Source organism: Podarcis liolepis, assembly GCF_965112155.1.
Source record: "Podarcis liolepis genome assembly, chromosome: 12".
In the NCBI taxonomy this organism is placed as follows: Eukaryota; Metazoa; Chordata; class Lepidosauria; order Squamata; family Lacertidae; genus Podarcis; species Podarcis liolepis.
In genome coordinates this window covers 40,921,338-41,209,695 of record NC_139563.1, presented here as the reverse complement: position 1 = coordinate 41,209,695, position 288,358 = coordinate 40,921,338, and the positions used below count along the sequence as shown (strand labels likewise).

The window sequence follows — 288,358 nt, the reverse complement described above, 5'->3', positions numbered from 1 at the left end:
CAGTGCAACAGATGTATCTTCGACAATAGCACTATCTTGTTTATCAAAAGAGCCCAGGAAACATCCCAAGGTTTTAGATAAGCTGAGCTACATAAACAAAATCACTGTTTGCATATGATTACTTTGGCATAAGGCTTTCCAGATCATGGTTTCTACTGTATCCCCCACCCTGCACACAAGACGCAGGTAAGATATGCTCCCAGCACCGCAAGCGTTATCAAAATGTGTTGCCAGTGGGCCACAAAGACAGTTAAAATAATAAAAGTAAGTGGTATGTGGACATTTCAAACTTCAATTCTTTGCCAAAACAGCTTCCAAAATCTGTCATTTTTCATATATGGCAGGCAAGGCACTCAGCTCATTAGGGAATTGCTTAGAAAGGGTGCACCAAACAGAAAATCACTACAAAAAAAATCAAGCTAGCTATTGCCACATGATCTAAACTAAACGAACCCTGCCATTAGTATTTATCCCTCTGGTGTTTTGGGGAGGTGTGTTTTTTTTTTAAGAAGAAGAAGAAAGGAATCAACTGAAACTGTTTGCTGTGCAAAGTAATTGTGGGCTCCCAGGAAATATCACCCAGTTTGTTTTTTTATCATCCTGCTGTAAAGCGAACTTTACAGGTGAAGTAGATGTACTCAATCAGACCAACTGGTCTGTCTAGTTCCAATACTATCTCCCTCAGCAACACTCCAAGGTCTCTGGGACCCAAGATTAGTTTTACGGAGAAATGTCAGGCATAGAAGCTGAACGTCTTCTGCATGCAAAAAGCTTGTGTCCTACCACTGTGTTCCAGCCCCTACCCAGAAGAACAAGACATTTTGGCATAGACAGAGGGGCAGAGATAATGTGCTGGAAATAGTGCTAAACGATCAGAAACGAGGATGCAGGTTTAAAAGGAAACAGGCTCAATTATTACTGTTTTTTAAATTGTGCCGATTCCAATGGATGGCCATTTGAAGTGCTTACTCAAATATTTCAGGAGAGTGCTGCTAATTGAGGCTAAATGCCTATCTAAGGCAACATCCTATCTCTCTCAAGTGACTTACTTGATGCCCATGGAAGGCATAGCTGTCTGCCACGTTATTAGAGAAGCAGTAGACACTGTGTGGCAAGTGGCCCCTACCCTTACAGGTAAAGGTAAATAACCCCTGGAAGGTTAAGTCCAGTCAAAGGCGACTATGGGGTTGCGGCGCTCATCTTGCTTTCAGGCCGAGCCGGCGTTTGTCCACAGACAGCTTTCCAGGTCATGTGGCCAGCATGACTAAACTAAGGTTACCAGACGTCCCCATTTTCCGGGGACAGTCCCTGGATTTACAAATCAGTCCCCATACAAAATCCATTAAAGTTGAAAAGTGTCCCCGGATTCATTAAAAAAAAATATGGTAACCTTAGACTAAACCGTGACGGAAATGCGGTTAACCTTTCTGCCACAGCGGTACCTATTTCTGTACTTGTACTAGTGTGCCTTTGAACTGCTAGGTTGGCAGGAGCTGGGACCGAGTAACGGGAGCTCACCCCGTCAAGGGGATTCAAACCGCCGACCTTCTGATCGGCAAGCCCAAGAGGCTCAGTGGTTTACCACAATGCCACCCACGTCCCTCACTTTTTCACCTTACAACCACCAGACAGCAACTTAGTTTTTCCACACATCTATGGAGAAGTGCCGAAAAAATTACGCTGATCAAACACAGCCCACGCTCCGTGCCGCCTACTGCTGCATTTAATTTTGGAATTAAACTGTTGCAGAACAATTGTGACCAACCCAACCATCCTAGTTCAGGATGCTGTTAATCCAATGAGCCACAAGAATGACAATTTGTCTATGCCAAAATGACCAGTCAGGCCCAATGCTAGAGAGTGCCCAGGTGGGGCAATGGCCAAGGGCCCAGACCTTCAGTGGGGCCCCTCCAAGACCCCCAATCATATGCAATAGGCAGGCAAGCAGTTGCTGTTGCCATCACACATCTTAAAACTCTAGATCCTTAAATTTCAAACCCTCCCCACTGAATCTCTTCTGAAACAGATCTTTGCTGACTGAGGAAGAGTTCATTACTGCCATGAAGATCTTGAATTTCTTTGGGGCTTTGTGCCCCATCCAGCTGTTCTGTCCACCCTGTTTGGGGAGCCACTAACTACCCCAGTCCCAAGAAATATGGTTGCTGCTTGTGGTTGCCTATGGCGAGAGGAGGCAAAGGCACTCTGCACATGCAGAGCAGCACTTAACTTTTATTTGCATTTAAGCAGGAGGTTCTTTTCATCTTTGCAGGTAAAGCCACCAAGAGCAATGCTTAATTTCTAATAAATGAAATAATCAAACTCTTGCGTGAACTGGATGTGGTAATTAAATCTGAAAGCACGGGATTAGTACATTAACGGCAGATTAAAAGTGAGGATTTTATTCAGAGCTGTGCCCTGAAAGGCTGTTCAGTACTGAGGGCATTGTAATATAGAAAGGAATTTTATAACTTCATTTGGATAATGTTTTGCAAAAAGCTTTCCCAAAAAAGTGATATATCTGCCTAAGAGAAACATGTGCTAACTGAACAGTCTCTAACCATTATTGGCTTTTATTTATATTTTAAAAAGTAATTTAGGTCTTTCTACAGGTTTAACTACCAATTTCTCCATATGAACCTTATTGTACACTGTTCCTTAAGTATTTGCTCCACATTATGTAGGAATTTTTCAGCTAATAAACATTTATAAAGTACTCTCCATATCACGTCACCACTGACAAAAAACAGAAAGCATGCATATGCAAAATGAACTTGGCATTCACAAATGTCTCTTTCAAGCCAGTGAACAAAGGGAAGAAAAACCAAAACTCTCATCTTGGTTAAACAGCTGCAGAGTATTCCTGCATTATGGAGCGCTAGAAAGCAGCCCATTTAACGCATTTGCCCAGGCAATAGCTGCTCAAGGGAACACATTCGTTCCTATAACATTTCTTGCAAAATAATAAAAAACTGTGTATTTTAAATCCTTGATTCTTAAAAATATGCACTTGCATATAGTTCCACTGATATTAAGGAGACCAAATCTGTGTAAGTTTTTAAAGAATTAAGATACTGGGGCACAGATTAATTAATATATGAAAGTAGAGTTCAGTTCTATTGTCAGATATTTTTTTTAAGCCTTCACTGAGTTTAGAGGAGATTTAGAGCTATTGAAAAAACACCAATAATTTATTGCTGCACAACTTGTGAAATTGAATTCAAATTTCTCAGTTCCATCTCTGCAAATCAGAGATAATATCCCATTTATTTCTGCACATTTGTATTATGTATTACTTTCTAGCATGACATTAACATTTATCCAGTCCTCCCCCTCCTTTATTATTATTTCAGGTCAAAAGGTTTGTAGGCATTTTTGGAGAGAGAAAAGTTACAAGAAACAACATCTGGACAAACTAATAGGATTCATGCATATTTGAAATAGGAGTTTTACTATTAGTTTTCCCTGAAGATTTCTAAATCACACAAACCTGAAAAACATCCTTAAAATGCTCCTGTTATAATTAGAGAGACAAAATGTTAGTTATGAAGTCCAAACTGTACTTTGTGAGACTATGCTGTTATTTGCACTTTTTCTTCTGTGACCTATGAAATTCACGCAAATAGGTATGGGGGGGAAACCACCCGCTTTGTTTTCCTTCGCCCAGCCCAGTACGTTTGCACAACTCTTAAGGAAATTCTATGCTACTATTAAGCGCTTTAAAAGAGACGTTTATTGAAATTCCAATAGACAGCACTATTTCTTGCTAGCCAGATGTGATCCTTTGGAAGTCAAAGCCCTATCTTCTATTTAAGCCCCAGTCAAAACGTGCCTTCAGTTCTCTCGTAATAACTGCCAAGCAAGAACCCAAGCAATTTCACAAATGCACAAGGAAAACTGCTCACCCTCCCATGGAAACTCTCCAACAAGTGTCAAGTTAGCACATCAAAATGCACCAGACAAACAGAAACTCTGCAGTATTACCCGGAAAGATGGCATTTAAAAGAACACAAATATCTCAAACCAAAAATGGCAAATAAAAGAAAATAAAAATTGCTGACACTGGCAGACTAAGGATTTTACACAAAGCCCCTTTCTGAGAAACAATTTGCTCTCTTCCCTTTCTTAGGGGTCCTCATGAAAGTTTGGTGTGTAGCTGCTTTCGAGGGCTCGCCGCTGCTCCTTTTTGCCCATGTTTGTTGCTGCTCTTCAGTCTGTTGTGCAGTAATTGTTGCGTAGGCAAACTGGGTGTACTCGGGGCAATTTCTAGCCTTTGGAGCACATTTCCAAAGTGCACCAAGTCAATAAAAGAAAGCACTTTTCTGCACACATCTGGAGCACTTCAAGTCAGGTTTCATTCCCAGACCATAAAGTGAAAGCGTGTGAAACCTGATCCCCTGGAAAGTACTGCCATCTGAATGCAGGGGGGCTGCTTCCAACAACATGGAGATCCTTATCAGGTATGGAGCAAAGGGAGAGGGGGGGCTTGGGGACAAGGAAGGCGATCTCACATGTTATCAAGGAGGAGATGCAGCAGCAGTCTGGTACGACAAGAGCAGCCAGAAGAAGCCGCACTATTTTAGTACAGTCTAACTTTGGTTGACAAATGTAATCCATTCTGGAAGCCCGATCAGCTTCCAAAACATTCGACAACCGAGGCGTGGTTTCCGATTGGTTGCAGGAGCTTCCTGCACTCAAGCGGAAGATGTGTTGGACGTTCGGCTTCTGAAAATGTTAGAAAACCGGAGCATTTCCTTCCGGATTTTTGGTGTCCGGGAGCCAGCCGAAACATTCCAAAACGGAGCCGTTTGGGAACTGAGGTCTGACTGTACCATCAAATATATACATAAAGGTAAAGGGACCCCTGACCATTAGGTCCAGTCGTGACCGACTCTGGGGTTGCGGTGTTCATCTCGCTTTATTGGCTGAGGGAGCCGGTGTACAGCTTCTGGGTCATGTGGCCAGCATGACTAAGCTGCTTCTGGCGAACCAGAGCAGCACATGGAAACGCCATTTACCTTCCTGCTGGTAAAAGGTAAAGGTACCCCTGCCCGTATGGGCCAGTCGTGTCCGACTCTAGGGTTGTGCGCCCATCTCACTTAAGAGGCCGGGGGCCAGCGCTGTCCAAAGACAGCTTCCGGGTCACATGGCCAGCATGACAAGCTGCATCTGGCGAGCCAGCGCAGCACACGGAACGCCGTTTACCTTCCCGCTAGTAAGTGGTCCCTATTTATCTACTAGCACCCAGGGGTGCTTTCGAACTGCTAGGTTGGCAGGCGCTGGGACCGAGCAACGGAAGCGCACCCCGCTGCGGGGATTCAAACTGCCGACCTGATGATCGGCAAGTCCTAGGTGCTGAGGTTTTACCCACAGCGCCACCTGCATCCCACCTTCCTGCTGGAGCAGTACATATTTATCTACTTGCAGTTTTTGACGTGCTTTCAAACTGCTATGTTGGCAGGAACAGGGACCGGGCAACGGGAGCTCACCCCGTGGCGTGGATTCAAACCACCGACCTTCTGATCGGCAAGTCCTAGACTCTGTGGTTTAACCCACAGCGCCACCCGCGTCCCTAAACATATACATAAAACCTGACAAAAGAAGGATTGAGCCACTGCCCGAAGCAAATGGCCACTTTCACAGGAACTGCTTCAGCAGTTTTCACACATTTCCCATGCCTGCACAGTTACAGCACCACATGCAACCTTCACTATGCATGCCCATATATTATCATCTCTGCTCTCCTCCAAATACTTTGTCTGTAGTTATCACGGACGATGAGAGGCTGAATGTATACTTCTCGAACCAAACAGCAACTGATGGGATGGTGCATTTTAAAGACTATATTTGTTCCTAGGAATAAGATAATGCCCGTCCGCCAGATCCTTTGAATTTAGCATCTCCAAAGATTATCACTCAAATTAAAAGGGACCGTTTCCCACATTAGCCATATCCACAAGTGCGAGGGACAAAAAGGCATTCTTAGTGTCACTTGTGAAAGCAGCCTATGGCAGGGGGCTTCACGGTGAGCCCCCTCGAGGAACAAAAGCAACAATCCAAGCTTTCTCGAGCGTAGCCAAGACAAAACACAGGCAGCCGGTTCACTGGCAGTGCTCAACCTTGTCCTGAAGGCAAACACATCAAATGAAAGGGAAGATGCAGGACATCATGGGCTCACAGAAAGCTTTAAGGTGCCTTGTTGGGAAAACTCATAGAAGAAGCAAAAAGTATATGAGGAATAAACCTACAGGCCCCCCATCACCAATAATATTCAGGGCATGCAGCTATGCTGTAGCAGCTTAGGTGGGGTGAAATGTGATTCCATTCTGTCTTTAAAAAGACAACAAGGAGCTTTTTGGCTCTACGTCCCCTGAAATCATAGCGGCACTAAAGATCACACTGCAAAATCCTTAAAAAAATTGTGCATTTCTCACATCTGTAATGGGCCGCTACAGAAGTCTCCGATCCTGAATGAGAGCAGCATGAGACTAGGAGAAAGCAACCTTGCCAGGCCAATGCTACTGGTGTAAAGGTATGGATCTTTCCCACAGCATCAGCTAACAGCTGGATTCACACTGAATACATAAAGGCAGGGGTAGTCAATGTGTTACCCTCCAGGTGTTGTTAACTCCAACTCCCATCAGCACCAGCCAGCATGACCAATGGTCAGGGGGTGCACCGCAAAGGTTACTCCTGTGTTAGGAAATGGCAACACATAGGCTATTTTCACACGTGATACTTAAATCTGTTGTAGCCTGTGCTGTGCCTGTGATTTTAATGCAACACCTACATGGGCTAGAGAAATGGCTCTGTTCCACGAGAACATATCCACACATCTACAAAATACTTTAAAATATTCTTTTGTGTGACAAAGCAAACACATCCCCAAAAGATGCCGTCATTTTCATAACGGATTTAAGATGCGAATGAAGAGAGAACAATGTTTTGAGACACAATTTTGTGCCCCCAAGCAAATAAGTGCCAACAATGAAGTTACTCTAAAACTCAAGATTCAAGGTTTCTAGGCCCCCCCCCACTTCCTCCTCCTCCTCCTCTCACTACCAATTATGAGCCAAATCAAGGCTAGCATACTTCTCTCAAGTTCAACACAATCCACGGGAAAAAGAAACTTGAAAACATCCAAACTTCTGCTCACATATACGATTTGAAGTGCAAGATTCCTCTGATCACCAGGTAGTTTAAAGTCCTTGTAGCATAAACCAATTTTTGCCCCTCAAAAGGCTTGAGCAAAGCAAACATCTCTGTATTGTGCCTCAAAGTTTATGATTCCCGGTGGACTGCACTAGTGAAATAAGAAACCACATCTACAGTCATTATATTCTGACAAGGTAATTTGCTAGCATAGCCCTGAAAGGCACCAAGTTCATATACAAGCTGTTTAGAGAGAGATAACTGTTGCGAGATTACTTGGATGATTTGGACATACACTTCGATCAGGCAGGGTAAGAGGGAAACCATTAACAAGAATGTAACACTGAGAACAGCAGATTCCAAAAACCCACATAGCAAATTCACAACCATGATTAATTTAAACCGCATGAAGCTTCAGCAACAAGACAAAGCCATTTGTCATGCATGTTTTTAAAGTCTCTCTTATCAAACACCAACGACTAAAAACCTTTAACATCATAATACATTTGTATCAGTCATCTCCCCTCTTTCATCCAGGCATCAGTCACTGATAATGTTCCTGATCCCGTTGCAATGGGGACTTCGGCCAATAGAAGGAAATCAGTCTTTAGCTGATCCTGTTAAATAAACAGGGCAGCCCTTCGTTAAGCCCAGACCTCTGCTCTCCTCACATATTTTCCTCCCAGTTTCTTCACGTGATGGCTGGATTTTAAAATGAAACTTTAACAGTCGCATCATTTGCTTGCTGGAGCAGTCATAAAGGAAAGGGAATGTCTTGCAGGTAGAGGAAGCAAGCTCCACCCTAAGTGTTCTAAAAGACGGATCGTTTCACCGGCTGCCACCATCAATAGCAACTGGGTCGAAAGTGGTTATTAGCAGCCTGGACGGATAAAGATGCTCTCTAGAAACAGCAGCCTCAACTGTGACAGCATGTGCTGAAAGCAACCTTCCTGTTTAATTAACAAGGGGCAAACACGGACCATCTATACTGTATTACCCCATATCTAAATGCTCAGGGGCTACAAAAGCTAAGTGATAACCTAAGAAGCAGCTTAGCAGGTACTTTCAGAAAGTGTCTAAATCTTTTAACACACAGCTCAAACACTCATTTTATAAAAGGCAACGACATCCCCCCGGGGTGTGCTTTCACCAGATTACATGCATGCTCTTAAGGTGCATATGCTGAGCTAGGAACTCAAATCTCGCTCCTATTGCATGCAGCACTGCACGGCGCAGAGGCATAACAACTTGAAAAAGCAGCAACAGGTCTTCCATCCCATTCCCCCCCCCCCACACAAATTGAATGCAATAATAAGCATGATGCAATTTGGAATAATACCTATAAATGCAAAAGGGGTGACGGGAACGTGCGTTTTCATATCCTTCACAACTGCCCAGCCACAGAAATATATATACATTCACACAGCATGACAACCAATGATGCAATCCACTCCTAATGCAATTACTTCTGAAGTACAATAAAAATAAGCACAAGAAACAGAATATTCACATCCGGAATTCACCTCCTGAGCCTCAAAGGCCATAAGGAGTTATTCCAAGCCATTCGGAAAATATACTCTGCATCAACATTTCAGAACCAAAAATTGTATTTAGAAGTAATAACCCGTCAAGTGCTCTCCAGTCTTCCTCATTACCATCGTAGGTGCGGTAGCTGCCACCCCACAAAACGTCCTGCATTTAACTGGTACGATGCATTCATTTCCCTGCCCTTCTGCAAGCAGCAGCCAACAACTGCACGCAGGAAAACACAGAGTGCAATGATATCATGCCATGTCACGTGCCTTATTTAACTAAACATGGGAGGCAATACAGGTTGGAGGTAGCCACACTTAATTGCAACACGTAGTCCAGCCATTAGAAAAGATGGATCAACACATACCTGCAGTTGGGAGGTGGATCTAAGGTGATGTCAGCCAACTCCTTCTGAATCCTACAGCAAGAAACCAAAAGAGAAGGCAAAGCTTACACAGGGAATTCAAGAGATGAAAGCAGTATGACTTTCCCAAGTAACATCCACACACAAAAAAACTATTGATAGGGAAAAAGGGCAAGCTACATAAATCTACTGAGGTTGATCCACGTCCGTTATTTCCAAACCTTAGTGATCTTCATAACACTGAAACTATTATACCTGCTTTATAGTCAGAAACACAGGGCAAAAGACACTGTTTTGCTCAAATTAATGAGTCCAAAACTCATGCCAACTTTCGGTCAAGTCTAGCATTCTGTGCAGTGAAACATACTAGATCCCCACAGAAGAAGCAGAAACAAATGACATACCAATTGGATCACCTTAATGCCATCACAGGTATGAGAGAATAAATAGTACAGAGTTCCCCTTCACTAACCACAACAGAAGAGATCCAAACATCAATGATGTTAGAAACAAAATTCCCACTGATTTTTATCACTAAGCAGCAAAAGTAAGGGCATTTTTCTGTTTGTTTCTCCCTCCCCAAAATTAATTAGCAGTCAATACAAATACTAGTGTGTGCCCTCCCCTCCCTAAAATTCCTCATGAAAGGCTCCTCCTCTTTCCATACCAATGTGACACATTAATTTCAGCAGAAACAAGATGGAGAGCGCTGGACCCATCAGGCAATTTTTTGGAAATACCAATTCAAATCCCAGCTACACAAGGAGGTTCATAAGCATAAGGGTGAGATTTGTACGTTTTCAATAAGGAACACTCGTCTTATTGAAGCAACAGTGATCTTTTGCATCAAAGTTTGAAAGCTGAATTGTGATGAATTTGAAAAAACAGAAAAGATTGACTCTAAATGCGAGCAACGATAGAAAGTAGCATTTTTTTCTCCCTGGGAGACTACTATTTTAACACCTAATTGGATGAACTCAATGCAGATACCAAATCTTAATTAATCTACATCACACTCCTGCACACTGACTACTGCCACCATCCACCAGGAAAGCTTGTGAAGGAATTAAGAGTTTTGCCCAAGGCTACGCAGTAAGTTGGTAGCAAGGCAGGAATTGAGGTACTCTTGGTTTGAAGTCACGGGCTCTGAACTTTTCTGCTGGCGGATACAGGTGATAATGACAAGTTTCAAGTAGAAGGTTAGAGGTATGGTTAGGTAAAAAACCACTTGGGGGGTGGGCAACAATGTTGATGGGGGGTGGGCTGTAATTGTTTTGCAGAAAGAGCATATGCCAGAAAGGTATTTAGTGAAGAAAAGCCATTGCAATAACTATAAGGAAGAGAATGCTAAGGACAATCTCACCTCTTGGCACTGGTGGAAAGGAGCTTGGAATTTTTACTCATGCTGACTTTACTTTCCTTCTTCTTAGGTGTGCTTGTCTCTTTCTCGGTCTGTTGGTTGGAGGACGAAGATGAGGAAGAGCTAGTGCTGGCCCTCGAATCGTCATCCGACATAGCTACCCCACACTACGTACCCCAAACCTGGAGTGAAAACACCACAAGGAACGGGGGGGGGGGAGAGAGGGAAATGGGGGACAGTTAACACTTGGACAAGGAGCCACGGGGGGGGGGTCTTGGGTCAAGCTCTTAGAAAACATTTTCTACTTCTCTTCGTAAGGAGAAAGAATGAATAGATTCAAAGAGAAGCCCCCACCCGCAAGTTTCAGCAACATTTAGTGCCAGCTCCTCTCTGGAAATGGGGGCGAGGGAGACGCGCAGACCAGAAGAATTAATAAAAGGGGAAACTGGGATTAGGGAGACGAAGCAATTTCCTTAAATGCCTCCTCTAACCTTTTGGTGGGGGGGGAGTACTAGGAAAAACTGGGAGGCTGCTGAAAGAGGTGAGGTGGAAAACTCACCACCACAGGAAGTGAGGGTTGGGGGGGGATACTTTTCAGAAGGCGCATAATGGGGACTAGTAATTAGGGACTGGAGGGGGGGGCAGAGATGACCCAGGAAAAGGGGGAATTCCTTGGAGGGGGGGAGAGGAGAGGAGAAATCCCTAGTGGGTGCGAAAGAGGAATCGGTATTGTGGGCAGGGGGTGTCTATAGAGTATACCCCCCTCCAACTTGGGGGGGGGGAGCAGCTAGCTACTCCTCAAGGGGCTCCCCGCCCCTTCTTCCTCCTCTACTTCTAAACGCCCCCCCCTGGCTTTTGTTTTACTATCCTTCCCCACCCCCCCAAAACAACACGCCTCCCTCCCCACCACCTCATCCTTCTCGGTTTGCAGACGGGGGGTGGGCGAGCGAGAAAGCTGCCCCCCCCGTCCGCGCACCCTCCGGCCTCCCCCGGCTCCCAGGGGTGCGGGGCGAGACCTGTCAGCTCTCCCCCCAAAAAATACTCCCCACCCCCCGACGTCTCCTCTGCCCACCCGGGTCTCCCTCCCTCCCCCCGCTGCCATCTCCTCTCGGCCCCCCCCCCGGGAACCCCCAAGCCCCCGCCGCCCTCCTCCGCGCCCTCGGGGGGAGGCCAGGCGCGGCGGGGGCGTCTGCGCCCGTCGAGGGTGAGAGTCGGGGCGCCCCCTCTCCCCCTACCTCTCTCCCTTTGTGTCTGGCGCTCCTCCTCGGTGCGGCTGGGCCTGGCCACTCGTGTCTCTCTCGCGGGGAGAGAAGCGGAAGTGCTGCAACAGCAACTATTAAGCAGGCAATGGCTTCCCCGCCTGCCGCTCTGCCTTGCCGCCCCCCCCCGCCCGCCGCCGCCGCCGCCGCCGCCTTCCCGCAAGCAGGGGAAGGGGAAGGGGGGACAGACAGCCGGTGTCACCCTACAGTGTACAAGAAACGCTACATACACACACACACACACATATACAGACACACATACACACACACAGTGCTTTTTCTGGGGGGACGCAGGGGGACGCATACCCCTAAACATTTTGTGAATCTAAGTTTGGCCTCATGGATGGACAGTATTTCAATATGAGTAGGAAAATGAGAGTACCCCTAAACATTTTTTGAGGAAAAAGCACTTCACACACAAACATACATGTACACACACACACACACACACACACACACTCTTCCCTCTGTCTTCCCACCAAAGTGTGGTCGTGCACAAACATGCACCTCATCGAAAGAGGGCTTTCCCCGGGCCACGACAGCTCTACATGCCACCCGGCACCCCACACTCACCTCTCTGTCTCCCCTTTGGAGGTGTGTGTGTGGGGGGAGAGATAATGTAGCACCCTGCTTGTGGTTAACGCTTAGCTGGAATGAAATATTCAACGCAGCAATAGAGAAATTAAAATAATTATTTATTTGTCAGACAAATAAATGAGAGGCACAGTGGTATATGGTTACCAAGCTCTGGCCTGGCCTCCTGCCATTATGGCCAGCACTTATATTCCCTTAATCCAGCCCCCTTTGCTCCTCCTTGGGCTGCCTCTGTCCAATCAGCCTGGTTGGATTTCCTATTGGCTGATTGCTATAACCAATCACAATAGATACACCCATTTCCTTCTGTCCTTATAAGGAACACAAACAGCTATATATTGTTACATCTATAAATGACAAATAAGTAGTAATATATCTTACATGTGTCTCAACAAGGAATCTTAATTACCAGCTCACCTCTTGCCCTTCCTGCCCTATTGCCTTCTAAAACAAATGGTTAATCTTAAATTTTTATCTTAAACATATGTCAAGGATCTTGAGTTTCACATCAACATTGAAAGATATCCTTCATTTGAAGGTTTCTAAACAAATGTCTGGCAGCTAATATATCAGGACAGCATTTGATGGCGTCTTCTTGTCTGGCAAGAGGCTGGACTGGTGGCTGACTTAATTTCAAGATAAATACAACTCTTCTAGCATTTGTTAAATCCTTTGCATAATTACATTTAAACCAACATATTTAATACACAACACAGATAGCCTCTTAAAAGGAATAAGGCCTTTTTAAAGTAGAGAGAGAAAGAAAGAAAAAAGAACTCAGTTTAGAACAGTTTCAGAAGCAGCCTCTTCAGTTTACATCTCCCCCTTTCACCCTCCTTTCCAGCCTCAAAATAAAATAGGAAGAAGCTTCTTTTTCCCCAGCCAAGCCAGTTGCCTTTTCTCTCAGTTTAAGGAAGAAACAGCTTTAAAAAGACTTCCCAGCTAGATGCTTTAAAAAGACTTCCCAGCTAGATGCTTTTTCTCCCATTTACCTCTGGCCTTAGAAAATACAGCTCAAGGTTTTAAGAGAGGCCCATGGTATCATTTTACTGGGAGGCACATTGGCATTTTACTATTTACTCATTCCTAATCATGTTTATCTCTGCCTTTGTTATCTTCTATAACATGTAGGGTCAATGTCATTACTCAGTCTGTAATTTCAGCTTTTACGACTTTGAGAATTGTTTTCTGCTATCAATCAAGTGGGGGGCCCTTGTCTTAGGAGAATGGCCAAGGTTTTCTCTGCCTGGCATGAAACGATTGAAAATCTACTTTTGAAAATCTAAGCCCTCTTTAATATACAAGTCCTAATCAAACATTAATAAAATGCAGGCTTATGCCTGATGCCTCATTCCCCCCTTTCAAGCTCAAGGACCTTCGTCCCAAGTGTCCTTGATAGCTTGACCTTCATCATATTCCTGAGGTAAAGCTCTGTATAGGGCCATGATATGAGGTAGAGTTTCATTTGAAACCATCTTGCTAATTGTACTTCTAAAACATGAGATGATACATGGCATCATACATAAAACCATTACCACTACTGTCAAGAAAAACAAGCAAGACAATAGTATCCCTTTGAGTCCTGTGACATTAGGTAACCAATTGGTGAGCCATCCCATATCCCATCCTTCCCATGTTTGTACTGGGACATGTGCTATATTCTCCATCTTTGTGGCCAACACACGGATTGCCTCACCATTATCTGAAATGTTAAAGCAACAGGCATTCCCTGTCAAGTTCAAGACTCCACATAGGCCTCCCTGCTTGGCAAGTACATAATCCATTCCCATTTTCAGCTGCAAAATGGCGGCTCTACTTTCATCCAACTGTTGTGCAATAAGTCTCAAACTCCGGGCCGTTGCATTGGTTACAAGTTCCACTACTGCTTGCAATCGAATTATTCTGTTTAGATTATAAATAGGATCCCGTGCCCCTTGTATGAGCTCACCAGGATTCCAGGAGGCAGGATCATAATAGGCTATAATGCGCTCTGGTGGCCAATCATCAGTACCGCTCCAACTTTGGGTACTTCCTCCTGCTATATGAGAAATATCAGCGTTTCTTCGTGTACGCTTGGGCAAATTAGTAGGCATAATCCACATTGGTGGTAATACCCATCCCAGGAAACAAGTCCCACTCCATTTGGAGGGGAGTTTCTTGTATGCCCATTCTCCACATATCCACCACAACCATCGTGTCTGAGGTCTTTGGTACGTGGAGTACAGAAGGCGAAATAGCAAAAGAGGTAGAGAGTTCACAGTGCAGTATGTTAGATTGCCTTTTTCTGTCACAGTTATGTTCCATACCACTTTCCATGCATGAATAAAAGGAGGTGCACAGGGCAAGGCATCCCGAGTTCGATAGGTAGTATCGTGTGCCCAGGTATTCTTAATATTATCCCAAGTATAGTGACAATGAGAAGAGCCTATCATGGTAGAATCAGCTGCATCTGATGATTTATGTACACAGAATTCCCCTTGTACAGGTATAACTCGTAATGGTTTAGTTGAGTTCCATCCGGGGAAATTCTGTACTTCTGTTTGGTTTGGTATTTCGCTTACCATACCAATGGCATCTAATGGTATCGGTAATAAGGGCATACCTCCCTCTGAATCATCTGGCCCAAGAGAGCAAACAAGGCAATTGGTCCTATTTGCAACATTGGCTACCATTTCAGCTAAACCTACCCACATATTGTGGTCATGGTGGAATCCATATTTAGTCAATTTGGCCAGATTCAAGGACCCTTCCCCTTCCCAAGGGATCAGGATTAATAATAGAATCATGTTGATGTCTAGCATATGCATTCCTTCCACAAAAGATTACCTTATAGTGATAGCAAATAAATATTAGTCCCAATATAATTCCCCCAGTGACAGAAATGGGGAACCACCAAGACCAAAACATATATCCCGAGGATCCCCAATGAGTAATATCTCTGATAATTGTTCCACAAGGGGGTGGGCAGTCAATTAATTGTATAAGAGAATCTTTCCTTTCACAATCGCTGGTTCAGATGCTCCTCAAGCTTCAGGCGTGCGCAGGTCAGCCAGCTTCCAGGTTGTGGCTGCAGCAGGCCGGTCGTCTAATGTTGCCCGTGACCTAGCCCGTTCCCGGTAGGGCTAGATACAGGGGTTTTTGGAGAGAGTCAGTTTAAGAGGATTAGAGGGGTCACCTTTGCACGTCCAACTGCCTTCGGACTTCTTCAAACGGGAGTGATGAATCCAGGGGGTCACCTCAGCTACCTTCACCGCTGTTGGAGTAGAGAGCAAGACGGTGTAAGGTCCACGCCACTTAGGTGCAAGTGGATCACGTTTCCACTCTTTCACCCATACGCTATCGCCAGCCTGGAACTGATGAATCGGCTCGGCAATGCTGCACGGCGTGCGTTCGAGGACCCACCTGTTAAGAGAAACAAAAACACGGGAGAGAGATTGCACTTGTCCCTGTGTCACATGGTCTCCTATTTGTTTAAGATCAGCTGGAATATCCTGAACAAAGGAGGGCGGTCTCCCATACAGGAGCTCAAAAGGTGACAACTTAAGTCTTTTTGTGGGTGCACACCGAACACGAAACAGTGTTATGGGTAACACATCTATCCATCCCAATCCCGTTTCCTGGGTTAATTTTGCCAATTGGGTTTTCAGAGTCCGATTCATTCTTTCAGTTTTCCCTGAACTCTGAGGCCTATAGGCTGCATGCAGTCTCCATTTCACTTGTAAGGCTCGACATACTTCTTGTACTACTTGATCAATGAACGCTGGCCCATTGTCACTTCCAATGCATCTAGGTAATCCAAACCTCGGGATCAATTCAGTGAGGAGTCTCTTAGTTACCTCTCGTGCCTTTTCAGTTCGGGTGGGAAAGGCTTCAACCCATCCGGTAAGAGTATCTACAAACACAAGGAGATACTTGAATCCCTTAGAAGGGACCAGTTCTGTGAAGTCCACAATTAGGCTTTCCATGGGGACATATCCCACATGTTGGATTCCAGGGGGTTGTACCGGTCCCTGCCTGGGATTGTTTTTAGCACAAAGAACACATTTCTGTGAAATGCAAGTTGCTAATTGTGATAGGTTAATAATATACAACTTCCGACTGAGACTCTCTCTGGTTGCAGTACCACCAAGGTGAGTAGATTCATGATAATTTCTTACAATTGTGCCTGCTAGATGATGAGGTACATAAATCCTATTGTCTGGCAGGATCATCCAACCGTCCTTCACAACTGCTCCTTCCTGTTCAGCCCACTTCCTCTCTTCTGGGGTATAGTGAGGTTTAACTTCTTCTGGAGCTACCTCTGGTATGAGGGCTGCTATAAATCCTCCCACAGGCTTTTGGGCTGCCTCTCGGGCTGCTTTGTCAGCAGCATGATTTCCTCTGGTTATTGGATCCCTTCCTCGTCCATGACCTTTGCAGTGCATTACAGCAATCTGTTCTGGAGCCCATACTGCTTCTAACAGGATTTCTACTTCAGGTCCATATTTCAAGGCCTTCCCGTGGGCTCCTATTAGACCTCTTTCTTTCCATAGAGCACCATGTGCATGCAGGGTTAAGAAGGCATATTTAGAATCAGTATAGATGTTTGCCTTACATCCGGCTGCCAATTGCAGAGCTCTAGTTAAACCTATAAGTTCAGCTTTTTGTGCTGAGGTGCCAGCAGGCAAAGCTTCAGCTTCCACAACTTCCTCATTGGTGACCACAGCATATCCTGCTCGTCTGGCACCTTCATGCAGGTAACTGCTACCATCAGTATAATATACAACATCTGGATTTTTCAATGGTTCATCTTTCAGATCGGGTCTACTGGAATAAACTTCATCCATTATTTGGAGACAATCATGTGATTCTTCATCATCTACCTCTGGTAGGGGCAGCAAAGTCGCTGGATTGAGCATATTCACTACTCGTAGATGAATCCTGGGATTTTCACACAATAGGCCTTGGTACCTAGCCATCCTTGGGTTCGTTAGCCAATAACTACCCTTATATTCCATGAGTGTCAGAACAGCATGAGGTACATTCACATACATCGTCTGGCCGAAGGTAAATTTATCAGCTTCTTTGACAAGGCTTGCAGTGGCCGCTACTGCCCTTAGGCATGGAGGCCATCCTTTTGCTACTGAGTCCAATTGTTTTGACAAATAAGCTACTGGACGGTTCCAACTTCCTAATCTCTGGGTCAGGACTGCCGCTGCAATCCCATTCTGTTCATGTACATACAGCTGAAAGGGTTTTTCCGAATTAGGCAGTCCAAGGGCTGGGGCCTCCATAAGTCGTTGTTTGATAACTAAAAAGGCTTGTTGCTGCTCAGGTCCCCATACAAATGGGTCCTTTTCTGCACCTCGAGTGCTTTCATGTAAGGGTTTGGCCAGACTGCTGAAATCAGGTATCCATAGTCTACAAAACCCTGCTGTTCCCAGGAATCCTCTAAGTTGTTTCCTTGTGGTAGGTTCCTTGATAAGGCAAATAGCTTCTTTCCTCTCTGGCCTCAATGCTCGTTGTTGGTGTGAGATGTCAAAGCCCAAATATTTGACCTTTTCTAAACATAACTGTGCCTTTTTCTGGGAAACTCGGTAGCCAGCTTGCCAGAGCAAGTGGAGCAGTTCCTCTGTACCTTCTTTACAGGTATCAAAATCCTTTGCTGCTAGTATAAGGTCATCTACATATTGCAGAACCACCTTTTCTCCAGGTATTGAGGGGTAACTTGTTAGATCCTTCGCCAAGGCAGTGCCAAATAAAGTTGGGGAATTTTTGAATCCCTGGGGCAATCTTGTCCAAGTTAGCTGGCCTTTTGTTCCTGTTAAAGGGTCTTCCCACTGGAAGGCAAATATAGGTTGGCTCTGTGGTGCCAGCCGGCAACAGAAGAATGCATCTTTCAAGTCCAATACAGTAAAAAATGTTGCTTCTGGTGGGATCAAACTCAGCAGGGTGTATGGGTTTGGTACATTTGGGTGCAAGGTCTCGATAGCCTGGTTTACGAGCCTCAAGTCCTGCACTGGCCTGTATTCATCTGTCCCAGGTTTTCGAACAGGCAAAAGGGGTGTGTTCCATTCTGATTGGCAGGGCTTAAGCAGACCATATTTTAATAGGCGGTCCAAATGTTTCTGGATGCCCTCTGCTGCTCGCCGGGGTAAAGGATATTGCTTTACAGATACAGGGGTAGCCATAGGTTTTAAGGTTACTACAATTGGAGCTATATTCTTGGCCATTCCTGGTGGGCTATTTTCGGCCCATACTCCTGGTGGCACCTGTAGAGTTCGGAGGAGCTTGTTTAACTCTGTATCCAATGTAGGTTGGACTTGCAGGGCTGACATTAGGCGCCATGATTGTTCCTTAGGTACTGAGAGGGAAATTATTCCTGCTGCCTTTGATGGCAGTTTCATTTCTGGACCTCGAGGAGTGAAGGTGATTTGGGCCTGCAATTTGGACAGCATATCTCTACCTAAGAGAGGTATTGGACACTCAGGTATATACAAAAACTGATGGGTTAAACGATGTCCCCCAATCTGGCATTCCAAAGGTTGGAGGAAAGACCTCTTAGCTGACTGACCAGTGGCACTTTTAATGACTACACTTTTGGATGCCTTTTTCTGCAATAGTTCTGGGAGTACTGAGTATTCAGCCCCAGTATCAATCATAAAGTCTATTAAATGGCTTCCTAATTGGATCGTGACCGTGGGCTCCTGGAAGCCTAACTTTATGGAGTCCGGTCTTTCCTAGTCTTGGGTAAAATCCTCCTCTGCCAGTCCAATGACATTGTCCCTACTCCGTCCTTGTCCAGGTCTCTGATATCTTCCATCTCGGATCATTCCCCGTCCCCGTCCCTGGTTTCTTGGGCCGGAGCCTGGGCCTGGGCCTGGGCCTGGGCGTACTTCTTCCAACCTCAGGGGTTCAGGACACTCCCGCTTCCAATGACCCTCCTTCTTGCAATTTGCACATTGATTCCTTCCCAGTGGTGGATTCCTTCCCCGCCCTCTTCCTCCATTTAAGGGGCGGTAGTCTTGCTTCACTGCTGTGGCTAGCATTACCATCTTTTCCTTCTGCCACTTCTTCTTCTCTTGTTTCTCAGCCTCATCCCTATTCCGATAAACTCGGCGTGCAATGGCCATAATTTGGCTCATCAGCATCCCTTCCCATCCTTCTGATTTCTGAATTTTCTTACGAATGTCAGAAGCGCACTGGGCCACAAATGTAGCAGTAATCATTCTGCTGTTTTCAGGGGCTTCAGGGTCAAAAGGAGTCCATATACGATAGGCTTCTTGCAGCCTCTCTAAAAAGTCTCCTGGACTCTCATTTGGTTTCTGTTCTACTTCTGAGACTTTAGACATATTAGTGGGCTTCTGGCATGCCCTGCGGATACCTTGCACAAGCGTCTGGCGGTAGGTGGTAAGCCTGGCCAGGTGAATTACATTGTTTGGATCCCAATTAGGATCTTCCAAGGGAAAGTTGTCTTGGAGATGACGGTCAATATTAAAAATATTTCCCACTCTGGCCTGCTCACGCAAATATATCTGTGCCTTTTCAATTATGTCTCTCCTTTCCTCAGTGGTGAACAGAGTATTCAGGAGCTGGCGGCAATCTGTCCAAGTAGGACTATGAGTATTTATTATTGAAGTCACCAAGTCCATCATAGCCTGAGGTTTTTCTGCAAAAGATGGGGTGTGTGTTTTCCAATTCATCAGATCCGTAGTTGTGAATGGAATATATTGCAGGGTCGACGTTCGAGGTGGCCTTGGTCCAGGTAGCCCGTTAACCAGCACAGGCTCCTCAAGTGCATCAAATACTCTTCTGAGAGGGGCTACTACGTGATCTTTCTCTTCGCTTTGCTCTAGGGGCCTCAAATCATAGGGGATGGTATTTGTCCCAAGGCGTTCTTTTAGCAGCTTTATACGCCTGGCTGTATTGCTTGCTGACCGATTAAGGTCTCCCTGTAACTTCTGTAATAATTCTCTAGGACTTGGATGTACAGGAGTTTGGGGTAGGCAATCAGTTGTTTCACTAAAAGAGACTGTAGATGGAGTTCTACTGGGACTCACAGATGGAATAACCACTTCTGCTTGGGCTTCATTATAGGCCTCCAATGCCTCCTGAAGATATTTATCATAATCTATCAAGGAATCAAGTTCTGTGACTCCAGCCCCATTATTCATTCCACTTTCTTGCCTTGGGGTTACAACTGGTGGAGTGTTTGGATTAGGCTCCCTTCGATGTGGAGCATAGGGTGGAGGTGGAAGCAGCTCTTCCTCTGGTCCCTCAAAAATGGGTTTGAGTTTATTTGGCAAGATTCCTTTCCTGGCTTCGGCTTTTACAGCCAATAATTTGCATCGTTGGACTTTGCATTCCCTTATCCATGGAGGATTTTTATTTAATGTGCTCAGCCAGGAATCTATATATGAAAATTGTTCTGGGCACCCTCCAATTTCTTTGGCGATGTTAGACCAAAGTTTGCTTACTAAATTTATATCAAAAGTTCCCTGAGATGGCCATCCAGTATTTTGCTTCGGCCACTCTAATTCACATAACGTTCTCAGGCGCTCTGGCGTCATTTTGACTCCATATGCCCCTGAGAAGGCTTTCTTAAAATTATTTAACATACATTCAAGAGGTGTATTTCCCCCCTTTGAACCCCCAACTCCCATTGTATGGCCCTGTGAAGTATCCACTCAGTCACTCACACACACGCTTCGTGGGGTTTCTTGCCCAGATGGAGTCGCCTCACTGGGAACCGAAGTACTACCCACTCCACACTCAGGTCAGCTACAGATTGCTCTGTACTTTCTCACACATACAATGCGCTGGATACTTCACCACACACTACCTCCCAACTTCCCCTTTTCCCCCACCAGACCACCATCTGATATACCCAACCACCTAGCGTACTCAGTTCCCACTTACTGAGACGCAGAAGTTTGATCAAGACTTCTCTTCCTCCCAATTAATTGGAGGGCCAAAAATCCCTTTGTGCACTTACCCCTGGTTGGTTCCGTTTCCCCCCGGTCCGTCGCCGCCAGTGAGCAGGGTATCAGACAGACGAGACTTCTGCGTTCCCCCTGGAAAAATTTACCAGTGCGCGCTTGGGTAAGCAGTTTAGAGATCCTCTCTCTTGTACCCTGCTCAGTAGAGCGAAGGGGCTGCGTTCCAGCAGACCACTTATCCGAGTCACAGGGCACCATAAAATGTAGCACCCTGCTTGTGGTTAACGCTTAGCTGGAATGAAATATTCAACGCAGCAATAGAGAAATTAAAATAATTATTTATTTGTCAGACAAATAAATGAGAGGCACAGTGGTATATGGTTACCAAGCTCTGGCCTGGCCTCCTGCCATTATGGCCAGCACTTATATTCCCTTAATCCAGCCCCCTTTGCTCCTCCTTGGGCTGCCTCTGTCCAATCAGCCTGGTTGGATTTCCTATTGGCTGATTGCTATAACCAATCACAATAGATACACCCATTTCCTTCTGTCCTTATAAGGAACACAAACAGCTATATATTGTTACATCTATAAATGACAAATAAGTAGTAATATATCTTACATGTGTCTCAACAAGGAATCTTAATTACCAGCTCACCTCTTGCCCTTCCTGCCCTATTGCCTTCTAAAACAAATGGTTAATCTTAAATTTTTATCTTAAACATATGTCAAGGATCTTGAGTTTCACATCAACATTGAAAGATATCCTTCATTTGAAGGTTTCTAAACAAATGTCTGGCAGCTAATATATCAGGACAGCATTTGATGGCGTCTTCTTGTCTGGCAAGAGGCTGGACTGGTGGCTGACTTAATTTCAAGATAAATACAACTCTTCTAGCATTTGTTAAATCCTTTGCATAATTACATTTAAACCAACATATTTAATACACAACACAGATAGCCTCTTAAAAGGAATAAGGCCTTTTTAAAGTAGAGAGAGAAAGAAAGAAAAAAGAACTCAGTTTAGAACAGTTTCAGAAGCAGCCTCTTCAGTTTACATCTCCCCCTTTCACCCTCCTTTCCAGCCTCAAAATAAAATAGGAAGAAGCTTCTTTTTCCCCAGCCAAGCCAGTTGCCTTTTCTCTCAGTTTAAGGAAGAAACAGCTTTAAAAAGACTTCCCAGCTAGATGCTTTAAAAAGACTTCCCAGCTAGATGCTTTTTCTCCCATTTACCTCTGGCCTTAGAAAATACAGCTCAAGGTTTTAAGAGAGGCCCATGGTATCATTTTACTGGGAGGCACATTGGCATTTTACTATTTACTCATTCCTAATCATGTTTATCTCTGCCTTTGTTATCTTCTATAACATGTAGGGTCAATGTCATTACTCAGTCTGTAATTTCAGCTTTTACGACTTTGAGAATTGTTTTCTGCTATCAATCAAGTGGGGGCCCCTTGTCTTAGGAGAATGGCCAAGGTTTTCTCTGCCTGGCATGAAACGATTGAAAATCTACTTTTGAAAATCTAAGCCCTCTTTAATATACAAGTCCTAATCAAACATTAATAAAATGCAGGCTTATGCCTGATGCCTCAATAAAAAGATGCATCTGATGGGGGGGGCACCTGGAGCAAGCCGGGTAAATAGTCCGCACCTCGGTGCTGCAGGGATCCAGAGTTACTGGATTCCCAACCTTTGGTCATGCCCCACCAAAGCATCTCTAAAATCCTGATACCCCCCCCCCCCACATATAATTCTTATTATTCAAAAGTGAACTTTGTGGAGAAAGCCTAAAAGGCCTTTCGCTGTTAATAACTCGTTTTTGAATTGACCCCCTTAAAAATCAAATTGCCCACCTGTGGCCCGTGGGCCCCACATTCGGAACCACGGTACTAAAGGGGGGCGACCTTTCCAAACCTAATGATGAGAATGAGAGGCATGTCGGTTTGGGGGGTGGGGGTTGGAGGTCAAGGGCACCTTCTCTGAAAAGTCACACCATCTGGTGGCTCCCCCCACCCCCAGCCCACCTCAGGCCAAAAGGCTCCTAGGAAGCACCCTTTTCTTCTTGTTTTACCTATTTCTTCCTCACTTTAAAAGCACAGAAGGAGAGAGAGACTGATAATGGCCTCAGGGCTGTGAAGTCCCCCCACCTTCACTCACTTTCTCCAGCAGAAACAGCAGCCACCTGTCCCGGCTCTGGGATGGCCTCAGTATATTTTTACCTGCAGAGTCCCAAAACAACAGGCCTGTCCTGTTAGAAAAAAACCCTTATTTTTCTTATCTTAGGGCAAGCAGCTTTCCGCTTGTCCAAACTCTAAAGGTAGCAAAAGCAGCAGCAACAAACCACCCTCTCTTGCCAACCCCCCCCCAGCAATTCCTCTTTTCCACCCACTTCACCCCTGTAGTTTTAACTTCACATCTATTTCTTTTTGTTTACCCAAAAGCATCAGTAATCATTTCGCCTCCAATCCTGCAGAGCCACCTATTAGACATTCAGGGTCACGATCCTGCGGGTGGGAGCCTTGGAGAGGGGCTGCAGTCAAGCTGCAAGTTTAAGAACCATCCCTTCCTAAGGGGATAGAGAGGAGATGAAGTGATGTATTTAAAACGTTTAAGTGTTCATTAATGTCATTTATCTGGAGGGGATAGGAGCTGAAAGGAGACTTATCCGACAAGCAACACTTTGGCTAGTCTAACCTCACTTACCTAGGAATAAGCCCCACTGGGTTCAATAGAACTTACCTCTGAGTAGACATGGTTAGGAACGCACTGCTACTTTGTAAAGCGTTCATTGATAGTCAGTCTCATCTCTCTGATTTTAGCTTCTTTCCTCATCCTGTTCATTAGCTTTTGGGTTGTTCCAACCCATAGGGCACAATTTCATTGTTCTATGTGAGTGACATCATTTTGTTACAATGGGAAAGTTTGTGATGTCATTAGTCCCATTCAGGGACCTAAATGTTTTGGGGGGGATGGGGTGGATGGGTGTGGAAGACTCCCTGGTCCTGAATGGGGTAACTGTGCCCCTGAAGGACCAGGTGCGCAGCCTGGGAGTCATTGTGGACTCACAGCTGTCCATGGAGGCGCAGGTCAATTATGTGTCCAGGGCAGCTGTCTACCAGCTCCGTCTGGTACACAGGATGAGACCCTACCTGCCCGCAGACTGTCTCACAAGTGTGGCACATGCTCCAGTTAACTCCCGCTTGGACTACTGCAATGAGCTCTGCGTGGGGCTACCTTTGAAGGTGATCCAGAAAGGACAAATAATCCAGAATGCGGCAGCTAGACTGGTGACTGGGAGTGGCTGCCAAGACCACATAACACTGGTCCTGAAAGACCTACATTGGCTCTCAGTACATTTCCGAGCACAATTCAAAGTGGTGGTGCTGACCTTTAAAGCCCTAAGCGGCCTCGGCCCAGTATACCTGAAGGAGCGTCTCCACCCCCATCATTCAGCCTGGACACTGAGGTCCAGCTCCGAGGGCCTTCGGGGGGTTCCCTCCCTGCAAGAAGTGAGGTTACAGGGATGCAGACAGAGGGCCTTCTCGGCAGTGGCGCCCGCCCTGTGGAATGCCCTCATCAGATTTCAAGGAAATAAGCAACTATCTGACTTTTAGAAGACATCTGAAGGCAGCCCTGTTTAGGGAAGTTTTTGGTGTTTGATGCTTTATTGTGTTTTTAATATTCTGTTGGGAGCCACCCAGAGTTGCTGGGGAAACCCAGCCAGATGGGTGTGGTAATAATAATAATAATAATAATAATAATAATAATAATAATAATAATAATAATTAACATGAAGACCCCCAAGCCTGGCAGGAGGCTGAAGGAAAATCTGGTTTTATTTTAAAATATACTAGTAATTCAGGAGCTGATCGCTGAGTCAGAAATCTTTTTTTCATTGGATTTCTTCTCTTGTCTGAACTGCTGCAAGCTGATGTGCTGCTGTGTAACAGAAATGCCAAGTGACTTTTAATGACAACTAAGAGAAGTTCTCATTGTATGGACTGGCTGTGTTTTGGTCTTTCAACTGTGCACTCAACTCTTACCTGGTAAGATGCAAGCCCCCGAATGCAAAATCTGACCTGCTTCAGAAAGGCCACATTGCTCTGGAAGTCCCCCTGCCGTGGCAGCTTGCCTTCTTTGGAGGAAAGCCAAGTTCAGTGAGATACAGGCAGGAGGGAGGCAAGGCAGCAGTCTTTTCCCTTAATGCAGACCAGGATGGGGAAGGTCACTGTGCAGGCAAACCAGGGAGTGTCGAGAGAGATGATGGCTGGGCTGTGCCAGTGGGAGAAGGAAGCAAGAAGGAACCCTTTTTTTCTGTAGTCTGGCCTGGTCTGATCCTTTGTCAGTAGCTTTCCCCTAAGACAGGGGGAGCAAACATTTTTCAGCCTGAGGGCTGCTTCCGTTCTGTGAAACATTTCATAGGCCACATGTCCATGGTGGACAAGGCAAGAAGTAAAAATAGGAGGAGCAATGGATGTAAAATTTATCTTCCTACGGGTGTCTCCCCACTTAGGCAGGAGTTATGTCCCTGGGTACCACACGTAGACGTGAAATCACTTATAGTGGGGGGCATTGCTTAAAATAAATAAAATAATAATAATAATAATAATAATAATAATAATAATAATAATTTTATTATTTATATGCCGCCCATCTGACTGGGCTGCCCCAGCCACCAGAGCCGTCTTTTCCATAGGGCTTAGTGGTTCATTGTGCCAGGGCGCCGGCCTCTCAGGGATGCCCCAGCGAGTGGGGGAGCTGTGCAGCTTTGCCGGCGGCCTCCCCTTTCCCTCTGCATGCCCACCAGCTGCGCCCGCCAACCATAAGGCTGGCGGGTGTGCAGCTTCCTTCCCAAACCTCTCTCCCTCCCTCACCCCACACCCCCAGGCTCCTCTGCGGGAAGGCAGCATCTCCCTTTCTTACCCCCATTCTTCCCTGCCTGAATGTAGGATCCCCCTCCCTCAGCCACATACCCCAGTCTTCCCTCCGTGAAAGTAGCATTAAAAAAAAAAATTATTGAAAAATTGTAACAACCAGATTATCAATCAATCAATCAATCAATATATCCATTTACATTTCCCCCGCTTTTTTATCTCCTCCTCCCTCCCTCTCCGTGATGGAAACCAGAGCACATGGAAATGCTGTTTACCTTCCCGCTGGAGCGGTACCTATTTATCTACTTGCACTGGTGTGCTTTCAAATTGCTAGGTTGGCAGGAGCTGGGACAGAGCAATGGGAGCTCACCCCATTGCAGGGATTCGAACCACCGTCCTTCAGATTAGCAAGCCCAAGAGGCTCAGTGGTTTAGACCACAGCGCCACCTGCGTCCCTACCGCCAACATACGTAAACTATGGTTGCCATCTTTTGGACAGGTAGGACTTCTGCGTTATTAGCAGACATGTGAGAGAAATTCTTGATTGGTATAGATTTACCACACTTACAGATAGGTAGCCGTGTTGGCCTGCCATAGTCAAAATAAAAAAATTCCTTCCAGTAGCACCTTAAAGACCAACTAAGTTAGTTCTTGGTATGAGCTTTCGTGTGCATGCAAGAATCTGAAGAAGTGTGCATGCACACGAAAGCTCATACCAAGAACTAACTTAGTTGGTCTTTAAGGTGCTACTGGAAGGAATTTTTTTAATTTACCACACTTGTCAACTTCCTGCCTGTTTCATGCAGTTATTAATATCAAGGGTGTCATTAAAGTACTTTTCTGGTTTTACCCCATTTTTGTCCCCATGGCTTTATTTCAGCTTGATCTCTGGAACTCGATAGGCTGGAGAGGGATCAAGGCAGGACATAAAACACAGATCCTGTGCCTCTGTAGCTCTAGGTGACAGTGAAAACTGCTCTTGAATTTTTTTGCAGCCTCTGTTGTTTGGGCTTCGTTTTTTGAAACATTTCTTTCCCAACAAGGGTATTTTCCAGCAGACATAACCGGCTTCTTTTAAAACTTGCTGTTAACCAGATTTTTGTTAATGTAATTATCCACACGGAGTGGTACGGCATTTTATAAAAGATGCCATTTGTGTTGTTGCAGCAAGCATGCATTCTGGAGTTCGATTCATTCCAGGGTGCCTGGCTTGTAACATGTAATCTTTCAGGTCTAAGAAGCATGCATTTAAGAAGTTATTTTAGGAAATCTGCACCAATATGTAAGGTATATATTATAATTAACATTTTATAAAATAAAATAAAAATAACCCCATTGAACTCTGCTCAAAGGCTTTTGTGGTAGCGTATGCCCTGTCCTGGTTCAGGACTCTAGCCAGCCTGGAACCATATAGCCTTGGAGTCCTCTCGGAGCTTCATCTAGGAGTTGGGATGGGGAGTTTTAAGAGAGAGACCAAGGGCAAACAACACTTCCCCCCACCCTCATTCATGCCAGCCTTCGCCTGCTAAGTAGTAGAGCATTAGACAGCTTCCGGCCTGGAACCTGAGAATATATGCTTTAGATATATTGGAGCAGGAAGAATAGGCGGGAGGAGGAGGAGTTTCGATTTGATATCCCGCTTTATCACACCCGAAGGAGTCTCAAAGCGGCTAACATTCTCCTTTCCCTTCCTCCCCCACAACAAACACTCTGTGAGGTGAGTGGGGTTGAGAGACTTCAGAGAAGTGTGACTAGCCCAAGGTCACCCAGCAGCTGCATATGGAGGAGCGGGGAAGCGAACCTGGTTCACCAGATTATGAGTCCACCGCTCTAACCACTACACCGCAAGGGGCGGTCTGGGGAGTGGAGAAAGGTTAAGTTTCTCTGATAGTACGGTTGTGTTTTTTCCAGTTTTTTTTAATCACAGTGCACATTTCCACCCCCATCTCTAATAATGATAATGATGATGATGATGATGATGATGATGATGATGATAATAATAATAATAATAATAATATGATGGGTAAAAATGCAAAGCACCCCTGGACGGTTAAGTCCAATCAAAGGCGACTATGGGATTGCGGTGCTCGTCTTGCTTTCAGGCTGAGGGAGCCGGTGTTTGTCCATAGACAGTTTTCCGGGTCATGTGGCCAGCATGACTAAACCGCTTCTGGCGCAACAGAACACTGTGAGGGGAACCAGAGCGCACAGAAATGCCGTTTACCTTCCCGCCATGGCGTTACCTATTTATCTACTTGCACTGGCGTGCTTTCAAACTGCTAGGTTGGCAGGAGCTATGTCACCCATCTGACGGGTTTGCCCCAGCCACTCTCGGCGGCTCCCAACAATATATTTAAAGTACAGTACAATATAACAATAAAATCTAAACTTTTTTTGGTCCAGAATATCCACTGTAAACTGTTAGGAACCTGAGAAAGTCAATTTCCGCTCTCCCCTGCAGTCTATTTTCTCTCCGCTGTCCAACATTCATGCCTTAAGTGCTCCCAACCATGGACATAATTGATAGGCTCATAGAGTCTTCCTGGTTTCTTACACCAGGACTCTTGTTTTCTCTATAGGTTTGATTGCCATCCATGTTATTTGAGTCTTCAGACCTTACAAGTGCTGGTAAGTTTGCTTTTGCTTTAATTTACAAACTTCTATATCTTGATACACTTCTATATCCCAGGGGAGTTTCCCAATTAGAAACAAACCACTTCCTTATTTTGGAGGTCACACTTAACTACTTGAGCTCACTATAGAGGGACTGGTGAAACTTCTGCATTTCATACCACACCATATTTATTTATTTAAGATACTTCTTTTTTCTTTTTCTTTTTCCTTTGGCTGGGATATTCCCAGAAGATATATCTCAGAAAATCTTTGAGACTAGGCACTATTTTCTCTAATATATTGAGGGTAGTGATGAGGAAGCGACAGGGCGGAAACAAAAATTTACAGAAGGACTAATTATGGGCTCCATCAAGGAACCTATTTCCAGTTTCAGGATTCAGCCCTGAAACTGATGAATAAAAAAGAATAGAGTTCTGTGGAGCCTGTGCAGAGTGCCTGTCCCTGGCCAGTAAAGAAACACAGCTCACTCACTCCCCGTGCATCTAGAATTAAGGGCATTGCTACTAGGTCAGTGGGCATAGGAACAAAGGTTCTTTTTCAGCCATAGTCAATACTGAATAGCAGTAATCAACACTAGATCACTCCCAGTTGTTCTAGGACAGGGGTCTGCAACCCGCGGCTCCGGAGCCGCATGTGGCTCTTTTACACCTTTGCTGCAGCTCTGGGGCGGATACTAGCGAGGGGAGGAGGCGCATTGTGCGCCCCGACACTCCCCACTGTGGCGGGCGCTGTACTGGCTGTGACGTCGCATGGGGGCGGTGCGTGCGTTAGTCACGCACCGTCCCGACGTCACCTTCCCGCCCGCTGTCAGATCGCGGCTCCGGAGATATATTTGTTTTAAATGTCGCAATGGTTTTGCGGCTCCCAGGTTTTTTCCCCTTCGGAAACGGGTCCAAGTGGCTCTTTTTGTCTTAAAGGTTGCAGACCCCTGTTCTAGGATAATCACTGCATGCCAGGGGTTTGTTTTCATGCTCTGGATTTCACCCATGGCTCTGATACCTCACATTATTTCCTAAAAATTTTATATCCATATTGCAAGCACCTTTTATTTGAGCACCTGGATGTGCAGTCAGTTTGCATGAGAATGCAATTTCGCAATAACGCAGTATTTCGATATAAGTAGGGAAATGTGAGTACCCCTAAACATTTTTTTAAAGAAAAAAAGCACTGCATATAGGTATTCAGAAGTCAGTGAGAATTAAGTACAGTACACATTACAGTGGTACCTCGGGTTACATACGTTTCAGGTTACATACGCTTCAGGTTACGCACTCCGCTAACCCAGAAATAGTGCTTCAGGTTAAGAACTTTGCTTCAGGATAAGAACAGAAATCGGGCTCCGGTGGCGTGGCAGCAGGAGGAGGCCCCATTAGCTAAAGTGGTGCTTCAGGTTAAGAACAGTTTCAGGTTAAGAACAGATCTCTGGAACAAATTAAGTACTTAACCTGAGGTACCACTGTACTGATAGCATTACATCTCTGGGGCGCAACTGGGGCGCAATTGCAACTTTGACGCTCTGCCCCATATATTAGAGCCAGCTGCTGGCTCCAGCAAACCTCACATACACTCAAGAAGTGCAGACCAAGGTGGAAGGGGAAAAAAACACTCTGGCCCTCCACAAAGCAGAAAGTTAGGGATCACCAAAGTAATGTAATCTGATACAGCTATAATCAGATGCAGATGAAGAAGGCATTTGTGAGCTTTGCTCTATTACTCAGTGGAAAATATCCAACAGATCTGGATTATGGACTATTGGGCAAAGAGCTCTGACATTTAGCAAAATGCAAAAAGCACACAGGAATGTGTGGCAACCTTGGGATAGATTGTATGTTGATTGCCTTGAACAGGGTTTTTTTTTGGTGGGGTGGGGAAGACTTTGGAAAATCTATTTCCACAAATGAACGTCGCTTTAGGAAGGCACAGTTTCGCCAGGTGGTCATATTATGGTAAACTAAAAAATGACAGGTGGGGAAACCTTTTTTTCCCCCCTATAGAAGACCCCTGACCCACAGGAAAAAGAAGTCAATGGTGGGGCTGATCGCTGGCAGAACCAGAGCCAAAACTGGCAGAAAGCCTCCCTCTCTCCTCCCCCCTTGACAAGACATGCCACTGACCCAGAAAGCGGTATCTTGACCTCATACTGCATCTCAGAAATGCAGCAGAAAGTCAAGAACAGGGGTCAGCAAACTTTTGCAGTAGGGGGCCGGTCCACTGTCCCTCAGACCTTGTGGGGGGCCGGACTATATTTTGTTTTTTTGGGGGGGATGAATGAATTCCTATGTCCCACAAATAACCCAGAGATGCATTTTAAATAAAAGCACATATTCTACGCATGTAAAAACACACTGATTCCCATGGGCCGGGTTTAGAAGGTGATTGGGCTGGTTCTGCCCCCCCCCGGCCTTTGTTGGCCTACCCATGGTCAAGAACAAAAGGAAGCACTTTGGCAGTTCCCCTACATTGCAGCCCAGAGGGTGGCACAGAAATGCCTGCTTTCTTGCTCCTGTCCCTGCTGGATGATTCAAGCTCTAAGAGGGAAAAACAACAACAACAATTTATTTATACCCTGCCCATCTGGCTGGGTTTCCCCAGGCACTCTGGGCAGCTCCCAACAGAATATTAAAAACACAATAAAACATTAAAAACTTCCCTAAACAAGGCTGCCTTCAGATGTCTTCTAAAAGTCAGATAGTTGTTTATTTCCTTGACATCTGATGGGAGGGCGTTCCACAGGGTGGGCGCTGCTACCGAGAAAGTCCTCTGCCCAGTTTCCTGTAACCTCACTTCTCGCAGAAGAGACATTATGGCAAATATTAAAAATCTACCCAGACAGAAATTTTACCCCTGAAAAAGAGGACGTGTCCTGGAAAAAGAGGACACATGGCAACCCCAATTTACAGTTCGTCTAAATGAAAACAAGACCAGATTCAAATAGGACACCTGTTTAAGGATCAAATTATGCACGAATAAATTATGTCTTGTTTGAATTACGAGAATGTTTGGGAGTACCTGCTCTTATTGCTAGTAATTCTAAATAATGTTTACAGATACTATGATGGGTTTGTAATTTCCCGAGATTACTACAGAAATGTTTTGCAAAGCAAGTTATATCAATTCATTAATAACCACAAATGTGAATTCACCAGATAGGCAAATGACAAAGATCACTGAGGTAATTGCTTTGGAAACTACCTGAAGACTTGAAGTAAATATGTAAATATTAAGTATTATTGCCAAAGAGACATAAACAGTACTCAAGCAATACAGTGGTACCTCAGGTTACATACGCTTCAGGTTAGACTCCACTAACCCAGAAATAGTACCTCGGGTTAAGAACTTTGCTTCAGGATGAGAACAGAAATCGTGCTCCGGCGGCACTGCGGCAGCAGCAGGAGGCCCCATTAGCTAAAGTGGTGCTTCAGGTTAAGAACACTTTCAGGTTAAGAATGGACCTCCAGAACGAATTAAGTACTTAACCCGAGGTACCACTGTACTAAACTGTAGCACGTGTCCGCAACCCCGCTTCACCAAAAAATCACATTTTGAAAATAGGTACCTAACACAGCGCCACCTGCTGATGCCTGTCTAGGTTGCATGTTACTGAAATAGGTGGCAGCACACAGCAGTGATAAGAACCATAAAACTGCAGAGGTGGAAGGGACAACGAGGGTCGTCTAGGCCAGGGGTCGGCAAGATTTACCTTGCCTGGGCCATTTCACTCCAGCGGAGATCCCTCTGTGGGCTGGATCGCGCACACATGTGAGCATGTGCAGCCGCAATTTCCGGTGTCTGCGTCTGTGCAGACGCAATTTCCGGCTTCTGAGCATGCGCAGACGTTATTTCCGGCACCACATAAGTGAGTCCCTGCACCATGCTGCACTGGTTTAGTGCAGCGCGCGGGGACTTGCTGAGCGGGCAGCTCAGTTCAGGGGCGGCCCATGGGCCGTTTAAACGACCCCCGTGGCCCACAGGTTGCCTACCCCTTGTCTAGGCCAACTCCCTGCAATGCAGGAATTGGTTTCTGCCCACCATGGGACTCTGAGATTAAGAGTCTCATGCTCTACTGACTGAGTTCTCTCACTGTAAGGCTTTTCCCAGAATCAAAAGGAGCGTCTACTAAAACAATTTTCTTAAAACTGTGTGTTATGTATTGAAGTTCTCACCCTGGCCACCAGGAGTATGATGTATAGGTCCATGTCAGTTACTTTAGGCGGGAAACCCTGGGTTGTTGTTGCTACAGTGTTGACAGCCGGCTGCCTATAAAAGCCGGCCGGCTGAGCTGTTTGCTGTTCAGTTCTGTTCCAGCTTACAAATAAAGAGCTGCTTTGGAGAAATTGCTGCGCATTCTGCTATGTCTACCCACAACTTAACACTGGCGACGAGGATGGGATCAATGGACATCAGAGCACAGCCAGATGCGGCCACCCTCTGAGCTGAGCTGAATTATGGAGCTGAAACACTGAGCGAAATCACGGAGCAGAAGCAATTCAGAGCTGACCATCTGGCTAGAGCACTGTGTTCCATCCATCGCCCTCCATGTCGGCATCGGAACCATGGCTGCACTCGTGCCTCTACCGCCGTTTGTCCCAGCCTCTGAATCATGGGACTCCTACCTCGCTCAGTTTGACTGCTACCTCCAAGCTAATGAGCTGACAAGAGGGTCTGTAGAGCAGGAGTGGGGCCTCTTCCTCAGCCTTTTTGTGGCCCCAAAGTGTTCGTGATGGCCCGAGCATTGGTTGCGCCTCTAGCAGTCCAGGCAGAGCCGTGGGACACGATTCAAGAGAAGCTCTGCAACCACTACGCACCAAAGCCGTCCAAGATTGCTGCCCGCCATGTGTTCTACCACCGGAACCAGGCAGAGGGGCAGTCAATTAACAACTACACTGCCGCCCTCCGACAGGCTGCAATGCACTGCAAGTTCCAAGACATAGACGATGCCCTGATGGATCGAATCGTCTGTGGGGTCCGGGACATCCGTCTGCAACGGCATCTCCTCCCCAAGCCAGACCTCACACTGCAGAAAGCCATTGAGGAGGCCACAGTGATGAGGCATCCTCCAGTGAAGACGATGGCGTGCACCAGGCAAAGCAGGAGTACAGGAAGTTCCAACAGAAGTCCAAGGGCCAATCGGAATGTGCGGAGGCAACCATTCCCGTGCCAAGTGTCGATTCAGAGATGCTATCTGTTGGAAGTGTTCCAGAAGGGGCCACATTGCTAAGGTCTGTCGATCGGCTCCATCTGACACCCATGTGAGCCAAACTATTTACCATCTCATTTTTTTTGTACTTCATTTGCCAACTTGGTTAAAATATGCAAGGCTCACTGCATTATTTCAGTTGGTGGAGCACGAGACTCTTAATCTGCGGGTTTGAGCACCATATTGGGCAAAAGAAGCCTGCATTGCAGGGAGTTGACCTCGAAGACCCTCGAAGACCCTTCCAGCTCTATAATTCCATTATTCTATTACAGAATAACATGCTTAAAGTGTCCGAACCGTGAGCGTGCAGCAGCCAAAGTTAAAACACCCATCCTATAAAAATAAAGTCTAATTGATTTCCAGAGGCGAGTAGTGGCCAAAATTGTGGAAACCTTTTGAAAAAAGTGTATTTCTGAGGTTTGATGGCTCATAACACCCCCTTTTTTTGGAGCAATACCATAAATTTATATATCAATGGAAATATAATTTAATGAAGAATGTAACGCAACAAAGTTTGTTCAATTATCTGTATTCTATCAAAAATTATAGCCAAATCACCAGAAAAAGGAAGCACAACTTGCTTAGGTTGATATGCAGTAGCTTTCCTAGGCATGTTAACTCTGAAGTAAATCCCATTGAATTCAGTGGGGCTTACGCCCAGGTAAGTATGTAAAAAGTTGCAGCAGTAATGTCTAAAATGGAAGAAGAGAAATTCTTACCCAGAATTGGGGCCATTCTTTCATTTCAATAAGCACAGGACATTAATTTCTTCATTCCTAAAACTAACCGAAATAAAAGAAAAACAGTCTTAGCAAACCTCAGTAAATTATTTAGCCATTTCAAGGTGTTAAAATGAAATACATTCGTTGCTTTATCTCTCCTTGTTAGTCATGCTGGCCACATGACCCGGAAGCTGTACGCCGGCTCCCTCGGCCAATAAAGCGAGATGAGCGCCGCAACCCAGAGTTGGCCACGACTGGACCTAATGGTCAGGGGTCCCTTTACCTTTACCTTTAGGAATGAAGATAAAGAAATTGAGGGAAAAGACAATATAAATCAGTAGACAGCTAGAAGCTGAGAGCCTGGCAAACATTCAGATCTCACATGCTTAACAAACTTATATAGCATGTTCTCTGGTTTAACCTAGTGGCTGTTTTTCCGAATGCTGTCATAATCATTTTGGAAAATCCAACCAGTTACAATGTCAGCGTAAAATCAAGCCGATGGCGTGCCTCTGCATGTCTACTCAGAAGTAAATTCCATTGGATTCAATGGAACTTACTCTCAAGTATTGGGATTGTAGCTTGAAGCATAAATCGGGCAAAATTTGTTGCCAGATACTGTATAACATATTTTATTCACTTAAATTTCTTTTGATTAGAAGAGGTGTCAGAAATGTTGTTTTTGACTAACATGCAAGATATCTTACCTTCATGCTAACAGTTGTGCGCTTTTGCAACCTTGAAGGCAATTCTTTTCTAGGGTCAAGTTCATGCCAAAATAATTCCCCAATCTGAGCCTAAATGCCTGCAGAAGGCTACTTTCCATGTTAATATAATCCCAGCTGGAAGAGGAACCGTGGGAAAATCCTTCACTTCCCAAGCCAACTGCTGGGTATGTGCCATGCTTATTTTTTTAATTGTTTATCATTTATCAGTTATAAACATTTAGGTAAAAGATAAAGGACTCCTAAACGGTTAAGTCCAGTCAAAGGCGACTACAGGGTTGCGGCGCTCATCTCGCTTTCAGGCTGAGGGAGCCAGTGTTTGTCCACAGACAGCTTCCAGGTCACGTGGCCAGCATGACTAAACCACTTCTGGTGCAACGGAACACCGTGACAGAAACCAGAGTGCACAGAAACACCGTTTACCTTCCCGCTGCAGCGGTACCTATTTATCTACTCGCACTGGTGTGATTTCGAACTGCTAGGTTGGCAGGAGCTGCGACAGAGCACTGGGAGCTCAGCCTGTTGCACGGATTTGAACCGCCAACCTTCCTATCGGCAAACCCAAGAGAGGCTTAGTGGTTCAGACCACAGTGCCACTCATGTCCTATGTGGAGTGTATAAATGTACAATGTTTAAATGTATAAATATTTATATCCCGCCTTTTCCACACAATGAACCCAAAGTGGCTTAAGGCAGGTCTAAAACACACACTAAAAACATCAAATAGGGATCAAATTTGGCAGCTTAGCGGACACAGCTGAATAAAAACTACCAGCAAGCTAAAAGCCTGCAATAAAAATAAAAATAATAAAAAACAAAGGATTATGCAGTTGGTAAGGAACAAGGCCATAGCTTGATGAGATAGCATCTATTGGCCTGCAAAAAAACAAAATCCAAGTTGAATCCCCAACACCTCAAGGCAGAGGACGGAAAATTCCACTCAGTGTCAGCAGTGTTGAACTAGGTCAGGGGTCTGCAACCCGCGGCTCCGGAGCCGCATGTGGCTCTTTTACACCTTTGCCGCGGCTCCGGGGCGGATACTAGCGAGGGGAGGAGGCGTATTGTGTGCCCCAACACTCCCCACTGTGGCGGGCGCTGTACTGGCTGTGACGTCGCATGGGGGCGGTGCGTGCGTTAGTCACGCACCGTCCTGACGTCACCTTCCCACTCGCCCGCCCACTACATTGTAAGGGGCATGTACGCTGGTCACTGCATTGAAAGGGGGCATGTACGCTGGTCACTGTTTTGAAGGGGAGTGAAGAACACACACACACAAAAAGGTAACTTGTTAATTTAACGTTTATTTCTATGAGGAGGAGTAATTCTGAGGGGTCAAACAAAGAAATAATAAAAAAGTGACAAAAAACTTATTTTTATAATGACGAGTTTTGCGGCTCCCAGTTTTTTTCCCTTCGGAAACGGGTCCAAGTGGCTCTTTTTGTCGTAAAGGTTGCAGACCCCTGAACTAGGTGGACTCAGTACAAGGCAGACTCCTGTGTTTCTGTGCCATCAAAAAGAAGGCAAAACCAACCTTTTTTTTTGAAAAAGCACAAATCCCACCAACCAGCTATTGGAGAGAGGGAATGAGGGATCGGATTCAGCCTTGCCTGCTCTCCTGCCAAACAGCTGAAATGTGTGTTGTTGTTTTTTTAAAAATGGGTTTGGCACACTCAGCCCCAGCTGTTCAATGCATGCTGTGCTGGATGCAAGCCTGTTTTTTTCAGCCCTTAAGGTGCTGAAGGAGTCTTTGCTGGGGTTTCCCCCCACCCTCCAGGCAGACAAGCATGGCTGCTCTACCAGAGGTCGTGTAAATTTGCCCTTTGCTGCTTCCCATCAACAGAAGCTGCCAGAGGAACATAAACGAGCTGAGAGGAAAGAGCACATTTGTTCTGCGTGGCGGTGGGGTTCCCACAAGTATCCTGCGCATAAAAATGTGTGACATGCCCTGACAGAATTAAAGCAAATAAGGGTTTCTATGTAAGGCTCACAGTCTAGAGTCTGCATGTGTACGCTGGCAGCTTTTGTGTACGGTGAACAGGTCCCTGCGGCAGAGAAATCTGCCCAGCTTGGAAAATAACCCTCCAAATTACAGTGGTACCTCAGGTTAAGAACTTAATTTGTTCCGGAGGTCCATTCTTAACCTGAAACTGTTCTTAACCTGAGGTACCACTTTAGCTAATGGGGCCTCCCACTGCCACCGCCACATGATTTCTGTTCTCATCCTGAAGCAAAATTATTTACCCGAGGTACTATTTCTGGGTGCGGGTGACACAGGTGGCAGAAGGTCGGCGGTTCGAATCCCCGCTACGGGGTGAGCTCCCATTGCTTGGTCCCTGCTCCTGCCAACCTAGCAGTTCGCAAGCACATCAAAGTGCAAGTAGATAAATAGGTACCGCTCTGGCGGGAAGGTAAACGGTGTTTCTGTGCACTGCTCTGGTTCACCAGAAGCGGCTTAGTCATGCTGGCCACATGACCCAGAAGCTGTACGCCGGCTCCCTCGGCTAATAAAGCGAGATGAGTCAGTCATGACTGGGCCTAATGGTCAGGGGTCCCTTTACCTTTACTGTTTCTGCGTTAGCGGAGACTGTAACCTAAAGCGTCTGTAACCTGAAGCGTATGTAACCTGAGGTACCACTGTAGTGATGAGATATGGCTGTGTCTTCCACTCTTAGATTCCAGTTTTGGCAGCTGTTTTTGGTTCATAGGTGAGGGAAGGCTAATGTATTTCATCTATGGCACATCACATTTCCTTCAAAATCCTTTTTTGGGGGGCACTGGACTAACAGGGACTGGGAATCTTATCCTAGATACCCTTGGACTGCAATTCCCAGCAGTCCAGATAGCATGGCCGTGGATTATGGGGGTGGTAATCTAATAACATTTGCAATGTCACAGATTCACTATGCTTGGTTTTGCTGAATTTACATACAGGCTGCAGCCCCGGGCCTCAAAATCTAGGAAGGCCTCTTGTCATTTTTTTTTAAAAAATTAAAAGTTTATTGGTTTTTTTTAAAAACAAAACAGGCAGATTTTAGTATCCACCTCTCAGATGGATGCCATTGCCATTTTAAGAGAACAAGGGAGGTGTTTGTGATGAGTTCCAGCAGCTCTTTATCTAAAAAAAATAGCCATTAGTATTAGTACTAATATTAGTATTCCCTGCCCATCTGACTGAGTTGCCCCAGCTACTCTGGGCAGCTTTCAACAAAATGAAAACGCCAAACAAAAACGTCAGTAGAACTTCCTAAACCTAAGTAAAAGAGTGAAAACTACATATCACAGAGTTAAAATGTAAAAGTCCTGAAAAGCATGGGTAAACCTTGACATTCTAAAGAACTTTTTGAAGGTACTTCTTGCTTCCACCTCACAAATGAACCAAGGGAGGATATTCCATAGGGTGGGTCCTATTGCAGCGAAGGCCCACTTCTCAGTCACCAAGTGATAATCCGTTGGCTGTAGAATAGTTGGTCCAACATCATCTGGACAGCACTGTGTTGGCTGCTCTTGAAATGGAGTCAAAATAGGGGGCACTGAGAAACTAGAGGAAGGTATTAGCATGATTGGAGGAAACCCCAAGGTTTGCAGAAGAGAGAGAGAGAGAGAGAGAGAGAGAGAATACAGGTAAAAAAAGGGCAAAGGACTCCTGGACGGTTAAGTCCAGTCAAAGCTGACTATGGGGTTGTGGCACTCATCTCGCTTTCAGACTGAGGGAGCCGGTGTTTGTCCACAGACAGCTTTTCTGGGTCATGTGGCCAGCATGAATAAACTGCTTCTGGTGCAACAGAACACTGTGATAGAAACCAGAGCTCACGAAAATGCCATTTACCTTCCCGCCATAGCAGTACCTATTTATCTACTTGCACTGGCGTGCTTTTGAACTGCTAGGTTGGCAGGAGCTGGGACAGAGCAACGGGAGCTCACTCTGTTGCGGGGATTCGAACTGCCAACTTTCTGATTGGCAAGTCCAAGGGGCGTACTTACTGTTTAGAAAAGTTTGTGAAGGCTTTAAAGCTACTCAGAATCCAATGATAAAGTCAGCTACAAAGCAGTACAAATGTTCATATCACTGTCCATCGTTATAGTGTACGTTTGAGAACAAGTAAGGATTCTTTTATATCATTGTGAAGTAGGTAAGTGATATGAAAGTGGTGGTAGTAAACGAAAGCGACAAAAAGAACAGAAGGAAATACTCAAATGTCTAAAGCCAACCATGTCATATGGCTTTGTGCAGCAGGCAGATGCAGTCCTAGATCCTTCTGATACAGAACATTAGTGTTTACAAACAGAAGCAAAATCAAGTAGACTACACTGAGCAGACTGAAGAGCAACCAGTTTGTACAGAACGCAACTTCCCAAGGATCAATGTGGTCAGCAGCTACCACCACGATTACAGAAAACTCTGGAGAATGTGGCAATGAAATGACAGGACCTACAGTCAAAGAATTAACACAAGACACTGGAGGAAATTTCCATGAGATGGTTACACCAAAAGAAGCAGTTCAAGCACATAACTGTCTTAAAGAATTGGGGAAAAAAGCAAATGATCTCAATGAAAACTCTAGTGTTGCAGACACAAAAATACCAACTGTTCACACTGTTAAGTTGTGGGTGAACATATCAGACGACACAGTGATTCTTCAAACAGCTCTTGTTTATTCACAGGCCAGGACAGAACTGAACTGAAGGGTTCAGTCAGCCTGCTTATATAGAACTCCAGTACAACGTAACTGTAACAATTTTCTAAAACTATCCAATCACTGAACATCACTTTCGATCCCTTATTTGCATAACTATCTACAGCATCCCCCTGCTGGCCCAGGGTGAGAACTTCAGTACATAACACACACCACTAGTGATTTCAGAGACAATAATGACGTAGGTTTATGGACATATTATTATTATTATTATTATTATTATTATTATTATTATTATGCCCAGCTGGCTGGGTTTTTCCAGCCACTCTGGGTGGCTTACAGCATATATTATTAAAAAAAATCAAACATTAAAAAAACAGAATATCTTACTATAAATAAACCAATAAATCAATATAAACTAATAACAATAACAACAATTTACAGTTATACCCAAATTTAAAATGAATGCCAACCCAAACTAAACATTTAACCAACCTCAAGCCAATAGAAACAAAACAGAGGAACCAAAATTAAAACCATTTAAAACATTTTAGCCCATTGCCCCAACCCAAGAGTTGTTCCAGCAATGTCCCTCTGGCCTCCCAAGTGCCTCTTTTAGCTGTTCAGGGGGAGTCTGGGCTCTGCCCCCCAAAGGCCAGGTGGAAATGGGCCTTGCATCAGGGAGCAGGTCTTCCTTTGAGCGCTCATGGCAAATTGAATAACAAGGAAATGGATCATTCTGGATTGAGAAAGATGCATTGGACTGTCAGCAATGGGATGGAACTTTTACCACTTTGAAGTGAACATAGAAAAACCAAGCCTGGTTCTGCTCAAAGAATTTATTCTATTATGCCAAAGTAAATGGAGAAACGTACCCTTGAGAATGGCTAGTTTCTTCTCCCACAAAAGGAAAAAATCTACTGTTTTAATGTGCAAACTTTCCCCTAACCAAACTATGTCAACTACAGCTCTAGCTTCTACTGGATTTGATGACTGGCACCACATTTACCTTGTTCAAACCCACAGAAACTCTAAAAATCACATGAACTCTATGCTAACATACTAGACCATGAAAGCATGGTCAAGTACTCACACCCTGCAGAGCAGGATTACCGGAGGCACGTATTTCGGCGAGTAATTGCAGTGATTTCCCTTTGGGAAGAACATGGCTTGGCATTTAGGGGAGATGATGAAACATTTGCTTCACCCAACAATGGCAACTTCCTTGGATTGTTTGAATTAATTGCCAGATTTGATCTCTTCCCATGTGCTCAATTGACTTGTGGCTGGAAGAGATATAGCCAAAATGCTTCTGATTCAATCAATCAATCTCTTTATTTTGGTCAATGACCAGTATTCACTTCTGATTTAAGTGCTCTCAATATTTCTACAATTGTGTGTGTGTCTCTGTGTGTGTGCTTTTTGAGGGGAGAGGGACTACCTCTGGAGCAGACTTATGGATGACCCATGGTATAATGGTAAATGCTAAGTTTGGAAGATCATTTGGGCAGCTTCCATAGGAGGAGAGTCAAAAAATCCAACAGAGGTGTGCTAATCCACTTTAGGTGGGTGGGTGTAGTTGAGCTTTAAATCGTGTTTTAATTGTGTTTTGGATTTCTAAAAAAATCAACATGTCAAAGTTTTTATTGTTTTATGCTGAATGTTAATATTCTCTTCTTGGTCTCTTTCTTCTTTGCAAGCTGCCCAGAGAAATTATGTTCCGAGGCACCCACATAAATCAGATAGATAGATAATAGATAAATAGATGATAGATAGATAATGATGATAGCTAGATACAGTATAGATAGATGATAGATGATAGATGATAGAGAGATGATAGATAGATAGATGATAGATAGATAGATAGATAGATAGATAGATAGATAGATAGATAGATATAGATAGATAGATAAAGATAGATAGATGATAGATAGATAGATGATAAATAGATAGATAGATATTGTCAGAGCTGCTTGAAGATCCTAGCTCACAGAGGATCACGCTAGCCAGCGATCATTAAGTAAAAGTCTTTATTGAATTACAGTCTCCATTCTCACGCTGCTGCGCGCAACTCTACATCTAGTAGCTAGATCGGCGAAGCTCCGTCTGAGTCTCCGCCCCGTGTGCACCAACTTAATATCCTAGCCTTGCTCCACCTTTTCCGCCTGACTGTCCTCCTCTGGGTCCCTCCACCCCCCGGGGCTTCTTCCTTCCGGGATTCTTCTGACGCTGACCCGGACCCTCCTGCCTCCTTGCGCCGGGCTTTAGGACCTGGCTCCCTTTCGGGGCTGCTTACTGCGCCGCCTTCCTCTGCATTTGAACTTGGCGCGCGCGCCCAACCTTCCACTTTCCTCTTAACCGTTTCTTCGCTCCCCGATGGAGGTGTGGCCACTCCTGACTCATGTCCTCCCTCCTGTGGTGAGCTGCCAGCGCTTCCCCCCTGGCTCCCTTCCTCTTCCCTGCTTCCTGGCGGTGACGCTGGTCCCGATTTCCAGCTGCTCCCCCCTGAGTCCCCTCTGGCTCTATCTTCCTGGGGTGCCCCCCTAGACTCCCCCCTTGCCCTGGCCACTGGTGCTCCTTTCTGTGAATCCTCTGATTCACTGGAAAGACTCGGAGATCTCGGGTCGTCGTCATCACTCATCTTTTCTTCTGCCTCCTCCCCTTCGCTCTCTGTTTCCTCCCTTGCCCGTGCCTCTGCTCCTAAACCCCTGACAGATATAGATGTAGATCCCTTAATTTATTTGGATCAGCACAGCTCTAATCTTTATTGGAAGTAAACTCCAGTGAATTTGGTGGTGATGTGTAAGTTCAAGTTGTAAAACACATAGAGCTTTTAAGTAGAAATGCCAACAATTTTGCAAAGAAGCATTACACTTTAAAGCACTGGGGTGAAGTAAGAACCCTATCTAAGAAAAAGGGAGAAGTATCCAGCCTCTGCTTCATTATTTTCCTCCTACTCTCATTTCCCTCTGCTAAGCTGTCACAAAGGACAGGAAAACTTGAAAGCCTTGTTGCCTCCTCAACCATTTGCCAGAGCAAGGAGAGCTGTCCTTCAGCAAAGGATGTAATCTCTCCTGCTCTGAAAAGACTCCTGCATGCCCCTGCCGCTACAACACTGGGTACGACTCAGGTTCTGTTTCTCTCTTGTGACTCCAAGGCGGGCAGGCCTGAAGACACACTTACCGTGCAACCCTAGGCATGTTTACTCCAAAGAAACTTCCAGCTTGTTTGGTGGGGCTTTGTTGTTGTTGTTGTTTAGTCATTTAGTCGTGTCCGACTCTTTGTGACCCCATGGACCAGAGCACGCCAGGCACTCCTGTATTCCACTGCCTCCTACAGTTTGGCCAAACTCATGCTGGTAGCTTCGAGAACACTGTCCAACCATCTCGTCCTCTGTCGTCCCCTTCTCCTTGTGCCCTCCATCTTTCCCAACATCAGGGTCTTTTCCAGGGAGTTTTCTTTTCTCATGAGGTGGCCAAAGTATTGGAGCCTCAGCTTCACGATCTGTCCTTCCAGTGAGCACTCAGGGCTGATTTCCTTCAGAATGGAGAGGTTTGATCTTCTTGCAGTCCATGGGACTCTCAAGAGTCTCCTCCAGCACCAGAATTCAAAAGCATCAATTCTTCGGCGATCACCCTTCTTTATGGTCCAGCTCTCACTTCCATACATCACTAGTGGGAAAACCATAGCTTTAACTATACGGACCTTTGTTGGCAAGGTGATGTCTCTGCTTTTTAAGATGCTGTCTAGGTTTGGTGGGGCTTATTCCCAAGTAAATGTGCCCAGGACTGGCTTGCGAGAAACTGTGCTAAACAGATGCCTAGATAGGAAAACACTTCGCTGTGGTTGTTACTGTTTGGGCATTCATTCATTCATTCTCGGAGATGCAGCTCTTTCAGAAGACGGCTATGGCTTGGCAAATTCTGTCACTGGGTGGTGCCAGCCAGCTTTATCATCTCAGACCATGAGAGCTCCAGTGCACTATCTAAGCCGCTTTGCTTTCCTATGGGATGGCATCCTCAATGACAGATTACCAAACACATCCTCTACGCCTACAAAATAGGATGCAAACTGTAGAGAATCAGTGGGGCTACTTGTGGGCTCAGCGGGGATGTTTTCATTGCACTGTCCACTCGATGAGCAAGCTCTCTAGCCTCCCTGGTTCTCTTTAAGCTTGTCCGCTTGACCAGAGACAATTAACCCATGTGGTGGCCGCTGCCGCCAAACCAAACTGCCATCCCCATGGCAGTTCATGATAGCTCAAAGGCTGCTTATGGATGGAAGGAAGGAAGGAAGGATATTTGCAGGCAGCCCCCTCTAATGAAGTGGAGCATATTCTCAGCTGCCTGAGCGGAAAAGCCAAGCAGTGGACAGTGGCTGTCGGGATCTCGCCGGGAGATGGCGGAGGAACAAAAACAGCCGTTCTTATTCATCAGGGCAGGAGGAGTGCCAAGAACCGGGGCTGGAAACTATTTTGTAGGCAGCCTGTCAACTTTGTTTTTGCATCTGTCTGTGATTTCCTGCTGTCTAGTCTGCAAATGGAGGCTGCAGAGGCTGTAGCTCTGTGCTTTGCAGAGGCCCAGATTCCCAGGTAGCAAGGCTGAGAAGGAGCCCTGCCTGAGACCTCAGAAAACTCACAGCAGCAGCTTTGAGGTCAAAGGACCAACAGCCTGGACCAGTGCTAGGCAGCTGTTTATATGGAGGGATGAAGAGACAGTACTTTCTAGTGTGAGGTGTGCAGGAGAATATTCTTCCATTTGGAGGGATCTGCATGAAGCTGGCTATTTTAGGCCTTTTGTGTTTCACTCACCAGCTGATTTCTGATGTGTGTTTGCTTTCCCAGAGTCTTCCCCATCGCCTGCAACCTGAACTTTTTCCCTGGAGATACCAAGGACGGAATCTGCGACTTCTAACATACAAAACATTTAACTCTAAACTGGTCCCCTCCCCAAAATCTTGTGTGTGAATGAGCAGGACTCAGCAACCTTGTTTGGGCCACACAAGGTCCTTCTTCAGAGGGAGTGTAACCCCATCAAGAGCAGGGCCACCTCCCAGCCATCCCGTCTAGGGATCCAACCGCCTGCTAGCAGTGTCTCAGGCTCATCTGGACTGAGCTTCAGTTTATTGGCTCTCATCCAGCATCTGGAGGCGGTTGGAGGATGGATGGCAGCTAACAGATTGAGGTTGAATCCTGACAAGACAGAAGTACTGTTTGGGGGGGACAGGGGATGGGTAGGTGTGGAGGACTCCCTGGTCCTGAATGGGGTAACTGTGCCCCTGAAGGACCAGGTGCGTAGCCTGGGAGTCATTTTGGACTCGCAGCTGTCCATGGAGGCGCAGGTCAATTCTGTGTCCAGGGCAGTTGTCTGCCAGTTCCATCTGGTATGCAGGCTGAGACCCTACCTGCCCACAGACTGCTTCGCCAGAGTGGCACATGCTCTGGTTATCTCCTGCTTGGACTACTGCAATGCGCTCTACGTGGGGCTACCTTTGAAGGTGACCTGGAAACTACCACTAATTCAGAATGCAGCAGCTGGACTGGTGACTGGGAGTGGCCACCAAGACCACATAACACCAGTCCTGAAAGACCTACATTGGGCTCCCATTACTTTCTGAGCACAATTCAAAGTGTTGGTGCTGACCTTTAAAGCCCTAAACGGCCTCGGCCCAGTATACCTGAAGGAGCATCTCCACCCCCATCGTTCTACCCGGACACTGAGGTCCAGCACTGAGGGCCTTAGGGCGGTTCTCTCGCTATGAGAAGCCAAGTTACAGGGAACCAGGCAGAGGGCCTTCTTGGTAGTGGCACCTGCCCCGTGGAACGTCCTCCCACCAGATGTCAAAGAGAAAAACAACTACCAGATTTTTAGAAGACATCTGAAGGCAGCCCTGTTTAGGGAAGCTTTTAATGTTTGATGTTTTACTGTATTTTTAATATTCTGTTGGGAGCCGCCCAGAGTGGCTTGGGAGGCCCAGCCAGATGGGCGGGGTATAAGTTGTTGTTGTTGTTGTTGTTGTTGTTGTTGTCCAGTCAATTAAGGAGGCAAGGCATAAGTCTGGCATATCTACTGCCACACCTGCAGGTGTAAAAGAGAAACAGAGCTATAAAAAGCAAGGACACTGCAGACAATGTTCCCATGTGGTTGCATGTACTTGTGGTAAGCTTTCAAGACTGCGCCATGGAATAGCAGTCATCTCGTCCAGGGAATACTTAGAATTCAGGAGTCGATAAATTTTAAACCACTGTAAATCCAGAGGAAAACTGTAGGATAACAAAACTAACACCTAGCATGTCATCCTGGGACTGGTGTTAACTGATTAATTAGCATTGATCAAATAAGCCGAGCCACTTGCCCGACTAAGCTTTGCTTTCATTTGAAGTGGTAGCCCAATTTCATGCCCTTCTGCCTTTAAGGAGTTGCTCCACTTGATGACAGAGCCCAGGAAACAATCCCAAATTGCAAAGGCGTCCTTTAAATGTTTGCTCTCTCGGAAATGGTGGTTCTCTCGGACTGCGTTTGAGGAGACAAGCAATACCCGACTGCATGAAAGCTACCACTGATTTTTCAGCAACAGGACAGCTCCTCAAAGGAGGGTAAAGGTAAAGGGAGCCCTGACTGTTAAGTCCAGTTGTGGACGACTCTGGGGTTGCGGCGCTCATTTCTCTTTACTGGCCGAGGGAGCTGGCGTTTGTCTGCAGACAGCTTCTGGGTCGTGTGGCCAGCATGACTAATCCACTTCTGGCGAACCAGAGTAGCGCACGGAAACGCCATTTACTTTCCCACCGGAGCGGTACCTATTTATCTACTTCCACTTGGACATGCTTTCAAACTGCTAGGTTGGCAGGAGCAGGGTCCGAGCAACGGCAACTCACCCCGTTGCGGGGATTTGAACCGCTGATCTTCTGATCGGCAAGTCCTAGGCTCAGTGGTTTAGGCCACAGCGCCACCCACGTCCCAAAGGAGGGTACTGAGGCACAAAAATAGAGAAGATTAGGACCTGTGACACCAGTAAAAAAGCAGGCACCTAGTTAGGAACTGCTGGTGGCTTCACAGAATCATAGAATTGTAGAAGGGACCCATAGGATATTCTAGTTCAATCCCCTACAATGCAGGAATCTCAACACGTGGTCTCCAAGTCTTCAAGCGATTACATGGCAAGCTATCATCTCTCAGCTGCCATCTCTGGAAAGATAGAACTAATGCAAAGTGCTTCAAAAAAACATCTCCCTCTCTTTCTCTTTCTTTCTAAAAGAAAAAAAGGGAAGAACTAAGTATGATTAGCAGAGTAATGGCAATGGAAGCCAAGTATTTTGTGTCTAATTCATTCCACCATTTAGGTCACATTAAAATCCCCCCAAATGTAATGTGTTCGCATTACTCAATAGGTAATGAATGTGTGCTCATAAAAAAAATATTAGCCATTATGTAATTAGGAGGAGCAGAGGGCATTTCTGTCTTAGGGCAAAGGAAATAAAGAAAAGATTGGAGCCCAATTCTTCACGCTAACTAGCTAGGAGTCATTTGGGAAATGCTATTGCATGGAGTTATTGGGACTAAGCAAAGGTGCCACTGGCGGTCAAGGAACAGCTGAGGTTTGGAGCCATGTGGAAGGTCACTGGTAGAACGTCATAGAATTGTAGGTTTGGAACGGTCACCAAGGGTCATCTAGTCCAACCCCTGCCTTCCCTGGGTGGGCTTGAACCACCAACCTTCTTGGTTGGGCTTGAACCACCAACAGCCGGATGCACAGACATCTGTATCTCTCCCATGCAAGTTCTGTTCATTTCAACTTTAAGGTCTTACATAAAAAGCTCTCAGGCTTCAAGCGGAGCTTGAATACATGGAACTAGCATACATGACAGAAAAGATCAGAGATCAACAGACCCAAAAGTTTAAAAGGGAATGGGAGATTTATAGACAATATTTAAAAGAACAGTGTCCCCATATAAAAACTTTAGAATGCTTTGAAGAACTCTCAGAACTGAATAAGGTATAAAGAACACAGAAGATTTAATAAAGATCAAGTTTGTTGAAAAATAGAGGCAAGTAATTAAGGAAACGAACCCATATCAAGGAAGTCAGAAGTTGATGGCTGGAATATTTTTGTGTATTTGTGATTTGTGTGTTCTATTTTCTTTTTGTTTGTAAGAGATGTACTGTGGGTTTTTTTTCCTTTTTTCTTTCTTCTTTCCCCCCCTTTTCCTAAGTTTCCTTTTGTGTCTATGATGATTTTAAACTAATAAAGATTGAATTAAACAAACTAAAGCTCTCAGGCTTTTTGTCATAGGGAGTTTCCCTATATGAGAACAAAAACAACAGACAGATGGATTGACTGGCAGGAATCATCCCTGTCAGCAAATGGGGGAAGCAGCAAACTAAAATATAAGAGGTTGATCATGGCTTCCTGGGTCCATCTCAAATCTTTGAGGAAGAATCCTGGGGAAGCAAAATGTCGGTACAAAACAGCACACCTGTTGCTTTTATCGCCCTATTTCTGGCCTGATAATAATAATAATAATGTCCAATCACTAATTTAACCAGGCCTGCCAAAGCACGAACATTGATCCTTGATAAGCATCACAAAACTGTGCACGTTGCAGTGGTGTTTATGAAGAAGAAGAAGAGTTTGGATTTGCTATCCCGCTTTATCACTATCTGAAGGAGTCTCAAAGCGGCTAACATTCTCCTTTTCCCTTCCTCCCCCACAACAAACACTCTGTGAGGTGAGTGGGGCTGAGAGACTTCAGAGACGTGTGACTAGCCCAAGGTCACCCAGCAGCTGCATGTGGAGGAGCGGAGACGTGAACCCGGTTCACCAGATTACGAGTCTACCGCTCTTAACCACTACACCACACTGGCTCTCTTATGAAGAAAGAGCTAAGCTCATTTCCTGCAACACTGAAAGTAAAACCCATTTGCGCCACACAAAAGTCAGAAAAGCGGAGAGGGGCGGGGGAGGCAGATCAAATATTTTCAAGCTCTTCTGTGGAATATTGTGAACAATGGGAGACTGAGCGGGGTGGGGGGAGGTGCATAAAAATGATGCAAGACCCCTTGCTTCATTCCAGTCCTTTCTTTATCCTTTCCCGCTTAATGCCGTGCACTAAAGATTGCCAAGTTGCCAGCAATGCTCAACTGGGTAATTTGAGAATCGCTCAAAAAGAATGAACAGAATGAAGATCCTGTCCAGCTCATTCTAGCGCTACTTTTCTTGAAAGTAGAAGCTCTTCAAAGCAGTGGGAGCCTCCCACATGTTTTAATTGATCCCAGGCAGTCTTGATTTCTTGCTTGTCGCTGTTAGGAGACTCCAACAGGTCCGGACACACCAAAAAGAGTTTGCATTTGATAACTGGCGTGTCCTGCACATTGAGCTAAAGGGCAAAAGGGAGCAACTCTCGCCAGTGCTGTTGACTTTGTGCTGTAGCTAAGGAATTTCAGCAGACCGTAGGCTGAATAAAGGCACAGCCCTTTCCCTCTTAGAACGGAATTTGGGATTCACACATTTAAGAACCGACCGGGCAACATCAACTTGTTGCCTTATTTGCCAGGTTTGTATCCTGCCTCTCTCCTAAGGGCCTCAAGGTGGCATACGTAACAACAATCCTGCGATGTTGGTCAGGGTGCATGACTCTCAAGGTATTTGAACGCAGTCTCCTTCATTCAATTCCAGCATTCCTTCTACTCCACCATAGTAGCTCCGCAATCCAGGAAGTTTGGCTTCTAGTACAGTGGTACTTCGGGTTAAGTACTTAATTCATTCCGAAGGTCCGTTCTTAACCTGAAACTGTTCTTAAACTGAAGCACCACTTTAGCTAATGGGGCCTCCTGCTGCCGCCGCGCTGCCGGAGCATGATTTCTGTTCTCATCCTGAAGCAAACTTCTTAACCCGAGGTACTATTTCTGGGTTAGAGGAGTCTGTAAGCTGAAGTGTATGTAACCTGAAGCATATGTAACCTGAGGTACCACTGTACAGTGGTACCTCAGTTCTCGAACGTCTCCATCGACAAATGTTTTGGAATCCAAACGCTGAAAACCCGGAAGTATATACTTTGGTTTTCAAACGCGCCTCAGAAGTCGAACGGCTTCCGCTGTGTTGTAAATAAAAATATGCCCTTTTCCCTTATGGGGTATACAAGAGCCCATATAGAGTCCTTACATAGCTTCCCTATTGGTAGGAGAAAATAACAGAGGCCAACCAGAGAATATTGAGAAGCAAAGCAGCTAGTAAGCTTGATCTTTATTGATCTTTATTGCAACAGGGTGCTCCCCTCACCCACAGGAAAGAAGGAGGAACCCCAAAATTGCTGTGCAAGGGCTTATAAAGACTTTTGAAATTCCCATCCTCTAGATCCAGACCACCCCCAGAAACATTATGCATACATCACAGAAGGGGTGTAACCTAAGACCACCCCTCAGATACATCCCACCTACATCACAGAAATTTTAATATTGTTTTTCTCCTGTTGTTGTTTATCTCCTGTCTAGCAGGTTACTTGATTGGATTTCCTGGGGAGCCTGGCCATTCTTTTGTAGTGGTAAAATACTTATTTCCTGGGCCAGGTCACAGGCTCATACCTTATTCATATCTTTGAGACAGGATTTGTGAGGAAAGAGACAATGGGGAGGCTTTTCCAGTTTAACCTTGCAGAGAAAGGATTTGGTCAGTTTAGGAATCAAAATGGTTCCAGGTTGGTCTTCCTGTGTTGATCTATGTATGTGCAGTTATGAACATTACCATATATCTAAGACCATAAAATTCCTATCACAGCTGCGTGTTTTTCAGTTTTCTCAATTGAATTTGCAGGCCGCCCTTTGCGCCTCGGTTTTGGAACTCGAACGGTCTCCCAGAATGGATTAGGTTCAAGAACCGAGGCACCACTGTATTCTATTGCTCTCCTTGGTACTTTATCTAAAAGAGAGAGAACGTAGAACCTAAGATGGGAAACAGTAACAAATATTTGTGTCTCTCTGCTGGCTAAAGATGCAGTTTACAAGCATTTCTCCCTTCTCCTTGAAGTGAGGAGTGGCAAAAATATATCTTCGGTGGGAGAGGGGAAGACGGCTTGTAACAAATGCTGGAATTGTGCAGCCCCCCCTGCACAAAAAAGTACTTATCCCTAGACAGACATAATATTGATGGTTGAAACTGGTAATAAAGACACCCCCCAGCAATGCCTGACTCCACATGCTTCCCGGTTTATCATTCTGAGTGTTTTTTAACGTGAGGGGAATAGGGGAGATGTAAAAACGGCCCGAGGCTTCATGTCAACAGGATCTAAAGTGCTTGACATTCTGAGGCTGAAATGCCAATGCACAGATTAGCCAGAGCTCATTTTCTTACTGGGCTCCTGCGTCCAGTTCCCATCCCCCCCCCACACTGTGCAAACATTTTTATCAGCGCAGCAGACGTTGGGGGCAGGGCTCTTGTGTGTGGCCAATTCCCTCCAACAACTATAAAGCAATTAGCTAGTGACCCAGTGGACCATGGGATGCCGTTTCTGAACCTGAGAGATTCCCATAAAAGTTGAGGGAGGCCACATCTGCACCACATGTCTAAAGGATTCTCCTCAGAGCCGGAGCTAGGTGATCTTGCGCCCCCTAGGTAAAGGTAAAGGGGCCCCTGACCATTAGGTCCAGTCGTGGCTGACTCTGGGGTTGCGGTGCTCATCTCACTTTATTGTCCGAGGGAGCCGGCGTACAGCTTCCAGGTCATGTGGCCAGCATGACTAAGCCGCTTCTGGCGAACCAGAGCAGCGCACGTAAACACCGTTTGCCTTCCCTATTTATCTACTTGCACTTTGACATGCTTTCGAGCTGCTAGGTTGGCAGGAGCAGGGGCCGAGCAACGGGAGCTCACTCCTTTGCGGGGATTCGAACCGCCGACCTTCTGATCAGCAAGTCCTAGGCTCTGTGATTTAACCCACAGCGCCACCCGCATCCCTTCTTGTGCCCCCTAGCCACAGACAAATTAGCTTTTCTTTCCACCTCACCTCCAACCCACCCACTCCACTCATTCAATTCCTCACGCACTTCAATTCCTCACACACTAATCGATTTCATTTATAGACATATTTATGGACATATTTTTTAGCAATTTTTGCACCCCCCACCTTGTCCGTGCCCCTGGGGGCCCCAGCTCACCACCCCCTAGCTGCGGCCCTGACTCTCCTACCACTTTAGCAGTCATGGCTTAGCCCCAAAGAATCCTGGGAGCCGTAGTTTGTGGAGGAAGTTGACCCCCAAGGAGCTACAATTCCCTGCAACCTTAACAAATGTCAGTTCCCAGGATACCCTCTGACTTTCATAGTGTTATTAGAGTGCTTTAAATGTATGGGGGATGGATGTGGCCAAAAATATAACACTGTTAGGGCCATGGGGTTTACATTTACAGTCATACCTTGGAAGTCGAACAGTTACTTCTGGGTTTATGGCCTTCGGGAGATAACTAAGTTTGAGAACTAAGCTGTTCGAAAACCAAGGTACGACTAACTTGTTCCATTTTACTTAGTAACTTGCCTGCATAAATAGTAATAATAATATAAGATAGCCAGGTTTAATTTGAATGGGCATAGTCCCAGAACTTGTTTTTCAGTAGCTGTTTACAGCGGCAGGGAAATCTATTCCATACACGCGGGAGCATTCAGACTCTGAAGATGGCACTGTTCAATGGGTCCAGACTTTTGTGTTGCTTCCTGGCTCCCCAATATTCTAGGAATGGATTCCAAAATTGTTTGCAAAGAAGACACCTTTTTTAATTTTTTTAAAAATGTCTTTGAAAAAAATCCTCTTATACATAGGGTTGCATTCTAGCCCTGGCGTATCTGAGCTCAGCGCAATACTAGAATTAAGTGCCTCTGAGCACAGAGTTTATTTCTTCTTCAGTCAAATATAATGTGGGCATCTGGGATCATGGAGTTGATTCTCCCAGGTCACAACTCAACTTGCTTCCCAACACCTGCCTTTTTAGAAATTAGGAAGAAAAATATGTTTTTGACATATCACTAGCAGATATTCTACAAACTGAGTACAGGGGACGCTAGGGTTGTGAATGTGATCCGTGCGGGAGGCAAGTTCGGAACCCGGGGCATTCGCAATCCGCAGCGCCAGGTCTGTGCACGCACGGGTTTTGATTCGGCGCTTCTGTGCATGCACAAAGTGCGGCTTTAGTGTTTCTGCGCATGCACGAGCTCCGAAACCCAGAAGTAACCCGTTCTGGTACTTCCGGGTTCGGAGCGGTGCGCAACCCGAACGCACAACCTGAAGTGTCTGTAACCTGAGGTATGACTGTAATAAGTAAGTCATAGAACATAGAGCAGCACCATCTAGTGGTTGGAGGTGTTGTATCTACAGTGGTACCTTGGTTCCCAAACGCCAAAAACCTGGAAGTAAGTGTTCCAGTTTTTGAATGTTTTTTGGAAGCTGAATGTCCGATGCGGCTGTTGGCTATTTTTTCTGGGGCGCTTGCACCAATCAGAAGCTGTGCCTTGGTTTTCAAACATTTTGGAAGTCAAACAAACTTCTGGAACGGATTAAGTTTGGTGCTTTTGTTTTGGCGATTTATTTTGCGTTTTTGTTTTTGAGGCTTTCTTGGTCAATTTGTTTTTGTGACTGTGTGGAACCCAGTTCAGCTACTGACTGATTGATGGTGTGACTGTGGAAATGGATAAAAGCCCCCCATCCAAACAATGACTATCATCAGTGCAGGTAGGAATTTCCCCCCTGATTTTTATCATCTACAATACTGTCTTATTTATTTTATAGTACAGTACATTGATTATTGCTTTTATTTTATGGATCAATGGTCTCGTTAGGTAGTAAAATCCATGTTGAATTGCTGTTTTAGGGGTTGTTTTTAAAAGTCTGGACCGGATTAATCCATTTTGCATTACTTTCTATGGGAAAGCGTGCCTTGGTTTTGGAACGCTTTGGTTTTGGAATGGACTTCTGGAACGGATTAAGTTTGAGAACCAAGGTACCACTGTATAATCATTACTGTAGTCCTTTTCACCTCCATTTCTAGGGAGAAACCTACAAACTTCCTTCATTAAATATTTTATAAAACCAGTATTCACCATGGTCTAGAAGTATCTCAACCAGTGAGGGAGGGTTTAACATTTTATTTCCTATTTTGAGGCTGAAGTGTGGGAATGCCCCACTTCTCTACAGTGGTACCTCAGGTTACATACGCTTCAGGCTACAGATGCTTCAGGTTACACACTCCACTAACCCAGAAATAGTGCTTCAGGTTAAGACCTTTGCTTCAGGATGAGAACAGAAATCGTGCTCCGGCGGTGCGGCAGCAGCAGGAGGCCCCATTATCTAAAGTGGTGCTTCAGGTTAAGAACAGTTTCAGGTTAAGTACGGACCTCCGGAACGAATTAAATACTTAACCTGAGGTACCACTGTACTTTCTCCTGGCGGAGGGATCTCGGACTATGAGTGAACACAATTCCAGGGCTGTGATTTATTTGAGAGTGTTAATCTGGCCCCTGCCAGGCCTGCAAAGCCAGCAACCACGGGAGGATTAAAGCACACAGCAGAGCAGCCATGACAGATGGAAATGGATGAGACTCTGTGCTTTCTGTGCAAGCTGCCTGGAACTTTGTGCTAGATTTCGCTGCCTGTTATCCTGAGGGATGATAACACCGGGAGGAAGGAAACAACCGCAAAGCCAAAACAAAAACGAGCGCATAACACATTTGGGCAAGCCAGGGCTGCAGTGTGTCAAAGTTCCCCGTGTGGGATCTCGCCTACACTGTCCCTCCCTTCCGAGATAGATTGTGATAATTTAGTCTACCGCCGAATGTGAGTCTGCCCACAGGAATAATGAAATTAAGGCAAAAGCAGGGGGAGTGCATCCCCCCTAGTCAGCTTCCTCCCCATATTAAAAAGGTGCACAGATAACCATCGCTCTGCCCAGACACTGAGGTCCAGCGCCGAGGGCCTTCTGGCGGTTCCCTCGCTGCAAGAAGCCAAGTTACAGGGAACCAGGCAGAGGGCCTTCTTGGTAGTGGCACCCGCCCTGTGGAACGCCTTCCCACCAGATGTCAAAGAGAACAACAACTACCAGACTTTTAGAAGACATCTGAAGGCAGCCCTGTTTAGGGAAACTTTTAATGTTTAACAGACCATTGTACAGTGGTACCTCAGGTTAAGTACTTAATTCATTCCGGAGGTCCGTTCTTAACCTGAAACTGTTCTTAACCTGAAGCACCACTTTAGCTAATGGGGCCTCCTGCTGCCGCCGTGCCACTGGAGCACAATTTCTGTTCTCATCCTGAAGCAAAGTTCTTAACCCGAGGTACTGTTTCTGGGTTAGCGGAGTCTGTAACCTGAAGCGTATGTAACCTGAAGCATATGTAACCCGAGGTACCACTGTATTTTGTTGGAAGCTGCCCAGAGTGGCTGGGCAGGATATAAATTTTATTATTATTATTATTATTATTATTATTATTATTATTATTATTATTGGATTAGCCAGGGGTCGGTACCTTCAGGACCCCCCTCCAAATGTTTGTGGGGGTCTGCCCCACAAAGGTTGATGAGTATTGCCATTCAAAAGGTGTGTGAGTCAATCATGTGATCAATTCTGTGGGTTGGGGTTTACCTGCCCCCCATATTTTATTCAAGTTGGCATCCCCGGGGGGGGGGGGCGGTATTTCCTTTCTGGGTGCCCCATACCTGGCCTGCTTCAAAAGGCCACAAGGTCCTGGCCAACTGCTTTTGATTGGCAGCTGTGAACTTTATTCCAGTTTAAGATGCTAGTGATTTACAAGCGGATGGGCTGGAGGAAGTTAGGCGACGACTCCGTTAGTAACATTACTCATTTTAATTGATTGCTCTGTCAATGCAATTATGAGTTCATACCGTTACTAAATCATGAGTTCATTTATGTAATTTATATCACATTGCTGTGCTTTCCTGCCTGCAAGTTGCTTTATTTTATTTAAATTGGGCAATGCCAGCGCTTTTTTTCAGGGTGTGTGTGTGCGGGTACGCAGGGGTACGCATATCCCTAAACATTTTGTGAAATCTTTGTACTTTTGTCCATTTACTGTATTTTCCCCTATTTGAACTATAAAATGGTGATTTTCTGGAGTCAAAACGAGAGTACCCCTAAACAATTTTATTTTATTTTTACAAAAAAAAAGTGCTGGGCAATGCCATTAATCTTTGTTCACCAAATAAACAGATTGATTTGTTTCAGTTACGGCCTTGAGTCTGTCATTTTCACTGGTTATGCTTTTACTCTCTGTTCCTCCCAGTTGCTGCTGAGAATAAGCCAAACCTAGGTAGCATTAAAGCAATGGGCAGGACTGCACAGCAGTCTTGCTCAAAGTTCTGAATTAATAGGATGCACCCGTAAGAACGTTACGCAAATCAACCAGCCCGTTGATTTGGGTTGAAAAGGGAAGCCTGAGCATCTTATATTAAACATAGACTGCCTCATTTGCAAACCTTCAATATTGCAAAGCAAGGAAACCAATCATAAAGGTGATGAAAAGAAAATCGCATACTGATCACATAAGCAAACACATTACCACCAGCTCTGTTCCATCACCAAGCAGCTAAACTCAGACAGATGAGCTGTTGGTTCAGAAAATGGATTGTTTGTTTAAAAACCCATAATCTTTTACTGTTGTGAATACTGTAAAGATGGAATGCTAAACGTTACGCCAGCTAATGCGGTTCCATTTATAGAGTATTAGTACCACCGTGTCGGCATGGCTGATGTGCATATGAAACAGTGAGAAGACACGCTAAGGAAACTTACTACAGAAGGCAGCTGAAAAGTGTTTTAAATCCACAAAGAGTGAGTCATCAGCAATTACTGACAAAAGGTTCCTATATCACTACAAAGGCTGGTCCTTGCCACTCACGAATAATACCTATCACTTTGGACTTTAACTTTGGTAAAGTTTTTATTTCTTTATTGTGATTTTCTGATTAGAGTGGTACCTCGGGTTAAGTATTTAATTCGTTCCGGAGGTCCATTCTTAACCTGAAACTGTTCTTAACCTGAAGCACCACTTTAGCTAATGGGGCCTCCTGCTGCTGCCGCGCCGCCGAAGCACGATTTCTGTTCTCATCCTGAGGTAAAGTTCTTAACCCGAGGTACTATTTCTGGGTTAGCGGAGTCTGTAACCTGAAGCGTATGTAACCCGAGGTACCACTGTACTGGCTATTAGAACACAAGCACAGAGGCTGGGAGCCTCAACGGCGCCCCTCAGGAGGCTTCACCCGGGTCAAAAAACCTGGCTAGTCCGTCCCCCAAGCTATGGCTCTGCTACAGTGCCATCTTAAGCATATCTGGTGCCATGGTGCAAAGCTCCGGCACGTGCCCCCCCCCCCCGTTTCCCAGAGTTGTCCACCTTTTTTTTAGGGAGGATGGCGCTGCCGGCGGAGCTGGAAGAGGAGGGCAGTGGCTGGAGGGCAGCTCCTCCAATGGGGAAGAGTGGAAGGCTAGACACAGCGTCTTCTGGCTCAGCTGACTGCCTTGTGCTGTGGTGGCCACGGCAGAAGGAGGTTCCGGGCGCGGCGCTAATTTGAAGCGGCATGGCGGAGGTGGGAGAGGGTGGCGAGCTGATGCCAGGAGGCGCCACGTCCAGTCTCTGCCTCTTCCATGGCGCCCTCCAGAACTTGGCGCCCTGGCGCCCCGCGCACTAGCCTCTATGGGTAAGATGCCCCTGCTCTGCTACTGTCTAATGTACCGTATTTTTCGCTATATAAGACACACTTTTCCCCCTTCAAAATTAAGGGCAAATGTGTGTGCGTCTTATGAAGCGAATGCAGGCTCCTTGGCTTCAGCGATAGCAATGCAAAGCCTCCAAAGCTCAGAGGGAGAGCTCCCCCCGCGCTCTGGAGGCTTCGCGTTGCTTTCGCTGAAGCCTCCTGAAGCCCCCAGAGCACAGCGGGAACTCCCGCTGCCTCCGGGGGCTTCAGGCAGCTATCCACAAGCCTTTGGAGCGCAGCAGGAGTTCCCGCTGCGCTCCGAAGGCTTGCGGATAGCCGCCTGAAGCCTGGAGACCAAGAGGGGTCGGTGCACACTGATCCCTCTTGCTCTCCAGGCTTCGCTTCGCTGGAGGGGCGCTACACAGTTTTCCCTCTCTGCGCAGCGCCCCTTCAGCGAAGCGGGAGGAGAAATGGAAGGGGCTCCATTTCTCCTGCCGCTTCGCTGAAGGGGCGCTGAGCAGAGAGGGGGAGAATTTTTCCCCCCTGTTCTCCCCCTCCTATGGTCCGGTGCGTCCTATAGAGCAAAAAATACGGTATCTTTGGGAAAGTTGCTTGTCCGCTTGCAATGCTTTTGAACATCTTTTAAAAGAGAGCTTTCCAAACTGTGTGTCACGACACATTAGTGTGTCGGCTGCAGTGTGTAGGTGTGTTGTGTGAATGCCTGGAATGGGGTTAGTTTAACCTCCGGTTTGCAAGTAAAACTGAATTACCGTGTCGCAAATCGACGCATGTCTAAAAAGGGTGTCACCAACATGAAAAGTTTGGAAAGCTCTGTCTTAAGATATCATAACCATATTTTGGAGGATGGATCCACAGATCAAGGAGCAGGCTTTCACATGTTTTGAATCAAGATGATAGACCAAACCTTTCAAAATGGCATTGATTTTAAGCTCTGGTTTCAAAACTGCACTGGGTTGGTTTTCCTCTCTCTTCAAATTCTTGAATAACGGCAGGTACAAGGCGACTAGTACCGTACAAAATAAAAGATGCACAAATATGCACAGATTCAACACTTTGGTTGCAATACCAGGACATGTTTTATGTTTTGTTACAGAATCACAGGTTTCCACATGGGGAAGTCAAATGTGTATTTCTCTCTGAAGAGGTCAAGTTTCTAGCAAGACCATCATGTAATGGCAGCAGGTTCCTGAACCCTGCAAACTGCTCCGACAAGTCCAAAGGGAGACAGCCATATATCAAAGACACCTTTGCTCTGGAACATAAGGTGATCTAGAGACTGGGTTTTCTTGAACATATGTCAGTGACGACATGCAAGATCTTATCAGCCAGGGAATGCAATCAGATTCCCAGCGTCAGAGATGTGGATGTTATCAGCAATTAATGCTCAGCTTTTACAAGCATGCAAGACAGGAGACGATTTGCATTTCAAAGAAATTATTTGATGGTGTCAGCTCCACCAAGCTATGAATGAAAGTGGGATAGTTGGGCTGTCTGTTTTGCTAACTTTGGAAGAGAAGCAATGGATGAGGTGCATATAGCAGAGATAGTTGTTATTCCCATTTTGCAGAGCAAATCTTGCCCCAAATAGCACTCTGTGATTAGGACAACAGGTGTCTCTCGTCACATCTTCTCCATTGCTAGCTCCTACTGAGCCAGGGAGTATTTTTTTTTTTTTAGTGTGGTTTCTAAGCTGTTTATTTATATTTATTGGCATGCTGCCTAAGGTTACCAATTGCTTAGGAGCGAAACAGATGCTGCCAGCTAATAATCTGGAAACCTCTTCTGTTCCAGAGAGTGACTTGCGAGTACAGTTCATGCCCTAAAGTTTAACATTTGTAATTCTGACACATTACCTTGTCCAGGCAGTTAACTACCAATGGTTTATATACACTGCCATGTTCTCAGATAGCTTTATGCCTTTGATGAAGTTGGCTCCTGAAAGCTTAATGTGTAATAAACCAGGGAATTTTCCTTCCTATATGAGACTGATGCCGCCAACCTCCTTAGATTGCTTTATAGGTCATGAAGATGTGGTCTAAACTACTGAGCCTCTTGGGCTTGCCGATCGGAAGGTCGGTGGTTTGAATCCCCATGATGGTTGCTCTGTCCCAGCTCCTGCCAACCTAGCAGTTCGAAAGCATGCCAGCACAAGTAGATAAATAGATACCGCTGTGGTGGGAAGGTAAATGACATTTGTGTGCGCTCTTGTTTCCCTCATGGTGTCCCGTTGCACTAGAAGCGGTTTAGTTATGCTGGCCACATGACCCAGAAAGCTGTCTTCGGACAGACGCCGGCTCCCTCGGCCTGAAAGCGAGATGAGCGCCACACCCCATAGTCACCTTTGACTGGACTTAACCATCCAGGAGTCCTTTACGTTTTTACTTTACCTTTACCCAAGGCCTTTCTGATTATCCAAGCAAAATAGAATTACTTACCACTACAAAAACAGAAGGGGGCTCAATGCATAAGATTGAACTTAAAAGCCTGAGTTTTCCTCTTCCCTGCTCATCCCTTTTTTGTCTTGTGCCATGGCAGGTCTGCAGGCAGAGGCTGTCCTGGCTGATCTTATGCAAGCCGTTCTGAAAGCCTTTGTAATTTAATAGCAGGACAGAAATGATTTTAATAAATAAAGGCACGGATAGTGAATGAACTGAGGACACCAAAAGGTCTTTGGCAAGCAGAGGAGAGTTCTCTTTCACTGCCTTGGTGAGGAGAGCTGAGCTTGCAGTACTGTATATAAAGGAAAGCAGCTGCAGGGAGACTGCTTCCCCCCAGCGCTGTTTGAAAGGACAGTCTGCTCCACCTGCCCACAATCCTATGACTTCAGAGCTGAAAGTTTACACACTCTGTCTGGCCTTCCTCACTGGCCAGGGGAGCAAGGGCCAGGAACAACAGCATGGCAAAGGGGAGACCAGGCTGCCCTCATTCACTGAATGGTGAAGGAACAGCTGCTGCAGTGTTTGCTTTCCTCTTCCATCCCCATTCCTTTTTCCTTTTATGACATGTCTGCAGGGAGTAATTGTATTAGCTTTTTAACATCTGTACTGGGCTAGGAAGAGTTTAGGAGCTTCTGTAAATGTTAATGACTAGTACTACCGCTTTGTAAGCACAAGGAATCTTGATTTTGTGTGCCTGTATCTAAACTTGCCCCTTTCTAAAATTTATGTATTGGTGTGTGGTTTTGTTTTTGTAAAGCTACCAAAGAATAAAATAAAATCGGGATTAAGGGTTTTTTTACTGAGATGATGGAGGGTGTGTATGTTGTGTACTGTTGGTGTGGTTGTGGCGGCACTCGTGCCTTTTTGGGATACGAAATGCTCTGTGGGGGGACGGGGAAAAATGGGGGTTTGAGGAGGGTCAGTTGAGGAAATGTCCCCATCTGAGGAATGTTGGAGGGTATGCATTTTTACTGCCAGGGAGGGGGAGAGGCGCTTGTGGCATTTCTGCCACAGGTGTCAAAATAACTTGACTCACCTTGATTACTGCACACTTTGACTAAGGGGCGCGGCTGCCATTTGCTGCATCGCCTCAGGCAGCAAAATGCCTCAGGACGGCTCTGGGCTGAGCACTCGTTTCGTTGGACTTGTGCCTCAGACCCAGCTGACCTTGGCATTCACCTTCCAGGGTCTTGCTGTCAGAATCTTTCAACTTCCCCAATGCTATTTGAGGAGGAAACCGGAACGGAGGCAGAAAGATTGGCCATAGAAGAGGGAGGGGGAATTGTTAGAGGGCGGATACACACACACAAAAATATTTCTTTTAATGGCTAACGCACAATTTATTCTCGAGCACACACACCCACAAATCGCAGCTTCGCGGAATCCAGCTTGCCGTCCAGAGATGCCAGTTTACACAAGACGGGAAGGCTGGCAGTGCCGTTATTTATTTTCGTGTTTTCTCCCTTGGCAACAGCCGTTCCTTTGCAATTCAAGACTTTCCGAGCGGGCCGCTTCCACGAGATGCTGAGCACCTCCCGCGATTCCCCGAGCCGGATCGGGCCCTTTGCCAGCTCAGCGGCTGCGCACAGACCAAACCCTCTAATTTTGGGGTAATGATAATGATTAGGCTTGCACGGAGTGTTGACACATATTTATTAATTGCAAGGTGGGGCTGGTTAAGCCGTCTGCTAAGACAAACACTTGCGGAACAATGAGAGCACACAGTAGGCTGGCAACCAGCCAGCCGTGGATCAGCAGCAGCTGCAGGAGCAGTAAATTACTGTCCTGCCAAGGAGATGAAAATCCTACCTAGCGACCTGCTTATTTTTCCCTCCCTTGTTCTGGAAACTCTTTCTTCCTCCATCAAGAGCAGCCCTCCATCTCCAGTTGCAAGGGAAACGAATGCCGCTCCACACAGTAGGCCTTGGGGGCCTGCCAGGATTCCCAGTGATTTAGCTGTGAAATTCCTAGATTACAAATGCCCCCCCCCCCAGCTGCTGCTGCTGCAGGCCAAGGTTAACAGTGCCTGACAGTACATTAAAGCAGATGATAATGCAAGCCAAAGGTTACTAGAAAGTAAAAAAAGAAAAGAAGGGGGGGGGGATATGTTGCCTGGTTGGGAATTAATTGAATGATCAAAGATCAGCAATTGACAATCTAAGGCCTCATTTGGATGGTTACCAGTTTCCCTGGATGTTTGGGGAAGGGCAAAGCAAGAGTGCAGCTCATTTGCATAAGGGACATCATTTAAAATACGTGCATATTTCATATTGCAATAAAAATAATACTAATAAAATAAAATTTGTACAGTCGTACTTTTGTTTTCTTTTTCTTTCTTTTTTTAAGAAGAAGAGTTTGGATTTGATATCCCGCCTTTCACTCCCTTTAAGGAGTCTCAAAGCGGCTAACATTCTCCTTTCCCTTCCTCCCCCACAACAAACACTCTGTGAGGTGAGTGGGGCTGAGAGACTTCAGAGAAGTGTGACTGGCCCAAGGTCACCCAGCAGCTGCATGTGGAGGAGCGGAGACGCGAACCCAGTTCCCCAGATTACGAGACTACCACTCTTAACCACTTCACCACACAGGCTCCCTCGTATTTTGGTTTTCGAACAGCCTAGTTCTCGAACGTGTTCTGGTTTGCGAACTATTTTTGGAAGCTGAATGTCTGACGAGGCTTCCGTGGCTTCCGATCGGCCTCAGGAACTTCCTGCAGCCAATCAGAAGCCGCGCTTTGGTTTCCGAACGTTTTTGGAAGTCGAACGGACTTCCGGAACGGATTCCGTTTGACTTCCAAGGTATGATTGTATCAGAGTACTCTCTTGGGGGGGGGGGAACCCTCACAGGGACAGGCACTTTCCTGGCTTGCATCTATACAATTATTTTCTTTCCTACTTTTAAAACCATTGGCTTCAATACAATGTTTCCAAAGAGGTCCAATGTACACTATGAGTGATGTGCATGAACCAGGGCGCATTTTGTGCATGGAAAACATTGCATTCAGAAAACATTCCTTGATTCAGAGAAGAAAACGTGCTATACATTCTGAAGGCTCTGGAGAACAAGGAAAGATACTCTGGGTCAGTGTCTCAGAAAGGCAGCCCCAGAGAGACGTTAACATTAATCGGGACAGCTCCTGATTGCGTTAGAAAAAACTTGAGATAGCTGCTGGAAGGCTGCAATGCTCTAAGACAGTGGTTCCCAATTAGCTAAGTACTGCAGACCCCTGGTTTTCAAAAGCCAAGCCACTGATCCCCCACTTTTGAATATTTTGATATCTCTATGCATGGACGTAGCCAGGATTTTTGTTGAGGGGGCAGGCCTTTTGCTTGTGGGGGTAGAACCTCAGTTTGCTATTGATTTTTATGGATGGGGTGTGTGGCAGCTGCCCCTCCCTGCTGTCCTTTGGTTATGCCCATGTCTCTATGGTAGTTTTTGTTAGGTGAACGGTGTGAACCATTGCTCTAAGACTTAATCCTCATTTAAACCAATGGAACTTACTTCTCAGTAGACATACAAGGATATGTTAAAGTGCGCACACATGCACGTTAAATGATTACATTCTGGTACAATGGTGGTTTTATGCATGTTTATCTACCACGGCCCAATTCAGGCATTCAAGTTAGGGTTAGACTTACATACATACATAATTTTATTTCCAAGGTTCAAATCATGCTCAAGGCGGCTTACAGCATGAAAAATTATAACAACTGCAATATAACAAAAGTAAAGGTAATGGGACCCCTGACCATTAGGTCCAGTCGTAGATGACTCTGGGGTTGCAGCGCTCATCTCTCTCTATAGGCTGAGGGAGCCGGTGTTTGTCCGCAGACAGCTTCCGGGTCATGTGGCCAGCATGACTAAACCATTTCTGGCGAACCAGAGCAGCACACGGAAACGCCGTTTACCTTCCCACCACAGCGGTACCTATTTATCTACTTGCACTTTGACGTGCTTTCAAACTGCTAGGTTGGCAGGAGCTGGGACCGAGCAACGGGAGCTCACCCTGTCACGGGGATTCGTACCGCCGACCTTCTGATTGGCAAGCCCTAAGCGCTGTGGTTTAACCCACAGCGCCACCCGCGTCCCATAACAAAAGTAGTCGTAAACAATAAATAAAACATCGAAAATACAAATAAAACCAAGCTGAGCAATTGCCACATAAACCACAAGATATAAAATAAAGAAACAAAAAACCAACAGCACCCCGCCAACCAAACACCCCAACCCAAGAGTCTGTTCAGCAGCCTCAGCTTTTGTAGCTGGAGTCAGTCAGGGCCCTGCTCACCCAAGCCAGGTGGGGAAAGGCCTGCAAGGCCAGGAGCTGGCCTTCCGGGACTCACATCTAAGACGGTTGCAGTTCATTTGTACATGTGTGTGTGAGATTCAGAGATCCTTTTGTAACTATATTATTTACTCTGGTAGTCACTACTAAAATTCAAAGAGATTTGTAGGAGCCTGCCAACCGTGGGGTTTTGTGTGTGTGTTTTTTTACCTCTACTGCCTGATTCAGTAAACATCTGACATTCCAGAGCTGTAACTACGGTAAGTTAGCTGCTATTGATACCCTCTTTTAAAGAAAAGGGAATTGTTGTTCTGTTTAAAAAGAAAGAAACTGATTTGTTAACAAAAGCATTTGTTGGAGTGTGCAGGCAACCCCCTGCCCCTTTCAAATCAGAATGTAGTTAAGTAGAAATAGTAAGGGAATTGTCAGATGTAAAATCTTCCACAACAAATCTCTCTCTCTCTCTCTCTCTCTCTCTCTCTCTCTCTCTCTCTCTCTCTCTCTCTGTGTGTGTGTGAGAGAGAGAGAGAGAGAGAGAGAGAGAGGGTATCAGACATGGCTAGTGAGAGTTTGCAGTAAACATGCCAGGTTTTTTGTTTTGTTTTTGTTTGCATGCTTAATGACAACACAACTAGATGATTCCAACTGCCAAGTGGTTGTTTTAAAAGTTCTTACCTGTGATGCCATCCATCATCTAAGTGAGGACAACAGAGGGATTGTTCTCAGTCCAATGCCAAAAACTGTAGGAAGGGGGGGAAGCAATCAGAGACTAGTCCAGCTCTTCCTAGGCAAGAAGGCATCTCCTTGAATCTACAGCGATGTGCAAATTAATTATTAGGATTGCAACTGCTATGGAGGGCAGTTTAAGGCTTCCTTTCCCTTCTCTGGGCCTGAGGATAATCCCTCTTCTAAAGTTAGAATTTGCATTGCAAGGAAATCCCCCCCCCCATGTTGATGCCAACAGAGCTGCCTTTTCTTCTCCCTATCCTGCAAGGCAGCAGAAGTTTAGGATCAGAGTTTGAGACTCATTGATTTAGCCAGTCATTCGAAGCTGTTTCCCAGGGTGTGGCTGCTGTAACATGTCGACAGGTGAGAACTTAGTGCAAGGTGGGGACCAAAGGTGAACAAATTGCAGCAGAAGGAGCATGAGGTGTCCCCCAACAGAAGCAACACCCCATTGATTCCTTGGGTATTGTGCTTGTAGGGAGAACCATATAGCTGGCCTATGGGAGAAGCCAGTGGCGTAGCGTGGGTTGTCAGCACCCGGGGCAAGGCAAGTAATTTGCGCTCCCTAACCCGTGGATTTGTGCCCCCTAACCCGTGGATTTGCGCCCCCTAACCCTAACCCCCAGATGTTGCGCCCAGTGCGGCCGGCCCCCCCTGCACCCCCCACGCTATGCCACTGGGAGAAGCCATTGCTTGAGGTAGATAGAGCACATGGCTTGCATGCAGAAAATCACAGATACAAACCTGGGCATAACCACTTTAAAGGATCAGGTAGCAGCTAAGAAGAATGACTGAGACCCTTGACAGTGGCTGCCAGCAGTTACAGTAGACAATTTCAGAGGTACCTTGGTTCTCAAACTTAATCCGTTCCAGAAGTCCATTCCAAAACCAAAGCGTTCTGAAACCAAGGCACACTTTCCCATAGAAAGTAATGCAAAATGGATTAATCCGTTCCAGACTTTTAAAAACAACCCCTAAAACAGCAATTTAACATGGATTTTACTATCTAACAAGACCATTGATCCATAAAATGAAAGCAGGCTGATCGCCGAAAAATTGATGCTTTTGAATTATGGTGCTGGAGGAGACTCTTGAGAGTCCCATGGACTGCAAGAAGATCAAACCTATCCATTCTGAAGGAAATCAGCCCCAAGTGCTCACTTGAAGAACAGATCGTGAAGCTGAGGCTCCAATACTTTGGCCACCTCATGAGAAGAGAAGACTCCCTGGAAAAGACCCTGATGTTGGGAAAGATGGAGGGCACAAGGAGAAGGGGACGACAGAGGACGAGATGGTTGGACAGTGTTCTCGAAGCTACCAGCATGAGTTTGACCAAACTGCGGGAGGCAGTGGAAGACAGGAGTGCTTGGCATGCTTTGGTCCATGGGGTCACGAAGAGTCGGACACGACTAAACGACAACAACAACTATAAAATAAATAAGACAGTATTGTAGATGATGAAAATTGAAAGAAAAAAAATCTTACCTGCACTGATGATAGTCATTGTTTGGATGGGGGGCTTTTATCCATTTCCGCAGTCACACAATCAATCAGTCAGTAGCTGAACTGGGTTCCACACAGTCATAAAAACAAATTAACCGAAAAGGCCTCAAAAACAAAAATGCAAAATAAATAGCAAAAACAAAAGCGCCAAACTTAATCCATTCCAGAAGTCCGTTTGACTTCTGAAATGTTTGAAAACCAAGGCACAGCTTCTGATCAGTGCAGGCGCCCCGGAAACATTAGCCGACATCTGCATCGGATGTTCGGCTTCCGAAAAACGTTCGAAAACCGGAACACTTACTTCCGGGTTTTTGGCATTTGGGAACCAAGGTACCACTGCATAGGCTGAAAAGGCATCTGACTTATTAGAAGGCAGTCCCATGCAGACTGGAAACACTCAGTGTAGGAATCTCCTGAAGTGGGGTAGCTGGTGAGGGGCTGGGAGGCGGGAACTACTGAGACAGCAATAAGGAATGGCAGATTAGCTTCAATACCAGTGGCAAAGAGGCAATGTTAGGATGTCTACCCAGAGGTTAATTAATCCTGCAGTGGAGCCGGAGGATATTTCAAAATGATTCCCATGCAGGTGGGTTATTCTGGCCCAGCAGGTAGATTTCCCAAAGCCAATGGAGGAAGATGGAGGGAAATGTTGCTAATATCTATTAGAGGTTTGTGAAAGGGGTCTTTCCCCGCGGGACCATTTCCATGTCTCGCAGAACTGATGATTTAGAGCTGCAAAGAATCCCCCTCCCCAGGGGATTTTGTGAACCACGCAGCGCTAATTAACTCCATTGTTATGTTTTGTTTTGAACATTAGGGTCCCTCTGGGATTATGGCACTTCTGTCTCCAGCAGGGGATTACATTTTGCACCACTGTATAAAATCCCCTCCGCATCATACCAGCAAAAGAGACTAACAATAGGGGAAAGCATATGGCTATAATTTGGTGATGAGGCTGGTGGGGGAAAAATATATTTCCCTCTGTCCAGCCCTTGTCTCTCTGGGGGTCATTTTCTCTCCCTGCACCCTGCCAATTTGGTGGTGATGTGGCAACGCAATTAAAATACGCACGCAAGCATTTATTTTGTAGAAAGCACCAGGAACGCATTTTTATGCCTTTTCTGTTTCTCCATGTGTTTCTTAAGAAAGCAAGTCTGAAAGGGTAAGCACAGGAAGCAGCGGTCAAATTTCACATCCTATCTCTCACCTCTGCTCTGATTTGTTGTGGTCAAATGAGGAAACGAAGAGGCATTTGGCCTTGGGTCTTAAATCTCCTTCAGGGCGCATTATCTAAGATTAGGATTTCCTGCATTGAGCCTTCTGAACTGGGGTGCTTTAATAATGGAATAGCATTAGCAAAGGAAGGCTCTTTGCAGTGTGCTTGGCACACAGACCCTACGGATGGTTGACATGGCAGATCTGTAATGTATGGACAACTTGAGCATGTGTTTGCGTGGCAAGATCCTGAACCCTCCCCCATTGTAGAATAAAGACACTTGACACCAGAATTTAGGTTAATGGGCTGAAAAAGGTCACAACTTTATTGATTACAGAATGTGTTATTAGCTTAGGCATTGGAACCAATGACTATATCTGACTCTTGCCCATCTGCCAGGAGTCTAGTAAGGGTTAACCGCCAATAGGGGGAGCCCTGTTGATGCATATCAACTAGGAATTCCCCCATGGTCACTGATAGGGGTCGTGCTATGGGCCTGGCCCCCGTCTGGGCTTTGGACATAGGACATGCCCCCAAATTCCTTTAATGGAATACCCTTGAAATAGGAGGGGTAGGTGATGGCCACCACCTCCCCACACCTCCAACCGAATACTCCAATGCCTAACCACCAAACCTTACAAAGTTGTGACGACTTGCTACGAGGTAGGCCAAAAACCAAGTGGCTGGTGCCAATTTGCCAAGTGGAAAAAATTCCTACCAGGCCCCTTGACCAACCAAGGCGACCAACCAAAGTCCATAGTAAGGTCAAAGGATAAGGACCTAACATTAGGGAGGGAGGGCTCCTGTTTTCATTCATGAACCATGGCATACCCTCCAACATTTCTCCTATTTAATAATAATAATAATATTTATGCCCTGCCTATCTGATTGGGTTGCCCCAGCCACTCTGGGTCGCTTCCAACACATATAAAAACATAACAAAACAATAAACATTTAAAAACTTCCCTAATCAGGGCTGCCTTCAGATGTCTTCTAAAGGCTGTAGAGTTACTTATTTCCTAGGCTCGGTGTGTGTTGCATAACTCCATACCCTCCAACATTTCTCTGATGAAAATCAGGCGTCCTAAAAAAATCAGGCCATTCTGGGATCAAATCAGAAATGGGGACAGCTTCTGTAAATCCTGGACTGTCCCTGGAAAATAGGGACACTTGGAGGGTCCGCAAACATGGGTGACAGAGGAAGCCAAAGCAATACTGGAATTCCTTGAGCTTCCTCAGCAGGTGCACCCTGTGCAAAACACACCCTATTCCCCACTCCCTGAGAGCCCCTCAGGCCACATCTCTGAGGCCACTAGAAAAGCTGTCTAGAGACATCATAACCCATGTCCAAGTAATCATTTGGAAGAGTGATGCCATCGTTTGACTGCCACGCCTGTCTTCAATAAAGTGGAGCAGAAGATTAGACATACTTAACTGGTTGGCTTTGTCAGGGATCCGGTGGGGATGTTTATCAAGGCGACAGCTTCAGATTTAGTGGTGGAAACTGGCGGTGGGGAGGGAATGAAGCTGCCATCAAAAGCTGCTCCCCCCCCCCGGTGTACGCTAGGGTTCTCAACCACAGAAAAACTGGCTTGACTTTGTAGACAATACAAAGGTGCCGATGGTCTTTTCCACATACTTACTGCACCAGTTGACAGTAATAATTATGTTCCATTGTGCTGCACGCACTTTAAATACATTTGAATGGCTATAAGTAGGACGCTTTTCTGAGGGACTGCAGCATATCCGGGTCTCACCCTGAACAGCTGATAGGTCTGCCAATTCCCAGGCTGTCAGGAAAATAATGGATACGCTTCGCAAGGCACCTGGATCCTTACTAAGAATGCATGAATAGGAATGGAAGAGGAGCAAGGAGGATTAACGCATATCCTGCAACATTCCTCAGAAAACAGGGACATACTACTGATGTAGAATAAACTGTCCCTATTTCTTAGGGATCTGTAAGTTGCACATCCAATAAGGGGCTTTGTTGCTTTCAGGAAGATGACCCAGGAACAGGAAGGCGTGGTGATTGTAATGGGAAGGGTTGGAGCATATAGAAGGGCTGGCAAAGTTAGCTGAGCCAAGAGATTCGCTGTACGCAACAGAAGAGCAGTGGTTTCAAAGTCCGGATTCTATCTCAGCTTGGCCAAAAGCAAGGCGGTTCTTTTAAAATGAGATTCAGAAGCGCTACAAAACACAAGGGAGTGAGAAGATTAAAGATTTTATTCTAAACAGCAAGCAATATATACACACCAAGCAAGCACTTCAATCTGCCACTTGGAAGCCCTCAAGAAGCGGCAAAGTGACTCCCCCAGGTAGCCTTTAGTTTGCACGGCCAATCAATCCATGCACGAGCTTCTCAAAAAACTGTGCCCACAACCATCCGATTTATAGATAGCTAGATAGCTAGCCTGTGTGGCTTGCCAGACTGGCTACATGCAGGTCATTCATTAGCCACCCCCTCCCAATGCCTCACTCTCTCGAAAGGATGTCCAACATCAAAGAAGGTACTCATCACTATCACTTCCTCCTAACTGATTAGGACATTATAGGCTGTTCACAGGCCATCAAAAAACTTAAGAGACAAGGAGAAGGGGAAGGAATAGAGGCAGGAAGAGGGCAACCATGTCAGGTCACTAACTCCTCGATGTACAATTTATCTTCCGGATAGATTGCCCATATGCTTTCCTCCCAGAAAAGGGATGAGAAATCAGCAGCCCTCCCAGATGTTGTTGAACTCCAGCCCCAGATGTCAGAGCCAACGCTTGGGGATGATGGGAGATTTAGTTCAGCAAGGAGTGCAACTTCCTTATCCCTATTCTAGAAAGTCTGGGGAGAGGTCAGGTTTATCAGTCCTAAGACTTGGTGCCCAAAAAGGTGTAAGTTTTTTGTAGCACAACTGGAGGTAAGATTTTGCAGCGCTTGAGAGGAGCTAGTGTTATATATTATTATTATTATATATTTTGTATTCTCATTCTGTATATTTCTGTTGTGAACCACCCTCCGATCTTCGGATGAAGGGCGGTATAAAACAACAATTTCAGTCTAGATTTTCTACAGAAAGTGTCTCAGCACCAAGATGGATTCAATTGCATCTCCACCCCTTTCAGGCAATTATCTGTCTGTCAATCAATCAATCAATCAATCAATCAATCATCTCCTCATAGAAAACACATGCAGAAATACCTTTTATTGAAATTAGTTCTGAAATATCACACACAAATTTTGGATAAATTCATCAACAATCTTTGTTTGCACACTCAAAACTAAGATTTGCAAGTTTGTTCATGAGTTCACTGTGCCAAATTCTGTGAAGCCGGCCTCTAAGGAATGGTGTATTTTCTAAAGGTACCCTATCCTTGCACCACTTGGCAAGCAAGGCAGTGAATGCAGTGGGGCTTAAAGGTAAAGGGACCCCTGACCATTAGGTCCAATCGTGGCCAACTCTGGGGTTGCAGCGCTCATCTCGCTTTACTGGCCAAGGGAGCCGGCGTACAGCTTCTGGGTCATGTGGCCAGCAGGACTAAGCCGCTTCTGGCAAACCAGAGCAGCGCACGGAAACGCCGTTTACCTTACCTTACCTTACCTATTTATCTACTTGCACTTTGACGTGCTTTTGGACTGCTAGGTTGGCAGGAGCAGGCAGTGGCGTAGCGTGGGTTGTCAGCACCCGGGGCAAGGCAAGTAATTTGCGCCCCCTAACCCGTGGATTTGCGCCCCCTAACCCTAACCCCCAGATGTTGCGCCCGGTGCGGCCCCCTGCACCCCCCACGCTATGCCACTGGGAGCAGGGACCAAGCAATGGGAGCTCACCCTGTCGCAGGGGTTCGAACCGCTGACCTTCTGATCAGCAAGTCCTAAGCTCTGTGGTTTAACCCACAGCGCCACCCGCGTCCCTCTCAGCAGTGGGGCTTATTTATGAGTAAATGCAACTGGGATTGCACTGTTAGTTGTGTCCACTTCCCCCATCTCCCGTCTTTCAGCTGCTGAATCAAGTCTGGCTCAAATCGGGAGTTTGCTGCAATGCAAACTCTGGGAAGAACAAGTGTTAGGTGGTGATAAGGCAAGCAAAAGAGGAATTGGAGCAGCAAATTGCTAAAGGCATAAAAACAAACAACTAACATTTAAGTACACAGGAAGCAGGGAAAAGAGCCAGGGAAGGGCTGGTAAGACCTTTAGAGGACAAAGGTGTGAAAAGACTAGTCTTGATGCAGTAGGTGCTGAGGGACCATATTGTGGTGAGTCCTGTAAGATGAGATTCCTGGTTCTTTATCTTGTTCACTTCTGCCTGACCTGAGAGGCCAGAACCCGGATGGACTCCAGCTACAAAGGCGGCTGCTACTGGTGGTAGTAGTGGAGCCTTGGTTTGGGGCTTACTGCCATGCTGCTGTTTGGATAGAAACCTTTGCATTTAAACTGGTTTGAATGCTAATGTTTTGACACCAGTGCACTTTTTTTTTGCTACAGATTTAAAAAAAAATATTATTCATTTTTACACTATACATTTGAATTCCAACAGTAATCATAATCATCAACATTTAGGGTTCCCTGAATACCTAGACTCCTGCCCTCCATGGTTTCCATTATCAAACATTCTCGACCGCATCATATAATTTCTCCATTTTTCTTAAAATACAGGTTTTGTTGTGTGATGAGTTTGTGAAAAGGGTGTGATACCTACCAGTGAATACTTGTGATCGTTCTTATTTACAAAAACAATACTTTTAGGGACATTTTAAAATGGTAGCATTGTTGGGTTTCTTTCTCTTGCCCGTGTAACTTTAGATATCATATTTTGAAATATATTTCATATATTCACGATTCTCCATTAGACCTACATTTGTTGTGAGGGTCTTTGAGCATAATTTGGAGGCGGGGGGGGGGGAGAGAAACAGCTTATACGTAAACTGATGATGATTATGAATTTTGCAGGAGGGCAGGAAAGTAGCAGAGACTCTAAGATGGAATCTTTGTAAGAGTTTCTGCTATGGAAGACAAGGGATGAGGGAGACTCAATCTCTTGGGGGGAGGCTATGGTTTAGAGCAGGGTTTCCCAAACTGGGGTCTCCAGCTGTTTTTGGACTACAACCCCCATGGGGTCCCTGCCATGGGAGCATATTCACCCAGTGCTTTACCAGTTGCACTGGCTCCTGGTGGAATATAGGGTCAGGTTCAAGGTGCTGGTTTTGACCTTTAAAGTCCTTTGTGGCTTAGGGCCCTCGTATTGCTCATAAATACAAGGAAGACAAAGGAGCTTGTGGTGGACTTCAGGAGACAGAAGAGCAATGTCCAGCCACTTTTGATTGATGGGGTCTGTGTGGAGAGGGTAACAACGTTCAGATTTTTGGGCATTGAATTGCAAGAGGATCTGTCCTGGAGTGTCAACACAAGGGCGCTTGTGAAGAAGGCGCAGCAGAGACTGTACTTTTTGAGAATACTAAGAAAAAACCATCTTCCGCAGAAACTGCTGCTTGCCTTCTATCACTGTGCCATTGAGAGCGTGCTCACTTATGGCTTATGTGTGTGGTACGGAAGCTGTACTACCCAGGACAGGATGGGGTTGTGCAGGGTTGTTAAGGCAGCAGAGAGCATTGTTGGCTGCCCACTCTCCACCTTAGAGCAGATTTATGCCACAAGGTGCCATAGGAAGGCACTGGACATAGTAAAAGATCCATCGCATCCTGGTCACTGTCTCTTCGAGCTCTTGCCATCGGGACGGAGATACAGGACGATGAAAACAAGAACGAGCCGTCTTAAGAACAGCTTCTTCTCCAGAGCGATCTCAGCCCTGAATGGGAAGCCCGGACTTTGAAAGTCATCTAATCTCCCTTGCTGTATTATATTGTATTGTTTAATTAGTGTTTTTATGGAGCAGTCAAGTAATTTCGTTGTCCCCGAAGGGGGAAATGACAATAAATATATTATTATTATTATTATTATTATTATTATTATTATTATTATTGGGACCGCCTCTCCTGGTATGCCCCGCAGAGGACCTTAAGGTCCATGAATAACCATAGTTTAGAAGTCCCAGGCCCTAAGGAAGTCAGACTATCCTCCACCAGGGCCAGGGCCTTTTCAGTGATGGCTCCGACCTGGTGGAATGCTCTGTCCCATGAGACTAGGGCCCTTCAGGATTCAAACTCCTTCCGTCGGGCCTGTAAGGCAGAGCTATTCCGCCATGCCTTTAATTTGAATTCAGCCTGATCTTTTATTTCCCTTCTCTTCCCCCCCTCCCCTTTTATGAAGGTTACCTGCTCTGAGACCCCACAGCTAACTCTCTCTTGGCCTCCTCGCTGGCCCAAGTAGGACTAATTCAGCCAGCTAGCCCTGGTGACTATCTAATGCTTATTAGATGGTTTCCCCCCAAATTGATTTCTGAACTTTGAATTTTATTGTTATTCATGTTTTTATACAGTATTTTATGCTGCTTCTACAATTATGTGTTTTAAATTTGTTGTTAGCCGCCCTGAGCCCAGTTTTCTGAACCGGTAAGGGCGGGGCATAAATAGAAAAGTATTTATTTATATCATCCCTAGCTAGCAGGACCAGTGGCCATGGATGATGGGAATTGTAGTCCAATTTCAGCTGGAGACCCAAGTTTGAGAAACCCTGGTGTAGCGGAACCACTTTTGTTAAGTTGTGGGTTAACATATCAGACGACACAGCAATTCTTCAAACAGCTCTTGTTTATTCACAGGCCAGAACAGAACTGAACTGAAGGGTTCAGCCAGCCTGCTTATATAGAGCTCCACTAGAACGCAACAGTAACCACTTTCTTTAACTATCCAATCACTGAACGTCGCTTTGTTTGCATATGTGGACCTGAGTGAAAACTATATACAGTATCCCCCTGCTGGCCCAGGGTGAGAACGTCAGCACATAACAACTTTCATCCAGTGTGAAGGATAAAAAAAGAGGTCAACCTTTCAGAGGCCACATCTGACAGGTAGATGGGACTGCGCATCTGTCAGTCACCTGATATGCTGTCAGCTGGCTTAAAGCAGCAGGGTTTGCTTCCGGTGTACAAAGGGGCAGTGAGGACCCACATCTAAGTTATGCACTCCAGCACAGCTGTGCTTGTATGAACTGCTATTTCAGTTTTGCGTCAAATGTCACCTCCACTGTTTCTGACAAGGATCAGGTGACCTTGGGCGCTTCAGTTGCAACCGAGAGTTTCTGAGGCTGTTTTACATACTATACATTGAAAGCACATGGCTCTCCCCACAAAGAATGCTGGGAATTGTAGTTTACCACTCATGAAGCTGCAATTCCCAGCACCCTCAGAAAACTGCAGTTCCCAGAATTATTTTTTTGGGTGGGGAGTCGTGTTTGTTAAAGTTCATTCAAAAGTATGGCACGCATGCAGCCTGAGTGGAACAGATCCTACCTCAAAGCAGCGCGGGGGTTGATTTCTGGAAAGCTCAGAAATCAAGACGAGAAGAAATTTTTTAAAAGAATGGGAAATGTTTATTATGTATTTGCAAAAGTATTGCAAACAAGTTAATACGTTGGCAGGATTTTAAAAACACTTGTAATTTCAGAAATAGTACAGGAAATCTGAAGTAAAAATAAAATTTGGAGTAGAAGTGATATGCAGCTGAAAAGAAAATTTAAGGAACGGGGGGTGGAGTTATGGGGTTTGGAGAATCCCATTTTATGGATTTCATATTGTTTTTGTGTATATTTTTCTTTCTTTGTGGTTGTTATTGTATTTGTTAGTGTGTGTGTGTTGCTATTTTAGTTGAAAATGTAATAAAAATATATTTTTTAAAAAAAGCAGCAGGGGGTTATTGTATTTGATGCTGTTTAAATATTGGCCAGGAGTTTTGAAGTGGATCTAATGCTTGCTGAAAGAAATGGGGCTTGCACCTGGGGCATTTCTGAAAGCTGCTGTTTTCATTACAAGAGTGCTTGCCATGAAAAAGCAATAGCAAAATAAAATAAATTCTGCTATGCTTCTCCAGAGCCGGCTTTTGCCTGGTTCTGAATACAATGATCTCTTGCGAATCGGCTCCGCTTAATTCTAAAGGTGGAATCTCTGGCTGACCCAAAAATAATCAGCCAGATCTAATTCAAGTGCATGGGGCTTATCTGATGAGACAATGTAGTGCTTATATAAAGAAAATGGCCACAAGAGGTCATAGCTATGATCTGGGTCTCTTGCAAGATAGGATACAAATAGGGAATGCACTATGGGACTGGCAAAAGCAGTCGGGTATTCTCTTTTTTTGCATTAAAGTGCTTGTGGAAAAGTACTTGTGAGAAGTGATTGTTGCCTGAAAAATAATGTGCTGTGAAGTGTATCTATTTCCTGCTAAAGTCGCTGCTGAAAAGTTTTCCCAGAAAAACACAATAGCTGCTTGGCAGAAGGCTGTAAAAGAGTGTGGTTTTAAGAGAGAGAGAGAGAGAGAGAGAGAGAGAGAGAGAGAAGAGATGTCACTGTTGAAGATATTATATGGACTAGACCAGGGGTCACCAACCTAAGGCCCATGGGCCGGAAGTGGCTCACGCAGGTCATTTGACCGTCCCCAAACTGAGTTGCCCGCTTGTGCGCTGCACTAAACCGGCGCAGCACGGTAGGGGGACTTGCTTCCGCGGTGCCGGAAATTGCATTTGCGCAGGCGCAGGTGCCAAAAATCGCAGGGGGGGGCGTGTGTGTGATCCAGCCCACGGAGGGATCTCTGCAGGACCAATCCGGCCCAGGCAAGATAAACCTTGCCAACCCCTAATAGACCCGTAATCTGGTAAACTGGGTTCGATTCCCCGCTCCTCCACATGCAGCTGCTGGGTGACCTTGGGCCAGTCACACTTCTCTGAAGTCTCTCAGCCTCACTCACCTCACAGAGTGTTTGTTGTGGGGGAGGAAGGGAAAGGAGATTGTTAGCCGCTTTGAGACTCCTTCGGGTAGTGATAAAGCGGGATATCAAATCCAAACTCTTCTTCTTCGCCATTGATGGCACATAGGATGCCTTGGTCATTTATTATCTTTTAATATCAGAAAACTGAGATCAGAGCTGGTTTGGTATAACGGGTCCAGTGCTGGAAAAATGCAAGTTCAAATCCCCATGCAGTCATGAAGCGCACTGGGTGATCTTGGTCCAGTTTCTCTCTCTCTGCTGCAAACGAAACGTTTTATGTGTGTCGTAAAGTGTGTTATACAAATGTGACACTAGATGGCGATGGTGAGCTATGGCAGATTCAATATATTTTTCAAAACGTTTTTTTAAAAAGCATTTTCACAACGTTTTTTTGATGTGTCTAGATTCCACCCAGCTCTACAGCACAGGTTTGTTGTTAGGTTAAATTGTGGGGTGGGGGCTGTGTTTTCTGGCCTGAGCTGCATTGATGTAAGGGTGGGAAATTCAGTAAGAAATAAAAACCTGGTGCTAAGTTTACTTTGGCCACCTCATGAGAAGAGAAGACTCCCTGGAAAAGACCCTGATGTTGGGAAAAATGGAGGGCACAAGGAGAAGGGGACGACAGAGGACGAGATGGTGGGACAGTGTTCTTGAAGCTACCAGCATGAGTTTGACCAAACTGCGGGAGGCAGTGGAAGGACAGAAGTGCCTGGCGTTCTCTGGTCCATGGGGTCACGAAGAGTTGGACACGACTAAATGACTAAACAACAAGTTTCAAATAAAAAAATTCCTTCCAGTAGCACCTTAAAGACCAACTAAGTTAGTTCTTGGTATGAGCTTTCGTGTGCATGCACACTTCTTCAGATAGAAGTGTGTACCTGAAGAAGTGTGCATGCACACGAAAGCTCATACCAAGAACTAACTTAGTTGGTCTTTAAGGTGCTACTGGAAGGAATTTTTTTATTTTGACTATGGCAGACCAACACAGCTACCTATCTGTAACAAGTTTCAAATAATTACTCAGTAGAGAGATTGCTTTAATCTTGTATTATAGCACGTTTAATAAATGAAAGAAAGAAGGCAAAAAGGGCAAAAAGGGAAATGCCAGTTCTTGTTAACAATACAATAGACCCCAATACATCCATCTCACTTTAAACATTTAAGCCAGTAAGTACCATCTAAATGTCCTGATATGATATGTATCCCTGTGGTGTGGGGTAAGACAGCAAAAGTAGATTTTTATAAAAGAATGGAAATGGTCTATTGAATATTTACAGATAAACAGATAAAAACCACTGGCAGGATTACTGAAATAATCTGCAGTTTCTTAAGAGTATATATTTAAAGTAGATAATTAAATGAGCAAATTAAATAAATTTGGATATGCAGAAGATATTAAAAAATAAATTTAAGGAACTACAGAAAGAGGGGAAAGGAAGTTAAGCTTTGAAATGTTAAAATGATTGTAAAATTAATGAAATGTATAAACCTGTAAAGATAAATATATGTGCGTGTGTGTGTGTGTATATATATATATGGGACAAAATTTTGCTTTCATGTTATATGTCTTTTAGATTGTAAGCCTGAGACTGACTGGGTGCTTTAGTGATCCGTGAAGCTGCTCCAGGAGTCTTTTTTATAATGCATTTTAGAAATGCTTCAAAACAAACCACTCTCCAGGGTGTCCAGGGAAGAGATCTTTGCCAGCCTTGCCACCTGATTTTCCCCCCAGAGAGAAATACTGTAGTGGTTAAGAGCGGTAGACTCGTAATCTGGTGAACCGGGTTTGATTCCCCGCTCCTCCACATGCAGCTGCTGGGTGACCTTGGGCTAGTCACACTTCTTTGAAGTCTCTCAGCCCCACTCACCTCACAGAGTGTTTGTTGTGGGGGAGGAAGGGAAAGGAGAATGTTAGCCGCTTGGAGACTCCTTTGGGTAGTGATAAAGCGGTATATCAAATTCAAACTCCTCTTCTTCTTACCAACGTCTGGACTCAGGGCCTTATGTAAACTCACCCTTCCTACCATCTATGAAATCATCAGTTCCTGTGTGAGTCCAGCTTCACAGTGAAGCAAGTTATTATAATCAAATTTATAATATATGTGTTCTCCCATGCAAGAACTTTGTTCCGATCTGGTGGCCTCAGGTTACATACGCTTCAGGTTACATACGCTTCAGGTTACAGACTCCGCTAACCCAGAAATAATGCTTCAGGTTAAGAACTTTGCTTCAGGATGAGAACAGAAATTGTGCTCTGGCGGCGTGGCAGCAGCAGGAGGCCCCATTAGCTAAAGTGGTGCTTCAGGTTAAGAACAGTTTCAGGTTAAGAATGGATCTCCGGAACGAATTAAGTACTTAACCCGAGGTAGAATCATAGAATTGGAAGAGACCACAAGGGCCATCGAGTCCAACCCCCTGCCAAGCAGGAAACACCATCAGAGCACTCCTGACATATGGTTGTCAAGCCTCTGCTTAAAGACCTCCAAAGGAGACTCCACCACACTCCTTGGCAGCAAATTCCACTGTTGAACAGCTCTTACTGTCAGGAAGTTCTTCCTAATGTTTAGGTGGAATCTTCTTTCTTGTAGTTTGGATCCATTGCTCCGTGTCCGCTTCTCTGGAGCAGCAGAAAACAACATTTCTCCCTCCTCTATGTGACATCCTTTTATATATTTGAACATGGCTATCACATCACCCCTTAACCTCCTCTTCTCCAGGCTAAACATGCCCAGCTCCCTTAGCCGTTCCTCATAAGGCATCGTTTCCAGGCCTTTGACCATTTCGGTTGCCCTCCTCTGGACACGTTCCAGTTTGTCAGTGTCCTTCTTGAACTGTGGTGCCCAGAACTGGACACAGTACTCCAGGTGAGGTCTGACCAGAGCAGAATACAGTGGCACTATTACTTCCCTTGATCTAGATGCTATACTCCTATTGATGCAGCCCAGAATTGCATTGGCTTTTTTAGCTGCTGCGTCACACTGTTGGCTCATGTCAAGTTTGTGGTCAACCAAGACTCCTAGATCCTTTTCACATGTACTGCTCTCAAGCCAGGTGTCACCCATCTTGTATTTGTGCCTCTCATTTTTTTTGCCCAAGTGCAATACTTTACATTTCTCCCTGTTAAAATTCATCTTGTTTGTTTTGGCCCAGTTCTCTAATCTGTCAAGGTCGTTTTGAAGTGTGATCCTGTCCTCTGGGGTGTTAGCCACCCCTCCCAGTTTGGTGTCATCTGCAAATTTGATCAGGATGCCCTTGAGTCCATCATTCAAGTCGTTGATAAAGATGTTGAATAAGACCGGGCCCAAGATAGAACCCTGTGGCACCCCACTAGTCACTCTTCTCCAGGATGAAGAGGAACCATTGATGAGCACCCTTTGGGTTCGGTCAGTCAGCCAGTTACAAATCCACTGAGTGGTAGCATAGTCAAGACCGCATTTTACCAGCTTCTTTACAAGAATATCATGGGGCACCTTGTCAAATGCCTACCAAATGATACCTTGTCAAATGATACCAAAGGTTGGTGATCAGTTTTTAGAGCTGGCGGATTTGCCAGAAGAGCTAGCCTCTTTCAACGTTTCCCCCGACTCGAACAAAAATTAAATTTTGCAGCAGAAATATCTCATCTGCTTAGAGAGTTCAGCGTAAATACAAATAACATTAGGTTTCTGTGACTTACCAATCCCCTTGGGTCTTTGAACGGTACCTGCGCTGTGGAAATGTTATGCAGCTTGCAGCGTTCAGCTGCTGAAGCAATTGGACAGAAAAAGGGGAGAGCTAAATTCTGCTCACAGTTTCCTTGTGCAAATCCAGAGTAATATGGCTGTAACCAATGGAATTATTCCAGATATGAAGCAGCATGACTGAGAGCCAAATTCAGCCCAAGATACCTAGCTAACCAAGCGTATCTTAGCTGTTGGAGGTAACGTGGATAAAGCTGAATCGCTGGAGTCAGCTGTGCCTGCAGCTATCCAGATCAATTTAAGGTAGATTACAACAGCAACTCTCAAAAAAAGAAAAGAGCTTTAGAGTATTGACCCAAAGATCTTCCAGTAGTTTCCCACCCTTCCTCCTCTCCTGCCAAAAAAGGAGGGAGGGGAGAGAAATAAAATTAAGGCTTGGTAAACGGTAGGGCATCTATGGAAGTGTATACTAGGAAGCTTATCCCAAAAACTGCCCAGGATATTGGTTCTGGTTTTAGCTTTGTGCTGAATGATAGAATACCTGGGATTTTACCAGTTCCCCATGTAAAAGAAAAGATGAAGGGTCAGGACAGGGTTAAATGATGCTTCCCACCTCCACAAATAGTTTTGAGTCAATTTGGGCCTCCTGAAGCTGTTTTTTAATTTTTTTGAAAAACTGTTACGAGTTTCTGATTTCAGATCTCCTGTTTGCCAAATGTGCCTCCCTCTTAGCTAGTTTCTCCTGAGTTTGAGCATCTTCAAAGTCCATGACATCTTTGGTAAAGGCTGTTCTCCAATTGAAGCAATGGCAGGCCAGTTTTCCCCAGTTATCAGTGCTTATATTACATTTTTTTAGTTTTGCCTCGAGAGCGTCTTTAAACCTCTTTTGTTGTCCACTGATATTTCGCTTTCCATTCTTAAGTTGGGAATAGAGTACAGTGGTACCTCAATTTTTGAACGTAATCCATTCCAGAAGACCGCTCGACTTCCAAAACATTTGAAAACTGAAGCATACATTTCCAGAAGCACTTACTTACGAAAAACTCAACACAGAAGTCACGTGGCACGTTTGACTTCCGAAAAGCGTTCAGAAACCAGAGCAGTGGCTTCCAGGTTTTCAGCATTCAAAAACTGAAAAGTTCGACTTCCAGGATGTTCAAAAACCGAGGTACCACTGTAGTTGCTTTGGAAGATGATAATCCTTAGATATAATTAGGAGACGGTTTGCTAAGATCCTTGCAATTATTTTGCTGGCCGCAGCTAATAAAGAAATGCCTCAATAATTTCCGCATTTTTCATACAACAGAACATCAGAGTCTTACAAAATGAGTTTCCAGAGGGGTAGCCCAGTGTTGCAGTGAAATCAGCAGTCTTGTGGCACCTTAAAAACTAACATGTTTATTGTGGCATAAACTTTTGCGGATCAGATTTCACATAATCAGATGCATGAAGTGTTGGCTGAGTTTGCAGGTATATATAAACATGATTTTTGGGTGTTGGGGATTATACACAGCGAGGTCAGAGAAAAATGCAGAAAGTACACATAATTATGTAGTGAACAGTGGCAATTCACAAAACAGAACCAAAACACCCAGTGCATTTCCCAAATCCTTGATTAAAAAAGAAAAGGGAAAAAATGCATGTTGTGCAAATCTGTCCACCCATGTCTAGCTTCCTAAAATATATCTGTTGTTATTTATTCTTTGGTTTACTTGCATCTGTGCTGCAGTTTCCTTTATTTTCCTCATTGTGAAAAAAGTACAGTGGTACCTCGGGTTACAAACACTTCAGGTTACAGACTCCGCTAACCCGGAAGTAGCACCTCGGATTAAGAACTTTACCTCAGGATGAGAACAGAAATTGTGCGGTGGAGGCACGGTGGCAGCGGGAGGCCCCATTAGCTAAAGTGGTACCTCAGGTTAAGAACAGTTTCAGGTTAAGAACAGACCTCTGTAATGAATTAAGTTCTTAACCAGAGGTACCACTGTAATTTGTCGCAGATCAGCCTATCTTCCAAACTGTATTTGCCATAAACAGTGGTCAGCATCAGGATCTACCCCCAAATACCCCAAAGGTCGAACACAGCCAAATCCAATGTCCTCAAAAACATTTTGGTACCTGAGGTGAACCACAAAATGGTTCCCCCTCCCTGCCAGGGAAGATGGGGTGAGCGAAGATCTACATAAGAAACAAGGGGCTGATAAAGATCTTGTTTGGGATCTGCTGTCCCCGTTGAATCAGCCGCCCAAGGCAGTCGGTTCATCTTGCCTCACAGGCGGACCAGCCCTGCCTTAACGCAGTCAGCAGCCTATTTGTTTATTTGCAACACTTATTCCCCTGATCTTCCTCTGAGGAGCTCACAGGGACTTACTGAGGCTTCCCCAGGTGATTCGATCCAAGCAACTTACAGACACTGCTCCCTGGTGACAATTCAGACTCTAGATTTTCAGAAGCAAGTTGTGCCTTTAGACGTCTGACCGATGTCTTTAGCTAGTGTGCACTTTCTGAAAAACAAAAACCTGAACACTGTAATGAAATTGCTCCAAAACTGAGAGTAGGGGGGAACAAAAACAGGGATGAACAAAAACATCACAAAAGTGTGTCACACCTTCAAGTTTTCCAGAGCTGCAGTCCAGACGGGACTTTTTGCACATAGAATTGGAAGGGACCCCAAGCAAGAAGAATTACCGACGAAAGAAGAATGGAGGATGAAGTTGATGGATTATACAGAATTAGATAAACTAACAGCAAGGATTCGAAACCTGTGGGATCAGAGATTCTTAGAGGACTGGAGTAAATATATGAAATATTTGAAAAGTAATTGTGATGAACAGATTACGGTAGTAGGACTGCAAGAAGTTTTGTAAGGTGGATTATTTGAAATAATGCAAGAAAGACTATGAAGAGAATTATTAATTAAGGATAATTAAATGTAATATAGAAACTAAGAAATGCATAATAAGTGATAAAGTACAGAAAATCATCAGAGGTGTTTATGGAAGTCCAAAAATATTGTATAAGATGAGAAGTTATGTTGTATGACTGTTGGACCTGATATGTTAAAAATTTAATAAAAAAAAAATTTAAAAAAATAATTGGAAGGGACCCCAAGGGTCATCTAGTCCAGCCCCCTGCAATGAAGGAATCTTAGCTAAAGCATCCATGGCAGATGGCCATGCTGTTAGGCCACTGTGAAAACAGAATATTGGGCAAGATGGGCCTTTGGCCTGATCAAGCAGGGTTCTTCTTATGCCCCTATATGCTTTGCAGAAAGCTCCAATTCCCTCTAATGGTATAATCACAAAGGTTGTGCCTTAGATATTATAGCAGAGCAAAGAACAGACGCCCCCCCCCCACACCCCCTTTAAAAGAAGGTAGGTGGGCCCAAGCTGGTGTGTGCAATGGATCACAAATGGAAAGAGCTACTCAAGACCACCGGATAACATTTTGAGTGCAATCATTTGATAGAAAGAAAGGATACAATTTTATGTGCCCTCTTTCTTTCTTTCTTTCTTTCTTTCTTTCTTTCTTTCTTTCTTTCTTTCTTGTTGTTAAGTTACATTTTAGGACAAGGCAACTCGCAACAGAAATGTCTTTAAAACCAACAACCCCCTCAATAATAATAATTACCCATAGCTCTGCAAATACCCCAAATGGTATCCTATGCAAATCCTACTCGGAGTAGCCCCATTGGCATTAATAGACATGACTGACTTAGGTTCATTAACTTTAATGGGTGAACTCTGAATAGGGCTTAATTAAGTACCCCCCTCCAATTTGTTTGATGGCATTAACTTACTACATTTTTACCTTCATTTACCCAAAATGGAAGATTAAGAATGAGATTGCTGGGGTTTTTTTTTCTTGAGAAACTGAGAGCTAAAACGACTGGGATCACTGTAAATGGAAACTATCTGAGAGGCCAAATAAGAAGTTACTGGCAAGAGCTAACGTGCCAAAGGAGCTCCTCCTTTTTTCTGCAAACACAAAATCCCCATTAATGTAATTCTATTATTTCAGTCCCAAGGCGTCACGTTTAAATTACAGAACTGCCTCATTATACAAAGGCTCAAGGGGAGATCCAAAACACTCTGATTGAAGTTCAGAAAATATGAATGACATTTACATAGGGCTACACAAGGCCGCTTGGTGGAAACAGTGTCTGCAATTCTGTGTGCCGTTCGGCTAGCCGAAATCCCGTTAAAGACAACGGCATTTAAAAACCCGCGTGCGGAACTGCAGCCCTCGTTAATTTGGGTAATCAGGAGATTTTAATGACTCAGGTGTTTAATAACTGACAACAAACCGTCTCATTTTGTAATGACCTGTCTCCTCCTCCTCTCTGTGTCGAGATAAGCTTGTGGGTGAAATGATCAGTTTTTGCTGTGAGTGGAAAAGAAAACAGCTTGCTTTCTCCGATTCTAGGATTAAAGATTTCCAATGGAATAACGTGCACTCCAGAATCATGCTTAGCTCTGGCAAGACCAATATATATATATAAATCTCGAGTTTATTGTCAGGAGATCTCCTGCTGGAAATATTTTGTCTGAAGCAAGAGCTGGCGGTGACTGACCTTTCACAGTGGGCACAATATGATGGCGAACATTGCTGAACTGTCAGAGCTTCTGTAACAAGACCAAATCCCTTCTGATAGGAAGACTCGAGAGCAATGAGCTTCCCATGACCTACTCATAATACCCCTTTGACCTTGCCAGTAGGTTACAAATCTAATACAGGGTTTGAAAAACCACATTTGGGCCACATGCTGTTTTGGCTTCCCAGCAATACCTTTTGTCTTCTCCAGCGAAAAGTTGCCTCAGAAATCTGAAGCTAAAAAGTTCCACGGAGTTTTGCCTCCTTTCTCTCCGTCGCAACGAGGAAATATGACTGGAAATGGAAGTTAACATGAGCTGTCCAAAGGGCCTCGTCATTATTTAGATTGGCAAATCGCTTGTGACAGATGCATAAATAATGCTGTCCTCTAGCTTCCCAGCCTGCTGTTAAATGCACAGCAATATTGAGAGTCAAGCTGAATTTACATACGCAATGTTACACTGTGGCTGAGGTTTCTGTTTCTACATGGTTGGGTGTTTCTCGGTTTTATTTAAAAAGGGTTGTATACCTAATGGTGCCAAGTCACCCTGGTCGAGCCAAGCAGGACTGGTCCCAGATCTTGTGGATGTCAGCAAAATAACCGGTTGGGAAGTGAAGCTACCAGGGCAGAGCATTAGGGCTGTGCTGGCACAGGGCAGAGGTTTAATTTTTAATTTTTAGCCCAGTCAGTGTGCCAGTGCAATTGTGTTGGCGCAGCCCCCCAAACAGGTGAAGAAATGAGAATGGTGTTAAAGGAATGGAGGAGCCTACACTACCCAGGAATAGGACTGCTCCTCATGCTAGTTGTGTGTTCAAATTACCAGGGGTTAGCAGGTGCAATGTGGGATGCGGGTGGCGCTGTGGGTTAAACCACAGAGCCTAGGACTTGCTGATCAGAAGGTTGGCGTTTCGAATCCCTGAAACAGGGTGAGCTCCCGTTACTCTCTCCCTGCTCCTGCCAACCTAGCAGTTCGAAAGCACGTCAAAGTGCAAGTAGATAAATAGGTACCGCTCTGGCGGGAAGGTAAACGGCGTTTCCGTGCACTGCTCTGGTTCACCAGAAGCGGCTTAGTCATGCTGCCCACATGACACGGAAGCTGTACGCCGGCTCCCTTGGCCAATAAAGCGAGACGAGCTCCGCAACCCCAGAGTCGGCCACGACTGGACCTAATGGTCAGGGGTCCCTTTACCTAGCAGGCGCAATGCTGTTTTTCTAGAAAAAGAGGTGCCGGAACTCATCATGAACGCCTCCCTTGTTCACTTGGAATGGCAATGGCACCCACTTGAGAGGTGCTGGAACTGAGTTCCTGCTGGGAAAAAAAGCCCTGTAGTGGGGGATTCCTTAACTTTTGTGTCAGCAGCCCTACTGTTTTTAAGAAGGTTGTGATTTGGCTAAGTTTTGTGGGGAGTCAGGGAATAAGAGTTGTGGATTTCATCAGGGGCTTCCGTAACTTTCTCCCTGGTAACACAAGGACTGATGCTGAGCCTAGTCAAATATGTGGTAATTAAAATGTCCTGACTATATCTTTGGGCAGCTCCTTCTGGCCACATCAAACAATATACGAGCTTTTTGTATAGGTTAAACAATCTTTAGGGCCTTAGCAGCAACAAAGATGAGGGCTCATTGTCAGAGCAATGGTTCTTTAAAGTTCTTTAAATAGGTTCTTTAAAGGTTTGCAATCTGGAAAAATGAAGGCCGTACCTATTGTGATTCTCTCTCCCTCTCTTACTTTTTAGAGTTAGTAAATGATGTTATTACACAGGGCAACCTGAACTGATGTAGGACCTGGTGACAACTAGAAGATGATTTGGTTCCGCTGTGGTGCACAGAAAGGCTTTCTCGACTCAGCCAAGATGTAGCAGCTTTAGCTCGGCAGAGCAAAGGGTATAATTGTTTGTTTTGATAATGTTGGAAATATTCTGCTAAAAAAGAAACCAATAAAAAAACCCAATAAAAATTACACACACACACACACACACACACACACAGATGTAGCAGCTTTGAGTACCGTAATTGAACATGAGGCATGTTTTTTTTTATATATAGATTCCCCTGCTTTTAGTTGCTCTGGATTGTTTATTTGTAATTCTTTTCTTGGGGTGTGTGTGTGAAATTATTTGGTTGTGTTATGCATCTGGGAGTTTCTGGGATGGGATGGGAAGGGGAAGAGAGGCATCCTGCTTCCTTGTGCTATGGCCGTGAAACAACTAGTGGTGGGATGCTAATGGGTCATGGAAGGAGAAGATGGGTTTAGCAGTTAAGGACCACCTCCCTCGCCCAGAGACGCTTCAGTAACCATGCCAACAGCCTGCCGAGACTGAAGATACTGCTACCTGGATGCCCAGTTGGTCTTGAAAACATCAGCCACCCAAAACCTGATTTTGGATTAAGCATCTAACTTGTATGTATTATTGAGATCTAGCAAGATGTGTGTGTGTGTGTGTGTGTGTGTGTGTGTGTGTGTGTGTGTGAGAGAGAGAGAGAGAGAGAGAGAGAGAGAGAGAGAGAGAGAGAGAGAGAGAGAAATATTATGCTTAACCAGATTCTCAATATAGCATCATATTAACCTGGTGTGGTGGAATTATTGTGCTCTTTCACTGTCATCCAGGTGCTTTTCCTGGCCAGCTTCCAGTTCCAAGTCTATGTGTCTGTTGTTACATGTGATATAGCAGGTGTGGGCTCTAACGTATTTAAAAACACATGCACGCACACACACACATATATTTAGCCCACACTGTAACTTATGACTGTGTGGTTAAGAAAGGGAAGTGGAACACAGGAAGTGGGATTCTCTATGCAAGAAAATAAGCACAGCAATCCCCAGCATGGTAATTTTAATTCACAAAGAGACTCAGAAAAGGGTGGTGTTTCTGGCAGAGAGGAAACTCACAACAATTACTTCAGCCACTGTAAAATAGGAACTAGGTTGGATTGGGGTTGATTGGAGTCCAGCTTGGCCTGCAAGACAGAGCTGTTCCGCCTAGCTTTTGGTTTGGACTCAGTCTGACCCTTATGTTTCCCTCCCCTTAAGGTTTTGATCTATGGGCTACTTTTAAAATGAGGCCGCATTTTAAATTGCATTTTAACCTGTATTTTAAATTGGAATCGGTCCCCCCCATTTTCCTATTCCCCCCCTATTTTTTCCTATTATGTTTTTACTGTAATTTTACTGGTGGTAGCCGCCCTGAGCCTGGCTCTGGCCGGGGAGGGCGGAGTATAAATAAAATTTATTATCCACAGTGTAGTCATAGTCCTTGTGGAATGGTATACAGAAAGGTGCTTTATGAATCTTTCTTTCTTTCTTTCACCCAGCAGCAGCATGTGGAAGAGCGGGGAATCGAACCCAGTTCACCAGATTACGAGTCTACCACTCTTAACCACTACACCACACTGGCTCTGAAGCCAGAACTGAATGGCTCTTGGAGTTTGCCCTGGCTGAAGGGGTTAGGTACCTTCCAAACAATCTCTTTCCCCTTTGGGAAGCCAAACTGCAGAAAGCTAGGAGGACAAGCATACCTTGTATTCTTAGAAGAGAAGCATAGAATTGTAGAGTTGGAAGGGACCCCATTGTCTAGTCCCATTGATGCAGACTCACCCTTCTTGCTTCAGTAAGGTTGTTGCATCGTGTGCCTTGGAGCATCATATGATCTGGCGAAGAACAGGTGGTTTTGCTCTACAACTGTTCCAAAACCTGCCAAAGCATTTCCGAATTTATTGCTTTGTTCCAATGCATTCTTCTGTGGTCATGATTTTCACCAAGTCCCCCTTTCGCCTGCATCCCCTGAAGTTCCCCTTCCTCCTATCTGCTCCAGATCGTGGAACCACCACACCCCTTTTTTGATTTATAGACCCTTCAATCAACAGAGGACTACCACTGGACCCAACTCTCTATATATTGCAGTGATTAATTATTGGTATTTATGCCCTGCTGTCAGAGAAGCCCTGGGACTTCAGGAGGCTGATGCAACCAGAATGTGGCTGAAAACATGCAAACCTTAACAGGAAAGGACAGTGCAATAAGTATTTGCATGATCAAGGTTAAAGCACCGATGTCAGAAAATGAATAAAGGATTTCTTACAACTGAATTTCCATTAGTAGACAGGATAGTAGGCAGTCAAACACTGTTCTCTTTCTTTCTTTCTCTCTTTCTCTCTCTCTCTCTCTCTCATCTGCAGGCTGAAGAATTTTATGGCTTAAGGCCCTTCCTTTAATTGTCTCTCATTAACAACCCAGCTGGAATTAGCCAATTTCCCCTCTTTGGCTCACAAACTCAGGCCTAGATCAGAAGCCAATTGATGGTTGGGAGGCTAATAAAGAGATTTTCATGCTGTTTTTGACATCTATGGTCCTGCCAGAATCTAATTGCCCACAGAACCACAATTGGTTCCAGTGATGAACAGCTATCCCGGTTCTCAATTCATATATATAATATGGATGCTAATTATTGGACGGTGGGAAAAAGTTGCTGATAGTAGTAATGTATGTCTAATAATTACAACAGGGAAATAAGTTTTCTTTCTGTTACCAGTTCAGTCTTCTCATTCTTTACTCCGCTTCGGTCATGGAAAACTCAAGCCAGAATATTTTACTTTTCTTGTTTGTTCATATCATACTAGCTATAACTAATTAAAGTTTTCTAAGTGGCTTTTTTATACTTGTTAAATGTTTAGCTTTGACACTGACATAGTAATTATACAGTTTACAGTCACATTGAACTCACTGAGTCAAGAAATGCTTGTGGATTCTTCATAACAATAGTCAACAGGCTTACATGGGCTACAGGTCCAATTAAAACCTAATTACAATCCATTTCAAGCTGAAATCAACAAATTACAACAATTAATTGTAGTAATCAACTAGCAGTTTTTGCCTTTTTCTGTTCTCATTCTGACCTTAGGAGCTGAATTGTGTATTGCAAAAGCATGAGCACATTTTTCATCTTTCCAGAGTATTGCTAACACATACAAAATGAAACCATTGAAAGTGGCGGAGAAGTAAAAACATTGATACTGTAGTCAGATATTTCGTTTATGCTGACACAAAGCTTCGTTAATTGTGTAAGAAGGCATATGGACTGATATTATGCTTCTAGATTGGGACTTTCATCAAAGCCAAGCAAAGCACTGCAATAGCAACAGACTGCAGCCCTAACTATAGCAACTGGAATTAAATTCAGCCTCAAGCTATGTATATACACATATTTCAGGTGTATTGTAAATGTATCTGCAAGCAAGGTAAACTAAAAGAGTTCTAATATAATTTGAACTGCCAGCTGTTAATCTTTGTGGATGTTTATTATTTATATTTATTATTATTTATACCCCACCCATCTGGTTTCCCCAGCCACTCTGGGCAGCTTCCAACAAAATATTAAAAATACAATAAAACATCAAACATTAAAAACTTCCCTAAACAGGCCTGCCTTCAGATATCTTCTAAAAGTTTTTATTTCCTTGACATCTGATGGGACGGCGTTCCACAGGGTGGGCGCCACTACTGAGAAGGCCCTCTGCAAACGTCTTATTCAAGCAAATTGTCCCCTGCAAATGGCTTATTCTAGCAATACTTTCACAAATATCTAGGCATTCAAGATGGTCACATAGAAAAGTTACTGGAAAATACAACTTTAAATAGTACTAAAGGAAATAGTCCTTTAGTAATATATGTCTATTCAAGAACTTTCAAAAGCTGTTCTTATGTAGATAGTGGATACGCATTTCCTACAAGACAAAACCATATTTGTTGCCATCATCTCATCCTTCAAATGAAGAAAGATTTCCCCTTTAACTTATTCAAAACAGTGTATTTATATCTCATTAAAAAAAACAATTTAGACCCAAACAAGACAGCATGATAAAACACCGGCTGGCACTAAAAAACACAATACACACCTAGTTTCACATCCTTCCCCATAACAATTATACTTTCATCATATTGTGATGCCGCAGTCACAATATGGTACACAACATTCTTGTTACTCTACAATACATCATTGGTTGCAGATGGGGAAACATGGAATGTCATGATGTGATGATTGTACTTAAATTCTGCTAAATATTATGGAAGGAGAGGGCAGAATTAGGCATATGGTGGCTGATTTCAGCAACATCTGCACATTTACCATCATCTCTAGCTTGGCCCTCTCTGAATAGTTTGAGAGACTAGAAAATGAGAAGCATCTTACTGCAAGCCTTTGCAAACAATTAGGAAAAGATAGAGTCAACACTGTTTCCAAATCCAGGCCCAAACAAATTGCATGTAGAAGTGCTAATTATAGTGGGCAGATGAGAAACCTCGTTGCAAAACTGCCATTGTATTTGTTGTTGGCTGCAAACTTTCAGCAGTTAGTTAAATATGTTTCCAAATCATAAATCAATCAGTTCTGGCCACAACCGAGAAAAATAAAATACAGGTTTAAAGAGAAAGAAATGGGAAACTTCATTTGTCCTTGGACATTACAGAACCGGTAAGGAGCCAAACGACACATTAATATGGCCCAATTTGTACATTATGTAGTTTTAGAGCGTTTGGTGCTCCCAAACTTCAGCCCAAAAGTCTCCCAGAGTAGCTTATATACAATCATAGAATCATAGAATCATAGAGTTGGAATAGACCACAAGGGCCATCGAGTCCAACCCCCTGCCAAGCAGGAAACACCATCAGAGCACTCCTGACATATGGTTGTCAAGCCTCTGCTTAAATACCTCCAAAGAAGGAGACTCCACCACACTCCTTGGCAGCAAATTCCACTGTCGAACAGCTCTTACTGTCAGGAAGTTCTTCCTAATGTTTAGGTGGAATCTTCTTTCTTGTAGTTTGGATCCATTGCTCCGTGTCCGCTTCTCTGGAGCAGCAGAAAACAACCTTTCTCCCTCCTCTATATGACATCCTTTTATATATTTGAACATGGCTATCATATCACCCCTTAACCTCCTCTTCTCCAGGCTAAACATGCCCAGCTCCCTTAGCCGTTCCTCATAAGGCATCGTTTCCAGGCCTTTGACCATTTTGGTTGCCCTCCTCTGGACACGTTCCAGTTTGTCAGTGTCCTTCTTGAACTGTGGTGCCCAGAACTGGACACAGTACTCCAGGTGAGGTCTGACCAGAGCAGAATACAGTGGCACTATTACTTCCCTTGATCTAGATGCTATACTCAATTAAAACAAAATAGCCCCTGCTTGCAGGTTTACAGTCTGAAAAACACAACACTCAAGGGAAAAGGGATAGGAAGAAAAATGTGGGGATGTTCAGGGATGCAGGAGAGGATATATTGTTTGATTATAGCCTTTCCAACTAGTGTTAACAAGTTCACAATTTAGCAGAGTAACATTCCCCTTTTTAAACTTACAGCGGATGAGATTGCTCAGGCTCACTAAAGCCTCTATAATAACTGTTCTGGTATTTTCCCCTTATTCCCTCATAAAAGATAAGACATGACACAGTCTTCTATAAAAGTATAAAAAGAGTTTACTCACATTCTGTTCACAATTGGATCCCAGAAGGCAGGCTTAGTTTAGAAAAGTTACATACACCTGGAAACGATCTCATATGGAGACAGTCCTTTGTCCTCTCTAGACTGGAAGCCAGGAGAGCATCTTTGGCTAAGCAGATGTTGCTTCTTCAATGCATGTAGTCAAAGAGAGAGAGATGGCTGCCCTGCCCTTTTGTCATTACCTGCACAGGTGAGGCCACACCCACCTCTAGTCACATGCAGAGGAAGTCTGTCCCAGCCCAGAAGGAAACAGGAAGTTTACCTGCTGGCTGGACAAACTTTCCCTCCCATGTGTAAACATGTTCACTCTAGGAATGTTGTACTTGACTGCTCTTGTGTTTCACATCCCACAAAAAAGAACTCGGGCATCAATTCTTAAACAGTTGCTCTTTCAGTGATCAGCTGGCACAGTTCAAGGTAAGGAGGTAAGTGATGGCACTGGTTTGTGAGTGGTGTGAATTAGTTGCTGCTGTGTTTTGAACATAGCAAGCCAAAGTCTTCTTGGCTTGCTGCTCATGGTTTACAGGTGGGGTCTACTAGAAGTCTTGGTATGGGCAGGGCTAGATTTAGGTTTGATGAGGCGTACGCTACTGAAGGTAATGAGGCCCTTTATATGCCCAGCTGTCCTTTGTCAATAAATTGTCGCTGTTTTTTGTGTTGAATATATGCTATATTTTAGGGAGCAGGCTAGCAGGCTATGATGTATTACTTACATCATAGGAGCCTACACAACACAAAACAAAACACTGTTGCTGTATGTAGGTGTGCTGGTCCTGGGGGCTAACCGAGAGGCGAGGTCCGAGTCCAGTCCAAGGTTGATGGTGCAGTATGAAGGCTGTCCGTCAAAGCTGTAGCTGGGTCCAAGGCGGGGAGTCGGGTGGGATCAGGAACTCTGGCAGAAGAGCAGGACAGGGTGCAGGCAGGAACAGGCTAGCAGCAACGTTGCTCCCACAACCTGGGACTGGGGCTGGCTGGCTTTTATCTGCCCCGAGGCATAAGGCGGCCCCGGCCCACAGGTGACTCGCCTCTCCTGGCCTGGAGGCGAGCACTCCTGCAGGAACTTAGTTCCCTCCACCTCTCTGCCGTGAGCCTCAGTAGCTCAGGAGAGGCTGGAGGGTTACTAGACCCAGAGGCAACCTCCTCTTCCCCTGACGGGGCTACGAGTGGAGCACCTGCAGGCAATGGGTCCTCCATCACTTCAGGGGCCAGAGCAGGCTGGGATTCCTCAGGTTCAGCCTCTGAGTCCGAATCCCAGGCCATCACAGTAGGTTTGTGTTTTTTTTTAATCTTATATTTTGGAAATGTACATCCAGTCCCCCTCCCCTTGTTTAGTTTATACGTAAATCTGGCACTGGGTATGGGTGTCCTGTTAATCCACACTCTGGCCTGTTTGTCTGTGGCAGGGCAGCAGCAGGAGCAGGTGAGGAATCACAGAATTGTAGAGTTGGAAGGGACCCCGAGGGTCATCTAATCCAACCCCCTGCAATGCAGGAATCTTTTGCCCAATGTGGGGCCCGAACTCATGGCTTTTGGGATTAAGAGTCTCATGCTCTACCGACTGAGCTAGCACGGTGGGAACTTTTGAGCAGCATGAAACTGTTCACCCACATTAAGCCATAGTTTGGTTTGAGCTAGGGTTGAATGTAATGTGCGTACTGGGCCATTATTCACATTCACACAGCAACATGACTGAACATGTAACTTCTATTTTTAATACATGCTCCATATTTGCTCCCAAACATGCCTCTTGCCATTATGGTTTGCAGGAAACTGGCTCCCCGGCTGACATAGCGAGCATGTTCTAAACTGAGGTCCTTCAACAGTTATTTCTTCAAAGTAAAAATGGCCACTTTTATGCACACTTCTAAAAGGGTGAAAAAGTAACATGTAGCTTGGCTCTGGAATGCATATGAATGACACCTTCATATATGTGACATTTTGCTATAAAAATCACCCCTGCTTAAAAACACTGTTGGGCATTCAACAGATTCTGTTTCTCTCTCAATTAAAAGCATTCATTTTTACACAAGTCTCATTCATATTTTTCTGGCTCTTAAAATTTAAGATGCAACACCTGTATTAACGACATTGTATGCTTGATTTAAATGACTCTCTTTTCCTTTGCATCCCACACAAGCAGCATTCACACAGGCACACAAAACTGCTAAGCTCAAAGGAGTGTTTAGGATCAAGTGTGAAAAGGCCACTAAAGACATTAGGTTGCAAAGTGTGGCATTTGTACTCTCAGGTCCCGGTGCTTACCAAATTCTCTCTTTTCACACAACGGTACCTACACCGTATCCTCATTAATCTGAAAGAGCTAATTCTATTTATTTTGTAATGCTCAATGCAATTTGCCAGCAATTCTTTCTCCTTTGTAAATTGGGGGAAATGCGTTTTCAGAAAAGGGTCCAACGTTACGCTGAAAAATAAGTGGTGCTTTAAACAGGCAGCAAACCAAAAACCATGGATTGAATGATGTGTGAAAACACTGGCCTTTTCTTTAGCTCAAGAAACCGAAGGCGCACACTTGTTTACAGGCTAGCATTCCTCCGAGTCACCTCAGAGAGATTGTAAGTGGTTGGCAGTGACATCAAAGGCAAGGATTTTGGCATGAAGTGTTTCGGTACAGGACGTCCTTAGCTGTCTTTTAACTAAGATTACTAGACCCTTTCAGTAGAGTTTAAATGTGTGGTTTAGTTTACTGTTTATATGTAGTGGAATAATGTTTGAGAATTACTTCTAAGCATGTCTTATTTCCCTCGCTTAATATTGTTCCCTCAGTGACTCTGCTCTAGGGCATAAAGGTTCCATATATTAATACATAGCTAAACATGTCAGCTCTGCAAAGTTGATTACTATGAATTCACAAGCAGATTTGAAAAGCGCCCATTAATTTCCTCAAGAGATATACTCCCCCCCCCCTTCTGTTGATTTATTGCTTCAAGATGTTTCCTGCTTTTTATTGTATGGCTAAGTCAGGGTTCACTGGATCAAAATGGAATTTATATGAGAACATTTGTCACGTTGAATCAGCCGAAAGCTTTATATAGGGCTAATTCATATACGCGGTGATCGTGTGTGAGAAACCCTTTCCCCATAGCAGCCGTCTGTCTGGGGCAGTCTACTACCAGGACATGCGGGTGGTAGCTATCTGAGAACGTCGGCTCCTAATGCTCCCCCTGTGCGTAAGCAACGCAGCCATGCGACTAGAATTGAAGATTGCATCCTTAGAAACTTGCCTGTGGAAGCAAGTCTTCAATTATTGGTTATCATTGTGGCATAGATTACCAGACCATTACCTTGTCCAATGCTTATGGCGAGATGAATTCTCCAGCCTTTGGACTAGTAGAATTCATGCCAAACTCCTGAGTTATGGAATCTCTCCCTTAGATTCCCTAAAACTAGATCAAATCACTGCTCAAAGACTGATCCGCCAAAGACTGGATGACATCGATTTACAGCGAAATTATACGCTGGGGGGAGGTGTTTGTTCGCCCCAGAACATTGGTATCACTTTAACTTACTGCGTTCCATCATACCTCTCCTCCCTTTCGACTGTTGCCCATAGGCTGGCCTTCACCAAAGCGAGGTTTAACGTTTTCCCCTCCAATGTCCTGAGACATAGATTCTCAAAGGGCCAAGCCTCCACCATGTGCGAATGTGATAAGGAGACGCCGGAGTCGCTTCAGCACATTATGTTCACTTGCCCCTTATTCAAGGTGCCACGGGCAAATTTGTTGGGATCAATCATACAGAAACTAGAGGGTACCCCACCAAAATTCTACCTTGCCCAAATCTTGCAGGATAAGGATACCCATACGACCCTGAAAGTGGCTAGGTTCCTGGTCGCTGTCCTTACCCAAAAGCGTTGCCAAGGAGCACCACAAGCTAATTAAGGCGTAGTATGCCATTCCATCTTATAGTATTTTATTGTTATAGTAGTGTTTTAGCGGCTGTTTTTTCCCACGTGCACAGGCTGTTATTTATGTCTTGTTTTTATCTGTATGGGCCTACGGCCGTAATAAATTATTATTATCATATTATTATCTGAGAACGTCGATTTGGGCCTCTGCTTGAATCATAGAGTTGCGATGGACCACAAGCATCTAGTCCACCCCCCAGCAATCTCCTGCTCTACCATACGAAAGGTGGCAATCACATACCATCGGCACTTGAAATGTTTAAAGCTAAACCCCTAACAGAGTTGTTATATGGGGCTCAGATCTGGACAGGCACTCGCCTTGGAACTACAGAAGCTGTTCAATCTAAGTTCCTAAGGCAATTTTTTCCTGCTCCATCCCGTATTCCAAATGCTTCATTGCACTTGGAGGCTATTCTCCCCTCTGTTGAATTACAGATTTGGTGTAGGACACTTAATTATTGGCTTTGCCTAAATTCCAACCCCACTTGTCTACTACCCTTAGTATCGCAAGATTGTCATGAGACAGTGCTTGGACTAAAATTGTCAACCAAAAGCTTTACTTTTCTGGTTTATCACTGCAACAGTTATTAACACTGGGCTTCAGCAAATAATTTAATTAGACAGCACCTATAGGATATTGAGCAACAGAATAATTTGGCCACGATAAGGAAATTTTGTCCATGGTATGATTATTTCCCACCTAGTCATTTTGACACTTTGGCACCCTATTTGCAAAATTTAACAATTCCAAAAGCTTTCACTTTAGCAAGATTGAATATACTGCCTTCAGCTATGCTTGAGGGTCGATTTCAAAAAATCCCACTGGGAAAACAGTTATGTCCAAGTGGAGACGACAGTATTGAGTCAGTGGCTCATGTGCTTCTGGCTTGCACTCTTTCTAAAGATTTGAGGAGTGAGGTTGTTACCCCCTCTACTATTGTCCATGCCAGGTCACTCAACATTGCTACTGTGTCCTTTCTTCTAGCACATGGGTAGGCAAACTAAGGCCAGGGGGCAGGATCTGGCCCAGTCGCCTACTAAATCCGGCCTGTGGACAGTCAGTGTGTTTTTACATGAGTAGAATGTGTCCTTTTATTTAAAATACATCTATGGGTTATTTGTGGGGCATAGGAATTCGTTCATCCCCCCCCCCAAAATAGTCTGGCCCCCCACAAGGTCTGAGGGATAGTGGACCAGCCCCCTGTTGAAAAAGTTTGATGACCCCTGTCTAGTAGATCAAGATGATCAGGTGACAGAAAGACTGCAAGGTTTTTAGGGGGAGCAATAAGATCTTCTTATTTGATTATTGATGGAAACCTCCAAAATGTATTTTGTACAGTTAAGTTTTTACCTCTATCTTCAGTACATTTATTTTATTGCTATGGCTAGTGGCTGATGCAAATATTCTTCTGATCTGATCTTAAGATTCTCATGCTCTGCCATCTGAGAAAGCCAGGCGTTTCAAGATGTCAGAATGATGGCATAATCATATAAATGTTGTGAAATACACTGAGAAACAAGATCTAATTTGCCACAGACTTACAGTGTGAAGAGGATTGAGAAGTGGTTTATTCTGAGGTTTAAATGAAATAATTGACTGACTTCATAAAGTCTCATACAAAACATATGGACAAACTTTATCATGTTAACCTGATTGTGTTTGCCAAAGGCTAGGGACAAGTCTGCAGCAAATGTCACTGGAGGCATTGAAAGAGTGGAGGAGTAGAAACTATGAGGCAATGCATTGCTTCCAATAATTGCTTCCCTTAGCATCCTGCCTCCTGGTGCTTGCTTGAACATTTTGCCTTGACACCATTTTTAAATGCAGACATAATCCTTATTGATTGTAATTTACCTTCACCTGAAGTACCAAACAGCAGAGCTGGTGAGCGAATGCAAGATTCTTGCCTGTGAACATGTTGTTTGTCTTCATTATAATTAGGAAAAGACTGTGGGTTTTTTTTAAAAGCAAGCATAGCTAATGGGAATGAATACAGATGGATCGTTTAGCCATCTTTTCCAGTGTTTTTTTCAGAGAGCACATTTAAGCCAAATGGCCGTGAAATGACAAACAGACTGACACTAGTTCCCAAATATTTTCAATCATCTTTCTTGTACAAGGATTCCTGTGGCCCTAGTTAGGAGATCTCGCTAAAATTTTCTAGAGCTGAATCAAACTGAATCAAGACGTTCCCCCCCTCTGAATTTACATTTACCAATATAATTTACCAAGAGACATATAAAATGCAATCAATATTAGAACAAGATTAAAACATGCTTTACATTTTAAGGAAGGAACAAGATAATACTGCACGTACATACTTAAAATTCCTGCAAAAACTGTATTACTTATTTTATACAAAGTTCCTTCTCTCATTCTTCCTCGTCCTGAATAAGACTAGTGTTAGTATGATACAAGATTCTGATATACTAGGGTATTATTCTTGCCTCACTGAGTTCAATAGGGCTTACTTTCACAGAGGTAGGTACAGGACTGCAGCCTTAACGTATGTATCAAGATTTACTGTACATCTAAAGGAATGGTTTTTAATGTTTTAGAGTTTATAGGAATGAATGTTTTATAGTTTGCAGAAATGGTTTTTGAATTTGTATTTTTTTTGTACTTCATTTCACTTTTGTATATTTATTTTAAATTAAGTAAAATTATAACATTGTGAAATTATAAGAGGCAACATGCTTGCATCTGTAAAAAAAAAAAAAAGACAATTTAAATATCAATACTGGAGCTTATACTTTCCAAATCACAACACCCACTTAGCCGAGTATTTTCTTCCATACTGACATGTCTAAAATTAGCTTGAAGGTCAATTCTGAGTAGAAATAGCCTTGCCAAAAGTACCCTTGCTGGAAGTGTTTAGTGCAGTAGACTTGTTTTTTGAACAGCACAACAAGGATTTAGTAAGGACAAGTGTTGCTTTTAAAAGTTTAAAACACAATGCATGGGGCAACGGGCGAGACGGCATAGACAATGCACACTCTGTGCAGTTTTAGCGTGCAGCACACAGCAGTAAAAACCTCCTGCATCCAAGGATGGATAAGACAAAATGTACAAAACTGCATATGTGGGTTGAACATAAATAGTGCTGTGCCCTGTGCTTGCATGGACAAAGATTTCACAGCTATGTCTGAACTTGGCTTTCTTTCCTTTTATCCAGCTTGTAGGCAGCATGTCGTTGACAACAGACAATATTTTGTTTGGTTCCGTTCCTTCTAGTGCTCTGGCATTAGAAGTGCAACCAGTTTCCACTAAAGGGCTGAGCTGTCCCTCCACAATTCCTGAAGTTGCTTGGCAGCGCTCCTTTTTCATCTTCCTTCAAGTCTCCCTTGTTACACATTTGTGACCTCTCCTTTTTATATTTGCTTCTTCAGATTTTTTGTCCGTTACTGTTCTTCATGGCATCATCTATACTAAAAGTTGTGATCACAGGACACCTGTCCTCACAAACATTTCCACTGCAAAATAGGTTGAAGTTGAGAAATTTGCATTTTTTGAACCAGTAAAAAATTTAAGCATGGTAACACTGTGAGTTCAGGGACCTACAAGGATTGCAAAATGATTTCAGTGCTGAGGATGCAAGTCAGATATGCATTACAAGTCACTTGCTTCTTACACTGGGTTTATGTTGTGGGAAATATGCAGAAATGCCTATACAGTCATACCTTGGAAGTCAAACAGAATCCGTTTGACATCCAAGGCGCAGCTTCCAATTGGCTGCAGGAGCGTCCTGAAATCAACTGGAAGCTGAGCCAGGTGTTCAGCTTCTGAAAATCATTCAAAAACCGGAACAATCACTTCTGGTTTTCGATCGTTCGGGAGCCAAAACATTCCAAGTTTACAGGCATTTGGCTTCCAAGGTTCCACTGTACTCAAACCACCACCTTAGAACCAGCCCGCTATGAGCAATCTTACTTTCTGGAGCACTGCACTGAATGAGTCTTCCCCCAAAAGTTATTTCTACAACGCAAAATGAGCTTTTAAACTGGCTTGCTGTGAACTGCGTAAAGTTGAAAGCGTATGTTAAACGTGGATCATTTGCAAGTGACCTGTATATATATATATATATATATATATATATATATATATATATATATACGAAAGCATATATGCTTTCGTAGATTTTCACGGGTACAGGAATGCAGGTTTTGGTGTCTTCGGGTGTCTTCCCGTGTAAGAGTTGGGGTGTCTAGGCGACGTTTCGACGAGGTCTCACTCGTCATCTTCAGGCTGGTGCTTTCGGCTTCTTGTTACTGGAACAGAGCAGGATCTCAGTGTTTGAGTTCCTATAAATACTGTTGAGGGGTATATATATATATATACACACCTTAGATGAGCCTAGAGACAAGGTGAAACAGTGCCAAGCTAAAGAGCTGCATTTTAGGAGAGCTGCTAATTCTATATAACTGATAAGCATAAAATGACACAACAAATTATGGTATGCTCTTCGACGTGAGCATATTTTGTTTGATATAAGGTGAATGATATAACCTATATAGTGTTAAGATATTGCTACCTACAAAAAACGAGTGATCCTTTTTTTAAAGATCCAGTGTAAGCTGCCATCTGTTGTAAACCTTGATAATGTTGTGACACATACTGTATGACAAGAGATTTGCTTTGTTGTGAAAAGTGGAACAGTATGAACAAATTTTATTACAACATAATTTACGCATCCCACTGCAGATCGAGAGATGTTTGCAAGTGCTAATCAAGTAGACGCCATCCCAGATAAAATCAGGGAGTATGTCAACAGCGATTGCCTTTTACACAGCTATTGGAATTGCTTCTTGTGAACTGGGTATTGTAGGGCAGTGGAGACACCTCGGATTTTAACCCTGCCCATGTCATCCTGGAGATGATGATCTTTAACAAAGGACATTAAAATTGGATGTGTTAACAGTATCGTTGTGCTTCCCTTTTCCCGTGGCAATTGATCCACAAATAGCATACTGGAGCTGGCCCTTAGGGGGAAAAGAACAACTCGGAACTAAAAGCAACTGCAGATTCTTTAGTTTTATGCAAGTTCAGAAACATGTGGAGCTGACCTGGGTCCACTGCACAAGGAGCATTACAAGAAGTGCATGTTATCAGCCACAGTGTTTTGTTTTTTTATTGAGTGCTTTAATAATACAAGTGTACATCAACTGATCCACAGTCAAAAGTGGCAGGTCCCTAAGAAATTTACAAGCACTTTTCTTTTAAGTAAATCAAAATACGTATCATCTGGTTCAACCCAGCAGCCTAGTGTTTGGGAAAAGAGCAGGCTGGTGTTAAAACACAGTCTTAGTAATGCACAGTGATTCTTAAGTTTTATGCTTTTTTTTTTAATACAAAACCGGTTCCCAGTAACATGCACCCACCATTAAAGACTTCCGTACAAAAAAATAACCCTAAACACTACATTTAAGTAGAAACAATATATAGTTCTGAGTTTTGTTTGCTTGTTTCCCCCCCAAAGACACAACAAAGAAAAAAAATACATTAATACAAAGCTTTGTGACAAAGCTCTATACTATTACAGCTCCAACATTCCTTGCACTGTAACCCCAAATTCCCAATCTATATTTTAAAGATACAGTTTTCAAGTTGAACAGAAAAATAAAATAAAATAAAAGAATAAAAATAAAGGGGGAAAGGGGACAAGGGCAATCAACTTTGTCACAAAATGCTTCCAAACGTAATAAAAATAAGAAGGGGAGGGCTATTGATGCACTTGGTGAATGTGCTTGCACAGGTCCAGCATGTTCCACAGCAGATTCCTATGTAGCGTATCTCTTGGTCCACTGTCTGGCCATTCTGTCATGCTCTGCTCTGTTTGTCATATACTGAGTAGCAATACTTCCAACCAGGGGGTCAGCTGCAAAGGGAGAAAACCAGTCAATCAATTGCCATGCTCTAAGCGAACTGTTCACTCTGGCCACCATGCAAAAGCAACAGCACCCATGATGCCAGATCTGAATGTTAGAATAAAGGAATAACACTGACTGAGAAGGACTGCGCCCTATCATCTGTGCCACAGACAGAAACCAAACTGACCCCCCTGATTCTGAAGGGTGTCCTAATTACAATACTCCATGTTACATGTAGTTTGCAACAAAGCTCTCTGGAGCAGGAACTATCATCTTCTACGTTACTTTGCAAAGTGCTATGCAAACTTATGGTACACAGTCTACAATAAACAATATATATCCGATATGACCCAGCCCTAGTTGCGTTTTTGATGGGCAGATAAATGAGACAGCCTTCATTTGGATGCAGGAGTGACTTGTGGTTTCATGGAGACCTCAGTGCCTCGCCTCTTTACTAGCAAATGGCGAGTATGCAGTTTGGTGGGTTTAGGAGCAAAACTTCCACTCTACCTGTCCTAATGCAAATCCAGTGTTTCCCCCCACCCCAAGGCTCCCTTACCCCTTTTGCCATTTTGACAATGCAAAATCTGAAGGCTGAAATACCAGCAAGCTTCATGCATGCACCATTCACTCCCGTGCAAATCTGTAAATGGGACCGGAGACAAGGTATCTCATTCTCATGGCGTCATTTTTTTCAAATTAACAACAACAACACCATTAATAACAATAATTAATAATAATAATGCAGATGCTATCATTTTATAATTTCTTATTCCTCTATCACAACTACTTCATTTATTTCTTCCGCCAAGGTAGAAAGGGAGGGGGTTATTGTTTTGCTGTTTTGTTTTACTTATTTCCTTGTTGTTATCCTGTATTTTATTCCGTGAACCGCCCTGATATCTTATGATGAAGGGCTGTATATAAAGCTAATAAAATAAATGAATAAACCAACACACAGCAATAAATCTACCTAGTTGCTAGCAAGAATCAGAAAGCAGTTAACTACAATTTGCTCCCTGATGGTGTTGACACAGTTTACAAGTCAAATCTCACGACGCTTGTTTAAAAGGGACAAGCACGTGCCTGCCTTGAGTGATCAGAAATAAAAGGCCGGCGATGTAAAGCCAGAGAGGGAAGATCTTCTCCTCTACATCTTTTGCAGATTACCGCAAGAACGTCAGAAGTTTCAGGAGCAAATACCTCTTTTTCATTTCCTCGGCACGGCTTGCTTGAGAAGAACAGCGGTGCTTGCCAATGAAGCTGCAGCTGTGCGTCAAACTCAGTTTAATTACTGCGTATGGCTGGAGGTTAATTAGCTGCCATTCTTATTACTATTTGTTGTTCTAATGAAGATTTGCATAAATCCAAGCCTACTGGGTAACTGATACATGTCGCCCCCCTCCCCTTCACGTTGGAAAACCTGCATGTTTTGTATTTTATTTTTGTGGAAGGACTCGCTACTGCCTTTCCATTTGACCTGATCTGCTTTTGCCCATTAGATGAGTAGTGAACAAAGAGCACAAGGTTGCTTATCATTGCAGGGCCCCCGCCAGGTTTCTGCCTTTAAAGTGGGCTGGGGCAGGCTAAGATGAAGGGAAGACAGAGGGCACTGAAAATTGCTTCCAGCTGACAGAGAACAGAGAACACTCTCTGTGTGTGTGTGTTTCTCTGAGATGTGCCTGGGGTATTCTCAAAGCAATTCCCCCACTGAAAGAAAAAAGGTAGTCAATTTGCTTCTCCATGTTCAAAATCAGATTACAAAGCATGACTAATCTGACAATTTGTTAAAACTGCACCAGACCTATACTGGGTCTAAAAGAAACGGGCCTAAAGCCAGAAAACAGCACTGCTAGAATTTATTTATTTTTTAAAAAAATTCCATCATGCCATCGTGAGTTCTCCCTTAAAAGTCCCTGTATGAATCTGTTTTGGTTTTAAAGAGGAAACACCATCCCACAAATGCACAATTGTTATAAACAAAGAAATGATTGAGGCAAGAAAGGAAAAATTAGAAGAAAGCATTTCGTATGAATTTGGCATTAAGTAGTCGGATAAACCCAGCTCACACCAGCTGTAGAATATTAATTCCATCACTTCCTATGAGTAGTTTAAACGTAAATTAAGTATTGAAAAACTGGGTTAGTTCACATTACATGGAGGCTGCACTTTTAACATTTTAATATTTTACTGTTTCAATATTTTAATGTTGTTTTTTAATCTTGTTTTTAAGTTGCATTCATTCAACTTGTTTTATTATTGCTTGTTAGCCGCCCTGAGCCCGACCTTGGCTGGGGAGGACAGGGTATAAATAAAATAATAATAATAATAATAATAATAATAATAATAATAATAATAATAATAATAATTGTGGAACCCCTGGCTTGGATGCTCCCTCCTCCCTCCATGAGCTCTGTTTAGTTAGTAACTTTCTCATTTGCAGCAAACCGTAACTTGACTTTGTATCCCAAAACAATAAACTATGGTTTGTGCTCACCCTGCTAAACCAGGATTGTAAACCAGGGTTGATTCTGGTATGCTGCTGAACATCAATGCATCATTAAACTATGTTTTGCTGCAAATCAGAAATTAACTATTTAAGTAGAATGCACAAAGAGAGGAAGAAATTGAGGAGAGTGTGCGATGCCTGAGCTTGTTCCCTAGTGCCAAACCATGTTTGAGCCATGGTATTAAATTAAGAGAAAAACTCCAGGGTGGCTGAATCAGCAGAAAATCTTTTCAGTGCAAAAAGCAATTCAATTGATTTGTTGGTGATTTCCCCTCAACACTAGATAGAAAAATCAATAGCTGCTATCTTTACCATCGAAACGTATGAAGTACTTATTACTGCAAATAAAAATATATTACTGACTTAAATAGATTTCAGTATTGATAGCAAAACAGACAAACTACTCCATCTATTAAAATTTTTGACAGCTGACACTGAATGAATAGGGATGCCACTCCCTGCCCTCCTGCACTTTAACAGAAGCCTGAAATGTAACAATTAAGCAGGAAAAGTTTTCCCCAGCATGCTCAATTTCTGCATGCCAGATTTTTGTTAAAAACATAGTAGCAGGGCTAGGCAAAAGGCTCAACTCTATGAATGCACTCAGCCTAAATTGCATTCGTTACCTGCAACACAGGTACTTTTGGTTAACCATTTGCTAATCTAAATCACTGTAGTAGCTTTTCGTGGATAACTGAAGATGTAAATCTGTTATATCACCATCCAGCTATATACAATACAGCGCAGAAGTCTTACCAGGGTTGCAGTCTGTGAGAAGTGAGCAGATGGAAAGAAGGACTTTAGATATGGTTAATGCTGGACTCCAGTTGTCTTTTAAAATATCCAAGCAAATCACTCCTTGACTGTTAATGTTACAGTGATAAATTCTTGTCCGGAATGTGACCTGGGTAAAACCAAGAACGACTGAGTAGATATCAAATATATCCTGCTATTTATAATAAATCAAATATATACTGCTATTCGTAATAAATACAACTTGCTTCAAACTGTTTTTTATTTTGTGCTTTAATGTTGTAATCCGGCCTGGGATCTTAGGGTGAAAGGCAGGGACTAAACAAACCAACAATTATCCACGCTAATAAAGATTTCCACTCCATTCCATCATATAAACAAAAAGCTATCTAATTTGTCCAAGTTCTGGCCCTTACATAGTCAAAACAGCACCATTCTCATACAAGAGGGAGGTATCAGCAGGCTTAGGGGGACCCTAATGTTTGTAGATGCAATTTTTCGAAGAACCACCCCCTCTCTTTCTTTCTTTCTCCCTCTCCCGCCCCCCGTGTTTGTTGGGGGAGGAGTCAAAGCAGCCCAATGCTTCGCATGGACTGCTGACTGACTGTTGACAGGAAAAAGCATAAAAACAGGGGGGTGGAATGGAAGAGAGCATGTCTCTCTGCCCTGTGGCTGGTCCCACATGGTATCACAGAGACCTGATTGGCTAGAACAAGTAGTTGGGCCATTTTGTATCACTGGACCCAAGCACTGGAATACTCTTTCAGCAGAGATTTTGCTGACTTTCAGGTGTCTCCTGAAGACCTTTTGATGCTAACAGGCCTGTGCAGCTATTTAAACTTTACTGATTAGCCAGTCATCTTAAAGATTATTTTGTATTGTTTTTATGGTGCTTCCATAGAATCATACAATTGTAGGGACCCCGAGGGTCATCAAGTCCAACCCCCTGCAATGCAGAAATCCTGCCCACAGCTATCCCTGGGTGGGCTCAAACCACCAGCCTTCTGGTTAACAGCCATCGTGCCAGTTGCATACATTATTGTATACCATCATGATGTTTCATGGGAGCTGGCTGAATATAAACTTTTTATAAAGAAGGAAATATAATATAAATATTACAGTGGTACCTCGGGTTACATAGGCTTCAGGTTACATACGCTTCAGGTTACAGACTCTGCTAACCCAGAAATAGTGCTTCAGGTTAAGAACTTTGCTTCAGGATGAGAACAGAAATTGTGCTCCAGCGGCGCGGTGGCAGCAGGAGGCCCCCATTAGCTAAAGTGGTGCTTCAGGTTAAGAACAGTTTCAGGTTACGAACGGACCTCTGGAACGAATTAAATACTTAACCCGAGGTACCACTGTATAATCCTATATAATATGTTTTTTATTTGTATACTGCTGCTTGCTTTCTATGTCAGTATATATCTATCTGGGTCTCGTGGTGTAGGCATGTGAGTGGGTCATTGGTTGAGGATATGAGACTGAATTATGGGGGTAGTTGAAGAGTGGATCGGAGGTTGCGTTAGAAGAGTAATGTTTGAGTATCTTATGTAAGAGTATGCTTGAGAGGAACTGAGTGGAATGCACTTTTAGATGTAGTTACATTAAGTTGCGTTTATGGTTATATAGGGGGCTGGGAATTTAAATGGATTGCCTTGCTTAACTTCATGATGGATTGCACATATGGTGGGTTGGGAAGAGTGGTTTTATTTTTCATTCAATTGGTTGCTAATTACACTGTTTCAAAATGTGGCATCTTTATTTTATTTTTTTATAGATGACTTTCATTTGTGATGTTTCAGAAGATATTTTGATGAGCTGTTAATTATGTTGTCCTGAAATGTGAAATGTTTATTGTATTTTTATAGTGGGTGTTGTTTTAGGGGATGCCCTACTTACCTGTTAATTGTGGTGCTCTATAATGCACATTTTTCAAAATTATTTTTTAGTATTTGATGTTTATTATGTCTTAACATATGCAGGAAATTGCTTATATTTTGTCTGAATGATTATTTACATAATTTAATATAAATAATACAATGCAATATGAATAGTGCAAAATTGAATGTAGATTAAATTAAAACAGGTCGGGGGGGGGGGGGAGAGATAGTTTTAACTATCCTCAAAGGCATAGTTTTGTATATCCTAGATGCTGAGTGACCTTTAGGTTCTTGCATGACATGGTATAGGACAGACTTACACTTTTCCACAAATCCTCAGCTCCAGAAAGTCTCTCTATAGAATCAAGAGATGACATTGTCCACTCAGATTTTGTGAACTCTAGTTGCATGAAACACCACGAGGTCTTCAAATGGGATTTGACATAGCAGGCTTTTAAAACAACAGAGAAGTAAAGTCTAATACATAAAAACCCTAACATTGCAAATACTTTTGAAAGCCATTGCTTTATTTCCCTCCACCCCAATTTTGGAAAAATGCCAGAATCTAACCAAATTTTAAAACATTTCCCATCTTTGATCACTTGCACAAACCCACAGTTTTTGACTTTATAGTTTAAGGAAGTTCTCCAAGAAATATACACAGTACAGTGAAATCTTATATATGTTTATTTGTAAGTAATTCCACTGTGTTCATTGGGTCTTGCTCCCAGGGATGCATAGGACTGCAGCATTAATATTTTAAAAATAGTTAAAATGAAGGAAAGAAAGGCAAATCATGAGCAATAACCAAGGCTTGTTCTTGAATTATTTGTCAATTCTGTCTAATGAGATTGGATTCTGGGTCTCTGACATCACCTGACAGACATCAGAGCATAATGGTCATTATTTCTTTGTATAATTTTAAAAGCAGCCATGCACCTTTGTAAGTATTTTGTACATTTCCTTTTGTACATAAATACAATTCCACCAGTGTATCAAGATTGGTTCTGAAACTACTTACTTTTCAGTATAAATTATTAATTTTACTCATCCCTTACCTTGGGTGGTTTAAAGGGATAGTCTGGTGAGAAGGTAATATCAAGGAAAAAAACTCCTCCCTCATACACAGAACCTGGAGGCCCAAGTATAGTTGATCTCCATTCATAAATGTTGTCTCCCTTAGGTCCAGCACTGTAAAATAAAGTAAAGCATATTTAATAACTGAAAAATAACACTTGTTCAGCACATCAGTTATATTTTTCATAAGTATTGTTTTCAAAGTGGATTAGAACTGAAAATAAATCACATTTTTGGACTTGTTTATAATTTACTGTGTATATGAGGTCATTTTCTGTAGCCTAAAGTAGGTTTACCCACCCCCAGAAGCAGTTGTTAGACATTCTGTATTTCTTTACATTGTCATTCATGTTATCAATTTCTGTTTCCTTTTTTAAAATAAATAAATAAAAAGACCAGTTAAGACATTCTCTATTAATGTACGTTGTCATTCACCTTATCACTAGGTGGCATTGTAATAACATTCTTTTGGAGGATATAAAACTTTGGCACCATGACAAACAACATTGTTTCTGGACACCTAAGCCATTCCAGTAACAGATGACTTCTTTATTCCTTAATTACAACACTATGTATTGAAAGTAAAAACAAACACAAAGAAAAATTCTTTTTCTCTGTCTCTCTCTCTCATACATATTATCAACTAAGATGTTCCTAATGTACACAGCACATAAGCACAGGTGGCAGGCATCATGACAAGCAACATTTTAAAATAGATATCTAGATCATTCTAGCAACAGAAGGCTACTGCAGCCCACAATTATTACATAATGCACTGAGAAGTGGAAACTAAGCTCAAGAAAGAGTGCTCAGACCAGTTAAATTATGAAAGATGTTGTCTGTAATAAACACAGCTGCATAAACCAAATCCATACACACCTTACAAACTCTTTTAAGAATTCTGATTATCACAACTTACATCTAAAACTCACGTTCTTGTAATAAAAGGTAAAGGAAACACAGAAGTAAGTTTAGAAAACAGCAAATTCTCTCTTTCACACACACAATTATGTGGTAATTTCAGTCTAAGTATCAAGACTCTCCCTTCCCCAAGTTTACACTCTAAGGGTAAAAATTTGAGAAACAGCATAACTTGTTGCTAATCCCACCCCACAACTATGCACATTATACTCATTACATACAGCCAAAATATGAAAACCACAGCCCTATGAATTGTAACACATTGGTGTTTTTTTTTTTTGAAAAACTATCTTTATTTTTATTTTATAATTATCAATAATGAGATTTTATCTGTAATAATGAAAAACATTCAAAATACAGGAGGTGCAGCAAGAAAACTGCTGGCACATTTGCAATGCTAAGCAGGAATGGTTTCAAATTGGATGGGGAACCCCATGTTGAGATTCCGGCATTGCAGGGGGTTGGACTAGATGACCCTCAGGGTCCCTTTCTACTCATTTAAACCAATGAATACCCATGCTGGTTGTGGCTGATGGGAGTTGGAGACTGATGGGAACCTGGAGTATCACAAGTTAAATTACACTGTGTTTCTGATGGATGCTTTCACTTCTGATACTACTCACAATAGACAATTCTAGCTGTAACTATATTTCACTATAATAATTCCTATAAAATATATAGTGACATTTGCAAGGACAGTGTTCTTATGAAAGACTAACATCTGTCTACTTTAGGATTCACGCAAACTTGGGTCTCCAGTTGTTTTTGGACTACAACTCCCATCATCCCTAACTAGCAGGATCAGTGGTTAGGGATGATGGGAATTGTAGTCCAAAAACAGCTGGAGACCCAAATATGGGAAACCCTGGTCTACTTCCAAGCTTTTCAGACCAAGAACCTGCACTCAATCCCAAACTGCAATGTACAGTAATACCTCCGCGAACATCTGCCTTGTCTAGCGTCCATTCTGGCGAACGTCTGCAGCAAACCCGGTAGTACCGGAATGGGTTACTTCTGGGTTTGCTGCTCGTGCATGCGCAGAAGTGCTAAACTGTGCTTTGCGCATGCACAGAAGCACAAACCGCCCTGCATCCTTTTCAGCTAGAGACTGGGGCTCCGGAATGTATCCCGGCCGCAAAACGAGGTGCGACTGTATTCATTTTTTAAAAACCCCAGATACAAAGAAAGCAGGTGTCCTATATTTTTAATATTTCAAACTGAAGAATTTTTTTGTAAAGTGTGCTTTTCATGCAGGGTGAAAATACCCATAGAAAAATATTCCTTCTCTCCCCTTTGGGAGAGAGGGACATAAATTTAATGATATCCCACACAACCTCAGAGGAAGAAAACAGTGAGGGTGTCATTGGTGCAACACACGTCAAATCTGGGCAAGATCCAAGTATCCAGTTGAAGATCAATGGTTTAAACCAGGGATGCTAACTCTTTCCAGCCTAAGGGCCACATTGACCCACAGCCAACCCTACGGAGGTCACATGATGAAGCAGGTTTGGCCAAAGTGCAAAGGTCTGAAGTTATCATTACTAGTGTATCCTTAAATTCATTAGGTTATCAGTTCATTAATTCATTAAGGAAAACCGTCTCCACACAACTTCCTCCATTGCAAGCCAGAGGATCCTTTTCATTTACTACTTATTAATGAAGTATGTGGGACGTGGGTGGCGCTGTGATCTAAACCACTGAGCCTAGGGCTTGCCGATCAAAAGGTCGGCGATTTGAATCCCCGTGATGGGGTGAGCTCCCGTTGTTCAGTCCTTGCTCCTGCTATCCTAGCAGTTTGAAAGCACAGCAAAGTGCAAGTAGATAAATAGGTACCGCTCCGGCGGGAAGGTAAACGGTGTTTCCATGCGCTGCTCTGGTTTTGTCAGAAGCGGCTTAGTCATGCTGGCCACATGACCCGGAAAAACTGCGGACAAATGCCATTTCCCTCAGCCAGTAAAGCAAGATGAGCACCGCAACCCCAGAGTCGTTCGCGACTGGACTTGACTATCAGGGGTCCTTTAATGAATTATGAAGAATTTGTGCACCCAACTCCCCCACTTTCCCTCCAATAATTTATGCTGGCTTCAGCATAGGGGATACTTACTGGTAGTTCTCTCTTTTTTGAAGTTGCCACCCGCTTTTTAAAAATCACTGGCTTGCTTTGCCCCACCCCATAACAATCCCTGATGCCTGCCGAAGAAATACGATCTCCCACTGCTCTCAATAAGTGCTTCGTGTAGCTTTGGCTGCTTTCAAGAATGATTGCAAGAGATTTTATCTCTTTGGCAGGCGTCAGCCTGCAGAACCTGATGGACGCAGACGTTCTTAAGGGCTGCGGAAGTGCTCTTAGCAAGGAAGTAGAAGGCAGCTCTCAATATGAAAGTGGTAGCTGCTGCTTCGAAAGGGGCTGCAAATGATTTTAGGGTATTTATCCACCCCCAACCATCACCCCCACAACTGAACATGCCAACAAAAGTTTTGGGGGGTGACTAAACATTTTCTGGGCAACTGGGTATGGTTTTCCCAGGAGAACAATTGTGGCTTACATATTCAAAAGGTTATTTTCCAGTTCTGATTAATCAGAACCACTGCTTATGTGGTCAGGAAATCCAAGGTTTCAATCACATAACTTTTTGAACAATCTTGGGACAGTACTGTCACTGTGGTGTTGGGCTGTAATTTGGCCCCATAACTGAGCTCCTGATGAAGGACAGGCAAAAGGCAGCCTCGTTATCTAGTGTCCCCCATCCCCCTGCTTCAGTCTAAATTCAGTAACTCTGCTGAAAGTCTCCCAGAGAACCTGGTTACATAGCGGCCAAAAAATACTGCTTTAAAAAACAACAACACAGAACAAAGTTGACGGTTATTATTTTAAGTAAACAAAAAACAAGCCCTAATAACCTCCTAACAGAATGTGATGATTTTAATTCCTCTTCTAAACAACCTGTAGTCCTAATTACTAAAATTATCAGTAATTTTGCTATTGATTTTTGTGGTCCCCGCTTGTACAGCTACCACCACTCTTTACTCTCTGCTGATATCCAAGGTACAAGGTTGTTGCTAATGAACATTGTAAAACTGTATTCTTTTTCTGGAAGTGGAGGGGAATATGCTTTTAAAAAAACAAACAGGAATCAGTAATCAGTAAGTGTAATCTACCTTGATACCATATTTTTATTTAGTATGTAATTAGTAGCAGGATTTTCTGCTGCAATGTATACTACACTAACATTAACGGAGAATTGTCTTTTAATTACTATAATTCAAGATTGATGAATAAAATATTTATGTCTAAATCATTATTTCACTTTGTTCCTAAGTAAAAACCTTCTTCTATTTGAAAGATTTACAATATGCCTCTAGCTTTGTTGTCCACCACGATAAATGAATAATATCAGATATTATTGTCAGTCAAGACTAATGGTGGCTCTGTTGCGAACTGCTGCTCACTATTATTCAGCAGAAAGAAATAAGATTCGATTTAGCCACAATATGGCAATATGTTTTCAGGGCATTTCTTATGAAATAGTACCAGCTACAACTGTAATAATACTATTGCAATAATGTACTCAATAAGCAGAGTGTAAAAAATAACTATATCCAGAACAGATGAAGGCTTTTGGCTATGTTCCATGCCTTGCAATATAACCAAGGCATGCAATTATCACATGGCATCATGTCGTGTTCAATGCTCAACTATTCATTTTGTGTGCTGAAAGTTAATAAAACCCTCTTAACTGTTATTCCTTAGGCTCCCTTCAATAAAATATCCAAGTGCATGATTTCTTGCATATAACTGAATGATGACTACTGTTTAAAGCAGTGTATCAGTTCATTAGTCATGGTATCTGCATTAATTTTCTGTAATAGCTGATAACGTTTCACAGATTTCTAAATGGCATACTTTCCTTATAAAGTGGGATGCTGATCTTATTGTATTATGAAATCTTTTAAGGATTAGAAAACATAGTTTTTTATTTTAAAGGGAAAACTGGTCTGTTTAAACAATTGAAACAGACACAGCATTGCCATTCATTCGCATCTGACAATGTCTATATCAGGAAACTAGCTGCCAAATGGAATTTAATTTACCCAGTTCTCAGTTTGCATTAACCTTTGAGCAATAAAGCACAGCTGAGACTGCTATAAGAAATAAACTAGAGAATTAATAATGAAAGGGACTTCTGCCATCCATGGAAATACCAATCACAACTTGACTGGGAAAGTTTAATTGTTACTGAACCAAAAAGGTGGCTAACTGTACCCCTTATCAACCTAAAAAAAATGGATGTGCCACAGCCATAGCACACTTTCTAAGCATGCCTAAGAAGAAAGACTCTGTAATGGAACACAGGAAGCTGCCTTATAGTCCAGACTACCAGGCAGGGAATATTTTCCAGCACTACCTGGAGATACTGGGAACTGAACCTGGGACCTTTTTCATGCAAAGGTGATGCTCTACCATTGAACTATGGCCCCCTCCCCCCAATTCATATATAAAATGTAAGAAGTGAAATGCATAGTTCTTCAACATCAGATGGTCAAGCTAGTAGATTTTCCATGATATAATTACTGGGAAAACTACCTATTGGTATTGTAGAGAGAAACTTAAAATGAAGTCACACAAATGAGAACAAAGGAATTAGATAGGATAAGTCACATTTTTCAGACTCTGTCTAGTTGAAAACCCCACTTATCTAATTTTAAGGAAGCAGCAACATTTATTTGTTATTTTTTTAAAACAACAACATTCTCTACCATACATGTTTTGGGCAACTAAAGGTGAGGCCTGGAGTAGGCAATCCGAAGCAATGTTAGAAACTCAGATACATAATGGCACCTTAAATCTAGGTTATGGTCGCCAAAGCGGAATGTCTATTCACCAGGGAGTTAGATGATCTCAGTGTCCCTTTCAATGCTACAATTCTATGATCTCAACTACATTGCCTGACTGTAGCTTGCTCTTGCGACAATTCATTTGTATGCAAGAAGGAGAAACACACACAGTGGAAATGGAAATGGTATTAACTATGGACTAAGGCAGAGGCTTTTAAACTGTGGTTGCCAACCTGGTGCCCAGAAATCTCCACATAGTCACACCTGGACCCGCGCCAACAGCAAAACGCACCTGGCAAATTTCGAACACTGATCCAAAGATACCAAATAAAACATTCTGATTCAGGGATTGGGACCCTGTGGCCCTTTAGACTACAACTCCCAGAGTCCTTGAGCACTGCCGACTTGGTCTTGATGGGATTTATCCATAGGTTCCCTAGTTGTGTTCTATTTCTGTCTTTTTTCAATCCATGTTATCACTGAAAGAAGCAAAGTAACTGGCATAAAACACGTCTTTAAATATGCTTGCTGTTTTTCTTGCCTCTCAACTTTCCTCCTCAAAGCCTCAATGTTAAATGCAATTACCGTATTTTTTGCACCATAACACTCACTTTTTTCCTCCTAGAAAGTAAGGGGAAATGTCTGTGCGTGTTATGGAGCGAATGCCTATGGGTGGCGGGGGGATCTGCTGCAGTTGTGAGCAGAGGATCCATGGTTCCCCTTCCTTCCCTCCTCCGTGGCTCGCTTTGAAACAGCAAAGCGGGAGAAGTGCCGCTGAGTGGGCAGGAGAGAGGGACAGAGAGCCTACTTGCTTTAAAGGAGCAAAGCGGGAGAGGAGAGGAACCGCTTACAGGAGTGTAAGCAGTTCCTGTCCAGTTGGCTCCTTTAAGGCAAGCAGGCTCTCTGTCCCTCTCTCCTCCCCACTCAGCTCACTAAATAGCATTATTAGTAGCATCCTTCTCCACACCCCCCATGCGTGCTCCTTGTCCCTTGAGTGCTTTTCCTTCCCTCCCCACTTAAAACGTGGTTACAAAGCACGGATCCACATGGATCCTCAGGATTTTTGCACTGGGTCACCCCAAATTCACCATCAGATCACATAGCATGTCCATGGCTACATCTTGCACCAAAAAAATCACACACCCACTGTTGCCTGGGGTCGCAGTGGTGCAAAAACGTGGTTACAAAGCATGGATCCACATGGATCCTCAGGATTTTTGCATTGGGCTACTCCAAACTCACTGTCAGATCACATGTCTGTGGCCACAAAAATCATACATCCACTGTTTCGTTTAGAATATTTTTTTTCTTGTTTTCTTCCTCTAAAAACTATGTGTGTGTTATGGTCTGGTGATTGTTATAGAGCGAAAAATACGGTAAATGCTTCTACTATTTGCCAGTTCTGTCTGCTTCTCACAGCTCACTTATTGTCAGGCCCAGCAGGGAGCTGCTATTAATTGGCAGATGCTGAAACAAAGGCATGGTCCAAATAGGCAGAACTGTAGCACAAGATCTGTTGCTACTGCCTTGGGCTACACTCTTCCTCTGGCTTTGATTTGCTTGCTCCAGCCTGACCTTGCAAATCAGCATTCAAGGGCCCAGGGGCAGGGCATACTTCCAAACAGGTAATGTTGAGGTTGGAGTAAGGCAGGGGCATAGCCAAGGACAGCTGGGTCAAATTCAGGTAAAGCCAGTAAAGCAGGCCTGGTTGGACCAGACTACTCAAGACTGCTCAGCCTGAAAAACCAAGTATGGGACAACAGTTATTGGTTGCTTGGGTCACCCATTCCAGAGGGGCTTCAGAGCAGCAGTAGTATCTCTGGGCATTATACGAGTGTGGCTAAATTGCAGAAGACTTCAGCCCAATTATTCCATCTGCATGACAGCTGCCCTGGTGGCAGAGTCCCATGTTCCAAACCCTCAGCGCCTTACACAGATATTGTGGAAAACCAGTTGCAGCTGCAGCCAAAGATCTTAGGACTGGAGACATGGTTGGTAAAAGAACTTTGGATGAAGGAAATGCTAAGTTCCACACTGCATTTCATTCCTTAATGCTCTGGTAAAGTATATTAAGATGGAGATTTTTAAAAAAGTGCCGATGCCTGGTAAACTGGTAAAGAGGCCAGGATTGAGAAGAGGAAACGTGGAAGTGTGTGTGTGTTTGTAGTGAAAAGATTATGGATTCCCACTTTATACTGGCAACCATGAACTGAAGAGCAACCCCCTCTCAAATTCTAAGTGTATGGCGGAGGTTTCAGTGGTTGAGTGGTGAGAGAAAAACTCTGAACATGATCCAGGATACTTTCTTTTCTTCCCATATTTGAAGACTCAGCCCCGGTACTGAACATATTGGGCTCCCACTGTCTTCCAAAGCAACTACTCTATTCCGAACTTAAAAATGGAAAACGTAATGCTGGTGGTCAACAAAAGAGGTTTAAAGACTTTCTCAAGGCAAATCTAAAAAAAATGTAGTATAGACACCGACAACTGGGAAACACTGGCCTGTGAGCGCTCCAGTTGGAGAACAGCCTTTACCTAAGGTGTCATGGACTTTGAAGACACTCAAACTCAGAACGCAAGGAAGAAACGTGCTAAGAGGAAGGCACGCTTGGCAAATCCACACCGTGATCAACTCCCACCCGGGAACCAATGTCCTCACTGTGGAGGGATGTGTGGCTCCAGAATTGGCCTCCACAGTCACTTATGGACTCATTGTAAAAACTGTGTTTATGGAAGACAATCTTACTTGGCTACAAGTGATTGCCAAATAAGGAAGCTACTCCATCAGTAGCTCACTATCCCAATTCAATGTCCCATCTTTGAAAGGTAAAACCCTAACTGAGGTGGGCCCAGGGTATCTTAGGGAAAAGCTACACTATTATTAATGTCCCCATAATTTCAACATCAGCTAAGGAGTTCCTTTGCATTTGGAGACCCCCATATGCTCACAAGAAGCAGGGTTTTCCTGAACGATTGACTCTGGGACACTTGTCTGAAAAGAGACCTGCTGCCGTCACTGTAAACAATGCTGAGCTACAGGGACCTACCTCTGTTTAAGACATCTTCCTCTGTTCTTGTGTAAAAGATTTTCAGTGTTTCAATAATTAATCACTGAATTCATTAAATGCATTTAATAATTTAGCAATACAAATCAATACTAGTACATTTGCACATGTTTCAAACAGTCCAGTCCTATGAGTATTTATCTGCACCACAGAATTCAATGGGTAAACATGCTTAAGATTGCACTGAAGCTTTCTGTATATTTTAAAGTTGCTACAGAATAATTCAAAATAAATAAGCTCCATTCAAAAAGCAGATAGCAATGATTAGCACCACACCTTTTCTTTTGCAATTAATAATGCTTCATTTTCTTCTTTGATGCTTTTTCACAATTATTAAGCCATTTATACACTCACAATCCCCAAGGGAGTGACAAGACACCAGGCTTCTCCAGAGAAAATTCCCATATGTGCAAGTCCTCTGCAGGAGAATAATTCTATCTGCTTTAACGCAGGAGAATTTAATTGCTCTCTTCTCTGTGTGGACATCTGCCGAATATGCTGAAGCTCCAGCATTTTATATTTCATGTGATTTATACAGCCATTCAATGCTGATTGTGCTGGCGAATAAACCACAGACCTCAGTGAAAGCAAAGAATCATCTCAGCATTTGAAATGATATTATCTTTCAATAGACTGATTCAGATGGACACCAATTTTGAGAAAGGGCAAGCTAATCCTTCTAAGACTGAACCGTCCCAGCTCTTATGTGTGCTGTTGCTGTCAACCTCAGTTAAATTAATCAATTTCAGTAGCAAGACAAAGCTCCCTGCTGTAGATCCAGCTGGAAATGGCTGAACCATAAAGATAAGTCGGTTCATGTAAGCACTGATTAAAGAGTTTAGATGTATCCTTCTAATATTTAGATTGCTCCTTACAAGCTGCAACACAGAATGGAGAGTGTATATATAGCATGAACAGGCAAGATTTTGTATCAGCAATGACTTGTCAGAAATTGCTCTCTACAGCTACGCGTCTCATAAAATAGATGATATAATCTATTATATATTATATTGTATTCACTGGGGATGTTGAAATAGCAACAAACTGTGGTGTGCCAGTTCCACACATTAATAAAGGTTGCAGTATACTGCCGTCTTGCAGGGTAACCCTGCTAAAAAATACCATGTGGCTATTTTAATAGCAAAATACACATAAACAAATACAGGATTCAGAATGCTGCCAAAGAAGCTGACAGGCTAGTTTTGAGAAAGCTGAAGCTTGTAGTTTCCCTCTCATCTGTCTGCCTCCAACCATCCTTTCACCCCCCCCCCACTAATTCCGACACTATCTGAGAACAAATAAAAAGAGGTACTAATGAATAGAGGTGTTTGCAATAGTAAACTGGGCATAATGGTACCAAGACCAGGGGTAATGAGAGTTCTTCTGGGACACGGTAACAAAAGGGGGGGGGGGACAAAACACGCAATGCCAATTGCAGTCAAGCATTCAAGTCAACTCTACTTAGCAGAGAAGCTTCTGCTGAAAGAGCTACACCTTTGCTCTTTGCTGTATCGGTAAATATTGAAAAAAGCACAATGCTCATTACTAGCAAATGGAAGGTCACCTACAGTTTCAGAATTGCAGTCAATGCCAAGTTCTGTTTCTTCCCTACATTCCTAAATATCCATACACTATGAGGCAAATTCTCAGTTTTTTTGGCAATCTCATTGACTGATAAAGTGTATATTTTTAACTGAGGAGTGGCCCTCATTCCCTCAAAAAGACTGAGAAATAGGCCAAAACAGGGGGTGCGCATACTAATAATAACAACCCACTAACGCATCCTGAGCAAGGAAGCAAACATTCTGCACCAAGAAAAGATTGGGTCCATGGCCAATATAAATACCTTATGTGGTGTATACAGGTCCAGACTGCAGGTGGGATGGGTACGCACCAGAGTTAACAGAATAAATCTTTGTAAATCATTGAAAATAAATTCATTTTTATCTTAAATGTAGCTACCTAGGTTAAATATTTTCGGTTTCATCAATGGGCTAGTTTCTACATCATGTGAAACCAAAGCATATATTAATGCGACCATGTAAGCTCTCAGGGAAGAAATTACAGCCACTTCACTGCTCTCTGGTTGTTTTGCTCCTGCGCTGTGCTGAGTTAAACCATGAGTTGGCTGGCTTTATCAACTAACCCCAGACTTGAGATTTTGCTGTCTCCAGTTCTCTCCATGAGCTGTAAACCAAGAACATTTTTTTCAAAGCTATGGCTTGACTTAGTATGATTCGCAAACCAATGCATTCTAAGCTAGTAGCTTCTTGAAGGAAACCCCTGCTGGAAAGTTACTTATCCAAGACATCACTCAATAAATATGTGTGAAAATGTAATCATTAAGATTAGCAAGCTATGTAACTGATTGCAAACGTCTCCACAGAACTGCATTTTACAATTTCCCTTAACTGATATGTATTTCCCCTAGAATTGACAATGACAATGCTACAGATGTTTATTTTAACCAGAGCTGTAATTTGTAGAAAAAATTACCACCTTTTCAAATCAGTCAGTTGGCAGTTTCTTCCAGAGGGATTGTCATGGAATTAATCCAACTATCAGGTAAATTTAAATATAATATATTCACTGCCGATACCCAAATAAAAAAGGAAAGCATATGTCAAGGCAAAATATGCCGATTTCAAATCAACTCCATGTACATGATTGGCCACCAATCTTTCTTTGCTTGTTTTTAATGATGTTCTCCAGTCCATTTTGGATTGCATATGAAATAACCATTATTGTGTCTATGTTCATTATTCACCAGAGATTACAAGAACCAAAACCAGGATGACAGCAGGGAGACAGGATTTCTGCTAAAACATGATTAGTGAACCCTGTGGTTCTCCAGGTGAATCCATTATTGGACTAAAACTCCCATTATCCATGGCCATTGGCCATGCTGGCCATATACTGTACAAAAGGATCAATAAATTGTGGATCAGTAACTTGTTAAGAAAAAGGAAACAGAGTAGGAATAAATGGATAGCTCCTCCAATGTTGGGATATGAAAGGGACCCCTCCAAAAATCTGTGCTTTTAAACTTCTTAATAAGTGATTTAGGATTATGGGTGAGCAGTAAGTTAGCCAGAATTGCTTGACGATACTAAATTGTTCAAGGTGGTTAAAACACAAATACATTGTGAAAAGCTTCAAAAGGATCCATCCTTTTGGCAGGAAAATGCAACTCAACATAAAGAAGTATAAAGTGGTGTATGCCAGGGTAAATGAATTGCAATTTCATATATGCTCATGGGATCTGAACTGGCAGTGACTGGCCAGTAATGAGACCTTGGGGTTGTAGTGGGGAATTCATTGAGGAGCAGCAGCTGTGAGAAAGCAGAATTGCATGCTTGGATCATTAGAAAAGGAACTGAAAACAAAACTGCTGATATCATAATGCCCTCATACAAATTATGCAACTGCATTTTGAATACCGTACAGGTCTGGTCACCTCATGAAAAAAAGGATATTGTAGAGCTGGAAAAGGTTCAGAAACAGATTACCAAAAGGATCAATTCCCCTATGAAGAAATGTTGCAGGATTTAGGATTTTTTAGTTTACAGAAAAGGATATGGAACAGAAAATAGAAAGTAATTCTTTGCATAGCACATAAAGTATGGAATTTGCTTCCACAAAGGCACTGATGGCCATCAACTTGCATGGGTAATAATAATGATGATGATGTTAGGGCAGGTAGAGCCTCAGTCGGCTAATAATAATGTTAGGGCAGGTATCATCTGCATACTGGTGGACACCTATCCCAAACCCCCTGATGATCTCTCCCAGCAGCTTCATATAGATGTTAAAAAGCATGGGGGAGAGGACAGAGCCTTGAGGCACCCCACAAGTGAGAGCCCAGAGGTCTGAACACTCATCCCCCAACGCCACTTTCTGAACACGGCCCAGGAGGATGGAGAACCATTGTATAACAGTGCCCCCAGCTCCCAGCTCCTCTAGATGGTCCAGAAGGATGCCATGGTTGATGGCATCAAAGGCCACTGTGAGATCCAGCAGGACCAGGAAACAGCTTTCACCTCTGTCGCTAGCCTGTCAGAGATCATCAACCAGCACAACCAAGGCAGTTTCAGTCCCATGATGAGGCCTGAATCCTGATTGGAAGGAATCCAAATGGCCCACATCCTCCAGGCATGTCTAGAGATGCTCAGCAACCACCTGCTCAAGTTGCCCAAGAATGGAAGATTTGAGACTGGGCGATAGTTGGTCATGAAGGTTGGGTCCAAAGATAGTTTTTTAAGAAGCGGTTTTTAAGAAGCTTCTTTAAGCGGCTCTGGGAAGACTCCATCACAGAAGGAAGCGTTCACCACCCCACAGAGCCGATCATCCAGCCCTGCCCGGCTCACTTTTATAAGTCAGGATGGGCAAGGATCAAGAAGATAGGTGGTCAGTTTCACTTGTCCAGGCAGCCTGTCCACACCTTCGGAGGTAACAGATTGGAGTTGATCCCACATAATTTGACTAGACAGGATTCCAGCACTCCGCTGCCCCAGCCCTGCTCCCACAGTGGAGTCTACCTTTTTCCGAATCTGAGCAATTTTGCAAAAAACTTCATAAGATCATTGCAAGAGATCTTGGGGTTCTCACCTGGCCCCTATGACAACAGTGGTTCAGCTAGATTGTGAACCACCTGAAAGAGTCTCCCACTGCTATTTTCTGCAGATGCAACAGAGGCGGAAAAGGAGGCCCTCTTTGCCGTTGCTATCGCCACTTGGTAGGCTCGACGTTGAGCTCTATCCAGTGTTTGGCCCAATTCAGAATGAGTTTTCCACCACCAGCACTCTTGCTGTCTCAGCGATTGTTTTATTGCCCTCAGCTCTGGGGAAAACCATGGGGCTGACCGGGCTCCATGCGATCAGAGAGGGCACATCGGAGCCAGATAGTCGATAGCCCTGATTAACTTCACATTCCAGCGGGTCACCAGGGAGGCCATCAACATGAGATAAAATGTCCCATACCACTCTCTAAAAAGCTTTTGGATTTATTAAGTGGCAGGGGTGGACCATTCGGATCGGTCCCACCTTCCTGCGGAGTGCAGGGGGGGGGGTTAGAAAAACTCATGGAGGTAAAGGCTATCAATGGCTACTGTCCACTACGGCTAAGCCCTGCCTCCAACTTGGAGGCAGTGTGTTTCTGAGTATCAATTGCTGGAAACCACAGGAGGGGGAGAGAATTACTGTGCTGAGGTTCTATTTGCAGACTTCCCATAGGGGCTTCTCATAGGGGATCCATCAGTTTCCTTTTATGCTCTTATACTTTATGTCTGTTCTGTATGGTGTTAGAAACCTAGTGCTCAGAGAATAAATGTATGGAAAAATCTGCAACCCTGACTTTGTGGCCAGGATGGAAACATGAGACTTGATCCAGTATTTCTGTGCCACACCTAAAGCAAGTAAAAAAGAAGGCCCACCTAGCAGTTCAAAAGCACATCAAAGTGCAAGTAGATAAATAGGTTTCCATGCGCTGCTCTGGTTTTGCCAGAAGTGGCTTAGTCATACTGGCCACATGACCCGGAAGCTGTCTGAAGACAAACGCCGGATCCCTTGGCCTATAGAGCGAGATGAGCACGCAACCCCAGAGTTGTCCCCGACTGGACCTAACGGTCAGGTGTACCTTTACCTTTACAAAATAAGCACTTCCTCGAAATCTAAGCTGCCACTTTTTTCAGTGGTTTAGACTTCAATTTGCTATCTAGTTCCCTGGTAGTATAACCCAATGAACTCAATGGAAATTACTTTTGAGTACCAGATTTCACTATAGAATACTATGCATATATTTAAGGTGTAAAGTGCTGCGTGATTTGTGTAGAATGCAGTATATAATCTAAATTAATAAATTAAGAAAATATAATCTATTTTGAGAAGCATAACAAGATGTGTAAAGGATCCTACAACTCATTAAGTACGCCACTTTTGAAATTAATTTTAATAATAAAATTATACTCATATAATTGTAGAGTTGGAAGGGGCCAGGAGGGTCATCTAGTCCAACCGCCTGAAATGCAGGAATCTTTTCCCCATCGTAGGGTTTGAACCCACAACCCTGAGATTAAGAGTCTTATGTTCTTCCAACTGAGGTACCCATTAATGCCCACAGTTAAGATTTGAAGAACTATAAAAGCTTAACTTTAATTTTGTGAGTAAATGAAACATTCTACATTTAACAAAAACTGGGAAGAAAATCTTTTCATACTTTCAAATATAGCTCTCTCTTTGTGTGTGAGGGTGAACATTTCTGTTATTACCAGTAGAATAATGCATAATATAAAAGATTATACCCTGGGGCATATTGTACCACTAGTAGATAAAAATGGCTGAACTCAGCTTTAGGGGAAAGGAGAGAGTGATAGATGAATCCCATTTTCTTTAAGGATAGAAAAGACCCGGAGGATTTAAATTATAGAGGTCTACTATTCTGTTAAACACAGGCTTGAATGTCTTGCCAAAAATTGCTGCCCTGCACTCTGAATCTTTACTAGAAAAATCTATTTATTCCAATCAAACAGCTCTTATTTATTAAAAAAAAGTGCACGACAGCTTCTTCACTGTGTCCTCTTGGAATGGCTGAATCCTCTACTTCAGTATCTCATGATGCAGCAAATACTGAGACTCAGAGGCGGTATTGATCTTAGACAATGAACTAGGACATGTACGAACCAAGAAGAAATTGCTTCTCTATCCCCCGTCCCAGTAAGGAAACTAATGTTAATGACCCGTTGCCTTATCAATGGCTAAAGGTACCACAACTTCATGCAGCCAGAAAAATACACTGTAAACTTCCAGGCTAGGGTGGTGGTGATACTGCAATACTGTAACATGTGATAGGAACGTTGTGCAAAACCTGTGTAACTTCACCATGAAACATTTCCTTTTTATGATGGTTTATAAGTTTATGCTGATACACTGTCAGCTGAGCCTGAAAGTAGCATTTGCAAGCTGTATGTGGAACTGTAATGTCTATTGGAACCTTGTTTTTATATATTTTACAACTTGCATGCTTCTGTGCACAACTGAAACTTCACAACCTTGCTGCTGTGTGGGTAAGGATGCATACTTGGGTGAGGAATGTGGAGTAGGAGGGGGGAAATAAGCGCTTCCACAATATCACCCGGGTTCTGATAAACTATCCTGTGTATCTTCTCACTATATTTATATTTGCATTATTGAAGGATTATCTCATCCTACAATCATAAAACCACTGATTAGATTGTGAACTATCAAAAGAGCCACTTCCTATTTCCCTGGGACAACGTAAAATCCCATTTATGAGCTTCACTGAAGTTTTTCTGATACAATGTCCAAGTAAGGCTGCTTAGGATCACAGTCTGCACCTGCTTTTTAATGTTTTTATTTGTGTGTTTTTACCCTACACTGTTCTTGCTTTGTATTCTACCTACACTCAGTCGTACTGGAACTTTTATCTCAGCACAACATGATATCCTTCTGTTTAATAGAGAGATTGAAATGGCAATCAATCGCACTGAATGTTTTTCTAATCTTGCTTATCGCTTTTAGCCTTTCACAATCTTTGTGTCTATTCTTACTGCTAAACCACATCACATTGATAAATCTCATGTAAGGCTTTAGAAAATATTTTCCTCCCTGCCTAATAAACCATTAAGATAGCATCTCCTGTTCATTAGGGAGGCAAGCATTCAGGGCTTCATGTTGATGGATCTGCTTAACATTTAGTTATAGAAAATATCTGTGTCTCTTTCTAACTGGTGGCAATAATGGGTAGCCAGTCTGGAGATTCAGCTTTGGTACTAACTGTACCACCTAGGACCACACGGGAGAGGTTGCATGCTAAGCCATATTAATTCCTATGAATATGAGCTGCATTAATGCCTATGGTGGCATTATCACATTTTGTCTTCCTTACCTTTTATTCTAAATGAAAAGCATGTTCCAGGAAAACAAAGCAGATAGAATAGGCAATCTTTCTGAAGCCAAACGAGAATGGCTTCAGGAAGGATAACCTATTAAGAGTTCTTTGAGTGTGTCAACAAGCATATAGATAGAGGTGACACTTGACACTGTCAAAAGCTTTTTCACAGTAAGTACGCAGCCAACCTTACCAAAGACTCCTGAGTAAGCTCAGCACTCACGGATATAGATATAGATTCTGTGTGGACTATGTGTGTGTGTGTGTGGGGGGGGAAATAAATCTAGATTCTGTGTGGACTATATAGAAAACAAATATTTAGTCAACATTGATTCTAGAATAAAATATTGTGCGTACACAGCCTGAGCCTCTTTTGTGAAAATGTCTCTCCAACAAACAAATGCAAAGATGGATGTGAGGGTACATACACGTCATAAAAACACATTTCTTCCCCAAAATAATGGGGACTGTAATTCCTACTCACAAAGCTCAAAAGAGGCAGAAAGGGTTGTTGCACAAGAGCAGGAATGAAATGTACAAGCCTCTAACTCATTTCCAACTTTCCAAACTATCGCATCTTCTGCACTGTATAAAATAAAATGCCAAAAAAAGAGAGAAACTACTTTCATATTCAACCCCTCTCCCTTTTATGTTTGCAAATTTCAGACAAGATTCTGGAGCTTTACAATGTTTTTGATGTCTTTAGAAGTAATCTTTTTTTAAAATTTATGGTACTTGCCAAGTCCCCATTCTAATAGGGAGAGCAGCTGCTTCCTCACAACGATGTGCATATCTCTTGCTTTTAGAAGAAAATTTTGTTTATTAATAGTAATCTATTTTTCATAGCATAACGATTTGTTAGATAATAGAATAAAAACACAGCTTTCTTTTCATGTGTGCGCTGCATTCTTAAGAGAGAGATGCAGTTGAGAGAGAATATTCATGCCGAGGGCAGAGCTGGAAAGTGCTTGATTTATCAGCTACAAAGAAGAAAAGAAAGGCAGAACCACCAGATCCAAGTTATTTGGTTGCCACCCATGAAAGAGGCCTATACCTTTAAATGCCTGGCTCCAATTGCTCTTAAGGTATGCATGCTGCACCACCTTCCTCCCATGGACACCTGGAAACTGAGTACAAGGAAGGCAGACTAACCAGATGCTTTGCTAAAGTTCACCTTAGGCCAGACATCAGTCTAACTGAACTCACTTAATTCTTATGAGAATACAATACAGATAAGCCCATATAAAGATAGGGACACAAACGTCAAATGTGACAAAATTGCATTTCTCTCTGCCCACCCTGACCCCAAAACCAGGCTGTGAAAATGTTGTGGACGGCTGGGTCTGATCCATGAATCAAATATGGCTAACTTATGGCATAGCTACCTTCATAGTTGGAAATCTAAGTACAAGTATCAGGGCTTTGACGTACACCATCACTGAAAAGCACAGTAGGGTATGTAAGCACCGTATGAAGTACGAATGATAAATGAACAGTATCAGCAGTGGAAATAAATATTTTGAAAAATTATTTTAGTTAACTATCATAAGGTTTATGAATACACAGGCGAGGATTTATGCTTTTTATACAAGCATCGTTCCTCAATATTTCCTACATGTATCTAACAGCTAGGTATGCAAGTGGATGAAGGATGGGAAAATGTTAAAGAATTCATACTATCATCTCTTGTAAAGCAAGGGAACAATCCATCATGTGCTGCCCATGAAGCATCATTCATTTCAATGAGGCTTTAGTAGGAAGGCTGTTACTCTGTTTTCAGAATTATCTTTTGTTGCTGTGTCACAGTAATTCTTATTCAGAGCCACTTCTTAGTAAAAAAAAAAAAGGTATATTTATTACATATAGAAGTAGCACCCTTGATATAGCCTTAGGGTACCTTTTTCTTATATTAACACTCTATACATGAATGAATCAAACAAAAACTTAGCCTAGATTACACTTCCAATGACACTATTAATTTATTACAACAATAATTTTGTGACACTGGCAAACTGATTTTAAGACTACATGCACAGGAACCTGTCAAATAATTCAAAATAATTCACTATCATCTTGCTCTTTTCACATTCTTTCCCAACATTTACAATATAGGTAGTATTGCTTGCCTTTCTTAATCTAGGATCATCAATCTCTTTACACTGATGCTGTACTTCCTATGACCAACAATTCATATTACTCTAATTTAGGATTATCATACAAATATTAAAGCTATATGTATTAAATTTATATCAACTCAGAGACTAGAGACCTGTTACTTTAATGAAAGACAAGTTAGTCTCTGCAAAAAAAGAACTTATAAGTTTCATGCATTTAACTTTCCCCTCTTCAATAGATCTTTGCACTATGCTCAGGAGGCCATAGGATTAAGACCATAGATCCTGTGGGTATATTTAAACTCTTCTGCAGCTGAATTTCAGTTAAGGTTGACTATAGGAGGATACATTTTTAAAGGCAAAAATAACGCGTGTGAAATGTCAAAGAAGAGTGTGATAAAAAGTATCAACATAGACAAAATAAATCTGTATGATGCAAAAAAAAAATTAATCATGCCACTGTTACCAGAATGAGCATAGTACTAAGGGATACATACTTTACAATAGTTTCCAGGCTACAGTAAAATCCCACATAGACCCAAGGCAAATTATTTCCCCCTAGATAAACATTTATACCACTTATTCTCTTCAGAGCAGGGCATATTATGGATCAAGTTTAAAAAGGCATGGTATACTTATGGTACTTGCTGGACTTTAAATAAAATAAATGAAAGCAGTTTAGTTTTAAGACCCGATAATTTTTAATGACATTTCTTTTTAAACTTCATGCTCCTATGTCCAGCTGGATGTGCAAAGGAAATAGCCTCATTTCAGATACAAGAAACCATGGTTCCCCACTACAATGGGCTCAGAGAGTCCAGTCCCCCTTCTTCCCCACCCTCCACTTTTGCTCATGTAATGATGAGATGCTGCTGATTTAGAGCTAACCACAGCTCCCGGTGATATCAATACTTGGGAAAACTGTGGATTGTTCACTGGTATTCAATTTGCAGGTGGTGGTTGAGCAGGTGTGCCAAACTGATCCTCTAGAAGATTATTTGGTTCTTTGTTACTTTTATGGAGTGAATTCCCTAGGTTGGTGAAACTGTTTTTCAGTCCAAGTAGTTTGGTTTGGGGGTTTTATTTTTGATGGTGAAGATGGCCTTCTTTTCGTCCTTGGGTTTCTGCAGGGACTGATGTAGGGCAAGCTTGTTGCTAGCTCTCTACTGTTATAACTGCTGCTGACTATAGCCTGGTGAATGTGTACAAAGGCTGTGTATTATGCAACAATGACCGCTCAACTTACATTCCCCTTAACACATATAAATAAGAAAGCATTTTAAACAGAAAATACCACTGAGACATTACTGATATTCAGTCAGTTACATTAAAAATAAAGATTGCAGAATCAGAACAGAGTCTGGAAACATTTAATGAAATGTACAGCTCTAGCCCTTCCTTGTCCAAATCTGATACAAGTGTAGAAGAACAAGGATTTACTAAACAGTTTGTGTGGATAAAGAAACTAAAACAGAATTCTGTATTTTTTTTTATCACTTTTTAAAAAAGCAAGTTTCACATTAGCAAGCATTTTACGTTTCCAGGCTGCAGTCCAAACAGCTCTGTGCACAATGTGAAAGCACTTCTGTGCACATATAAGAGTCACAAATTATTGTATCATATGCTGTTCTTTCCCTAAGCACTTGAGGGGGCATGAAGAGCTGCAGCAGAAATTTAGTCTGAAAAAACCTTGAACTGTGCACAATGGTTATACTACAAGCTACATTAAAAAAACATTTTTGAATACCAGTGTTCAAACACTGTAGACTGATTGGGGAAATAATTATATCCACAATTTCCATAAAAGGAAACTGGGAGAAATCTTCACTTTCTTTAACACTAAGCTAAGCTAAATAGTTCCTTTGAACTACTCAGCTAAATACCTATGTCATCTACAGAAGTGAAACAAACCCTCTCTTGCCAAGCAAACAATGGCACATGCAAATTAACAGTTAAACTATTTTGATATTTTGGGGGACACTATACAATAATTGTGTGACTTTCTGGTTATTTTTTTCATATTGCTTTGGGCAACTTAATAAATAAGGACTTTAAGGAAACAAAATGCATTGCATTTTTTCAATAGCTGCCGGTCAAGTGTTAATTAGAACTAAATTAGAGGGCTCCTTTCACAACAAGTGCTTTCTTCTGTGGGCTTGCATAGTAATTTGTCCAACCACTCAAATTCCAGGCATAGGGTCCAGTGCAGATAGACAGCTAATCCTCCATACATCACACTTCCTTTGTAATTTGTGTGACCTCTAAATAGATAGTATTTCAGTAATTATAATTCTGTGACAACCATGTCATCTGCCTGGCAACTGTCAAATAGATATTAACTTTCATTTGATGCTGGAGGTCTCTCCCGCCGACAGAACACCAGGTCAAATGGCTCCCGTGATTGGAAAGTGGGCCTAGAAGCCTTCAAAGGCTTAGAAAAAGAGCTTTACAATAACAAATAAAAACATTCAATTCAGCTAGGACTTCTTCTTTCTACAGAATACAAACTCTTATGTGCAAAGGCAGCAAAGCAAGACCCTTTTTGTGACCTTCAGGCAATTCAGGTTTCATGGAATTGTTTCCTGACGGACAATAAGCAACTTCCCTAGGATTAGGTGTCTTTTGAACAGTAGACATGCTTTAAAAGGAAGCCAGGGATAGGCTGAAAACAAACAAAAAACATCTACCCTGGGAGAGCTTAGTCAAATAGGCATCAATTTAAATCTGTGTTTGGCTTTAAAATGGCACATTCACGCATATTGGCCAGCTTCACACATTACACTAAGGCCAACCATGGCTAACCGTGAATGAGCAAACATTATGGATGTTTCGCTCGTCCCCCAGTAATGTTGCCTCACTACCCAAAGCGAAGCCATGAATCTGCTTAGCAGTACACCCCAACTCACCCAGGCTCATGTTTTGCCTCCTCCAGACGAACCATACTCAATAAACCAAGAATACACCTTGGCTATAGCTCATAGGGAGGAAGGGAGGGAGACATAGAGGATGCAGTTAAGCCAAACCATGGCTAAGCTCTGGATAGCATGGTGGCAGCAGGACCAGGGACAAATGAAGTGCCCACAATTCCCCCCTGTGAGTTTTAGCTTGGCATCATGTGCAAACCAGATCTAAATAGATTGAACTAATAGAGGCCAAAACTTTCACACTCGCTCTGGGAAACAGTTTGCAAAATCACTCTCCCCAGGCATCTATACTAGCTCATTAGAGTGTCTGGGATCAATAGCTGTTATCATTAGAACAACAAGATGATTATGTTAGCACAGAAGTGGCTGGCCTTTTCTAACCCAAAAGGTGTGCTGAGCATTAGCTAATGCTTCAAAGACTGCACTGGAGTGGTGGTCATGGTCAAAGCGGCCAACACACACTCCTTGTATGTGCCACACATTCAAAGCGCAAAGTTTTGTGGGCCACAGATTTGCCACTGCTGTGCTTTTAATAAAAAGTATTCTATTACCAATGTGTCACAATATGCCCAGTGTTTCTAATAGGATCTGCAGCCAGAATTTTGATGCCACACTTGCACATCTGCATTTTATTTTTCCATATAAATCCTAAAGAATTTGATATTTAAATGAACAGATTTTTTAGTTTTAATTACTAATTTATTTATGGCACAGATATTCTGAAGGTAGCCCTGTTTAGGAAAGTTTTTAATGTTTGATGTTTTATTGCATTTTCAATATTCTGTTGGGAGCTGCCCAGAGTGGCTGGGGAAACTCAGCCAGAGGAATGGGGTATAAATGATAAATTATCATCCTCCTCCTCCTCATCGCTACATAAACAAATGTTTTTCCAGTCTCACATTGCCCTATTGCACATCCAAATAATCAATAAAACAGTTCAGTCACTCTACAGGCTACAACCTGCTCCTTTTTCCTTTCTTCCTTTGTACACATTCTATCAATTTGTTCATAACCATCAGCTCAAAACATTTTATTAATCATTCTGAGACTGTTGGGATATTTCAATACTTCCACTTTCCCATATAATATTTGTAGCCATTATTAAAAAAAGAGACTAGTGGTTTCAATCTTTTATGTATGTCTTCACGAAAAAAATTAAACAGTACTGTAAATCTTATTACACAACCAGATATTACACCACCGGCTTCTTTAACTGATAAACTATCTGAAGGTTTATCTACTTGAATCCACATTTAATCCAGAGTTGCTCCATGCAGTCTTTCCCATTTCACTTTGCTTATTGTTCTTCTCCCCCTATTAATTATGTGTAGTTTTCACATAATTTTTTTGCATCTGCTTTCATAATTTGCTCCTTAGCTGTCTCCTATCTACATGCCCATCTTGGCACCAGTAATTTCAACAGGTCACTCCCGATTTGGAAACACTTGTACCAATGTGGTTTCCACCCAGCAGAGGTCAATGAGATTTCATGCCCATCTTGGACTAATTCTCCAAATTGTGGCACCTCATTCCACTGCCAAGTCATAAAATCTGATACCTGATTTCACCTTTAAAATATGATGCCATATTGCAGATGACATATATGAGATTTCCTGGCTCAGTTTTATATTTAATCCCACATTTTAAACAATTGAGAAGGGGATTAAATTTTATTTCAAGACCTCCTTCCTCTTTGGTGTTCACATCAGATTTGCAGTGGGGTCATCAATAAATAGCTTTGCAAGTTGATAGAGATCTTCCTCTTCCTTTTGCGATATCCATAGTTTCAACCATGTTAGCTGTGCAGTGCAGCCTCATAATATATAGTCAGGTTAAAACGGTAAAGGTACCCCTGCCCGTACGGGCCAGTCTTTCCAGACTCTAGGGTTGTGCGCTCATCTCACTCTATAGGCCGGGAGCCAGCGCTGTCCGCAGACACTTCCAGGTCACGTGGCCAGCGTGACAAGCTGCATCTGGCGAGCCAGCACAGCACATGGAACGCCGTTTACCTTCCCGCTGGTAAGCGGTCCCTATTTATCTACTTGCACCCGGAGGTGCTTTCGAAATGCTAGGTTGGCAGGCGCTGGGACCGAATGATGGGAGCGCACCCCGCCGTGGAGATTCGAACCACCGACCATGCGATCGGCAAGTCCTAGGCGCTGAGGTTTTACCCACAGCGCCACCCGCGTCCCCTTCATAGTCAGGTTAGGGACTGCTAAACCTCCTTTGAGCTTTGATGCTTGCACAGTCATGGTTTACTGACAATTCTTGGGTGTTTATCTTGCCAAATAAAGTTCTCTAAGCTCTTCACCCAGCTTTTAAATTCTCTTGATTCTACAGAGAGGAGTAAAGTGGTAAACAAAAACAAAAATCTTGGCAAGATAACCATTTTTATGGCATTAATCCCTGCAGTCCATCAGTTTAACTTGCTCTAACTATAGCAGACTTCGTTCACAACTTATTTTGCCAATTTTATTGACATCTCACACCAGTTTCACACCTTTCATACTTTACTGCTTTATTTGTTACCTTTGACTCACATTGTTGTGTGATCTGCTGTTTATCCTGTATGTCAATATTAACTGCAATGACCTCAGTTTTAATTACCCTTGTATCCAGAGACAGAGACCGTATTACATGAAATACTTGGGACAGAGATATTCTTGGATTTTTGAAAGATAACATATCTGTGTATAGTAAGATCTTAATTTGGCCATTTCTCATTCTTATTCCTTGTATCTCTGTGTGTCTAATTGCACAAGCTAAGGGTTCTATTGCTAAAGTAAATAATAATGTTGACATAGGACCCCCATTGTCTTGCCCCTCTCCTTAGGTGTAATTCTCTTGTCAGTTGACAGTTTATTATAAATCTTTGCTAGTTGAGTCATTGTTTTTACCCATCGTAGAATCATTAGGGAGATGTTAAAAAAGACATTACGTCAAATAAATATGGACACACAACCTATCAAAGGCTTTTGTTGCACCTAACACCATAATGGTGATTTCTTTAATATCTAAGATTCCTTTCACCATGACATATCCTTAAAATTCCCATGTCTTTCCCCCTTTGTAAGGTGATACTCATATCCTTTAAATAGTTTACTTAAAAGATGTTCATGTTTAACTGCAATATGTCTCTTGCAAACATGTTAGATTCTCCCTATGCCACGTTATCCACTTAAGAGACATGTGCTCTTTTCTCATAATCATCTTAATGGATTCATCTTAATGGATTATTTTGCTTATTAATTTAATTTGTTTTCATTTCATATATAAGAAAAAAATCAAATTATGTTGTATAGAATTTACCTTCAATACTATAATGTTCTTTCTTGACATGAAACTGATAGAAAGCAGGCATTGAACAGACTAATAAACCATCTTTTAAGGGGGAAAAATGGCAATTCCTTTTGCCAGTCAACACATTTACTGTTCAAATTACTGCCAACCTAGTTTAAAATTAAAAAAAATTAAGCCTGAAACAAATGATGAACCACAACATTTGCACAGGAGACACCCACGGTGGGCTGTGATTTTCCTTTAAGTGCTGTGTTCAATGCCTGGCTGGCCCTGATCAATCAGTCTCTGTTCATGCAAAGAACTGGCTCTGGACATATCTGACTCCAGGGTTTTATGGGTTCTAGGCAAGGTATAGGCAACAGTCAACCATTACCCTTTCCTTACACATTTTCTGCTTTCTGTGTGAATGAAGGGTGAGGCACTGGATGTTCCTTCCCCTCGCTAACATCTATGTATCTGCTGTGCCCACACAGAAACAAAAGAATAGCACTTAGCCAAGCCAGCTTGATGGCAACCTGAGATGAAGAAGCAGGCAATGAAACTGAAGCTATGCAGTTTCTGCCCTAGTGATGCAATGCAGGCTTAGACAGAGACTGATGGAGCAGCAGCATATCTGTTGGTGTGATGGACTTCTCATGGGACTTTGGGAGAGGTGTTATGGGCATGTGCAGAAAATGAGATGAGGAGGGGCAGCATCTGCCAGTCTGGAATCAGAGGGAAAAGAGGAGTAAGCAAGAGTGGATAGTGGCAATATCAAGGAAGGAGCAGGCAGAAGCTACTATCACCACCAGCAGCCAATGGTAGTTTTGGATTGCTCCATTCTGCTGCAGTTGCCTGCTAGTATGTGGGGCCTGGTAGGTGCCGGGCTTGTACATGGTTGAGATGAGTCACATCAATCATATACATCAGGTTTATGAACAATCGATTGGTTCATAAACCAAACTTCAACAAACGGATATATTTAGATTAAATACAGCCAAGAGGTGCAAAATCTTTCTCTGGATCCAAACATTAAGATCATAATCCAGATAATTCATTTAGGCACATTCAAAGGTCTGTGCATTTTCAGGGGGAATAACAGCCCTTCCCAAAATCATATCACATATTCTTTGAGGTGGAGGCTAGGGGGATTTCTATGACCTTTTAAATGTGTTTGTAGGAGGGAGGATTTTTTAAAATTCTAACTATTTATTTGTACTTTTCTCTTGAATTTTTATATTGTGAACCATCCTCAGATGAAGGGCAGTGTATAAATTTTAATATAATAAATAATAATAATAATAATAATAATAATAATCATAATAATCATAATCATAATAAGCAAAGAACAAAAAACACAAGGCAAAACCCATATTAGGCATGCTAAGATGATCTATACTTCCCTATTTAGCTTGTGGGCCAAATGATTCAGACTGGAAAATGTGGATATCTTAAAAATATTTCTTAAATATTGACAAGTAATAAATGCCATAGAAAAGCATTCTGAATATGAATGGCCAATTCCCACTTTAAAAAAAATAAATAAATTGAGTTTTATCTGAAGGATGGTGAAAAATTACTTCCTGGAGCTGTGAATTTGTAAACTTTCCTTTGCTATAAAATCCCTTTTGTATAGTAAATGTGGCGCAAACATGTGTAATTTATTTGTAACCTTTCCAGAACAGAACCCTCATTTCTCATGAGAACAACTGCAATTGATGCTCAAAATGTGTTTCACATTGCTACATTTAAAACAAAACCCTAATATTCTTCAGTGCTTCTTATGAGAGGAAGGATGCCACACTGGGAAGTAATTTGTTTTCTTTATCTATCTTTTCCCATAACTTTTCTACTGTAATGTTCAACAAATATTTAAGTGCCAGCATGAAGTGGATTATTGTTAACATGTTGCAAGGAAATTGCACAGTGCTAAAGCTTGCAATAAAAATAAGCAGAACGCCCACTGTTAATACTCTGTAGTTAAGTGTATTAGCTGCTTTCAAAAGCATTAACTCCCACTCAAAAAGCAATGCTATTTTGTCCAATCTATTACACTCAGAAAGTAAAAAAGAAAAGAAAAAGAAAAAGCAGTTGGGGACTATCTGAAATCTTTATGTCCATGTGTAGCGTACTCAAAACAAAATTGTTTTAATAGAACTGAAAATTGAGTGTGTGCAGGATTTCTTACTTGCATAACAAACAAAAAGCTTTTCAATACACTGACAAAATACCCTTTGAGAAATTACACATTTCTTTTAAACTTCGAAGTGATGGGAAAAAACATACATATCTGTTTCTTTCCTGAATGTGTTACCTACCTCACACTCTGCGCTACACTACAGCAGATGTTTCAGAAGGATGATGATCTGGGAAAGATGCCAAGGCATAGCCATACCAATAAGTTCAAAAGATGGCAGGATAAACTATTCTTTTTGTAAGGCAGGGATTCCCCCTGGAAGCTAGGGTGCAGACTGTGATGAAGAGTGTGTGAAGAGGGACTGTTAATCTGTATCATGCACAATACCAGGATCGTGTGCCTTAGAAATCTAACTATTGCCAAACATACAGGTATCAATATAAATGTGGGGAAGAATTTGTGGTTTCATACACAATAAAAGCAAGGAAGCATAGCCTTGTACTTAGAACTTACACTTAAGGCAGGCACCCCTGCTGGGGCAACTGTGCCCCGAAGGACCAGGCACACAGCCTGGGAGTCATTGTGGACTCACAGATGTCCACAGAGGTGCAGGTCAATTCTGTGTCTACCAGCTCCACCTGGTACGCAGCCTGAGACCCTACCTGCCCACAGACTGTCTCGCCAGAGTGGTGCATGGTCTAGTTAACTCCTGCTTGGACTATTGCAACACGCACTACGTGGGGCTACCTTTGAAGGTGACCTGGAAACTACAACTAATCCAGAATGCGGCAGCTAGACTGGTGACTGGGAGCGGCCACTGAGCCCACATAACACTGGTCCTGAAAGACCTACATCGGCTCCCAGTTCATTTTGTTTTCGAGCACAATTCAAAGTGTTGGTGCCTTTAAAGCCTTAAACGGCCTTGGCCCAGTATACCTGAAGGAGTGTCTCCACCCCCACCATTCAACCCAGTCACTGAGGTCCAGCGCCGAGGGCCTTCTGCAGTTCCCTCACTGCGAGAAGTGAAGTTACAGGGAACCAGGCAGAGGGCCTTCTTGGTAGTGGCGCCCGCCCTGTGGAATGCCCTCCCACCAGATGTCAAAGAAATGAACAACTATCTGATGTTTAGAAGACATCTGAAGGCAGCCCTGTTTAGGGAAGTTTTTAACGGCTGATGTTTTAATGTATTTTTAATCTTTTGTTGGAAGCCGCCGGGGGAGGGTTCAGAGTTCTGCTCACATTACTTTGGAGTCAAGTCATAAGTTGAATCAGTTGTGCAGCAGCAGCAGCAGCAACAACAAAAAATGCACTGAAAATACAGAAAGGAACATGAGATATTAGGTAACATCAAAAGATTTGGGATTCCCCCAATTTTATACTTGCATACTATAGATAAAGTGAGATTTCATTGAACACAAGTGCAGCATCAAGGACCTGAGTCCATACACACAAGATCCAAATGTGACTTCTTTGTACTCTACCTTTCCTGCAAGATGCATTGGGGAACACCTTAAACTTCACCAGAGTTGTGTGAAGAAGCTGTGAATGAACGTTATCTATTTCACTTGAGTTACAATTGTTTTCATTCTTTTCTTTTACTGTGAACCTCTTTGTGATATTTTGTGCTTTTCTACAAACATTCATGCAGCTGCTGGCATTCGTCTAGATCAAGGTAACTGGTCTTTTAACAGTAGAGATGAAGAAAATCTGAGCTGAAATAAGAAATGTGTAAATCTCAAGAGATAGACAGAAACATGACCCAGGAGACTTGTTCTGCAAATCATAGTGTGAATGGTGAGAAACCTAAGGACTATATCAACAGTCATCTCTGTTTCAATTTGACATTAGCTTCCTAGGTTATAGTCTGGACACAAAGCTCAAAGTCTGAATACCTTTGCACCATCTGGAAGTACATCAGATTAGTCATTCTCTGGCAACAGAGAACTGCAATTATTCTGGTGTAATTTTAAGAAAGGCCCTGTTCATGTGTCTGCCAATAGGACACTTAGGATGGCAGACATGAGACACAGTGTTTTTTTGGATGGGAGTGGAGAGCTTATTTATGGTACTTCTTACTCTGTTGTATTTTAGGTGAGCCCTGGACACATTTCTATTTCAGATTGCACTTAATTAGGATTCCTTTTTGTTGCTCACTCTTCTTTTAATTGGCTGTGGGTTGCAATTTTAAATTTTCAAGGGCAATGCTGGCTTTGGATGCAGTTGGTTACACTGTGATTTTAATTTATAAAATTATATTTTGTTTTACAGTGTTCTGCTTGCCACCTTGGAAAAACATAATTAAGCCAGTGGAATAGTGCAGAATGGTCTTTGACTATCTCTCAGTGTATATTGGTCCAATTACTAATTGAAGCATATGAAAAGAGGAACAGATTGGTATGACTGGTACATGATAAGGGTCTGGAATTGTACAGAGCACAGAGATATTGTACAAACCTGGAAACTGAACTAGAACTATGAGAATCTATGCTCTCTTTTTAAATAATGAATGCCAGTGAGCATGATTCACAACCTTTTCCATATATGCAGCACAGATGTACCCCTCCAGTCATAGGCACCAGCTCCTGGGGCCGAGGCACTTTCGGGCCCCCAACCTTTTTTAGGGGGCAGGCCCCCTCAATATTCAGAGGATGTTTGGCTCCATTCCCTGGCTCTTCATGACATTGCACTTGTGATGTTGTGTCCAGCCCCCTCAATCATCTTGAGATGTTGGCACCTCTGCCTCCAGAAATAGAATAGAAGCCAACTCTCAGCATACCACAAGAACACCTGGGAGATAAGAGACCACTGACACCTCTCTAGTTAAGGGATAAGGTTCTGAAACAGAGCAGACTCCTAACAACCTCCGGTCAAAGAATGGGCACCTACAGGCTTGTAGTTCTTAGTTGAAGATTGGTAAAAATGCTCTTCCCAGTCACGGAAATATCTGTGGAATTCAGCACTGCAGCTGAAAAGGACCATATTTGGTGGTAGAACACATGCCATGAATGCAAAAAGTCCCAGGTTTAGTGCGTGGCATCTCCAGATAAGGCTAGCATAGACCCCTGTCTGAATCCCTGAAGAACTGTTGGCATTCAGCACACACAACACTAAACTAGGTGGACCAATGGCCTGATTGCAAGGTCGAAAGTTCGATCACATATAGAACAGCTGCATTGCAGGGGGGTCGGACTAGATGACCCTCAGGGTCCAACTCTACAATTTTATGACTCTATGACAGGTTATATTTCAGTGCTTCTAGTGCTATGTGATATTACAGGGCTGTGGATTGGTTGTTGTCCTTTAGTTGTAGAGACCTTTTTGAAAATATGCTGGCATCACCACCAAAATACTCTAGGTTGAAATGCTGAGGGGACAGAGCTCCCCATTGCTCCTCCTTGTGCCTTCCCATTACATTCCTTTGGCCTAAATCTCTCTTTTCTTGTCATAACACTTTTTGGAAACACATGCACCACCACCACCAACAACTGACCCCAGAAAGAGAGTTGATATTTTTTAAAAATTTAAAAGATGAATTGCAAAGAAATTGTGACAAGTTTAAAGTTTTATAAAACTGCTTATAACCCTAAGCATCTAGAAAACGGCAAACTGAAAAGTTAATGATTCATAATACGGAGTCGTTCAGGCAAACACATTATGTATTCATGTTCCCAAGAGTTAATTAGAAAAAAAATATATAGTGCCATAAAAATCCAGGAAGATTAGAATAGGTGCTAAGCCTTTAATCTAGCATCTTTACCACTAGTAGTATTTTAACATTAGACAGTCACTAGCAAATGTGATAGTATCCACATTTTGCCACTTAACATCAGTACTGCTGTAACTGTAACACAGAGCCATCAGTAAGATTCCGTAGTTCTTTCCAGAATATTAACATTAGCAGCAGGAAACCCAAATCACTGAAAATGTGAAGAGCAGTCCAGATGAAACCTTATGTAAAGAGAAATACATTTTACATTTAAAAAAATAGGTTAAAAGTTCTTAAGGCTTTGCTAAATACTCTCAACTGAATGTAATTGGTGATTTCTGGATCCACAACGTAAACTGAATCCCCCTTGCTTTTATTTTCATTGCCCATTCATCTCTCTCTTTCCTGCCTCCACACCCTGATTCACTGGTATTCTTCCTTTTCTTTCTTTCTTCTTCCCTAAATGACCACAGAAATTGTGGTTCTGGATAGGAAGATTTTGCTGTGGAATGGAGTTAGAGGAAAAACGAAGCCAATGCAGAGTAAGGGAGTATTTCCTGCATTCCATTTTCCTCACTGAATTACTGTGACAGGAAAAGAAGTTAGCTATAATGCAAGTCATACAGGGCATTTTTTTATTTGGAAGAACTAAAAGGATAGTCGCTGTGGGCTGATACATTATTCAGATGTGTGGCAGAAGCACTCTTTGAACTGGACCGTAGAAATAGATCTGCAGATCACTGCAGAACTGTGTGAATGCGGTGCACACCAGGACAAGTCCTCAAGATAGGACACATTCTGCTGCCTAGCCCATTGTGTTCTAGGATAGTATGGTTATATTGCTGACTGAAGGGTATTCTTTAGGATTGTTGTGATTCCTTGTACAGTGGACGCTCGGGTTGTGAACGTGATCCATGCGGGATGCATGTTCACAACCCGCAGCGTTCGCAACCCGCAGTGGCGCGTCTGCACATGCGTGGGTTGTGATTTAGCGCTTCTGCACATGCACAACACCAAAACCCGGAAGTAACCCATTCCGGTACTTCCGGGTTTCAGCGGTCCATAACCCGAAAAACGCAACCTGAAGCGTCTGTAACCCGAGGTATGACTGTACCATGAAAGAGTCTTGGTATCTTCCCTTTTCTGTTCTCTGGATGGCTTGTATTGTTTGGGGGAAGTTCTGCTAAATCCAAGCATGCATAGAAGGTTGGCTCCAGTGCTGAGAGCTTGCTCTTAATTGTCACCTCTTTGCTGTACAGGCAGTTTACAAAGCAAATAAATCCAAGGTGGAAGAGCCATAAATATTTTTGTAACGTCTGACAGATTCAATTGAATTTGTACAATTACTGTCACAAATGAGCCTTGAGTGAAATTACCTTATTAGAACACTGCAATTAAAGATCTCTTGGCTAATATTATTTCCTTTTTACAGTCAATGAAAACAACTCTGATGCCAGTGAAGAGTGATTACTGCAAATTTGTCTCTCTGCCTGGGAGACTGTCATAGCATGCTGTTCCTTTAAAAGAGGTTCAAGGCATTACATAAAACTAAATATTGTGAGATAGGAATTTATGATAAGTATATAGATAGGAAATGGAAAATGCCAATGATCCAAAATGCCAACTTTCTCTTGTAGCACAGGAAACTGGTTGCCAGAGAAGCCTCTACGAAATTCATTTCTGGAGAAGAGTTTGAAACAAAGCCCCTGAGAAAGTATAAAGAAAACTACTTCGTAAATGGGGGTTAGGCTACTAAATTATATCTAAAAATATAAGCATTTTTTTCAAGGGGAAATTACAGCAAGGGGGTTGTCAGTCATTGTGCTCATTTTCAAAAAGGTGATAAAAGTAGATCAATACAAGTGCAAAGCGTAAAAGTACTGTCGCTAGCATTAAATTGAGCATCTTTCTCCTCCCTCATGGTACAAATGTGCTGCACTACACACTTTCATGGCTCTAATGGGATGCTTGTGCATCAGAGGCACTTCAGAAGTATTTCTGCATTCTTACATACTGATAATTTAGGAGAAAGTGAACTTTAAGTGTCTTGACATGATAAGCAGCAAAAACCAACCAGATGGTAAGTGGCATGGTATGTAAGGAAAGCGACAGGATGGTGACGTTGCCACTACCACAACTATTCCATAATTCTAGAATGTGCTTCTTAGAACAATGTTACTTATATTTGATCTCAGGAACATTAGCGCAAAACACCATGTTGAAGAACATGTAGAAGAAAACAGGGGACTTGCAGACCACAAAGTTTTGCGGATAACAAGCTGTGGCAAAACATTTTACCAATTTTCCCTCTTTGCGAGGACAGCTGGTTTGGAGAATAAAGGAATAACATCTTGAGTTCAAATATGCACTGGAAACAGATAATTCAATCTGCAATGGGGCAATCCAGTGGAACTTTCCAAGCCAAATGTCAATAATTTTGATGCCATGAAATAGGCAAGGTGTCAGAAATGGTACTCTAAAGCAGTGTTCCCCAACCTTGGGCCTCCAGCTGTTTTTGGACTACAATTCCCATCATCCTTGACCACTGGTATTGCTAGCGAGGGATGATGGGAGTTGTAGTCCAAAAACAGCTGGAGGCCCAAAGTTGGGGAACACTGCTCTAAAGGAGCCTGCTTTGCACTTTATGTTCTTATATATCTTTGATAATTACCGTATTTTTCGCCCTATAGGGCACACCGGCCCATAGGGCGCACCTACAGTTTTTTTTTTGGGGGGGGGAATAAAGAATTCCCCCCCCAGCCTGTGCTTCCCCCGACCCCAGCCCCCAGAACAGGCTGCTATCTGCAGCACGCCCCAGGCTTCGGGATGCAGGCTGCTATCTGCAAGCCTGGGGAGCCCGGCGGGAACTCCCACTGGGCTCCCCAGGCTTGCGGATATCTGCCCGAAGCCCGGGGCCCACTCCACTGTGCTCCCTGGGTTTCGGGCTGCAGGCTGCTGTCCGCAAGCCTTGGGAGCCCGGTGGGAACTCCCGCGGGCTCCCAAGGCTTGCGGATAGCTTCCTGAAGCCTGGAGAGCGAGAGGGGTCGGTGCGCACCAACCCCTCTCACTCTCCAGGCTTCAGCGAAAGCCTGCATTCGCCCCATAGGACGCACACACATCCCCCCTTCATTTTTGGAGGGGGAAAAGTGCGTCCTATAGGGCGAAAGATACGGTACTTGAATGAAGAAATTGCAAGTATGATGATATAAAGTAGGGAGGAATTGCAGGCACGGATGGAAATACATTCAAAATAGTCCTTGTGAAATGTTGTTCTAGGCTGGAGGGAATAGAATGTTGATGTTAATGTATACATTTGAAGGTGTATATATTGATAAGAAAAATAATGTGCACCAATGATGCACCTGAGAGACTGTTAAAGCTCTAGCACCAACGTGGGGCATGCCCCACAGGGGGGTAATCTGATTTTTAAGGGGGGCAATACGAGAATTGAGTTATTAACAGCTAATGGCCTTTAGGATTCCTCCACAGGAATAGGAGTTCACTTTTTGAATAAGAATTATACGTCACGGGGGGGGGGGGTCAGGATTTTAGAGATGCTTAGGTGGGGCATGGCCAAAAAAAGTTTGGCAACCACTGCTCTAGCATCACTGAAAACAACCAGGTATTTTAATGGATTTTTAATTTAAACACAAATCTACAGTTGGATATGATTGCTTAAAACTACATAGGTTATCTAGGCTACAGTAAGAAGCACTTTATGCAAGAGTGAGAGAGCCTGTGTGGTACAGTGGTTAGACAGTGATAGACTGAGAACTGGGGAGACCTGGATTCAAATCTCCACTTAGTGGAATGAAGCTCACTGGAAGACGTTGAGCCATTAACAAACTCTCAGCGTAACTGATTTCAAGGGTTATAATGAGGACAAACATATGGAAAGCACCAGACTTCCTCTGAGCTCCCTGGAGAAAGGATGGAATATATATGTAAATAAGAATATTAACGATGAAGCTCCTGCAGCAGCAAAACCATATTCCAGTTTTTGCTTGCTTTTTTTTTGAAATCTGAAAGCAAACTGTGATCCAGATGAGTGGCTTTGGAAAACTAGCACATAACCCCCCCCCCCCCAAGGAACTAGCTATGTATAGCTTAGAGAAACAAAGATTAGACAGTGACAAGATTGAAGCATATCCTGAAACATTCTGGTTTAATAATCAAGGTCATGGAATATTAAAGAACCCCTTTCCTAGTCTCAGCAAATAATTGGCAGGGGAATCTTTGTAATCACTGTCAATCTCTTCCTAAAAGCCACAAAGATGAAGTATAGATCCAAATGTCACACAGGGGTAATACAAGCTCTTTTCACAGAGCTAAATGTTAACTGTATGGAATTAAATTTTAACTTGCCTACATGAAATATAGAATTAATTGTAATTGTTAAAAGATTCAGGTTCAGTTTGCTAAATGTATTATCCGCCATTGCAATTATTTAAAAACAGTCCATTTAAAAGTTTTAAATAGCCTCAATGGTAAAACACCAGTTGAACTCGTATGGGTTGAAGCTAATGTTATATCTGCTTCACAACTAATGACACTTGTAGTTGTAATATATCTTCAGTAACTCATAGAAGCACACTCAGAGCTCAGGAATGATATTTGGGGGGAAAGGCAGATGGACATGGAATAATAATAATAATAATTTTTATTTATACCCCGCCCTCCCCAGCCAAGGCCGGGCTCAGAGTGGCTTACAAGCAATAATAAAAACAAATTGAATGATTACAACTTAAAAACAAAATTAAAATACAACATTAAAATATGGAAACATTAAAATATTAAAATGTAGCCTCATCGCAGGAGGAGAAGGAAAGGAAAAAAGAAAGAAAGGGAGGGAGGGAATCAAATTGGCTCCAAGCCAAAGGCCAGGCGGAACAACTCTGTCTTACAGGTCCTGCGGAAAGAAATCAGATCCTGCAGGGCCCTGGTCTCATGAGGCAGAGCGTTCCACCAGACCGGAGCCAGAGTTGAAAAGGCCCTGTTTTAGCATGAACTTAAGAAAAATTGTTGTTTTAAATTGTTTACACCTCTCCAGTAAATCCTTCATTCTATTCAAACGATAGTTGCCCCTCTTTCTTGCCTGCCTTACTGTATATTACAGTAGTTTTTGTCTGTGCAAACTGACACACAACACTCTTCCCATTGCTCTTTATACTACATTGCAGGGCCTGATGACCCTTGTGGTCCCACTGAACTCTTAAAAGTCTATGATTATTTCAAGATGCAGCTTTTCTTCCTGACTTTAAGTACAACTGATTATGGGAAATCTAGTCTTTTTAAGAATGGCAAATGCAGCCACATAGATACCTAATTTCAGACAGTGGCCACAGTTAGTTCCAGGGCAGAAATCTTTCCCTCTATGCAGCTTTATCTCCAACAGGAGGCAAACATCAGATCCAGGGGAGGGGACTCAGATGGGGGAATGGTTCCTGTGCCCCAGCATAGCATCCTCAATCTGAATTAAGCTACATTTATTCCTCTACAAGCCTACAGGAGAGCTGTTTTGTTATTTAACTGATTCCTTGCAAAAGAAAAACTACTGACAACACACTAACTAGTTAACTGCTAGTGACTAACAACTCTGAAAAAGTCACATTGTCTCAGAAAAAATCCTTTATAGCAGGACTTTTCCTACCTAGTGGGTTGCAGAAGTACTTCAATATGAAGCTGTGGGCCACACATGGGCTTTGGGAAGGAGGCACAAGGCTCTGGTAGGATCCTAGAGCCTTCCCACTGCCTTCCCAAAGCTGTGTAAGTGCTAACTAAGCTTTGGGAAGGGGGTGTGCAAACTCTAGGACCCAGTGGCTCACTTATCCGGCTTTGTGAATGCAATGTGAGGGCTGGGTAGGGGCATCAAATGTTGCTGATGGCTGCCAAAAAAAGCCTTGAGGGATTCATGTGGCCCTTGGGTCACATGTTGGACCACCCTGCTTTATAGCAATCTGTAAAAGTTATACACCAACACTCCTGCAGTGAATTTTTTTTACAGTTGGTTTAATTTACAATCAAATTACTTAATTGTAAATCATTTAAACCTTTTTCAACTGAATAATTCAATCTGGATTTATACGTTTACATTACAAAATGTTTGCTTCTCGTGTACCTAGGATATGTTGCTGTCCCACAAAGAAATGGATCTTTAAAAGATACTTCAAAGCATCTTTGATTTTAAGTATAAAACTTCTTTGTATAAACTAGTAATTCTTTTAAAGGAATTAACTTATCCTCATGTTTATCTCCATGTAGCACAGCATGATTCCACACCACCAACAGCATTTTAAATAGCCAGAGGGATGAGTAACTCCCTTAATCTTTATAGAGTTAAAGAAAAAAATTCTTAAATCTGTATTTTGAAAGAGTCTTTTTGAGCCATCTATTTTCTTGCATGCTGAAAAAGCTATTAAGAATGGTGTATTGTACCAAAAACAAAACAAATATATAATAAAAATGAATTCTTCAATTGGCTGTAGCAAAGACCTTACTCTGAAAGGTGTATAGTTTGCTAGCACTTCTTGTGAGCTTAAAGGCACTGAAGATAAGCATCTGTACAACTCATCTATCCCCAAATGGGAAATTGGTGATTGTTCATTTCTGCGAAAACATTTCATTTTTGTGAGCACCTGCTGCTACAAGAAGCATTAACTGAAGCAGTATTACTACAGAATACCTCTAAAGGTGCAATTTGCATTAGGGCGAAATCTGATATTTGAATGCTTTCCAGGAGTAGATTTAATTGCAAGTAAACAAGGATGGTTCCTCTCCCCTTCAGTTTCTAGAAGGGGAGATATATTAATCTGTTGTGGCAAAAATAACAAAGCTTTTGCAGACCATGGAAGTATTTATCATTATGAATATATATGCCACAACACTATTGTCTACTAGCTCTCCCAGGTTAGGCAAAAAGGTGCAAATAGCTCGAAGAGGAAAACCAGCGCACACATGCATGAGAGGCAATATAAAATGGCTGCAATGGGGAAAATGGCCTTGCCTCATTGATATGATTTTCAGGTATCTTCTGTTCCTGTTAAATGAGACAGAGGAGTCAGGAGTTTCCTGGGGATACAGTTCTGCCTCAAAAAGGGATGTTCAATACAACAGCAGTTTACCTCCTTTCTTAAACTGGGACTGTAAGTATGAAGAGTCGTTGGAAAATAAAAGAGAAAGTTCCAAATTCAATGGGACAATTATGAGAATCTCTCAGAAAACTATTACTATAGGTAAAATGTCAAAATATAATTATTATCCTGCCACAGAACAAGTCCATTGATTTGACCATTTATTCATGATAAATGGATGTCACTGAGCAGAAAGGTTAAAAAGAAAGGAGTTCAGAATAATGACACTGCATCCTATTTATTGCAACAGTGCCAAACACAGCATTAAATATCTATTTCTATATTTCAAGTCTAGACAGATGTTATAAGAGACCCATAAAACTATGTTACACTCTTTAATATGTTGCTACAATGGCTGCTTCCAAGAGAAATTCAGGTAAGAGCAGCTTTGGGTGCATTCATAATTTTCATAGTGGCATGCTATTGACAGTGGAGTTAACACTTACTTGCCCATTTAACTAGCTTTTGGCGTCAGTAGAGCACTGTATGGCAGTTCACATCTGGATTTATTACCCTTGCTTGCTCCTGAAACTTGCTTACAGTAAGTATGGATCATATAGATAATGAGACCAAATATTTTAAGAATACTGTATCTGAAAACGGGAGATAGTCTCACTGCAAGGAACTGGGCTACACAATCTGGAAATCCCGTTCAGTTAAGCAATTTTATCACTGTATGTAAGAAAATATACGCATTTGAGGGGAGTGTAAGGGGAGGGGCAGTACCTCTGGCATGCTTGGAAATTTTCCTCTCACCAGCACGAAACCAAACCTTAAATTCTGGAACTGCTAACCAGCAGTATACAATCTATCACTGATGCAGCAGAGGTGGAGGACTAAGTCTGCCAATTTATACATACACTTATGTAGGAGTAAGTCCCATTGAACTTAATCAAAATTATTTTTCTGCATAGTAATAAAAACGATACTCTATGAAAAGGCAAGCAAACGTACATGGATTTTATATTAAGAGAGTACAGTCATACCTCGGAAGTCGATTTCTGAAACGTTCGGAAACCAAGGCACAGCTTCCGATTGGTTTCCGATTGTGCAGGCACGCTGGAAACAATAACGGAAGCCACATAGGACGTTTGGCTTCCCAAAAAATGTTCGAAAACCAGAACACTCACTTCCAGTTTTTGATCTTTCGGGCGCCGGAACGTTTGACTCCCAAGGCGTTCGGGAGCCGAGGTACGACTGTACTTAGAATACGTGTATATCTGCCATACCCTCCTGCTCCGAAATTGTAATTAAGGTGTTAAACAGAGGAGGACTAGGAACCATTGGTGGAGTAATAATGAGAAAGTCTAGCAAAAGAAGATACCAAAACGCCTGTCCATTACCTTTAAACAATAGTGAGTACTTGCAAATGCATTTGCTTTCAAGAATATTTAAAATATTTGTATGTATTTAAAACACAAGGCAAGTTGTTTCCTGCCAAGCTCTTTTGGAAATTTTAAAAACCACAACTCTTTTTGTTAAAAAGAAGGAGGTTATTGCTGGGATTCTTCTGAGATATTTAAAAAGATAAATGATATTTATTCTGCCACAGAAAATAATTTCAGAATTTCCATAAGGCTTTAGAGCTTTTTATAATCTATTATGGGGAGGGTTTTTTCCCCTTAAAAAAATCTATTTAAGAAGCAGCTACAACCATTCTAGCCTACAGAGTGATTCATTTTAATATTCAGAATTGTAGACCTTGGGAAAGTGTAAAAAGAGGTTAGCCCAGATTATAACTTCAGATATTTACTGAAAGCAGTCATGTGAGTCAGTTTCAGTTGACATAAGGATGTAACTAGATGTTACACTAAGGCAAACATAGCATCGTTCTCTTTATTAGCTTCTCAGATTGCTCTGGCTGGCCAAGGAACAAACATCACCACAAATAGATCCCTGCCATATCAGAGAACAGTCTTTCACTCAAGCAGCTGGTTTGTGTAAACCACATGTATTCAGCTTGACCAAAGCTTTATTAAAACTTGAAACTGATTTGTTTGGCCTGTGAGTTGATCTGCTGCTCCAAGCACAACTGCATTTTACAGCTGTGTGACTATATTAGCAGCAATTAAGTTTGCACTCTGATGCAGACTCGCCATTGATTACAGGGACTTTCTTCCAAGTAAATATGCCTATGATTGTACTGTAAATTTGTGAAACCTCTATGCAGTGCATATGAAATCAAATGCACATAAATAGTTATAAATACTTAAGAAAACTCCTGTCTAAAATGAGAAAAGCCATTTAAGATGCACCTTTTTCAGTGTCCATTTGTAGGAGGAGACCTGATCAGATACATGGATTAGCAGCCACTGTCGTTAGTAAGTGACTATTTAGTGAACTGTTACGAGTTGTGATGTTGTGTAGTTTAATGATTGTGTTATTTTATGGATTTTCTGCATTCCTTTTATTCTGTTTGTTGCACTGTCTTGTAACTTATGCAGCGGACTATATAAATCTAAGTAAATGAAGCAGCTGAGGATTATTCTGCTAAAAGTATTCCAGATTGTATAATATGTATTTGGGATGAAGTGATACTGTAATAACCATACTACAAAATAGCTGGGTTGGTAGAATCATCACTTTTGTACTGCAAAATATATACTGCAAATAGTTACACACATCTGGAATAAGGAAAAGTGGAGCTGACTACACCAACTGCCGTTGTTTCTATTGGCTAGTATGTACATTTTTATTTTGCATCTCAGCAGAGTAAGGAATATCTTGACTGAAAACATAAGATGTTATATGAAATAACTTTTTGATGTATCAGTAGAGGAGCACTTTTGTTTATGCTGAATCAAAGCCAGAAAACCAAATGAACCTTTAACAAATAGCATGACAGCATTATCTGTGAAAGCATCTGGTTTACCAAATGAAACTGTTTGCAAAATATAATGCCTGTTAGAGCAATATCACCTTGTCTATAACAACTTAATGGTGGCTGAACATAGTAATGAAGTTCAACTATAATAAAATAAGCATACCCTTTGGTATTCCACTTTATGTGCTTCAAAATACTGTTGGTTGTGGTGTATCACACTTTAAGAAACGGAATTGGACTACAAGCATAACAATACAAATACACTTGAAAATCAGCTTATTTTACTAAAATCTGTTGACAGACCTTGCCTTGTATTAAAACCCACAGGTGACCAGGAATTGCATGTAGGCAAGTGAGTGGCCTAGCAGAGGAAAGATGGAGCATTCTGTCCCTCCTATGCCCAGCACAGAAATGTAGCACTCTGCTACGCCTCTGCCAGCATCTGCAGGATCAGTATTTATTTTTTTTTTTAAGGTGGGCTTATTTACAAGGCTGGGCTAGACAGAAAAGACAAAACAGGTACAGAGTAATGTTTGTGCAATCACAAACAAATTGTTCTCAAATGAGAGGGAAGACTGAAAGAACTTCTTAGCAGGCTCCAGCAAGACTTTTATACACCACCTTGCTACCTTTTAACAGGCAAAGCAGTTCTAATAAGCAATTTAATAATATTTCACCTACTAAAATATAACTGGAGCCGTGCATAAATGGTCACTCAGGATATAGGAGGTACATTCACCATAACAAAAAATAATTTGGATTTAAAGGTCCGATGCAGAACATTTATTAAACCAAACTGTAAAAAGGTAAAGGGATCCCTGACTGTTAGGTCCAGTCGTGAACAACTCTGGGGTTGCAGCGCTCATCTCACTTTACTGGCTGAGGGAGCCGGCATACAGCTTCTGGGTCATGTGGCCAGCATGACTGAGCCGCTTCTGGTGAACCAGAGTAGCGCACAGAAACACTGTTTACCTTCCTGCTGGAGCGGTATCTATTTATCTACTTGCACTTCAATATGCTTTCAAACTGCTAGGTTGGCAGGAGCTGGGACTGAGCAACGGGAGCTCACCCCGTCGTGGGGGTTCGAACCGCCAACCTTCTCATCGGCAAGCCCTAGGCTCTGTGGTTTAGACCACAGCGCCACCCACATCCCAAACTGTACTAGAATGTAACATTTTGGGGGGGGGGTAGTGGGTGGACTGAAGATCAAGGGCTGGAACTAGAAATCTGACTTCAACTATGAACACCCCTGTGTCTTGCAAGTTGGGTGCCGCATAGTGAGTAAGTGACTGAGTAATGAATAAAGATATATCCAGTCAAAGATTACCTCAGACATGAACTCACCATGTAGGCAAGCAATCATGTATTGTCTCAGATTCCCCATCTGCTGACCTACTTTCCAGGGTTCTTCTGGATTACGAACAAAATAACATATGTGAATAGTTCTGAGCAACCTAATGCACGATATAACTGAATGGAACTGCTCATAAAAGTGCTATTTTGCAACATGTGCTAGAACGTATCAGGAAGAAGTGAAACTAAATTTAAAAAATGTTAGATCTGCTTGTGTGACTTCTTGTGAAAGAATGACAACTGCTGCTGATTGTACCTGTGTGAGAAAGCCTGAACAAAGCTATTTCCTAATTGTTTTTATGTATTTACATCTCCTGCTCTCACATTTCTTACATTGTGAAATGGTTACCTCCCTCCAATAAAAAAAAGTACAGAGCTGAAGGATGTTCAATTCTGCTCTCGCCTACTTCTTCTTTCAGTTCAGGTTTCAATGCTCAGATTGGTACCTGACCAACTGGACAGCAACTGAGAGGGTAGGAAGAAAAGGGGAGCCATCTGAAGACAGCAGGGGCTTTGGGAGACACAGCCAAATTGGAGAGAGACCAGAGAGCCAGAGGAAGAGAAAGGTGGCACACATGCACACACAAAAGTTGAATCCTGTAAGGCACATTCTCTTCAAGTTGCATATTTGTTTTTTTGTGCTGTCTCCACTGACTAAACCATAGACGTTATGGATCTGGTGGTCTGAAGTGGTTGCATTGTGCAAAAAACAAGGATCAGAAACATGGATCTATATGGAGTTTCGAAATTTTTATAAGCGATCCTCACAAAACCACTATCAAAATCCTATGTGCCCTCTGTGCCCACCACAGATGTGTTCTGTGATTTGATGGCAGTGGTGACCTATGTAAAAATGGGGAAAAATTCACGAGGACCATCATGGCTTTGAATCCTGGAAGAGCTGCTCCCTGCCTTGCAGGCCTTTTTCAGCCTGGCCTGGGAGACCTGATTGACTCCAGCTACAAAAGCTGAGGCTACTGAACAGACTCTTGGGCTGGTGTTACTGTTTAGGGTTTTGTGAGGGGTGGGTGGGGTTGTTGCTGTTATTGATACAAAGTTTGTGTGTGCTTTTTGCTGTTTTTAGTGTTTGTGACTACTTTTGTTATGTTTGTAATTATGTTTTATTATGTTGTAATCTGCCTTAAGCATGGGTTTAACCTTGGAAAGGCGGCATACAAATAAAATGATTGATTGATTGACTGATTGATCTGTGTTTCCAAGCATTCTAGGACTACTGTGGTTCTAAACAAGGACAAATTTCAATTCTACTGGATCTAACTTTTACCTGGGCTCCAGGTAAAGCAAATGGCTATCTCTTTGCTTTCCCCCTCTCTGTTGGGGTGAGGGGACAGTGGGGAGTGACCTAGGAGACGGGAGAGAAAAAAGCAACCTAAGGCGATGGAGCACTCTTTCAAAATTCAAAATGTGCCCACAGGCCCCCAAAGGTTGACAACTACTGCTATTGCATTCAAATAACTTTGCAGCCTTAGTAAACTGGATTGCTACTCAGTCATTTTGTTCTGTTTTATATTAGTGGAACCCAAAGTTATTTAAACTTGCCCAAGTTAAGACAACCATCCAATTGCAAGCAGGAAAACAGAATCCAGATCTTATCTTAGCATCATGTTCCTACTGTATTATACTTCCTGTCCCAAACTTTCTGTATTTATTGCTATTCTCTGCTTGGGTGCACATATGTAGGAAATAACCTTAAAGCCTATTGCATGCTGTAGTAAATAAGGACTCCTACTAAGGCAGCAACTGCAAAACACATGGGGAACGTCTGAACATACCCTGTTGCAAAAGACCCATCTCATCTTTCTACTTGTTCCACTTCAAGTGTATATTCAGCAGAGTCAATTAACCTCCCACACTTCTCAGAGTCAGAAATACGAAGAGAAAATTGCATTTCTTAAAAGATTATAGTATTTAAGCAGTTGCAGTGGGGGGGGGGGAGAAAAGAAAAACACAGTCTTTGAAAAAACAAGGACAGATTAAAAAGAGGAACTAAAGATTTCAAATGCAGATGCACTGAAAAATACAGATAATAATATTTCACACATTAGAAGAAGAATTGATTATTTTCAAAGGGGGGGAGTTCAAAGATCAGAAAAATAACTAGGAATATATTTATAAGTTCACGTGCTTGTAAAGACTTTGGTAATGCTGCACAAATGTGACAAACACCTTCTGAAGAAAATTACTGCTGGACAGTACATTTCTTAACTTACTTATACACATTTATTATGTATACAGTTCTTCATCTTTTAAAATATTATTTTGGCTGTACCACCATCAACATACATGCAACTTCTATGTCCCAAAGGAGCTTACAATTTAAAAGGAACAGTGAGAAAGGACACAGGTAAAGTGGAGGGAGAGACAGAGAGACAATACACATTCAAACTTCGTTATAGTTGGAAATAAGAATTAAGGTTCAGCAGAAAATATGGATTGCGGTGAGAAATGTGAAGAAAGAGAAAGTCGATACCACATGGGATTATCTAGGAAGGTAGTTGCAGTGATATTAATTTAAAAAATATATTTTAGACATGTTAATAATATTTTTCTTAATTATATAGTAAATACTTTGAACCACCCTGTTGAAATAAAGCCTAAATACATGTAATGCATTTTTTAAAAACCTGGCTATCTTCATTTCCTACTCAGCTATTCAACTGTATACCTGGTTAGGTATCTTACTTTTTTCTTACTTTTTAAAGTGTCATGTATGTTGATGATGCAATAAAACTGTTAAGTTTCTGTCACAAAGCTAAAACAGTTTTATTTCAAGAGGCCCTTGCACCTTGAATATCGTTCTAATATTCTACTCTCTAATGTTGCATGCTTAATTTTTTGCATATTATATGGTTCCACCGCCCCCCCCCCCAGTAAGTTGCTTTGGAATACGTGGTGAAAAGTGGGGTAGAACTTTTTAAAATATGTAAAATAAAAGTGACAAGCAATAATTTATTGCAGCATAAAAAGGTGTTTTAGGGATGCTTTATTTCTGGCAACCCTTTGCATTCTTTGTATGTGTATTAATAGGCATCGCACAGGCAGGCGCATTTTGAGGGGAGCCTGGGAAAGCATCATTTATTTAGTCTTCTTAAGAGCAGCTTTAACAGATTTACAGCTCAACAACAAATGTTTGCTTTTATTACAGATCCTCAGCATTTAGCTATATGCTTCCCTTTAAACTAAGCCTGAGCAGTGACTGAAACATGTGCAAACATTGCTCCAATATAGTCAGCATCCATTGTATCCCACCTGAGTCAAAGAAACCGAACACCACACTCTAAAGCCCTTAATCCCACAATAGATTTCTGCTCCTTTATACAGGGTTCAGTGTGTGTTTAAGACTTGGATGCACACACACGTTTCGTACTGTATTCTATAAGAAATCAAGCCGTTAGTGTCATCGACCCAGTCCTGTGGAACACCTTGCCGATTGAAATTCAGCAGGTGTCTTCTGTGCCAACTTTTAAATGCCTGCTGAAAACTTTTCTATTCTGCCAGGCCTATGCAGCCAATTAAGCGTATATTCCCCCACAATGTTCCATTGATGTCTGTTTCAAATTTTTATTTGATTTTAATCTGTTCCCAAGCTTTTATGATTTTATTGTCTGGCTTTATGCTTTTACATTATTGCAAACACTGTGATATTTTATAACACAGCGGTATACAAATATTTTTTTACTAAACAAACAAATAAAATATTTTGCCCCCTAAGTGTGTCAAGAGCACTCCCCAGCCAAAGGAATGGCAGATAGTTAACTCTTTATTGTCCAAGATAGCACTTACAGCCGTTTCTGCAGCTCTAGATATATGCACACATCAATCAAGCATGTGGTCTGTTATTCCCAGGTCTGTGCTCTAGGGAGCAGTTGCAGCAACAGGGGACCACTCCCCTTCTACCAGTTTTATGTACCTTCCTACAATAGACTGTGCACACACAGCTGAAAACTGAGCCTACATGAAATTTTTCTCTGTTCAGCCCTTTTCAGCCTGTTCGTTCTGGGACAGTGCTGCAGAAGAGGGTGGGCAAGCACCTGTCCCCTCACTTGCCTGACTTGCCTCTTCCTCCTTTTCTTCCAGCCCATCCTGTGCTCCACCTTCCATCTCTGAAGTTTCCCCTGCCTCCAACTCTTGTCTCCTGGCTGGTACAGTTCCCCACAAATCACTGCTCTGCTCTCCTGAGTCTGACTCCAGTCCCTCTTCTCCTGGTGCACACCCATCACTGTCCTGCGAGTCCCTGACAAAGTGTGAAAATAAACCCACAATTTTTGCAGTTTTAATGTCATGTTAACTTTTCGTATAACAAACCTGTTCTCTCACTCATATATACAGTATACAGATACAGTATACAGACAGATATACAGTCTCTCGCTCGCTCGCTACACGTGCTAAAACCAACACTGAAACAAGGCACATACAAAATAACCACTTTGGGTGGAGTCTGTTTTTTGAAGTAACAGTGCATTCTACTTTTTTTAAAAAAGGCAGACAAAGGAACATTACTAAATGAATTTTTCAACTACGCCAGTTTTCCTCCTAATTAATGTATATGCTGAAATGCTAACTCTGGCCCGAAATATTGTACTTCAGTTGCAGCCCCTTCTCATAACTTACAATGCCTGAGCTACTATTATGAGCATCTCCTGAAGTATTTGCACCTTCTTCATAATCATTTCTTTCTTACCGGCAGCCTTTTCTTAAACATTAATTGTGAAAAACGAATTGCTGCAAAGATTCTGTAACTTAACTGAAAGTTAACATTAACTGAAAGAACATTAAAACCTGACTGAATAACACTGAGCTATATTAATTCAGGGGCTTTCATAATTCCTCCCTTCATACACACACACACACACACACTCCTTTCTGAAGTGTGGCAGCAACCACTGCAGCAGAACAGAGTGACTCAGTTGGTTGAATGGGCATCAAAGCCACAACAGAAGACTTCTGCCCTGGCAACAAAGATGTAGACTTGTTTCAACACAGAAATTAATAGAGCAGGGAGTAATAGTCCCAGTGCCAGGATGACAGAGACATGCTTCTTGGTCATGCAAGCCCTGAGGTTCATAGGTCTTCAGAAGGCATGTGCAGCACTAGGAATGCCAATGGGATGGTTGCTGCAAAGAGGAAGTATGAACAGGAATAGCAGCAGTTCCTGGCACCACCATTGTGCAACTGTTGGGTTGGGTCAGGTGTTGTGGCATTTAAGTGTGCAAAGGAGAGCCCTGAGTCAAAGGGGAAGTGTCCACCTGCTTGTGTGCATTAGATGTAGCCACTTCACAAACATAGGTGAGGTGGGAATACTTTCAGTGACAAATCCACTGACTGGAACAACTTTCCAGTGATAAAAGAAACATTGTAAGTGAAAGTAGTTGTAGGTATCAATTGACAAAATACTCAAGGTGATGGGTGGAGTAACATCTATGGTTTCAACAAGGTCACATTATTTTTTTGGGGGGGGGGTGAACTGCAATAGAGGCTGTACTAAACTTTATTTTAATGTTTTAATGTTGAATGCATTGCTAATACAGTGGTTAGTGACGCGGGTGACGCTGTGGGTTAAACCACTGTGCTGCTTGAGCTTGCCAGTTGAATGGTCGGCAGTTTGAATCCCTGCGACGGGGTGTTCAGGAGCCAATTTGTTCGGGAGCCAAGGCGTTCGGCTTCCAAGGTACGACTGTATACTGGCTAGTACAACACTAAGTTATAAATGAAATTTGCAGGGCAGTCCTAAAGCAATGTATGCTCATAAGTAATTTAGCAGTGCTTGTTAAGTATCCATAGGCTTGCAACCTCAAAGGTATAAATGACTTAACAGTGTAGTCCTATACATGTCTACTCCAAAATTAACACCAATGGTTCAGTGGGACTTACTCCCAGGTAAGCATCTCTAGGACTGAAACCTTAATTTTGTTTAAGCAACAAGACAGCAGATGCAGACTACAATGAAGTCACAAAAAGAAGGTAGGCAATAGTTAAGAAGTATGGGGCCTATATATTCCTTGCATAGAGGTAGCAGCACCCTCTTGTACTGAATCTTGCTTTTAAGTTTTATACGTATTACACATGTGTACATACTATTGGGACAGAGAATATCATTCTCAAATGCTATGAAACTGTTCCACATAAAAATCTTCATACAACACACGTGTAGTTGAAATTTTGTCCTAAAAGCAATCAATTAATTTCAAAAGAGAAAATAATGCATAGCGGTTTCGATCAGTGTTTCTTCACATTTCCTCCCCTCCCCCACAAAAAACAAAATTGAAAGTCATGGAGAGGAAAAAACATGTCCCCTCCATGGATCACGGCACTTCAGGATAAATCATAATTTATGATTCACAGCACAGATTTAATCATTCATAGTACCTCAAAACATCAGAGTGCAGCACAATTTCTATGGAATTATTTAACATTTTCTTTAAAAGTTTTCTGGTAATGTTTAGCTCATTACTTTAGGCATTAACACCCAGAAAGATCACATAGTATTGAGTTTAACTAGAAGGCTGATACTTTGAATGACCAGATAATGGTTTTAATTGCTTCATCATTGCAGATTCAGCCCAACAGCACTGAAATTAATTTAGAACAAATATTAGGTGATAATTAAAACACAGCTTCTGTGTGTCTATTATCTTTGAATAAGGCAGATGAGGCAACTGGAGGTCATCAGCTGTAATTTAATAATGATAGTATCTCTATTTAAACAGTATTTTATAGCACATTAGCAATGACTTTTTAGTGTTAAGCCATAAAAAAAAAAATCTGCTTCATCACTAAAGCATTCTGCACTCATCCCAGGACATAACATTTTTGCTCGTTTAGTGAAAATAAAAATACAATGAATGCTATTTAAGCCATTTAGGAAATAAGAGAAAACCAAATGTTATGGTTTAATTTGTTTCATATTTGAATAATTAGTTTCTCCCTTTAATACAACACACATTTAAACAGTAAACTTTGTTAAAAGATGGTACGTATGTGCCTGAATGGTTTGAATTAAACCTTTCCATTTTTAGTAAGGATTACATTGGAAATATACCCACCATAAGGACATTCAAATAATATGTCTACTGCATGGAGAGCTCCTAAAGGAAAATAATGTGCAGAAGCCTACACATGAAGCCATACTATTTAGACTGGCCCACATTAGTATTTTTAGGGTTGGATTGAAAAAAATGTGCCCCTTGATTCAATCTCTCAAAGTGCCCATTCATATGGTTTTCTCTCCTGCTCCAATAGCACTCATTTCAGTATCTCTAATGATATGTGTGCTAGTCATGTGAAGAAGATGGGGGGGGGGGGTTAAGGAATTCATAAGTTAACATGTACTTTAGATATGAGATGTGCAGAAACATCACAAGTAATCCCTTAAATAAGCAATGTGTGGACATGTCATTTGTTTTTCATTTATGCAAGTTTCAGCAATAACAGTTGAACCTGCAAGGGGGGGGGAGAGGCATTATTCCCTGTGACATTGTCATCTAATACTTGCTTACCCAATCCATGCTTATTCCTGCCTGTTTATAGAAGCCAGGCCAATTATACTGCAGATTAAACAAGCAACTATTGCAGGTGATGGCTATTTCACTACCTTATGACTTGGTTTGCACATAATGCCATAGTTAAAAATGTACAAGTCTTGCCCTACAGTTTAACAATGGTTTGTTTTCTGCCAGCAAACTGCAATGTGAAACCAGAGTTCATTGTTGGCTTACAAACCTCAGTTTAGTTTAACTTTGGCTTGGTGTTACATGCAAATCCAGCATCCTTCCTTCATTGTGGTTTGCTTGACTATCAACAAACTAGAAAGGAATGCAAGAGCACCTGGGAAAGAAAACACTTTGGGGAAACAAGTCGTGCTTTGCTTTATCATAGAAGAGGCATGCCCAATTTCAAGTAGGTTTTGATTTACTAACCAGTATAAAAAATTGGCAGTGATCTACCACATTGTCATTCTTCAACTTAAACACACTCTCCCTGCCCGCTTGCCCCTTAACACGTGTGTACTTGTTGTGTTTATTTTAGACCCCCTCCAGGCCAAACTGGTCTGCCTTGTGCATCACACTCGAGCAGGGTGCATGCGTGGAAGGAGGTAGCTAACTGGACGTGGGAGGGGGGAGTTTAAGGGGGGGAGGAAAGGGGGGCAAAAGTTCTCTTTCTGAGGAGCCTGTTCTCTCTCTCCCTAAACACACGGTGGCCAGATCAACGTGAGCAGCAGGAATGGAGACCACCTTCCCCTCTCTAGCAGGTAAGGAGAGGCACTCCCCAGATCCTCAGCCAGGGGGAAGTCAGAGCCTTGACCAGCTGGAGTCCAAACATGTTATGCCGCTCGCCCCTAAGTTAGTACTCATGGGAACACCTCCCCTTCACACACACACACAAACACTCCAGCCGTCCCTCAGGGCACTGCAGGTCTAACCCCCGAGAGCGCAAAACAGAACGGGAAGGATGGCAAGTCGGCTTTGGAGGAAGGAGGCTCGGCTCGAGAAAGAGGTGGAGGACAAGATGCTTAAATCACCGTGGAGACTGGCAGCGGTAACCGCTGCATCCAGAGTTGCAGAGAAAGACCCTGCGATCAATTGGTTGATCACAACTGACGTGTTGTACATGCATGTCATAGGAGAACTCATGGGTAACTTGTGATGGATTAAGTATGCTTAACCCATGGTTTAGCATTATGTGTGAACCAGGCCTATCTTTGTGCTGCTATATTGTCTTATTGCTCACTGAAGGTGTAAGTTACAAGAATGTATAGAAAATGTTGATAATGAGCTTCTAGCTTGGAAGCTTTGTCTACACACAGAGGTCATGGGTAGTTGCATTAATGCAATTAGATTATTCTGTACAAGCACTAATCAAAACTTTATTATGCCATACTGCATCAACACTGTTTATAACATATTTTGTAGATAATTTGTTTCAGGAAGGTTTTAGCTGTTCTAATTAGTCCTGCTTTCCATCTCTTTGCTTGTAAAACCAGGTGGTTTTAGCTACTTTACTGGCCTTGGAAGGAGAATAAAATGACAATGAAAGCATTTTGCTCATCTATTAAATATTTGAATAGTTTCTCTGGAACTCTAAAAACACAGCTTTATTAAAAGCTACTACGGCCAGAAACATTTAATCCACTGAAAAGTGACATCACAAGTTCCTAAAAGTACAAAAGGATTCTAATTTTGATCCATTTCTTTATGTTTTAAACAAATCAATGCATCACATGAAACTGGCTATATTTCTCTGCTGCATTTTCAAATGGTGACAAATGTGTCTCAGCCAAGTATGCAAATAGTTTATGTTGGGATATAGAACTTTCAGCTACCTAGAATTAGCTTGGGGAATTTCTGGCCCATAGGCAGGTTGTGTGACAGGTCCATTCTTGCTATATGTATGAGTGACAAATTGCCAGAGAAGGCAGCTGATACTGATGCTTGGTGAGCCCAGATGGATGCAAATGAAGAGAGATATTAGGAGGGGGAGGCCCAAGGGACAGGAAGAGGACAGGACAGCTATCACTGCCCCTCTTTTCCACTAGTGGGTTGGCCTTAACTAGAAGGAAGAGCAGGCTAATAATAATAATAATAATAATAATAATAATAATAATAATACCCTGCCCATCTGACTAGGTTTCCCTAGCCACTCTGGGCTGCTTATAGCACATCTAAAAACATAGTAAAAACATTAAGTTAAAATCTTCCCGATACAGGGCTGCCTTCAGATGTCCTCTAAAAGTTGTGTAATTATTTATCTCCTTGACATCTGAAGGGAGGGCATTCCACAGGGAGGGCGCCACTACCAAGAAACCAACTTCATGCATTTCATGATGCATGGAAATTATCACTTTAGCTCTGTTCAAGAAGTTTGTATTATTTTAACATCAAGGAAAAATAGTAAATGTTTTAAGCTTGCACAAGTCAGCGATCCCAGCTCTATCAGAGGCTTACATACTGGAGGCAGTTTCACCAGCTGCTTGGAATGAAAAGCTGTATTATCTAAGGTTGCAAACTTATGCATGCTTCCTTTTTTGAGTAAACAATTTATTTTATGTATTTGTTAGTTACATTTCTGAACTGCCCTTCCTCTCAAGGGAGCCCAGGGCAATGCACAAGAGGATATAAAAAACTATTTAAAGCATACCAGAAAAATAAAAATATCCAATACAACTATATATGTAAAAACAAACCAATTTGGGGTTTAACGCTCACCAACCCTGCAGCCCTACTAATGCCACCATCATCCTCATAGCTCCCACAAGCTGACTTTTGTGAGGGCTTTCAAACTGAAACTTGAGTGTCAGTTTACAAGGTCACCGTTTCTAAACTACATATTACAAAAGGTACAAGGACACATCCTGTACTGAAGAGAGTTTCCCCCCTTAACATTATGGTAGTGTTTTCCTACTGCTTGATATAGAACAGGTTAGTTCAGAGGTTCCCAACCTTTTTGACTCCACGGCTCCCTTGGCCAACTACATTCTTTCTGCGGCACCCCTGTGGGGCTCAGGAGCACAATAATATCACCCCTTGCCTGCAGAGCTGGCAGCCCCTCACCCCTTTTTGAACACCCTCCCTTGGGGGTGTTCCCTCAGCCTCCCCTCTTCTCCTTGGGAGTCCTCTGGCCAGCTGCAGCTGCAGCTGCCGCTCCTGGTCTCTGAGCTGCCCCCCCACCCCAAAGAGAGGTGCCTCCTAACACTGCCCCACAGAGGTCTGGCAAGCACCCACTGGCCAGCCCCAAAGGCATCATTCGCCTGGGGAGCTTGTAGCCAGGGCTGCTGCAACAAACAGCTGTGCATGCCTTTGGGGGGCAGAGATGTGAGAGGACATCAGAGGAAGGGAGGGAAGGAAAGAGCGACAGAGGCCAGTGTTGCCCACAGCACCCCTGAACATCATTCTAGCCACCACTGGGTGCCACGGCACACTGGTTGAAAACCACTGGATTAGTTGATTTAGTCAGATCAAGAAGTGCTTTCTCAAGGATAGGTGTGGAAAGCAGTAGGATAGATATTATCTCAAAAGCAGTGTTAGAAACTCAGACATATAAGCTAATTGCCAAACCTAGGTTAAAGTTGCCACAACAGAATTTCTAAGCATCTTTCTCCCAATTATATCATCATCATCATCATCATTATTATTTCTATACCACTTTATATGTTAAAGAAAAAATATCAAAGCAGTTTACAACACATTAAAACATCTAATAAAACCATCCAAAATAAGACAAATTCAAAGTAAACAAAAAAATATTTCAGATCTCTAAGTGACATTTTGCTTTCCCTGTATTTATTTATTCTCTACTTAATTTATATAGCCGCTCCATAGCAGAACTACTCTGCTAGGAAGCCAGTGTGGTTTAGTGGTTAGAGTGTTAGACTAGGACCTCAGAGGCCAGGGTTCAAATCCCCACTCAGTCATGAGGCCACTCACAGCCTCTTAATCTACCTCACAGGGTCATTGTAGGGATTAATTCAGGAAGGGGGTAAACCATGTACTCCTTGGAGAAAAAAGTGGGATGCTCTAACCACTACAGCACACTGGATCAGCAACATCTGGAGGGGCACGGGTTGCCCATTCTTATTCTATGGCTTGATCTCTATAGCTTTGCTATCAATCTCATTGACAACTTTGTGTATATTATTCTTTCTGGATAAACTGAGTATTAGTTGAGTGGATAAGAAGCTATCATAGAACCAGGCCAACCATAGCAGAAAATGGATGAGTAACAAAAACTAACAAGATTTATCCACCATTGTGCAGAGAAAATAATCACAAAATGCTGTGACAGCTTTTTATTTTTAAAAGGCTGCTCAAGAAGCAGAGCTTCGCAGACTGTGGCAAAACAAGTGTAAGCTGACAGTACAGAAAGCAAGAAAAAGGGAATTAAAAGCATATTGCTAGATACATTAAGACAAGCAGTAAACAGTTACAGTATTTAAATATACCAGAGGCACTAAACCAGTTAGAAAGGGGGTCAAAACTGTTGAGATGACAAAAGGAATACGTAAAGGGATTTTTGAAGAATGGGGAGATTGCCGAAGAGCTAAGTAAATTGGTAAAAAGCCAAGAAAATGACAACTTAGGTTCAGTTAAAGTAACCATAAAGTTATGTACACTGGGGCAAAAGATACTAACTACAAATATATCAATGAAATCTGGCATCTCATTGACTAACCAGGAAAGAGATATTTGGTGCTGTAGTAGGCAACAGTGTTTTTTTCAAAATGGCAAGTTTCATATTAGCAATTATTAGGGGGGAAAGAAAATCAAGGGGTTGGAACCTGCAAAGTAGATTAAAGGGTCTGTTGAGCTTTTGGAGGAAACATTTAGAGGGGAAAACATAAAAAATGAAACATGGTGTTGAGGATACATCTTAAAAACGATACATGGTATTAAGGAAGTACCTATTTCTGAGAGACATAGTTTCATTCTGAGTCACTCAATTAAAATGGATAGCAAATTCAAAACAGACAATAATAGAATGCTTCTTCACACAATGCTTAATTATAGAATTTACTGGTACAGTAAGATGTAGTGATGGATACTGTCTGAGAAGGCGTTAATTACACAAAGTGATGGAGCATTGGTCTATCAATCAATATTAGCCATGATGGTTATAACTGAACCTTAATAGTCAGAGGAACTATGCCAATAAATACAGTTGCAACCACAGGAAAGACAAGAGAGAGGAAATAAATGTCACACTTGAGGCTTCTTGAAAGGCAAGGGGTCAGTCACTATGCGAAACAGGATGCTAGACAAGATGGAACTTTTGTCTGACCCAGCAAAGATATTCTAACTTTCTTGCAATGTTGAGTGTGTGTGTGTGTGTGTGTGTGTGTGTGTGTGTAAGAGAGAGAGAGAGAGAGAGAGAGAGAGAAAGAAAGAAAAAAAGGTGAAGGGAAATTAGATTTATATGCATACCTCAAAACGCTATTTTCCAAATATCATTATTTCATAATACTGAATTTGCATACAAAGTGTTAACCTCTGTCTTACCCAGGCGCTTTGCAAACTAGATAGTTTTGCCACATCCTGCATATAACGGGCAGTATTGAAGTAAGCATTTCACAGAGTAGAACACCCAAAGTTAATAAATGAAATTTAGTTGCATTAATTTCAATGGGTCTTACTCAAACTTACTTGAATACCACCCATGATACCAAGATGGTTATCTGTTTCCTGTGTACTAACAACAAATTGTGCTCCTGTATATGATTATATCAGTACCAGATGTGCTATATTTTAAACTTGGGCAAATGGGATATCCCACTCCCATAATACATAGACTTATGATTGTATATTATCTAAAGCAGATTCATGTTCTGGCTCACAGATATGTGAGTGACCTTGTGCCAGTAGCTGAACCTAACATATCCCACTTCTTGCAAAAACAAAAGGTGGGGAGGAAATCAATAAAAGCAAATTAAATGAATGACTAGTGGCAGAACTATAACTTTAAAAATAAGTAGTAGATAGGTAGCCGTGTTGGTCTGCCATAGTCAAAATAAAAAAAATCCTTCCAGTAGCACCTTAAAGACCAACTAAGTTAGTTCTTGGTATGAGCTTTCGTGTGCATGCACACATACAGCTCCCAAGTTAAAACAGTACAACGCATCATCAGAGATCTACAACCTCTCCTGGACAATGACAGTTCTCTTTCTCAAGCTCTGGGAGGAAGACCTTTCATTGCCTACAGACAGCCACCCAATCTTAAACAACTCCTAACCCACAATAATACCACAACCAGACTTAACACAGACACTGGCACCAGAGCCTGCAATAAACCCAGATGCCAACTTTGCTGCCACATACACCCGGACAACACCATTACTGGCCCCAACAACATCACACATACCATCTTGGGACTATTTAATTGCTCATCGTCTAACATTGTGTATGCCATCAAATGCCAACAGTGTCCTTCAGCTCTCTATATTGGACAAACAGGCCAAACCTTACGCCAAAGAATAAACGGACATAAATCTGACATCAAGAATCACAAAACAGAGAAACCAGTAGGAGAACACTTCAATCTCCCAGGACATTCTATACAAGATCTCAAAGTAGCTGTTTTACTACAAAGGAATTTCAGAAATAGACTGGAAAGAGAAGCTGCTGAATTACAACTCATTACCAAACTTAAAACCATGGAAAGACCTGGGCTGAACAAAGACATTGGATTCTTATCTCACTATACATGACTAAACCATTTCTCACCCTCTCACCCCTTGCCTTTTCCTGTAAGACCTATTACAGTCGTTAAGAGTCGTCAACAGGCTCTCTCAGCTATCTGCCTATCTCCCATTCCCACCACCCTTCTGAGTAACACCCCTCCCCACCTTCTCACTATATAGAAGGATCTGGCAACTTCTGTTTCAGTGTATCTGAAGAAGTGTGCATGCACACGAAAGCTCATACCAAGAACTAACTTAGTTGGTCTTTAAGGTGCTACTGGAAGGATTTTTTTTATTTAAAAATAAGGTTCAAAAGGCAGCATAAACCATCTTCCTGTATTGTCTCATAGTACGCTTGCTGTTCTAACACTACTGAAACAAGCAGAAGCTGTGAAGAGCTAGGAGGCTACATACAGGAGCACACCTATGCGTGATCAGCATGCGTGCTCCCATTGACACATGTGTCATTCTTGGAGAAAAAAGGGGGCAGGGGTTGAACGGGTAACTCCCCATTGGCATGTGCAGGGTGGATAAAAATCAATGGTTTATTTATTTATTTATTTATTTAAATTGTATTTTTAAAATAAAATGCTTTTGGAGGAAAAAATCTTTCTAAAGATAGTTTTCCATTTAAGTTACATTATAGTCCAAAGGCTATTCATCAGAAAATAAGGATTTGTTTTAAATTTTTCATATGTCCTAAAACTCAATCTAAGTTTTTGTTTTAAATTGTTTAAACACATCAGTTAACAAACATGGATACATATGCTATAATGTTATTGCTTTAGCTAAATAAATTGTCTAAATTGTTATTAAGGAAATTCTCCTTCCAATAAAGTACAGCAGAAAAGTTGTCCAAATATAAAGTTAACTTATTAAACCTCACAATAATTTCATAATTATCGGTCTATGTATTTCTAATTGTATAACCAAATCAGTAAATTTTGATATATAACTGTAAAAACTACTCTGAAAAGTTATTATTCCAAAAATGAAACCTTTATCTGGTTGTAAATATTAAGATTACACCAGCAAGAATGAGTCTTCCTGTAATCACTGACTAGTGATTTAAATTGATTTGATTTAAATCAAATCCACCCTGGGTGTGTGTCCCAGCAGGTTGTACAGTGGCAGCCAGGAATGGAACCCCTGCATAAGTGGAGATTCCCATCTAATGCCATTTCATCAGTTTTCAGTTTTTGTTTATTCTTTGAAAGCAGGCCTCCAAATCTACACACCAGAGGCAACCGCACCTGGTCCTTTAGTGCAGACCCTGCTCAGCACAATATGACTTCCTTTCCTGACTCAGGCAACGAAAGGTGAAAGAAAGCCTGTTATACTGTACTGAGCCTAGGAGCAGGTTGTATGCTCAAATACCTTTCTGTTCTGCTGAGCTTCAAATCTCAGCATAACATTGAAGACTCAGTTCTGGAAGATAGAAAGCGAAGTGTCTCACACTATTGCTGAATTTTGCAGAGGACTCTGGGAGAAAAGGGATGCGTCGTGAACTATGGTAGGATAGTAAGCCGAGAAGAGGCAATTAGCAGCAAATAAGAAACGTGGGTGGATCTGTGGTCTCAGCCACTGAGGCTCTTGGGCTTGCCGATCAGAAGGTTGGCAGTTTGAATCCCGGCGACTTGGTGAGTTCCCGTTGCTCAGTCCCAGCTCCTGCCAAGCTAGCAGTTCGAAAGCATGCCAAAAAGTGCAAGTACATAAATAGGTACCGCTCCGGCAGGAAGGTAAATGTCGTTTCCATGCACTGCTCTGGTTTCACCAGAAGCAGCTTAGTCATGCTGGCCACATGACCCGGAAAAACTGTCCGCGGACAAACGCCAGCTCCCTCGGCCTGTAAAGTGAGATGAGTGCCGCAACCCCAGAGTCATCTGTGACTGGACAACTGTCAGGGGTCCTTTACCCCCCCCCCTTTTTAAAGAAATGCAACCCCTTCTCACATTTCACACATGGGTCGAACACTATAATCAGCACTAGATTGGGCCTCATGGAAATATATTGCTAAAAATAGCTGTGGTATGGTGACACTGCCTTTCTGTATACAGTGGACCCTCGAGTTACGTAACTTTCAGGTTGCGAACATGGCAAACCCGGAACTGTAGACTTCTGGGTTTTGCCACGCGTGCATGTGCATAAACGCTCTATTGTGCCGCATGCATGCGCAGAAGCGGCACTTCCAGTTATGTACTTTTCAGGTTAAGTATGGACCCCCGGAATGAATTTAATTCGTATCTGGAGGGTCCACTGTACAACCGTCAAAAATAACAAAAATCCAAATGTTTTAAAGAACAGGCGAAATTGTTTACAATATACAGTTCAGCTCTTACAAACTGATGCATAAAAAAGGAAAAGGGGTAAGTCCCATGGCAGCAACAGGCCAACAGAAGAAACTGAATTATCAGAGAAATACATAGCAGAATTCAGGCAGTTGCTTTTTCAGTTCAAAGATAAAATCATTTTACTATTATTAGTTTTTCAACAAAAGGACACATTTTCCCAGCAGCTTATAAGAAGAGGGAAGCCTAGCACTACTGATGCTTTTAAAAAATGGGCACATCCTTCTCCGTGTAAAGGAATATGAACCACATAACTTTCAGTTATAGTAATTAGATCAGCAACAGCTAATTTTTTTTAAAAAAAAACTTATTATGTTGGCTGCTGTTAACGTAACATTTTCCTAACATGTATTCTGATGGGTGACCAAAATGGGAAAATCCTAACAGCAATTATTTTCACCAATGGAACACAACTGCATTGTTCAGAAAAATCCACATAATGATTTTTGCCAAATACTATTCATGTTGCCCACGTATTCTGTGAATTTGGACTATCTTGAAAAGACTGAAGTCATCATGCAAATTTCATTGTGGGTCCCTTAAGACAGAAAATGGAAGAAAGCAACACAAGGAGAGTAGGGTCAGGCCAGATATAAAACCTGACAGGGTTCCTGCATCTTTAGTAGCTGTGCAGAAGATGGCAATTCAGCACGTGTAGCTTGAATGACAATAAACCAGCCATTGGCTAGCTAGCCTTGGCATATTAGAGGGAAGGTTTCACATGGAAAGGGAAGAAAAACTCTTGTATATTGGAATAAAAGGTCTCAAAAGAGATAACAGAGAAAGAAGCTCCAAGGCAAAGGACAAATTGGATCACTTTTGTTCTGAAGGGTAACAGGAATTTATGTTACATTATATGACGCAGGTGGCGCTGTGGTCTAAACCACTCAAACTAGCTAGGACTTGCCGCTCAGAAGGTCGGCAGTTCGAATCCCCATGACGGGGTGAGCTCTCGTTGCTCTGTCCCAGCTCCTGCCAACCTAGCAGTTTGAAGGCACGTCAAAATGCAAGTAGATAAATAGGTACTGCTCCAGCAGTAAGGTAAACGGCGTTTCCGTGCGCTGCTCTGGTTTCGCCAGAAGCGGCTTAGTCATGCTGGCCACATGACACGGAAAAACTGTCTGCGGACAAATGCCGGCTCCCTTGGCCTGTAAAGCGAGATGAGTGCCGCAACCCAGAGTCGTTCGCGACTCGCCTTAACTGTCAGGGGTCCTTTACCTTTTAAAAAAATATATATTATTGTAATAACAACAAAGAAAAAGTTTCAAACACAGAAGCATCTTGCATAGTAAAATGTATTGATACAGAAGTAAGAATAGTCTAGCATTGAGGTAGTCAACATGGTACCTTCCAGATGTGGCTCTTCAGCAGAGATTGCTTCCATTATGTATGATCTAGTCGAGATTCTCGCATTGCTGGCAGTTGGACTAGATGACCCTAGGGTTCCCTTCCAACTCTATAATTCTATGATTTGTGTACTATATTCTGAATTCCAACATAAACTGAGGGAGAGGGAGTCTCCTGCACATATACGGCAGAACATGTATGAGTGTGCCCCCCCATTCCACTTTCTTTCGGGTCCACATGACCCATGTGTCGGCAACCACACATCAATTGGGTGCATCTAAAATGGTTGCCCCCTGTATTTATGCTAGAGGTATAAGCAATTGACTCGATTATCTTGTACTGGATCACTATTTCCAGTCTGTAAAATTGTTTTGAAAATTCTAAACCATTTGCAAAAGCATAAGAAATGCTCAGAGATGATGCAGAACTTAAAAAACAAAACAAAAACTGAACAGAATTCCTGACATTTAATATCCACCAGATTGGAAAAGAAGACTAGGAATTTTTGTGTCGCTTGCTACCAATCCTTGAATATTTTTGCACAATGATATAAATACTTATGTAAAAAACCAGACATGTGGCGCTTTAAATATGAAGTGCATAGTCCCACTGTATCTTAAAAAACACACTAATAGCAAGCAGGCACAGCATATAGCTAAACTATGGTATAGAACATAGAACAGGTATGTCCAAATGGTTGATCGCGATCTACTGATTGATCGCTGGGTGTCCCCTGGTCAATTCCCACCCCCCCAAAAAGCTCAACAACTTTGGGTCGTTCTCCCAGTTTTTTTATAGTGGGAGTAGATTGCAGCCTCTATATGCCTGCTATAGAAGAAGAAAAATGTGGGCTTATTTCATAAACTGCAGTACTGCGGTGTATTTCCCTATTTAGATTAAACTCTGACTGGCAGTGTAACAAACAAGCACATTTAATCACTCTTCCCATAAAAACTTAAACAATGGGATTACCTTATACAATAAGATAATGTGTTTATACTTTACAATTGGGACAGAAAGTCAATTGTTGTACATACATTCAGAATCAACAAGGAGGACAACAAAATCAATGTTCCCATCACCTATTTCACAAAGCCTTTAATAAAAAGCAAACAAGTGAAACAAACATTCAATGCTTAAAGCTTGGAAAGCATCCAAGACTCTTATAGTCCTGAAAAGATAATGAAGAATGTATTTACAGTCATGGAAAAGTATCATGAAGGAGAGATTTATCTTTACATAGCATACTTATGTCATATTGCATTAACCCTTATGTGCTACCTTCTAAATATCCTTGGGGTATAGTAGAATTGACAATTAGTATGAAATGTAGTGTTAAAGCAATGGTTTATGTTTCCCAAACTAACACAAAACATTAAGAACAACATTCTCCATTTTTATAAAATAAGAATTCTATTGACCAGAATATTGTTATTTACACAGAATTATTCTATGGTTTCAATGATGTCTAGTGTATGAAATACACTAAATAAATAAAATTAAATAAAGGTGAAATGCAGATTTTAAATTGTGATCTGTATTGTTCCAAACATTTAAAGTTATTCATCATACAATATTTACTTGAAACAGCTTACATTTTAATTATATTATCAAGTTATGCTTTTATTCTACTCTTCAGCTGAAAATGCTCCTAGAGTGCCTTACAAGTAAATAGAAAACAAGACAGACCTTGCATTCAGGCTTACAATCAAAACAGGAGTAAACACAAAGTAAATGTTGATCTACTCATATGCCTGAGTGACTTCAAGTAGATTAGCAAGGATTTCTAAATCCCACTCTACATTACACAGGTAAATTGCAAAAAGCTTAGTCTTTCCACATAAAATCCAGTGAATTCAATTCAGTTCTGAGACTCAAAACAACTTTCTGAGCTCAGAATTCCACCAGGTCTGGCTGGTGGATTTTGGGAGTTCTAGCAAAAACCTCAAAGTAGAACATACAGCCTGAAGTTTCTCCACCACTGAACCAAGAGACACTAGACATAAAGAAAAAAGGGTGGAGAGGAATAAGGGAAAAAGCAAACTCCAATACAAAATAATTATTTACACGGTGCTTTACAAAACAAGCTATACTATAGTACATTTACTAAGTAGAAGTACTGTATTCTAGATCCAACCTTCACAGAATGGCCCCAATAATTATTGATAGATAGAGAGGGACAAGGCGACGTTAGGACAGGTTGTGTTAGTTTCCATTCAATTGATTTTTAGTTTTAAGCAACTTTTTATTCTGCTAAAGAACCACCATTAGTTTTTTGTTGGAGTCATACCAAAAACACCTTCTGTTGTACTTGGAGAAATGTATTTCTAGTGATCAATATGAAATCTGCAGTAACGACAACGAAGCTGGGTGACCTTCAAACTAGCAATTCAAGCTAACTGGCTTTCCCCCTCAAATCTATACGGTAATTCTGAATACAAGTCAGATAGGACATTTGGACAAGTAGCTAAATCCTCTTTGTTTAGTTACTTGCCTGTGTACTCAGGAGGGTTGCAAACAAGTCAAATCCACACAAATGGTATGAGGAAGGAAATTCAACTCAAAGTAGTAGGCCCTTAACACTATAACTACTTGAGTTCACCAAGGCCATGTTCTTGGTTGTGTAGATAATAAACAAGACACGTTGTCCTGTTATGCACCCTCACACCCGCAACTGACAGCTGTGAGAACCTAACATTGCTGCTGCATGTATGACTTCAGCAAGATACTGTGTGAGATAGTCCACACAGGAACCCCACAATAGCAGGCTGCTACTGTCTGCTTTTCTTTCAGTCCAAAGTCATTTCTTCATGGGTCTCTTGCTCTTCACTCTTCTTAATGACTCTTAAGGCTGTACTGCTTAGCTTCCAAGAACTACAGAGGGTACCACTATCAGCATCTAGTATTTTCCCTTGCCAGCTTGTAAAGCAAGTTCCTAGAGATGAAAAAAGATTCATCAGTGCATACTCAGCCAAAGGCAAAAGCATCCCCCAATTCACCTTCTAAGTGCCAGAGCCATCAATTTAGAGTTTAACATCTAGCGAGTTTATACTGAGAGTGAAAAAGTCAAAGCAAGTCATATAATAACACACACATATGGCTGCATGCAGAACACATTAAGCAGATCAGGCAACGCTGCCTGCCCAGAAAGCTCTCAGTGACCTATATACTATAACTTGGGACAAACTTATTTCCCCTTGCAGATTAAAGATGCCACAGGGTTGTGTAAAACTATCAGGTTAGTTTATGTCATAGAGAAGCCAAATGCATTACAAACTCAGCTGAAACAATGCTGAGTAAGAAATTTTCTTTTTGCAAATCAATGAATCATCACTGAATCATGAACCCTTTCTATACTAGGACCCTTCAATCAACTGGAAGCATAAACTTGAACACACAAATGCAATAAGGAACTCTCTCTGTTGTTCCGCATGAACTTTCAAGTTCTGTCACACTGTGGCTGCTGACCAAATTCAAACAGTCCAATTTTAGACATAGGATCTAAGTATCTGGTATTTGACTTAGAACATGTAATAATAAAAATAATAATGTTACTATTTATACCCCGCCCATCTAGCTGGGTTTCCCCAGCCACTCTGGGCGGCTCACAGCACTTTTTTTTTTTGTAAAACATTTTTTGTAAAACAAATTTTCCTGATACAGGGTTGCCTTCAGGTGTCTTCTAAAAGTAAGGTACGGTGGTACCTCGGTTTAAGAACAGCCCTGTTTACGAACGATTCGGTTTACGAACTCTGCAAAACCGGAAGTAGTGTCCCAGTTTGCGAACTTTACCTCGGTCTAAGAACGGAAGCCGAATGGTGGAGGTGCACTGGCAGTGGGAGGCCTCATTAAGGAAAGCACACCTTGGTTTAAGAATGGTCTTGGTTTAAGAACAGACTTCTGGAAAGGATTAAGTTCATAAACCAAGGTACCACTGTAGTTGTTTATTTCCTTGACATGTGATGGGAGGGCATTCTACAGGGCGGGCGCCACTACCGAGAAGGCCCTCTGTGTGGTTACAGAAATGTAATGCATTTCGACAGTGGTTCTTCACTTTTTTGTAACCAGTTCCATAGTGAAATGAAGACAAGGTAAATTCTTCTTTGACCAAGTTAGACTGCTGTTCAAGTGCCAAGAACAAAGCAACAATCTGAGTAACCAATTTAAATAAAAATTCCTATACTGAATGCCAAAATAAATAATTACCGTGGCTTTTAAAACAGAAATGGCAAGAGAGAATAAAATTGGCCTGAGTTAGACACCTCCCCAAACTGGATGCATTTTGGGTGAAGGTGGGCTTGCCTAAATATTACATGCATAAAAGAGAAGATGCAAGTGGAAGCAGAGGTGCATCATAAACAGGAAATGCACCCCCCCCCGGCCCTTGGACTCTCCCCAAGCCACACTCCTCATTGCCCTTGCTTCACATACACCTTGAGCATTTTTTGCTGGCTGTAACCCTGATCTTCCTTTCGTGGATCAGTGTGTGTGGTTGTGTGTAGAAACTAGCCTACTGTATAAAGGTGACGTTTAATTACATTGCTCAGTCCACTTCGGCCTCTGGGTCCCAGAAGATTACTTTGAACAGAATGCAGCCTTTAGTCTGAAAAAGGTTCCCAAACTCTGATGTAGAGAAACTGGTGGCCTTATGAAAAAGGTCAAGAACCTTCCATTTCCATTCGTCTATTACATAAATAAGTCAACGGGCTCCAATAAAATAGTAAATCCTCATGGGCTGGAATTTCCCCCCCAACTGTACACATTTCTGTACGTTGGCAGCAGATGAACTCGCAAAAAACTATGATCCAAATAAATTAAAGTTTGTAACCATGAGGGGAACCACACATGCAGCTGGAAATGTGTTATGTTTCTGCACGGCAGTTCTCACTGTGGAAGGAACCATCTACTGGTCTGCTTAAAAGGAACTGGCTGTGGTAGCTGCTACAGTAGGAGAAGAAAGTGAAGTTCCAGCTGTGCACGCTGTTCTTTCCTGCACAAATATATCACTTCTTTGGATCACAGCCAAGGGCTGCAATCATAAGATCTAAATTGAAAGAGACTACCTTTAAAGCACACTGGAATAAATCTAGTTTAAGAGATTTAGAAGAGTAAGAAAAAGAGGCTTACTGTCAAACAGGCAATATTATAATACCTAATATTATGATTGGCCAATGCAATCCCTTTCATGACACTGTTAGACAGTTTTATCCTAGATTAAATTTTTATTTCAAATGGGTTGAAGAAAGCTGGTGATCAATGGCTTGCAGATGTGGCAGGAATACAGAATGAGCCAGGTGAAATTGCTATTCTGTGTCCTCTGAAGGGATTTATCTAATCTGGTGGTGTCCTGTTCATGCAAGTATTTGAGTACTCATTAAAATGACTGCTTGCAAAACACTGCAGTTTTTTAAAACAAAACAAAACAAAACTGTTTCATTGATATTTTAAACAGAAAGTCATATGGTATTATATTTACTGTTCCAACCTCCCCCAATACATTTAATCATATTTATGCAGTGCTAATATGATTACGGCAGACACTAAAGTGTTCCTCATGAACATTCTTCCTTAGCTGTTTTGCAAGTGGTAATCTTTTGAAGTATTGTAGCCGAGGGTTAAATCACATGAAATTCACAAACTGAAAATGAACAGAACAAACAAGCTTGTGGTCATCAGACCTTCATTTTCTTGTCTAAATGAAGTCTTTACTGTGAAGTCTTATCCATATCTATCCCATTTCTTCTGATACACTAACATAAAATTAAATTGTGCAGAGTTATCCAGCAATGAAAGGAAAGGGACTACCATGAAAATAGGATGGGATAGGGAAAATAAAAATGCTTTCAGAAGTAAAAGGAACAGAGTTATGTAAGCCCACGAGAGGGAATTAGAAAATTACAATAGCACCATAGGTGGTATCTGAGAACGCCACGCACAAAACTCATTTACTAGAGAACATTACCATTCAAAGTGATAAATGAATTGTTATAAAATATAAACATAGAAATAGAGCCCACATAAATGATCACAGAACATTGCCATTAATAGCAATAGTCAATGCTCTATGGAAAACACAACTCTAAAAGGAAAAAGGTACTATATTTGCAAGGAATAGAGGCAAGGTTGCTCTCCACTTCCAGCACAACTCAGAAGAAATTCAAATTATGCATACGAATGCAGCACCTTGACTTCATGCAGTACATCTGTCTAACTATAAATACTGGCAGGAAACTGAGGCTCAGGAAAAACTATCACATTATGTTGTTCCAATTAAAACAGTTGGTGATTGACCCAACACAGGCCCAACACAGACATGTGGATGAAGAGATGCAGGGCAAGAAATCCTATGCTGGCCTCCTACTGGTTTCAAAGGTCTCCCAAGTTCACTGTTGCCCTTGGCATAGCTAAGCAGGCCTGGGAAGTGAGAGGTGTGTGAGTGAGCTTGGAGAACTAGTTCTGCTCACACATATATTTTGCGTTACTCTAATTCGTCTACCTTCACAGCAACATCACATTTTCCCTCTTGACCAATGCCTACCTAGAGTGATAATAAAGCATATATACATATCACCTTCCTCATACATCCACACCCCTTCTTGTATTATTCTGCTGGTAATCTTCTTAGCCAATATTTCATCATAATTATATTCAGAGAAAGGTGGGTAAAAGAATTAGTATCATTAAAGCACACGGCCTTTACTTCAATTAAGCTAGGTCAAATTAAAATGAAATATAAGATGTTTTGGCACTTTGTATTTATTTTCCCAAAACTAAATAGCTTTTACACCTGGGAATATTAGCAAAAGTAGGCTAATGTAGAGACTATAATAATGGGAGGAAGGAGAAACAAGAAGACTACTCGATTTTCCAGTTCATTGTTTTTAATATACACTCTGCTTAGTCCTCAATGTAGATTCTTGAAACCCTAGTAACAAGGCATCATAAGAAAGACACTAAACTTCTCAACCCCATTTTTTCTGTATAGAGATATCTGGAAATATACCCTACCTCCAACCCACTTCCTATTATTAAATACCTTATAAAACCTATTAGCTGCCACCCCTCGAAAATCCTGTGTGTGGCTTTGATTCACTTTTGATATGAAAATTTGAAGACAGCCCGTATAACTGGACATGTTAATAATAATAATAATAAATATTATTAATAATTAATAATAATTAACAACAATAATAATTGAAATGTATATACCACCCTTCATCTGAAGATTACAGGGCTGTTCACAACATAAAAATAAAAACTAAGAACACAAAATAATAAAATAAAAACAAGCCAATACCCCCCTCCCACAAATACATTTAAAAGGCCATAGAAGGTTTATTAGCATTAAATTATCTCAGAGCTATAGTTTAAATTGAGTACTTAACCCCTGACTGTTAGGTCCAGTCGCGGACGACTCTGGGGTTGCAGCGCTCATCTCGCTTTACTGGCCGAGGGAGCTCATCTCGCTTTACTGGCCGGCTCATCTCGCTTTACTGGCCGAGGGAAGACAGCTTCCAGGTCATGTGGCCAGCATGACTAGGCCGTTTCTAGAGAACCAGAACAGCACACGGAAACGCTGTTTACCTTCCCGCCTGAACAGTACCTATTTATCTACTGGCACTTTGACGTGCTTTCGAACTGCTAGGTTGGCAGGAGCAGGGACCGAGCAACAGGGGCTCACCCTATCGCGGGGATTCAAACCACCGACCTTCTGATCGGCAAGCCCTAGGCTCTGTGGTTGAGACCACAGCGCCACCCTCGTCCCTTACTTAACCCTAAAATAAAGCTAAAAAAGATTTTATACAACAAATCTGGAGTACTGCAAATTACTAGCATGTTACACAACCAGCACTGTCTGATACAGTAATGCTAGGATGCCTTCCATGCAGGCTTTATTAAAAAGGAAAGTAAAAAAGAGAGCAATTGGTTCAATTGATGTCTGATTCATGGTGCAAAATAACTTACTGTGAGATAGCAGTCCGACTTAGTAAGTCAGCTCTAAAGAGATACTTCAGTCTAGGACATGCATAATACAGTATCTCTCAAAGAATGGCAATGATTCACTGAAGAATTCACTGTGTAGTCGGCTATCCTTTTTATATATATATTCTTAATTGACTGTAAAAGTCAATGAATTTGTACACAGACAGCTCTGTCCAGCTACATCAGATAAAGTCTCATTTGGTTCTCTCTCAACCATCTCTGGGAAAAAGACAAACATTTCTAAAATAGCCTTACTTTAAAATAGTATCTTACCTCTTCAGGGGATAAACACTTACCTTCTTTACCAATTTGATTTATTGAATGTGCTGAAGTACTTTCCTTAAGCCTTCCTGGAAACTCCCGGGAAAAGAACTCCTTGGCTACATTCCTAAAAACACTTACTTGGGAGTGTCCTTTTCCATCAGTGGAACTTACTTTCAAGTCAACCTACATGGGACTGCATTGTTTGAGAACTACATGCACTGCGATCTAAAATCACAAACCACAGTGTTCAGTAGAATTTTATTGCATGGCAAGGCCCCAAGCACCACCCCATTTCTTAGATAATGAAACTCCAATATTTTGGGTTAATGGGATAAATAAGGCCACAACTTTATTGGTTACAGATGTGAGTGGTATTTAGAACTGAACCGACTATATCTGACCCCTGCCCATCATGCAGGTAGTCTCATAAGGGTCAACCACCAGTAGGGGAGCCCTGTTGATGTACATCAACTGCAAGCTCCCCCAGGGAAGGTGAGTGGTTTCCCCGCCTTAAGTGTGCAGTTCAGCCTTATCATGGATCTTAAGATCCTCCAACAAAAAAATGCAAAGTACATTACTGATACAAAGGGAATATCAATTGAGGTCCTTTGCCTCTTGCCGTTGTCTTTACTTGCATGTCACAAAGGAAACCATAATGGGTTAATAGAAAGGTTTCAAGTAAGAATATGCATTTTCACCTCCCTTTGCTTTTCTTGGGTATTATGTAGCTGCAGAAGTGCAACATTTTAATTACAAAACTCTAACCTAGTTATCATTGAGAAAATATACCTGTGCTTGGGCTGCCTACTACTGTACTTCGGACTGCAGCAAAAGCTTGCATGATGGAATCCTCGAGGCCCCACCAAAGAAATTAGTGAAAAAGCTGCATAAGTGAAGCAATAGTTTTTATTTGTACTACTTTATATCATGCAAGCTCCGATTTGTAGTCTGAAGTGGTACAACATATACACAAGTATACCCCACATCAATAATGTAAGGCTCTGTTCTAAACATAATCAATTGAAGCAATACTGTTAATCCTTTCTTCCGGTTTTGACTGACAATGCACTAGTTTGCAGGGATTGGACTAGATGATCCTCAGGGTCCTTTCCAACTCTACAGTTCTATGATTCTATGAACAAGGTTTGGCTTTAAAAGTAAACCAAGGTTGCAATTATAATCTCACTTAACTAGGACTGAGCACCATTAAATTCACTGAGACTTTACTTCCAAGTAGATTTTCCTAGGATTGTGCAGTAAAATCAGTAATTTCTAATTGTGTACATTGCAATTTCAAAGATGCAAAGGCGTAAAATACTGAACATATTCCTTATACACAGCATTTAATGACAAACCTGGAAATTTAATAATCACACACTTTAACAAGCATTGATTACCCCCCTCCCTAACATGTTACTTAGGGAGAATTCAGTGAGCCTTTATAAGTAGTGACAGCTATAGCAGTTAAATCCTACTGAATTGCTTTTGTCTGCAACTTTTAAAACCCCAGCCTGTACTTTCAGAATTATGTATGTTGCCAGTGGCAGCCTGTCATCCAGTATCCATTTTATGTGAAGTTTTCTTTTCACATTATAATGAGTTGTGTTGTGTGCCAGGAATGTCAACTAAAACAATGAACATGCATTGTGTGAACACAGCTGAGCCAGTATCATTTCTTGTGGCAAGCAACCATGCTTTCCAGAAAAATAATTAACTAATACATTAAAGGATAAAATGACTTTCTGCTTTCAACTCAAATGTTATTATATGTGAACTAAATAGATAGCTAAGTCAGACATGGAAAGCATTCTTTTTTATACTCTGAAAACCTCACTATCGTTTATTTGCTGAGCCTACACTATTCAATATGAACACTGCACTGTAAATTCTATGCTATTTATTCTAAATTCTACAATAATAGCAGCTGCTCTCTCTGAACTGATACTATATATCAGATAAAATGTTGGATTACATAGAATATGCACTTTTGGTGCTATATACTTAAAAGTACTAAGCTACTTTAGAAGATGAATATACCACGTATTTACATGGAAGAAACAAAATGGGTAGAACTTTGACTGGGAATCAAACCATAAAACTGGGTACACCATAAACTGGGTAGAGGTTTTGGGTGAGTCATTATATTTCAGTAACCCAGCTCACAGGCTGCTACGGAGAGGTATTTAGAGAAAGGACCAATATGAAGGTTGCAAATGAATAGCTTCCAAAAGGTGTGATTCAAAAAATGTTCTGAAATTAAATCACCACAGTTAAGCTTTGAAGAAGAAAAATTCATCACATAGTTAAACAAGATGAAAACCATTTATACTTCAAAGTTTTTAAGCACTTTTTATTTTCTTGCAGAGTTAGGACAGAGAACTTGGTTTTCATATCACATTCAGGCACATGGTCCCCGACAAATGGAGTGACCAGCTGAATTAGAATAATATGCCTCACATACACTTCAAAGTACTTCTTCTATTTGAGCATTTGAGCTGCTCAGAAACTGGAGGGTATTTATGTGTGTACACAGAAACATACTTAGTTATGAATCTAATACAGCAGTTTTTAAAAACGATTTCCCTAAAGTTAACATATGCAACTTTTAAAAACATTAATATGTGCTAAAAGAAAGTTGAAAGTTTTCAAAACTACCGAGACTTTCTCTTCAATTATCAATAAAAAAGTCCATTGGAGCACCAAGTGGTACAGATTTGAGACTGTCGCATTTTCAGCAAAAATTTGGTTGAATTTCATCATATGTATAAATAAAAAATGATTTATTATAAAAATTTATAATCCACCTTTCACCTTGCAGCCTCATAGTGGAACTACAACTTCAAAACTAATTTATTAATACATCTAATAATCAAATCATTCAATAAAACTTTCAGGACACCTTTAAAAGACAGCAAGAATGACTGATAGTCTTCCCAATACACCTCACCCCTTCCCAAAGAGCTAGACAATAAGGAGTATTATGTTATAGTCTTCATTTTCACATACAGTATAGTTCATTGAAAGTTTGATTATTACTAAGTTAGTATTCTGTCAGCTGTCACTCACAGTGTAACATGATTATGGTACCACGCAGAGTTAATCAATGTGATAATGTCAGTTACTAAAACCTCTGCAAGTGAGGGCCTCCTGTTGACACCATCTTATCAGGAGGTTCATTCTGTACAAAGAATTGGGCATTTAGTGTTGGAATTCATTCCCGTTAAATATTAGGCACTCTCTCTGTTGCCTTTCTGGCACCTACTGAAAGCCTTCCTCTTTGAACAAGTAGAGATCTAAACCCAATGCCTGTTTTCTTGCAAAACACAAGATCTGCTTAAAACAGATAAATAAGCCTAGCTACCCCCTACCCACCACCCTAAGGACACTGAGGCTACCACACCTAACATTATTTGGGCTGCATTTCTATAACTACTTGGCTGGGAGCAAGCCCAACTGAAGACACTACTTATGAGTTGACATGCATAGGATTGTTAGTTATATATTTTTTTTAAATTGACAAATTTCATATACCACCCAATAACAAAAAGTTATCTGAATAAAAACATTTAAAATAAAAAACTAAAATAGCAACAAAACATAAAATTTAAGATTAGCAATGTAGTACATCACCTTAAAGATATTTAAGATTGAAAAACCAAGGGCGTAAAATGAGTATCTGGTGCAAAAAATATACTGCATGTGCCAGGCAAGCCTCTCTGGGAAGGGCATTCCAAATTGTGGTATGATAATGATATATTATATAAAGTATATAATTAAAGTTGCCCCTCTTTCTGGTAAGCATCCATTACATAGCCAGCCACAGCTAGAGAAGGGCTTCAGAAGATGGGGGTCTGGATATTTGGGATTAGTATGGCCCCAAATCATTTAGGACTTTAAAAGTTAATGCCAGCATTTTGATGGGGGGGCGGATATCATTATCATCTATTCTCCGATGAAGAAAATTTCCTTCTTTATTCTGGACCTGATGAAGTTCCCAGGCATTTTCAAAGGCAACCCCAGATATAAAGTGTGGCAGCAAGGCAAGCCATGTTTTATAAATGGCTGTAGTAGTTTCGCATTGCTTGTTTATGTACATCATTGCCATGAATTATAAACACAGATCAAACAACGCTTGCTTTAAAAACAGGATAGCGTATAAAGTTTTAAAACAAGCAGCATCACTCATGTGGCATAATATCACAATAATCATATGAAATAATCAAAGTGGCCTTTCTTAAAGAAACAAGCAAGCCAGAAATAAATCATACTGAAGCTGTTTTCATGACGGCATATACTGGAATAATATTTACAATCAAATTCTATTTTAGTTGGGTAAAGCCCAAACTTTCATTTAAAAGATATATACACTTCATTTCTAAGTAATAGCGTGCCAAGTTATGGAATTCTGAGGGAAGGATATCAATATATATCAATTTAATTTTTTTAAAAATCACTTATTAAGCATTTGTATGTTCTTAGTTTTATACAGTGATAAGGAACTGTAAGGATACAACGGCATGGCTGAAGCTATCCTAGTGGCTTGCAACCAGACCCTTAATGGTGCATGGAGATTTACAGCGGGGGGGGGGTGTTGAATAAAAAGCATATGTAGGGAAAAGTTAAAAGTTCTGAATTAAGGTGACCTCTCAAGCGCCTCCGTCAGCTTACTTTGGAGGCCATCAGGAAAAGCACATTAAAAGGGATGTTCTACAACAAAATGCTTAAGAAAGGGAATTTGGGGAAGCTTAATATGGTCGATATCCCTGACATTGCCTTTTCTGAGACAGCATTTACACTGCACAGTGCTCCTTTTCCTGGAAAGTTACAATGCAAGGACATTTTTCCAAACCTTTACCACTCTGCATTTTAGTTCAAATGAAGAGGCGATCCAGCCCCCCTTCCCTGCCCCATTTGTTTTCTCTGTTCCACAGTTCGCTCTTCAACATCCATGATTCTCATGTCTTTTAAGTCCTTTGCTATCAACAATGCATAGCCTCTCAGCACCTTAAGCTGCATACCAAATATGATATCAACAACATTATATTTGATGTTAATTAATTTCATGTCTTGCTATTAAAGGATATTTGTTTCTCCAAGGAGTGATACAGTTAATTTGAGTTATTAATAAGATTCACTGATTTGGAATTTGTTTTTATTGACGCAATTGTACTGATTTCTGTTTCTCAACCCACAACCTCTTCATTTAACATTGAGGCAGTCTGTCTCTCCTGTATCTTCTCCACATTCTGGGTTCCATCGTCCCTCACCATGATTACAGCCCTCAGCCACACTTCTTTTGAATTCCGTTTATTTGTTTTTCAAGCCGCCTGCGAGCAATTGCCTTTCACTTCACACAGAAGCTAACACCACTCTTTTTGTCTGCAAATATTCTATTATTGATGACTTGACTCACAAGAATGTGCAGATTCATGATATCTAAGCAGTTCAGCCAATGGCTGAGAGATAGGGTGGAGATATCTCTGAAAAAGGTGGCAAAGGATTGTTTTCTCATTATAATTACATGTGCATGAATTATAATTAGTAAAGGTAAAGGGACCCCTGACCATTAAGTCCAGTCGTGGACGACTCTGGGCTTGCAGCGCTCATCTTGTTTTACTGGCCGAGGGCGCCGGTGTACAATTTCCGGGTCAAGTGGCCAGAATGACTAAGCCGCTTCTGGCGAACCAGAGCAGTGCACGAAACACCTATTTATCTACTTGCACTTTGATGTGCTTTTGAACTGCAAGGTTGTCAGGAGCAGGGACCAGGCAACGGGAGCTCACCCCGTTGTGGGGATTCGAACTGCCGACCTTCTGATCGGCAAGCCCTAGGCTCTGTGGTTGAACCCAAAGCGCCACCCGCGTCCCTCTGAACTATAATTACATGTGTCTAAATGGTTACATGTATACCATAAAAAGATCACATACACACACACACACAAACACATATATATTTCTTATATACATATTGCAAATAAAGAAAAACAGAGATGAAAGAAATATTCCTCTTTTAAGCTGTTGTTATGTCAGCAGTGTTTCTATAAATCAAAGAGAATACAGTCTTTTAGTTTAAACAATCATGAACATTAGCTATAAGAAACATACAATTTTAAAAAGAAGCACTTCAAATTGTATTTTGTATCATCATATACAAAAAGTATTCAGCTGGAATAAATACATGTTTTATCCTAACACTGTTGCTTTTATATTTAGATTGGATTTTCCCCAATGTGGCATCCCTTAAGAATGGGATAAATTCTTGCTGATTTCCCATTTCCCACAACCCAGTGCCTCCTTACATGCTGTTCTGGACAATCCCCAACCCTCTGGAAGTAATTTTTTGAGTTTCTGGGGGGTTACAGTTAGAAGAGTGATTCCGTAGAAAAATTCTTCTTTTATATTAGTGGCCACTAATAGTGGATCAAGAACTTTTCTGTTAATGGAACAGCATGAATGTCATCCAAAACAAACCCGCCTTTTGTGCATTTTTACATATATATATATTTTTATGTGTGTGTAAAAATGCACAAAAGGCAAAAAAAGCATTCACTGGTGGCGTTAAAACTATTTTATGGTGAAATAATTAATTTATTTTAACACACAAGATAAAAGCTGACAAAAACTATTGCAGTAGGCTATCCGTTCTCCCAAGTCAATTCTCAGGGCAGTGTAATCTATCAGTCTTGCTACATAATCAGACTCAAAGAACTACAAATTTATTACATGCCAACATCAATTATACTGCCTTATAAAAAGTCCCAGAGGCAGCCATTTTAAGATTAGTAATGGGCACCTTTATAACATTTGACCACTTATAAAGTATATAGCTGGAAACAGGGATTCTATGTGAAAAATATTACAAAATGAATTGTTACAGGGTTTTTCTTTTTCTTTGTGTTTGTTACTAGCAAGTAGCTCAGCAATAAAGTAGCTAAACAATACTGCTAAACAGTTGAACCACTGAAGACCTCTAGCTTATGTTAAAATGACAACAGGTATCACCCATAGATATTCCCTATTTACCCAAGCACTCTAACCATTTATGTTAGTTCCTGGTGTCTATCTTGTGATTATTTTGTCTGCTTTTGATTTGAATTTATTCTGCTTTATTGTATGGCTGTTTCAATAGCAAACTTCTTTGATAATTATTCATGGCAGCGAAAAGCAGTATAGAAATGTCCTAACAAATGGATAAATCCAGCATTTCAAGCATAACAACATTGCCTTTAAAATCTTGTAAGATTAAATGTCTGATCAATAGACATTTGGCATTCAGGTGACATTTATGAAATATAAATCTCGGAAAACAAACAAGCTATTTAGGCATGTGCTTAGCTCTTCCAGTGAAATCAATCAGCCTTAAAAAACTTAACTGTAATGTATACAAACACTTACACCATCATCAAGCTCTGTACCCATGAAATATATAGAGATATAATCAACTTCCTCCTATAACAGAATATGTAACAAAATAACTGAAAACTGCCAGCCTAAGCTTTTTGGCTCCTAAATTGCATTTGCTGTTGGCTGACCTCTGCGGGTTGCCTGCCAAAGGAGGACATGGCCAAAGCAAAAGTGGGTGTCACTGAAGTTGAAGTGGCCACACTGCACCCATTGTCTTTAGCACCTACACACACTGGCAGACATGCATAAACACATGCTGATTTCTCTCTCACACACTGGCGCATTGCAGTGCTGGGCTTCCTGGAGAGGTTTAAGAGTTTCTGCTCTAGAGCAGAGACTGTGTTTTCTCCCTGTAGAAACACTGCACTGGGAGGAGAGGAACCTCACCTCCAAGTCCACACTTCAATGGGGAGGAAGAATGGAGCTGGTGGACCATTTGAAATAGCTTGGTGGGTCTGTTTCAGCCCAACACAGGCTCACTACCCTGATTCAGACAGATCTGTTCCACACAAAAATGGGCATACTGCTTTTTTTTATAAAATAAAATAAAATACCACCGTAACTATATTAAAGTTGTTATTAGCTTCATGCATGGAAGCTAACTGAAACTGAAAGCTAACCTCCAGGGCTTTTGCAAGTCTTTCCCTTTCAGAAGGAAAAGCACAAGGCTTTTCACACTGTTGGCCTAGTAAATCACTTGCAGAAGCAGCACTTGTACTAAGAGCAGCTTGGTTTCGTCAAATATTTCTTTAACTACACATTAATTAATTTTGCAAACCTTCTAAATGTCTGTAATTAAAATTATTACTTGAATATTTGAAATAGCATCCCAAGTTGACATTTCATCACAGATTACACTTTCTGGCTTCTGTTGTAATGATCCAAAAACCAAACTGAGGAAGATGGGGAATGCTACCACAAAGAAGTATTAATCGATCCACCCTGCTTTCATTAACAAGTGAAAACTAAAGAGTAGGCAACGACTTAAATTGCATAGCCACATAAAGCCTATTTGTTACAAAATATAGCAAGCAGCAAAAAAAAAAAAGCCTAATCAATAACCATAAGGTTGGACGTAGGTGGTGGTCAAATGGCATTTAAAAATATCCAATGATATTCTGTAGGTAAGATTCTATTCATTTGTGTACCACAAACTTGATTTTGGTAGTACTTTAACACCTCTTCCACCGGCAAGTAAATCTTCAATGCCTACCCTTTCTGTAAGTATCTGAATCAACCCTTAATCATAATTCTTAACTGTAATTAAACTTGAGTACACATATAACCTACACACATTTAACTAAGCACACATTCAATTTACCCACATGGCTGTATGAGATGGAATTGGGAGGGGTTTCTGAGGGAAATGACTTTGACGATTCCTCCACCATTGAATCCAATGGGTTTTGGCTATGCACGATGCGCAATCCCTGGAATGTAACCCCCACGTAAATTATGGGCTTACTGTAACTGCATTTGCTCACATTTATCCCATGGCAACTTCTGTTGTCTTCTTGTTTGGCGAAACAGATCACAAAATTTTGGAAACAGCTTCTGAATTTTGCTATACAGTGGTACCTCGGGTTACATACACTTCAGGTTACATACGCTTCAGGTTACAGACTCCGCTCACCCAGAAATAGTGCTTCAGGTTAAGAACTTTGCTTCAGGATGAGAACAGAAATTGTGCTCCGGTGGCAGCGGGAGGCCCCATTAGCTAAAGTGGTGCTTCAGGTTAAGAACAGTTTCAGGTTAAGTACGGACCTCCAGAACAAATTAAGTACTTAACCCGAGGTACCACTGTATAATCAGTCAAGTATGTTCTGGTGAACTTAGCGGTTTTCCATTCTGCACGCCAGCCATCTAATTGAACAAGCATAGCTATAGGTTAAGTTTTCAAAGGGAAAGAGTAGGTAAGAATAACTGAAGTCTTAACTACAGTGCATTCATGTAAGATTACTATGTTTGAATCCATTTTGTAGGCTTTTAAAATGGTTTAGCACCAAAGTCTGTTGAACACAGAACTGGCAATATCAGTCTATTTCCAATCTAGGTCATTTTCGAACATGTTCATTCCTAAGTCTGTTCCACTCCAGTTCCACTGCATTTAAATACATATTTTTGAACAAACTGTCTCACATAGAATGAATTTCTCTCATTTTATCTAAAAAAGCAACATATATATATATATATATATATATATATATATATATATATTCTGAGAACTGCTCTGGAAAATTTAGAGAAGCACAAAATCCATAAGTATGTTTCTGTGCACTCTGAGGACACACCATACATAACTTTAGTCCAGAAGGTTTGTATTATATCAGTCTGTACCGGAATTTGTTCAGAATTCATAAAGAAAAAATTTCTAATGCATCCCTGGCTGAACAGATATTCTTGTTTCTAAGTGACTGACAAATACTAATCATATTTCAAGATATGGCATTTACCAAAAAAGAAAAAGGAAGATACGGTAGTTCACTTTTTCACATTGGGCTTCAGGAACTAGGAACACCAGCTTCAAATACCTGCTCCAACCAGTCTTTTTGGAGAGAGAAATGAGACATCTGGGATTATTTAAGTTCTGACTCTGTATACTGTATTTGGCACTCTGTGTGTATCACATTGTGCAACTGTTCAGCTCTGGTTTACCTGTAGTTCCCATGAACAGCTCAAAAGAAGCTGACATGATCATTTATCTTCAACAGCACTCCTAGATCAGGTGCTCTCAGACTACTATTTGCCGAGTCAACAAACAGGTTGTGGATTTTTTTTGGATTTTTTTTATAAAGAGTATTCCAAAGTCAGTAGACTGTAACTGGTGCAGTGTAGCACTGTGGATCATAACTAAAACACGTACTTGACAAACTGTTAAGGCAAATCTCCAAAGAAGAATTTCAGTTCTTCACAGTATTTCACATTTGCATAAAGCTCTAAGCAATCTGAAAGCAAATACCAGATGGCTTTCATTATACCTGTATAACATACCATGCATACACACACACAAAAAAAATAATTGCTTCCTTTACAGCATTTCAGTTCAAATGGCTACTAAAATTAAACATTACTGGTGCTCATTATGATAAGAAAAATGTAAGCATGCATTTAAGTACTCAGATGAATAACTCCACTATAACATTTCTATAGCAGAGTAGCTTCATATCACAGTAGTGCTGTGTTATTTGCTAATCATCTCTGCATGCTCTCTTTGAAACACTGGTCCAATTCCGAGAAACAAACTGTACATGGTTGATTATGGAAGTTGCACTAGCAATTACAATTTGGCCTTTTTCCATGTTTGTTGGGGGATAGTGATGCCAAAGCTTTATTATACCACCTCAAAAACCAGTGAACTTACAAGTACATACAAAAGCATTAACGGCTGGGAAGTACAAACTTCTGTGTTTCTTGGCCAGAGGTTTAAAAGAATATATTTTATCTCCTTATGTGAGGTCTATACATTCCCAATACTGTTGGGAAAGCTATTTGAGCATTTAGCAAGAGTGATGCCCTGCCATCGACTGCTTTTTCTTATATGGGAAGATTTCTTGAATCCTCCTAGCACACCACTTATCAGTCCTTAGTTGGAAGAGTATTTAATTCCTTACTGAATGCTCAGAAACCTATTAGAGGTGATTTCATCAGCTACCTAATAGTATACCATTTTACTGGCTGAAGTAAGACTTCCCTTAATTAGTGCTAGGAAACAAAGCTTTAATCATCTATTAGGTCAAATTGCAAAAGACTGTGTAACAGCTATTCAAAAAATATATCCCGATATGATATCTTCACAGAACAAGTATCTCTAGAAACCTCAGTTTTGTGAAATCTGAAACCCCTAAAACCCCCAATCTAGAATAGAATATACGCTCTATAAACTAGGGGTAGGGAACCTTTTTGACTCTGCAGGCCAGATCCTTATTAGGATATATCCTTGTGGACCAAATTTGACAGGTAAGTACCCCCCACCCACCTGTTAATCACCTGACATCAGGCGAAGGACCTAACCATTGGGTGCAGCCTAGCCATTGGGCACGTAAAGGAGCTTGCACAATTGGGAGACACTTTTCCTGATTGTGCCCTGGCAGCCATACCTATACCTGCTATACCTAACATCACAGAGGACACCAGGCGGCAAGAGTCTGGGGAAAATTAACTCACAGGCCAAATTTGAACCCCTGGTGGGCCAAGTTTGACCTGTGGGCTAGAGGTTTCCCCACCCCTGCTTTATACTGTTGTTTTTCTGGAAATCAACCTCTTATATGAGCAAAGTTTAGGGAAGAGCATTATGTACTATTTTGTGCTGGTTTGCATCCAGGGCTCTTCTGCAAAGAAGGGCAGGATAAAAATGCAATTATAAATATATAATCTTTCAGGATCAACTCCTTATTTAATAATTTTTCTAGGTTAGCATATCTTCACCAGAATTATTTGCTGGCATTTATTTATTTATTTCATAAAATTAATATACTGCTTGACTGTAAAAAAAATAAAATTCAAAGCAGTTTACAAAAGCATTCAAAGCAATTTACGAAACAATAAAAGCAAGAAAAATTCATAAACATACTTTTAAACATACAAAAGTTAAAATACTAAAACAGATTAAAATTGATAAATGTTACTTATAAAGTAGTTTTGTATATAGTGATAAGTGAGAAATTTAAGTACATGTAAGTTAGATCAATTGCTATATCCTGCAAAGTATCACTTGGTATAAAGCTATTCTGTACTGAATGATGCCATGCTTTCATGTAGTTGAATCATACATCTTGGATTTTTGTGCTGAATTTTAGTTGGATTTTATCTTCCTGTTTTTTTTTAACCCACAACATTTGGTTTAGCAAATAAAATACTGACTGCTTTATGCATGATGGATGTCCTACAAATACTACTTTCCTGTGAGAAGGTGAATGTACACAACTTCACATTTATCTGTTTTGCTACAAGCCAAATACATCTGTTAGACAGATGTGTACTGGTAAAATGTGTTCATGTGGAAACTCACATGATACAGAAATGATGTATCGATACAAGAAAATAATCAGCTATGAGAAGTTGCTCTGAGACTCAAAGTAACAGAAGTGGTAATTGTACGTGTTATGTAATTTTAATAGCAGTGTTCTATTGGTGAGAAGAGAGCACTGTGTAGATAGATACAAAAGCCAATTTTCAATGAGAACTGAAACTGTTGTCTGCCCACTCAATCCTCATTATTAACAAGTGTGTAACTTTTTTTTGTATCTCTCCTGAGAAATGTACATCAAATTAAGTGTGTGTAGTTTATATACACACATGCTCATATATACACACACACTTTAGAAGTGAGTCACTGTATATTTGATGGTCACACTGCGCAGATGCCTTCATCCTTTGTAAACAGGGAAGTAATGAAGTTAGAGAAAGATAAATCTTTTAATTTCTTTTATAAAATATATATCTTTAGGCTTGCAATAACAAAAGCAGCTGTGAAAATGTTTACACACGTGTGTGTGTGTGTGTGTAATATCAATGTGTTTCTCAGTGCCTGCTGCAATTAACAAGACATTTCTGTGAATGAGATATGGCAGGAAAGCAAACCCCTTCTAAAAATAAAGAGACAGATGCTATTTTATTTTCTGAAAAACACCAATCAAGACAGAGAACTAATTATGCTGGGGTCCCCCCCCCAAGCTGTCTATATTATTTGATTTTGATGCTGAAGGGACTTCCATCAGTGTCTTGGGTTAAGAAAAGCTGGGCCATGAGGCAGCTTAGAAAAATAACCACTCTGCTAGTGGGTAATGTTTCAACAGGCTGAGACTCCAATCAGCCAACTAAAATGCCCTTTCCGATGTCACAGCTTATGCTCCTCTCTCCTCTTAGATGGAAATGATGCCGCATAGCAATGAATCAAACAAAACATACTCATTGGACTCCTGTTGCAGCAAGACCCCTACAGACCCCCTCTCTCAACCAAATGCTGTTGAGGTCACGCTGTATGCTATTCAATTAATCAGCTAATTAAAGAAAACTCTGTTTTTAGCACACACCAGGAACTGCCAATGTCAGACTAGCTACGTAAGACCAGCAAGACTAATTGAGATCCTATGAACCACACTAGAATCAGGATGCTTTTTTACATCATCTATAGTCAACCTAATGAACTGAAACAGCATGAATGCAACTATTTAAGGTAAGACACACACACTTTAAATTAGAGATTACTTTTCAAGAGCAAGCATTCTGTATGTATCCTAAACAATAAACCCATCAAATTATGCAGCGCATGTGAGTGTTTCAAGACACGTTACAAGCAGAATCTGGGCTGAACCCTATATATGGTGCTAGCATTTTACGACAAACTGGTGCAATTCAAGGAGGGTACAGGTTGTGTTTTCTGGAACTGCTATACGCCTTTGTTGCATGTCACAAGAAGAAATCCTTAAGACTTCTTGTTTACAGCAAGTATCATTCACAAAGGCAATGAAATTCACATACACAGTGGAGGTGTCTTCTGTTGGCCCCTCCATCAGCAGCAGCTTCCTTGGCTACATCTAAGCTACTTTAAATTCAGGGGAATTTACAACTCAGCTTATGATGTGGTACTTGTGAGAGGACTACTTGGAAAGACTGCAGGCGTGGCTAGACTATAATCTCTATGCTGTTTAAAATGAAATCTGCCATTCTGGAACCTTTTCACAACACACAGTCCCAGAAGCCACACGCAGGTAGTTATGGCAAAAGTACACTACAGACTTGTTGTAATAATGAATTATTATGAGGTCTTTGTCTTGTACGCTATGACGGTCTCTCTCTGATTTTACCCTGGCAGCCAGATGGGGCTTTCTCAGTTCCAGGGATAGCCTGTTACTGTGAGAACACAGTAGGCTGGAATTTCACAAGACACAAAATTTCTGTTCTTACAAGATTCTGCAAAGCCTATGCATATGTGGACTTGCCTCTATCGGGGCTGCATGAACAGTGTGTCCCAAGCACTCTCACTTGAATATAATGTTACCCTAGATTATAAATTGTTTCTCTTTTACAGGCCATATCAACTGATTGAGAAGAAGCATCTTTTCACCTCCTTTGGGGTATCATCTGTGAAACTAAAATATAGCCCAGTGGACCCTTCCTGGTTAACCTGTCACAGCTTTGATGTTGGATGAAATAGGGAGGAGAAGGGAGAAGATTCTATCTCATCTAAGCTTCAGGAAGAAGTGCTAGAATCCAGGGGTCAGCAAGGTTTATCTTGCCTGGGCAGGATTGGTCCCGCGGAGATCCCTCCATGGGCCGGATCATGCGTGTGTGTAAGTGCGTGTGCCCGTGATTTTTGGCATCTGTGCGGATGCAATTTTTGGCGCCATGGAAGCATGTCCCTGCGCTGCGCTCATTTAGCGCAGTGCACGAGCAGCAACTCAGTTTGGGGGTGGCTCGTGGGCCAGTCAGATGACCTAAACGGGCTGCTTCTGGCCCATGGGCCTTAGGTTGCTGACCCCTGTGCTAGACCCACTGCACTCCATTTTAATCTGACTTGACTATAGAAATAGACAAAATTGTGGCCCTTTTATTATGAGACTGTTGCCAACTGCATGAGGCCCCCCAACACATGTGTATCCATTACCTAGGTCACACAGTTGGAGATACATTTTCAATTACTGCTGGCAATGAATCCTCTACTAAGCAAAAACAATGGCCTCCTTGCATTTTCCCCCTTATGAAGCGTAAAGCATTCATCTTCCTCTCTCTTTTAGGCTTTATTTACACAGAAGAAGACTAAGTAGCTACTTCTGCTCAAGAATAAGTGCCAGACAGAAGCACACAAAGTAGAAGAATCCATAGCTCACTTCATAAAAAAGTAACATCTAAGTTTTGAGTAGCACTGTTATCTATGCCAACTAATCCCTGCTGTGAGGACAAAACCAAAACTCTGTTTTTATTCCAAAAGCAAAGCTGAATACTTCAAGTAATAAATACCAGGAGATAAAAGCAAAGACCACATATTTATCAGTCATCTGGATCTCTAGAAGCAATCCCAAAATTATAAGAGGTCACCTAAATGGTGCTTGTGTGCAGAGCACAGGTTAAATTGGGAAGTTATGGATAGCTCATCCTCAAGCATGCACAAACAATCACAAACTTTTTGTTCATTATTTATTATGGTTAAATCAGAGGAAATATAGGTTTCTGGATTGACCTTAGTTAATAGTATAAAAATAACCTGCTGTGTATGATGTATGGTTTTAGTTAAACTGATATACAATATAGTAACTGGCTTCTTGCCAAGCAACATGGAAGCATTTTTAAAGACAGCTTAATCCAATTCTGTCTTTGAAACAAAAATAAACTCAGGAACTCATAAAAGCTGTTTGGGAAAAGAGCATATAAACAAGGTAAAAAGTAAACCGACAATTGAAGAAACTGAAAACAAAGATAATTTCATGTAGATAACTTAATTGTAATTAAGAAACATTTGGCATGTGTTTTGATATAATTCAAAGCTCTAGCCAATTAGATGCTTGAATAAGCCTGCAAAGCCACAAATGTATAATTAAAACAAATACACTGTAATGCACATAGAATGATACCCAAGAATAACAACAACCTTTGATTCACATTTCTGGCACAGCACTATTTTCAAGTTTGCAACTTTGTTAGTTAGCACTGTATAAAAGCAAATTATTTTCCAAAATCAGTCCCTTGCAAACAACTATTCATAATTAGACAACATTATTAATAGCATAATGCATAACCCAGGTTACAGTATGCGAAGGTTGAAGGTTTTACTATCAAACATTTCAGAGTTTTTTAACGCTGTAGTAAAAAGTTATCTAAATGCTTAGCAGCACCACAGGAAACTAGGAAAGCAAGTATGTATATTTTACTTCCTACGTGCCACTTCTTAAATCCTTGTAGACAAGCATAGGCTGAAACTCACTTATTTGTATATACAGAACTCCTTTTTATTTCATCACTTAGAAGAAAAGATTTCACTTATTAAAAGCATTACAATGAAGGTCACTCAGGGCCAACTTGTTTAAACCAACAGGGCTGCTGTGAATGCAGAAACTGAACAAAGGAGAATTCCCTTACGTTATTAACATGAAGGGCATGGCCATGCATCCCTTTTGATGAGAAATGGAAGCAACCAACCACTAACACACCAGAACAGGCACTCAATTTCAATGGCAGTACCTCAGTGTAATCTTCCCTCCAATTGTGCGGTGGAGGCATGGAAGAGGCACATGAATTAACAACAGCCCACTGCATATTCCAAGAAATGCACAAAGTAGTTCAGATCTGTCATATTCAGAGCCTGCATATGATTATGCAGCTGGCTATTGTAGGCTTCTTCAGATTTCTTTAAGAAACTCAAGCTAGCTCTATCAGAAATTTGTTAATTCAGCTGACTATACTTCAATTATATTGCTTTATACAGCTTTTTCTAAACATTTTTATCTATAGTTCCATTATTTTATTTGGCAAACCCTGCTGAGAAGTTCCTATTGTTTATTCATTGTATTTAGATTAGCAGAGTTCATGTTTGCTCAGGGGATTGTTTACGTCTTGTTTTTAATAATGAAAAAAATACAAAAGACTTCCGATGCTGCATCATATCAAAGCAGCTTTACAACTAAGTGGAAATGATAACAATCCACTCGAGCTATCATCATCGCTCAGCCTTGATGAAATATTCAAAGTTAAAATACAGCTAAAAATCGTATTGCGTTCCTGGGAAGACAGAAATAACAACTCAAGAAATCGGAGTAATATAGTTACAGACTTTTTCACTGCAACAAAGTAAGCAAAATGAGAATGGATACAGAAACAGAATCTGTGAATCTAGTCAGTTTTGGCAACGGACCATCAGCTAGTTCCCCAATTACTGCCAACACAAGTAGTCTATTTGTGAAGCTAAGAGTAGGGAAATTATACAGTTGATTAAAATTCTTCTTCCATGAACTAGAAGTCATATCATCTTAAGTGTATTGGTCGTGATCCAATATAGGTATAGTCCTCCTGCCCACAACACGCATCAAAAAAATTTTTGTCTGATCATCTAAACCAATTTTAATATGAGAAACTAGAGTCACAGGTTGTGAAATCTCAGCAGAAACCAGGTAACATTTTAATAATACATCATTTATACCAACGCATTTTGCAAACCTTGAGGAATTACACACCCACATCCACACCCCGATGTCATGTTATGGCCTTACTTACGCATGCTATTTTTTATTTTGATTTCTTTTAAAAAAGAGCAATTGCTGGAAATAGAACAGGCCTTGCTAACCTCTACGTATTGGAAAGTTTGTTTTTGAACGTACTCCGAAGCATCACTTCCTTGTAGGGACATTCTTCTATAAACTGCATCTGGGAACTGCAAATCCCATGCTCTCTAGCAAGAAGCACCACACCTGAGTTCAGAAATGTCATTTCGAATCTAAGACAATGAAGGCCTCTCTTCTAGAGCAAGCTCTCTACTGCCAATTATAAACATACAAAGAAACACACTTCTTAAAGTATTGTACACCCCCCTGGCTCTCCCTCCCCTAAAGAGGAGAGCAACTATTTTGCAGTTTGTTTTGGCAAACTTGAAAAGGGCTTTTAAAAACCTGGGTTCCACCTCCCTTCAGATTTCTTTGGTAAAGTCGGAACAAATAAAGATTTCATGGTAAGGCATGGAGAATTAATGCAGTACTGTCTGTTGTCCAGAGTCTTCTCCAAATTTTTACTGAAGCCTTTAACTTCCATTTTTATTCATGGGCATTATTTTTGCATGTCGTGGTTATAAGAAGTTTAAATCAAGACAATTTTATGATATTTATACTCTAGATTAGCTCTTTCCATCACTTACCACAGGCACACTAAATACATTCTCTTTAACTCTCAGGACACAAAAACAGCTAACAAATCAAAGTTTGCATTACAAGCAGTGTTAGAAACTCAAAGCTGGGCGCCAAATGGTTCCTTAAACGAAGGTTACAGTTGCCAAAATTGAATTTCTAGCGGCCATTTTTGGTAACATGGCTCTAAAGTCTGATTTTTCAAATGGTGGACTCACTAGCTTTACATATGAAGCCCAGCTTGCATCTGTACCCAAGTTTGTTCCTGGCTCAATGCTTTTAGTTTGTCTGGGTAGACCACCTATGAGCCTGGTCAGCCATAACAGCTGGGTAGTGCAACAGCAGGGTAACCAGGAAAGAAGTGACTGTGGTTTTTATTCTAAGTAAGGTAAAGGTAAAGGACCCCTGGATGGTTAAGTCCAGTCAAAGGCGACTATGGGGTTGCGGTGCTCATCTTGCTTTCAGGCCAAGGGAGCCGGTGTTTGTCCACAGACAGCTTTCCGGGTCATGTGGCCAGCATGATTAAACCGCTTCTGGTGCAATGGAGCACTGTGACAGAAACCAGAGCGCATGGAAACACCGTTTACCTTCCTGCCACAGCAGTACCTATTTATCTACTTGCACTGGCATACTTTCAAACTGCTAGGTTGGTAGGAGCTGGGACAGAGCAATGGGAGCTCACCCTGTTGTGCAGATTCAAACCGCTGACCTTCTGATCAGCAAGCCCAAGAGGCTCAGTGGTTTAGACCACAGCGCCACCCCACATGGTGACACTTAGCCATGATTTGTCTTAGCATTATGTGCAAACTGAGCCAGTGTAGTCCACTTTCCCTTCTTATGTTTAATAACTATATTGAGACAATGGCAACAGCGGTTTACAGGGAAGGCTGAAGGTGGCTTTTTATTAATAAAAACTAGATTTACATGCAGATGTGCAACCCATACCTTTCACTGGTGTATTTGATGGCAATATTAAATTAACCTGGCAATTTGTCTTACTGTCGGGTAAATCAAACAAATTAGAGTACCCCCAAAACAGGGGTTGTCTTATACATGGAGTCGTGTTATACACGGAAAAATATGCTAAGTGGAATACTGGAGTTAGACATTTCGGTATTAGACTTTATAATATTGACATTCTGATGAAATACTGTTAAAATGTTTAAATAAGGGGATAATTAAAATTTATAATGGTTTAGAATTGCAGGACTTAGATACAATAACTGTTTCGTAAATTCATTTGGAAAGGAAAATATGCCAACATTGGCTTAAAACTGATGCATCAATCTAAGCCTTTTTTAGAAGTAGCTTAAGCGATGCAGGAGGCAGGGCAGGGGAGCCCTGTTGAGCAAGCTGTCATCCACTTATGTAGCTTTGCATGCCACACTCTGTCTTTGTGAGACTGCCATCATAAAATATGGAGCATTATACTCATGGACAAGATCATAACCATGGCATATATGCAGTAAACCTGGCTATTCATATGCTACAAAAAGTCTGTTAATGATTGGAACCAATCACATTCTCAATTATTCCTTTACAGACCAGTTGGCAGCGACCAGCTGGTTGCGATGGCTACAATCCCCACTTTCGGAAAGGATTGGCTGCACTTATCAGAAAAAAATATGCAAGGTAGCCACATCACTCTCATTTCACAGAAATCACTTAAGAGGTACCGCTACATTTTGCCTAATAACTTTCTATGACGGCTGGACACTTACTTTGTTTTTATACCAAAAACTCAGAACCTGGGGCATCTGCTCAAGAGCAGGCCTGGAAGCTTTTATGGATGCCATTGCAGCTGCAGGCACTGGGGTGGCAACCCTGTTGTACAATATGTAGAAAAGGAATAGCCTAGATGGACTGCGTGTTCAAAGGCCCACAGCTGTTTTTTTTTAAAAAATACAGCACGACCACAGAAATGATAAGTGCTGTAGTGGAGCAGCACATCTTTTCTGCCTTCACTGATAGTGAAGTTTTATTAGACAGACGTCCAGTTTTATTAGATACTGGAGACAGGTTTATCTATACAAATGAAAATAATTATACCACTACCCTTCAAATTACTACTATGCTCACTCTGTTTCTGCTACTGTGTTTCTGACCAGTCCTTCTGCGTGTGGGGATGAGTATTATTTCCTCCTTCAGCAGCTGTGGCAGAGATCCAAGAGAGATCAGAAGGGACCAACACATAGAGCTTGCGGTAGCAAGCCACGTTCTAATACTAGGGCATGCCGGTGGCCCAGGTCCAAGTTTTTTCTTTCCCTTCATTTTCAAGAATGTGCATTCTCCTTAGCATAGGCATATGTATTAAAGGGTGTGTAATCTGCAGTTCTCACATTCAGCTGTTGTTCACAGGAAATACTGAGAACAGTAACAGCACAAACCACTCCCTCTATCCAACTGAGGCTTCTTACAAAACAATTTTCGTCTCCCAATTTCTTCACCGTGCTCTTTTAGCACCCACCTCATCTTGAAGTAGGGTCAATAGTTGATAACTTATTCCACAATCTTTCTTTTCACCTGCCCCTGTAAGAGTTCAGGAGATCCTAAGATATACCAGATCAGAACATCACTGAAGTGCTTTGTTCAATGTGTAGCATTCTACACTTCTGTTTTTCCTTAGGCCCTTATGATCTTTGTTTTTCCCCCTTTAAGTAACAGCATCTGGTATCCTATGAACGCAAGAGTATCTCAACCCTGCTTTTAAAAGTAAGCTCCTTCTGTTACCAAAAAGCAAAAACTCTTTGAAGGTCAAACCTAGGGCCTTCGAATTCACCTGACACATAACAAGTACTGAAACATACGAGTTTTCTACCCTGTCCCGATTATATACAGAACATTCGCAATTCACCTCACATAGGAAAATCCTTCCTATGAAAATAATTTCAAGCATCACTTCCAACCAGAAGCTTGCAGTGTTGGACTCCAAGACATGAAACAGCTTCACTGCACTACCTGTTTAAAACAACCTCATTGTTCTGTACAAATTTCTTGTTGTTAAAAACCAAAAGATTGTTAAAAGAAGAAAAGCAGGCTAACACATAAAGAGTGAAACAACACAAAAAGCAGGCCAGGGGATTCCAAGAGAGACTGATTAGTGGGGCTCACACTGTCATACAAATCCACAATCAATCAGAGTTGATAACAAGGAAGACAGGCAGACATTGCGACATATATTTTGCAATGTGCATGTTCTATGAGAATACCAGAGGCCAGCACCTATATCTTTAGAAGTTAGACAGAAGCAACAAATGCACAAGTTTAACTATAATATTGTGTTGAAAAATACACCATCTTCACACAAATATTTTGATTTTCCTAGCACAGATGTGCTCTAAAGCATACTGTTTTGCCACAACAGCAATGCCAAGCATAAAAAAATGGTACAACTGCTTTCCTATAACAGAGACAAATTTACAAAGCAACAGCAAACTTTTCAAAATCAAATAATTCTTAAGTTACAACTTCCTCTGCAGCACACAGGGAGTTTAGTAATACTATCAATCCACTAACAGGCATCTCTCAGCAAGCCGAAGTAAAGACTGGCCAAACATTTTTGATATGCATATGCAAAGTCTTTGATGGACATTAAGATCTTTCAGCCTGCAAAGAATCCCCAGAACAGCCTGAAATACTTTTTGATCACCTTTACAAGACTGTGCTTAGTCTTCCAGAAATATTTCAAGACTTAACAAACATAATTTTGTCAAGATATCAGAAAAGACCGCTCTTGTGTCTAACATATTTCAAATCTGAAATAAGAAGCAATCTGTGTTAGAGACTTCCTGAAATCAAATATCCGTTAATCTCATTATAATATCTCACAAGCAATAGCTAAAAAGCAATAATGACCCAACTGACTATATAGCTGAATACATTATTTACTTCCATAGCTAGCATCTCTGTAAACAATGAAGTACAATCTTGGCCAAATTCCAAGACTGAACTTATGTCAAGTTGGCAAATATGTAACTTGAGAGAGATAATCACAGTAGCATGGCAACAGTCTTACTGAAATATATCAGATCAGGATTTACATGCTCAAATTATTTATTCAAAGGGGAAAATGCAAATAGCCAAAACCTGCTTCTACAAAAAACCAAACTATTTGACAATCTATTACATCATGCTTCCACAAGAGCATGATGCCCAAGAAAAAGGAAGAGCAAACCTAGAATTTGGCAGTTTTCTCTTTTGCTAAAAACAACCATTCACCAACAAAATACATAAACAATTAACACAAAACTGCAAAACCAAGTCTTAAAAATAAAACTTAACTGAACCTGGCCTGTTTTAATATTTACTAGCATTGCATTATGATCATAGCTTCTGAAGTAATTCATGAAAGTCTCCTAAAATTTAGTAATTGCAAACCTTTATGCCAGAAACCTAACCAAGCAGACCAAAGTGAAACAAGACAAAATTTACCTCTGGTGAAATTTTCAAATATATTCCAGAAAAATAAAATCCATTTCAAAACTTACCTACAGTTTGGAGGAGGGTCTAATGTAATTTCTGCAAGTTCTTTCTGAATTCTTAAGAGAAAAGAGACAGAAATTAAAAGGAGAGAGTTATTTTTTCCTCCAGTTTATTAACTTTTTAAAAATTAACTCCAGTGTGTAAAAACTAAGTTCTTATGGTACAGGAAGTATGCCACAAGTTACACATTGACCCTAATTGTCTGGGGGACACACACTTCGCATACACACCCCAAATATTTTTGCAGTTTTCATTTTGGAAAACAACCCAACAGAATCAAAGTTTCTGTTTAAAAATTTCCAAGGTTTAAAAATCAGTCCAGACATAAGGCATGATAGCTTACCAAGAAGCCAATGCCAGCAGTTCAGTAGATTTTTCATCTCCCCAATTGCTCCACGACCCACATACCATCAACTATCCTGTGGGTTGGGGAGGAGAGGACTAAAAGGGAACAGCAGCCACATTGATGCCGTCAAGGAGAGACTAAAGGCTGCACTTCAAAACTGCAGACTTTCTTGCTTCAGCCAAAGCAGGGAGATGGAGGGGAGAAAGTCTTTCTGCCCCTTGTGCTCCCACTCTCTGGAAACAGGCAGCTCAGACAGGCAGGTAGGCAGGCAGGCAGGAGTGAATGAGCAGCAGGCAGATGAGCTGGCTGCCCAGATAGGCGGAGTGGGTAGGAAAAGGAAGAAATATCTTCCCGTTACTGAGTGGCAAGCATAAGGAATTGGGGTGAGTTTAGTAGGAGCTAGGGACATGGGTGGCGCTGTGGTTTAACCACTGTGCCGCTTGGACTTGTTGCTTGGAAGGTCGGCAGTTCAAGGTCCTGCGACAGGGTGAGTTCCCATTGCTCTGTCCCAGCTCCTGCCAACCTAGCAGTTCGAAAGCACGCAGTACAAGTAGATAAATAGGTATCACTCTGGTGGGAAGGTAAACGGCATTTCTGTGCGCAGCGGCTTAGTCATGCTGACCACATGACCCGGAAAAACTCCCTCGGCCAGTAAAGCGAGATGAGTGCTGCAACCCCAGAGTCGTTTGCGACTAGACTTAACTGTTAGGGGTCCCTTTACCTTTACCTTTTACTAGGAGCTATGAGGGAGCATGGTGGGTAGGCAGAGTTGGCATGCAAAATGGACATGGGCACAAGCATGAAACACAAGCAGAAATAAATGCAAGTACTGCCTCAACATGCTTTCCAGATTTATGTGCTACTTGCCTCGTTTCTTGCATTTCAATCCCCCCCCACAAAAAATCTATATAACAATTTCCCTTTGCTCCAACATATGCTTTATCCAAGGAGATGAATTCTGAGCACACATGTACCTTGCAAAGCACAAAAAATCCTATAAAGGCAGCGTACAAGCACAAAAACCTGATTTCCCAAGATAAAGATAAAAAGAATTGTGTTACTCTGACAGTACATGCTTTAATTCCAAAAAGGCAAATGGACTACACCTTTGGATTATTTGAGCTAATCTTACATCATCACTCAGCATTTTTAGATGTTCAATGTGTATGACTAAGCCACCTAGAAAGAAAAATGGGTTCCTAGCTGAGAAATGCTATGCAAGTGGTAATGAATCAACATGTTTACAGAGCTAAAAGTTTACAGTCTGCCCATCTGCCATAACGTAAAGAATCTGATTTTCTAAAACTATGATAATTTAGATACTGCAACACAATCAAAGTAAAAGATCCATTTACACAAAACTGGTTGGATCAAGACTAAAGTAGTTGCACTTGCACTTCACTGGAATCAGCTAGTATATCCATTATAGCATAAACTTTTATAGACTACAGCCCACTTCATCCATTTTTTTGTGAATAGCCACTGTTAATAATTATCAATGCTGGCAGATCTATTCATTTCATTTCTTTCTGACCTCACTATTTAAAACCACCACCACCATGTATGTGTAAAAGAAGCACACACAGAGATAATACTTCATGCATCTGACAACGTGAACTGTACTCCACAAAACTTTATGCCATAATACATTTGTTAGTCTTTAAGGTGCCAGAAGATGTTTTGCTGGTTTAACTGGCTCTCTTCTGGAAACCTACAATGTGAAGTAGTGAGTAATTACTTAAGTCCTATTTATTTCAGCAGGAATTAAATGCAACTAATTGAGTACGGATGCAACTCATTGAGCACATACAGTCGTACCTCCTTTTGCGTCTGCCCCGTTTAGGGTCCATTTCATCCAACATCCGCGGCAAACCCGGAAGTACCAGAACTGGTTACTTCCAGGTTTGTTGCTCGCGCATGCACAGAAGAGCTACATTGCACATGTGCAGAGTGGCGCTTTGTCGAGCGTCTCTTTCGTTGAGCGTCTGGGGCTCCAGAACGGATCCCGGACGCAAAAGGAGGTACGACTGTATATTCACTGTGACCTGGGTGGTGGTGGTGGTGGAGGAATAGAACACTTATATCTGATAGGCATGGTTAGCAAATCAAGGAGTAGAATCTTGTGCACCCTTTCCCAGCTTCCACTTTTGCTATGATAAAGTATCACTAAAAGCCTGGAAAATGGTTTAGCGATCAGGAATTTGACATGTACCCTGGCAACACTTCCTGCTAAAATAGCACATTTAAATGCTTAATTTTAACAGTTATGAAAATCAACTTCAATATGGCTTTATTCCAAGAAACCACACATAGGATTCTAGCTCAAGTCCCACTGGTTGCAGAAATTAAACTTGGTGAAGAACATTCTTCACTGTATCTCCTTCTGCACAATTGTCTCAAGGTGATGTACAACAAAAACAAAAAGGAACAAAAAAATTAAACTGTTAAATACAAAAAAGAAACAGCCAATACAAAATAAATGCTCATGACAAGAGACCCATTTAATCAGCTGGGAAAGTCTGTTGGATCTCTTTCACAAAATGGGGCAGCCACACTAAAAGTTCTGCTCTGAGTTACTGTGGAGTGGGTTTCTGAGATCTTTTGGACTTTCAGGAGAAACTTTCCTGCAGACTGCAGCTGCTGTAAAATGGGTTCTTTGTGTTTTCTACTGCTTGTCCAATTGACGCTGGGAAACTGAAAATATTTGATCATCTATATTAATATTCCTGTACATGGTATTTATCATAAGACAGGTTATCTGGCCAAGTATATTTGATCAGTTTCGTGATCAGTTTCGTGGCACAGTGTGTACACAGTCCCTGAACAAATATGCTCTGGGCAGTAAGTGTATGCATGAGAGAATGTATTCTCAATTTACAAGGTGCCAGTCTGTACATTTTACCCATGGTCCCAAAAGAAAGAACAACTGCTGTATGTACATTTTCTGGTTTCATGCAGAAAAGCATAAGCAATATATATTATCAGGATTCTTTAGCTACTCTTATTTCAAGATTTTAGAAGAGAAGTCTTTTCGTCTTGTGATGTTTTTCGTCTTGTGAAGCATGGTCCGTCGCAACTGCGCCTCTTCAAGCGGTTTTTTTAAAAAAGCGCAAGACGTTTTCGTCTTGCGAAGCAAGCCCATAGGGAAATTCGTCTAGTGAAGCAACGCAAAACCGAAAAACCCTTCCGTCTAGCGAGTTTTTCGAGTTGGGCACCACTATACATTTTAAAAAATGTTTCAAAAACTCTTGGATCTGAATTTGCATTGGTTTTATGCTGCATCATCTGCACTTTATTTTTATAGTGGTTTTATGTATTTTATAATGTTATTTTAATGGAAGTTTACAGAACCCATCCTTAACAATTATATTTGGGGGCAGGATATAAATCTATTAAATAAAAATAAAGTACCCTTTAAAACATGACTTTGGAGAAATATTAAAGCTTGCTGTTTTTTATAAATGGCAGGCTTTTTGCTGGGACTTTCGTATATGGCTGAGAAATGGAATTCTTCAAGAGACTGTTCTAGCTGAATACATTTAAACTAAATAATAGATAAGCAACCATGAATTCCACACATGGATATGTGTTAATGTGAAGAATGCATTCAAGGATTCAGTTATTTGACATTGTCCCAGTTCAACTTTTCTTTTTGTATGTGATTAATATAAGCACGCAACTGTACAAGTTTTGTTGGAACTGATCCATGTTATTTTACTACAAATTAATAAAATTATATTCTATTAAAAAAAGACCCACAAGTCTTGCATTTTGACTTGGCAATAACAAAGTATGCGTGAAAAGTTGCCCATAATTAACCCAGCAGAACAGGAAAACCTATTTGGTATACAGTTATACGTCATGTTACGGCCGCTTCAGGTTACGTGTTTTCAGGTTGCGGACCGCGGGAAACCCGGAGGTACTGGAACGGGTTACTTCTGGGTTTTGCTGCTCATGCATGTGCAGAAGCGCCAAATCGCGCCTGCGCATATGCGGCGCTTCAGGATGTGAATGCTGCGGGTTGCAGACGTGCCCCCATCACGGATGACGTCCGCAACACAAGGTTCCACTGTATAGCATGCCCTGATTCACAAGTCACATTAAACCATAGATAATGTTTAGCTATGGTTTAACATGAATGAGCAGTGTGCTAAAGCTTAGAAGTCTCCCCTCACTGGGAACCATAAACGACAAGCCTTAGCATATCAAGCCATCCAAAGGTTTGTTCTTGGATTGGGTTGCTGGGAGGGCAACAAGCCATAAGCTTCACTTCAGATGACAAGGCAAGGCAAGGCTTGTAGGATATTGCTCCTGGAGCAGAAGAACAGCAAACAGAAACTTTGAGCAACATGCATTAGCATGCTGCTTGTTCAGGTTGAACCAAAGCTAAGCATGAACGATGGTTCAGTGTGATGTGCAAATATGTCTATAAAATTTAAGTGTATGCCGCTGAAGTTATTTACTAGACTCTTACATTTCCATTTACAACTAGACCTCAATATATTCAACAGAATTTGAAACGTACTGAAACTCAAGAATTCTGCCTTTCAGATGTCATCCAAATAAGCACAGCTGCAGATACCAAGAAAAGCAAAACTGTATTTTAAACAAAAACAGATCTTCCTCTCTGGCTAATACTCGATCTCACAAGGGGAAGGAAAAAAGGACTTTAAAAATCCGATCTCGTTCTAGTTAAACTGTTCCACAGGGTATTTAACAATGGCATCTAGCTTGCTTTCAGGTTTTTTTCTTCTTCTCTTTAATCTGTAATCGTACAGGACAATGCTGAACTAAAACTCAACCATTAATGGAGAAAAAAATACATTAGAACAGAGGGTATGTAGATATTTATAACCCTTGATCACTGCAAATTACTTTTATAAATAAACTTCTGCATTCAATCATGAAGGTTCTAGCACATGCTAGTGCAGAGCTTTCCAAGCTTTTCATGTTGGTAACACACTTTTTAGACATGCATCATTTTACGACACAGTAATTCAGTTTTGCTAGCAAACTGGAGGTTAAATTAACCCCTTTCTAGTCCTGGGAGGAGCGCAGGGAGCGCTCACATGACACACTGCAGCTGAGAAACTAACATGTCACAACACAGTTTGGAAAGCTCTGCTCTAGTGTGACCAAGAAACAGACACCAGGATAGGATATGTAGATGGGAACAAGAACATAGCTAAATACATGTGTTCAAACATATTATTTTTAGGCATATTCCTAAGATGTTTTATAGGTACCCTTAAAATGTGAAGTGTAGATGTGGCTGCAAATTTCCTGTTTAATGTATATTCCATGGCAAATCCAAGTTTCTATGAAATGGCCATACAGTAAACTTGTATAAAAGTAAGTAAATAGTTTGTAACTTAGGACATGGTTGAGAAGGGACTGAATCCACTGCACACTCCAACTGGGGTCACCAACTTCTGGGAAATGGATAGCCTTTACACTGGGGGTCACCAAACCTTTTGGGATCATTGAGCACATTTCAAATTCTGAGAGAATGTTGGGGGCACCAATAAAAAATAGCTGCTATTGACGGGGAACATGGCATAACATAAAATTAGAGAGACTGCCACCCCTGACAACCCCACGCTTACTATGGGAAGTCAGCTATGTCCTGCTGATCCCAACTGTGGTGATTATTCAATATTGAATTTACACAAACAACTCACCCCCTGATGCTGTGAATGAATAGCAACAGGGAGCATTCGTTAGCACCAGGAAAATAAATCCAGTCGCATTTCATAGAAGTAGCTTAAAAGATACCTCTACTCGAACAGCATCCGAAGGTAGCTGTCATTAAATCCCATGCAGTGCCCTTGCAGAAACACCAATGGTGGTGAAACTTTTGACACTGGGTGTCCCAGCCCCTATCAGCAGAGATCCTGCAGAGGGCTGGGCTGCAAACCCCCAGGACTCTTTGAAAGGCCTTCTCTTTTCTCTAACCATCCTTCCATTCACCTCCCTTCATACTGGATAGAGTTTCTACTAGTATTTATCAATCAAGGGTTGCACACAACCAATTCATACTTGAGAGTAGAGCCATTGAAATCAATAGATTTAAATTAGTCATGGCCATTTACTTTAAAGAGTCTACTCCAAGTAGGACTTCATTGGAGCCTCATAGTTTTATATTAAGAATTATATAATACAGTTATGGCTGCACATCATCTTTTTTCATTTAATTTTTTGTATAATTTATGAACAAGCATGAATATTAGCTGGGTGCTACAACAAAACATACTGGTTTGCAACTAAATAGAATCATTATTGAATCTGGCTACAAATACAACACTTTCGGTATGCAGGGCAGAATTCTTCATTCATGCTTAGCATATATACTCTGCCTTTTTACAAAAAAGAAAAAAGAAAAAGATCAAAGCACTGCAGACTGCTATCTCTTTAGAAACAAGGCTTTTATATTTAGCCGTTTCTCAACATACCACAAGGATATTAAGCAAGATCATCAATTTGAAGGCTCTGGATGCAATCCTTTGCACACTTATTTGGAAGTAAGGCCGTTTCAAAAACAGCGGATTGGGATTTTAAGTGCCGGTAACTTTTCAGAAGCTAAGGCTAATAGGTACTTGGCATAATATCATCTCTACATATAATGGAATACAATGTCTGTGCTCTTTGGTTGGTAGAGTTATAAACAGTCATAATCTGAAAATGTACATATAACCAATCTCCAGTAGCTAGGGCACAAAATAGTAATACAAGATCAACCATATGGGCTACGTGGATAAGCCAACATTAGTGGACTGTTGGTACAATTATATTCAAGTCAAAAGTACCGTATTTTTTGCACCATAACACTCACTTTTTTCCTCCTAGAAAGTAAGGGGAAATGTATGTGCGTGTTATGGAGGAAATGCCTACGGGTGGCATGCCTACGGATTTTCCTCCTCTAAAAACTATGTGCGTGTTATGGTCGGGTGCGTGTTATAGAGCGAAAAATACGGTAATTGATAACCATCATTTAAAATTCTGCTACCCTTAATCTTAAAAACACAATTATTCTTAAAAATCTGTACTTTAACTTAACATGAGTGCATGGATTTTTAAAGAATGCCTTCTTTTTTCATTTGAAAATAGTCTGTGTCTAGGGTACAGGTAATAGTAATTACTTTAGAAATTGCTTTTGCTTTCAAGTGCTATCTGTTTGGGGCATAAACTAGTGCATCTTGAACAAAGCTTAACATAACTACCAGCTGTTTCATCTTCTCTTCTGGCTCAGTTAACTCCTCAATCTACAAGATTATTATTAAAGCTATATTTAGAATGAAATATTTGCTGTAGTTAACATAGGTATGCCAACATTTTCATAAAGATATTAGCATTACTGAGACCATTACCGACAAAAGTGTATCTCCACATATACAGTTGTTTAAAAAGAAAAACATTACATTATAAATTTAGACGAAATATAATTGTTCAGATATTGTATGACAAAAGCACAGTTTCTTGTAGGTGAACACACTGATTTCCCCCTCTTCTGTTGTATTATGTTTCTCTCGCCAAACAGTGTGTTTGTGGGGCTTTAAAAACCTGCAAAACCTTTTTGATGAGAAATCGAAGAGGCAGGAAAAAATCTGTCTGTGAAACCATAAGCAATAAGTCCATGTAACTTCCAAGCCTTTTGTAAACTGTCATTCTTATGCTGTTAGCAGTAACTGCCACTAAATGAATGTGTTTTGTTATGCAAAACAAAACTTTTAAAGAAAACATTTCATCTTTTCAGTAGGCTATGCCAACTTAACCTGGTTAAAAAGACTTAAGATCCAATATATGCTTGCTTACTCAAAAAGCCTACAGAGTTCAATAGGACTTACTCACAAGTGTATGTAGTATTATACAGTTAAAATAGAACCACAGAACTGTAGAGTTGGAAGGGACCACAATGGTCATTTAGTCCAACCCCTCCAATGCAGGAATCTTTTGCTCAAAGTGGGGCTCAAACCCACGACCTTGCTCTACCAACTGAGCTAGCTCCTACATTATGCACAGTACTATTTATCTATTTAAGACATTTTATTGTCTCAGAAAATGAGACAATAAAAATGTATCACAAACCTGAACGCTACTTAAAATGCCTGCTGGGACAGAAAGTTTTAATCATGGGTCTGAGGTTCAGCAAGGAGAGTGCCTGCCTTATATCAGCTGAGAAAGTGCTGCAGTTTGGGGTGCATTACACTGAATACATGTCTTCTAGTAGTTGCTGGCCATGCACCTGAGCCACAGGAGACCAACAAAGAGACTCCACCCAGGATCTCTGTGTTTGGGCTGGGATATAAGGGATCAGCTTGCCAATTGGAAGCTTGGAGGTTCGAATCCCTGTGACAGAGTGAGCTCCCATTGCTCTGTCCCAGCTCCTGCCAACCTAGCAGTTTGAAAGCACGCCAGTGCAAGTAGATAAAGAGGTACCACTGTGGCGGGAAGGCAAATGGCGTTTCCGTGCGCTCTGGTTTCCATCATGTGTTCCATTGCGCCAGAAGCGATTTAGTCATGCTGGCCACAGGACCCAGAAAGCTGTCTGTGGACAAATGCAAACTCCCTCGGCCTGAAGCGAGATGAGTGCCGCACCCCATAGTTGCCTTTGACTGGACTTAACTGTCCAGGGGCCTTTCACCTTTTTATAAGGGATCAAGTGATCCTTAAGATACCCTAGACTCATATGGTCAAGATCTTTGTAAATCAATGGTCTAGCTGCAGCATTTTGCAACAGTTGGAGCTTCTGGACCAGGCACAAAGGGCAGCCCCATATAGAATGTACTGCAATAATCAAGTTTTGAGGTTACCAGTATTTGTTTAAGAGCAGCAAGCACCACTCCATTAAGATGAGATGTGTTCACAACACCCTGGACCCAGCCGGTCAGACATCCCACCCGGCTGACTGTCTTTTACCAGCCAAGATGAACAGAGATCAATTGAGTAAGAAGCTGGTCACATCATTGCAAGTGTCTTGCTCACATCAGCAGGGCACATAAACTGAAATAATCCCATTGGCCCATTGGACGCCTCAACCAGACTTGCAAAAACTGCACTATGGAGTTGTGAACTGTCCAATGCTTTATGCTACCTGCTGTTTACACTATTGCTTTTTTTTTCTTTCTGGATCATATGTTTGTGTTTTAAAAGATGCCCTGGAGAAGGACTCCTCAGTCCTCAACAAGAGCAAAATAAACATGATTTAATAAACAAATTATAGGCCTAATCCATACCAGTCAGTTTACAACGGTATAAACAAGCATTACCATGAGAATACAGTAAGAAACACTATCAACAATAGGAATACACTATAAATGTCATTTGGCCCATTGTTTTAAACATTGTTTTCTTTTAAGAAACAAGTCATTTGCTCTCCCTGTGATCATTTCTGGCTAGTTATGGGTCAAGCATTAAAAGCATACGTTGTTGCCCTAAAACAACCCGAAATTTAAGAGGACTGAGAATGAGCATTATTTATAGGGCATGTAAAACTATCAACTGAGAAATCCACAAGAATCCTAATGTGCATTTGCATATATTCTATTCAGTGGTTGCCCTACACAGAGTTTTGAGGAATATTTTGCACACAACAAAGTGAATCAAGTAGTAGCTACCCATGCAGTGTTTCATGTGCATGATGGAGTAGCTACACCGAGCAGAGGAAACGCTAACAATGTTTTAGACAAAACTGGTGTTGCCAGAATGAAGAACGACTCAATAATATGGAGCAATAGAAAAGCAAGCAGTAATGTCACCATGCAGCTGGTACACTTAACAATAAATTATATATTTAACCAGTCACACTGTAAGATGCCAAAGCAATCAGTTGCCCTGAGTTTTTCATGTCTGTAGGACTATACTTTAGATAGGTTTTTTTTTTTTTTAAATCCATGACTGGTTTGAGTTCCCCAGAAATAGAATTTGAATTCTTCTGTTCAGGCTTATGCTGCCATGTGCTTGCGGGGAAACTATTAATGCAGGCTCCATCTGTGCAGAGTCTAAGCACACCAACCGTTCTCATGAAGTGACTGATGCAACAGCCTAAGATCTCGTAAGTAGCTGTTCTCCAAATCTACCTTCTCTCTTGGGAACGAGAAAGCCAAAAGTACTAAGGAAGTCTGCCGTTTAACACTATGAAATGAAAATGCATTTTCAGTCATACTGACATTTTACCTAACCAAGCAGGCAAAGGAAAACATCATATTTTACAGCAGTAAGCATTATATAGCATTCTATCACAGTGAATTGCTGAAATGTCCAAAATGTTTTTAGCTAATTAACCTTGACTTATGCCAACAAATCTGAAAACTAGTCAATCACATAAATGCAAGTGTGTGCATCTATGTATAAAGGTACAAAACTGCCTCAATTTTAATAGCAATATAGGAATGTCAGTGCATTTACATAAACTATTATTATAGCCATTTGGATTAAGAACCAGTGAGTCAACCAACCAGTGATCATACTAAGGCTAACACAAACATACAACCCTGTGGAGTAATAAAATAGTCAGCAGGTGAATAGATGCCTACTAATGATGTTAATTAACAGGAAAGGTAGAGAAAAAGTCCACAGAGAGCAAGTACCTTTTAGCACTAGTTGAAAGTTTAGCAGCTGTTTTGCTAGATATTTTGCCCTCCTTTTTCTTGGGCTGAACCTGTTCTCTTTCTTGATCTTGTTGAACACCTTCCCGCTGATCTCCATCAGAGCTGCCTCCACTAGTGCTTGGACTATCGTCAACTCTTTGCCCTTCAGTGGACATCTTAGATTCTAAATGGAAAACAAACAAGCAATATAAATAAAATCATAGCTTTGGTTATTACTCATCCAAACAAATTATGAAGCCATTGGGAGAGGGAAAGCATCCAGAGCTTTGGACTGTGACGTCACTATCATGCAGATGACATACAGCTGCATCACTTTTTTTCAACCTAAGAATCCAAGGGAGGCAACAGAATTTTTAGGAAATGTATCTGGGTAGACGAAGCTTAAATTCATCTTGGGAAGACAAAGAATCTGTGGGTTGGGAAGTTTGGGGTACTCCAAGATCGGCTTTTCCTAACCTGGCAACCTCCAGGTGTGTTGGACAACTCCCATCCATCATGGGCAGGCAATGGAATTATCATTCAAAACCTATGGAAGGTACCAGATTAGCAAATCTGTTGTAAACTTGTAATTGTCTGGTGAGACACAGGCAGCAAGTGCAGCTTGTATGCTGGCTGCAACCCTATAAGCGGGAGTCACACATTGGCCTAAGTTATCCACATACTAGTTATCTCCAAGCATACCTACAATGCACATGGGGTTGCCTCTTAAGATGATCCAGATGCTGGGAAATCTGAGAACTAACACCAATTTTAAACCAACTGCACCAGCCACATTAAACTTCTGGTCATAATTTGAAGTGTTGGTCTTGATCTTTACATTTTGGGGCCAGGGTTTGTAAAGGATCGTCTTGCCTTGCTCTTGTTCATATACTGCTTTGTGATGCTGCTTTTAAAAGCGACCAAAACACTTCAATAATAATCCTGGGATTTTTTTTCCAATGTCACAGTGTGAAAAATACTTCATTTATATGCATTCCACTTTTATCCTTACATGTCTTCACTTGTATTAGATAAAAAAACAAAAAAATTCAGATAGGATAAGCAACTATTGTGAAAAGAAGAGTAGTGAAGGAGAGCTAATGCTAAATGCATAAATTAGAAGCCTGAAGTAACACTACAGAGTTATTGTTTTAGCAAGTAACTCATAATAATCACCTTATCTATTTTAGGTTGGCAACTTTTTCGTCCATCACTTTCTGAAATGTAGCAACCCTAATCTATTTCCTTAATCATACAGACTATTTTCCATTCTTTGGGATAACATGTACAGGGATTCTCTTTCCTCAAATAAGAGCAAAAAAATTTGACCTAACTTAATACCCAACACAAGCCAATACCTTTGCTAATCTCCAGACTCTTTCCTCAACTTCTTCTATGGTGAAGACCTTTTCAATTTGTTTTTGTTTTGTTTTTATTTTATTTTTAGGAGATAGCCCTCAGAATATCCTAAGTAATAAAAAGCATGATTCTGAGTGTGTTCATGTAACATGCACCTGAAATTAGAAGGCAGCCTCACTTGATCAATAATATTCAACCTAGTACAGTACTCTATATGTAAAACCTAGTGTTTTAATATCTCTCACATGTCTGCCTTAAACTGACAGCTGCAAACAGCAAGAAGCTGGCACCTAAAAGAAAGGCCTAAAAATGTAGAGATTTGGATTCACTTAAATTTGGATGGAAGCCCTACAGTACCTTTAAATAACACCGAGATTACAATCTTATGTACACTTTCTCCTACTGGACACAATGGTACTTCTGAATAAACATGCTTAGGATCAACCTGCATTAGTTACAACAATCTGGTACAGTATTTTTAAAAACTTCCTGGGCACAATCCAATTAAAGTTAAGCTATTTCAGATCATAGCATTTAAACATATTCTTAACGTTATTACTGAAACATAGTAAATACAGTATGTTTTAACTTTGGTTAGATCTGTAATCTACAAGGGACATTAATATAGCAATATATAAAAGCCAAGAAATTCAAACTGCACAGCAGGGTATAAGTTGGACTACTTTAAGACTGAGCAATACCAATTCTAATTTTATAGGAAGGCAGGGTAGAACAGTGGATAGATCAGTTTTTGACTGAGCTTTATTTTTATTTTGACTGGATTTATTTTTTCTTTATTAACAGAATTTCTATTCTACCCATCAGTAAAATTTAACAGGGCAACTTACGAAAACTTCAAAATAAAGCATCATAAAGATAAAATATGATACGACCCAAGACAGCCTATTGGAAAGATACCATGATGGTATTAAAAGCTGCTAAGAGATGCAGATGAGTAAAAGAGCTGCATTCATCCTGTCTCTTCCCCAGCACAGATAATGTATCAGGATGGCCAAAGTGCTTTCAAAGCCAAAATTGGGTCTAAAACTCAACAAAATGGATCCAAATAGTTAGTCTCTTCCAAGTGATAATGAAATTGCACCATCTCCCTGGCTTTTAAACTGTTTCCTTGGAAAAGAAATTTAGAAAGCTGGTAGTTATTATAACCAGTGTTCGAAACTCCCATTGTTCTAGGCACATTTTGCAATGGAATTTCATTAGCACAAGCAGTTTCTGAGCTCTGGGCACAGCACTGCGCCTAAGATTTCAGATTAAAACTGCAGAGTGAAAGAAACGGAGTTCATTCATTTTCTGCTTTGTATTCTTGTTATAAAAAAGGTGCCTAGACATTCCGTTGTTGTGCCCATAACCTATGTTTAAGGTGCCATTTAGCTCCTAGCTTTCACATCTCAGTTTCTAACACCGATTACAACCTTCCAGGTCCAGGAATATTTTTTTTCTGCCTCACAACTGGCTCCTTAAGGGCAACTCAGTCTCATAAGGAGCATATTCCAGCTCCTGGTTCCAGACAGTCATTCCATCACTGAGCCAAGAGAAGCAAAGGTCAAGCATGCAGGTGGCAGGCTGTACGTGTCTAATAATATTGTACATAACATTCTCATGCCTGAACAACTAAAATTCATCCAACAAGGACAAGACTTAGCTCTGGACACCCCTGTAGACCTGGGGGAGTTTGACTATTACAATTTGCCACACAGGGGTGATATATCCAATAACACTGTAGGGGAGGAAAAGCTTAAGTCTCACCTGTGGTTCTGATTTGAATGGGAGGTGGGGTGGGCACATTTGGTTTTTATTTTATCTTTAAACCCAATAGTCCAAGAGCAAGTGTCAAAAAATGCATGTCATGATACAAAAGTTTTTGCCATCTTGACGTCTTACAATGTTGTGGCATTTCCAAAATTGCCAAAATTGCCAAAATTCCACAACTGCAAGAGCTTTTAGTAAGGCAACCCCCAAACTCTTTCCTTGGACTAATAATGAGATCATGAGGTACATAGATGTAACAAGCTGTATTGGTTGGGGAATCATGTGAATAATGTGCAGACTATCCAATCTGACGGACTTTGTTGGATTTAAGCCCCTTTCTGGTCCCTCCAAAAACTGGTAGAGAGGACCGTTAATTACATCATAAGGTACACGCGAATGTGGAACTCTGTAGCAACAAGGATCTGAATAACTCTGCATACAGTAAAATAGTAATCTCCCAGTGCCAGCCTCTGAAATGTACTTGGGAAATAACAGACCAACTGCAATGTATTGACTCCAGCTCCCAGCACCTAAGGCTAAACCAGAAGGGTATGATTGCTTTATCAGAAAGTTCTTAAGAGTAAACAGGAACATGCCTCTTAACTTTTCCTCAAAGCAAAAGAGTTTACAAGAACAGTAAAGTGGGTCTTATTCCCAAAACCTGGTTAGAAACCAGGTGGAAGCAGATACAGAAAATCCTTTTCACCAAGAAGAGTCTGAATCAACAGTACCACCAACTGCTCTTCCACTTTGGTTAAAACAGTGAAATTTGCAACCTTCATATAAAATCAGAAGGACAGAGTTTTTTTAAAAAAAAAAAATCAGTAGTCTACAAGAGCTTCTTGCAATGTGTATGGAAACGGTGCCTAACTAAGTGAATTGTAATGTTTCCTCTTACAAGTATTACAGAATTTTACTACTCTATAGTTTTATCACTATTAATTTTAATCCGATTTTAGGCAGATTCTGCCATTTTATTTTCTTTAAGACTTATGTTTTAATTGGAAAGCCACCTTGGGAATCTTTTGTGAGATTGAAAGACAGGATAAAAATACCCTATATAAGATGAGGAAATTAACTTTTGGAACCAGGCCACTGTTTCTTCACAGCAAGCTATTGCCAGCCATGATGGATATGGGTCAAGCAAGAAAAATCTAGCATCGTCTCCTCTCCCACAGCAAGACAGTACACTTCTTTCACTGCCCCTCTTACTCATGGTGGGAAACAACAATAGGCAATTTGTAAACATCCTGCAATATTTGCCACAAATACAAAATACTGCCCAGGGAGGCAGGGGGAGCAATTTAGATTACAGTATTTCTCTAAAAACACATACACTGCAATCCCCGCTCCTTGTTGGAATATGATGTGTTTTGATTTTGCCACGATGTGGGCACCAATAGCACTTGGAAGTCAGTAAGTGAGTAATTTCTACTGAGCTGCTTCATCTGTACAAGCCCTTACTTGCAAGCAAAATTGGCTTAGGATTTAAGACATTAAGCAACAATGACCAGATCAACCAACATTTATTTATTTTTTACAACCATTGATTAAAAAGTAGCATAAGACTAGCATTTTTATGTTAAAAATGTTACATGATTTGGGTTACAGGAATCAGTTGAATCCTTGTTTTATTGTATTTTTTAAAAAAATAAAGGAAATATTTGGGCTACACTTAGTCAATCTATTAAATTAAAAACATTTTGATCCACTGCAAAGGCACACCAGATGAATGAGGCAGATTTTAAATATAATTTTTAACACAAGCTATCAGTGACAAATCAAATGACAAGAAACACTTTAAAAGAGTTGTTCTCTCTGTGTGAGAAAGCAACAGCTTATTCTGTGTGCTTCAAATTATAGCTTTTCTTCCTTTACAACTATTTTCTCATATACAAATTTATATCAGTCTGCTAAGATTGTCTCAATCAAGTGATAGCCCTAGAAAATAATTTTTAAAAAAAATCTGAGGAAAGGTTACAGAGTTGCCTTCCTATTTTAGCTATTCTTTCCTTAAAACTATTGATCTTTTACATAACACGTTTTGAAAGGAATGATGGCACAACATGCACATACTTCGGAGTGACTTACCAGAAAAACATCAGTAACCCTTTTAGTGAATTCCAAGCACACGTTTGCCCTAACAATTGTACTATAAATATTACTGCTGTTGAAAAAGAACTATATTGTATTTCAGAAGTTCAGGTTACCATTCATCAGATAAATGCATAACAGCAGCAGTCCATAACATATCATTACTTTAACAAGTAATGCCAGTTTTTACAACAGAAAATAAATGTTTTAATCTGTCATGAGATGTCTCTCTCTCTCTCTCTCTCTCTCTCTCTCACTCACTCACACACACACCACACACACACACACTCTTCCATGCTATATACTGCAAACATTTAAACTACACATCAAGTTATATTTTATTTGAAGGAGCTTAGAGCTAAATATAACTGGGATAAAAACATATTTAGCCTGGGAAGTTTAACCTTTTGCATGTGGTCAAAAGAAAATAAACAAAACAACAAACGATCTGAAAATCAACAGGGGAGAGTGACACTGTAGGAAAGTATTTTATTGCCGTTATTAATACCACACACAATCAAGTAGCCTCAAGGTTGTGTCATAGTGCAATAAACATAAAAAATGGGGGGGGGGGGGAAGACACTGCCTAAATCCCTTTTCTATTAAATTACTCCACATCCAGAGAAAGGCTTTTAAGCGTCTGGTAAGAGAAACACATAGGGATGCACAAGGGTCAGAGAGGTTAAAGTCTTTCCAAGACTACAAGATAATGAAGGAGAAACATGAGTATGAAAGTATCTGGGCTGTCTACGAACTTACATAAAAATGCACAGAACTGGGGCTTCAAGTCCTCTCCCTTTCTACCTTATCCCCCGCTCAACTCAAGGAAGAATAAACAGAACCTTAGAAACTGGGATTCAAATGGCAAGGAAAGACACTGATGATGTCTTCTACAGCAGCCTTTAATTTCATATAAGCGAAGATGAATTGAACATTTCTGCTGGGTTCGTGAAAAGCAGCAGCAAGCATTACCTCACTTCATCTTCATTAGAAGCCAATCAGGGTGAAATGATCAAAACATTGGGGAGGGGAGTAGGAGAACAGGGGAATATGGTTTATAACCAACTAGGCCAAGGTTTGCAATGTATGGCGGGGGGCGAAGGGGGAGAAAGAGACTGAAGCAGCTGCTCTGGACTGATACAGACACAGACACACAGAATAGATACATACAAGTCACTTATTTTTCTATTTCCCCAGAGGGGGTGGGGAGCCACATGTCATAGACATAATTATGCAGTAGTGGAAATGGCAAGAGGTTGAAATGGACACTTTTAAAATGTGACATCCTCTCCTTCTCAGGCACTTTCTTGGAAAGGCAGAAACAAGAGAAAACCAGGGTGGTGAAAGGCAGGATGACATAAAATGTAGCAAAATGAAATAGGGGGAACACAGACAGTGGACGATGGAAGGAAAGAGACGGTGTGGTTTTTTCCCAACCAAAAAGAGAGGCTTGAGGCAGGCCTGGGATACATATTGGAGACATTCCAGAAAAAGGAGTGGGTGGGAGGTATGAGATATTTCTTTGCTACAAAGAAGATGCTGCTAATCATACAAAAGCCTACAGACTTGTTCTCTACAGGGGCAGGAAAGGGCAAAGTTGCTTGACCACCTCCTCTTTTGGAGAACTTAAGACAGTAATAACGAAGGAGAGCAATTGGTGCTTTACTTCTCAATAAAGCATTTCTCTCGCTAACTGGGAGGAAAGAAATAATTTACTTTGTGCATATAGAATAGGGGCAATTAGGACAAAGAAGGTAAATGCTAATGGGACAGCGACACCAGCAATAGCAGAGCAACCTGGGAGAAACTGGATTCAAAAATAGGTCTGGTGGTTCCATTTATTTTAACAATGAAAATAGAAGGCTAAGCAACAAGAATAGGGAGAATGATGGGAACAATGCAAAAAATCTCAAGGGGATGGCTTTTTGTTTTAAGGAAGAGAAATATATCTGGCTGAGTCAGTAGTATGGTGCAATGAAGAAGTTACTGGGGTATTACTGGTAATGATGAAAAGCAGCACACCAAGAGCACAGAAGACAGAGAAAGGACAGTAATGACTGAGTTATGACAGGACACTTGATGGCTGTGGTATATTATATGGAGGATTTTCTCAGGAAGTGGGAACAAACACTGAGTTCTACATGATGAATTTCCAATACAGAACCACTTGGGTGTAAGAATCCACACACGTGGCTATTAGCCATTACAAAAATGCAATGTTTCCTTCATTAGCATGACATGAGAGTTCCATGCGATAAAACAGTCTATCCATCACCTTAGATGACACACACACGTGCAAACATACAAAAACACAGAGTCATATAATTTCCTATAAGTGATAATCATATAGAAAGTTGGTCACATCTGAGGTAGTCCTTGCCATAGTTATCCTAACGAGAGCTTTGGCTCAGAGTGATGGAATTATTGTAGAGAAAATGTGTTATATTGGGAAGAGGTGTGTAGCTAAACTTGAGAGTGGTACCATTTCTTTTATAAAGTGGATCTTTCAGAGGACAAAACTTTAGTTGATGAGGTCAGGTTAGCGATGAGCACAATAAAGCACCCAAACAGCATTTCTGACGGCCTATATTTTGAGAAACTATGAGCAGCTAGGAGGACAAAGGACTTATTGAGAAGATTAAGAACTTTCAGAAGGACACTGTGCGCAGAGGGTTTGCCTACTGCAGAGTATCAAGGCCAGTGACTAAAAGGCTGTGGAAAGGGTAATATATTAGGGGACATGCCCTGTTTTAGAACTAGACACGACACAGCTATGATAAAAGCAGAACATGGAAACTATTGCTTGGGTGGGTCAGGGATGCTGTAGCAAAAACTAGTTTAGAGGGGGTGTCTGCCACAGGAAGTTGAACAGGCAACAGCAGTATTTTTGTGGTGGTGAGGTGGGAGGTCCTAAAACAGGAGATGTGCTGCATGAGAAAAGGAAAGGAGTGTCTGCCGTATAAGTGTATCTCCAAGGAACAGAAGCCATTTGGTCCAGGTGCCTCAACATACAAAACTGAAGCACACAAAGCCACTATTGTGGGTCAGAATTAACACCTCACTGAGCCCAGAAGGATTGGGGGTTCAAGAACCACCTTTCCCCCTCCCCAACTAAGAAAGGTGGCGAGAGGACATTAACAGGATGGTCATGAGGTTTTTAAAGGAGAGGCCGGATGGTCATCTGTCATTGTTGCTTTAGCAGAGATTCCTGCACTGCAAGGGGTTGGACTAGAAGACCCTTGGGGTCCCTTCCAACTCTCCAATTCTACTGAAGGAGAGTGGGGGCTGCCTGGCAAGCAGAGGAATGGATGGTGAACAATTAAGCACAAGGGGGGGGGAGGTGAACAGGAGAAATATTTGCCCTAGAACTGGGCAAAAAAAAAAAAAAGGAACAAGGGAGGTGAGGTGGGGAAGACTCCTTAGCGCAAGTACTTATTTTGCCAGCATCGAAACATGGGGGGAGGGGTGTTAACTGGAACCTGGGGAGCATCCTGGATGGAACCACCCCCACCCAATGAAACCAGTGGTGGCTGGTTTAGGGGGGTGTCCTGCCTCCTGGGCAATAAAGCATCATGGTGGGCAACGCGCGGGGGGGGGGAGGCCAGAGAAGGGCTTCGTAGTGAAGGGGGGGCGGCACTCTGAGGAGTGGGGAAGGGGGGGCTGGGGAGCGTGTGGAGGAAGAGAAACGCTTTTACCTGTGGGAGGAAGGGCAGGCGCGGGTCTCTCGCTCTCCAGCTTCGGCGTGTCAAATCCTCGTCGCGAGGAGGGGGCGCCCAGCAGGGTTGGGCTGGGTTGGGGGGGGTCGGGAGGTGAAGGGGGTGGGGGAGTTCCTCTTCAGCGCCGGTCAGCGAGACATGCGCGCCCGACAATCTTCTTCTTCCTCCTCCTCCTCCTCCTCCTCCTCCTTCCACCCTCCCTCGGCAGTGACTTCTCCAGCTGCTGCTGCTGCTGCTGCTTCCTCCACCGCCGCCGCCTGAAGAAAAGTAAACCAGCCGCCGCGCGCCCGCGCGCGCGCTCCCGACTGGGCCAATTAAGCCCGGAGTTCGAAGCGAGGAGGGGGAAGAACAGGAGGAGGCGCGCTTTGGGTTGCTGGCTTCGCAGAATGACGGAGCTGAGGCGAAGTCGCTGAGGAGCCGGGAGCGAGTGAAGGCTTCGGAGAGGTGGGGGCGGGAGGGGAATGAGAGAGAGAGAGAACGCGCCTGCGCGCGCGGCCGCAGGGCGGGGGCAGGGGAAGCACGAGTTTTAAAGGGAAAGGGAGGCTGAGAGCAGGAGGAGGCTGGGTAAGCGCAGGAGAAAGGAAAAGGGAGCGAGGTGCTGAGTGGGCAGAGCCGCGGTGAGCGGCGGGGAAGGGGCGTGGCCAGGAGGCCGCCGCCGACTCCCCAGCGGCGGGCTGAGGGCGGTTGGGAAGCCTGGCGCGCGAGGGCGCCAGTTTAAGGGCGGAGGGGGAGAGGGGCGTTTGGTTGCTCGACCTCCAGAGCCCACAGTCCTCTTCCACTTTTCTCTCAGCCTCTCTCTCTCTCTCTCACACCGATGAAAATACTTAGCAACAACAACCCCCTGCATCTGAACGAGTTGCCTCAGCCACTCTGGGTGGCCTGTTCTAGAAATAAAATTTGTTCCTTTCCCTGTATGAGGTTCACCAAGGAGCCCGTATAGAGACCACTAAGGTTTTCTGTCGGTCGGAGAAGAACAGAGACCAACCAAGAACATCTTGGAGAAAAGCGACTATTTAGCGGTCTGCACCTCCAACACACACACACATATGTAAAAGTTGGAGGTGATGTAGATACAGTACAGATACAGTCTGGCGTGCTCTGGTCCATGGGGTCACGAAGAGTCAGACACGACTAAACAACAACAACAAAGATACAGTACACACATATATACATAAATAAAATATGAAACGTTTTTTTAAAAGTTTCTGCCTTCGGGTGACTTATAAAGGTTTTATTGTTACCTATCTCCTTGGCTCTGTGGGCTCATAACTCCCAACATTTCTCCTCCGGTGAAAATAGGGACATCCAACAATTCCAGCATTTCTCTGAGGAAATTTCTCTGTGGAAAATTAAAGACGTCCTGAGGAAAAGCAAGACATTCCAGAATTCCAGGACTGTCCCTGGGAAATAGGGACACTTGGAAGAGTCTACAGTGGTACCTCTGGTTGCGTACTTAATTTGTTCCAGAGGTCCGTTCTTAACCTGAAACTGTTCTTAACCTGAAGCACCACTTTAGCCACTGGAGCACGATTCCTGTTCTCACCCTGAAGCAAAGTTCTTAACCCGAGGTAATATTTCTGTGTTAGTGGAGTCTAACCTGAAGCATATGTAACCTGAAGCGTATGTAACCCGAGGTACCACTGTACTGTCTGTATGTCCCTGAGGTGTGGAAGGGGGTCTGATCTGAGAGAGCTGCCATCTCTGACTAGCACAGGAAGGACCTGCTGGCTCCCACCTAGGCCAGACCCCCTGTTCTGTCATGGCGGCCACCTAGCTGCCTCAGAGGACAGGGGCAGCTGGTTGCGCAAGGAGCAAGGCCCACCGATCCGGGTGAGGTGACTGCCTCAGGAGATCCTAATGGCTCCCTTGTCCCCATTGTTCTTCATGTAAATCAGTGGCTCCCAATCCTTTTTGGTCATGCCTCACCTAAGCATCTCTAAAATCCTGATGCCCCCCCCATGACATACAATTCTTATTATTCAAGAAGTGAACTCCTATTCACATGGAGGAAGCCTAAAAGGCCATTAACTTGGTCTAAACAAGCTTCCAAAGAACATGACATCCATGAAAGAGAAACATAAAAGGACAAAAGGACAGTTGAAGTACTGAGGAAGAAATCACCAAGAAATTGTTAATAATAATAAGAATATCAAAAAATAGCAAATAAAGCTTCCAAACATGTAATAGGGAACTGAAATGCACAAATATAAAATAATTTTAACGGAAGCTTTTTCTGTAACACTTTGGTCATTTTAATTACTATACAATTAAGGTACCTAACAAATTTAAAATACAATTTGATCTCACCTCAAGATAAGTAGAACCATAAGAAATGCAAAAAATAAAGAATAGCTGTTAATAAGTTATTCTCGAATTGCCCCCCTTAAAAATTGAATTGCCCCCTTGTGGCGTATGTGCCCCACGTTGGGAACCACGGGTGTAGATCTTCCCTGGCGGCTGAGAGGGAAGCCGTTTTCAGGTCTGCCTCAGGTGTCAAAAGGTATCGGGAGCCCTTGGGGCGCTTTAGCACTCTTTGGGTGAAATAGTGAGGGTCCTCCGTGCTGTGCTGCCAGGAAAGAGACAACCAAGTATAGGCAGCGGTGGCAATTTCTGCTTGCTCAGTAACTCTGCCCAGAGAGCAGAGGATCATTAGGCAGAGGAAGAGCAGCGTTTGCCACTTGCAGCCATTTTTTTGCCCCTTCCTCCCCAGTATGCAGCCCAGAGATCAAGGGCAAGTGGGCAAGAAGTGGTGTGGAGATTTGGTTCAGTTTCCCTTGCAGTGGTGCCTTTAATGAGGACACAGACAAGACAGAGAAGGAGGAAGAGGCTGATCTTTGTGGGAACAGTTGATGCCCCTGAATAATTGTCTTCACGCATACTTAGTAGCATGCCAAGGCTGGTTGGGCAAGTAATGTGGCAAGCAATGGGCAGTTGTTGCTTCTGATTTCTTGCCTGTGTAAATACACACACAGAGAGGCTCTATCAGCTTGTCCAGACTCTCTGGTGCAAGCAGCGTGAGCAAGCAGAAGCTTTTGCTGCTGCAGGATCATCTATTTACCTGTTCTGCTCTCGCATCCTCTCTTTCTTTGTGGGTGGCACAATAGGGAGGGTTGGGCCCCATATCTCCACCCAGAGAGTATGCAAGTGAGAACACGAGAAGATGAGGTGGCTACACCTTGCACAAGCACAGATTGTGCTCACTTGCCTATCGCTTTCATTTTCTGGTACTGTAGTGTAAACTGTTTTGAGGTTTCCCTCCCACAATCAAGCGGTATAGAAATGTTGTTGAATAAATAATCAAAAATAGGGATTGTGCCACCCTAGAGAAAGAGAGTAAGGAAATGAGCAGAGGCCCCTCTCTCTGAGCGGTGCCTTTGTAGTAAAGGTAAAGGGACCCCTGACCATTAGGTCCAGTCGTGACCGACTCTGGGGTTGCGGCTCTCATCTCGCTTTATTGGCCGAGGGAGCCGGCGTACAGCTTCCGGGTCATGTGGCCAGCATGACTAAGCCACTTCTGGCGGACCAGAGCAGCGCATGGAAATGCCATTTACCTTCCCGCCGGAGTGGTACCTATTTATCTACTTGCACTTTGACGTGCTTTTGAACTGCTAGGTTGGCAGGAGCAGGGACTGAGCAATGGGAGCTCACCCCGTCGCGGGGATTCGAACCGCCAACCTTCTGATTGGCAAGTCCTAGGCTCTGTGGTTTAACCCACAGCGCCACCCGCGTCCCTCCGGTGCCTCTGTACCACCCTGCATATTGCAGATGCTTCAAGTGTCTTTAATTTTCTAGGTATAGTCCTGGATTTACAGAAGCTGTCCTGGTTTCTGATTTGATCCCAGAAAGTCCCGCTTTTCCTTAGGACGTCCCTATTTTCATTGGAGAAATGTTGGAGGGTATGGAGTTATGAAACCCCCTCCCCCGATCCAAGGAGATAAGTGACAATTAAATTTTTTAAAAACATCTTAAGGAAATCTTGTATACAGAAGTTTTTTTAATGTTTAATATTTTATTAAGTTTTTATATATGTTGGAAGCTGCCCAGAGTGGCTGGGGTAACTCAGTCACATGGTCAGGGTATCAATAATAAAATCACCATCATGGAATAGGACATCCCTATTTTCATTGGAAAAATGTTGGAGGGTATGCTTTTGAGTCAGAGTAGGATAAGTGATGGTGTTGTGCCTGGCAGGGAGCAGGACCCCTACTCAGCCAGCAAAGCCCCCACCATCCCAAGTGGGTCTTCTTGAAGATCAGGCCTGAAGGTAGCTGTGCCACAGTACTGACCCCAATATTGGGAAAGCAGTCGAAAGGAAAGCAGTGAAGAATAATTGGGCAGAATGGAAAGTCAGTCCACCTACCTTGAGATGAACTCTTTCTATGCAGGCCAGGTCTATCTTCATATTTGCAAGAGGTAAGAACAAATTTGTTCCACACATGTGCAGCTGCATGGAAAATCAGTGATGGAAAAGATGACTGTTAGTTACTTCCTGATGACAAAATATAATGTCTGAATTAGACTACATAACTTTTGACTGAATAAATAAACAGTTGAATGACAGAATAAACTAGGCAGAGTCAGTTTTCAGAAGCCCCAACCAAAATTAAGCAGGTGGCTGAAAGCCCCAGATGCAAGACAAAGGCAACATGGACAAGAGGACAGACTGTTAGGTGTGGGCATTTGAGACTTGCTGGATGGCACTGGGCAAACCTCTTGTGTCTCAACTTCAGTTTGCCATTTGTTTGGATTTTTTTTTTATATAGCCTAGGCTGTTGTGCATGGAAGTTTGCAAAATATTAAGATTATATTGTTTGTTATTGTGTTGAATTCTATGAGTGTCATAATTATTTTAAATACATGCAAATTTTAATCTTGTCTGGAACTAGAATGGTCATTCTTCCTGATTCAGCTCTTTTTTCTCAGGCATTCCAGAAGATTTAACTAGCATGGGAGAGATGTGTTCCTTGACTGCCCCCCCCAACACACACTAAAGTGCTTTAGAGGCTGCCGTATCATGTGCTGCAGCTGGTAAGCTTGATTTTGAACTGTTATTAATACAACAGTAAAGTGATGTTTTCCTAGTCTATTTCTAACCAAAATAATACTCTGTTTTAGTCAGCACAGCATACTGAGGCAGAACCTTCAGAATTACAGTACTGTACATAATAGTGGGAATGGGGATGGGTTTGGTAGTGATCCTTGTTGGGAGACAAGTGTATTACAAGTTTATTTTTACTGTGATATGTTTGAAGTATGTTTTTGATTTTTTTAAAAACATCACTTTACTCAATAAGTGTCACTGCTAACAGCATAGCATTGGAGAACATTTTTTAGTACATGGCTATAAATATAAATAAACAGAAGAAGTACCTTCTATTTAAAAAAAAAAAAGAAAGATTCCTCACCAAAAGTAATTAGTATCTAATTTCCACTGGGAAGAAGAATCTTTAAGCAAAGTGTAGGGGATTTAAATAATGTAAAGGTGTACAGAAATGTTGTGTTTGACTTCGTAATTTGTTCAGAAGCACTGAAATACGAGATTATACTTGTTCATAAAATTAGTCAAAAACATTAATTATCCAAAAATGCAAACGTGACAAGCGCTGTTCAACATCATAGTAATCTTTCTCAGTTTTCTTTTCAAGCATCTTCCGCTGCTCCTCCTCTCCTTTGCCAGAAAGCAGTTTCACAATCAAGTATTATTTAAGTGGAACCACAATGGGGAGGGAGAGTTACCCTTGAATAACAATGTGAAATCAGTAAGCTTCACCGTTTTCAAGTATTATACAAAGTAAGCAGCATCCTAAAGAATAAAGATAAAATATATTAAGGATGAAATGGGTGGAATGAATAACATGTTTTGATGGCTTCACCAAAATTCTGGCGTATAAAATAAATCAGTATTTAGTGTCAAGAAATCAGTAAAATAGTGGGGCAAAAAGTAGAACCTTCTCCATACTTGGGACCCTTACCTTTTAAGTATAACTGGATAATTTTGTCTTCAGACTATTAGCTATCCCTTAATCAAGTACAGGAACTAAAAGTTCTCCCCTCTCTGAGCAGAAGGAAGACGGAAATACAAAAATCCTCAGAGGAACGGATTGTCTTTAGCTATTTTTGCTTATATTTTTGTAACTTGAAGTATATGATCAAAGCTCTTGATTAAAATACAGTACTTATATTTGTCTATCTTGTTGTAAAGAATGGTTGATTCCAGTTGCGTATCATCCTATATGATGCTGTGTTTCAGAGGAAGTCAGGCAGATTATGCATGGTTGAGGGCTGAGGACAATGGTTTTGGAACAAAAGAAACCTGAGAAAAAATACAGATCTAATCTGTGAAGAAGCATATAAAAAGACAAACTTCTAAAGGCCTAGATGTTTCTTGTCATCAAGTCTGAGAAAGTTAATTTATTTCCTTTACCACATCCTTCTTCCATACTTGCTGTTATGTTACAAGTTACCACACAATGCTGTTTGGGGACCCCTGCGTGGGATGTTAAGTGATATGCATGTGGGAGCAGATTTAAGCTGGTTGGTAGAATGTGGCGTATCTTAAACCATGGGGAATAGTAATGAGTAGATGGCAGGAATTTGTGTTATTAATTGTATATCCCAGGTGTGGGGAGCCTTTGGTTTTCCAGACAATAGCTCCCTGGCTATTGGCTATGCTTACTGTGTCTGATGGGAGTTGTAGTTCAGCGACATCGGAAGGGCCAAAGGTGCCTCACACCTGGCCTATGGTATATCAGAGAAGAAGACATCAAAATGTACTGGTCAGGATGAAAAAAATGGAAAAACCCTCTTGAATGAAACCCAAAGTGCATTGTGAACTTTGGAGAAAATGAACTTTTTATATTCTAATATCTCCTAATTCTTGTGCTTGGGATAGGATAAAAATAGTAAGTAAATTAAAGCACAAACAATGTAATTACAAGTGAAGATACCAAAACTAATCTTAATTGTTTCCCATACAAATCAACAAGTGGTAGTGGATCCGTAGAATTAGTCTGCTCCTTGTTTCTTAGAGCAAATGGGAGAGGCACCTGTTCACATTTATTTTCAGCTTGCTCTCTCCTCCCCCAAATACTCATCTTTATATATTTATGTGTATAGATAGATAGACACACACACACACACACACACACACACACACACACACACACACACTTTATAGGCAAACAGATTTGTAAATGGCCCCTTAGCCTCCCTGAAAAATAGGTAAAGGACCCCTGACAGTTAAGTCCAGTCGCGAATGACTCTGGGGTTGTGGCGCTCATCTTGCTTTACTGGCCGAGGGAGCCGACGTATGTCCACAGACAGTTTTTCCAGGTCATGTGGCTAAGCTACTTCTTGCAAAACCAGAGCAGCGCACGGAAACGCCGTTTACCTTCCCACCGGAGCGATACCTATTTATCTACTTGCACTTTGATGTGCTTTCAAACTGCTAGGTTGGCAGGAGCTGGGACTGAAGAATGGGAGCTTACCCCGTCACGGGGATTTGAACCGCCGAACTCAGTTTACACCACAGCGCCACCCTAGCATCAGTAAAATGGATTTTGCAGCAGGAGATGTGAGACTGAAGGAGTGGTTTGATGGAATTGGCTTTCACACCACATTTCTGTCTTGAACTCAGTTTCTGGCTTTGAGCAGATTTCCCGCCAAATACTAGAGTGCTTACAGATGCAGTATACTGGTTTTCGGGGGTATACTGCATTTGCACATGGAGGTTCTGTTTATCACGGTTGATAGGAAAGATTTGTGTAAGTGGTACAGGCAGGCAGAAGGAGCTCTGGATAGGTCAGGGAGAAGTGAGTGAAGCTGTGATGGGATTAGCTTTAGAAGATTATCAAGATTTATGCAATCCTAATTCTTTCGGAGTCACTAGCTTCTACTTGTAATTATCTAACTGGTTAGATAATACATATTTGACTGACACCAACTACTCCTCCAGCCTGTAACCACTGAGCCCAAGTTTATTTTTCCTTTTGAGAAAACAAATACAACTCACTTTTGAAAGTGTTTCAACTCTATGAATCTTCCCATTTTGATTGTATTGTTTTGCTTGTCCAAATGCAGTGGAGATCAGCTAAATGGCTTGCTATGTTACGTTTCCCATGAGGTGAAGGATCACAAAACTATAAGTATCACAGCTGCTTCTGCTTACTGAGGCCAGTAATGAGCCAGAAATTGGCCAGGAATTGTAATATTGTGGATTGGTCAGTGTACAGAGAGTAAGACAAACAGAAAAACTGGATACACATTTCCTCCCCTCTCTTCATACAGAGGGGAAGCTAATAGAACGATCTTCACCTTGTATCTAATCTAACTGAAGTAAATATAGAGATCCCCCATTTTCTTCAGTTAAGCTTTGATATATGTTCTAATTACCACTGTAAAACGTTTTATATGTGCTGTGCATAATTTGACAACACGCTTCCCAAACAAACTGAGGGAAAACGTCATTTAATTTTATTTACTTTTACTTATAAGACTATGGCTGAATTACATTATCCGAGCATAAAGCTTGTAGGGCTGCGCTTTGTTTTAGATGTGGTCCATTTTAATTTCAATAACAAGTGAGAGATAAATGTTATATCATCGTTTTAGTTTTTCGCACCTTTTCACTTCTGTATAGGTGGGAATTTCTGAAACAGATGCATCTACCTACTTGAGCTTTAAAATATTCAGAGAGCATTTAAGGTGCATGTTGGTATTAGCTATTGTTAGTGTTTCTGTTGGCCTTGTTATTCTTGAATCTGAGTTGCATCTGAGTACTAAAGGAACTGACATATATTTACTCAGTGCTGATATCAATTTTGAGGGGCCCCCCCTCAGTAATATTATTGTAATCCTCACGAAAGAGAGCTTATCAGGAAATGGGGTGGGTGGGCAGTTCTGGCTGCCCAGTACTCAGTCTGGTGCAAAAAAAGTGCAAGATGAGGCAGTTGTAGTATTCCCCCACTACCGGTAATTCTACTGAACCCTGATGTTATGTACTTTAGGAACAGGGCCCAGAAGCATTGAAGGGAATAAAGATGGTGGTGGCTGTAGTCACCTTGCCTAGTGCTTCTCGTAAGGAAAGATGAGCCCTACTGGATCAAGCCAATGACCCATTTAGTCCAGCAGCCTATTATCACAGTGGCCAACCAGATAGGGAGCCTGCAAATAGAACCTGAGTGCAACAGCATTCTGCCCACCTGCAATTCCCAGACATTGGAGTGAACCTGTCAGGAGTGAACTTGACCCAACAACTCCCCACCCCATGCAAACAAATCTCACTGCAGCCAACTAAACACAACCAACCATGCCCTGGGGTCCCCACCCAACCACTTTCACCATCGAGGAAACATAATGAACAAACAGAAAAAGAACCTACCCAAATGATGCTGACATAAAAACCCCCACATAAGCACTAAGTATAAGAATATAAGTTTACCACTTCCTCTCCTTTTTCTTCTTCCCCAACATTATTCTGCCCGCAGACTGTCTCCGCAGAGTGGTGCATTCTCTAGTTATCTCTCACTTGGACTACTGCAATGCACTCTTTGTGGGGCTACCTTTGAACTACAACTAATCCAGAATGTGGCAGCTAGGCTGGTGATTGGGAGCAGCTACCGAGACCACATAACACTGGTCTTGAAAGACCTACATTGGCTCCCAGTATGTTTCCGAGCACAATTCAAAATGTTGGTGCAGAACTTTAAAGCCCTAAACGGCCTTAGTCCAGTATACCTGAAGGGGCATCTCCACCCCCATTGTTCTGCCCAGACACTGAGGTCCACTGCCGAGGGCCTTCTGGTGGTTCCCTCGCTGAGAGAAGCCAGGTTACAGGGAAACAGGCAGAGGGCCTTCTCGGTAGTGGCATCCGCCCTGTGGAACGCCCTCCCATCAGATGTCAAAGAGAAAAACAACTACCAGACTTTTAGAAGACATCTGAAGGCAGCCCTGTTTAGGGAAGCTTTTAATGTTTAATAGACTATTGTATTTTAATATTCTGTTGGAAGCCGCCCAGAGTGGCTGGGGAAACCCAGCCAGATGGGCGGGGTATAAATAATAAATTATTATTATTATTGCAAAAAAACAAACATACAAATAAACACAGTTCTGCACCCTTCTGCAAAGAAGTGGGACACTGCCAAGGAAGGATTTTGCAGGATATGAAATATCCATAAACTCTGTTTTCCAGTTTTAGTTCAGCAATAGCAAGCGATTCAGTGATGACCTTGCCACTGTAGGTAGAAGGTCTCAAAGCACAATAAGGATACAGATTTTGCATATTAAGAATCTCTAACTGAAGCCACAACGAGGTTCTTTGAGCTAGACTTTCCCAATCTTGGATTTGGCATGTAGGTATGTATGTGAAGAGCTGTCCAGTACAAACTAATTTATTAGCTCATCTGATAGTTCCGTGCTGTTATTCTGCCACAAAAATATACTCAAAACGCTATGTTACTGGATGCTGTGGAGGCCTTATTTGTGGAGCACCCCTTAGCTTTGTAGAATACTTCAGCTGTATGGCTGAACAAAAAAGCTCTTTGAAATGAATACAACAACAACAAAAAAAGTGACAATTTACCGTATTTTTTGCTCTATAAGACTCACTTTTTCCCTCCTAAAAAGTAAGGGGAAATGTGTGTGCGTCTTATGGAGCGAATGCAGGCTGCGCAGCTATCCCAGAAGCCAGAACAGCAAGAGGGATTGCTGCTTTCACTGCACAGCGATCCCTCTTGCTGTTCTGGCTTCTGAGATTCAGAATATTTTTTTCTTGTTTTCCTCCTCCAAAAACTAGGTGCGTCTTGTGGTCTGGTGCGTCTTATAGAGCGAAAAATACGGTAACTTCTCAATTTTAAAAAGATCAATTCTAGGCCATTCTCAAACTATTTTAACAACTTTTTGAACTTTTCCTATTCCTACTGCAGCTGATACTGACATGCTTTCATTAAAAAAGGTAAACAGTAAACATTTTTAGGACTTGGCACTACTGACCATGATGACTATGTTCTTTTTTTTTAAAAAAAAAGCAACAATTTTTATTGAAGACTTTCTTTGTTTACAAAAGTACGTGCATTGTTACTTTTCTTGGGTTGCAAAGTCTTTTTCATATATTGGTTACATATGATGTGAAATAAACAAATTCCCAAACCCAACTAAGCATCCATCCCACCCCTCACACCAAAAAGAATTAAAAAAGGTAAAAAAAGAAATTTAATATATATATATATTTTAAAAAGACCTCTGCGCTGTTCTGAGTTCTCCTGGGCGGCAACAGCAGCAGTGGCAGCCATCCTTATGAGGCCTGTCAGGCCCCGCCCTGGGCCAGGTAGTGAGTGGCAGGGACAGGACCTGCAGGTACTTACAGCAGGGGAGTCCTCCTGGGCAGCTTTGTTTGTTTGTTTGTTTGTTTGCAAGGAGTCTGATGTTTGGGAAAATGGGTCCCTGCTGCTAAGGCAAATGGGAAACTGCTCCTTCACTTTAGCCCAATCACACATTCTTACCTAGGTACAGGGGTACCACGGGCTGCGAACGGGATCCGTTCCAGAGCCCCGTTTACATCCTGAATGGAATGTAAGACGCAACGGCGCATCTGCACATGCGCAGGTCGTGTTTGCCCCTTCCACGCATGCGCATGATGTCATTTTGAGCGTCTGCACATGAGCGAGCGGCGAAACCCAGAAGTAACGCGCTCAACCTGAAGCACATTCAACCCGAGATATGGCTGTATATTCATTCAGCTGTGCATCTGATTCTGCAGTTTTCTCTATATTATATTTCCTCTACACACAGCTAGAGGTGGACTGGGGCATAGCGCTGAGGATCAATGAAAACACTAGTGCAATGTGACAAGGGAGGAAGCATCAGCCTTGGAAATGAGGAAATGTTCCATCTTCTCCCACATTTAGAGTGAGGGCAATGGGACACTTTGTTTACTCTCAGTGAAAGTGACATATAGATTAGATTGGATTAGATTTAGTCAGTTTATGTATTGCCCTGCACAAAAGAAGTCCCGAAGCAATTTGCAAGGATAACATGCAATATGTAATAAAAATCCATTAAAATGAAACAAATGCTTAAACTGTTCATATAGGCAAATTTGACTACCCACAGGGTACAATAACATCAAGATGTTTACTATATGATCCCTCACTGGCTGGGATCATATAGTGAAGAAACTGTTTCAAAGCCACTGGGGTAGCGTGAGACTCTTAATTTTAGGGTCATGAGCCCCTTGTTGGGCAAAAATATTCTTGTATTGCAGGGGGTTGGCCTAGGTGGCCCTCGTGGTCACTATAGTTCTATTATTCTAAGTAGGACAAAATTGCACCACCTCATCTGTACACCAGGAGACAAATAAATGCAAACATTTGTGGGAGTGGAAGGTCGGTTTTTGGAGTATGGATATTTTAGCATCATCTGAAACAGGAACAATCAAACTTTGCAAAATGTTCAGCATATCACAGCTCCTTACCCTTATCTTTGTCATTTTGCACATTCAGAAGGAACAACCATCAAACTCCCAGAGAACAAATCTGGCTGCTTTGCAACAAAGCAAAGATACAGATTTAAGAAAGAAATAGACATGAATCATGATTTTACACTTTGCTTTATTTACTTGCATGGGCCCAAGACACACACAGTGGACGTGTACCGTATGAAAGTATTTAAGCTGTCTCTGGCATTGGTTTTCAGAAGCAGGGAGAGAATGGTTTAAATCTGCTTCCTCTACAGATGTTGGCAAGACCTTACTTCACCAGAAGTTAAGAAAGTAAAGAAGAATGTAGCAAGTGACAAAAAGGCATAAATTAGTTTTCCATTTTCAGAGAGCAGATGATGGTGTGTTATAAATTTGATGTGTCTGTCACTTCATGGACACGTTTGCTTATTTATTTTATAATAAATTACTTCTGGCATCTGGAACAGGGTTCACATTTGCTTACTGCATTGAAAAGCTATGAACTTTACTGTTTCCAGTCATAAAAAAATATCTACAGAAACTAGGAAACTAATATTAAGGAGAAAGATGTCCTTTATGGGATCACCTGGGATTTCTGTCCTATGATTGATCTTCTTGGCTCTTAGTCTGTCATCTCCTTTTAACTGATTTTCCTCTTCCCTGGGCACAATCCAGTAAAAGTTAGTCATGACTAAATGCCAATAAAATAAAAGATACTGAACTTAGTCAGAACAACTTAATCCTCTTTCTGTTGCTTTCGGTTGGATTCCATTGGGGGTAACTTGCTGGATTTTCATCTATTGCCTTTGCCCCAGTCTTCCTTTGGTTCTTCATGTTAGGAAAAATGTGAGGAGGGGGTGGGAGGCAAAATACGTCATGCAGTATTTCAACATAAATAATAATAATTGTTAGTATGGAATGTTGGGAAATAGTCAAGGGAGTGTTCCAGGCAGCTGTGACTGGGAGGTGGTCTACAAGCTATTATTTATACATACATACATACATACCCATTCATGTCCATTGTGTTACAAAATTCCGTCAGTAATCAAAGAAAAACCACACAACAGATTTCTGCCCTTTTATTTATGATCACATGAAAAATGATTTTTTTGGTACTCGTTTGTATAGATTATTTTTATTAAGTCAGTTTTTCTTTTTTTAAAAAAAAAATATTTTTTGAGTTTCCAAAAATTTAAATTTAAACACTACAAACAAAGAAGGAAAAAAGGAAGAAGAAAAACACAAACGAAAAACAACACAATACAATACAAAAACACTACAAAACTAACACATAAGACAAATAAAACAAAACAAAGACCATTTAAAACATATTAAACAATTTCAATGTCATATCTTTCGTTCGCTTATTTCCACGACTTCCTCACACCTCCCTTTTTGTATTCCACATCAATTAATTATTTCAGCAATTCCTTTCCATCCTCCCCTGTTTTCTATCCTATAATTATCTTAACACATTCTAACCTTATTTTGTTCCCTTTAATACTCTATTGATCTATTTATACTTAATTCCTTATAACATTTCTGCTAAAGCCATATAACTTCATTCCAACTGTGTTCTAACATTCATTAATTTTGCAATATTTCTATAAATAGTCTTTAAACTTCCAGTCTTCTTCCACCAGCTCTTCTCCCTGGTCTCGGATTCTGCTGATTCTCTCAGCCAGCAAGAAGCAGATGATTCACAACAAAACTTAGGGGTCTGGCAGGGCAAGTCCACCTCCTTCTTTAGCATCCGTTAATATCTTAAGTTTTACTCGGGGCTTCCTGCCCTGCCAAACAAATCTAGAGACTCCCATCCAAAGCTTGCAATGTTTGAAACAAAAACAGCATCCCCAACATCACAGCAACCCTCATCCCCACCACAACAACTCGGCCCAACAATAACCACTTCCAATTTAACCCTGTTTCCAAATCCCCCTTCTCTTCAAGCCAACGTCCGTCACAATTGCCCTTGAATAAATTCACATTTTCCTCGGGTAGGGCTCTGATCCTCAATTTCATCTGTTTCTCTTTAAGTTCAGTCATAACCAGTGTCAGCTTGAATTCATAAAGTTGTCCTTGAATGGATGGGACTCTCTCCAGTTGAATTACTTTAACTTCAGCAGCAAGGGTTTTCTCCTTAACTTCATCCGCAGTTTGCCGTATCAGGATAGATTCCTGTATCAATTTCTGGGTGGTTTCTATATTAGTATTCACCTTTTGTCCCAGGTTATTTAAACTTTCTACCATTAAGTCAGTTTTAATATTTGCAGCATCCACTTTCATATTTATCACATCCATTTTCTTGTGAAGTTGTTCCAGCGAGTCATTTATTTTCACTAATACAACCGCTAAGGCCTCTTCTGGCGACATTCCGTCTTTCCCATCTGCCATAACACTCAATAGATTCAAGGTCAATCTCACAGTCTCACGGGTGTTATCTTACCGCTGGAAATTTCCCAGCCCAGATCTTATGTAGCCGCCAGTTTCAAGAACTTCCACTAGAGGGAAACAGTTTCTATTTGTATTGATACATAATATCCTCTTATAGGCACAGTTGAAACGACCCAAAACTAATTTCAAAGTTACTTTCACTGCTGGAGACAGTAGAAACAATGTATCTTCTCTTATGCTAGCTGTCAATGAACGATCCAAACGCTGTCAATAAACATCCCACCAAACGTTGGACCTACTAGCAGCCCATTCCCAGGGTCCGAGTGGCGGTATTTTGCCTCTCTTGGTCTCTTCTGCAGGCAGACTCAGTCCACAACTCCCCCCCCTTCTCCTGCCTCCAAGGGGGGGGGGATTATATTCTTTACTTATGGAAATTTAGTCTTTACAAAAGGCTTTCCAAGACTTCAGCTTGCAGCCTCAATTGCTTCAGTCTATTTACAAAAGGGGAAGGCGGACTTCCTGTATTGGACCTTCCCCATTTCGATGCCAAATTAGACGTTTTTTAAAATCCAATTTTCCCGATTAAGCTCTACTCACGGGTAGTTACTTTAGAGTCAAATTGTCCACAGGAAAAAGTCAGCGCTCTCCGACAACAGCTATGCGGCTTCGCTCCGTGGAAGAAGCAGATGATTCGAAGCACCGCGCCGCTCACCCCACTTCACTCCGGATCCCCGAAATCGGGTTTCCCTGTGAGTGGGGGAGGCGCAAAAGGTGCCCGCCGAATCCCACGCTCACAGGCTTCTCCCGCCTGTGATTTTTAACGGGTCTCCGCCTTCGCCGTGGTGGCCAGACCCAGATTTCCACGGGGCTGATTCCTCCCGATCAGAGGAATCCAGCCATTGCCGGAGGCGCCTCCCCGGAAGTCTAGCTATTAAGTCAGTTTTTCAGGCACAGAAACATTTTTAGATGGAAAAACAAGAAGGAAAGGAAACTGATATTAATAAGGATCTGGCCCATGGAGCCAAAAAAAGCCCCCCTCCTCTATTTTAAGGGAAAGGAACTGAAAGTCACATAACTATCCTCTTAGTTGCAGCAGCCCTCTTTTGTATTTGATGTACCATTCAAAATGACAGTAACCAAATATTGTAAACATTTGTATTTAAAGTAACTGTCGTAAAGTTAACCACCTAGTTAAATTGCTCCCAGATGTTTTCCCCCATGGACAATTTGAAAATTGCTGAGGGTCTGGGTAGACCACGTAATGATTGTTCTGACCGTTGTAACAATTGCAATTCCATAGAATTCAAAGTAACGAATAAAAGAAATGATAAAACTGTAGTTAGAAATCAATATGAACATTCATTGTGACGGATGTGCTGTTTTCTATCTTCAGCCACAAATACCCACAGCCACACAAACCTGGGTGTAGCCAAAGGGGGGCAGGGGGGCAACTGTCCCCCCAAAATCAAGTAAATTAATAAAAAATACTTAAATAACTGACCAAGCGCATCACAGATAGCTCAGTTCCGCCCCCCACAACATAAAACCTGCCCCCGGCTACACCCATGCACCTGAATGAAGAGATAAAATGAGTTATTATAAGATTCAGTTCTGTCTCAGCAAAGGGACTTTGTGTAGATTGACACCATAGATTTACAACACATCCATTGCACATTTAAAGCACATGGCTTTCCCAAAAGAATCCTAGGAATAGTAGTTTACCCCTCATAGAGCCAAAGTCTCAGCACCCTTAGCAAATTCCAGCTCCCAGTATTCTTTGGGGGAAGCTATTTACTTTATATTTGCATTGAATGTGCTTTAAATGGTCTGTAGTGAAGAGTGAGAACGAGTCAGGCCAGAAAATAAGCATGACCTGGAATTATTATAGTTAAGAAAGTCAACAAATATTGGCAGTTTTGCCAATCATATGCTAGAAAGGTTTTTATTTTTATTTTTAAAGCAAAACAGTTGGTGTTTTTTTTAAAAATTGTGAATGTATAATCCACACTTTCATTTAAAATGTGGAATACAACAAGGTGGAATACAACATATAAGAACAAAATTCACAAAGATATCCCTAAAAATATCATTAAAAACATCAAATTACAATGAACACTTTAAGTAGATCTGTTTAAAACAAGTTTCAAGTAGGTTTTACTAATTACACAATGCAAGCAGTGTACAGTGGTATCTTGGTTCTCGAACTTACCGTAATCCATTCTGGGAATCCAAGGTGCGTTTGAAAACCAAGGTGTGGTTTCCATTTGGCTGCAGGAGCTTCCTGCACTCAAGCAGAAGCCGTGTCAGATGTTCAGCTTCTGAAAAACGTTTGCAAACAGGAACATGAGCTGATTGGTTAGATAACTAAGCTGTTCAAGAACCAAGGTACCACTGTACTATCATTTTTTAAAAAAAGAATAATCTTTACCTTAAAAAGAATCAGGAGGCAACAAGTGCATTTTCTCGAACAGCATGCATAAATGCTTCCTATAAAGTGATTCTGTTTGACCTCCTGTTTTAGACATTTTCGCACAGCAATGTGAAGGGATTAAGGCCTAGGTTTCTTCTTTACATCTGCAGGAGTCATGAAACTGAACACTTATGTAGCACTTTCCAAAAGTGGCTTTGCCAGTTTTTCTCAAAAGTACAGAAGTGGTAAACAGAGGAAACAGACAACCACTCAAGTATTCATAGAAAACAAATTCTAAGTAACCAGTATATACATCTCGAAATGACAGCTCTGCACCAAATGGGGCCATTTGTCTATTGGCGGCTATTAATTCTGATTGCTAAACGGAACCTTCGTATTCAGACGTAGTCTATCATTAAGCACCAGGAAATAAAACAGGGAGGGATGTTGCTTTCATACCCACTTGAATGCTTCCTACAGGTATCAGGCTGGTTTCTGTTAGAAATAGGATGCTTAATTAGAAGGACCCTCAGCCTGATCCAGCAGGGTTCCTGTTGAGAAGCTCTTAATGTAAGGGAGCAGGATCTAAAATCTCAGCCAGGCTGAGACAAGGCTGAGTTCAAACTCAGGCAATGGAAGGGAAATCTGAGTAAATGGTCAATGGAGACTTAGTGGATCTGTTTCCTCTTAGCAGCTCTTGTTTTTGTCTTTGGAGAGTGGAGGTGGTGGGAAGATTCAGAGGCAGCCAGTAATCCAACTGTGAAGTGTGGGCAGGGAGCAAACAGTCCGTCTCTGTGGGAGAAACTTGCCAAGTTATTAGACCACAGGCTGTGAGTTGTCATATGTAAAAATTAAACAAGTTTGCAGTTGTCTATAATTGCATTTTGTACACACACTCTTAAATATATATATATTCTGAGGGACGGTTCTACCATTCAGCCTGTAATGGAAGTGTTACTCCTATGAATATCTGAGTTCTGCTAACTAAGCAGTTCAGAAATGAAGGGCACTTTAATATTGTAGCGTTTGAAACAAGCAACATTGATCATGGGATTGCAATGCCCTGGAATGAAGGCAGATTCTTTGAATAAAGCATGGCTAGGGAGGAATCTGGGGTCTTCCAGATGTGGTTGAATTATAGCTCCCATAATTTCTACTGGGCATGCTGTCTGGGGGTGGTGGAAGTTCAGCAACATTTGGAGGATCACAGGTTTCCCACTCCTGCTTTTGGAATAAAGGCTGCTCCTTACATAAGTGATCTCGAACAACTTAAACTCCACAAGCTCTCTGTCCTAGAGTTTGATGTGTTCCCATCATTTTTGTTCAGGTACTTTATCTGCATATGGTTGAAGTGCTTACAGAATAGTTCCTTAGATTCTATAGAGCTTTTGTTCCTTGGCAGACTGGTATTTTGGATCTGTGTTTCCTATCAAAAAGACAGTAATTTACTATGTCTTGTACAGTCTTTTATCACCAGTACAGATTGGAACATGGCACAAAAATAACAGATGTAGCTGGCTGCGTACATTAGAGCTCAGTCATTTTAAAATGTGGCCGAGGTGTATTGTTTTTATGCATGTGTTTTTGCTAAGACATCTGATGGGGGATAACTTAATTTATAGTAGTCCTATTAATTACATGTTTTGTTATTAATATTCCCTGCAGTCTTGCTCAAAAACCTGTGCCAATTTATCCCCTTCAGCTCTGAAGCATTTTCTTTTTAAGGAAGCAAAAAGATTCAAGGTCCAAGTTTTGAATATTTGTGGCTTTGCCATCATTTTGCATAACATATTATATTTAGATGGCAATGTTTCCTTCCCTCAGATTTAAACATAACTCAGTATTAATTTGTTCAAAACAATAAATATTTCTTTTTACAACATTTTTACAAGAGTAAGAGCTTGGAAAGAGGTTAGAGTGAGATGTTAGAGAGTCTCTTAAGCATGGCATAATTTTAGCTAGCAAAGATGGCATCAATCTGTAGTTTGAGGATATAGGATGTGCCATGGATTATCAAAGGATACCATCACTGTTCTCCATAGGAGAGGGCCTACTGCACATATCATTTCATCAAGAGGTCTGTTCTGCAAGATATTGGAATTGAGCCTTTAGTGTAGTGGCACCTTCCCTTTGGAGCTCCCTCTAGTTAGTCTAGTTAGTCTAGGGATGCGGGTGGCACTGTGGTCTAAACCACTGAGCCTCTTGGGCTTGCCGATTAGAAGGTCGGCAGTTTGATTCCCTGTGATGGGGTGAGCTCCTGTTGTTCAGTCCCTGCTCCTACCAACCAAACAGTTCGAAAGCACGCCAAAAAGTGTGTTTCCTGGCGGGAAGGTCAACGGTGTTTCTATGCGCTGCTCTGGTTCACCAGAAGCGGCTTAGTCATGCTGGCCACATGACCCGGAAGCTGTCTGCGGACAAACGCCGGCTCCCTCAGCCAGTAAAGTGAGATGAGCGCTGTAACCCCAGAGTCGTCCGCGACTGGACCTAACAGTCAGGGGGTCCCTTTACCTTTTTACCTAGTTACATATCAGACAGGCACCATCTCTATTGTCTTTTCAGCACCAATTGAAGTCCATTGTTTTCCAACAAGCCTTTTAAGTGGAGATCTTTATCCCAGTCTGTGCCTATATTGGATTCAGTTTTGTTTCTGCGTTCAAAATTGTTTTTAATTGTTTAATTAAAGAGCAAGCTGTGTGTAAGGGATTACAATACTGTATATGCACTAGAAAAAAAGTTTCACCTTGCATGACTTTTCAGAATAAAATTTAATTCAGCAACAAACAAATAATATAAATCATAAAATATTAGTATTTTTTCCATAAAGAATTTTAACAGTATGGTACACAGTAAACAGAAGACTGTACACATTTTATGGTTCTAACTGTCGGTATACATGCTTCATGTGAACTCCTTATCATTAGATTGTGACAACTGTGTTATAGATTACCTGTGATGAAATCTACAGTGCCCACCAAACAAAGTGAAAAAACAGGCCAGCAAGGTCAGATTGGTACCCAGGAACAATCTTCTGCAGAACAGACCTAGAAGAGAAAATGACCACCACTTGTAATTTACAGTCAACGGTTAAGACCACTCAGCTGTACCATCAATGATTTACAGTCCGTCCTGGACAATGACATTTCCTTTTAACAGGCCTTGGATGCCAGACCTGCATTCATTCATTCATTCATAATTTTTCTTACCTGCCCTTTATCCAAGGTGGAAAATACACAGCACAAACCATTTTTAAAATCCAATTAAAAATCCAAAGAGGGTAAAACTTACCAACAAACAGCCTCTTAACCTAAACCTGCTATTTACCATCAACAACATGACACTCAAGAGAGTTATGGACCCAGATGCCAGCTCTGCCCAGAAAGCTGCCCTGACAGCACTATTACAGGACCTGATAACATCCTCCACAGCATCTAAGGATGACATGTAAGCAATTATTTGCCAACAATGCCCTTTGGCCTGTTTTTGTAAAATGCAGATATCCAGAAGGAGGAGGCAACAAATGTGTCTTCAGAAATGGAAAGCCAGTGGGGAAACATTTCAGCCTGCCAGCACACACTCTGTAACTAATCTTAAGATGGCCCCCTTTGAACAAAAGATCTTCAAAGGGAGACAGCAGCAGGGAAGCTGCTGAATTACAATACATCAAGAGGTTCAGCACCATCAGCTGCAGATTGAATCTCCACAATGGATTTTTATCACACTACATGTGTCAATTGGCTTACAATTCCAGGATGTCTCTATTGTAAAATGTTTTTTTGTGGTTGTTCTTTTTGTAAATAGCTACTGTTACTAAGGTATGGTAATTATCACTGTCCTTATTTTTCTGGCTTTCATCTCCTTCTGACCTCTCTGCTTACAACCTCCCCCCCTACATATAGATATGCATACACACCACAGGTACAATTACCTGCAACTGAGGACAGCACCATGCATCTGATAAAGCGATCCAGAAAAATGTATGAGGTAATCAATTTGCTCCTCTTTAAGATGCCACAAGACTCTTCCACTTTTGCTGCAAGAGACAAAGATAGCTGTCCCTCTGGAAATAATGAGGAAATCTGTTTGTGGGGTGAGGGGGCAGCATAAGCTTCAAGCTTCTCTCCCCCACCCCATACCGCTGTCTAGGGAATGGGATGGCTAATGAGAATACATAGGGTAGAACAGTGTGAAAGTCTCAGAACTTAGGACAGTGGCAGGGATGTTATCCATAAATTGTTTCTTCATCCTCACACATGCAGGTACTTGTTATTTCACATCACAGTTGCATCGGGTGTTTGTAAATTTTTAGGCTAAGATCTGATGCCAGAACCTGATTCTCCAGTTGCTGTTTTAGTCCTATGAAGAGCTGTGAAAACAGTCTGTAACAGCCTGATTACAACCTTCTCAGCAACATTTTGCTCCAGCTACGCAGACGATGGGGTTGCAGCACTGTGGCTAACAAAGAAGTCATTTATAAGTGTTGCTGTTTTTATGACTTGATGCCTCCCTTGTTAAGGGTTTCGTTATCTCCTCTGCCCTCTGCTCCTGCTGCTACGCCTCTCCCAACCAGATGCAAGTTCATTAGCACTTTCTGCAGCCAAGCTTGTCTTTAAACATTTGTTTTCTAACAAAAAGTTACATTGGGGATTGTACAATCTGGCAGTTGAGCAGTTTTAAATGGTGCTGAATAATTTACCGAAAAGAGATCCTACAGAAATTAGTTCAGTTTTTTAACCCTAAAATGTACACGGTTTTGCATGCTGATATGTTGCCAGGTCTTCCTGAATCTAGCTGCTTTAGATCTGCTCTAAAGTCCAAAAGCTGCATACGAGACAGATTTAAGGCTCTTCAATACAATGCTGCATGAAACCGCAGCGAGTGCTTACTAGCCACATTTTTGCTTTGGAGTTTGAAGCTGAACTAATGACTCCTGGGGAGCGATGTTTCCTGCTGTCTAAGCTAAAATGGCGGTTGAGGGCTTGTTCACAATTCAAGTTGGTGAGCTGAAAATGTGGACTGAATATATTGCTAGCTGAGCTGGGCTTGGAAGTTGTGTTTCACCACAAGCAACCCTTGTAGTTCAGTCCCCATTGACCACCACCCTGGTCAACCCGCTTTCAGCAGCTTTGCAGTGGGGCTGTCAGAGCTGGCCCAACACAAGCTTGGCTGCCGGAGACAATGGACCAGATGGTGCACATGTGCAGAAGCCAAGTAGACCGGCAGTTGAAGCTTACTGCAACACTTGCAACACTTATTTCATCCTAGCTTACGGGATGAAGGGCTGGCCACGTAGTGTATCTAGGCCTGTCCTCTTAACACCCCACTGTCATTCCCCACTCCCAGGCACCAGTTATTGAGGAAAAAGCCTCACTCTTTTGTAGGCATCACCTATGCGTGGGTCTAATTGCAAGTTGCGCTTGTTCGTATGACACCCCAAGCAAACACCCGCTTACAGTCCTCCTTGTCACTGAGATAACTTGGTCATGTTCCCCAAGATAACACTGTATGTGCGGGAGAATACTAAATTTACAATTCAGACCAAGTTAAGCCCTTTTAACTGATTTCAATGGGCGAGAGTTGAAGAATGGTCCATACCGTATTCATTGATTCGCACATTCTTCGCTTTGGCTGGATCAAGCTGGAATGTATTGCTTGGCGTTTGCTCAGCCCAGGAAACCTTGTCTAGGAAAGTCCAAAGGTCAGCTCAGTTTGGATCCTGAGAATACTGCACTAACCACAGATCTAGTGGCTCTCCACATGGGGCAACTGCAAAGAGCAGTGAGAATTCCTGGTTCTATTCCAGGTGGCACTCTGCTAATCCTGCGTACATTTTACTGTATACCCCTTGCATTTGCACTCATTCTTCTTTTGCACTTCTCTGCCATTCTGACTGCTATGTTCCTTGCAACAACATACAGAAGAGGAAGGGATGGGCTCGGTGACAGAGCACATCCATTGCAAGTGCAGGGTCCCAGATTCAACCTCTGACATCTCTGGGCAGAGTTGGGGAAGACTCCTGTGTGAAATCCTTGAGAGGCATTGCCAATCAGGGTAGATGACACTGAGCTAAGTGCGCTAATGGTCTGGCACATGCCTAAATGCTGTGGAACTGGGGAAAGAGAAGACATTCCTGAATGCCTTTATTAAAACAACAGTTTCATGCTCTGGTTTAGTTGTTGTCCATCATCAGAAGCAGGGCAAAATTACTGAAGAAGAGCATGTTGTTGTGGGACAAAGTGAGGAATTTAGAGTGATGAAATACAGGGAGGCCAGCAAGCACCCTCTTAATTGTTTCCCCTGCCTCAAGATGTTCAGCTTTTATTAAAATAATTGCTGTAGGCAGCTATCCATTTGAAATCTAGTTAGCCAGGATTGCAAGCAAGTTATCAACTGTGTGAAATAAACAAATTAAGCTGACAGCTCTTTAGAGGGTATAGGAATTTACTATTGCATTGATACAAGCCATTATATTTGGTCATTGAGTTATACGTTCGGAATCATTAAGCTTTACCATTTTATTATATTGCTTAAACTGTTCTGCATTAAACGTTATCATATGCATAGCAGCAAGACATTTTCTACGCAAATATGTGCATACTGAGGTGAGAGAATTTGCATAATTATTAACAGATCCCTTTGGGTAGGACGGCTGGTTCTACCTTAAGTATATAATTTCCTTGCAAATTGTTGCATGGGCCACTTTGATTTCTTGCAGACGAGGGAAATATCACAGTCTCTTTATGAGATTTGTATAAAGATAATCTAAAGCCAGAAGTAATTAGTGGACTATTTATAATTTAAAAGATAATCTTATTTTTCTTCTCAAAGTCCCTGGGTTGGTTAAATCAATTATACTGTGATGATGTTTATTACATACTACATAAGCTCTGGCCCTTATTCTGCAGCACATACCCTTAGCACATTTTTTTTAAAAAGTTATCTATGCAGACTATTAAATTAGTACGCCTCTCAGTGCAATTTTAATGTAAACCAAAGAGGACAACAATCTAGTCTAATCTTTATTATGGCCATATTAATAATTCTACATAATGTTGCTCTTTTGAAAAATAAATAAATAAATTTATTTATTTAAGCAAAGCCTGTATACCGCTTTCTCAACAGAATACCTCTTGATGTATGAGCATCAGTCCTTTGTTGCAAGTCCCTTCAGAGTCCCTCAATAAAGAACCTTGATTGAAAATATCTCAGAGCCAAGTAAATTTTTGTTACAGCTGTCCACGTTCAGTGAGTTTTTTCACCTCTGTGAGACTCTCACTTTTCTTTTCTTTTTTCTGGTGGGAAGAGGGTAGAGAAACAGCAGACTCTTTTCTGCTGAAGCTTTTGCTGCTGAACAACAAGTAAATATCCCTTTGGAATAATTAGGTCCTGAAGACTTTGGTTTAGGTTGGTAAACAATGCAAAGGAAGAGTTCAAAGAAACACTCCCCACTCCCATATGCTGTGGCATGTCTTGTTCCATCATCTGATTCATGGGGTTCAAATGGAGGCCAGGAAAGTTGGATATGAATTTCTCTTGCAGTGTAGAGATATTCTCATTTTGAATTAGAACATTTTGGACCAGGGAGACTGTAGCTACTGTGGGTTTTGCTGAGAGTTTTGTCTCTTACAATTTATCTGCAGTTATAGAACCAGTTTAAACATCTGTGTTGTATATATTCAACACAGTCTTTGGGCTGCAGCATCATCAATATGTGGGTGACTCATATCTCTACCTCTTGTTTTCACCCACTCATTCCTGGGAGTCTGTTGAACTCTTGAACTGCTATCTGGAGGCGGTTTGGGGATGGATGAGGGCGAACAAGCTGAGGCTTAATTGAGACAAGATAGAGATGCAGTGGGCGGGAAAACTGACTAATCTGGATGGAGGTTTGCAACTGGTCTTGGATAGGGTTGCACTTCCCCTGAAGGGCCAAGTCACAGCTTGGTCATTCCCCCTAGCTTTGGTTGGTATGCCAGCTATGACCTGTCTAGTGAGAGCAGATCTAGTCTTGGTTACTCATGAACAACTGACATCCAGGCTAACTGCTGGACATTCAGGTTTTATGAGGCCACTTTTGAAGATGGCTCAGAAACAATACAGGTATTTCAACAGGTTTTTGTTGCTTTCTCTTAAAGATATGCTAAACATGTTTTATGTGCTTAAACTGATTTTAATGGTGTGTTGCTATTGTTGCTGTTACTCTTCTTGGATGATACAGTTGTTTTAAAGGTGTGTAGTTTTTTGAAAGATGTAAAGAGATCGCAAAATAGGTGACTCACATATATGTTGTTGTTGTGTTCTAATGTTTTACAGAAGCCACCTTGGGAATGAAGGAATGGGTTTCCCAAACCCAAAACTGACTGTGCAGGCATTTTTAAACTGCACCAAAATCACCATTTCTCCTTAGCTAAAATGCATAAACTTTAGCCGTTGAGCAAATGCAAAACAAGAACACAGCTCTCTCCCTTATCAGTTTGACGGCAAGACTGGCCTTGACTTTACCAGTAGAACAGACACAGACATATCTTATGTTCTGACCACAAATGATGGGGAAACCCAAGTCTGGGACTAACGCTAGAGCATGTTCTCAGAAGTAGTGACCTTTTGCTCCAAGATAGGATAGGAACAGGAATATCCTTTTATGGTCAGGAGTGCAGGAAGGAAATCCCTTTTATGGTTGAGAGTACCAGAGTAGGAACATATGTGATGTCAACCTGCATACATAGGCTGACGTGGTTGGAAGGAGGGAGAGGGTGCCTGGAGGATATAAATATTGCATGAAACTTGTCATTTCTTTGGACTTGCTGTGGACTAATCATGCAAGTGCCTTCTGCTATCTGGAGAGCAGAATAAACTCTTTCTTTGAACCAACTCGGTGTCATTTTGACTTCCTTCCTCCTGTCCCAGAGCAACGCAGACCCAATCAGTGAACTCCAATAAGGCTACAGGAATGCTTTGTCCTAAACGGCTACCTAAAAGTACTAGAATAAATAAATATAATGTCCACACTTATAAAGATACATATACCACAATTCTTTGTCAAATATTTGCCTGCAAGCAATCAAAGACATGAACCTATGCTGGTAGTTGGAACAATAGTGGAAAAGGTTACATTTGGTGCCTTTGTGAGGGTGTGTTTATTTTATAAGTAGTATCACGGTCTCTTCTGGGTGACAACTGCCATCAGCTCAGAATCTTTCTTGGTTGTAGACCAAACTGGCTTGCCATTTGCTCCATATTTCTCCAAAGGGGCCTGACTATATTGTCTGAATGAATCATTTTCCCGAGAGAAAGATTCAGCTATCAAGCTGTTAGTATTCTTGACAGGCCATTCTTGCCAGAGCTTGGTTTCTGTGTATAAAAACCTTGTCACAGAAGGTAAAAAATAATGTAAATGCAATGCTATGAAGCATGAATTACTCATAAAAAGTACCTTAACCAAAGTGGCAGAATTCAAATGAGTAAAGAGATATACACAAAATAAAACAAGATGTGTAGCAGTGTCAAATAGGAGGAAGTATGCAGTATGATAAATCCTTTAAGGACTATGTATATACAGTAATTGACACTCATATCGACGGTGAGCATGCATAAAACTGTAGTGTTCAGTGCTGCGTTTTAAAATGGCCAAGGAATAACCAAATTGAATTGGGTTCCACATGTGTTATGCACTGCTATGAATGTATGTCTATTCCAGTATGCAATCCTTCAGCAACTGTTTGTTTGTTTGTTTGTCCTGGGATGTTGAACCTTACAGCTTTGGAAAACTGTAATATTACACCTTCATAGTTACTTATAGTTTCTCCTTATGTCTCCAGTGTTGGCTGGGGGAAAAAACCATATGAGCTGTGCAGTGCCAAATTGGGCTTTGCTTCTGGCTGCTATAATATCTCCTGGCAAGCTCACTGACAGCTGGCACACATGAATCTCAAGTACAATGGATGCTTGGACCAATCACAACCGGAGGAATGCAAAAGCAGCTCATAGCCTGTTTCTCCAGACTCCCTGCAAATACACATTTCGACTCTTGCAAACAGGGCTACTCTATGAATGTTCTCAGATGTTCACACGCTATATATAAATTTATTATTTGGGAAAAACCGTTTGAGGTTTTACGTGGGGACTGAAGCATTTGTCAACACCTGAAATGGGGGGTGATGTGTAAGGATTTTCATGTAGGCAAGCCTGTTTCGGAACATTCTGGAAAGTTCTTAATGGTGTAGGTTTTACAATAATATAGTTGAGTTGTGGGTGGTGGTGGATCGGTGGAAGCCAGCCACATAATAAGCAAGCCTCTTTTGAGTACAGTGGTACCTCGCAAGACGAATGCCTCGCAAGACGGAAAACTTGCAAAACAAAAGGGTTTTTGGTTTTTTGAGTTGCTTCGCAAGACGATTTTCCCTATGGGCTTTCTTCGCAAGACGGAAACGTCTTGCAAGTTTGTTTCCTTTTTCTTAAAACCGTTAATACAGTTGCGACTTGACTTCGAGGAGCAACTTATAGCACGTGGTGTGGTAGCCTTTTTTGAGGTTTTTGAAGACTTTGGTGATTTTTGAAGCTTTTCCAAAACTTTTCCGAAACCGTGCTTCGCAAGACGAAAAAAACCGCAAGACGAAAAAACTCGCGGAACGAATTAATTTCGTCTTGCGAGGCACCACTGTAATTATTTGCACTGTGCGTTCTGCTCCTGGCTTATGCATAAAAAGTGAAAGACAACATAGAATGGAGGTTGGAATCTACATTTCAGGACACATTTTTCAGTCCCTTAAGACCAACTATTTAGCAGCAGCTATTGTCAAGCAGTGAAGAGTAAAACAAAACAAAACAAAACAGTACATGTGCTGAATTTTTAATAATTTTTATTTTTCATCTTATTGTATAGTATATCCAAGAACACACTTTGAGTGTTGCCTTCACTCTGCAATGTCTTCACACCCCTTTGAAACCTGAAATGGTATCCCTTAATAACATAGATATCCATCAGTGCTGAAAATATAGAAGATATCTTTGTGCTAGGTGAATAGATTGAAATGTTTCATTGGAAAAGTATATCCAGATCTGGATCATTTTATCCAATTTGACATCCTTCCTTCATTTGTGATTTTTCTTTTAAAACAATGTATTCAGTTCAAGCTGGAAAAAGCAAAATGATGTGATTCTACTGCTGAAAAGAGATTCTTTTTCTGTGGTCCATGACTCACGAGAGTGGCTGCAGCAGAGTGGCTTTTTAAGAATTTCATGGATAGCAGGCCATTCCTTTTGACCCCTTCTTCTGCTACCCTATGTAAAGAGGGAGAACGCGGTTTCTGGTTTTCCCAACAGCTTTTGGGGAGTGGCATGCTTAGTGCCCAGAGTCCTACCAGATTTCTGCTTGAGCTGCAGTTCGATGCACTCTTACTTGTGAACAAGCCCCATTGACAGCCCAACTTGACATGATGTTAATTGTGTGAATGCAATGAACATGTGTGGCTTTTGTATGTAAATAGCACCCGCAGGATTGGGGGGGGGGGTTGTTTCCTCACCATAGTCCCAGTAGTGGAGATTTTCCTTGAAATGCAAATAACATCTTTCAAGATTGTGCTAGGGGGAGAAAGAGTTAAACTCCCTCTCACCATCCCCCATTGTCCCAGGACTGCTCAGGCTTCCCTGTGGTTGTTATTTACATAACAAAAGCCATGCATGTTAATAATAATCATGCAATTAATGTCACGTCCAGTTTCTTCTGAATACTATGGATTTACCTCTGAACAAATATGCTTAGGAGTGTGCTGTACTGAAACATAATTGTACTATGGGAAATTTTAATGTTGATTTTAATGTGATAAGCAAACAAAAGAAAGCAAAATCAGATCCTCGTTTGATGTTATGGCTATGTGTAGGTTAAGTGGCTATGATCTGCATGGATGTTGGTAATGTGTAGTGAGGGGAGACACAGGAGAGTGCCCATCTGGGACTTTTTCAAAGCAGGAGCTGATGCTGTAATCTGCTTGAGGGTACTTGACAGATCTTCTTGCTCTGGCAAGGGAATGAGGTGATAATGAGGCATTCAGGTTAGTTTGTGACAGATTAGCATAGAGGAGTGAGTCATAGGATGAGGAACACAGTCAAGCAGAGGACAGATACTATATTCCTTTTCTCTTATGCGGCTTGTACTTCTCAGGGACAGCTTAAATGGTAGCACTTCTTTGCAAGATCGCTTGCATTTCTCATGAAAAGCTAAAGGATGAATTTCAGCTAGCTGAAGGTATTTTGTTAAAGCTCGCTGTGTTAACCCTATGTAGTCAGAAGCAAGCACTACTGAGTTCAATGGAGTCTACTTCCAGAAAACTCTGAAATGGATTTCAGTCAATGGGGTGTGTGTGTTGCATTATGGCCAACACAACTGCCTGCATTTTTGGACTTTCTTTAGGTGCATAGCTATGGAGGCTGTCTTAGTAAACTCCTGCACTTCAAAATTTACCACTGCTCCGTTGATTGATGTACTTATATATTTACAAGGATTATGTCATGATTAAGACAACTGGGTGGAACCCATCAATCAGTAAAAGCCAAAAGAAAGAGAAAGAGATGTTTTGTGAGGCCTTGCGCAAAGCAAAGTTAGACATGCAAGGCCTCAGGCTGATTTCTGCAACCTGTATAGGATGTCACAGTTTTGTAGGTGTGCTCATCTGGTGTGGGCTGGAGCTGCTTGTGATTACAGGCATATAGGAAGACTAACAATTGGATAAGAGAGCTTTGTTTAAAATGCAGAGAATGGAGGATTGGTTAGTGTTCTGAGGACGAAGAATGGGGGGTAGGGAGTTGGGAATTAATAAACCAGAGCAGGAAGATTTCAGCAACCAGTGGAGGGTTGGAATGCCACAATTCTAACTTTATATGTGTCTGGAATAAAGAAGAGAACTTTGTTCATTTTGAATTAAAAGTTATGATTTGATCATGCCCCACAAATAACCCAGAGATTCATTTTAAATAAAAGGATATGTTCTACTCATGTAAAAACACGCTGATTCCTGGACCATCCATGGGCCAGATTTAGAAGGCGATTGGGCCAGATCTGGGCCCCAGCCCTTAGTTTGCCTACCCATGCTCTAAAGCATGGTCAGCAAACTTTTTCAGCAGGGGACCAGTCCACTGTCCCTCAGACCTTTTGGGGGGCCGGACTATATTTTGAAAAAAATAACGAACGAATTCCTATGCCCCACAAATAACCCAGAGATGCATTTTAAATAAAAGAGCACATTCTACTCATGTAAAAACATGCTGATTCCTGGACCATCTGCAGGCCGGATTTAGAAGGTGATTGGGCCAGATCTGGCCCCCTGGCCTTAGTTTGTCTATCCATGCTCTAAAGTGTTTTGGCTTTCTTTTCTCCTGACAGTTGGATTTCTCAGAAGGACAGGGAGATTTTTCTCCAAACATCTTGTGAAGAAAAACCACTGGCCTCAGCTGTGATTGGTGGATTGGCACCTGATTCAGCAGAGCATCAGAAGATCTCTCTGGCTGCACTCCCAACACCGGTAAGCACAATTTTTGATTGCTGCTCTTATTGTCGTGGCATTTTGGGTGTGCACTTTAAGGAATTTTGGTCTACACTTTGCCTTGGCTTCTAAATTGATTTTTATCTGTTTGCATTTTAAATTATATCACTTTGAGACTTTTCTTTTGTCCAAAGCGGCTAACACATGCAACTACTAGTAACAGTAATAATAACATTGTGCTTTTTGGTGTCAAGTTGGGATGTTGGGGCTGAGTATTCTTGATATCCACTGTCAATAATCAAGATATAGTTTCAAACTTTGGTTCTGGGAATAGCTGAGTTTGAAATATGGTGTGCATACACCAACTCTTCTTACCTGGACTTCGACTATTGGAAAGTTGGATCTCTTTTATAGTATGTCCACTATTGCTAAATCAATATTAGAAACATTTGGAATATCTCTTCCTAAGTTGTGCCCTGTTACTTTTAAACTGAGCTCTGATTCCCTTCGGTGGTGTGAATACATCTGACTACTGGTTTTATGTTGCAATTCTAGGGTAAAGTAATAGCTTGCTTGATTTTATCTGTGCTTCCTGTTTTTATGTTGCAATTTTACTGCAATCTAATTCTATCTCTGATGTTTTAATTCTCCAGACTCTCAGTTCTGGCTTGTAAAAAGTCCTTAGTGAGTATTTATTCCTATCATAAAATACATGATTAAAGCAATAAGAAGATTTAATGCAAACACCTTTAGATTACTTGTTTTCCTATCCTTTGTGCTTTAGAATCACAGTTTCATTCAGTTCTCATATAGTAATATGGTTTACTCTATATCTATACCTATCTACATCCCCTACAACCCTGTAAAATAACTGATAAATCCAGAAAAAGAGGATTATGTTGAATTAATTAAAACCTCTCAAATTATTGGGAAGGATTTACTGAATATAAGGAACCAACTAATAAAGGCAGAATAATCTGACTGTAAAGTCTGCTATACACAAAACCTCTGATTTGAGAGTTGTATAGTAATCATAGTCGTTATGTAAACTTTATTTTAAAACTGGTATTTGGGACTGAAATCCTATACATACTTCACTGGGAATTCAAGAGAAATTATTTCTGATTAGATATTCAGAGGACTGACCTGCAAGTGTAGCTGGTTTATTTGCTGCTACACCATTATTTTTATACTCCTCTAGTTTGCATGTAAAAGTCATGACTGTGTTACTCCTCCTTTTGTCTTTATGCTGCTATGATGCCACCCAAAGCCAAACCACGATTCAGCTTAGCCTTACATCCAAATCTGGGCTCATAGTTTGTCTCACTCCTGACAAACCACGAGCTGTAGCCAATATTTATTATTGGGTGGTTTGTTTCCCCAGACAAAGAGCTCAGGTTTGGACGTAACACTAAGACAGACCATGGTTTAGCTCTGTATAGCAGAGTTGCAGCAGGGTCTTGAAGCCACCAAGATTTTTACTTAGCCATCACTTTCCTTAGACTGGGTCATTGTGTCTATTTGTTTATAATCTGGCAGACAGGGCCTGCATTTCATAGTTCTTGTACCATGACTAGAAAATTGACAGGAGCTTTATAAACCCTAAAGTACCACAGCAGTGAAGTTCTTAGGTTTACTTGTACTGCTTCAAACATATTTCATTGGTTTAGTAAGCTTCAGCCAGGGTGGGGTCTGCACAAGGGTCTGGGAAAGTTTCATTTCTGCCTGCCTTGCTGAAGTGAATCTCCAGACATTTGGAACTTTTCCCATCCTCAGTTCCTCACTTTGTTGGCAGGAGGCCATGAGCAACTTCTGAAATGTTTGATTAAGATTCAAGCAGAACTGAGAGAGGTCCACAAAGCCATCACCAGCAGGCGCTCATGTTTTATGGGAGCAAGGTTCTAACTAGCAACTTTTACTTGACTTCAGAATACATCATAATGCCATCCTTGAACCTAAATACACATATGTGCAGTGCCTTAAACATCAGGGACAACTTGTGGAAGTTCATCAAATACAGTGGTACCTTGGTTTTCGAATGTAATCCATTCCAGAAGACCATTTGAGTTCTGAAACGTTTCAAAACCGAAAACTCAATAGCCGACAGCTAGGCCTCAGGATCTTGCACTCAGCAGAAGCTGCGTGGCATGTTCGACTTCCTAGGCGTGTTTGAAAACCGAAGCATTTATTTCTGGGTTTATAGCATTTGAAAACTGAAATGTTTGTCAACGGAGATGTTCAAAAACCGAGGTACCACTGTACTTTGCTCCCCTTTGCAATTTGTCACTGTAACTATCTGGTGCTCAGTGCTCAAAATATATCAGATATTTTGCATCCTATTCCATTACTCGACTTCCCAGTGCTCCAACATTAAATTGTGTCATCCTGTTGACTTCTAAGCACTAGACCTATTGCTATGTAATGATCTGTTCTGCCTGCCAGCAGTTTGCATATGACAATGCCATCCCTTTGGGTGCAACATCATGTGAAAAATGGTGTCATCAGTGGTAAGAGTGGGATGAGAAACAAGGTTTTCTTTAAAAATAATAATCAAATACTGCAATACTTGTCAGGTTGCATTCTACCATAACAAAAACAGGCCTTATCAAAATAGATTCCAGTGTGTTTGGGGCCGCTGGGGTGGCACATAACACTTACATTGGATATGTTCTCTTATTGATGCTGTTTGCTTGCATATCTGGGCCAGAAAGAAAGTGAGCTGGCTGTCTTTACAAGAACAAATGTGTGATGGGAGACTTCTTTTCCTACATGGACTGATCTGTAGAGGAGGGCTTTCACTTACTGGTCAACTCCTTTTTTGTATGAGAGTCTTTCTCTCCCCCCCCCCCCCCGCATTGCAATTGTTACTAGGTGGGATGGTCATCTTGCTGTTCCCCAGTCTGCTTAGCTGGGTGAGTGAGTTTATGAACCTTACTCTCCTAGACCTTTTCCACCAGCCCAGACTTAGAAAGAGGGAAGCTTTGGATTTATGTTTTCAAAGCCCCAAACCTTACAGAACCTTGTGAGCTATGATTAGAATTTTAAAAAGTAGCTTAGCTGTGCTGTCTTTGCACACAAGGGTAGGTTTTAGTATGGGATGCCAGATAATTGCCTTTTAAAACCACTGAAGCCAAATGTCAAGATATATTAAAAAATTATTAGGTGGAAATAGGAAGGCAACTCTCTTAACACACAAGCATATGTATATGCACACAAGCTTACAAATAAAAACAATGGAGTCAGACTGGCTAGTTACATAATATATAACATGCGTATGTAACATACATACATATGCTTCAGCATATGCAAAGCTCCTTGCTGAAGAGATACATTAAGAGAGATCAGATGAATGCCGAGAAATAAAGACTTAAGGGTGAATTCTTACTTACTGATGGGAATCTGAGAACAGTGATAGCGGATGTCAGGGACTCAGGAACAGAGGCACAGGGGAGAGAGGAGATGGAGAGTGAAGGGGAAGAATCGGAGGGGAGCGTAGGGGAGTATGGCAGTGACCCGAGAGATTCCATGAGCTTCTCCAGCGAATCAGAAGATTCCCAGAAGGAGGTGCCCACGGTCAGGGCAAGGGGGGTCCCGGGGGGGACACACCAGAAACAAGGGGCCAGCGGGGACTCCCAAAGCAGCAGCTGGAAATCAAGACCAGCTTCCCCACCAGAGCGTAGTGGGGGGGAAGAGTCCCATGGGGCAGGGCCAGCGTCTCCTCCAGCAGGGAGAGAAGGTGAGTCAGGGCTGACCACGCCTCCATCGGAGAGTGAGGGAACGGAAAGGAGGTCGGGTCCAGCTAGCCCCCCCGAAGGGGGAAGCAGTGACAGAAGCAGTGTAACGGTCAGGAGGAAGGTTGCCGGCTGGGTGCGCGCGCCAAGTTCAAATGTACAGGCGCGCGGGACAGCAGAAAACCCAGATTGGGAACCAGGTCCTAAAGCCCGCCGGAGGCAAGGAGAAGACTCAGGGGATTCAGCGTCAGAAGAGTCTAGGAAGGGCGAGACCCCAGCTGACAGGCGGAGCCAGAGGAGGAGAGAGCAAAGGAAGAGGTGGAGCAAGGCTAGAGTCTTGAACTGGTGTATGGGGGGAGGAGATTCAGACGGAGCTTCGGCGGTCTAGAGTTTCAGACGTAGAGCTGCACGCTGCGGCTGTCAAAGTGAAAATGAACTTCAATAAAGACTTTTGTATATAACGACGAATTGACGTTGGTCCTTTGTGAGCTGGGACCTTGGGCAGCTCTGACAGCTGACCTCCTTGTTTGTCCCAATGACAAAGTAAGTCCCATCTCAGTAGTCTGTTTTGTGAGTCCAAGAAAATGCAAAAACCATAAAAGGGAAGATGATTTCAGTTTGGTCAACCAGATCACCATTGTAGGCTTTACTTCTGACTCTGAACTTTCCTTGCCTGGCCGTGTTAGACCAACCAAGCCATTGTATAGAAAGGTTTAACCTGAAGATGCATATTCCAAAACAATACAGTGGATAGCTGTCTATTCAAGGTTATATGTAAGGAATAAAATATCAGACACTCTAGTTGTGCTGTTGGGCTGTGTAGAAATATTGGAGTTCATCATATGGACTTAAACCTGATATTACTGATGAAATGCTACTAGCTAATGTGAACGTTAGGGTAATTTATGTAACATCCTTGTCTTCCTAGTAAATCCCATCAATGTTTTTGCAATGTCACACATGATGTCTCTGAAAACTGTCCAAAAGAATAGAATACCACTTTTTATTTTTTTTTCTTTATTTTTTTTAATATAAATTTTTTATTGCGTTTTTCCAAATACAAATAAAGAAGGAAAGCAAAAAGAAAAAAGAAAAGGAAAAGATAAAAGAATACCACTTTTTAAACCCAAGTCTGAATTCCAAATTGCAGGCCTAAGACTGGTGACTCATTCATGCATCTCTCTCTTTCTCCAGTAAATGTACAGTAATAAGCTAAGCTGGTAGAGTGTCACAGCTGGATGCATAGACTTTGTTCTATAGTGAAGAGTCATTCCCGGGTGCAGAGAACCATGTTGTACTTGGAAGATTCTAAATTAAGGCTGTATGTGGAAAGAGCACAAGTGTGTTGGGTGGGAAACAGTTGTAACATGTGGCAGCCTAGATTCTTGGTGGTTGTAAGTCACTTGACAAGTTTGTACAGCAACACGGAGAGGTCAGGACTGATTTAATTACCGGTAATCACTGCACCTGGAAATCTGCAACATGACTTCTTGGCCTGGTCTTAATGCTATAATGAATGAAAAGCTGATTACCTATGACATTTCCCCTGAAAGGAAGTGTTGAAAACATATGGTATTTTGACTTTCAATGTTTTAAGTTAATGTTGACTCAAAATGTCATCTTCAGGGCACATCATCAGCATTTGATTTAACATCAATATGAAATCTGGAAAGTAGCAATCTGATAAGATCTAGAACTATGTTGAAAATGTAAGTGTCTGTAAAAAACGTGTCACCAGCAGAATCTAAAGTTTGGGCTGAAGTCACTAGAATATGGTTTACTGTTGCATCATAAAGGTTCTAGACACATTTAAAAACATAACATAGGTACATTATACCATTTAAACACATACAAAATCCCGATCAGTCATTAATATGCACACACAAAACCAACTCCCATAACAGCGATAGCATAGTCATAGTGTTGCAGGCCTTGGTAACCTCTTGACTGGACTCATGTGATGCACTTGATGTTGGTTCGGAATTTGCAGCTAGTACAGAATGCTGCATTTTGGCTGTGTTTTTAGATAGCATTTTCATGACGTAATTGTTCTTATTGTTACTTCTTATTGTGAACCACCCTGGGATATATTGATGTCAAGGGCTGTATACAAAACTCTTAAACAAGTAAACATAACAAAATAAAGTGGCAAGTTATGCACATCTTTCCTGTGTGTTGGATTTTTAGATAGAAACAGACATATTCTTCAAATTGTTCTTGTTTAGAGGGCTCAACACCCTTAAATAAATAAAAGGGTTAATATCAGTAAAAGTATTGCCTAATATCAACCAGCTACTCTGAAGCATGACAGTAGGCATTCATAATATTTGTATAAGAGAGCCTAAGAATTAATTGCATGTAGATGGCAAACATGTGTCATAGCTAAAGGAAAGTATACATATAGTACCTACTTATATGTAACCATCTGTAACTTACTGGATCTTTTTAGGATCACACTCTAGATGCGATAATGAAAAGCGACTGGCAATAATCCTACTCAGTTTTCATCTTTGAGCTGCTCACATGAATATACTGAATGGAATTCTGATCAGTTCATAGAAAACTTAAAATTCTCCCCCTCCAATCAAAATAGTTTATCAACAAGAGACATACTATTCCAGAAATCTGTAAAGTTCCAAGATCAAATTAATTAAATAGGTTGTTCCTGGAATTTTAAGTAAGCTAAAAGAGCATAGGGAGAAAATGAAAACCAGCTTGTATTTATAGAAATAAAACCCATTTTTCCTACAGATTAATTGTGGCATCTACAAATTCAGCTACATGAGTTTTTGGCACTGTTCTACAATAAACTGGTTGATCATGGTTTCGCTGTCTCAAAGGATATATCTAAGATCAAGGATTATATTTTTTAAAAAACTGATGGTATAGGCAAATACATAGAAATACATAAAACATAACAAGGGAGATAAAACTGGTGTTTAGTAAAGAATAAAAGATCAAGGCAGTTATACCCCAAAGGTCCACATTTCACCACAAAAGGGCATTTTTTAAAGCAGACTTTCAAACTACATATCAGATCAGAGGGGGAGCTAGATTGTGCCTACTGCCCCCACCTCCAAACACCATGTGTTGAGAAGGGTAGATTAGCGTTATTTGAACTACAGTGGTACCTCGGGTTAAGTACTTAATTCGTTCCAGAGGTCTGTTCTTAACCTGAAACTGTTCTTAACCTGAAGCACCACTTTAGCTAATGGGGCCTCCTGCTGCCACTGCGCCACCGCCACACGATTTCTGTTCTCATCCTGAAGCAAAGTTCTTAATCTGAGGTACTATTTCTGGGTTAGTGGAGTCTGTAACCTGAAGCGTCTGTAACCTGAAGCGTATGTAACCCGAGGTACCACTGTAAATAGATATATGGAAGCATTTCATTTAACCTGAGCCTGGAAAGGAAAATTTGCTTGAAAGCACCACTGAGACATATCCTTCTTAGCACTTTATTACCCAGCCCTCCTTGTTAAATATTTCTCATCTCCAGTCATAATAATGCCTGAAGTAAAATGGGCAACTACAGCCTGGGCTGGAGAAAGGTGAAAAAATTGTTTACTACAATGCACATAAACATAACAATGGACCACACAATATTCATGCATAACAAAGAGCCAGCAACCAGAAAAATTAGTTGTATAATAAACCGATTTTTTAATAAGATGTAATACATTACGAATACTACTGCAGTTTCTTTCCAGCCCTGCTTTTGTTTGAAGCACAGAACTTAATTTTTAACGCAGGCTTACTGCTTTTCGAGGATCCAAACATTGGCAACCTTGGAGCATTTTGTTTTGCTACAGCACAATTCCTGTGCAGTATATTATTTCAGTGCCTGAATGATGAGCAGCAGTTTATTGCCACTTGGGTTAATTAAAGAAGTACAGTTTGATGCCCTCTTGCTAGCATCTCATGACAGTTGTCAAGACGGCATAATCTAAAGGCTTCGTACTCATCTTTAGGCAATGAATTATTGTCTGCTTGACAGCTTTTTAATTCCTTATGCCAATAACTGCTGTCTAGCAACTTAAGGGAATTGGATCATTGTTCAGCTGTAAATATTATATGCAATCAGGAATTTTGCCTGTTGGACAAAAGAATTCAAAATCCCTCTCCCTTCGTTTCTCACTAATGGCTGTTATCTAGGTGATGAGCCACTTCCAGCTAATAAAATGTTCAATCTCCTCATTAGGTTCACACCATGGGACAAGAGGAAACAATGTTGTGTTCAGAAATGACACGGGAAAGGCATATTTTATATGAATGACACCCATTAAAGAATGTGATTTCCTATTGCAGTTCTGTTACATTCAGGGTCAAACTGCGCATTGCGTTCTTCGTCTGTTTACCCTTGAGTGCAAGATTTTCATTCACAAATGATGACGGTGTGAAGGAGGTACTAAGTTGGATGATGACCATGTCATGGAGGGTGGGAGAGTCCACATCTTTGACCCCTGCTGTGATCCCAATCTTGATTGAAGGCCCTGCAGCTGGTATTAGCATGGTGGGAGGGAGGGGAAGCTCCCATTTGCTCCAGTGAGGAGGACTCAAAAGAAGGGGTATTGCTGAAATTGATTGAGATAGCAGACACCAGTATGAGTTACATACTGAATTAGCCCATAATTCCCCACAATGTAATGAGGCAACCTGTGGTTTCCTAAATCAACAATTTCCTCCTTTTCCCTTTCAGAGTTTTCCCTTCCAACAATACTGTAGAGATCACTGGTTGGGAACCTGCAACCCTCCATATCTTGCAGACCTCCAAGTCTCATCAGGGCCAATGGTCAGGAATGATGGGAGATGTGGTCCGGCAGATTTGGAGGGCCATAGGTTTCCCACTCCTGAGTTGGCATCCATGTGTCTCAGGAAACAATGGAGGAGTGCATCTTTGGGGATGGAGTCAAACTGTTGGAAGGTTGCAGCACCGGCTGTGGCTATAGAGACCAATAGGGGAGAGACATGTTTTGTGGCAGCTGAAGCCAACAAAGGCAGCCAACTGTGCTGCTGTAGATGCACCATGGCATTTCTTCTCTCAGTGCTCCTCCCAGCGGTTATTCTTCCTCTGGTCACTGCTATAGATGCTCAACCTGACTTTCTATCTCCAGGCACTGCAGTCATCTGCAAGGGATTCCCATCTCTGGTGTAGATCTAAAATAGGGAGATCTGTAGGTAGAATTTCTAACCCATGAAATACCACTGTTTCTGCTGCATCACGTACTATTTTATTTGAGTCAGCAGTGCGCTTTGTTGTCAGGACCTGTGCTTTATATATATATTTCATTCTAACTGTAAAAATGTAGTATGTATGTTATGAATATTATTGTTGGCAAAACCTGTTGACACTCGTTTGTCAAATGCACTACTGATGCTTGAAGTAATGTTGAAGTTGTTTGAACATCCTCTCTGGATTGTTCAGATAACATTTTTGCTACTCTTTTCCTCTTAACAAGGACGCAAAGTCATTAGGCAGGAATTGTGCCTTGGTATAGTACACTGTTTGGATGGATTTTCTCAAGGTTGGACACTTGAACTAAAAATAGACAGTAGCATCTGTAATGACACACACTATGATAGCTGTTTCAGGTCGCTTACTGTAATCACTGTATCATGTTATGATAAATTATTAGCATATTTTCAAAATGCTGTAGAAGTGTTTACAGCCAGCTGATGTCATATCCCACTGGATAATTGTTTGTTTTAGAGGGAACACAACATTAATTTGTGTAGTGTTCTTAGTCAGCTGCTACAAAGGGTCTTTTCTTTACTACATTATACCAACTTCTACAGTCCAGATCAATAACTCTTCCATTAGCATAGGAGTAATTAGTTTTCTTGTTGAAAGGAGAAATTATGTATATACAGTACCTAATCCTTAAGTAAGACTTGATCCACAATTTGCTGCTTATTTTAGTTAAGGATGTGCTGCTTTTGTTTAAGCCAGTCAACATCACTATAGTAAAGTAACATGATCATCACTGAAGGTCAAGAAAAACTTTTATTGATGGACTTCTGTTTTAAAATGTAAATATGTGAATCAGTACAGCAAATTTCCATATATATTAATGCTATGTAGGTATGCATTGTAGTATGAATGAATTGTGTTTTGTATTCTTTGTTTATAGAATATATATAATAATGTTATGTTACTAAGCAAATTTAATAAAACAGTTAAAAAAAAAAAGTACAGCAAATTTCCATCAGCTGACTGTGTGCAGCTAAACTGCAGTGCATTAGATGCTCATCAGGTGTACAGTTGACCTATGGACTCTGCGCTTTGACTGGAACCATCAATGGTATCGTGAAGATGGTATTTATTTATAACACCATTGTATTTCTAGGGTTTCTAAATCTTGTAATATTTGGCAAAGCAGCATCATTGATCTAAACTGCTTGCTGGCCCAGGAAAATCCAGATTCCTAAATCTGGCATCCACTCTCAATAAGATCCCTTTAAATCTATATGAGTTCCTTCTAAGCCTCTTGTTGACTAGCTGGATGTGTGGGTGTCTGTATACACTAAAATAAATAAATACGTTTAGCATTCTGGGGGAAGGGAAGGGTCCCCCTCCCCCAACACCCATGTTTGTGATGATGATCATAGAATACTGTAATAGAATCATAGAATTATAGAGTTGGAAAACTGTGCTGCGATGTGTGGTTCTCAACTAGTGAAACTGTGGTTTTTATTTTGCTGATAGCTGTTATATTTTTAGACCAGGGGTTTAACTGCTGAAAGCTGCCTCATATAATACATTTGTATTGGAAATGTGAGGTATACATTTTTATACAAATCAATAAATATCAGGACCAGAGTTGGCACCTGTGTTTCCTTGCAACATATTGTTCTACCTTTAGATTATTTCTTTCCTGGTGAGCATTAATGCTGATGCAACTTCTGGTACAGGTACAAGCAGTTCCTGATAATTAGTTAGTTGTACTTAACTGGCAGAAAACATTCTTAAAGGCCATCTTTTTAAATATTACTTCTCACAACTGAATCCAGGCAATAAAAAGAGGCCCTGGAAAAGAGTCAAATTTCACAGAAAGCCTTTAATGTGCCCAAGTTCTTCACTTCTTTGGTACTACTAATCATGTCTTGACCGCATCAGAAATCAGGGCGTTGACACCAGCTTTTTAATTTTTAAGCTAAACCAAGTTGTGCATATCAATCCGTTCTTAATGCTCTCCTAGCTCTGTGTGGAGGGCAGGATCTGTGAATAAATTATGCCTTCTTGAGAACACTTGAGAATTATTAACAAAAAGCAAATCCCTCCTTTCTCACAACTTTGCTACGTATTTTCACCTCCTCACTGCATACTTTATGTCCTATACTTTATGGATCATCTTCAGTTCTCCAAGCTTTTACTTGTGCTTCTGTGTGTCCACACACACCAGGCTCTGCTTTCTGTAACACTCAAAGAATTCTATATGTGTGCCAACATGTTTTAAGAATTGAAATTGCAATGAACATATTTCATGTTAGGTGATACGCTTGAATCCTAACATTGAAGACTTTCCATGCTAAGCGAGCTTGATGTTTTGAAGAATACTTGAAGGCTATGCCTTTTTTTCCTTTTACATTTTCTCCCGACACAAAGCCTGCCTTTTGTGGCAGAAGCGATCTTGCCGCTGCTTGGCTTCAGTCCAAACCAGTGTTTTCCTCTTTTTATCCAAAGCTGGAAAGTGTTCTGGGTTTGGAGACATGCTAAATATCTCTTATTATTAAATGCTCACACTTCAGAGCTGCTGCTATCCTCAGGTGAAAGGGAAGCCAAGATCTAGATGCTATTAACTGGTATTGGGCTGGGAGAAAGAGAATAAACCTATGCATCAGTGTCATGTGAGTTAATACCTTTTTAAAAGCTTGTGAGATGCTGTGGTGGAATTAAATGCTTAACAGTAATTCAAAAACGGCTTACAAAAATACAAGAATGTGGATCAGTGAGTGTGGGTGAAATTATGCTCCTGGTGTATATGTGTGACACATGAGAGCACTTACCTGGAAATTTATTACCCAGCTCTGAGCAAACAAAGCATGACCTACATTTGACTAAAGTCAGCTGTCGCCTGTTAATCCTATGGGCTTCTTTTTATTAATGTCACAATTGCTAATGTGGTATAACATTGTCATTACTGAAGAACACAGCGGGATAAGCTGCAGCTGTTATTTCTCTTTCGATATCCACTAACTCATTAGCATCTGAATTTTGGGAAATACAATTAGTGGAGATTATGGAAGGCCGTTCACCTCCCTTTCTCTTTATATAAATTAATTTCCCCCCTAAATCTTGACAGTCTTCCATGTTCCATGTTCCATGTTCACTGAAATTTGACTTAAAATGAAACGTAAGAGTAGTATCTCTTAGGAAGAATAATGAAGCGTAAATATTACTACATTGTGGGGTTGATTATCCTCACCCCCAAGGCTATAAAGTGTCCTCTAATGTTCATACAGAAAGAGTGGAGGAAGCGTTATCAGTCTGACTTCTGAGGTATCCATTAACTATTGCATTTTAATTAAGAAATTATATTTCTATCAAAGCATTATTTTTTTTTGGGGGGGGACCCATGCATTTCATACATTTTTTCAATGTCTAGGGGAGGATATGGGAGAAAACATGGGGTAAGAGCCATCTTTCCCAGCTCACTTGACCTGGTAGAAGGTGGAGGTACGTGTGACACTTTTCCTTTGACATTAGTTATTTTTTTCTGAAAACACCTTCCTTAATTATTTAAATAAATTATAAAATAAGTGTTGAAGGTTTCTGAAGGAAAGCAAAAACATTCTAATAAAGCAATGATATTCTGGATAACAAAAGGATATTATGGATAAAGAGAAGAATACGTGTGAGTGTGATACTTAAAATTTAATTTACCTTTTGACCCCAGAACATACTTACTTGAAAGGTGCTATAAGCAGAGAAAGAAGAATGACTTTTATTAAAAAAGGTTGGTGCTGTCATAGTTGCTAACTATTGGAAGCAAAAAGTGCCAGTTAAGGAAGGAATGTCGCGTTTTGGCTGTTGGTCACATTTGGATGGGGGAAGGGTGACAAATGATAAACATGGTCAGGAGAAGAAAAGCATAACTTGAAAGCAACTGGAGTCAGGTCTGGCACCAGCATCCAGCAACTTGAGGTATCTGCTAGGTCAGGGGTCTGCAACCCGCGGCTCCGGAGCCGCATGTGGCTCTTTTACACCTTTGCTGTGGCTCCGGGGCGGATACTAGCGAGGGGAGGAGGCGCATTGTGCGCCCCGACACTCCCCACTGTGGCGGGCGCTGTACTGGCTGTGACACTGCATGGGGGCGGTGCGTGCGTTAGTCATGCACCGTCCCGCTGTCACCTTCCTGCCCCCTGTCAGATCGCGGCTCCGGAGATATATTTGTTTTAAATGTCACAATGGTTTTGCGGCTCCCAGTTTTTTTTTCTTCAGAAACGGGTCCAAGTGGCTCTTTTTGTCTTAAAGGTTGCAGACCCCTGTGCTAGGTCCCACCAGTGCTAGCCCTTACTTTGGATCTTAGTTAAAAGTTTACCTGTAGGTGACAGCTAGTGGGCATTTTGGTTTCCCACAGTGCCCTGGAGTGATGCTTCATCAGAGGCTTTGTGGGGAATTAAGTGGTCAGCCATCCGTCCCTATACAGCAGGGGTCCTCAGACTTTTTAAACAGGGGGCCAGTTCACTGTCCCTCAGACACTGCTGGGGACTGGACTAAAAAGGTGCCAGAAACATGCTCTTTTTCATGTATTTTTAAAATTATTATAAAAAAAACCTTGTTTCAAAATAATAGCCAGAACAGATACACAACAGGCGCTATCAGTAATAATATAAGTAACCTATACATCACTTTTATATTTCATATCTTCTGGGTTATTTTTAATGTTGTTCCTCATGCATATGACTTTCTCTGCATTGAAGTTTATTTTCAAACTTGGGGAAGTCTGGGTGGAGAGCTTTATTTTAAAGATTAACCCACCACTATTTACATGGAGATTCCCTTGTACGATAAACTGTTGCAATTCAGACTTCTCTTCTTGCTAATTCTATTTGCATATGTTGCCTGTGTTTTTGGTGCTTCCCTAACTTTTAAGGTTTCCAAGGCCGCCACATGGGACCTGCGTGTGTGTTAAGGTGGCAACTGGCCGGCGAGGTGCTGCTCCGGCGAGTACGGAGCTGGCCTGAGGGGAAGGGAGGAGGGTAAGGGGTGGCATGGAAGGGGTTCCTTCGCCGCCGTCCCGCCCTCCGGCGGCTTAAAGGGGCAGTGCGCCGTTATCAAGCAGCCGGTGGCGGCGGTAGCAACTGTGTTACCAGGGCTTTGTTACATGTGCACAGTTTTACCTCAGGGCTCTTCCTGCTCGGCCGCTTTCAAGCCTTGAGCCTTGCGGGAGGGACGGATCTGACCTGTGGGCCGTAGTTTGAGGACCCCTGCTATACCGTTTGCTTTGGCTGGAATAGCTGGTAACAAAGTGTTGATGTTAACTACAGTGGTGCCTCGCAAGACAAAAAGAATCCGTTCTGTGATTCTCTTCGTCTAGCGGTTTTTTCGTCTTGCAAAGCAAGCCCATTGAAGGATCAGTGGATTAGCGCTATTAGCGGCTTTTAGCGGCTTTTAATTGGCTTATCTGCTGATCGGATCAGCTGATAAGCAGCTTAGCAGCTTAGAAAAAGGGGGGGGGGAGGAAAAGAAACAGCAGGAACTCGCAAGACATTGTCGTCTTGCGAAGCAAGCCCATAGGAAATTCGTTTTGCGAAGCACCTCCAAAACGGAAAACTCTTTCGTCTAGCGAGTTTTCCGTCTTGCGAGGCATTCGTCTTGCGGGGCACCACTGTATTCTTCTTTATTTATAGAGCATTGATTCAGATTATGGCGCTTTGGAAATGAAATATATTTCTAAGTCACTCTGCATCATGTTTGAAAATTGTTGCTCTCCGCCTGCTGAGCTGAATACTAAGAAATTGCTTCTCAACTTGAGTTGAATGTTATCTTTATTTCTATCTGTACAACTCTCATTTTTAACGTATTCTTTTTATTCTATGTATCTGAGGTTTATTATGACATATGTGTCTCTGTGTCATACATTATTGCTTTATTGGTTCTCAACTACATTTGAATCAGCTGTCACTGCCAGCCTGGGAGTTTTCATTTTGAATTTATCTCTGGAAAGTCTCTTATCTATGCCTAGTGCCTGTCTAATATTTTGAACAGCAGTTCTAAGCTCAAGGGGAGAATAACATGCTGAAGCCCCTATACAGACTGGATTCTATTAAATGCATACAGCACAAATTTTCCTTCTACCAGTTGGTGAGTTCGTATTTGAGACAATGGGGAATCAGTATAAATATTGAAATTTGTTTTATTTTGTTTAATTAAAAAGGATGGGGAGCTAACTGACTAGGGAGGAAAAACTCAACCTGGCCTGCATCTCCCCTCACCGAAAAAAGTTATGCACTTTAGATGGCTGGACAAATTCTGTGCTTCACTCAGCCCCAGGACCTGCTCCCCCCGACAAAAAAACTGTGCCCCACCCTAGTTCATTATTTTTATTTCAAGAGTTGGCCATTCTAAAATCAGACAATGAGTCTGTGCTGAGTTCATTTTTATGCAAATATGTCTCAGGTCAGTTTACTGTTTTGGGACTGCTGATTCTGTTTGCCTATAAAGAAGTTTTTAAATAAAAAATATGAATTAGTTCTACCACCACACTTCGAATATTCTTTTGTGTGGCTAACAGTACACATTGTATTAAGGCTCCCTTTGTTATACCATTAAAAAACCACCATTGCTGTATTATAACATTGATTTTAATTGTTCTTTAATAAGAACTCTGAAGTTAGTAAACTCCTAAACATTTTATGTGATATATTTACTTTATAATAACCAAGGGCTTGCCACAAGGAGGAGCTAAAGTATCAGACTGAATTATTCTTACAGATGAATCTGGACATACATTTTTTCCAGTGGGAAGATCTGTTTACATAATATGTGAGTACTTTGAACTAATCTCAGTACAATGTGTGTGTGTGTTTTCTTAAAAAATTGAGTGTGCTTAGTGTACACAGAAAGTTTAATTTTGTTACGGTAAACTCAGGAGTATTATACAATTTTTATAGTAGGGAATATACTATATTCTGTGTTGGCATTCCCAGGTACATGGCAGGTAGTAAATGTGGAATCACATAATTGTTATGAAAAGAACTTGAAGAATACAATCCTAAATCAAGAAGCTGGTAACCAAAAGAGAGGAATAGCAAAAGTCAGGTGGATTGTACCAGCTAAGCTTTTGTGGGGAAGTTCTGCCATGTTGGTCTTCATGCTAATTGGCAGGATGCTGGTAAATTAGTATTTGCCCTGCTCCCCCAGAACCAAATCAGAGCTTCGCCCTGAGGTAATTTCAAGAGGATGAAAGTTTGTACTGTGTTTCAAATGGGTTTCCACCAATACTAGAATGGTTCAAGGGAGTGCTTTTTTCTGGGGGGGGGGGGGGGAGATGCATGCCCCTAGACATTTTGTGAATCTAAGTTTGGCCTCATTGAGGTGCAGTATTTCAATATGAATAGGAAAATGAGAGTACCCCTAAACATTTTTTAAAAGAAAAAAAGTACTGTTTCAAGGAATGGCTTAACAAGCCCCATTCCTTAGACAAGGACTGGGAGATCCAGAATGACATGCATTTCCCTATTTTCATCAGAGAAATGTTAGAGGGTGTGGTATTTTTTATGAAGTAAATGAGTAAAAAAGGAAAACCAATAAATGCCACAATAGGACAATTGTTGATATCGACATCATACTTACAAGGAGCCAGACTATTCAGGCAACATATATATTCCAGGGAGATAACCTGGCCTCATAGCTTTACTTGAGAATAAAGTAGTATCCCAAGACTGTGCCATTTTCTAGTGAATCTTCTAGAAGTCTTTTAGTTTACAGCTTACCGGTAAGTTTCAGATCCTGGATTCCAATGGATTTGTGCTTATTGGTGAGAACTTCAAGAAAGAGGAATAATTCAGGAGGACAGAAGTTTCTGGTCTCTCCTGCATTCGCTTTCGACGTTGGAGGAAGCAGACCTAACACAGACCATAAGTGAGCATCCACTATCTTGCCAAGTGTAACAGATGGACAGACGGCAACAGGGCAACACTTCTGCCGTTTCTCTCTCTCCTGATTGCTCTATTATACAGTCAGAAACTCGAGGAATTTGCATATATGTTAAATCACAGCCAAATTCCTCAAAGGTGTTGCCACTCAGAACTATTGTTCAACCATATCAGTGCTCTGTTCTGTGGTATATATATAACTCTGCTTACAGCACCAACATTTCAGAATATGTCCATCTCAGCTGAACAGCCACAGTTAATATAGATCATCTTTTAATATTTCACAATAGGTAGCAGTTAGAGACCTGGCTCACACCTGGCTCCTTAATACTGCCACTCTATGTTAGATTAAATTCCATTGAGTTCAATGAGGTTTAGTCCCAGGTATGCTTCCTTGGGTTTCCTTCTTTAGGGCGGTTTCCCAACCCCCAAACTTGAGATGACTGCTTTAGGATTCTTCAGTAGCAGATATTTACAGGGTTTCAAAGCTGCACCCATATTAAAAACATATCTTCTGGCTATTGTTTTGAATGTGTCATGTTTCTTCATGATTCTGCACATTTGTGCAGGTGTGTAGAGGAATATGCTGCTCACATTGGCCCTCCAGATGTTGCTGAACTACAACTCCCATCATCCCTGGCTTTTGACTATGCTTGCTGGGGAGTTGTACTTCAGCAACATCTTGACCTGATAGCTCAGTTGGTAGAGCATGAGACTTGTAATTTCAGGGTTGTGGGTTTGAGCCCCATGTTGGGCAAAGGATTCCTGCATTGTTGGAAGTTGGACTAGATGACCCTTGTAATTCCTTCAACTCTATGATTCTATGTGGTCTGGAGGGCCAATTTCCGCCCACACTAGGACAATTCAGTTGAAAGGGAAATCCCATTGGAGAAAGACAGGACTCCACAGCGCCATCTGGTGTCACAGTGTTATAACTCAAATAAAGCACATTTTCTTTACTAACGTAGCTGAGTCCTAGCTCTAAAAGGACAGCCTTTTTCCTTTAAAAAAAAAAAGAGAGATGCTTTCTTTTGTTCAGAATTATAGCATTATTCAAAACAACCAACCTTAACATGAATACAACTAATGAAGGCTCATATCCTAGGCATACGTATTTGGGGTATGCCCCCATTGAAGAAGGTCAGATTTACTTCTGGGTAAACATGCACAATGCTTGGATATAACATTTCATTAATTGGGCAGTAGACCTGAAGTTTAGTTTTAACACCAGAGAAAATCCCCTAAAACAATAACGTCTTTGAAAGGCTGTTAATAGTTGCTTTCCTTCTCTAGAGCTCACTAAAGGAAATGCCACAATTATTTTCTTGCATTCACTGGAGGCAGCAGATCAAGGGAGGCGTTGGGCTACCCTTCAGCTTAATTAAGTAACCCTGCTTAGATCTCTCTTTGACTTTTTTGTGGGGGGGGGGGGAGAGAGAGCCAAAGAACGCACTGTTTTGATTTTGTGCCTTTGTGCCACTGCCTGAATAAAATATAAATCAGAGTTCCCCTGTCACAATTCACTCCATTTCCAGGGAAATTTTCCTTTCTTTAATTAGGCACTGAGCCAGCATATCCATTCCAGGCCAATGCATGATAACCCAGCACCAGTATATCTATTGCAGGCCAGCTGGAAAAATTCTATTAGGTGCATTAGCATGTTTTATTTCTCGAGTATAAGGATTTCAGAATGAAACCTCCCTATGGGTCTTTTGGCAAGAGGGCAGTTTTCCTCTTCACACATTTTTGCCCTTTGGGGCAAGTTTTAATGGGAATGTAACATAATAATAATAATGCTTATATTATTTATATGCCACCCTACTGACTGGGTTGCCCCAGCCACTGTGGGCGGCTTCCAACAAATTATTAAAACACAAAAAACCTTAAGAAACCTCCCTGCACAAGGCTGCCTTCAGATTTCTTCTAAAAGTCAGATAGTTGTTTATTTCCTTGACATCTGATGAGAAGGCGTTCTACAAGGTGGGCGCGACTACCAAGAAGGCCCTCTGCGTGGTTCCCTGTAACCTCACTTCTCGCAATGAGGGAACCGCCAGAAGGCCGAGATCTCAGTGTCTGGGCTGAATGATTGGGGTGGAGACTCTTCTTCAGGTATACAGGCATACATACATTTCTCATGACATGTTTCTTATCATGATAGAATATGCTTGAGAGCCAGTGTGGTGTAGTCTCGTAGTCTCGTAATCTGGGGAACCGGGTTCGCTTCTCCGCTCCTCCACATGCAGCTGCTGGGTGACCTTGGGCCAGTCACACTGCTTTGAAGTCTCTCAGCCCCACTCACCTCACAGAGTGTTTGTTGTGGGGGAGGAAGGGAAAGGAGAATGTTAGCCGCTTTGAGAATCCTTAAAGGGAGTGAAAGGCGGGATATCAAATCCAAACTCGATTCTTCTTCTTCTTCTTGTCAGGAAAATGTACCATATTGATGTGCATGGAGGCCTCACTTTCTCCGTAAAGCTGGCCTGTATCAAACCAGAGTGTGGCCTATAATTGCTCTCTTACAGTACAGCAGCCTTAATTTAAGACGAGACCTTGGGAAGTGCATGGTACTTTGGGCAGTTTTAGGAAAAGCATCATGTGTCCTTCTGCACAGGTGCCTGTTACATGTTAGGGCTACAGACAGGCTTTGTGGGAGGCTTATAGCTGGACCAATATGGTAACGTTTCCAATAAACATTGTCTTGTTTGTGGCATGTGAGTTGAATGGGACTGGTCCTTTCTGGCCTGCCTAAGCTCTATTGAAACTCCTTCCAAGGGTTTCCACTATATAACCTACAACAGTGTTTCCCAAACGTTTTTGGGCAACGGCACACCTGTTTACCGGGAAAAAATCTCGCAGCACACCACCATTAAAGCCCCGCCCCGTGACGTCAGCGCGCAGCGTCACGCCGGGAGGGACGCACAAAAGTTAAAGTTTTTTCCCTTCCCCTTGCCGGGGTGGGAGGAGGCAGCAGAGCGAGGGATTGAGGGACGGCGGCAGCGGCTGTTGTGGTGGTGGCGGCGATAGCGGGCGGAGGAGGAGCCGTCGCCGGGAGTTGCTGCTGCTGCTGCTGCTGCCCGGACATGCCGGCCTCCTCCTCCTCCGCTGTCTCGCGCGCCTCCCTTTTGCGCGCGCTGCCCCGCCGCTCGGCACCAGCACCGCGGAGCCGCCCCCGGCTCGACGCGGATCCTCGCCGCCGTCGCCGCCTCTCGCCGCCCGACTCGCCCGCCTCCCTCCCACGGCACACCAGCCGGTGTCTCACGGCACACTAGTGTGCCGCGGAACACCGGTTGGGAAACACTGACCTACAAAACTCATTTGAAAGAAGCTTCTTTTTAGGTGGAAACAGCAGCTTAACATTACTGTGCAGCCGACTATCTAAAACATACATGGCATTCAGAGTGATGAGCACCACTGATGCCCCCTGAACCTACTTATACAGATATTTTCCCAAGGAAGCCAATAAGTCTAGAATTTTTAAAGAGAGAATTTAATCATCTGCTATAGTAACTCTTAGTTACGGAGCTAAATTTAGATACTCCAATTTATGCCATTCCCACTTGACTTGCGCGCAGAGCTTGGGAGGTTACTTGAAAGATTGAATGTGAAAAGAGGAAAGTGAAAGCTAATTGAGAAAGGGAGTTCCATGTAAAATAATTGAAAGAGACATTTGTGAGCAAAGGCAGACAACAAATGATGCTGCGGGTGTGTTTTTAAGCCTTTTATTTATCGACATTGATGGGCCTAAATAGGGTAGGATATTTTAATATGTAAATTACCAGTTTAAACAGATTACCCAGAGCTTTCTGTTTAGCCCAGGGGTACAAATACTTGGGGAAATACTTGGGGAAATTCCACCCAGAACATAAGATGAGCCTACCTATATCAGACCAAAGCCTGTCTAGCCTTTTGTGATCTGGCTTCTTGTAATATGCTAACTAATGCCTATTCAAAGCTCAAAAAGCAGAACATGGGCAAGAGCTTCTCCCAGTGGTTTCCCACCAATTATTTTGATATTTAGAGGAGTGCTATCTCTAATCCTGGAGGTAGTATATTCCCGTCATGACTTACAAGTCACCCATATAGCAAATGTAAAAGTATAAACCTTTAAATATGTAATATAGAAATACTTGCATGGGGCTTTCAGTGGTACCCCATCCAAGAAATTGATTGGACTACATCTACATAGCTTCATAAATACTGCAATATCAATTCTTGAACATCTTGTAAGGTCCAAAGTGCATATATGAAACACAAATACTTTGCCATATGTGGGTGTTCTGTACAGACAACGTAATTGTTTTTGTCCCCAGACACAATGAAGCTAACATTTGGCTGTCTTTCTCCCTTTAAAGCCATCTAAGCTAGGTTTTTGAGAATGCTGGAAAGAAATCAGTGCTGTCCAGCCTTCCACACTTCAAAGGAAGGGCAACAGTACCCATCTCCTTTACGATGTAACAATGATTCTGTTTTATCATTTGAAGCTGTGATCTCAGCCAATAATAAGATATTGGTAACAACTCTTGCAGACACCAGAGTTTGCTTCCTTGTGTTCCTGACAGTCACAAGTGACTATTCATTGAAGATGGGTGTGGGAAGCAACTGCTTGAAATACGTAGACTCTGACTCTATCAAACCTTTATAAGGCTGCACAGTATGTCGTATCAGGTCTTTTAGAAGATATACATGGAGTGTGTGTTTTCCACAATGGACAACATTTGTACAAATCAAGTTTATTGTGATGTAATAACAACATGGCATCAGTGCAAATTAAATCTTTACAAGATGCTTGGTGGTTTTGTAATTGTGAGGTTTTGGGCAGTTTCATTTTTTAAGAAGGTATATATTTAATTCAGTATGCTTTTTGCTGCTCATGGTGCATGAGCATCTACAGTCCTAAGCCTCTGCTGGTTTTGAGAGTTGCAAGGGAAATCCATTTGGCCTTCTCCCCTCTAGTTCTGTCAAACTGTGTTACGCTTAGACCTTTTCAGTGATGGGCAAACTCCCTTCATTCGACTGGGAATTTGCATAGCAATTATGAAACTGGAGATTGTTCAGGGAAAGTTCCTTTAGCTCCCAAAGTAGAAAATCTGACAACTGTTTTGCTGTTTTAATGCTATTGTGTTATTGTATATTTTAATTATGAATATGTTTAGTTCAGTGTTTGTGTAATTGTTTTCATGCTTTGCAAGCCACCTAAAAACTATTTTGCAATCAATTAGGATATAAATTAACAACAACAACATTATTCTACTCCAACTTGCTTCCAGTCCTTTATCTTTCTGATCAAATATAGCTATACTAAAGATATTGTGTGTTCTGGAGAAATTTAATTTCCCAGGGTCCTTGGTAGCTGTATCAATGCTGTAGCAGCTTTCTAGGCCTAAGAATGTGGAGCTAAGGGCATAAGAAATACAGTCTTCTTTTTTGCCACTGCTGCACTTCCCAGGTAAATGGTGGTAGGAGAGACTGGAATCAATATTTCTGTGGCTCAGGTTATTATCTAAACCGGAGAATAACTATCAGGCAAATAGCATCTGGTTTGGAATACACACATGAATATCAAATTCGTATTCTAAATTGTATATATATGTGTTTTGGAGATACCACTAAGCTTTGCTTTTCTCTTACCTCCACACAGTGCTTGTGCCAAGCTATTTTGTTCCCTAGGTAAGGCTAGCTACTTCTTTAAAAAAAATGCTACCTATGGTTTTTAAAAACAGGTTGTAAAAAAAATGAAAAGCACAAAACTTGAAACTGCTACATTTATTTTACATTGGAAGAATAAGCAATACAACAGACTTTGATTATGTTTCTCAAATACAAAAGAAAATGTTTTAGCACACAAATCACTTTGAATAACCTTGTGAACTCAAGTCTTAAAAAATTCAATTTCAGGCACACCAAAACCACACTTTCTGGGCATTTTCCTTTGCAAATTTTGTCACCAATTCCTTCAGGTCAAGTGCTGGTGCCTGGACATGTTCAGTTGATATAGTTGCCAAGTCAACTAGTGCCTTTTGCAACATTTTTGAGCATATGTAAATTTATAAAAGTTTGAGCTTTGAGAAACTGTGTTCACCACTGGCCTGATTCAGATGTAATGACAAAACATGGTTTATGGTTATGAGGATGAGCACTGGGCTCAAGTTCTCAATTACACAATTACACAAACACTGAACTAAACATATTCATAATCATTCGCTTATGAGGAGGTAATTTAAAGCTTCCATTGTAGTTTGGAACAAACCACCATTTCCCATTTTGTCCAAATTTGGGAAATTCTACTTTGCAAAAACCATAGCTAGTTAAGAAAGCAGACGATTGAACTATGATTTGACATTCTAGCTTTTAAACTGAATATCTGAAATAGAAATAGAAAGCTGCTCCAAACTATGAAAGAAAGGAAGAAATGAAGAAGTGTGTGGGTCTGAGGCACATACACAAAGGAGTGGGGAATGCACAAGCCCAATGCTTCCTGAAGCATGTTGTCATTGTTTGCTGAGAGATCTAAACGTGACCACTCAGTCTGAGAAAGTGGTGTGACTAGTGATCTGATCTTATAGGTCACTGTTCTACAATATTGGTGAATAATTGAGCATCAGTATTTTCTGCCAGTTCAATGCCAAATTTACAGTATGCCCCAGGCTAAATTGTGCTGTAGCAATGCTACTGTGCAAAGGATAGCTTCGAAAATTTCAGTAGGCATAGAGAATGAGTAGGGCTTTCTCTGTGTTTCCCTCCAGGATTATCAAGTCTAAACACCTATATGCTTTAGCAGACAGCTTTCTTTTTACCGATTTGACTAAAAATATAAATCTAATCATATATTTGTGGAAATGAATGTTTAGTTGGCACTTGTTCAAATTAAGAGAACTCTCAGAGTCCAAGAAGAATAATTTAAGGTGTCGGTTCAGTTTAGCGTTACGCTCCATCTCACATTATAGCATTGTTAAAGCATGAAGCTGAAATTCTAACTTGCTGGTTTTATAGATCAGCAATGTATTATCAAGAGCATCCATTGGAGGACAGTAGAACACAGCAAATCAGGGGTGGCTACATATTGCTGATGTTCTAAAGGGTCTTTAAATGTGTTTTAATAATATTTTTCTTCTTCTGCATAGCAAGAGTCATGATCAGCATTGATCTTTATCCTCACATATGTGCCTTCCTCCTCCATCCCACGTAATGTTATCCTGAGTGGTTAGGGATATCCTTACTGAATAGGAATAAGTTTTATTTTACTTATGACTTGCAAAGAATTCACCCAGGCACTAACCAAGCTGAGAGCAGCTTATATACATACCCGGACAAACACACCACATGTGTCCATAGACATTCATCTGGATTTCACTTTTGCAATGTGGAACTTGCTACTCATTTAACTTTTTTCAAATTTACATGTACAGTGGTACCTTGGGTTACGAACTTAATTTGTTCTGGAGGTCTGTTCTTAACCCGAAGCACCACTTTAGCTAATGGGGCCTCCCGCTGCCACCGCACCACCGCTGCACAACTCCTGTTCTCATCCTGAAGCAAAGTTCTTAACCCGAGGTAATATTTCTGGGTTAGTGGAGTCTGTAACCTGAAGCATAGGTAACCTGAAGCGTATGTAACCCGAGGTACCACTGTATGCGGGTTTAGTTAGTGTTGCATAACCTTCTGTATTTTGAAAGTATTGGAAATTCCAATTTTTAGTGTTTGTGACATTAGTCTTTTATGAAGATCAGTAGAAGTATGAAGTAGTGTCCTGCCTCTCACCAAACCCACATAGACAGAGGTTTTTTATGTATAAGTAAGAAAGAGATTTTTATTCAGGCAAGTAACAGTACAGACCTGGCAGCAGACCCATTCAGGAATCATAGTTCAGGAGTTCAGGAATCAATCAAGATGTTCAGAACTGGATGGATGCAATGCAGATGTCCCAACAGTTTCCACACCCCACTTGCCAAGCTTTTGAAGGTGAGGTGTGATGCATTCACTCATGAGACTCACTCACTTTGTGGGAATGTTGGGATTGAAAACACATGCTTTTCTGAGGTGGCCCTAAGTGGTGCCTGTTTCCAGGCAACAATATTGCACTCTCCTGTTCAAGCTTCTCATCATTTGCTTCCTCCTCCTAAGGTGCTTTCCCCCCCCCCTCCATGGCTGCCCACAACCTCCACTGAGACTTTCCACTTAGTTGGGAAGTTGGGGAAGGAGCTGGCATCCCTGCTCCCCCTTCTGAAACAGATGAAGTAAAGGAACAGTGGGGAGAGCTCTCTGTTCCAACCCTGGTTCCCACCAACCAGCACCCCCTATTTCCTCCTCCTCCTGTGTTGGGGCCTGACAACCCAAGCCCAATCTTGACAGCATTGTGGAGCTGATGACAAGTAGCACTGGATCCATAGTTTTCAAGTTGGTTTTCTGCATGAGCTTTTTGGAGGTAAAACTCAGTTCATCAGGTGCAGGCCTAGGTAGAAGCAAGCAAAGGAGGGGGAGAGTAGGCAGATAAAAAAATGCATTTCCATTTAAACAGATACTCACAATATACGAGTGGTGATACGTGCAGCAGGCATAAATGGAGGACAACAAACTGTGTTTCTGTAATGTGCATAAAGCCGACAGTCTCTGTTCTAAGCAATCAAATTTTGCTTAGAATTTTGGTTGACGCAATCAAAATTTAATTTGAGTTCCTTTTCTTCTATCTTATCATGTTCCATTTGTCTCCCTGAATTAAATTCCTGTGTCCATAGAATTAAAATATTCACTAAGAGGTTTCCAAATGTTGTTGACTTTCAGATCTATGCCTGTTCAGATCTATTTACCTTGAAGTCAGATGCACAGCTTATATACGCCTTGCACTGGGAGTTGTATGGAATTCCTTCCAGACTAAGATTAGACAGGCCTGCTCTCTGGTGAACTCTAGGTGCTTAACAAATACCTTTCTATTTCAACAAGCATTTTAAGGAAGTTTCTTGTTTTTATGATTAATTTTAATTGATCTTCTCCATGTTATGCTTTTTAATTTTTATGTGCACAGCTTAGAAGCTTTGATCATTAAACTGTATATAAGCAATTTTAATAATAATAATAATAATAATAATAATAATAATAATAATAGAAGTTAATAAGTCAGGCTCATTTGATACACACTTAATTCTCAATACAACATTAATTTACGTGGAAGTACCCTGGATGTGATGGCTTGCACAATTGGGATCACAAATAGTTGCTGCTTTTTTAAAGGGGCTTAGTAGCATTTGGCTTTGTGGAAAGGTGCGGTTCCTAACTCCAAATTAAATTAAGGCATGCACTCCTAACACCATTTATCTGGAGTTAAAGTCAATTGATTTATGTATGATTTGATTCTGAGTAGACTGCATTTGGATTACACTATACAGTGGTACCTCGGGTTGAGAACTTAATTCGTTCTGGAGGTCCGTTCTTAACCTGAAACAGTTCTTAACCTGAGGTACCACTTTAGCTAATGGGGCCTCCCACTGCCGCCACACAAATTCTGTTCTCATCCTGAAGTAAAGTTCTTAACCCGAGGTACTATTTCTGGGTTAGCGGAGTCTGTAACCTTAAGCGTCTGTAACCTGAAGCACCTGTAACCTGAGGTACCACTGTAATTGTCAACGGTAAGGGAGTTGCCTATACACAACCATAAGTTTCCCTCCAGTTACTTTTATGAGTGTAGGATTGTTTCCAAGAATTGGTTGTAGGTCTCATTTTTTTTGTTTGTCTTTACCTTGCAACAAAAGTTGTTGTTGTTGTTGCCGTTGCCATTCACTACACGTGTAATTAGTAGCTATTGAGGATCAGTTCAGATGGTCCAGAACTGAATGGTGGTTGCTTTATAGCTTATGTATGAGGCCTCTGCTGTATCTTAGCTGTCCTTATGGTGGTCTGCTTTTAGCTTGGTGGGTCCCAAATTGTTTAGGCCTGTATTGATGATGTCCACCTCCCCACACTGTGACACGCTATTAGCTTTTAGGTGGCTTTCTCATGACTCAACAGTAATATTAATATACTCTTTTAGTTCCACTGGCTTCCCTCAGGTTTACTTCAATGAATATTCCAGGACTCATTTGACTTGAAATGGTTCAAATGGTTTAATGCAGCATTAAAGCCAGCACCTTCATTGTCTGCTATAACTTTCTTTTATGGACATTGAATGCATAAGTACATTCAAGAAACAGTCCCTATTTTTATGTTTCAACGTTGGAGGGTGTGCAATGGGCCACATGATTCCTTACAAGAATAATAAATTGTTAATGATTGGTCTCTGTTATTTAGTCAAGGGATTATCAGATATATTATAACTGATCTATTGAAAACAAGAAAATTAATCCACGACAATCTCCCCAATTTACAATGAAATCGCCCAGACTGGTAAGAACAAAAGTGATGCTGCTGCTCACGGCCAAAGTGAATGTTTCATGCAGAAGTTTGTAATATTATCCTGATTCCCCCCTTGGGAAACAGAAAAACAAAATCTGGAGAGAAAACTTGAGATTAGAGTAGCAGCAAAAGAAGGGGAAAAGGAGAAGTGTTTAACCATTTATTGCCCTGCCCAGCAGCTTCCCTCTATTGAAATTTAAATGAGGGAAAATGTACAATTAAATCCCCGTGGAGAAAAAGCCATTGTGGGGAGGGGGCCTAATTGGAAAGGGAGAAAAGGAAAAGTGTTTCGTAGCTCTGCATCTTCTTGGAAGAAAATTGTGCCCTCAGAGTTTGACCTTCAGGCACTCTTACGTCATATGACATTACATAAACTATTGATTCAACTGCAAACTGTTAATGCTAATAATGAATCCTCTTTAAAGGGGTCCCTTTAGACTAGTATTTCCTGCAATCATTTTCAGGTCCCTCCAGAATGGTGTTTTGTTTTGTTTTGGTGGGTATATTCTGCAAATAGTGCATTTGCGGTGGATTTACACTAGGCTGTCCATATATAATTCTGCTTTATTAGTAGCTCTGTGATGCTTCTCCAGTATTTAACAAGATTATTGCTGTCTGGAGGGGCAGTCTTATACACAAAGAGCGGACCCCCCATGTGGAACATTTGTGGTATAAAAGTTACAGGATTTCAAGGGGAGTTACAGGACATGCACTTACTGGAATTTAAGCAGTATGTCCTCAAAAGCTTTGTAGGCACTTTTAGTCTTGAAAGCAAGATAATATCTAACTGCCTCAATACCACCATTAATATAAATAATCATGAATGCATAATAAAACGATTTTTGAAGGGGCCCCTACTTGTTGGTTTCACTGATTTTTATACTTTAGTATGATGTAAAGCTCTGGCTTACTGTATTATTTTCCCTTGGGGTTGATTATATTTGTTGACAGAGGCACTTAGTTACACAGAATATTATTTTGCACCCTTGCCTAGGAGCATGTTTTCAAATAATTGAAATGACAGCCCACCATTTGACCTGTGTGGAAGAGAGACGGCGCCAAGATTCTGAAGGTTTGCAAACAAATACATGAGCAAATACGTTGACACGCAAACTGTTAAATTAGTCCGTACAATTGTGTTCAGTATTCTACATGGCCCTAGATGAGGATAATGCAATCCCTCCACTGGTCTGTGTAATTGCTCTGGGCTTGAGATGGTAATCCCATAAATCATTTCCAATCAGTATCACAACAAAATAAAACAGCATTTCAGTAGAATTTTTACAGTGTGATTCTAGGCATGAGTGACCTCGGAGGGACTTACTTCTGAGGAGGCATGCAAGGGATTGTACCGGAAACACTGTGGAAATACCAATTTATTTTATTATGATCCTGATTGACTATGATCAAAGTAAATGCCATGAGACTTGCTCCGGGGTGGGTGAGCTTAGAACTGTAGCCTTAGGACAGAGCTGGCCCAGTCATTGGGCAGAGTGAGGCCACTGCTTCAGGTGGCACGAGCCCCCCAGGTGGCACTCCTGTAAGTGCCCCACCTGTCCCACTGCCTTTGCCAGTGCTGGACAAATGCTGCTGCCAGCGGTACCAATTTTGGGCAAGATCACACCCATTTTGTGAAAGAGCTTGCCTGAAATCAATGTGCTCTTGCCTAAAATTGACAGGGTGCACAGTGGCAGCAGAGGGGGCAGTGTCGGTGATGGTGGTGGCAACAGCAGCAGGTGTGGTGGTGGTGGTGGGAGAGGCGGCAGGGCAGAGTAGCTCATCCCATTTCACCTCAAACAGCAAAACAGGATTCATTGCCTGTCTTAGGAGCTCTACAGATGTCACCCTGATCCAGTAAGAATGATCTGTACGAGGAACCAGGCTTCTACTTAGGGATTATGGTACTGATAGCATGCATTGCATATGAAAGAGTCCAGGTTTGTTCAGTCCCAGGCATCCTCAGTTTGAAGCATCAGGTAACAGACGATGGGAAAGGCCTTTGACTAACAGAGGCTCTGGAAGAGCGGCTGCCAGTCAGAGTAGATACTACTGCCCTAGATGAACAAAAAATCTGGCCTGGTACAAGGCAGCTTCATGAATCTCTGTATCAGGAGTGTGGAGGAAATTTCCTGTCATCCAACACTCAGAGGTATGCACGGGAAAAAGAAGAAGAAGAGTTTGGATTTGATATCCTGCTTTATCACTACTGAAGTGAAGGCCCAAGACAGGTGTTGATCATCATGTGAGCTGCGGACAGGTGGTCTGAAGCGAGCTACCACCATTCCTGTGGAGCCTCCTTTTATTGAGACAAATATGCAAGCCAGGCAAATACATTTTTGGGCTGTGACCTTTACACATCTTCCGTCCCAAGATCGTGGGGTGGTACAAAGCTATTTTGGCACCTGTTCCACAGCGTCATTTTCCCCTTGCACAGTGTATGACGAATGGAGACAAAAGGTCTCTAAGGAAAAAGGTTACAGACAGGACACTGCTGACTGCTGAGACCGCAAAAGGTCAGACACAGGGAACGATGTTCTAGACAGCTTGTGGCTTGTCTGAGGGGGATTTTTCTCTGCACCCCAGGGTCACGCGTGCAGGCAGATGTGCCTGCCTGCTGGTGGGGAGTGTGCTCCCTCCGGACCCCACTTCCCGCTCCGTGATATCCCTACAACTACCCTAAGGAGTCTCAAAGCGGCTCACAATCTCCTTTTCCCTTCCTCCCCCACAACAAACACTCTGTGATGTGAGTGGGGCTGAGAGACTTCAAAGCAGTGTGAACTAGCCCAAGGTCACCCAGCAGCTGCATGTGGAAGAGCGGAGACGCGAACCCGGTTCCCCAGATTACGAGACTACTGCTCTTAACCACTACACCACACTGGCCACACCACAAGTAGCTACACCACTTCCCCACACGGGAAACTGAAGCTGAGGTGCAATGGTTTTTACAAAGCTACTTTAGGAATTTACAGTTGAGCAATGATTGGAAGCTAGGTTATACACATATGTACACATGCATGTACACACACGTCCTTGGATCTAGAGAGGCATGAGTCAAGGCCTGTGAGTATAATGGGGATTTCATTCCTGTTTCCCCCCATGCTACAGCCCTGTATTACTACAACTGAGGACCAGAGGACCCTTTGCAAAGCACACATGTGATGCAATCAGGGAGGAATGGGCAGAAATTAAGGACCGCTATCCATGTGCTAGCAAAAGTGCCTTCTGTTCTTTCAATGCCAGCAGTGGCCTTTTTAAATCAGAGGCTTCCTAATGTTAAACATTGTAAAGCCATCATATATATTTTTGTTATGCATGAAGAGACAGTATAGCAGACACCCATGTATTTCTGTGTTTCCTCTTTTGTAGCTGTCAGACTTACCCAAATTTATGGAAGGTGCCATTCATCAAAATTAGGATTCAGCATGAACCCTAATGTATTTAAAGAGGTATATATATCGGCCATGCAACAATATTTTCTATTCTTTTTTTCCTTGCAGATTTTTGAGTTTTTCCTATCTGTCTCATTGGAGATCTAGTTAGTAAGCTATATAAATAAGCACGGCATATAGGTTCATTAGATTGATAGGAAGAGACACCTTGTCACTTGTGAAAAGATCAGGTATATAAATGGAGCCAAATTAAGTCTAGCTACGGGCCAGTAAATTACAAAATAATTGACAGGAGTCTGGCCACATTTGTCTGCAGGCTCCTTCTATCAAAACCTGTGCAAATGACAAGAATTGTACCTATTTGTAAGAACTAGATCTGGACAATGCAGTTTCACCAAATGAATCGTAGTAACAGCAGCAACAACAATGAAGCCTTTGGCAGGGTATGCAATGAGTATTTCAATAAATAGTTAGGATTATATCTTGATTCACTGCAGATTGGGAGTGTGCTGTTAAGTTTGCTGTGTACACAAACCAGGTTTTTGTGATTATTGGATGCCCTTAACAAATATAAAAAGATTGCAAAGGAAGAGGCACGTTGGCAGGAAATTAAACTAGGGATATAATTTCTAGGCTGGGGGAATGCTCCTGAGCATGTTCCGTTGACAAGGTTCTAGATGGAGAATTTTCTAGAAAAAACATCAAGTGCTCACACACAGCCTAAAATTTCTTTCTGACACTGCTGCTTAAATACCTTTCTGATCCTGATTTTTTTCTTATGCACAGACTGTACCTGTGTAACTATTCTTATCTCCTTTCTTCGAAGGGACCCCAAGCAGCACCCATGATTTTTTCAATTTTGTCCTCAGAACAACCCTTCAAGGTTGGTTAGATTGAGAGATGGTGACAGGCTGAAGGTTACCCAGTGAGCTTCTGGGCCAAGTGGGGATTTGAAGTGTGGTTTCCTCAATCCTAGTTTAATATCGTTTCTGCTATTGCATACTGGCTCAGTCTTTCTCTATGAGGCAACTGTTGCATTTATCCTTATTCTGTGCCTACTTGACTAGCAACGACCTTATTCTGTGCCTACTTGACGAGCAACGACTAGAAGCCGTTCACAGATTTGCCAAAATTGTAACCAATGTGCCATTTACTTTTCAGTATCAGTTGGGGACAGAAGACAACAGCCCTGGGTAAAGCTAATTCACCGTAGACTAAATGCTACAAGAAACAATATAGTGATGAGGAACCTAGAGCTGGTGGACCTAATCTATGCCATGCCACCTCCCGAATCCCTGAACTGGGATTGGGTTTTCTTAACCCCATTGTGGTGTGCTGGGTGGGGAAGGGTTATATACATACAGGTCTTCTAACAATCAGCAGCAAGGTAGCAACCAAGGACTAGTCCCAAAATTTCTCTTTGCTAGTACTGGTAGTGAAAAGTAGCTGAAAAATGAAGCATGTTTTGAATTCCATATATTTGGTGGAGGCGGTCTGAGTTTATTCCACCTTCTGTGTGATATGCCTCTTGGGCTTCCCAGGCACTCTTCTGTTTAGGTAATAACATTTGGAACACATGTTGGTAGATCGACGTCAGCAAAAAAAGTTACAATAAAAACGGGGCCCTGGTTTATTTTCGTAAAATAAAAACTCATTCAGAGAGTCAGAGCTGCGCTTTGGAGTCTGACCGTGTGAACTTTCTCTGTTCCAGCAAAGAATTGTGAAAGTTAAACCTTTCTTTACCTCTGAAGATATAGAATCCTGTGAGCTTACATCAAAACCGTTCTATCAGTTTTTGGTGTGCTTCTTACAAAGTTCAATATACCAGAAATCAGTTTGACAGACCCATCGGATAAGATCACATCATCTCAGTGATATTAAGAGCTTAGGGCATTATATTTCTCCAGCTGTTACTTCCAGATAGCAGGAAACTGATTAGTTAAGCTCCCTTTGATTTTTCTTTTACCTTATCTGTATGCTATGATGGAGGTACTTACTGGTCAATTTGCATAGGCATATTGGAGAGCATAAACGTGATTTTTCCCTTTCTATAATTGCCCTTAGTATTGCAGGTATTTGGGGATTTTAGGCTGCAGTCCTATACCCATCTACCCAGAAGCTAACCCTGTTGAACGCAGTGGGACTTAGATTGAGTAGAAACCCTGTTGAACGCAGTGGGACTTAGATTGAGTAGACATGTATAGGATTGTGCTGTCAACAGCAGAATTTTGATTCTAAACTATTTGAGAGTAAGAAATTAAACATGAAATGAAGGCTAAAATGTTGCCTGGCATATCTACATTTCCCAAAATTTAATATTTCCCTATCTATTAATCTGTTTATGAATTGGCAGAGGAGCCGCATAACCCTGGCAGGGATACAAAAACATTCACTGTTAAATATTTGCTTGAGTGCAGTGAATCAATCTGTATTGCCCAGATGTTGTTCATTCTTTAAACAATAATTTCCAATTTCACCCTATCTGCACAGAGATTAATTTCCCCACATAGGTACATATATTTATGGCTGCAACAGTAACCCACCAATATATTGTTCTATTTAATGGCACCTTCACAAAAGTTGTAATCCAGAAGCATTAATATTGTGGTGGTTGGCCATTAATTTCACTGGAATGTGGACTATTTCCAAATTCTTATCAAAAGTAAATGAAAACTGATGGCATGGGGAAATGTGTATGGTATCCCTCTGGATTGCCTTGTGGCAGGTGATACTGGGATTATTGTTGTACAGTGGCCCCAGTCTTTCCTGAGGTATAATTCTGGACATTCATCAAATGCAGAGGTTTGAACTTGATGACCCCACCAACTCTATGATTCTATGATTTTAAGTCATGTGATTTGGGCATGTCCATGATACATTTTTCTTGGTCTGATGTTATCTCTTTCATTTTTTGTATTGATGAGATCCTTGACGTTTGCAGTTTGTCATGTACTTTTAAATTACGTTCTTGTAGTATGGGGGTTAACAGCAGGAGAACAAAAGTAGATTTTGTGAGCCCTTATGGTTGCTAAGAGACCTATACTTCGAGCTTGGATAGATATAAAACCCATCACCTATTGCACAATGCTCTGAGGATCTCACCGCCGACATTCAAACACATTTCTTATTACTACCAATTTTGGGTGGATACCTGTTTGCATGTTTAGGTGACTAATATCAATTTATAAGTTTAAATTAAGATGAATGCATTGATAGTTATTGTATTCATAATGGGAGATGATGGTTTTTTAAATTCATTTTTACTCTCCATTTTTCTTTTCTTTTGTTAAATTTGTTATTTAAAAACCCAATAAAAATGATGATGTCCTCATTTGAGGACCCATTGAAAATGTTTTAAAACAGCAGTCCCCAGCCTGGTGCCCTCCCAATAATATTGTCAAGAGTTGTACAACCCTCATTGGCCATGTTAGCTGATGGGAATTGGTGTCCCAACAACATCTTGGAGGGGTCAAGTTTTGGAAGAGTTTCTTAAAACAGTACACCGTCACATCCTCTCTTTATTTGTAATCATTCTTTTATCACATTTCACAACTGCTGTTACCTGGTATGAACAAAACATTCTACAGGGACATAAAAAAGCATTTATCTTAATTGACGGGTTTACTGCTGTACCACGGTAGGGCTCAGCTTTTATCTCGGCTATTAATCAGCATAACTAAACCAAAGCAGTTGTAATTTATGACAACATGCACTCTGACTATTCCTATTTACAAGAGGCAGTTCCTGTTTCCTGATAACTGGCCTGATAAATTGCTGTCCTGTTTTGGCCAGTTAGGGATGGCTTGTTCCTAATGCTGTTAGGGTGAGCTGCTGGGACTGTCATTCTTCAAGTCTCCTTCCTTAGGCTTTCAATAAGTTGAACTGAGCTGGTGGATGAGTGGCTGCATCTTGTCTCCAGTGCCCTGAAAGTAAACACATCCCTATGGGCCTTAAAATGCCATGCAATGCCCAGCCTACCTTCCCATATGCACTTCAGATGTGAACTTTGAGCTGTAGATAACTGGTTAGATCCGGAGTAGGATGGTCACACTTAGGTTCTGTTGAATCAGTTTAACTCATTTAAGTCTCATTTATTTCAGTGGTTCCAAAGTGTGGCTCCGGATCCAACCCAATATTTTCTGGGACACTGATACATATCAGATATGTCAAAACAAAGAAACCAACGTTCTCATGGCTTTGGGTCTGAAATCACATTTTTGAAACTGGGTTGCAAGCCACAGTATCCAAGTTTGTCCATCCACCTAGGGAATCTTCAGATGAAAGGGGGGATCAGCTATATTGGCTGTTTCCTGCTTCTCTTGGTGGAAGACCTTGCTGGACTTCTGTGAGCACAAGGACATGAAGTGATACAATCCATAGTTTATATCTTGATTGTGCTGCTTTAAAAAAAATAGGTTTGGATAAAATAGATCTGGCACTGCATGGGCATTGCTGACAGCGCAGCTCTTAGAGCAGGGGTAGGCAACCTAAGGCCCGTGGGCCAGATGCGGCCCAATTGCCTTCTCAATCCAGTCCGCGGATGGTCTGGGAATCAGCGTGTTTTTACATGAGTAGAATTTGTCCTTTTATTTAAAATGCATCTCTGGGTTATTTGTGGGGCACAGGAATTCGTTCATCTCCCCCCCCAAAAAAATATAGTCTGGCCCACCACATGGTCTGAGGGACGGTGGACCAGCCCACAGCTGAAAAAGGTTGCTGACCCCTGTCCTAGAGGATAACTAGGATGAAGAGTTGAGTGTGTGATTCCTAATGCTCCAGTCTCCATATCTCAATGGTAACCTCAAGTCCTCAGTCTTTCTTTTGAATACTGTATGTGACTGACAAATGCTGGTGTGAATAAACTGATTACACATTATGCAGTAAGAGTTTGGAAATTTACTCAGTTGTTTAAAAAGAAAGTGAGGCAAGAGGCCAAGGAGACAGATACAATTGGGTGTTAATGTGCAATAAATATGAGAAATGAGCCTATAATTGGAAACCTCTAAAACTATATCTGAACAAAGATTAATTGAGTTAGTATATAAAGTGGACCCTGTGCTTTTGTTATGAATGCATTAAGGTTTCAGCTTTGAAATGCTTGCTGAAAACTTTTCTATTCAGCCAGACCTATGCTGCAGGCAGTGTTTTTTGCTGTGGTTTGTAGACGATGCAGCCTGGACAGCACAGTTCTATAGGGTCTCATCAATTGTTTTGCCCAAGCCTGCATGAAGGTTGGCCTTACCACCAGCCTGATGAAGACCAACATTTCTGGGTCAGGATGTTGCCAGCACTCCATGCATCAGCATTGGTGACCATATGCTTGAGGTGAGAGACAATTTTGTCTACCTGGGCTCCACCAGAACTATCAGCCTCTCCGTCAGTGGCTAACTGGACAAGCGTATTGACAAGGTAGCTACAGCAATGGCTTGCATCTCCAAAACGGTATGGAAGAATGTGTTGCTGATGACCAGTGAAGGTCTGCCAGGCTTGCGTATTGAGCATGCTGTTTTATGGAAGTGAGTCATGGGCAACTTACACCACCAGGAGCAACGCTTCAACACTTTCCATATGTGCTGCATCAGGAAGATTTTGGGCATCACAGCGCAAAGCCCACATTCCCAGCATATTCACACTCATGTCTCAGCGACATCTTCGCTGGCTTGGTCATGCCCACAGAATGGAAGATGGTAGGATCTCCAAGGACGTGTCCTATGGGGAGCTGGCCTCAGGCACCAGACCCACTGGCAACACAATTTTCCATTACAAAGGTGGCTGCATCAGCCCTGCCATGTGTGAATCCCTTGCAGATGATCACAGTGCCTGGAGACAATCAGGTTGTGCATCCACATCAGTGACCAGAGGAGTAATAACTGCTGGGAGGGGCACAGAAAGAAGAAATGCCATGGTACACCTGTATCAGCACAACCAGATGTCTTCATGTGCCCCAGCTGCAATAAAGCATGTCTCTCTTCTATAGCCACAGCAGGTGCTGTAAGTCTTCAACAATGCCCGATGGCGCACTCTGCTATTGTCTTCCGAGACAGGTAGCAACCAATATGGTTACTGTATGGTTTTATGTATTTTTGTAAACCACTTATATGTTTTTAATGAAATAAATATATAAGTATATAAAATAAATAGATAAGTAAATAAATATTTTCATAAGTAAATAAATTAAATAAGGTTGAAAGAAATGCAGCTTCAAATGATCCAGCTTTGTTGAATCATGCCACTGTGATAGGCTCATGCTGTGATGTAGCAGTTACCATAGTAATTCTCTCCTTGGTAGTGGCAGCTGCAACACTAGTTAGTTATGCAGTGACTGCTAGCACTGGGTAGTGCTATCAGTGCAACACATTCTTGCTGATGTTTCAGGCTGTTTTCCGACACAACATTTCTCAGGAGTTGCTGGATCTATGTGTGGCTGCCCCATGTATTGAATTTCTGAACTGGAGGTGCCCCCTTCTTCAGCCACTAGGCTAACACAGGTTAACCAACAGGTTCTTCTGGGAAGGATGAAATGTAAAGAGATTCCTTTTCCAGCTGAGCCTTGCATGAGCCACACTGTCTTCCTGAGCTCTGCAATGTTCCTGTGTCCTTGATTATTCTACCTTCTATTTGGTCCTGATTTCTGACTTGATCCTGCCTCCTGGTTTTCCCTTTGGCTTTCCCCAATCAGCCATCACAGGTGCAAACCATCTTATCTAGGAGTTGCAGTTATTGTGCAGCATGGTTAACAATGCCAGGGCTTTGAGAGCTTTAGAAAAAACACTCTCTCAGTTGATCAATTTTGCATGCCAAAGGTCTTAAATCCATTCCTTAGGATCTCCAAGTGGGATTGAGAAAGACTCCTGTTTGAAACCTGCTGCCAGGTAAAGTAGATTGATAATGAAAGAAAGCAGGAAGGAAAGAAAGAAAGAAAAGAAAAGAAAAGAAAAGGGGAATAGGAAGGAACAAAATACACCAACTGTAATAAAAGAAAAGAAAATGAAATGAAATAGCAACCCTTGTTCTAGATTTAATTCTGATCAATAGGAAGAAATTGGTTGAAAGTGAAGATGCCAGATAACTGGGGAGAAATGATAGTTTTGACTTACTGAAAGAAATGCTGAGTCTCAGTTTGAAAACTTCTAAAGACAATAATTTTAGGCTGACTTCTAAGTACTTTTGTTCCTCTCATTTTATGTAATCTGCTTTAACTTCTTTAAATGCCTGCAGATTTGGTTCCAGTGTACTTTTAAATAAATGGAACTGACTGCATAGCCAGTCATAGTACAGAATAATAAAGCTTTCAGAAAACTGTTATGATCCATTATATTTCCCTTGGAAAAATGCCGGGTCCCATCAAATGTATTTCTGTTCATGGACAGCAAGTTTGCTGCTCCAAATGCCCAGTGACCATTGTGTATAATTCAAGCAGTCATTGGTTGTGGGTTCACAATAAATTATGTACTAATGCACCTATAATGCTAAAAAATTATGTAACTGGAGGAGGATTTTATGTGTAAAACTAACTGGTTAGAAAAGCATCGGCAAACAGTTGCAATTGTTAACAGCCATACCCCGTGCATGTTTACATAGAAATCCAACTGTGCTCAATGGGGCTTTTTTTCCTACTAGGAGTGGGCAAATGTGTCTATTTCTGTTTCTCTGT

General features: G+C 41.8%; 3 protein-coding genes across 6 annotated transcripts in view; 1 reads left to right on the top strand and 2 right to left on the bottom strand.

Moving 5' to 3' along the window:
* Positions 1-11,896, bottom strand: part of LOC310689972 (ubiquitin-conjugating enzyme E2 E1) — a 57,515-nt gene extending 45,619 nt beyond the window's left edge. The window contains exons 1-3 of one of the 2 annotated variants that reach the window (XM_083468614.1): positions 11,642-11,896; positions 10,410-10,588; positions 9,050-9,100 (exon numbers count right to left, since the gene is read on the bottom strand). In XM_083468614.1, coding sequence (XP_083324740.1) covers positions 9,050-9,100; positions 10,410-10,561 — 203 coding nt within the window. In that variant the 5' untranslated portion in view covers positions 10,562-10,588; positions 11,642-11,896. Of the gene's footprint in view, positions 1-9,049; positions 9,101-10,409; positions 10,589-10,965; positions 11,012-11,641 lie in introns of those variants that run through there. The other variant, XM_083468615.1, reaches the window with a different exon arrangement.
* Positions 11,897-101,480: 89,584 nt separating this feature from the next.
* On the bottom strand, positions 101,481-219,987 carry LOC310689966 (ubiquitin-conjugating enzyme E2 E2). Of its 2 annotated transcripts, XM_083468597.1 has the most exons (6): positions 219,353-219,987; positions 210,435-210,618; positions 199,508-199,558; positions 108,446-108,578; positions 105,511-105,658; positions 101,481-102,253 (listed from the first exon to the last, which is right to left on the bottom strand). In XM_083468597.1, the coding sequence occupies exons 2-6, from the start codon at positions 210,608-210,610 to the stop codon at positions 102,156-102,158; spliced, it is 606 nt and encodes a 201-aa protein (XP_083324723.1). In that variant the 5' UTR covers positions 210,611-210,618; positions 219,353-219,987; the 3' UTR covers positions 101,481-102,155. The 2 variants fall into 2 exon arrangements, with proteins under 2 accessions (XP_083324723.1, XP_083324724.1); XM_083468598.1 differs by lacking the exon at positions 199,508-199,558 and having other exon boundaries at positions 219,353-219,872.
* Positions 219,988-240,484: 20,497 nt separating this feature from the next.
* The window catches only part of ZNF385D (zinc finger protein 385D), a 554,298-nt gene continuing 506,424 nt past the window's right edge, over positions 240,485-288,358 (top strand). Inside the window, exons 1-2 of one of the 2 annotated variants that reach the window (XM_083468253.1) lie at positions 240,485-240,612; positions 250,007-250,145. The gene's annotated coding sequence lies outside the window, so the exon portion shown is untranslated. The remainder of the gene's footprint in view (positions 240,613-250,006; positions 250,146-288,358) is intronic. The other variant, XM_083468266.1, reaches the window with a different exon arrangement.

What these genes read in the sequence shown, in the direction of transcription:
- LOC310689966 (XM_083468597.1), bottom strand. Translation starts at nt 210,610, where the DNA reads ATGTCCACTGAAGGGCAAAGAGTTGACGATAGTCCAAGCACTAGTGGA. An exon ending in CTTTCAACTAGTGCTAAAAG is followed by an intron (nt 199,559 to 210,434) that starts GTACTTGCTCTC and finishes TTTTCTCTTAAG; the next exon opens with AATTCAGAAAGAACTTGCAG. An exon ending in TCTCACAGACTGCAACCCTG is followed by an intron (nt 102,254 to 105,510) that starts GTAAGACTTCTG and finishes CTCCCTTTGCAG; the next exon opens with CTGACCCCCTGGTTGGAAGT.